Source organism: Taudactylus pleione, unplaced genomic scaffold (assembly GCF_031769625.1).
Source record: "Taudactylus pleione unplaced genomic scaffold, aTauple2 ptg000212l, whole genome shotgun sequence".
In the NCBI taxonomy this organism is placed as follows: Eukaryota; Metazoa; Chordata; class Amphibia; order Anura; family Myobatrachidae; genus Taudactylus; species Taudactylus pleione.
The window spans coordinates 5,045,460-5,317,500 of NW_028284614.1; the positions used below are offsets into that span (position 1 = coordinate 5,045,460).

A 272,041-nucleotide genomic window follows, 5' to 3' on the forward strand; every position below is an offset into this window, starting at 1 on the left:
AATTAGACCCTCTACCTGTAGCATGTTCCTGCAGACTCGTTGGGTTGTTACCTATCCCCCTGTAGGAGATGTGTAGAAAATAAGCCTCTTTGTCACCCTGGTTCCACCCAAGGGTAATTTAAATAAGTGCCTCCACCCAAGCTAAGACGTTTATTTATTTGACAGTTTTTAGAAGTGGAGATGTTGCCCATAGCAACCAATCATATTCTACTTAACATTTAACTAGCACCTTCTAGAATATAATAGCTAGAATCTGATTGGTTGCTATGGGCAACATCTCCACTTCTGAAAACTCTCACTTTAGTAAATATACCCCTAAATGTAGATTATATTTATGTGTGGGTCTGCTTGGTTAGACCTGTGTACTTTTGTTGATAGTAGTTTAGTGATATGTTATATTGCTATTACCTTATAGATGTTTGTGATTTTTTCTTTCAGCTATCACTTCTATTTTTGCAGGTAAGAACTCAACACTATTAGGGGTATTCAATTAGGCTGCGAAAAGTTGAAATTGCATGTTCGGCATTTTCGCTTGTTTCAATTATCCCCGTATTCAATTTAAAAGACTTTTCGCAGGTTCGAAAAGTCTTTGAAAAAAACGGGGATAAGTTTTCACCATGTTTTACATGGTGAAAAAAAGTGCAGAATTGGTGTTTAGGGGTGCAGGCTTAAAAAAATAGCCTGCACCCCTGCTAATGTAATTTAAAAATGAACTGTGTCAAAAAAAATAAAAATTGGGACACCCCAAAAAATTTACTTTAATTTTGGGGTTTAAAAAAAAAAGTGTTTGAAATAATTATTAAATTATCAGAATAGCCTCAGGGGGGGTCCCCATGTATGCGGCAGGTGTTTTCTAGAATGCAGGTACTACTGCAGGTGCATTTTTGCAGAATTTTGAAAAATTATTTTAGGGACTTAAAAAAATGCTTACCCCCATTTTCATGTACCTCAAATTTGATGGGACCACTTAAAAAAAAAAAATAAAAAAATAAAGCGCTCTTCTGCATCACTTCTTCAATGAAAAAACACCTTGCGCGGCTATTTAAAAACCCGACTTTCATTTCAGGCAAAAACGTGGGTACCCATAGTGATCCCCCATGTCTGGACATCTTTAGGGGGGTCCCAGGTATATTTCCCGAAAATTCAATTTTTTTTCGTAAATGAGGTGAAGGGTCATTTTTAAAAAACAGGGATCATTTTTCAATTAACTATAGCAAGTGAAAAAAAGTGCAGATTTGGGGTTTAGGGGTGCAGGCTTATAAAAAATAGCCTTTACTTTTGGGAATGCCCCCTTAAAACGAAATGTTCCATAAAAATAAAAAATCGGGACACCCCCCAAAAAAAAATAAAAAAAAAATTTGGGGGTGAAAATAGTCAAACAAAATGCCAAACTAATGAAATTAATACTGGTGGGGTCACCAAGTTTGTGGCAGGTGTTTTTTTTTATTGCGCAGAGCAGTGGCAGGTGCAGTTTTGCAGAATTTTTAAAATTACCTTTAGGGACTTCAAAATATGCTAGTACCCATATTCATGTACCCCAAATTTGATGGGACCACTTTAAAAAAAAAAAAAAAACCTAAGTGCTCTTCTGCATCACTTGTTCAATGTCGGGAAAAAAAACACCTGCCGCATCTATTTAAAAAGCCGACTTTCTTCTGCAGGCAAAAACGGGGGTACCCATAGTTACACCCGAGGTCTGGACATCTTTAGGGGGGTCCTAAAATTAATTCCCGAAAATTTCCGATCCTAATTCGCCGGGTCCCATTTTCGTTCATTTTAAATTGAACACTGGGATAAAGCGGGCGCGCGCCCGATACTTTATCCCAGGAAAAGCTGCGATGTGGAGCAAAAAGTCCAGCATGGACTTTTTGCTCCCAAATTTAATACAGGCCTATGTCAAGAAATACTTTATGACAGTTCAATATAGTGATAGAATCAATATATAAATATATATTTACCTAAATACCATACATCTTTAATGTGATAAAAGCATACTTGATTACCTTCCCAGGAACTGCGGGAGGCTCATGATTCTTTGGGTAAGCCCCTGCACCCACTGGAAAGTAGACACTTCTCCCACATTCTACCTACTTCCTAGTGAAGTGGGCAAAATCTTCTCACCAATCGGTGAGTAGGGGGCGGGGCCTACTGACGCGATCCTATGATAATCATGTCATTTATCTCCATCCCCTATTCAAATATGCGGGATTAATGGCATTTTTTTACCGTGAGGGGGTGGGACTTAATGACATGGATCAACTGGCCTCGCCCCCCAACACCACCCACCTGCTTTTCCTCCCCAGGCAAGTATGGATAAAAGATGTAACAGCCAGGGGCTGTACAGCTTTATTGCAATAGACTGTACAGCTCCTGCACTGCACAGAGTAGGAGGTGTAATGTGCGGTGTTTTAACTTAAAGGCTGCACATTACACCTCCTCTTCCGTGCGGTGCAGTGACCGTCCAGCATATTGCTGTAAAGCACAGCAACCGACCGTTTGTGGCTGCCGCACCTTTCAGATGTTTGGGGGGGGATGAACAGCCTCCTTGCCCCCCTCATTCCAGTGCCCATGTACCTATTATATTATATACTTGGGTGGAAAAAAATCGGAGATCTATACATTAAAATGGGATCATCATTGCCATTTCCCTGCATTGGTTATAAGGCGCAATGACCCCTACGGCTGCATGTATACAAGGTTTCTCATGGCCATTTATATGGAACCACTTGTAAAACAGAAAACATGAGGAAGCCTGAAAAGTATCAGTGTGTTTTCATTAACAATAGAACTTACTAACTGCTTTGGGGCTCGTTTACATTTGGATGTAAATTAATTATATGACACATACTGTGTGAATGTGTTATGTATTGCGTGACTGTGCTCTGTCTGAGGGTACTGTTTATTGTGCTTGTGGGTGTATTCTGGTAGTGCATAAATACAAACACAGTGTGTGCTGGGGATGAGGCAGTTGTCCATCCTCTGGGCTGACACGTTTGGGGCTGGATGTCATTATGGCAGGGGGACCCCAATGTGTCCCCGCTATAGGATCAGTTGCCCTGGCTGGTTCAGCCTAGTGCTGGTTACCACAAAATTGTTTCCCCCGTATTACAATACCAACCTATGCTCATAGGCCCAGGGCAGGAAAATGATTTGGGGAAGGGGGGGGGGGGGTGCACACCAGTTTCTTTTTACATTTTAACCATCTGCAACAATATTAATAAAACAAAGCCTGATCAGTTATTTAAAGCACAAAATAGAAAAAATCTGTTCCACAGAAGAATAAACTTCAATAAATTTGTTCAAGATTGACCCCAAAATTCAAATAGTTATCAGGATTATTCACAAGGGTGCTACCACAGACCCAAAGAATATACAGATTAGAAATGGGAAAACACAGCGATCCATATATGATGCAGAAATGTTAAACTATAACCTTTAATTAATCTAAAATAATGATTCCAATAATACAAAAAGCAAGGCGAAATGTTGTTAAAAATATAACGAGACGTGTGCATATAGTATGAAAAAAGTGATTAAAATATAAAAGAGTAATTTACTCTTTTATGTAGTCGAGAGTCTGTTAATTAACTTAATAATAAATCAATTCCCTAATATAGATGTCTTGTGTTGCTGCTGATCCAATTACATGATGTCTTATTATATTGGTGGGATCTTCATAGTGCTTTAACATCTGTGTGTGTAATTCAAAGTATATAATATATTCTCCAACTAATTGGAGTGCCTGTGCAAATCTCTCATGTCAATGGGCTCTATTTATTAACATTATTTTTACTAAAATAAAGTGAATAAGGGTGTTTCCAAACCCTTTGCACATTATTTTAGTATCACCTAAAGTTACTACAGGGCAATTGGAGTAGAATTCATAAAATTCTATTCCAACCCCTAATTATCACTTATTTTTAGTAATCAGATCGCATTTCCCATAATTGTAATGGGAAATGTGATCTGTCTGCAAGTTACTAAAAATAAATTGTGAAAAATACAAAAGCTCTGTCCCTGCAAGGGATTTTTAGTAAATCCCTGTGATATTGCCTGAATTCGCAATGCGAATCATAAAGTGTAGTATGATTTATTTAATTTCATGAGGGTCCAATGCTGTAAATTTCATAAGCTTATTAAGACATACAGTAATAGGATTTATTAAGAATAGTAAATGATATTTAATGATCATCACCGTGTAGTTAATACAATATATAACTCGTGTTTTTCACTCTGTAAATTCACATTCAAATGAAAAGGGAATACAGTAGTTTTTATCTCCTGATATTCACATAAATATTGGAATATCACTGTGTGCCTGTTAAATATTAATGATGGTGGATCTATAATACTTATTATATACTGCACATCACTGTTTAGAATTTAAAATAACGCTTCCAGGACCACTACCGACATATGGAATGGCTCACATGTATATAAGTGTATAGTGCCGCTGCAAACTCCTATCATTTCTACTTTGTCCCCATTCCTCTGTCGGATACAGTACAGTACAGCGGTAATAGTGTGGATTGATACCTGCGGCTAGTAAAAACAGCGATCTAGCCAATATTCATTGGATCATACAATCAATAGATCAGTGTGACAAGACAGACACTCGGCTCTTATAGCCGACGTATGTTTTGCATATTTCACAAGGCAATCAGAGCTGGAAATGAAGGGATCCTTAAATACGTCTTATAGCCAATCATATTCCATTGTGGATTTTTTTTAAAGTAAATTGAGCACCATGTCCGCTGGTATCGATGTGATCATCATTCTTCTATTAGATCTCTCCTACCTCCTTCTCCGGGATTCCATGGGGCCAGCCCAACTATATCTCACCCTCAGTTCATTATTTAATTTATCCATTTGCTCAGTAATTGATTTAGATTGTCCCAGTCTATATCAGAATAATCTCCTTATGTCTACATATTATCAATGAAACCACAATATTCTAACCATTATTAAAATGAATAAAAAAGTATTCTTACCATTGAAAATATAATAATTTGTTTAATAGGCATATTAAAAAAAGATCAACTAAACATATAATCCCAACTCTTAATAAAAATATTCCTCATTATTAAAGGAACATAATACATCCAAATAAAATGTATATACTAAATAATAAAAATAGTGCCATAGGGAAATATTCCATAATTATCCCAGTAAATGAAATAATTGTGTCCTAAATTCAAACAAGTGATCAAATACAATTATAATTATAATAATTAATATTCTCATTAGTAGTATATATCTTAAACATCCCATCCTCCTTATGGTGAAAAAATATATTATATATTATACTAATTAGAATCCCATGCAAATATATGTCAGTATAGAATTACAAACAATATATGAAATGATAATAGTTATAATAAGGTAGATATTTTTATATTCATTATATATGTCTCAAATAAATAAATAAATAAATAATCAAAACTATATTATATATAATTGAGCTCTCTCTAAAAAACTCATAAGTGTAAAAAAATGTGTTATCCATATTCAGCTCCTATTATGAATCTTAGTACAGTATGTGCTCTGCTTTAAATATTCAACTAAAAATAACAGTAAAATAGTGGATGTGTATGTCAGGATGCAGCCTGGGATCAGCAGCTACTCACCTCCACGCCGGCGTCCTTGGACTTAGGTGTTCAGTCACTGGGAGTGGTGGTGAGTGGTGACTGAGTATTCTTCCCAGGGTCTGCTAGGGCTTACATGCATGCGTCCTGGTTCCTGGGGTGCCAGGCATGGGCACAGCCATGTTGGTCCATATCACCTGACTAGTCTCTCCCAATGGTCGTCCTGTGGTCACTCAGCTGATACTCTGATCCAATGACCTGCTACCCAGGAGTATTGACTCCAGGAACAGGAAACTGCTGTTCAACTTCACTGTTCCAGTGCCTGTGACTCTCACCAGTGTTGCTCTGTGCTATTTTCTTCAGAGTGTTGCTTCAGCCTAATCACAGTTCTCCAGCATTAGCTTCCATGCTAATTCTCAGTCTGTGACTATTGTTCTCTCTCAGTATTCCAGTGTTTTATGTTATTATTCCAGTGTGCTGCTAGCTCTACTGCAGCGTCCCTGTGTTACTGAGGTATTGGGTTTCCTGCAAATTTCTAGTTATCTCTCAACTGGATCTATAACAATCCTCAGTACATGCCTTTGTCCACTTCTCTCTGTGTCTCTCTGTGCAAATCAGCACCAGTGTTCAAGAATTTAGTTCATCACCAGTGTTCAGGTATTCCATTCATCACCAGTGTTCAAGTATTCCATTCATCACCAGTGTTCAAGTATTCAGTAAATATCCGGTGTTCAAGTATTCTGTGCAACTCCAGTGTGCAAGTATTTAATTCATTTAATCTAGATCCGGTCTTTCTGCCATTCCCCGGTACCTGTCCAATGGGCCGCAACCTGCCCGCTTAGTGCAGCAAAACCTAAATCCCGACTGGATGGGTCACTGGTGAAGACCACCAAGTGGGTTAGACTCCACGCCTCTGGGCAGGTCTAGCTAAACCTGGGTTTGGCCACAATATGGAGACTTAGCTGTCACTCACCTGCTGATTCCCTAGCCACCCTACCCCCGGCTCACCATCCTCCACAGAGGAACTCTTGCACCGGATCGTGACAGTGTACCTATACATTGTGAGTATAAAATATAAGAAAAAGGAAAGTGACAATTGTCTAAACCTAATTGTGAAGATATATAATTGTGCTTATAAAAATAAATATTTCTAAGTTTAAACAAAATCAAGTGTAGAGTGTGTGAATCTGTAAATACTATCCATCCTAACAATATTCTATATCTTGTCCTAATAGAGATATAATTTTAATTGAATAATTACTTTTTCCATTGGAATATAATTGCTATGTACAATGGAGAATATCACAGATTAATAATAATCACACTCTGATTATATACTGGAAAAAACATTCTTATATTTTCATGGAAATTTATTGCTCAATAGTTACGTCACATTAGAGGAGCTTTACTTGTGCAATAAAGAATATCCTAAATTAATAATAATTCCTTTTATTTTTAATGTACTATATGCACACACAAAGTTAGATATATATCTTTGGTGTAATAATATTGGGCCTGATTCAGAGCTGAACACTCTGACTAGAGCGCTCGCTCTGAATCAGGGCCTTCCTCCATGAAAATGGAGCTGCCTCCTGGCCGCTCGCATAGCTGTGGGTGACCACCCACAGCATATGCGAGCGGCCAAAAAGATGGTCGCGATGGTCTTGACCATCGCGAGAATCGGACTTGCGACGGAGACCCTGCTGTAGGGTCTCCCTGCCACAAGCCCTGGAGTGATTTTGGCTCTATCAGAGCCAAAATCACTCCCACTGACATCACTAGTGATGTCAATGGGGCTGGCTTCAGACGGTAGGCGTTCCCATGGGAACGCCTCTGTCTGGCAGGCACGCCCCGGCACGCCCACCAAAGGGGGCGTGCTGTCAATCAACATCGACAGCACGCCCCCTTTGGTGCGAGACCCGGAGCGATGGAAAGCCCGTCGCTCCCCGGGTCTCGCGCATGCGCACGAGGGAGCTCCCTCCGTCGTGCGCATGTGCAGTGGGGAACATCGACCCGCTTGTGAGCGTCCTGCCGCTCGCGAGCGGGTCTGAATGACCCCCATTACCCGTGTAGTGAATTATTACATTATTGATGCCTAATATCGGCTAATTAAATTGTGAGGGTTATATTCTCTTCAGAAAGTAATTCTCTTTATTAACATGATATTCTGATGTGGAATAAGATGATGATCTGTATAAATAACCCACCATTTGAGAATTAATGTGGAATGTATTCTTATATTGAATTTATCATCTTCTTTAGGGACCGCACACCCATTTGCCAATGATTTTATTTACCATCCTTGATTGAGCACCCACTAACTATCTTTGATAGTGTACTTACCTATTATTCATGGAACCACTTTATATTTTAATATATTATATATATCTATATATTATTATTGAACTACAGAGGAAGACTCTCCCAACATCCACTGGAGTAATGGTATATAATAGATGTTTTTTTCACATATATAATCTTAGATTATTTATATAAAATATGGACTATATTAGTATGAATAATTTTTATATAGATTGTTTGAGTGACAACAGACACATAATATAGGAATTGGGAAATGAGTTCATGTTATATAGATATTTTTGAATTCAATGTTATTTATAAGTAATTATTCAAACAGAGAAAGAATTTTATTAGGACAAGACATAAAATATTGTTAGTATGGATCGTATATTTATTTATTTATGACCAGTTATTTATATAGCGAACACATATTCCACAGCGCTTTACAGAGAATAGTTGGCCATTCACATCAGTCCCTGCCCCAGTGGAGCTTACAATTCACTATTATACTGTTATTATTAGTTGATTATTTAAAACAGAGCACATACTGTACTAAGATTCATAATAGGAGATGAATATGGACAACACATATTTTTACACTTATGAGTTTTTTAGGGAGAGCTCAATTATATATTATATATAATATCTTTTTGATTACTTATTTATTTATTTGAGACACATATAATAAGGTACATATTTATATATTCATTATATAACTATTATCCTTTCATGTATTGTTTGTAATTCTATAGTGACTTATGTTTACATGGGATTCCAATTAGTATAATATATCATATATTTTTTCACCATACAGAGGATGGGATGTTTAAGATATATACTACTAATGAGAATATTAATTATTATAATTGTATTTGATCACTTGTTTGAATTTAAGACACAATTATTTCATTTACTGGGATAATTATGGAATTTTTCCTTATGTAACTATTTTTATTATTTAGGATATAAATATTATTTGGATGTATTATGTTCCTTTAATAATGAGGAATATTTTTATTAAGAGTTGGGATTATATGCTTAGTTTACCTTTTTTAAATATGCCTATTAAACAAATTATTATATTTTCAATTGTAAGAAGACTTTTTTATTCGTTTTAATAATGGTGAGAATATTAATGTGGTTTCATTGATAATATGTAGACATAGGGAGATTATTCTGATATAGACTGGGACAATCTAAATTAATTACTGAGCAAATGGATTAATGAAATAATGAACTGAGGGTGAGTAATAGTTGGGCTGGCCCCATGGAATCCCGGAGGAGGTAGGAGAGATCTAATAGAAGAATGATGATCACATCGATACCAACAGACATGGTGCTGAATTTACTTTAAAAAAATCCACAATGGAATATGATTGGCTATAAGACGTATTTAAGGATCCCTTCTCTACCAGCTCTGGTTGTCTTGTGAAATATGCAAAACATACGTCGGCTATAAGAGCCAAGTGTTTGTCTTGTCACACTGATCTATTGATTGCATGATCCAATGAATATTGGCTAGATCGCTGTTTTAACTAGCTGCGGGTATCACTCCACACTATTACCGCTGTACTGTACTGTATCCGGCAGAGGAATGGGGACAAAGTAGAAATGATAGGAGTTTGCAGCGGCACTATACACTTACAGTATATACATGTGAGCCATTCCATATGTCGGTAGTGGTCCTGGAAGCATTGTTTTAAATTCTAAACAGTAATGTGCATCATATAATACGTATTATAGATCCACCATCATTAATATTTAACAGGCACAGTGATATTCCAATATTTATGTGAATATCAGGAGACAAAAACTACCGTCTTAACTATTCATTTGAATGTGAATTTACTTAGTGAAAAACACGAGTTATATATTGTGTTAACTACACGGTGATGATCATTAAATGTAATTTAATATTCTTAACAAATCCAATTACTGTATGTCTTAATAAGCTTATGAAATTTACAGCAGTGGATCTTCATGAAATTAAATAAATCATAATACACTTTATGAGAGATATATTTTTCAAAGGATTCTATATAAGTGTATTAAACATCAGATACTCTACTATACAGTGGCGTCACAAGGGGGGTGTGGACCACCCCCGTGTGTCACCTGCCGAGGGGTGCAGACTCCCCCTCAGTGGCCAGAGCCAATGTTGCACTGTAGAATTACGTGCAGCACTTTGCTCCTGACACTGTGAGGGAGCCAGCACTTCACACAGGCTGGTCCCCGGGGGCAGAAAAAGAAAGTGTGTAAGGCTGCGCTTAACCCAATATAAGTGGTAGCTGCTAGGGAAAGGAACAGGGAAACACCTACCCTGTATGGACAATAGACTGAAAAATAAGAAATTTCCCAGCGCTCACCATATATGTGGTGAGCGCTGGGAAATTTCTTATTTTTCAGTCTATGGTCCACGGGGGCGACCCGAACCTCCGGCACCACCTGTGTGACAAAAATGGGGTTCGGGACTCGAGGCCATGCCCTCTTCTGTAAAGCCACACCTCCTCTCAGGCAAACTACAAGCCCAGCCATCACAACTCCCCGCACCGGGTTTCTAATGAGGTAGGGACACCACTGCTACTATAAATCAATTGAGATAAGACTTATGAGAAATGCTGAAAGCACTAGCTGTAGTTAGTGACATACATGTCAGTGGCAACTGTATCCTTTACAACTAGTTCATATTAGATACAAGTAACAAACAGTTGCTGAAATAAGACAAATTGACATGAGAGACCACTCCAATTAGTTGGAGCATATTAGATATACTTTGCATTACAAACAGATGTTAAATCTCTATGAAGATCACACCAATATAATAGGACATCATTCAATTGGTTCAGCAATAAGACAAGACATCTATATTAGGGAATTGATTTAACCCTTTATTATTAAGTTAGTTAACAGACACTCGACTACATAAAAGAGTCCATTACTCTTATTTCACTATTTTCATACTTTATACACACGTCTCACAATATTTTTAACATTTTTTGCCTTGCTTTTTGTATTATTGGAATAATTATTTTAGATTAGTTAAATAAAGGTTATATTTTAACATGTGTGCACCATATATAGATCCCTGTGTTTTCCCATTTCTAATCTAAAACAAAGCCTTCACAGTTCATAGTGATCTCTGCAGTGTTTGACAACAGGTTTGCCATAGGATCTGCTGCGAAACAGGGGGTTCAAATCTGACGGGTGTAGACAGCGTATGACAAATGACAGTCAAACCAGTGCACAGTAAATAATGTTTGTTTGTTTTTAACTGCAATCAAGTTCAATCTGGCAAATGTGACCCGTCAGTAACTTTACTCCACACTGTCTTTGAAAATGCTGACTGCCTCTGTTTCTCTGCTGCTCTTTCCAAATGCTGTGCGCAGGGTATATTGGAATTATTTTACTTCTAGTTGCTATCATTAGTGACAGTTACAATTCAATTGCAGACACTTGTACACCTTGCCCACAGTTTGGTCCATTACTTTTTGAGCACTAGGTTTTATATTACTAAATAAACAAATTTTTTTTTAGAATAAAAGCTTATAGAGGGCCAGATAGCAAGGATCGCTATTCTGCAATACGCACGCACCACAGTTGCTAATATCAGCAGTGAATGTAAATGTTTACAATCGCATTGCAATCTCAGCCTGACATAAGGACGCCCACTTCCCCTTATTCACATCCGTATACTTGGGCAACATAGCGAATTAATCGGTAACATCGAGTAACATCGGACCCATACGCACAGTTAAGGCAGGTCAGACCTCACTCAGGAATTGCTTACTTCAGAGCACGCTATGAGTCCTTATGCTGCGTATGGCATTGTAGTGGATAATTTATACACGCCCCTGCAAAGGCGTAGTAACGCACTGGCACACCTGCGTTCGCACAACCACCCACCCGTCACCACCCACAAAAGGCACTTCCTGTCAATCACTCTGCAATGGGTCTGCGTTCCCTTTGCAATCGTAGTTCCCTTTGCAATTGATAATTCGCGCATTGTGATGCATACACATGCACAGTGCGGAAACATCGGCCGAGTGCGTGCATTCTCTCCTTTGCGTTCCTTGCTGAATCAGGCCCAAAGAGCACAAGCAAATGATCAGCACATAGTAGTGTATTTCATGATAGCTTGAAGTAGTGTGTATAGTAAAAGCATGTGTGCAGGTGCGTAACCAGAGGTATGGTGGTCTCATAGCAAAATTTCCTTGGCCCCCCCAGCCCCGTAATACTTATACACACCCCCAGCACTGTAATACTTACACACACACCCAGCCCTGTAATAATTATCACCTCCTGAGCCCAGCGTGCTTCTCCATCTCTCCTCACTGCAGCTGGGAGGAGACGTGGCCATGGTCCGGGGATGTCATCACACCCCCTCCCAGTTTCTAAGAGAGCCGATGTCATTATTAATCAGTTACTGGTCTCAAGCCAATCAGAACTCGTGGACCAGTAGCTGCTGGTCTGCAAGTTCCTAGCGACCGGCTCCTGATTAAAAAAGACATTGGTGCTGGCTGTATTTGGCAGGGTGCAGGGGGTTGCTTGCTGGGCCTGCGGGCTCCCTAAGCCAACAGGGCCCATAGCAATCGCACACCTTGCACCCTCTATAGTTACGCTAGTGCATGTGTGCCTGCTTTTACTACCATGCTTACTTAAGGGGAGGTTCAAAATGGGAAGGTGGGTAATTATGCAATATGCATGCAAGTGGACATGCCAGTCACATATTAAAGATCTCCCCCTCTTCCCCAATAAATAGTAAGTGGAATGAGTATGAACATGCCCCTGTCACTCAGTGTTTAATGAGGTGGGTGGGGCATAGTGATGCAATTTACATAACCTCTCCATTCGCCTTGCGGAAGGTAAGCACACGGCGGGAGAACTGTCTGCTCTTATTGGAGGTCTCCCCCTAATTCGGGATTCTCTAGAGCACTTCATGAGTGCGGAAAATTATGAATAAAACACATTTTTTGCTGTTGTTTTTTGTTTCCAGGCAACAATAATTCCAACATCTTTACAACCCATCCTCCAGAGGAAACTTCCTGCACTTTAAAGGTAACATCATTTACTGTTGTAAGACCACTTTATTCCTTATATACTGAAGAGGGGAAAGTATTTGAGTTCTACTTCTTGCAGTGTACAAAGGAGACTTATACACATTCTGGAATATTGGCCCATCAGGTGCTGCAATTATATTGCAGGTGATAATGGACGTGGATGTTACAGGCAAAAGAAAGATGAAAATCACCAGTAATTTGTGCTTATTTTCTGAAAGTATAAAATTGTACTGTTTAGCTACTTCCGGACTGCGCTGTAATAGACAACTGTCACATTTTGGAACAAATAACTGCTTATTTCTTAAGGGGCCTATCCATTAGCAGATGTATTTCTGAGCGATGAAAGACAAAAGTTATCTATTGACAATTCCATTGGCTGTGCTGAACGATATCTGTCATGTACATGACAGATTTTGGTAAACGACGAACGATATCGCATGACATCATTCAGGGAGTGCATTTTTTTCTCTGCTGTGCTCTGTAGCTGCTGCTAATATCTTTCGTCGTTTACCGCATATAGGCCCTGATGAATCAGGGCCCACCTCCATTAATATGGAGCGTCCTCCTGGACGCTCGTATAGCTGTGGGTCACCACCCACAGCATATACGAGCGTGCAGGATGATGGTCGCGATGGTCTTGACCATCGCGACCATCGAAACTGCGAGCAAAAGCCTGTGGTTGGGTTTTTCAACCGCAAGGCCAGGAGTGATTTTGGCTCTATCAGAGCCAAAATCACTCCCACTGACATCACTAGTGATGTCAGTGGGGCCGGCTTCAGACGGTAGGCGTTCCCTTGGGAACGCCTCCGTCTGGCAGGCACGCCCCCGGCATGCCCACCAAAGGGGGCGTGCTGTCAGTCACCATCGACAGCACGCCCCCTTTGATGAGACACTACGAGCGAAGGAAAGTCCTTCGCTCATCGGGTCTCGCGCATGCGCACGACGGAACTCCCTCCGTCGTGCGCATGCACAGTGGGGACCATCGACCCACTTGCGAGCGGACAGCCGCTCGTGAGTGGGTCTGAATGAGGGCCATAAACTGCACAATATTGCTAATATACAGCTATATGCGATAATTGACCAACATGTTGGAGAGATGATAGATGCGATTTATCGGCAGCGGGAGTGCGCATCTGTCATAGTTCAGGGCCTATCCATTAGCAGATATAATGAACGATTGAACAAAATATCGTTCAATCGTTCATTTTATCTGCTAATGGATAGGCCCCTTTAGGTTTCATAATACTGTAAACGGATCATTAGGAAACAAAGGTTAAAGAATACGAGAATTTTTTGTCTAGAGTTTTTCCCCAGTCACTTCTACACAACTCAGGGCATGATGCAGAGACAACGCAGTGCCGATGATTATGCAGTTTAGCAATAATCGGTAACCTTCGCATGCGTCAAGCTTCAGTGAGTGTCTATTCTCCAGGTGATTGACAGACAGGGACCATTTGTGGGCAGCAGACGGAAATGGTGACTGAAACACAGGTGTGTCGCAACCGGTTTCTGGGCCTGTCTCTGCCTGCGACTGTGATCCCGTGTGCAGTAAAAATAGCTCCAGTGTCTCAGTTCCACCACTCTGCACAATCATAGGGTAACTCGGAGCTCCAATAATTGGCTGATCAGAGACCGAGCTGCGTCCCTGTACGCAGTTGTTTAGTTTGGCAAAGCTGCCGGGGGGGCATCTCCATACAAAATCCCAGCGGCTGTGACTGTTACATATTTTTGCACAGTCGCTGAATATAAATCCGTAGCTGCAACCAGGGCAGTTTCTAGGGTCTGAGGCTCCCAGTGCAAGCAGTCAAAATGCACCCCCCCCCCCTCCCAGAAGCAGTAATATTGGGGAGTGGGCGTGGCCTCATTGTGAGGGGGTGTGGTATCACAGTAAGGGAGCGTGGTCTCGAAAGACCACAGAATGACAGCCACTGTGACTACTGAGCCCAGGGGTGGCTAACCTGTCAGAGGCAAAGCGCTGAAAAATGTATGTAGTGAAATAAAAGACAGATGGCATGCGCGCGCCTTAGGCGCGCGCTCAAAAAACGGGGTGTGGCCTAGCTGTCACAAGCACACGCTGCATTTGTGTGTGCATGCCTTTGGTGTGACATTTGCAGGAGTATGACCTTGTATCACACCCATTTTTAGTCACGCTGGGGGGGCGAGTCCAGCACATTGAAAATACAAGCCAGATCCACATAAAATACACTGAAATAAGCCAGGTCCACATAAAATACACTGGAAAAGCCATTTCAGGATTACACTGCAACAAACCATTTCCACATAAAATACATTTTGAAATCCAGAACCACATGATAAACACACATTGAAAAAACAAGATTCACAAAATACATACTTCATTCCAGCCCCCTCCTTTGCAATTCCAGCCCGACAGGTCTTAGGCTTCCCACCCACTGGCTCTCAGTCAAAAGTTCCCATTATGCAGTGCTCCCTGTAGTTGTCCCCATATGCAGTGTCCCCTGTATTTATGCCTCTTATTCAGAGCCCACAGTAGTAGTGCCCCCTATGCTATGCCCCCATTAGTAGTGCCCCCTGTAGTAATGCCCCCATCAGTAATGCCCCCAATAGTAATGGTCCCTGTAGTAGTGCCCCAGTAGTAGTGTCCCCAGCTGTATTGCCCCCAATAGTAATGCCCCCTGTATAAATTCCCCAGTATAAATGGCCCTGTATTAGTGCCCCCAATAGTAAAGCTCCCTCTGTAGTAGTGCTCCAAATAGTAAAGACCCAAGTAGTAGTGCCACCAGAGTAATGATTGCACAGATCGCCCGCCCCTAGAAACGGCCCTGTGCATCCCCCCAACTGACACAACACATTCTGCACACACCCAACTGTCATAGCACATGCTGCACTCCCCCAGCATATACATTACTCATTATCATCATGCTGCACCCCCCAATTCATTTTACACATGCTGCAACCCCCCCAATTGATATTATACATGCTGTGCTGCACCCTCCCCAGCCTATACATTACTCATCATCATAATGCTGCACCCCAGAATTGATATTACACATGCTGCATCCCCCCAGACCCCAACATGCTGCTGCAGGCATCTTGCACCCTGCACAACTGACAGTGACACAGTGACATTATTTATACGCTGCACACGCTCTCCCTCCCCCTCCCCCGCAGAGGTACAGTTTAGTTACCTGAAAGTTGGAACCTGTTGAAGCTGCTGTGCACTTCCATCCCATGCCCAGTCAGTGCCGCCCAGTCCGGAGTGCGGGCGCAGCCGCCAACCACCCAGAGAGAGTGAGGAGTCGAGTGCAGCAAGCAGAATGCCCTGGTTCTAATACTCAGCCGGCGTCCAGACAGAATCTTCAGTGCGGCTGATGTGTGCGCCGCCCCCTTCCTGTCATGTGACACCCAGGAGGAGAGGAGGGAAGGCATCTATTGGGTGCGCGCCGTGTGCGCATGAAGTTACTGTAGTGCCGCCCAATTGGTTGAGGAGGGAGACAGGCTGTCACAGGCTAGGCTAGCGCTCATGCAGGAGTCGGACCCGTCATATGTTGCACTGAGGGCGGAGCGCCCCGTGCGATTGCACGGGTCGCCCGCCCCTAGAAACGGCCCTGGCTGCAACAGCATTAGTATACATGTGTGAATCAGTCCCTCTGCTAGTTATAGGGATGCCAGTTATATCTACAGTACTATTACACAGGGTCTGGCTTAGTTATTGGGTCTAGGGATAAACACCTGCAGCTTTGGTACATACTTTTACCGTCACTTTGAGGTTGATGCATGAAGCAGTAAAAAGGGTGAGAAGTGGACCAGTGGAGATGCAGACTATAGCAACCAATCAGCTTCTACTTATCATATTATTGACTGTACTTGATAAAATGCTACCTCAAAGTTGATTGGTTGCTTTGGCCAACTTCCCGTTTGTCTCATATAATGCTAGCGCAGAGCTGCACACATATTAAACTGCATCCAAAGCCACATATGGGCCTGAATCTGAGATGCACGCAATGGCAATACTAAAAAATGGCACAGCACATGCTACCCACGGTGTGTACGTACAAAGGGGCAGTGGTGACCAGCTTCCATGGTGCGCCCAATTGTATGACAAAGCGGGTGACTTAGTCCTTGCATAATCTATGCACACTAGTTCACCAGGGAAGGCTTATATTAGCATTAGCATAAAGTCGCAGAGACAATTCACACTAACACGAACGCAGCTGTATATGACTCTAAAAAGGACCTATGACTGTATAATACTTTTCTTTAATATACTTAAGCTTTTGTGGGTTTTTCTGGTCCACAGCTCCTACTTAGTTTGTCACTGACAGCTCTTCCCCTAATCACTGTATAGTAATCACCCACAGCAGCCGAGCCAACGGGACAGTCGAGAATTTTTACTGTATGTATGTTGAGATGATTTGTTTATCTCGGGAAGCGCAGCTTCATTGGTGCCACTGGTTTTAATACACACCGCTCCCTCATTTATTCTAGTGTTCTCTTTATGTTGGTGGTAGGGGTGTATCTAGGGATCCGAGCGCCCCTGGCAATGTAATGGACTGGCGCCCCCCTCCCTCCATAATTTCTGAATAATTACACTATACATTAAATAAGTACTTAAAATGTTTCCCCCAGCTACCCCCCTTCTGTCTCCCCAGCCAGCCCACATGTTTCATCAGCCAGCACCTCCTTCTGTCTCCCCAGCCATCCCCCTATACAGTGCCCCCAGTAGTAGTCCCCCCTATGCTGCATTGCCCCCAGTAGTGGTCCCCCCTATACAGTGCCCCCAGTAGTAACCCCCTTATGCTGCATTGCCCCCAGTAGTAGTCCCCCTATACAGTGCCCTCAGTAGCGGCCCCCCCTATACAGTGCCCCCAGTAACGGCTGCCCCCCATAAAGTGCTCCCAGTACCGGCCCACCCTATACAGTGCCCCCAGTAGCAGCCCCCCCTATACAGTGCCCCCAGTAGTTGCTTCCCCCCAATAAAGTACCCCCAGTAGCGGCCACTCCCTATACAATGCCCCCTAGTAGCCACACCCCCCCCTTGTGCCATTCTTACACACACAAAGAAAGAAAAAACAGAACACCTTACCTGAATCCCCGCTCCTGCCGACAACCACCGCTGTCCGCTCCTCTTGGCCCGCTCTGCACTATGGGACGTCATGACATCTCTCCTATGACCCCCTGCGGAGGGAGTCGGAAGGCGGCACTCATGAGTAAGCTCCACCTGGCTCCCTCCGTGGATGCAGCAGCCAATGAGAGTCTGTCTGACTGGTAGTCCTGGCCTGATTCCACCCCTTGGCTTCTGGTGGCACTGCCGGACGGCGCCCTCCTTTGGCCGGCGCCCCCTGGCAAGTGCCATCTTGGCCAATGGGTAGATACGCCCCTGGTTGGTGGCGGCCTAAACTGCACTATAAAATATGGGCCTGATTCAGATCTGCACACAAATGCCATTGCAGCTGCGCTCTTTCACAGATCGCAATAGCAAAAATATGCTAATGCCTCCAAAGGTTACCCGAGCATAGGGACGCCCACTGCTGCCTTCTCATATCCGTCTGACGACGAGCAACAACGTGACCATCGGGAACATCAACGCAGATCTGGTGGCTACGCAGCTTTTGAGTAAGTCTAAGCAGTCGCAGACACTGTGGGTCTCCTGCTGCAAGCAAGAACGCAGTGACTAATTTATACAGTCCAGAACAGTATATACATGTTACCGACAAGCCTGCTTTTCTCTAGCCACCCCTGTTACCTCCCCCAAATGCTCACTACCTGTCACTCACTTTGTGAGTTAAGGTGGCCACACACATGGCGATCTGCACACGATCAGCCGATGTGTACGATTTGTGTACGATTTCCCTTGAAACTCTCCACACAATCTCCACACGATCTGCACATGATTTGGTGCCCAATCTTCAAACGATCTCTCCTGCATCCAGACTCAGTGCATCGTGTCCTAGATTGTCAGATCTGCCCTACTGCACGGCAGATCTGAAGATGCGATGTGCGACCTGCGGGGACACGCATCGCATCGTGACAATTTACTCAGGATTTGGCCATATTTTACACGATATGTCGTTCCAATGTGTCGGAATCGGCCAGATCGGGTAAAATATCGCTAATCTTCTTTGTGAGCATTAATCTTCTTTGTGAGCGTGATCGTAGTACAATCGCTACTCGTGCGGCTTACATGCATGTGCAATGGCTAACAAACGCTCAATCTGCATAAAAATGGGCATTGGCATGCAAATCTGAATTAGACACTATGGCCCTGATTCAGACCCACTCGCGAGCGGCTGTCCGCTCGCGTGGGTCTGAATCAGTGGGTCGATGTTCTGCACTGAGCATGCGCACGACGGAGGGAGCTCCGTCGTGCGCATGCGCCAGACGCGACGAGCGAAGGAAAGTCCTTCGCTCGTTGTGTCTGATCAAAGGGGGCGTGCTGTCGATGTTGATTGACAGCATGCCCCCTTTGGTGGGCGTGCCGGGGGTGTGCCTCCCTGACGGGGGCGTTCCCACGGGAACGCCTCCCGTCAGAACCCGGCCCACTGACATCACTAGTGATGTCAGTGGGAGTGATTTTGGCTCTGATAGAGCCAAAATCACTCCGGAGCTTGCGGTTGAAAACCTCAACCGCAGGCTCCGGCTCGCAGTTTCGATGGTCACGACCATCGCGGCCATCAAAATGCTCGCTCGTATAGGCTGTGGGTGGTGTATGGAGGGCGGCCCTCATTCAGAGCATGCGCTCTGCTCAGAGCGTACGGCTCTGAATGAGGGCCTATGCCACCAAATATCAGACTGGATTCAGTGGTCACTTATATCCATTGATAACGATTGGTGTCAACTCTGACAATTAGGTACAAGCTGCTTCTCCATAAATAGGCATGACAGCTATGTACACAGCTAAACAATGCATGATGTACCGTAACAAATAATTATGTCTCTTTCTCTCCAATATTTTTTTTTTATAGAACACCAAACATTTGCCATGGTATTATTACTGGGTTTACAGAATTGTCTGTGCTGTCACTCTCTTCCTGTTCTTTCTGTTGGCAATGATTCTACTCAGATGTAAGTAAGCTGAAATGATTGGTCATAGTATTTATACATCTGCTGGGGTAAATGTGATATCTGTATGTTAGGTGGGCAGTTATGACCACACTCTCAGACAGACCAATGTACAAGATTTGTGTTCTGAGCTACAGGAGCCAGATAGGGTAACCACTATGATAGCCTGACCCGCAGCCAATGAGATTTCCTGAAAACTTCAAAATATACATACAAGACAGACAGTTTACTGCGGTGCTGGATAAGGATCAGCCTTAAATAGACGAATGACCTGAATTTTGTTACCTAATATCAAAATATATACGGACAGGTGTAACATGTGCCAATGTAGCCCACATCCACAGGACCTTAAATAATGTATGCAGCCCGAAACATGGGAGCTGATCAACAACAGGTCCTAGCGGAATGCACGTGCCCCTCCTGGTGCACAAAGTTGAGTGCAACTCTGCTAGCGACGAGCACGTTTTTTGCTAATTTTTTACTGAAAAATTAAACTGATTAATTTGATTATGTGACGCTTATTTACAGGGCTATTTTTCTGAAAAAAAAAAAAAAATATATATATATATATATATATATATATATATATTTATATATATATATATATAGTATTCCATAGACAAAAAACCTTACAGTTTCACATGTCCCATTAAGGCTTCTTAAACATGATCTGAAATTTCACAAAACCTACTGAATTTTTGCCAGTCAAACTCAAAAAAAGCAATGAAATTCTGATCATTAAGGTTGATGGCTTAATGGATGTGTTCCTTGCGCAATACAGATATGGTATGCCATCACACCATGTGGTTAACTGCAGATTCAGCACTCTCACAGAGTGAGATTGCTGTCACTCACAAAATGGTGGAGCTGCTAATTCACAGATTTGTGTGCTCATTGGAATACACACATGCAGTCTATGCAACTGAGGTCTGAGCAGTTATGTGGCTGCGGTACACACATCCCACTCAGTGCCCACAATCTTCCCATTCGGTCACCACAACAATCCCAATGGGTTCCAACATCCTTCTTACTCCATACATCCATCTCATTCAGAATACACATTCAGCTCCCTCTGTCTATGCATGTACACTCTCTTCCCCTATATGCCTCCATGCTGCTCTATCTTCCCCAATCCCTAATGCTGTGTGGTCTCCCAACTGTGCTATTCTGTATTCCCTCATCCACACCAATCTGTCTTTCCCCATCTGCACTGCCCTGTCTTGCTGTATCCGTGCCACTATGTTCCCTTCCAACTGCATCACTGCATTCCCCCCAGCCACACCGCTCTGCCTTCCCCTCATCTGTGCCACTTTTTCTTCCTCCGTCTGCACCACTTTGTCCCCATCAACTGTCCACTATGTCTTCACTCCCACCCACACCACTCTGTCTCCCACCCATCTGCACCAATCTGTATTCCCGAGTCCCTACTGTTGCATGTTCTCAAATTTGTGCTAGTCTGTATTCCCTCATCTGCACCAATCTGTCTTTACCCATCTGTGCTGCTCTGTCTTCCCCCTATCCGCACCACTGTTTTTCACACATCTGCATTAGTTTGCCCCCCTATCTGCACCACTATTTTCCACCCAGCTGAATCACTATAGTTTCCCCCATCTGTACTGCTTAATCTTCCCCCTCTCCACACCTTTGTCTCCCCATCTACTCAACTCTGTCTTCTCCCCCCATCCACACCACTCTTATCCCATCTATGCAGCTCTATCTTCTGCTCAGACCTCAGTTGCATAGACTGCATGTGTGTATTGGAATGAGCACACAATTCTGTGAATTAGCAGCTACACTATTTTGTGAGTGACAGCAATCTCACTCTGTGATAGTGCTGAATCTGCAGTTAACCACAGGGTGTGATGGCATACCATATCTGTATTGCACAATGAACACGTCCATTAAGGCATCAGCCTTAATGCTCAGAATTTCATTGCTTTTTTGAGTTTGAGTGGCAAAAATTCAGTAGGTTTTTTTGAAATTTCAGCTTATGTCTAAGAAGCCTTAATGAGACATGTGAAACTGCAAGGTTTTTTTTGTCTATGGAATTTCATTGCTTTTCATAATTTATTAACCATCAGGGACAGGAGCAGCAAACCGGGCCACCTACAGGGGAGAAGGGCAACAAAATGGTACATTAACGCTGGTGGGTGTTGCAAGGGACAGCACACAGGAGGTGTTTTGGGGGTACAGAGGGAGAAACGGCTGAGGGAGCAGGCTGTAGGTGTGGGGGGCAGTGGGGAAGTGCACAGGGGCAGCAGTTGGGGTTTGTAGCAATGGCAGCAGCAGGGCAGTGCACAGGGGCAGCAGCGGGGGACAGAGGGGCTCATTGGCGCTGATGGTCCCATCCCTGAACTGCTTCCTAAGGCCCCTATACACAGAACGATGTGCTCATGATGCGATATCATGAACAATTTTCCTTGAACACTCCCCAGCACTCCAGGACATGATATGGTGCTTTAACAGCACATTTTGACATAAGTACTATCATGCAAGATCTAAAGATAGCTGCCTGCATGCGCAGATCAGTGAGATCTGTGATGCAGGCATCTGTGTTAAAAAAATTATTCAGAGATGCACACACAGATCAGTGTGATCAATGTGTGCATGCATCTGTATTAAAAAAATGAAAACAAGTGTATTTAAAAAAAAAAAAAATTGTCCCACCCCCCCTTTCTTCCTAAAGCACAGCCAGCCCCAGGATTTTTGCAGCCAGTCCTGGTTGTGAAAATACAGGGGACAAAAGACGTAGAAGTCCCCTGCATTTAGCGCAACTAGCACTGGTCTCAGCTGAGCCAGTCCTGGTTTTGGAAATACAGGGGACCAAAAGTGTAGGGGTCCCCTGTATTAATCATAACTAGCACCAGACCCTTTCTAGTGGGAGGCGTAATGCCACAGCCAGGGGAACCCTTTCACCGCATTACCCCTGACCACTAGTCAGCCCAGGCTGGGGACCCCACCAATAAAGAGGTCCCACTTTCCAGGGCACCCCAGACCTAGACTGATAGCCCAGGGCTATCCCCAGCACCAATGGGATGGTGGGTGCTGAGTTAATAGTGTATAGTGAGGTGGAAAGAAAGATTAAATAATATTGTCTTTTGCCAGAGAACTACAGGTCCCAGCAAGCCTGCCCCACATGCTGGTACTTGGAGAACCACACGTACCAGCATGCTTGGCTTAATTGGCCCACTGGTACCTGTAGTTCCACTGCTAAATAAATATTTAAAAAAGACTTTCACGGAGTGTGTGTAAAGTACAAGTTTATTAACACATACAGATGTGTCCTGCTACATCGTTGCTCATAGTGCGCACAGAGAACACAAATACGCACTATAGCACAATTTTTACTCGAATATGAGGACCAGGGACTCACTTTTGCAAAATGGGTGGGTCCCCAGGGATGCGCCCCACTGTGGCCAATCCCCTGGCTCTCGATCAAATGATTGATGTCTCCCTGACCCTGCCAGTGAAGACTATAAAGAGTAGAGATGGAGCTAGCCAGCCCAAGTTCAGCCGCAGCGCCTTTCCCTTGATGCTGCAGCACTCTGCACTACAGGGACAGACGGCTGCTTCCCTGGCACCCGGCAGCAGGATGGCCACGGCACTTGGCGAGAGGTAGGCCCGGCAGCAGGACATCTCCGGCAGCAGGATAGGTCCGGTGGGAGGACATCCCTGGTACCCAGCAACAGGACAGGCCCCTGCACCCGGATGGCCCCGGCACCCGGTGGGACACAGGCCCCGGCAGCGGGACAGGCCCCTGCGGAAGGATGTCTCTGGCACCCAGCAACAGGACAGGACCTGGCACCTGGCAGGAGATAGGCCCCAGCAGCAAGACAGGGCCGCAACTAGGGGGGGGCTGGAGGTGCACGTGCACCTGGTGAGCCACTGTACCTGGTGCCAGTGACCTCCAGCCCGGCGCTGCAGAGAGGCTCCAAGCCGGACGTCCGCTGGTAATATTTATTACCAGCGGGCGCCCGGCTCCTTCTCTGCAGCGACGCGGTGTAGCCGGAGCCGGAGGCTGGAGTTCTCTCCCGAACTCCAGCTTCCGGCTCTCCCCACGGGCACTATGGGGGAGACGTCATGACATCTCCCCCATAGTTCCAAGGAGCAGCCGGCAGACCGGACGCGATGCTGGATGCAGGAGCGGGGTTCAAGGTAAGTATTTTTTTTTTTAATAAGCTGCACTACAGGGGCATTATTATGGGGCAGGGGCATTACCACAGGGGCATTACTATGGGGGCATAGGCAATAAGGGGCATTACTAATGGGGCATGAGCACTACAGGGGCATTACTATTGGGGCATGGGCACTACAGGGGCATTACCACAGGGGCATTACTGTGGGGGCATGAGCACTACAGGGGCATTACTGTAAGGGCACTACAGGGATATTACTATGGGGCATGGGCAATACAGGGGCATTACTATGAGAGCATGGGCACTACAGGGGCATTACTATGAAAGCATGGGCACTACAGGGGCATTAATATGGGAGCATGGGCACTACAGGGGCATTACTGTATGGTGGGCACTACAGGGGCATTACTATGGGGGTATTAACATATGGGCATTACTATGGGGGCATTACAATATGGGCACTACTGCAGGGGGAATTACATGGGGGGCGCCAAATTACTGTCTTGCCCCTGGTGACAAAAATCCTAGTTTCGGCCCTGAGCAAGACAGGCCCAGGCGTGTAGACCACATTTGGCACCAAATGTAGCGAAAAAGCAGATTTTGCGTCCGCATAACTGCACATGAAATTGCGTCAGCAAACCCATGGCTTTCCCTTGTAAATGTAATGTTATTTGTGTACAGAAAATAACAAACTTTTGAAGATGAAAAAATAAGGTCATAGTAAGGTCTGTCTTCCTGGGCCAGCCATAAAACTGTCTGGATGTTTAGGGCATAAAAAAATATATCCATGGAAATTACAAGACAGCTGACCAGGCTCTTGCTAACATAAATCTTTAAGAGCCCTGTGTTCTACTTAGGGTCAGAGATCAAAAGTCTGGTTATAACCCCACAGAGGGTCAGGCTTACAGGCCAACGAGAAACAGACCGACCAGCAAGGTGTCGAATCTCTCTCCTAACCTCTGAGCTTCAAACAGGAGGGAGTGAGCAGTTACCTAACCCCTGCTCAGGTGATCAAGAAACCCTGTGTTACAGTCACCAAAGCAATGGAAGGGTTAAACTATCTGAAGGGAGGGGATGACCAGAGCAGCCTGGAAAGGCAGGCATACAGTAAATATGTGATTCAACTATAGTTTGGTGTTCATTCTGAGAGAGGCTTTCGAAAGGTACAGATGATCTGAAGCTCCTCATTGGGACTGCCTCATCCCCAGACCACTTAAGTCAACGGTGTGGTTCGTTTCTCCAAATTTGTTCTTTTATTTTATTTCTTGGAAATTGTGAGTAATTGTGTGAACCCTTTTATTTTAACATTATTATATCTTGTAACTTTTTGTAACTAAGCTTTGAAGATATTCTTGAATTAAAACATTAATTCTAGTTCTGGAACTGTGTTTTTATGACCCAAGGCCTCATATGGCTCATGTTACCTATTTTTACTAAATGTGCATAATCTTATGGCAGGTAAGAGCAAAGGCTTACCCGGTGTTTAACGCTAAAGTTCTGCTGGTGGCAGTTACCAGGTTTATTTAACCACACATGCTGAGGTCACGGGCGGCAATTCTCAGATTGGCGTAACTGGAGGATTGGCCAGCAGGACCATGACACCCGGTGACAGGACAGGCCCTGGCAGTAGGACACCCTTGGCACCAGGAAGGGTATACAGTATATACACGAAAAGTTCTGTGGCTGTGGGGGGGGGGCAGAGGATAACTTCCTGCAGCTGCTGGCGTTGCTGTGCTGACGCTAAGTGAAGAGTGGCGGGAGTGGGTGTAAAGCCAGGATGGGTGGCACCAAATTAATTATACATATATAATTAATTATATGGTGCCTTTATTAAATGTACAACAGTGTAGCAATAGCATTTAATATATAACAGCAGTGATCGCAAATAATATGGGTGGGGGAGGGCAGCTGCTACTACTACTACTTTAAGCTTCTCTTCAATCTACCCTTACCTCCTTCCTAGCCCCAGCACTGCCTGACCCTAAAACCCTCCTTGCCCCCCCAGTACTGCCCCAGGTGCTATTTACCAATGCCTCGTCCCTACCCGCAGTACTGCCTGTCCTAACCCACTCCTTGCCCCCAGTACTGCTCCAGCTGTCATCTCCCCTTGCCCCCTCTTTACCCCCATCACTGCCTGCCCCTAACCTCTCCATCCCCCTAGTACTGCCCCAGTTGCTAATCACCCTTACCCCCTCTACACCCGATTCTCCTGCCTTTACCCACAAGCTCTACCCCAACTGTTACCTGTCCCCAGCACTGTCCCAACTGCTGCCTGCCCTCACCCCCCCATAATATGTAATGGGACCCAGAAACAGTGGAGTAGGACCCCAATTTTTTAAAGCGAGGAATCCCTGGGACACACAAATTTTTTTGTTCTGCGTGATCACATATAGGCGACTAAGTTGCGGCATGAGAATAGTGTGCTGTAGTGCGTTAAGGCACAGTGAGACTTGACAACATCCATGGCATGCAATACACAGCTTCATCACTGAGTGGCCAGTGTTCCACTGATTAAAACATTAAGGCACTATAGATTACAGTACAATATAACAGTAATCTCTGACAGGTGGGCCAATCACATACAGTACTATAGAGTAGGGTATTGCTGAGAAATTACTTTAGTAGTGAGGTCTGGGTACCGAAGCTGAGTGTGCGTTTTATGCTGCACACTTGCGGCACTGTTGGTGCTGTCCCAGCTGCGGTACTCATACACTGTACTGTACTGTAGTTATTTCATGACTTAGATACTGTAGTAATTTCATGTCTTAGAAACTAGTAGTGGTGTGCGGTGCTCCATATGCCATGTAGTGCCCTGCTAGTTGCGCTATGCTGTGGCGTATGGTGTCTCATAGTACTGCACATGCACATGCTTAGTGGAGCCAGTTGGGAGTGACACACAGCGCATCAGCACTAGGCTGATGCGCTGTGTGCTCAAGAAAGTGGTGTGCGGTGCTCATACACTATACTGAACTGTAGTGATTTCATGACTAGAAACTAGTAGTGGGGTGTGAGTGAAAGAGGGGTCTCTGGATTTCAAACTGACTGTGCATTTTAAGCTGCACACTTGCGGCACTGTCGGCACGTCAGCACTGTTGCGGCTGCCGGCTCTGGGGGCTGCATATGGGATCTCCAGCACATGCCCAGTGGAGTCAGTCAGGAGTGAGACACACAGCTCATCAGTACTAGGCTGATGCGCTGTGTGCTCAAGAAAGTGGTGTGGCGCTCCATACATCATCATGCATCAGGTCCTTTCCCCCAAACCAAGCAAGAGCCTTTCATTACCATAATAAAGGATGCTTTGTTAGCCATTTAAGCAGTCTGCCCTTGTGTCCTGAAAAGGCAAGGAATGGTGACCATTGCTAAGGACACCATCCCCCATCCGCTAGGACAACTAATGTGCCGCTATGAAATTGTCGGTTGCTGTGGCACTGCAGAATATGCATTGGCATGTCTTAGCAATTTGTAGTGTTGTCTGAACAGTGGTGCATAAATCCATCACTGAACTACAAGTCAACCCAGAAAGACGTGTCTCTATATTACAAACTGACTGTGCGTTTTATGCTACACTTGCGGCACTTTCAGCACTGTCCCTGGCTGCACACTTGCAGCATTGTCGGCACTGTCCTTGCTGTGGTGGCTGCTGGGTTGCGGGGGCTGCATGATACTTGAGGGATCATGTACATGCCTAGTGGAGCCGGCCAGTAGTGAGACACAGTGCATCGGGTCCCTTCCCCCAAAGCAAGCAAGAGCCTTTCATTAACATAAAAAGGACACTTTGTTACCCATTTAAGCAGTCAATTACACATTACAGTACTTGTGAGGAATGGTGACCATTGCTAAGGACACTATCCCCCATCCATTAGGTGTGTAATAAACTTATAAAATCTACAGTGTGGATGTAAAGTAATTTTTTCACAATTTTTTTTACAGTGGGGGTATGGGTGCCAGCCACTTGCTGGCACTTGTAGTTCCACAAGTGCCAAAGGGCAGGCATGCTGGTACCTGTAGTCCCACTGTAAAAAAGCAATAATATACATATATAAATCCCTCATTACCCCTGCACCCACCAGCCAGGGATGCAGGGAAGAGACGCAGGCTTCAGCCTAAGCCTGGGGTGCTTGGGAGAGTAGGGACCCCTTTATTGGGGCCTATCCCCACCTCCCCTGATATCCCGGCTTGGGCTGACTAGCTTGAGGTATTAATGCTTTGGCCGGGGAGACCTTACAGTACTACAGGTTTACATTTGGATGCTTCCCAGAAGTAGCAGTACACGCTCACTATACCTCCGCGCTTATACTGTAGGTGCTGCTTTCATGATCTACTTGAAATGCTTTTTCAAAAGAAGGCAAGTATGGCTCAGGAGCCCAGGGCTGGTTATGCTTTTGGGGGGGGGATTTCTTCTTTTGACAATGTAGACAGCTCAGGTGAACTTGCTTAAATTCTGTTGACATCTTTACCAGTAAAGGCAAATTTAACTTTCTCTTCTGTAAATTGTTAAATTGAAAAATACAAAACATGGTGTATAACAAAAAAGTTTATTACAATAAATAAAAAACTTAAACAAAACGCATTACAAAATTTAAAAAAAGGTCCACTAAAAGGTGGCCAATCACCCAAAAGAGGGCCAAAATGTGAAGAACTTGCTCTGTGGGAAAAAAGAGAACGGCACAGTATTCCAGCACTAATATACAGTACTGTACAGAATAGTATATTGTACAATCTTGACATCCACAATGTACTGTACTGTAAGTACTGTAGTACATGACTGTATACTATAGTAGTAAGCATTGATGTACTTTACCTCCAGTGCAGCCCCGGCTGAAGTTGGCATGTTGGCCTCGTGACCCGTTTGGCCCCTTTGGTCCTGGCGCTTGTGTTGTGGAGAGGAATTAGCTCTGTTTTAAAAAAAGATATGATGATTGAGTATACCCTTTACATTATGCAACATTGTAGAGCTGCCATGTAACATTATGTACTGTTGAATTGTAGTGTCGCCACTTCACAGTGACACATTGGGCCATATTCAATTAGAGGCGAAAAGCCTTTTTCGCCTGTTTTTTTGAGAAAATTTTGCCTAAAAAAAATTTGCCAAATTCAATTCCAGGACAATTTCGCCTAAGCGGAAACTCGATGCATTGAATTCTCCAAAAAAGATTCTCCAATCAATAGCAGGTGAAAAAAAGTGCAAAATCTTTATTTTGGGGTGCAAATGTGGGGAAACGACTCAGAACTCTTGGGACAGCCCCCCAAAAGACAATTCTGCAAAAAAAAAAAAAATAGGCTTCTTGGGGTCTGCAAGGATGGGTCAGGTGTTTTTGGTATTGCAGGTGCATGCAGCAGGTGGATTTTTCATGTTTTTTTTTAAAAGTTCACTTTAGAGACATAAAAATATGCTAGCACCCCAAATTTGCCTGGACTACTTATTTTGACCAAAAAATACTGTTTAATGCTATTCTTCACCACTTTTACAAAGACGCTAATAGCAAGCAATTTACACCACTTAAGTACCCAAAATAGCTTTATTAGGGCTATAAGTACACATCTATTTTGATTTCTTATGTTAGTGCATCTTTTTCTGGGGTACAGAATGATTTCCCCAATTCTTTCAGTACATTTCGTCTGTTCCGCATTCACCTAATTCCATTTTCGCCTGTTTTGCAATTGAATTAGGCGAAAAGCGGGGACATGCATGGAATGGATTCGCCTCTGAAACAGGCGAATGAGGTGGAAAGTCGGACAGGCGAAAATTTTCTGACTTTTCGGATCTAATTGAATAGCCTTCATTGTAGTGCCCACAATTCACACTATGCCACATTGCAGTGCAACTACTTCCCATTATGCCCCATTATGGAGGATGAGAGGAAGATCACATGTAATTTCAGAGTATGTTATACTGTAAATCATATATTGGGGCTGATAGTGTAAGGAGTGTACATAATAGCACATAATAAGTGTATGTATGTACTCTACTACTTCATACAGGTCAGTGCTCATGGTAAGTCATGCAGGTCTCACCTAAATATTTGTATTATTTACATTTTTAGGTCACCATTTTAGAATGCACTGTGGAGCATTGAACCGAATCTGGTGGTCTGGAGGAGCAGCAGAAGAACCTTCAGTACATTACCTAAATGTGATCAATCCATTTCATCGGAACTCCCCGACTCCACGGCCAACTCGTCAATGATTAGCCGGTCTGTGTGTAAAAAACAAATGCTTTAATATTACAGTAAATCAAGTACTTTTATTGTCTCTACATTACAACATGGGGGAGAAACGGTATCATCACACATAGGGATAGATGTATTAAATGGCGCTATGGGGAAGAAGTGGTACGTTATGTGTGCTGATACTGCTTCTACTCCATGCATTATTGAAGGGCTGGGTGATAAATGACAGGGGCACTATGCTCCCCCACTCCGGCAGATGTTCTTCCATCTCATCATTACTGATGATCTGTGCCGCTATAATACTGTACAACTCCCCCTAAATGTGCGCTTATGCCACTTTTCCCAGTAACGCCGTTTCATACATCTCCCCCAGTGTATTGTACCAATATTTGGCTGGAGGCACTGATACAATAAACGCAAGATTAAGGACAGCACTGGATTATAGGCAGGGTGACAGGGGCAGTCGTCCTGGGGCCCACACACATAGGGGGCCCCCACACATACCCCTTGATGAACCTTTTTTTTTTTTAACGGAGTCACCTGCCACAGCTAGCACGCGAATCGCGCTGATTTTTGCTGCTGCTGCTGCCTCTGAAACCAGGAGGGGTAAGCAGCAATGTATGTGTATATGTATACATGTATGTATGTATATATATATATATATATATATATATAGATAGATAGATAGATAGATATATACTGTATGTATCCAAAACCAGCAAATGGCGGTTTTGGATACAGGTAGCCCGGTGAGGCAGGCAGCCCGGTGTATGTGTGTGTCTATGTGTGTGCCTAGTGCTAATGCACTGTGTGTCACTCCCGACTGGCTCCACTGGGCATGCGCAGTACTATGAGACTGCATATGTCATAGCACAGCGCGACTAGCAGGGCGTTACATGGCATATGGAACACTGCACACCACTTTCTTGAGCACATCAGCTGATGTACTGTGTCTCACTCTCGACCAACTCCACTGGGCATGTGCCGGAGATCCCATGTGCAAGCACCAGAGCCGGCAGCCGCCACAGCGCTGACGTGCCGACAGTGCCTCAAGTGTGCAGCTTAAAATGCACAGTCAGTTTGTAATCCAGAGACCCCTATTTCACTCAGAACCCACTACTAGTTTCTAGTCATGAAATTACTACAGTACAGTACAGTACAATCAGGGGCATATCTACAATGGGTGCAGGGTGTGCAGGGAACATGGGCCCCTGGATCCAAGGGGGCCCCGCACCGCACACCCTGCACCCATTATATTACTTACCTCTCTGGAGTCCCACATCGGCGCAGGGTCTGGCGCTGTAAAACGACTGGAAAATGGCCCGGTGGCCATTTTTCCATCATTTGCACATGCGCAGTACAGGGGAAATGCCCACCGCAGCCATTTTCCCAGTGACCTGTGCATTCATTATAGACTCTGGGCACTGCACACCACTTTCTTGAGCACATCAGCTGATGCACTGTGTCTCACTCTTCACTGGCTCCACTGGGCATATGCCGGAAATCCCATGTGCAAGCACCAGAGCTAGCAGCTGCCACAGCGCTGACGTGCCGACAGTGCCTCAAGTGTGCAGCTTAAAATGCACAGTCAGTTTGTAATCCAGAGACCCCCTCTTTCACCCAGACCCCACTACTAGTTTCTAAGACATGAAATCATTACAGTATCTAAGTCTGGGACAGCACCGACAGTGCCGCAAATTTTCAACACAAAATGCACAATCAGTTTGTAATCCAGAGACCCCTCTTTCACTCTGACTCCACTACTAGTTTCTAAGACATGAAATCATTACAGTATCTAAGTCTGGGACAGTGCCGACAGTTCCGCAAGTGTACAGCATAAAACGCACAGTCAGTTTGTAATATAGAGACACGGCTTTCTGAGTTGAGATTTGTAGTTCAGTGATGTTTTTATACAGTGCCCATCAAACCCAACTGTTAATTTCTAAGGCATGTTATCACTGCAACTAGGACTTCCACAGCGACTTTACCTGGAGGGCGGCGGCCTTTAAGCTCTTTTACATAGCTGCCACCCATCCTCACTGCTGCTCCTCTGCTGTCGGACTGCCATGCCACTGCCTCGTGCTGTCTTACATTAGCCAGCTGTGGGGGTGGAGCGATAACGTTGTGAGCCATAATTGGCTTGCGGCAGCCATCTTTGAATTTCAAAAATGCCATTTTTGAAATGGGCACGAAAGTAACTTTAAGTTAACTTTGCGGATCTCACCATTGAAGTCAATGGTCGGACCCATTCATTGGTTATATATTTCTATAGTGGTATCCATTGCAGAGTTGTCATTTGGGTAGTACTGTCCTTAGAGGACAGTACTAAGTCCACTGGTCTGCGTTGTTTTGTTTATGTTTTGCCAAACCCGGGGATGCTACATGGTACGAAGAGGACATGATCCACGCATAGGAGGAGGTGAGTATGGATCTTTCTTTACAGGTACCCTTTGGAGTCTACTTGGACAAGGGGACGTGATGATTTCAGGGATACATACTGTAGGTGAGTATGTGAGAAAGTGTGTGTGCATGTGTGTCTACATTTATGTTTTAATAAATTTTACTTTCAACAGTGTGTGTTTTGTCTTTTTTAAATATTTATTTTACTGTGGAACTACAGGTACCAACGTGCCCATAATGCCCCGCATGCTGGTACTTGTGGCTCTCCAAGTACCAGCATGTGGAGAAAACCTGCTGGGAACTGTAGTTCTCCTGCAAAAGACAATATTATTTAATCTTTCTCTCCACTACACTATACACTATCAACCTGCCACCCACCGCTCCAGAGGTGCAGAGGATAGCCCAGGGCTCTCAGCCTTGGTCTGCAGTGCCCTGGAGAGGGAACCCCCTTTATTGGGGGGGTCCTCAGCTCCCCAGGGATCCCGGGCCTGGGCTGACTAGTGGTCAGGGGTAATGCTATGGCTGGAGGACCCAGTGAAAGGGTGTCCCTGGATGTGGCATTACCCTCCCCCCCTCACTAAAAAACGTTTGGTGTTGGTTCTGGTAAATACAGGAACCCTACGCATTTTTTCCCCTGTATTTCCAGAACCAGGACTAGCTCAGAGCCCAGTGCCGGTTGTGCTAAATACAGGGGACACCTACATGGTTTGTCCCCTGTATTTAGCATAACCAGTACTGGATCTCCAAAGCCCGGTGCTGGTTGTAGTTTTGGGGGGGGGAGGCACGCCATTTTTTTTTTATTGTTACACAGGTTTTCATTTTTTTAAACACAGAAGCACAGACAGATCTCACTGATCCCATCCGTGCATCTCTGTGTTAATTTTTTTACACACAGATGCAGGTACCACGGATCTCCCTAATACGAGCCTGCATCTGTCTGCTATCGCATCTGATCTAATGAATATGCAAATCATTAGATCGTGCACGATAGTTCTTGTGTGAATTTCAAAAATGCCGGTGAGGCGCCATTTTTGAAATGGGCACCGCTGCCAAACTCTGCAGAATGGCTGGTAGGGACTGGATCCTCGGCTCCAGGTCTGTCGCCAACTCAGCGCCGATGCCCGTGCTGCCGCTGGGTCCCACAGCTTGCATCACCGCTGCTAACGCCCACTACCTCCATCCTGGATGAAAGCCTGCTCCAGAGTGCTCTTGGCCTTAGACTGGGGTGACGGTTCATCTTTCAGCAGGACAACGACCCTCAGCACACAGCCTAGATATGAAAGGAGTGGCTTCAGGACAACTCTGTGAATGTCCTTGAGTGGCCCAGCCAGAGCCCAGACTTGAATCCGATTGAACATCTCTGGAGACATCTGAAAATGGCTGTGCACCGACACTTCCCATCCAACCTGATGGAGCTTGCGAGGGGCTGCAAAGAGAAATGGGTGAAACTGCCCAAAGATAGGTGTGCCAAGCTTGTGGCATCATATTCAAAAAGACTTGAGGCTGTAATTGCTGCCAAAGGTGCATCAACAAAGTATTGAGCAAAGGCTGTGAATACTTATGTACATGTGATTTCTTAGTTTTTTTTTTTATTAAATTTGCAAAAAAAACTTTTTACACGTTGTCATTATGGGGTATTGTGCGTAGAATTTTTAGGACAAAATTTACTTTATTCCATTTTGTAACATAACAAAATGTGGAAAAAGTTAAGCGCTGTGAATACTTTCCGGATGCACTGTATATATAAATATATACACACATATGTACATATATACATACATGTGTATATATAATATATACACATGTATGTATTTAAATCAGTGGTCGAAGTAGGGCGGTATACGGCGGTATGACATACCGCCACTTCCCGGCCCCACTTCATTTTAGATGCAGAAGAGAATGCACCAGCGCTGGGATCCAGTATGGGATCCCAGGGCTGGAACAGCGGCAGCAATGTGTAGAGATGTGTCCCGCAGGGGGCACATCTCAATCGCGGCAGCGGAGGCGCTGACATGTAGTCGGTACAAAGTACCTGGTCCCGGCTGCACTGTATGCACCACGCACTGTGTGGCTGCCAGCAAATCGCGGGACTCGCAGCCGCCAGCCAATCGCAGGGCTCGCAGCTGCCAGCCAATGAGAAACTGCCAAATGGCAGCTTCTCATTGGCTCATAGCGGCGCCAGATAAACTGCAGTGAAGACCCGAGGATGCCGGTAGCTCCACTCCAGCAGCGCAGGTAAGAGGTAATTAGAGAGACGGGAGGGTGTGAGAGAGGGAATACAGAGAGGCGCAGACAGAGAGAGGGAATCAGTAAAGGCAGGGTGTGAGAGAGGGGAGCAGGCAGGGAGAAGTGTGAGGGGGGGTTAGAAGTACAATGGGGTGATATGGAAGCAGGGGCCCATGGGGGGGGGAGATTCAATCTCCATACCCCCACCTCTAAATTACCACTTTGAGCACTGATATAAATTAAAACACACACATATATATCAAGTGGTTCCATTAGCTAAATGTTATTTTGATGGTTTCACAGTGAACTGGCGAACTCTGTGGCCCCTTCGATCATAGAACTTCCGGTATTTGTAGTATAACTGTGTATGTGCCATTCCACTATTTAGTTTGTTGGTCACCCTCCCATCCACTCGTTCCATGAATTTGTGGCTGTTTTCCCATCCCCCATTGCTGCAGCTATTATCATGTCCAGTCAGACAGAAGCGAAATAAAGTTTTTTGGTTGGGTGGGCCGAGTTATAATTTCATTTTGGCACCCCTAAATCGCTGAATGTCGCCCCCTCAGGGGCAGCTAGAGTAACCCGCCCCACTACCTACCTGATGACAGTGATCCGTAAGCCTGAGAGGTCTTTGCTTTTGCTGATTTGGCCTCTGTATGCGGACATCACTGGTCTCTCCCAGTCTCCTCACTCACAGACGCAACACTAACAAAGGCCCTACCGCGCAGTTCCGGGAACACATGCAGCCAATAGCGCGTCCCTGTACTGACAATTTATCCAACCAGCACTGGGAGAGGAGGAGGACGGTTACCCGCCTGCTGCCGGATGTTGTAGTTTGGCATAGGCTTAGGAGCGTATCGCTACAGTGCACAGAACCTCGCACTAGGACTACAGAGACCATCACACAATGCGAGTTCGCCATGAGAACGGCTCGCAGGAACCCTACTCACACCTAATAGGATTGAGCCCAGTGTATGCTCCCTGATATTCCCTGTACTAAATACACACCACTGCAAATATTATATAGGTATAAAACAAGAAAACAATTCAAGGATGAAAAACAGATATACATAGTGACAAAGAAACTTTATTAAAAAAAATCAAATTTCAGGAGTATAAAAATAGCTGCACATTTAAGTTGGTTTTGTCCAAATACTATAGGCGGTGTAAATAGTATGTATGTAGTATGAGTTGCAATATGGTCAAAAATAAACAAATATGCAGTTTCTTTACCCTTTGTATATGTTTATTCAACATAGTAATTACTGTACCTAACTGCTTCTGCTCATTACAGGGGGCTCCATTCTTATTCAGCATTCAGCAAATGCTGCACAGGCCCAGCAGGAACTGCTGCCTCACTCTGATCATGCTTTCCCTCCCGTGATGCTCCTGCTGATCTCCTCCACTGGCCAGAGAAGCATGTGATGAACTCCACCAATCAGCTCAGCACATGCCTCTCTGACCTTTTATGGTGTCTCATGGGACTTACTCAGCTCCCATGAGACACCATATACAATACACTGAATTTGTGCAGTGTACTCAGTGTGACCCTGGGGTGTCTCTCTCAGAAGTCCCTTGCTTCATCCCCCACCACCACCTTCCCATGTGTTGCCTATGCAGTCAGGTAACATCCTTTTTACATGATTTTCTCCTTTATTTTTCTACTGTAGGTTACAGACACAAGGACGCAGCAGTGAGACAAGAACTTTAATTCTATGTATTTGGAATGACCAACTACATATACAGTGTCCAAAAGCTGTCACAGTGGATGACTGTTAGTAAAGAATTAATTAAGAAAATATAATCTTCATGGTGGTACTTTTATTATCACCCTTCTTACTTTCACTGTGTTTAACCTATATTATATCTGCACTGTAACATACATTTTTCTCCAATTTATTAACAATATTGTCCTAATGTACTGTCCACCTTTGTATTGTTTAAGTGAGTGTTTATTTTAGCAATACAGTAAGTTGACACAATTGTTTATATTTTTACTTTCTTAATATTTTCTGGTTTAAATATTATTGTACAGTGAGTTCAAGCAATAAGGACTTCAGTTAGCCGCAGCAACCATTTATTTCATATACAAATAAACTGTTTCAAGCAACAAAGAGCGCAATCATTTCTAGAATTAATAAAAAAATTTAATTATATGGAATATGTAAATTTCATTCAAAAACACATAATACACACAAAAAAAATCATGTAAAACATACTAAGTATGCATACTCGTTGATCCAACAGCAAAAAAACATGTATAAAGAAGGGAAACCTCCTACAAAAGATGGGTAATCCCAATTAGGAGATATCCTTATAATAAAACGTCATAAAGTCCATTTAAAAGTTTCTTGCAGTGTTTCATATAACACTGTATTGTGCCTTGCATAAACCCACTATTGGAGATAAGTGCAGATGAAAATCCTTTATATAATGGCAGATTAAATTGTTGCAGTGATATCACTCCAACCTCCCTTTGTTAAAGTCTTTGCATTATTGACTAACAGCCCCTACTGGGTGAAGCGATATTGTCATTAATTAGTAGGGGGAATGTGCTTCTCACCCCAGGATCTTACCGCTCCCAGATTTCCGCTGTTCGGGCTGGTCAAACAATCCAGTGAGGGAGGGAGAGCGCTGTTATCAAAGTCTGTACAAAGGATAAATTAAGTGCACAGCAAGCAAGCAGAGTCCCCGATCCTTGACGTCTTTCTCCGCTGTTGGGGTTTAGCAGTTTCTTCAGAAGGACAAGATGTAAATACACAGGTGTCCGCTTGATGGTATTTATAGGGCTCTCAGCCAATAGTAAGTACTCAGTCATCGACACACCTGTGTTAAGAGTTTATTAACTTCATTGGTTACAACTCTATACTTTGATGATAGATACATATATATAATATATATATATGTATATATACATACAGTGCATGTATATATATATATATATAATTATATATATATATATATATATATATATATATATATATATATATATATATATATATATATATATGGATACAGATTAAATAACTACCGTGCATTATGTATAGGGTGGACGTTTATTTTACAGGCCAGTTACTGTAGGTATGTTAAATGATTTGTAATGCTATTGTTAATCCCTGTAGTGGGAAGGATGAGGGGTCTCATCCTCAGCATGTTCATAAAAAATGATAGACATTTCCTACTCATATACTTACCAGATCTTCATCCATAATTCCTACAAGCAGGGAGCAATAGAGGAGAAAAACATCTGAAGTTCAGGGGAAGGGGTTGGGGGACTGAAAGTACCCTATCTCACCCATCCAGGCACCTAATCTTTCAGACTATGAGCCCCTTTAGAAGAAAATGTTATTGACCACCCAAAGCCTCCTGCATTGGGCTAGGGAAAGATCTCACGTGTGATCTTCAGGCAATAAGGGAGGAATTCAATTAGGAGTGAGTTTTGTCATTGCACTGCACACAACTTTCTCCCAGTTCAGTCAATAAAACAAAAAAAAACCTCGGCAGCACAGTTGGTGTAGTGGTTAGCATTACTGCCTCACAGCAATGAGGTCTTGGGTCTTATTTCCAACAATGCCGTTTTGGAGATTGTATATTCTCCCCTGGTTTGCTTGGGGTTCCTTTGGGTACTCCAGTTTCTTTTCACAACCCAAATATATACTGGTAGAATAATGGGCTCCTGACACTAAAAAAATTAAGCTCTAGTGTGTATGTGTGTGAGCATGTGATAAGGAATATAGATTGTAAGCTCCACTGGGGCAGGGGCTGATGATATTGACTGAAATCTCTATGTAAAGTGATGCGGAATAGCGCTGGTCCAATGGGGTTACAACTGGGGTTACTATTGTGTTGTTTTTTTTTTCACAGAAGCTCATCTTCACTAACTTACTACTCTCAGTCAGCCGCACACCTTTGCAGCACTTCCCCTCACTTATGGCTGTACCCTTTCTTTTTCTTCATTATGGAGCCTCCTATTTAGTTTATCCACCACTGCTCTGCAATGACCCATCCATTACTCTCTGCTGGGGACTTTTGCATATGGGGACTCCCCACCTCTCTAGTCATAATGTGGGGATCTTACTTCTCTCCATAACTAGGCTCATGCCCCCTTCTCATGGCAACTTTTTCCTCTTTGCCCCCTCTTTGTGTGGTATTTCCCCCTCACAATATAACTGGGGAGTGACTCCCCCTCTCCACCAATTTAGCGAATCAAGGGAGTCCTCACCTTCTCCCTGGCCGAGATGCACCCTGAGGTTCCATGAAATGCGTTGGTTTATCCCTGTTACTAATACAAAATCAATTTGCAAAAAAAAGTACAAATAGAAAAGAGCGCAAATAATTTTAAAAAACTATGCTCAATTAGAACATTTAATATAATAAAATTACACAATAAAACACACAACATATAATCATATTAATAATTCCACAATAAAAGAATTTTATATATAGAGAGAAACCATTCTCTCTCTTCTGTCTCATTAGTTAGTGCATCTAAAAGTGGTAGTATATAACTACTGCAGATATTAAGTAGAGCAGAGATGGTTCCTTTATTAAGAACTTAATGCAATTTCTCCCTTGATGAAATAGGCAATTAAATCCAGATGATATATTTCACTCAGTCCAGCCTTGGATAATTACTCCAATGGAGTTAATGCAAATCCTCATTAATGGCAGATACCAATAAAGCACTACCACCTCCCCGCCTTTAGAATCACTGTGGTGAGTAGTATAAGCATTTGTTGTAAGCGGGACTATAACCAGTCCAGCTGGAAAGAAAATCCCAAGTTCTTAACGCTCAATATAGCGAAAGGGCAACTCACAGTGTTCAGGGAGTGTTCCCTTTGCAACGGGGAGGGAGTGCGCTGATCACCAATGATGTAATGGCGTTTTCTGCTTGATGTTATAGGATGTAGACAAATACGGCTGGCAGGTTCCACTTTTCCTTGACGCGTTTCTCCGCTATTGGGTCTCAGCAGTTTCTTCAGAAGGAGTTGTATGTTACTAATACTGTCAAGAGAACAACTTACTTGGGGAGCACTCAGATTGGAGGTCCAATTGATCCATCATCACAGTGATATCCAATTGCTGCTATCTCTTATTTGATCTGATAAGCTTGTATTAGAATGCTTTTTTGTACACATTTTTAAACATATGTGTCTGTTATTAAATACTACACTCTGACTGGCCTTCATTGGGTGTGTTTGGTGCTGAAATAGACTTGTAGATGGAAGTGTGACATCAATCCCTTGAAGAAATAGAAGGAAATTGTTGGCTGCCAAAAAATTATTTCAGATAAGCATGATAGATTATTATTCATGTGTAAAGATTACTTTGCATTATTGAGCCATTTAAAGTGCGTCCAATCTCCCGTCTAAAGTGACTTGAGATCACGGGGCACTATTCCATTGATAAATACCAAAAATCAAAATCAAGCGCTCCTTTGTCTGGGATATATGAACAACTTCAAACAATACTCCAAGTGTCCAACGGCAGTCTTATATAAGAAATTTTCTGTCTTCTAAAATTCTCCCCGTTTCAGTATTTCCTCAAAACAAAGGGAAAGAGTAAATGGTTGGAAAAATTATAGTATTTAGATAATTCAAATTCCTATCTCCTACTTACATGTAGGATTAGACAATTCTTCTCCTTCTGGGTGATGAGGATTTCCTCCTCTATAAATGGTCCACTGGTGGACATACAGGTAAGTCCTCAGTTCCTCAAAAAGAATTATAGCAAGAGAACAACCATAGTGTAATTCTGATATATTTAATGACACTAGGTAAACATTAATACAATTAAAAGACAAAATGGCCGCATACCATAAAAGGTCTTCCAACCAAGGCAAGAAATTTCACATAGGTGGTGATTGAGTACCCGGGTTCAAATTGCCTGCCAATGGCACCTCTCAGTCTGGTATGGTTACCTTACAGCAGCGGTTTTCTCAGCCCACTAACGCATTTCGGCATGAAGCGTTTCTCAAAGTGTGGCTGATATGTGAACAGAACCTCTTAAAGTACTGACTGAGAGGTGCCATTGGGAGGCAATTTGAACCCGGGTACTATGTGAAATTTCTTGCCTTGGTTGGAAGGCCTTTCATGGTACGCGGCCATTTTGTCTTTTAATTGTATTACTGTTTACCTAGTGTCATTAAATATATCAGAATTACACTATGGTTGCTCTCTTGCTATAATTCTTTTTGAGGAACTGAGGACTTACCTGTATGTCCACCAGTGGACTATCATCATATTTATAAGAACATTTATAGAGGAGGAAATCCTCATCACCCAGCTAAACCCAACCAAAGTGCTGGTCGCAATCGCGAAAAGTGCCGTTTGGGCGACCAAACGGGTCACTTTTAATGCATTTCAGCTCGCCACCCCGGGTGGGTTTGAGCTGAAATGCTGGCAGCTGATCGCTCTCGACAGGAGCAACAATTGAATAGCTCCGTTGGGCGAGAAGGGGGCCGCAAGCAATTGAATTCCGTGCTTTTACTGTGTCACATATATACAGTATTCTCACCAGTCTTGTGAAAAGATAAATTTTTTTTATTATATATTTTTTTATTGGAAAACCAATACAGAAAACAAAATCATAAAGAATATCATAGTAGAAAATAACAAACTTTTTCAAACAGATGAGTATAATGGAGTGACATATAAAACATATGAAAAGACATTAGCAATGAAAACAGTAATGACAGAACAGGCTGCGGGGCCCTCCACATATATTGGGCATAAAGATGTCTGTATATAATATAGGAGAGGAGTGACTTACGATGGCGAGAAGGTCACAATGTCCAGGGGGACAGGAAGGTCATTAATACATATTCTAGTTTCATACTAGGCGTTGGAGTGGAAACAGGAGTAAATTTGATGGCAAATCTGGGAAGGTTGGGAAGAAAACTTTCCCATACATCAAAAAATTTACCAACGCTGGATTATTTATGGCGGGAGGCCTCTACCCAGTCCATCTGGAAAACAAAATATCATTTATGAACAAAAAGAATAAGAGATGGAGGGCCACACTGTATCCAGTATTGTAGAATACACTTGCGTGCTACCACCGAAACTATTAACAATAGCTGCCCATTCCGGAGTAAGGACGATATATTCCACTACATGGGTATATGTATAGTCTTGTAAATGATGCCAGAACAATTTGATGAGGGGACAATCCCATCAGCAGTGTACTAAAGGCGCATCCGGTTGCCCACATTTTAGGCAACTTCCAGTGTCTGAGAGACCATAATACAGTGAGGAGACAAGTAACCACGGTGGTAGATGTTTAAGAACATCTCTCTATGGGGCCTATTTTTTAACATTATTTTGACTAAAATAAAGTTTTCACACTATTTTAGTTTCACATAAATTTACTCAGGGCAATTGAAGTAGAATTTGTCAAAGTTTACTCCCAACCCTAATGATCATATATTTTTAGTAAGCAGATCGCATTTCCCATAATTGTAATGGGAAATGAGATCTGCCTGAGATGTACTAAAAATAAAATGTGAAAAATACCGGGGGAAGCCCTGTGATAATAACACCACCTGGAGATGGCGTTGTCCAGGGTCTTCCCCAGTTACCGGATTTCTGTTCTGCTCTAACGTGCCTTTAGCTACCCAGGGGCATAAATAATATGATGCAACACCAGTTTGAAAGGCAGGATTAGGTACGAACAGGAGAAAGAGAATATCCGTGGCAGAGAGATTGTGTTTTTTACGAAGACGACCCCAAACCATCCAGGCACTCATCAGTAAAGGATTATCTAAAACATCTTGGGAGAGGGTAGGGTGGGCTGAGTGAAGGAAGGGGACAAAACCCATGTCAGGTAGAAAAGAATGATCAAGGGCAATGTCAGTATAGAAATTAGCATTATTAAGCCAGTCACGTATAATACGTAGAAGACTAGCATAACTGTAGAGAAGGTCATCCGGGAAATTGAGTCCACCCATGGATAAAATCATTTAAAAAAAACCATATTCACCATAGTCATGATAATCCAGAGTGGTCAGGATTGCAGAAAGGATCATAGGAGTTGATCTTCCTCCTATTCAAGAATTATACCTGTCTAGGGTTAGGAAACGGTCCGGAAATATTGTGGCGGACGAAGCCCACCCCGGTCATGGTCTGTTTCGGCTGCTCCCGTCAGGCAGGCGATACAGATCATACCTGGTTAAGACCTCCAGACATTTAAAGAGTTGCTTCCCGCAGGCAATTTTGTTGCTTAACTCCTCACTAGTTGTAGCTCATTATAGTGCAACTGTTTTATTTTATATTTTTTACTGTCTAAATCTTTTATTATGGTTCTTGCATATTGTGAATGTATGACTGAAGTGTTCAACTAAGTACTTGGCCAGCAGTTGCCGGAGTCAAATTCCTTGTATATGTGTTTATACTTGGCAATAAAGGTGATTCTGATTCTGGCGTGTAGAACAATACTGTGTCTGGTACTATATATGATAACAGCACTTCCCAAGGACTATCCATATAACTTACATTAGAGATTATATTGTATTTTTTACTTGCATATTAGGGATAATTTTACATGACGACCTCTTTCGCAGTATTATTTTGTTGACAAACACAATGATTTGCTCTCTTTTAAATATTTACTGTACAATTTTCCAGGATGCTGGGACTATTTGTTCCACAACAGAATAGTAATTTGGCCTAAATCTGCTATAATATAAATTTCCGCAGTACAGTTCTTATAGATAACTTCAAATTAAAGTTTATCATAGGAGGGGCAAAATTTATTAAGCAGCGGGTTCTAAACCCCGGCGGTTTGATGGCGGGTTCTATTCTGTTCTAAACCTCGGGAGTTTGGTGGCGGTTATGCAGCGGTTTCTAAATGACAGCCCTGTTCTATTCTATTCTAAAATGTGTTTTGACGGCAGTTTTGCAGCTGTTTTAGCCTTAGTAAATCTGCAGATAGCAAAACCGCCGCCAAACCCCTGGGGTTTAGAACAGAATAGAACCCACCGTTAAACCGCCACCAAGCCGCTGGGGTTTAGAACCCGCCGTTTAGTAAATTTTGCCCTAGATGTAGTAACTCACAGGCAGATATAGGGCAAAATTTACTAAGCGGCGGGTTCTAAACCCCGGCAGTTTGGTTGCGGTTTGACGGCGGGTTCTATTCTGTTCTAAACCCCGGGGGTTTGGTGGCGGTTTGACAGCGAGTTCTATTCTGTTCTAAACCCCAGGGGTTTGGTGGCAGTTTTGCAGCAGTTTCTAAATGACAGCCCTGTTCTATTTTATTCTGAAATGTGTTTTGACTGCAGTTTTGCAGCAGTTTTGCAGCGGTTTTGGCCTTAGTAAATCTGCAGATAGCAAAACCGCCGTCAAACCACAGTCAAAACACATTTTAGAATAGAATAGAACAGGGCTGTCATTTAGAAACCGCTGCAAAACCGCCACCAAATCCCCAGGGTTTAAAACAGAATAGAACCCGCCGTCAAACCGCCGGGGTTTAGAACCCGCCGCTTAGTAAATTTTGCCGGTAGTGTGAAAAGTCAACATTCAGAATGTCGACATAATGAACATGTCACATTCCAACCATGTCGACATTTGTTAATGTTGCCACTTTTCTTGCTGACCTTATGCCCTTATCAATATTCTGACCGTATACCTTCACTGACAGTAGGTAGATTTGTGGTTGGATCTCCTTGGCTTTGCGGTGTCATGTAGCTAGCTCTGTCCATGGTGCTGAAACGTCTGATGTCAATGCACAGTCATACATAACCTGATTGCCAATGGTTTTGTGAAGCATCTAAATTCCCAGGAGTTATATATATTGTACTTACTGTACACACTCCCTGAAGATCCAGTAGTTTCATTTAAATAGAGTGTTATAATTTCTAATATACTATAGAAATAATTACAATCATGGGGGACAAGTATGTCATATTTGGGGTGTTAAGAGTAGTGCCCCTCTTTAGGATAAAAGTATTACTGTACATATACATGAGGTCTGGTTATTTTAATACTAGTCAACCATTTTTTCTCATATACGTGAGTGGGGGAGGGAAGGATAAAATAAATGCATAATGTCCTTTATTACTCTCTAAAGTTGCCCATATACGTTAATCCTATAAGTAGGGCATTACAAGGCAAATATTAGTTATACTTGAGGTAGGGGGATTGCCTTCAATCTCTGAAGACTCCTAATAACTGCAGATTCTCTTTGTTACCAGTGCAGGAAATCAGCTGTCATGATTACAAGCACGGTCGGTAACCATACAAAAAGTACCTGAATGGTCATAGTGAAACTGATAGCCAGATGTTATATACAGTAGGTGGTCACCAGAATTTCTATACTGTAATAGAGCCTATAGTATAGTATTTCCAGGAGGTCTTGTGTCTGTTGAAGAAAGGGTCTCACCACTGTCAGCCTTCCTGTAGACACAGAGAAGATACTAATTGTATAAGGAACTGGAATGTGAGAGATAATATTATACACACATCAAGATGCCCACCGTGAGCCTGCCGGACATGACAAGGATCCCTACTGCAGTCTGGCTTTATATCCTCCATCTTACTGGTGAGTGGCTAAATTAAACTGGAAATAAACCAGGAACATATTTTATATTATTTTGAAGTAGATGGAAATTTGACACCATTAACATTCCTCTGTACCTTGTACATCCATGTTTTATTCTTTATCTGTTGCTCAGTGCATATTACCATATTTCTGGCAAAGTCCACCTTGCATTTTAGCACTCTGGTTCAGAGTAATTCACAGAGGAATACTCCTACCTTTTAGGAGTAAAAGGATTTATTAATTCTTGATTCATTGCTGAGCCTTATAAAAATTGTTTCGGATAAGTGTGGAATATAGATACAATTTTTTAAAATTGTTTATTCAATCAAACAATGAGACAATTTAATTAACCCGATACGGTGGGAATAATCTATTGTTATCACCGTTAGAGGGTCTTTATATCTGTGCCAGTATTATAGTGTTTTTATGTGATGTTTAGTTATTAGGTGCATGGTATTACGTTATTGTGATTTTGATTATACATTTTATGTGTATTTTTTGAATAATTAATAAATTAGTTTATTTTACTATCAGTATTTCATTGAATTCTGCGCTCCCATTGATGGTATCATTATCACCAATTCCTTTTTAAGTGTCCTATTGGGTAACTATTGTGCAACAAAGTTGTAATAATTTGATGTATTATTTGTACTGTTTTTATAAATTTATTTTATTTTTATTAATTATTGGGTTTTTATTAATTTATGTAGGGTATGCACCCGACCGACCCGGCAGCCGGCCAACCACCACAAGTATTCCCACTTACCAATTGGTCGCTCGATATGTCTGGCCAACACAACTGGGCGGGCATTTAAATTGGCCCGTCCAGTTGTGATGTCATGGCGGCGGTTCTTGTTCCAGCATAACATGTCTGTCGGACGGTCGCCTGTACACACCGGCAGATGGCAACGATATATTGCCGTTATGATAAATGTATGAACCACATCGTTCACAGATATTTTGTGTGCACACACCCACAGATGCACTGAATAATATATTGTTCATCGGCTGTACAAACGATATATCGTACAGTGTGTACCCAGCGCTAGAAGCTGATTGTATGCTATTAAGCAATTACTCCACTTTAATACTCTCCAAGATTTTATAAATCTCTCCCAATCTCTTCTTTTCCCCCACAGCTCTGTCAGCATCAGCTGGAAATGTGACAGGATATGAGAATGATGCAGTGATCCTGCCCTGTACATACACTGTACATAAATACACACAATATATGTGCTGGGGACGAGGCAGCTGTACATCATCAGGATGTAACAATGTGATCATACAGACTGACAGCAGCAGAGTGACCTGGAGGAGATCTGACAGATACCAGTTACTGGGGAACATATCACAGGGGGACGTGTCCCTGACCATCACTGAGGTGACCGAGGAAGATGGGGGAACTTACTGCTGCCGTGTGGAGATCACAGGACGGTTCAGTGACCTGCAGGGGAAGGTGACTGTGCAGATACAGAGACGTGAGACATTTAGAGGTCTATTTAACCCTCTTTTAGCAGCAGTACTTACCCGTCACAATGTTGTACCACCGCAATTTATGAAAGCAGACCACCTATAAAAAGGTTATATGAAAACTGCCCCCCACTGTGATGTTTAAAAATAGCATTTGCGTGTGGTGTAACTCTCCGGCAAAAGGCAGAATATTCAGATAGTGACTACATTACTGCACATGGCCAGAGAACATTTGTCATTGTCTCCATACTGTGGGCCAGATGTACAAAGCTCTGAAAAGTGATACATTGGAGAGTGATAAACTAGCAGCCAATCAGCTCCCGTCATGTTACAGGCTGTGTTTGAAAAATAACAGTTAGGAGCTGATTGGTTGGTAGCTTATCACTCTCCAATTTATCACTTTCCATAGCTTAGTACAGCTGGCCTTGTGTGAGCCGAAACGGGAGAGTGATAGCCCTTTACCTTGTACCCATACTGCGCATGAAGGCCAGTCATGCATGTACAGCCAGGGGTGCCGGGAGGGATGGTGAGTGGGTAGTATTTACCCGGGCCAGTTGGAGGGGCCCGATGGGGGCCCAGGTCCTGTAGGCCACCCCCCCGCCCCACTTTAGTGACGGGCAGGAAAGAGATAGGACTAACTGCTGCTGTGACGCTGTCAGTTTTCTCTCTCTCTCTCTCTTTCTCTGCGCCCCCACCCCCGGATACTGGCACCCCCCCCTGTGCAGACCAAGTGGCCACGAACATGTTGGATTTGTTTTTTTATAAGGAGGGGGTATGGCCAGACCTCCTGGGTTGGCGACGCCCCCTCCATGTACCTGGGCCCAGCAGAGCTGTCGGCATCCCTGTATGCAGCCCTGTATGAAGCTCTCAGATGCAGAAGACAAGGTAAGTGCCCATGACACCATAAACCTGTTGGGAGAGCAGCAGTCTACACTGTCTCCTTGTTGTTTAACTGAGCTGACAAGCACTAGGATCCGTAGCGCCTCTCACAGCAGTTCCTTCCTGCAGTAAGCGCTACTCTCCTACTCCGCTGCGGCACCCCAGTGCTCGTACCATGCTACAGCCGATAGGGCTGCAGGCTTACGCAGTGCCCAGTGTAAGTAAGCAGCCTGATGGTGCATTCCAGAGCTGTAACTAGACTTTTTGGTGCCCTGTGCCAGAAAGAGCATTGGCGCCCCCCTCATTTTTCAAAGGGACATAATGCACCCAAAAAAGGGCCATGGCTTCATGGGGAAGGGCCAGGGAAGAGACAGGAGAGGGCAGGAGATGCTGGGGATGAAATAAGAGGAAGCTACAAGCAAGAATGATAATAAACAGATATTGTACAGGCCCAAACAGCCCCCCCTGACCTGTGGTGCCCTGTGCGATGGCACCGGCCGCACTACCCTAGCTACGGCCCTGGTGCATTCTGCAATAGGTACTCCAGACGCCCACTGTATGTCTCCTACACCACTGTGTGTATACCACAGCTGTTCATCCCTCCATTAACCCTGTACCACTATTACCGCTGACAAGCGCTGTTATCCTGAATAAACCTCCAATCCTGCTGAAAGGTAATCTGTCTGTACTAATCTCCTTTTCACATTCTTCTGGTGTCTATTGTTCTACACCAATAGGACATATCAGCACCAACTGGCGCCACACCACCAGAAATATAGTACAACACAACATAAGGAAGGAAATCTACCTATGGAGATACTATAACAATAGTACCAACACACAGAATATGACCACAGTAGAGAGTGAAAACAGCAAATGTTCATTGAGAAGGTAAAGTAATGAACTTTGGGACTGATTCAGAGGGGCTGGGCACAGGATGCCAGCACTCGGCATTCCAGCGGTCAGAATCCAGATGCCGACATCCTGACAGGGTTAGAATACAGACACCTCCCTCCCCACTGCCCAATCCTAACCTCTCCCCCCCCCCCCTCCCACCCCTAGTGCCTAAACTATACTTGCCTACTTTTGAAAAGTAGTTTCAGGGAGATCATTTACGGCAGTAGCAAGTGCCGCACGCAGTTGAGGGGTGTGGCCAGCACAGCACAAAAGGTGTGTCTAAATCCACCTATGGGCGTATCTATTGCCCACTGGGTGTGATCTAGATCAAATTAAATTACAATGACTGAATGTAAACACTTGACTTGTGACACTGTAAGTCACCAAAATATTCTGTATTGCTGACATGGAGGCAAATTGGTGTCAGTACATTTCCATATGGAGACAGGGGCATAAGGGGGCCTTGCAAAAGCAAATGTGGACAAAGTAAGAATATGCTTCTCCACAACCATTCTAATTAAAATGCTTCAACCTTCAATTTTGTAATATATAGATGACCACACAGCATTTCAGATGACATTTGTTGTGGTCACCGGCAAAAGTGATCATATAATAACACATTGTACTATACACTGACACCCTAGCCCCCCCCCAATGACATTAATATCTCTGCCCTGCCACACTGACATTAATAATAGATCTCCCCCTGCAACAATCACATTAACAGATCCCCCCATTCACATTAATAGAACCCACCCCCAGACATTCACATTAATAGGTCCCCCCACACAAATTCACATTAATAGAACCCCCCACAGACATACACACAGATTTACATTAATAGACCCCACACCCACACACACAGATTCACATTAATATAAGCCCCCACAGACACACACACATTCACATTAACAGTACCCCTCCCCACAAACACACATACACTCATTGGGGGCGATTCAAATGTTTTTAAGATGCCCGACAGAGCAATTCAATTGTTGCTCTGTCAGGGAGCGATAGCCGCCAGCGCTGGCATTTCTGCACGCACTCAGGAGGGTGCGAGCAGAAATGTGTGTAAAACCCGCTGGTTAGGGTGCGTTAACCGCAGTTAGCGCATCCTAACCAGAATTTTAGACAGGTTTAGCTGTTTTACACGGCTAAACCTCGTCTCATAGGCGGCGAAGAGGGCGATAATTAATGAGCGCCCAGAACAATTGAATAGCAAACTGGGCACTCCTTAATTATCTCGACATAAAAAAACTTTTGAATCGCCCCCACTAATAGATCCTCTCACCTCTCCTAATAACACATCTTACTATACACTGACACCCTAGCCCCCAATGACATTAATATCTCTGCCCTGACACACTGACATTCACATTAATAGAAACCCCCACAGAGACACGCACACAGATTCACATTAATAGAACCCCCCGACACACACACACAGATTCACATTAATAGAACCCCCCGACAGACACACACAGATTCACATTAATAGAACCCCCACAGACACACACAGATTCACATTAATAGAACCCCCCATAGACACACACAGATTCACATTAATAGAATCCCCCCACAGACACACACAGATTCACAATAATAGAAACCCCCCACACAAACACACACATTCTCATTAATAAATTACCTCTTCTCTCCTGCAGCACTGACATCAATGGTTCTCGCTAGAGCTACCGTGAGCTCTGATCACTCACACAGCTCCTCAGTAAGGTTGGCGTCGACTCCTCCTAGGGATGGCCATCGACCATCGATGATTCATAATCATCGATGGTTTATGGCCAATGTCGAATGTTTTTCCCATCGATGTGGGAGAACCAGATGTCAGTCATAGAACATGGTTGACCATCGGTTGGTGAATCCATCGATGGTCATCCACTGCATAGTTGGTTTCCATCAGTGGTCACATCACTTGCTATTTTGCTATCGATGGTAACCATCGATGGTTACCATACCGATGGCTATCCCTAGCTCTTCCTCCAGCTGTCCTTCGTTACGGCTGGGAAGCCTGGGTTGGCCAGGCAATGCTGGGAGCATCAGTCTCTCCCAGCAGTCAGTGTGTGGCCCATGTGACTGTCAGCTCTGTGCAGGGGGCGGACCTGGGAGGCATCTCCGGGATTCATAGTAAACAGACACCCTGCCCCTGCATCTTCCTGTATGCAAGCCCAGGCACCATCGCGCATGCACAGTTAGGATTTTCTGCAGGGCAGTGGGGAAAGCGGGATTGCTTATACAGTACCTTGCGGGGTAGTGGGAGCCCCCATCTTAATTCGGGAGGCTCCCGTGGAAATCAGAAGGGTAGGCAAGCATGGCCTAAACATAACCTCACCTGCACGCTAAACCTAACTCTCCCTCTTAGTGTCTAACCCCTAACCATCCCCTTTAACCCCAGTACTTACCGTTGGGATGCTGGCAGTCTGGATGCTGGAGCCGGGATTCCAGCACCAGCATTCTAAGCACCGGAATCATGACTGTCGGTATTATAAATACAGTACATCCCGATTCAGAGATGGCCGCTGTTAGCATCACTGGTGTGTCTTTGGAAGCAGCAGAGATGCTAACATATGCTAATGCCACAGGAGGCATCTGAGGACAAAAGATGACCCCAGATGTCATCGCAGATCCAAGTGCTACGTCCAAAGAAGCATCATCAGATTACCATCGTGACTATCGGGGGCGGCAGTGAGCCTGAGGCTACTCTGAATGGCTGTCGAGCTCCGTAGCGAGGCCAGTAAATCTGCGTAGGAAGACGTGGACTCTGGCCTCGGGACTCCCAGAAAGCTTGGGCAACAAGTTAACAACCCCCGTTATCAGGAACTCTCCCCATTGCAGCTCATTCCCCGACCCCAAACCTGCTTAGTGGCACTGCAACTGTTGTCGCAGAAGACCTGCACATGCGCAGTGACAGATGCTGCATATATCTCCAACAATCATAGTTGTACGCAGACCATCGGGTATACGTCCCGCTCTGAATCAGGCCCTTTGTGTAGCACAGATGGTGTAATGGTTAGCATTACTGCCTCACAGCACTGAGGTCATAGGTCCAATTCCCACCACGGCACTATCTGTGCGGAGTTTGTATACTCTCCCTGTGCTTGCGTGGGTTTCCTCCGGGTACTCCAGTTTCCTCCCAGACTCCAAAAATATACTGGTAGGTTCATTGCTCCTAACACAAATTAACCATAGTGTGTATGTGTGAGCATGTGGTAAGGTTTATAGAGTGTAAGCTCCACTGGGGCAGGGACTGGTGTGAATGGCCAGATATTCTCTGTAAAGCGCTGCAGAATACGTGTGTGCTATATAAATAACTGGTAATAAATAAATAAATAATTAAAGTTCATTGTATAGCACTGTGGAATAGGCAACTTCAAATCGGCTTGTATAAGTACGAAGTTGTTGGTTCCTTTAGTCGATGTACAATGTCCACTCCAGTACATACAACAACGCTCAAAAGCATCAATGGTGCTCTACCTCACTAATGTAATAAATATATTACCTGTTTCAGCAGAGGACAGAATTGCAGAGCTGCCAACTAGCAGCTTTGCAATTCCCTCCTTGCAAATATCACAGGTGTCTGACAACCCCTGCTGCATTGCCATCCCAGCACTGCGACCAGATAAATAAGCCTCAACTTAATATGGCTGGTTGGCTAGCGAGGCCAGGGAATTGCGTCCGTGTTTTATTGTGATTTGGTTGGACAATTTCCTCCTAAATACTGGAGCCGCATTGGCCAGTAGGTATTCTTCTGCTGAAAATGCGTGCAGCACTGAAACGCGTTAAGCAGAATTTGCAAATATTAGATTCTGTACAGAACAGTGTTCTACTCGCCCCTCCTATTTGAGGACTCTCTTCACCTCTGTTTGGGTTACAAATCAGATTACCTCAACTGGTGTACCGGGGACAGTGTAACCTCTCTCATGAGCTGGACAATACAGCTGACGCTAACAGCTTTCTACAGGGTATCAAACTGGAGAGACTTACTGGGGCATACTGATTAAATAGGACTTTGGTGCCTCATTTCTAAAGCACCAAGCGACATCTCCTGTATCTCTTAAGACTTGAGTGAACTGTTCCTTATTTACACTTGAAATGTTACTACCTATTGGGGGTTGATGATGTGATTTCCATCTTCTCTCCATCCACCAGGCGTCAGGTAGCGCCCCCTGGGAGATTTATCTGCTGTCCTGGGTAGTCCCGGATGTCTCGGCCTAATTAGGGAGTCCGTTGAACATTCTAAGAGATTAAGCGAAGATAATTAAAATACTTCTTTCTGTTTCCAGGTAGCAATTTTGCCAACATTCTTACAACTGTTCCTCTGGAGAAACCTCCCTTCACCCTAAAGGTAACATTTTTTTTCAATAAGTCTTTACTTAAAGCCTCATCATGTATTAAAGTATGAAAGTACCCAAATAAAAAGCCAAAACAAAAAAATTGCAAAAATGTAAGAAAAAAGCACATGTGCGGTATACTTACCTACTTATTCTATCTCCACTCCAGAGAGGAGATACAAGTGACCCGTGCCAGTCATTGCACCAAAGGTGGGGAGTCATAGTGACGTGATTCAAGGGAATTGTGTCATAACACCTCATGCCTATTTCACTAGGAAGTGGTCGGGATGTGGGAATGCGACCTGCTCTCCTGGGAATTTGGGAAAAACTCCCCGAATTTTGTCATTCTCCCAGAAGCTCTAGGAGAGGAAGTATGATGTGGGGGTAACATATGAGATTAATACACATTCTAAAAGTTGCCAGCCAGCCCCTGTCTATCATCCAGGCCAGCTAGCCCCACCGCGACCCGCCCCAGCAGCCACTCTGCCAGTGCCAGCATTAAGTTCCAAGCCCTCCACGGCCACCGCCCATCAGCAGCAGTGCTGCAGGTAGGGTCCGGGAACTGTATTAATTACCCTGTCATATACACACTATAATATATATATATATATAAATATATTGTGTGTATGTATTTGTGTGTGTATATGAGAGAGAGAGATACATATATATATACATATATATATATATATATATATATACTGTTTATGTGTGTGTATATGTGTATATAGATATATACACACCGTATATATATACTATACACACACATATATGGGGGCCCCAAACTAGTATCTTGCCTAGGGCCCCATGAGGTCTAAATCCGGCTCTGGCTCCCTCATTGCATGGAGAAAACCAAGGGCCTGACCATGAGTCGGACATAAATGTCAATGTATCACATACTTGAGTGAATTTTTTTTTCATCTGGTCGCATTGCCCATGTGCTCCATGGCGTGTACGCACAGAGGCGCAGCAGCGGGTGAGACACATGATCTCAGTAATGTACTGGAGATGTGCTGGACATTCCTGGACGGTGACTATTTAGAAGCACAGAGATGCCCTGTCTGATGGGGGTGTAATGGGAGTGTCACAAGCCTGTCACATGACTAGTTGCGAACTCAGAAGGTCAATCGGTGCCATTGGAGACCACACTCTGACGGAGATTCTGCACCTAGCATGGTGCTACCGATGGTAGGCTATAAAGACGCACCAATTGTTGCATCTACAGGTGCACAAAGTGGGCGTCTCAGTCCTCGCACAGTCAGACACCGGCTTGTACACCTGGGGAGGGGCTGATACTAGCATTAGCATAAACATGTGACTTTGAATATGTGTGTGTGTGTCTGTGTGTCTGTGTGTGTTTGTATCTATGAGTAAATATATGTGTGTGTATATATATATATATATATATATATATGTGTGATATGTGTGTATATGTGTGTGTATGTATGTATGGGTATATATATATGTGTGTGTTTGTATCTATGAGTAAATATATGTGTGTGTATGTATGTATGTATGGGTGTATATATATTTATTTATATATAAATCACAGGGGCTCTGCACTCACCATAATAACTAACAATAATCATAATAAACATAATAAACAGTGGGGTTTTGGTTCATGAATTGATCAATGCATTTAAGCTTGCAACCCCCGTCACGGGACCCCACTTTACTGCAAGTCCCTACTCTATTGCTCAGAATTATCACATTAGTGTTAAACTCAGGATATGCTATCAAGGTTTAAAGCTCACAGCAACTTTGCTTTTAAATGTGAGAGTTACCAAGCACACCTGTTACAAAGCACCTAGGAAAACAGCTGACACAAGTTAAATAACTAGTTAAAAGGGGTGTATGAGAAAATGTGATCACAAAAATGATTGTTTAAATAGAAATCATGAACCAAAACCCCACTGTTTATTATGTTTATTATGATTATTGTTAGTTATTATGGTGAGTGTAGAGCCCCTGAGATTTCTATTTAAACAATGTGGTCACACATCATGTTGCACCCCAAATCTAGGAATGGTGAGTGCCGTGGATTAGTGCTTTTTGTTTATTATGATTAATTTGTATAATGAATCATTTTTGTGGTATTGGGGGCATATATGGAAACTAAGGTGACCTTGACCTCGTCTAGCAGTCACACCAAGATTAAGTATCGTCCATGTGGGTCAGCATGCTGTTCCGTCAATTTAAAAGAACAATTTTGAGATATCAAGATTGCAACCCCAGCCTTCTAGTAGCTATATAACAAAAGGGGAACTTATAATTGGTGAAAGCAGATTGTTTAATTTATACAATGTTGGCCACCCGCAAATCGCGGCACTTTGCAGAGACTTATAAACGGGACAGTCAGGAAGTCCGCCGCAACTGTGACGTCACGTGTCCCTCCACCGGAACACCAAACTCGAGGCCGTGGCTTCTATTGGAGAGGAAGGCCAGGCAGCCCCTGGTCCCTGGAGATAAGGGAGGGGGGGCCGTGGGTACATTACCATGCAGGGCAGTCTGGCTGGGATGACAGAAAAGGCTGCAAACGGCACTCAAAGGGCACAAGGAGCCGGAGCTGCTGAGGACACGTCTATGCAGCTTGCCAGCCAGGCCACGCCACCATGGACAATTTTTTTATTTGATATATTGTATTTGTATTCATCAGAACGCCTGCTTCCAAATCTATATTCACCCATCACACCTTTGGAACAAGCCCACAGGAATCCAGATGAAGTCACTCAGCGTTTCACAGCAAGAAACAGAAGAGATAATGGACTTGATTCAGCTTGGATTGCAGTCACTAATACGCAAGGAATCGGCCGATTGTTGGTTCTGTGCATGCGGATGCATCGCAGTACGCGTGCACGAACTACCTACTGCGATCGGGACTGCGATCGCAGCGACTATGGAGAGCCCTCGCATAGTGATTGACAGAAAGCACCATTTGTGGGTGGTGACGGGGGTGGTCGGCCGAATGCAGGCGTGCCAGTGCGTTCGCACGCCATTGCAGGTGCATGCATACATTAGCCACTGCGATGCCATATGTAGTGTGAGGTCTCATAGCGTGCGTGGTTGTTAGCAATTTCTCCATTGCACCAATGGTTTCGCAGTCTTGCTTAACATTACGGATGTGTGGTAAGTAAAGTGGGTGTCCTTATGTTATGCTGCAAGGGCATTGCGATTGCAATGGATTAGCATACTATCGCAGTTGCACTGTGCGTTATCGCAGCTGTGATCGCTATAGAGATCTGTAGTGAATCAGTCCCAATGAACAGTATAATACATATGTATCACTACACCCAGAACATTGGATATAAGGTAAATTATTAACCTGATTCTACTTATATAGAAATGTGTCTTTCAAGAAAAAAAAAAAAAAAGGCCACAGAAACCAAACTTCCTTTTTCACACTGAATGACATTTAAAATGAGTTCACAGAATTATGTTCTGCTCTTACGGCTCGATTCAGACCTGCTCGCTAGATGCGTTCGCACGCAGCCGTCAGCTGCTAAAGTATGCAAATCCCGCGATCACACGGCAAGGCATTAGTACGCCCACTATGTCTTAGCGTGCGATCGTGGTCTGTATTTAAAACGCCCACCAGCCAGTTATAAGACGCCCACTTTCCCTTCGTAACACACGTCATCTCCAGGAATTATATGCAACAATCGGTAACATCAAGTAACATCGGACCCATACGCAGCACTTGTGGTAGACCATACCCTACCACAAGCACAGCGAACGCTGCAGTGTGTAACACAGCCAGGTGACAAGTACTATGATGCTGCACCTTAATTATGGACACCCCAGAAAATGCGGTTATAACGAACCGCCATGCCTGCGTTCGCACCACCACACCCCTGTTTTCATCGACCTTCCCCTGTCGCCACCCACAAACGGCTCGCCCTGTCACTCATTCTAGCAAGCCGTCTATTTTCAAAGTGCAATCGCTTCCCGATCGCAGTGACTGGTTCGCACACTGCGTCTTTTACGCATGCACAGATAGTGAAAGTCGACCAGCTACGTGCAAACGCAGCCGAGCGAGCAGATCTGAATTGGCCCCTTAGTACATAGTAAGATAATAGTGCTTATCTCCCTGGCTGTCCCTGAAAAAATACATTTTATAAAAATTCTGTGCTGATGCATAACAATTATTTTTCTATTTTGTTTTGGAAGCTTATGCTTCATCATTTAGATTAGAGGCATTTCTAGTAACGCAAAATACATTTGGCAAGTACTGTCCATGTTGTAGATTAACATGTAAAAAATTATTTTCAGTTCAAAACATAATATTCAGAGGGGGGTATCCAATTAGCCATGATTGGCAAAAAAAATTATATTTTTTGCCGATTATCCCCGTTTTTCGACAATGTTTTTTTCCCCCCTATCCTATTATTTCAGACTAAATAATAGGATAACACATAGGATTTGTGATAAGCTCACGGATCGAAGGGTCTCATTCAGACCCGCTCGCGAGCGCTGTATGCTCGCAAGCGGGTCGATGGTGCCCAAGTGCGCATGCGCACGAAGGAGGGAGCTCCGTCGTGCACATGCGCGAGACCCGGCGAGCGACGGGGAAGCCGTCGCTCCAGGTCTCGCACCAAAGGGGGCATGCTGTGGATGGTGATTGACAGCACGCCCCTTTGGTGGGTGGGCCGGGGGCGTGGCTGCCCAGATGGAGGCATTCCCATGGGAACGCCTACCGTCTGGGTCCGGCCCCACTGACATCACTAGTGATGTCAGTGGGAGTGATTTTGGCTCTGACCATCATCATGGACGCTCGCATAAGCTGTGGGTGGTAACCCACAGCTATGCGAGCGTCCAAAGGCCACACTAATAAAAAAAAAATGCCCTGATTCAGAGCGGGCGCTCGTTCAGAGTGTCCGGCTCTGAATCAGGCCCTATGTGTTTTCACCATTTCAGGGGTGGAAAAAATGCACTTTTCTGGGATTATTTTTTGGGACACATCAGGTAATTTGATAGCCCCGGTGGATCCATTAACGCTCGAACAATGTTCGAGGCTAATTGGATACCGCTCAGATTCTAAGATAAGGGATGGGCTCTTGGAGAGATTTAAAAAAAAGAAACAATAGATGAAATAAATGGTCAATATTTTTTATTAAGCCATTTAGGCACTTACAATAAAGCCCTGTTTGGCAGACTCTGGGCACATGAGCAATCATTTGGCTTCTCTGGAATCTCGCCCCCTTTCCTGGATATAGAAAGCCTGGGAATAACATTGCACATACAATTTCTGTAGATGAGAGACACATCAGAGCTTCAGATAGCCCAGAACCAGGTAGAATCGGGTTTCTTGAAGTCTGTATGCGTCTTGAAATGCGTTTCGAATTAAACCTTCCTTAAGCAATGGGGGTTATAATGAATGTACTGTAAGAAAAAAATGGGTTGTAGTCTGAATATCGACATCACAGTGTCAAACGGTTATGATGTTGATATATGTCGACAATGAACATAGAACCTGATTCAGACCAGGACGCTAAGAAACGTTCGCTTGTAGCTGGCCGATGTTCACATTCTGCGCATGCGTACGCATCGTAGTGAGCGTGCGCGAACCAGTGTGAAAGCTCGGGAAACATTCGCTTGCTGCGCATAGACTGCCCAGCAGAGTGAGTGACAGGAGAGGCCGTTTGTGTGTGGTGATAGGGGCTGACCACAAGAAACGGGGGAGTGGAGGTGTGAACGCAGGCGTGCCTGAGTGTCTTAACGCCATTGTAGAGGCGCCACGTGCATAATTAACAGGCAGCGTCATAGTACACGTCACCTGGTTGTATTACACACTGAAGTGCTCACAGTGCTTGCGGTAGGGTGTAGTCAACCTCTTTCCTTGTGTGTGTCTTTTCCCCATCTCTCGGGGTCTCATTCAGACCCAGTCGCAAGTGCTGAGCGCTCGCAACCGGGTCGATTTTAAGGCCCTGCGCACGCGCAGCAGCCGCACTGCGCGTGCGCAAGCTCCGGAGCGAGAGAGAAACTCTCTCACTCCGGAGCTCACTACAAAAGGGGCGGCTGTCGATGTTGATCAACAGCTCACCCCATTTTGTAGGCGGGGCGGGGGGTGGCTACAAAAACGGAGGCATTCCTGGCGGAACGCCTGCCGTTTTGTGGACGGCCGCACTGACATCAGCAGTGATGTCAGTGGGGAGCTTCCTGCTCGATCAGAGCAGGAAGCTCCCTGGGGCTTGCGGTTGCTGAGACCCAACCTTAGGGTCTCGTCGCAAGCCCCGATGGGCGCGATGGGCGCGACCATCGGGACCATCAACCTGGTCGGTCGCTAAAGCTGTGGGTGGTAACCCACAGCTTAGCTAGCGACCAGGAGGCCGCACTAAAAACTCCAAGCGGCCGCCCTCATTCAGAACGAGCGGTCGCTTCTTGTGACCGCCTCTGAATGAGGGCCTCTGTCCCCCGTCTCTCTCTCTGTCCCCCTGCTATAATCCCCTTTAACTCTATAATACTCTATTAAGCACATTAGTACAATAGATACACAATCAACACTACATAACACAATAACAGATCTGGGACATTGTGAGTAACTAGACTTTTTGGTGCCCTGTGCCAGAAAGAGCATTGGCGCCCCCTCATTTTTCAAAGGGACATAATGCACCCACAAAAGGGCCATGGCCTCATGGGGAAGGGCCAGGGAAGAGATAGGGGAGGCCAGGAGATGCCGGGGATGAAATAAGAGGAAGCTACAAGTGAGAATGATAATAAACCGAAATTTGACAGACCCAAACAGCGCCCCCTAACCTGTGGTGCCCTGTGTGATGGCACCGGCCGCACTACCCTAGCTACGGCCCTGAGTAGGAATGTTATTTGCCAACCACGGCCAATTTGTCAGTTCTGCATAATTCGATGACAATTTGAATCATGAATGTGAAAAACAAAAGATTGTTGCTGAAAGAATTTCCGTTAATGAGCTGACGTTCCGTGTCAGGAAGGGCCGCCCCTATCAAAGACACACCGCAATCCTCTCACCCTGATCAGGTGAGTTGTATACTATACATCCATTCCCAGTACACCTGTGCTAAAGATACCTTATATACATAGTTGAGTTTTGAGGGTCAACTGGATTCCCACTATCTACTTTCCAAAAAATGTTGAAAAACTTGTATTCATTACACAACACAACTTGAAATAAGTAAAATGATATAAAATATTTAAGTACACATGAGTCCAAAATTACCACTATTAGCTATGGGACTTTCAATCAACAGCCCGCAGTTTCACAGGTGAGAAGCTGCCAACTGCTTCCCCTCCAAGTCAGTGGCTCAGGATCCATGTGTGGGTTCCACAGGGGCATTAAAAACGCTGGATGAGTGACATGACCCCCCTGCTGGCTGTGCATATCAGAAAAGTTGCTACAGACATCACAATTAGCTCCAGCCCACTGGAGAGGAACCACAAGATCCCACAGCAGACGGGCTGCTTCATTGAGGCAAGCGGGATAGTGCCATCGGAAGAGGAAGCTAACAGAGGCAAGCGGGATAGTGCCATTGGAAGAGGAAGCTAACAGAGGCAAGCAGGATAGTGCCATCGGAAGAGGAAGCTAACAGAGGCACGCTCCAAAAAGCTCATCTTCACAGCTTATTAAACAGATCATTAACATTGTCACCATAGAATATAACAGGACATCTACTGCGGGAGCTGTTATTATTATTATCCTTTATTTATATAGCACCACAAGTGTTCCGCAGTGCCTTACAAAGTACATATATATATAAGTGTACAAGAAACCAGTGACTTACAGTACAATACAATACAGGCAGTGTTGGACTGGGACATAAAGGGCCCACCGGGGGAATGCAGTGGTAGGGGCCCATGCTTAAGGGGTGTGGCCAGACGCCAGAGATGCTTGGGTAATAAATAGGCAAATCTGGTTGTAGTTTCTATAGAAAGGAGCCAAGCACCCATGTTGACCCATGTTGACCCATGTTGATCAGTGGTACTACTCTACCAGGTAACTGACCATATAATTGAGTAACAATGTATGATTTGAGGTCTGGAACCTGATACCTAGAGTAGGGGGTGGGCCCTCAGGCAGTGGGGCCCACTGGGAATTTCCCCTGTACCCCTGTGGGCCAGTCCAACCCTGAATACAGGACAAAGACAAGGTTTATATATACATTGCTGCATTAGCGATCTTAACACTCAAGTAAGCAACAGGTAATAAGAAACAAAGTGATAAATGCCCAAGTGAGGAGTGAGGAGTAGATGAAGGTATAAGTAAGAAGAAGCACAAAAGGACAGAGGGCCCTGCTCGTGAGAGCTTAAATTCCAATGGAGAGGGGCAGACAAGCAGGTGTGGCACAAATGGAGTAGACAGGGAGCATGTATCAAAACAGGATATAAATCTGATATCTTTGATAAATTGGTGTGAAATTTCATTCTGCCTTAATGATGCCAAAACAGACATTTAAGGAGAAGTATTAGTTTTTGGCACCCTTATGCCATTGGTGCCCTAGGCAATGACTTAGGCTTGGACTTAGGGCCTGATTCAGACCCGTTCACACGCAGCCGGCCGATGTTCGCAATCTGCGCATGCGTATAAGACGCAGTGCGCATGCGCGAACCAGTCGCTGCGATCGGGAAGTGATCGCAGCCATTACACAGACACTCCACAAGCATGAGTGACAGGTCGTGCCGTTTGTGGGTTTTAACAGGGGAAGGTCAATGGTAATGGGGGTGTGGTGGTGCGAACGCAGGCGAGTCTGTGCATTTAGACGCCATTTGAGGGGCTAAAATACACACAGCAGCACTCACAGGGGGTCATTCAGAGTCGCTCGCAAGCGCTGAGCGCTCGCAACCAACTCGATGTTGCCCCACTGGGCATGCGCACGACGGAGCTGGCTCTGTCATGCACGAGACCCGGTTAGCGACGGTCGCTCCATCGCTAGGGGTCTCGCAGCAGACGGGGCAAGCTGTCGATGGTGAGTGACAACTCGCCCCGTTTGGGAGGCAGGCAGGGGGCGTGCCTGCCCAAACGGAGGCGTTCCTGCTTCCTCGATCAGAGCAGGAAGCTCCCTGGGGCTTACGAGTGCCCAGACCCAACCTTAGGGTCTGGTCGTAAACCCCGATGGTCGCGATGGTCTTGACCAGCACCCATGTCGGTCGCTAGAGCTGTGGGTGTTAACCCACAGCTTAGCGATCGACAAGGAGGCGGTCGTTCAGGATGCAAGCGGCCGCCCTGATTCAGTGCGACTGCTTGCAACTAACGACCGCCTCTGACTGAGGTCCACAGTGCTTGCGGTAGGGTATGATCAACCACAAGTTGTGCGTATAAGTCCAATGTTGGCTGATGTTACCCATTGTTTAACACACTTCCTGGAGATGACGTATGTTACTAAGGGCAAGCGAGCGTCTTGTGCCAGGCTGGTGGGCGTCTAATTTCATACCGCGATCGCCCGGTAAAACATAGTGGGCATGCTAATGTTTGGGATTTGCATACCTTGAATGGGGACGGCTGCGTGCGAATGCAGCATTGTGAACAGGTCTGAATCGGGCCCTTAGGTCGCTACAGTGACAAGTAAGAAATTCTCTGTGGAATAATTCCTAGAGTTTGAAAGTCATCACTATTCACAGCCTAATAAAGGTGCACGTGCCCATAACGTAGGGCTTAATCTCACTTTGGATTTGAAACACTAGTATACATATAGATGCCATAAAGGGGGCATATTTTTTTACCCAAAAAATAGAAGGTAATTATTAAAGAAAACTACCTGTAATACTGTATGGATTACATTGGCTTCAATTTCTGAATGTATCTAGTAACTATAGATATCCCTATATGTGTTATTAGTGCAGGAATCAGCTGTCACATTAACAGGATGCAACAAAGTGACCAAAAACCAGAATAATAGCTGAACAGTCATAGTGATACAAGATGACCTGACGTACATGTGGTTACTTTGTTCTCATTTCTATTACTTAAAGAATGAATAAGTCCCCACAATACTGTGTCAGGTAATGTCTGCTGCAGAACGTGTCTCACCACTGGCAGCCTTCGTGTAGACACAGAGATAAGGGAACTACGTGTATACTGAAGCGTGAGAGGTAATGTAATACACACAAGATGTCAACTGGAAGCCTGCCAGACATGAGAAGGATCTCCACTGCAATCTGTCTTTATCTTCTTCACCTCGCTGGTGAGTGCCTGATTAAATTATGTTTTATATTATCTTATCATTCGTTATCCATTCATCCCTGCTTCATTCTCTTTGTTGCTCACTGAATGCTGCCATATTTCTGTAAGAAGTCGGTAAGTAAACTGTCCTATTAGCAGCATGTATGCTATAGCAGATTTTATTTAACTCTATTTCCAGTCTGCTTTTCAGCATTAAGGGGCATTTGTATCACTAACTAGACACAATAATTATAATTTCTAATCGCCGCAGAGGCAGGGTGGAGGGCGTACCTGCGGTGTGTAAGAAGTGAAGGGATTGAACTTCTTTGAGCGCCATGTGCTCTACTGCACATGTACGAGTGGAGAGTGCAAAGGAGGGATCTTACTGACCCCTCTCCTGGGACAACTATGATATGTAGCCCAAAGGCCAAGCTTGGTAAATGTGACTATAAAGCAGCCCCCATAGAAACCTACGCGGGTTGCCTTTGTGAGCGTAAACGGGGAACCACATCACAGGGCCGGCCTTTGGGGCGTTTGACCACTGTGGTCGAACAAGTGGGCCACCCCATAGAGGGCGCTGTCATCACAACCGTCCTGATTTCAGTGTCCCGCGGGCGGTCGGGAGGTTAGGGATATGCACCGCAGCAGCTCTGCTTTGCTAAGCAGAGCGCCGCGGTGCCGAGGAAAGGTGTCCATTCAGTGCAGTGAGACGGCTGGACACGCCCAAATGATGTCATATAGGGGCGTGGTCTATAAAAATTAGTCCACGCCTTCTTTCTGGTCGCACGTGGCTTTCCCACGCGCCAGGGGTGAGGGGGTAGCATCCGCTACCAGCACAGGGCTCAGCTCCACCTGGAGCTGGCCCTGCCACATGTTATTATATTGTGGGTACACATCAGAACTATGTAATGAACGACGGAACCGTCCTTCATTAACATAAATGGGGATGCTTGCGACCTCGGTAGCGCACATATCGTGCGCACTATATGTCGTTACGATTTGGCCAAATTGCCCAAATCGTAATGACATTGTCCCAGTCTGTACCCAGCAATAGTGAGAGGCTATGAGTCAGTGAACTTGAGCTTCAGCGAGATGCATCACAGAGGAGTGACCAGAGGGAAAACTATTGGACCAAGGCCTATTAGCAGACCTGTGAATGAGTCTGTACATTGTGAGCCCTTTGGGGATTATGGGAGCTGCAGAGTGAGTGAAAAGCAGCTCTGAGTAACACTTTGTGGTGTGACATCCAGCTTATTGCAACAATGTATTGTGCTCCACTGTATCATCCTACACCTGTACCAACACCTGTGTCTACATTTCTGGTTCAATCACTTATTGCTCACACCCATGAGTTACACTGTGAGGTAAATCTCACCATCAGACAGACCATTATCTGACGCTGGCATACACTGTCAGATAATTGGTGTCTCTGTCTGATGGGAAGTATATCCACTGTCAGATCCGAGCACCAATCGCATCTTTTGGGCCTGCTGGAAGATTTCTCATGCCCGACAGAGTGATAACTGGTGCTCGCAGGGCCGGTGCTACCACTAGGCAAACTTAGGCAGCTGTCTAAGAGCGCCGGCCACTGCAGGGCGCCGCTGGATTGATGTGTAGTGTGGAGCGCACATAAGTAGGCACATAGTAGTGTTACTACTAGATACAAACACACAGCCGCCGGCATCTGTGTGTTTGTTTTAGCAGCCGAAGAGAGTCAGACAGATTCTCATCGGCTGCTGCGCCCACTGCCGGAGCCAGGCTGGAGCTCACTCATGTGCTCCATTTTCCGGCTCCTGCAGTGGGTGATGGGAGAGACGTCATGACTGGGGGCACTGCTGGGGGGGGACTACTACTGGGGGCACTGCTGGGGGGGACTTCTACTGGGGGCACTGTTAGGGGGGGCTACCACTGGGGGCACTGCTGGGGGGACTACTACTGGGGGCACTGCTGGGGGCGACTACCACTGCGGGCACTGCTGGGAGGACTACTACTGGGGGCACTGCTGGGGGGGGACTACTACTGGGGGCACTGCTGGGGGGGGACTACTACTGGGGGCACTGCAATGGGGGGACCACTACGGGGTGCGCTGCACCTGGGGGTTAGTACTGGGGGCACTATATAAACGGGACTACTACTGGGGGCATTATATAAGGGGCACTGCATAGGGGGACCACTACCTGGGGCACTATATAAGGGGCACTGCATAGGGGGACCACTACCTGGGGAACTATATAAGGGGCACTGCATAGGGGGACCACTACCTGGGGCACTATATAAGGGGCACTACTGGGGGCACTGCATAAGGCCTTGTGTAGCTATCCGAGGAGAGGTGGGGGTGAGGGCACAAGGTTGAAGAAATGCCTAGGGTGCCAAGAAACCTTGCACCGGCCCTGGGTGCTCGGTTGCGGCCATACACCGTGCAGTTATATAATGATCATGATGATAATTTCAGTGTATGGATGCCTTTAGCAAGGACAGGGGAAAATGTCAGAGGACCTGCACAAACTACCTGCACATTTCATAAGACTTACACTAGGGGACACAAAGTTATGTGAGTGTACTGTGTACTGTGTACTGTGCTATGTGTATCATGTTCGTACTCTTTTTGTAGTTATATTTAGTCCCATTTTCTATTTTCCCCACAGCTCTGTCAGCATCAGCTGTAAGTGTGACAGGATATGAGAATGATACAGTGATCCTGCCCTGTACATACACTGTACATAAATACACACACCATATGTGCTGGGGACGAGGCAGCTGTCCATCATCAGGATGTAACACTGTGATCATACAGACAGATGGCAGCAGAGTGACCTGGAGGAGATCTGACAGATACCAGTTACTGGGGAACATAACACAGGGGGACGTGTCCCTGACCATCTCTGAGGTGACCGAGGAAGATGGGGGAACTTACTGCTGCCGTGTGGAGATCACAGGATGGTTCAATGACCTGCGGGGGGAGGTGACTGTGCAGATACAGAAACGTGAGACATAGTATGGATGAGTACATACCTGTATGTATGTAGTAAGTGATGGTATTATAGATCTCACACTATGGGTCTCATAGAGTACAACTAGTCAGGGACTGAAGAATTACAATGCTATGGAGTATTAAGTAACGATACCCGGTGTTTATGAATACTACTGTAAAACAACCAATATTTCTATAGTGTCTCTTGTAAATACAATATGAAATGTAATCTTGTAACAATCGGGCATATTCAATTAGCCACGAAAAGTCCCGTCCTTTTTGCCTGCTGAACTTTCCGCCTACATCGCATGTTTTTGGTTAAAAAACACTTTTCGTGCACGTGGCGGCTTTTCGCCCTATTCAATTACAAAGGATGCGAAAACGCATCCCGCCGAAACTCAAACAGGCGAAAAGTGCTGTCAGATTTGGGGAAATCAGCCTGTCACCCACCAAAAGATGCACTAACATTGGGGATCACTATAGATACCCCCGAATAACCCTCTTGAAGGTATCTGGGGTGCTTAAATGCTGTCAATAGCTGCTAATTAGCGTCTTTGCACAAGTGGTGAAGAATAGCATTTAGCAGTTTTTTTTTGGCAAAAATAAGTAGTCCCAGCAAATTTGGGGCACATGAAAATGGGTGCAAGTATGGTTTAAAAAACGCACCTTCAGCATGCACCTGCAATAAAAAAAAAACACCTGGGGCATACTTGGGTGACCCCCGGAAGTCTATTTCGCTAGTTTTTAAGTTTGTCCCCCAACTTTGAACTTTTTCACCCCCAAAACGAAAGTACTTTTGTGGGGTGATCTAATGTTTTTTTACACTTTACCTTTCCGGGGCTTTCCCAAGGCTACAGGGGTGTTCCCGCATCTTTGCACCCCAATCTCCCAACTCTGCACTTTTTTTCGCCTGCATTCAGAGGCGAATCTCTTCTGCTGGTTACTAAGCGTAGACTTTTCGCACCGGCAAAAAGTCTTTGGAATTGAATACGGGGATAAGTTTTCGCCTGGCGAAATGATGTCACTGGCGAAAACTTTTCGCAGAAAACGGCTTATGGGGGCTAATTGAATACGGCCCTATGCTTTGATACATGTAAATGGTCATGTACCCTGGCAGTAGTAGGTAAGATATTGTATTTATGCACCCTGTTAGAAGTCAGTTACAGCAGTCTCGTGTTCAACTCTGCATTAGGCCGCTCCCAGCAAGCAACTAAAGGATTAACATTTTTATGTGCATGATTAGCTGCCAATATCATTAGCATGTCTATTTCATTTATACATATACTAGTATTTTGGACCAATCATATGCATGTCTCCTATTCCTCCAGTCACCCCCTATTCCTCCCTCCCGTCTCCCCCTATTCTTCTCGTGTCCGCTATTCCTACCTCCTCCTATTTTCTACATGTATTCCTATTCCCTCCCCATATTCCTCCCATCTCCCCTATTCCTCCAGTCTCCCCCTATTCCTCACATCTCCTATTTCTTCCTCTCATCTCCCCCACCTCCCCCTATTCCTCCCGTCTCCCTCTATTTCTCCAGTCTCTCCCTATTCCTCACATCTTCTCCTATTCCCTTCTATTCCTCCCTTCTCCCCCTATTCCTGCCATCTCCCTCTATTACTCCTCCCCCTATTTTTACTGTCTCCCTCTATTCCTCCCATCTCCTCCTATTACTACTGTCTTCCCGTTTCTCCTGTCTCCCCCTATTCCTCCCTTCTCCCCCTATTCCTCCCGTCTCCCCCTATTCCTCCCATCTTCTACTATTCCAGTCTCCTCCTATTCCCCCCGTCTCCCCCTGTTGCTCCCATCTTCCCCTATTCCTCGTCTCTCCCTATTCCTCCCGTCTTATCCTATTCCTCCCATCTACCTCTATTACTCCTCTCCCCCTATTCCTCCTCTCACCCTATTCCTCCCGTGTCCCCCTATTCCTCCCGTCTCCCGTTATTCCTCCCATCTTCTCCTATTCCAGTCTTCTTCTATTCCCCACGTCTCCTTCTATTCCCCCGTCTCTCCCCCTATTGCTCCCATCTTCCCCTATTCCTCGTCTCTCCCTATTCCTCCCATCTCATCCTATTCCTCCCGTCTCCCTCTATTACTCCCGTCTCCCCCTATTCCTCCCGTCTCCCTCTATTACTCCCGTCTCCCTCTATTATTCCTCTCCCCCTATACCTGCCGTCTCATCCTATACCACCCGTCTCCCTCTATTCCTCCCAACTCCTCCTATTCCTCCTGTCTCCCCCTATTCCTCCCTTCTCCCCCTATTCCTCCCATCTCCCTCAACTCCTCCTGTCTTCTCCTATTTCCCCATCTCCTACTATTGCTCCCGTCTACCCCTATTCCTCCCGTTTTCCCCTATTCCTCTCATCTCTCCCTATTCTTCCAGGCTCCCCCTATTCCTCCCATCTCTCCCTATCCCTCCCGTCTCCCCCTATTACTCCCGTCTCCCCGTATACCTTCTGTCTTCCCCTATGCCTCCTGTCTACCCATATTCCTCGTCTACTTCTATTCCTCCAGTCTCCCCCTATTAACCCCCATCTCCCCAAATTCCTCCTATATTCCTTCCTTCTCCCCCTATTCCTAACATCTCCTCCTATTTCCCATTCCTTCCATATCCCCCTATTCTTCCTGTCTCCCCATATTCCTCCTGTCTCCCCATATTCCTCGCGTCTCCTATTCCTCCTGTCTCCCCATAGTCCTCCTGTCTCCTCCTATTCCTCCTGTCTCCCCATAGTCCTCCCGTCTCCTCCTATTCCTCACGTCTCCTCCTATTCCTCCTGTCTCCTCCTATTCCTCCCGTCTCCCCCTATTCCTCCTGTCTGCCCATAGTCCTCCCGTCTCCTCCTATTCCTCCTGTGTCCCCATATACCTCCTGTTCACCCTATTTCTCACGTCTCCTCCTACTCCCCGCTATTCCTCCAGTCTCCTCCTATTGCTCTTGTCTCCCCATATTCCTCCCGTCTCTCCATATTCCTCCCGTCTCCTCCTATTCCCCCCGTCTCCTCCTATTCCTCCTGTCTCCCCATATTCCTCCTGTCTCCTCCTATTCCACCCGTCTCCTCCTATTCCTCCTGTCTCCCCATATTCCTCCTGTCTCCCCATATTCCTCCCGTCTCCTCCTATTCCTCCTGTCTCCCCATATTCCTCCCGTCTCCTCCTATTCCTCCCGTCTCCCCATATTCCTCCAGTCTCCTCCTATTCCTCCCGTCTCCCCATATTCCTCCCGTCTCCTCCTATTCCTCCTGTCTCCCCATATTCCTCCCGTCTCCTCCTATTGCTCCTGTCTCCCCATATTCCTCCCGTCTCCTCCTATTCCTCCTGTCTCCCCATATTCCTCCCGTCTCCTCCTATTCCTCCCGCCTCCTCCTATTCCTCCTGTCTCCCCATATTCCTCCCGTCTCCTCCTATTCCTCCCGTCTCCTCCTATTCCTCCAGTCTCCTCCTATTCCTCCTGTCTCCCCATAGTCCTCCCGTCTCCTCCTATTCCTACTGTCTCCCCATATACCTCCCGTTTCCTCCTATTGCTCCTGTCTCCCCCTATGCCTCCCGTTCCCCCTATTTCTCACGTATCCTCCTACTCCCCGCTATTCCTCCAGTCTCCTCCTATTGCTCCTGTCTCCCCCTATTCCTCACGTCTCCTCCTACTCCTCACTATTCCTCCATTCTCCTTCTATTTCTCCAGTCTCCCCCTATTCCCCACATCTCACCCTATTCTTCCTCCTATTTCTCTTCCTCTCCATGTTTTACTACGGTTTCTGTGCTTTTCATTATTAGTTTTTCTCCACTCCATGTTTTCTGTCCCCCTCCTCTATGCCCAGCAGTATGGCACATGTGCTTGTAACTGTTCTTATGATAATCTGTGTAATATTATTCCATTGTACGGTCTGTCTCCGCATATTATTAAAAACTACACTCTCACATACCTCCCAACATTTGAAAAGCCCCACTCGGGACATGCGCGCGCGTTCCCGAAAAGGGGCATGGTCTATACGGAAAGGGGCATGACCTAACGGCCCTGTTGTCTACTATTGGTTCAAACAATTTATTGAAGGTACAGAACAGCTACAGTATCTGATGGTCCTTCACTGCCCCCCATGGTTACTGCCGACCATGTGACCAGATTGACAACCCCCCACCCCCCTCCCTTCCTGTGTCTGCCTAGTAGCACTTGGAGCTCTGAGGAAGGAAGGGGGAGATCCTCCTCTCATCTATGGTGTGCAACTGCTAAACAGAATTTACGCCCATTATATTTTACATATGTTATTTCCACATCTAGCACTGAGAGGTGATACATTACATTTATTTTACTGCAGGGACACAGTTCAGGATACAAAAAATATTCCCTGCACATAAGCACTGTGTACGTGTGTGCGTATATATATATATATATATATGTGTGTATATTCTATTAGTTTCAAAGCATACCATTGCCACTTCTATACACTGCCCTGTTGTTCATTCCACCTCCTTTCTGAAACCTTATTTCTAAACTAGCCATCAGTGGGCGTCTTAATAAATGAGATGTCTCCTGCGGCTCTTACATATTTTAGCACTGCCGCTGCGTACAAAGCGGTGCCACTAACGTAAATCTCTGAATCAGGCCGTCTGCCCATCAGCTTTCCATGTCATCCATCTCTTCTGCCGTTAGTCCTCCCTGTGTCTTACATACCGTGATCTCCAGTGATTTGTTTCTCCTCTGATCTGAATCTCCAGGTTCAACGTTTATTTCATCCCCGACAGTCCTGGCGCCATCTAGCACAGCTGGCTATGCTGGTAAGAGAACACTTTTTGGTACGTTTTATATAACAGAAGATTACTCTGCAGGTCTCTGGGGTCTGTTTGCTAAAACTCAACAGTATGGATGATTTTCTATCACCGAAGCTGCTGACCCATAACCCATCAATAAAATACCACCGGGGCATTAACATATTAATAAAATATATCAGAGGCTGCCATCTCTTATTGCTGTAACCTATTAATAAAATATCACTGGGGTAAATGAGCCATACTCAGCTACATCGCTGATCCTGGCGGTCAACCTAACGCATCGCGAGGCCGGTCTCGGAGGATCTGCCCATGCGTGACACAGCTAGTTGGTTCGCTCTTCCGCAGCGGAACTAAACGCCCTCTCCATCCACTTTCTCTCCAAAGCTTAGTACATAGGGCCTGATTCAGTACGGATCGCAGACGCAGCTGTGATTTTGCATGGAACTCAGCAGCGATAATATGCTAATGTTCTGCCAAAGCTCAGCCGGCATAAAGACGCCAACATCTGCTTTCTAATATACATCCAATGTCGCTCTTCTGCGTAAATATCGGTACCATCGACACACAGCAGCCAGCCACACAGCATTTACAACAGCTCTGACCAGCTGCAGGCACCAAGGGCCTGATTCAGACCCGGACGTTAAGCCGAGATCACACGCTAATGCCGATTGTGGCCTGTCTGCATGCGTATGTGTCTAATATGCGCATGCGCGTGCAGAGTCATTGCAATCGGGAAGCAATCGCATTCTTGCATACTTCCAGAGCGGTACTGTGAGTGACAGAATGGGGCGTCTGTGGGTGGTGGCTGGGGCAGGTCTATGTATACAGGGTGTGCTTGCTCTAGCACAGGCATGGCTGGGCATTTTTAAACCAACTAAAAGGCGTCCATTATTAAAGTGGAGCGTCATTGTACACGTCACCTGGTGTTTTTTTTAGTGGAGCACTCACAGTGCTTGTGGTAGGGTAGGGTCTACCTCAAGCACTGCATTTGCCTTCGATGGTTGTCGATGTTACCGACTGTCTTATACACTTCCTGGAAATGACGTGTGCTGAGAAGGAAAAGGGGGCAGCATTACACCACCCCAAAATGCTGACAGCCTATCACTCACTTTGCGATGGACTCCTCTGCGCGTCAGTAGTGGCAGTACGATCGTAGAGCTTATATGCATGCGCAATGGCAATCACTTGATGTGCGTCTGTAGTTGCACTTGCGATTGGTACTGAATCAGGCTCATAGGGGGTCATTCAGACCCGCTCGCGAGCGGCAGTATGCTCACAAGCGGGGCGATGTTCCCCACTGCGCATGCGCACAACGGAGGGAGCTCCGTCGTGCGCATGCGCGAGACCCGGGGAGCGACGGGCTTTCCATCGCTCCGGGTCTCGCACCAAAGGGGGCGTGCTGTCGATGTTGATTGACAGCACGCCCCCTTTGGTGGGCGTGCCGGGGGCGTGCCTGCCAGACGGAGGCGTTCCCATGGGAATGCCTACCGTCTCAAGCCGGCCCCACTGACATCACTAGTGATGTCAGTGGGAGTGATTTGGGCTCTGATAGAGCCAAAATCACTCCAGGGCTTGCGGCAGTGAGACCCTACTGCAGGGTCTCCGTCGCAAGCCCGATGGTCGCGATGGTCAAGACCATCGCGACCATCATCATGGACGCTCGCTCTAGCTGTGGGTAGTAACCCACAGCTATGTGAGTGTCCATGAGGACGCTCCAAAAAAAGGTAGGAGGGCCCTGATTCAGAGCGAGCTCTCTGGTCAGAGCGTTCAGCTCTGAATCAGGCCCATAGACCCCTCTATCTCCATCTACTTTATCTCTCTCCGAGGCTCAGAACATAGACCCCATGGCTTTTAAATATAATTTGCAAATAAATTAAATAAATTAAAAAAATAGACTAACATGATGAAATATAAAGGTATATTCAAAAACTATTTCCCAATGAGAAAATGGGTATTAACACTGGCGGGGGCTACCACTTGTGATAGCAAAGACCCCTTCATTTATAGAGCAGAGTCCAACTACTGTCCCTATAATAAATACACCCCTCTGGCAAGCAACTGCACTCTGCCAACTATTTTAATGCATCATTTTTTTACTACTCAGTTTAATTTTTTATTTTATTTTTTTTAATACAAATTTATTTGGGGGTAAAAAGCTCATAGGGAACACACACATTATTAGTAGAATTACTGTGTTATCAGTTCTTATTATTCTTTTTCCAGATACCAGTATTTCCAAAATACTTACAACTCTTCCTTTTGAAAAAACTTCCATCACCTTAGAGGTAACATGATTTCTGCACCCTAATTATTGGCTTTAAGTATTATGTATTAAAGTAGGAACTCTACTGTATTTCTAAGTTCTTAGATATAATTAACACTTTTCAGAAATACCAGGCACTTCACTTTAGGGTAGGCCGTCTACTGATTCCTATTAGACCAGTCAACTGAACACTACTAACCCAGTAGATCAGCGTACTGATCCCTACTAGACAAGCCTATGGATCCATACTAGCCCACTAAACCAGCCTACTGAGTCCTACTAGCCTACAAGACCAGCCTACTGATCCCTACTAGCCTACAAGACCAGTCTATTGAATCCTACTAACCCAGTAGATCAGCCTACTGATCCCTACTGGCCAACAAGACCAGTCTATTGAACCCTACTAGCCTATTACACCAGCCTATTGATCCTTACTAAACCCAGTACACCAGTCTACTGATCCCTACTAGACCAGCTTATGGATCCATACTAGCCTACTAGCCTACTGAACCCTACTACACCAGCCTATAGACCCATACTAGCCTACTAGACCAGTCTACTGATCCATACCAGCCTACAAAACCAGCCAACTGCACCATACTAGCCTATTACAGTCTACTGATGCTTACTAACCCAGTAGACCAACCTACTGATCCCTACTAGACTATCCTATGGATCCATACTAGCCTGCTAGACCAGCTTCCTGAATCCTACTAGCCATTGCCATTTTAATATTGCTGCCTTAACACATGACGGCTTGCTAAATAAAGTTACCACTTGGGTTATCACTGACAGCCTAGGTGCATTACATTTACCCAACTGAGTTTATTGGTCCATCACAAGCAGTAGTTTCTGGAACAAAAATGTAAGTATTTGTCATTTTTCAGGAAGAAATTCCATTAGTTGTTGTATTGTAAGTGACAGTAGCTCCTACCAAGTGTGTCTCTTCCACTAATCAGGGTAGCCAGAGCCCCTTCTTGTTGGCGGCTACCTGTACACGCCGTGCTCTGTCAAATATGCCGCTGAACATCACACAGAATTTAAAAACAGTATTGTCTTTGTTTCTGAGAGGCTCATTAATTCCTCTTTGATGTTATTCGGTGGCACATTTAACCACGTGCCACAAACAGCTTCTCCATAAAATACAGTATATTGTATAGGCAGGAGTTAATGTGATGAATGTATTATGTCCTCTTTTCTGGCTTATAGAAGCCTGAATCACCGGATGACCGTGTTTATATAACTGCTGGTGTTGTTGCTGTGATCCTGCTCTTCCTTCTGTTGGCAATGGTTCTATACAGATGTAAGTAACTTCATTAGTTCATCGCAAATGGTAAAGGAAATTATATATACAGCTCCTGCACAGTATCAATATGAATATCATTGCAATATACATCATTATAACATCTTCATTTCTCCTGCCTAATTCTTAACCATGTCTCAGGCAGCAAGTATGAAGGTAGTAGGCATCACCTCTCTGCTTAGGTGTAGGAAGTTTATCACATCACACAATCCCTTTCTCCACCAACACAACTGCATACGTGTACTTTACAGTGAAACACATTACACTTAGTCACTTGTCAGCTGACATTTCCTGGCTAGTACCTGTAGGTCCCCAGTATCTCATGCTTATACATCTGTTAAACCCACCTCACTGCTTCTCAGTTGTAGGCTCCCGACGTACACGTTTCCTACACACAGCTCTGACACTTTCCTTAGTGGTCCTCTCAGCTGCCACTCACCTCTCTTCCATGGGGATGAATCCTCACTTGGGTCTCACACAATCCAACTCTCTTTGCTGCCCCTGCCAGGTAGGTAGGCAATATAGAGTTGCTTCTCACCCAGTCTACTTTTCTTCACGTACATTTTACAATTAGCATATACAGTCACTCACAGGCATGCACACGTTGCTTCTTCTCTCACTTCTGGGAGACTCCAGGGTTATAAGTGTCCATGGCATTGCACACTGACTCTCAATCAGTCCTTATATGTCCTCCCTCCCTATGGGGCTCTTCTGTACAGATGCTCTCTCTTCTTGTTATAATATGAGGCTCTTACCACCTCTTGGAAACCTCATATGGTGACAACCCTTACATCATACTTTAGTGGCTCCTACACCCTGCATTCTGGGTTACTCCCCCTTTAGTAATATTAGTGACTCTTGTGGCTGCCACATGAACCTGCTCCCAAACTGCCAGGGGAGCCTGGGGTCTCCTCCCTCCTCCCAGCATAAATGGCCAACACCCTGACTTGTGGAAAACCCAAGCCTATACAGCCTTGGGTTCCCATGTGACCAGTAACAGAACAACAAAGGGCACTTTCACACCCTGCCACTCCTACACACAGTTATATCAGCTCCTCCACAATCTCACAAATTCCTCGCCTCATTCTCCTGGCTGCATTCCTAGTAACCCTGGCCTGCGGTATCTTATCTAAACACCGCAGGGAGCATTACACCTATATAGGCATAAGCGGCATAAACAAGATTAAAGAGTTCTCCACCTACAAATTATGCCCAGATTCCTTTAAAGTTCCATCACCCAATTACATTTTACAGGCTATGCAAGTAGGCCCAAACTCTCCAAAATAAATATCTGCCCCCCCAGTCTTTGGTACCAAAATCTCCATGTACCAGGGCAACGGCCTGGTCACCTTTACTAGTCAGGTATAAGACCAAAATTGTTCAACCACAATAATTGCACAAAATACTTCTCCCATATATCTTTTATGTAAGTCTGATGGCTGTACACCCGTGTAACTACTCCACATTCCACAATGTACAGGGTGGTCCATAAGTGTGGAAACATGCTTATATAAAAATGAAAGGAAATATTAATCCAGTGTCTACACTTTTTAGGGTATGTCACCAGTATGGTGGCCATCTTAAAGTCGGCTATCTTGGATGTAACGCTAATTTTTTAATTGGGAAGGCATGTGATATATCAAACAGATGCAGAATTTCATAAGAAAAACAATGGTGTCAGCCTAAAATGTTTTCCCCCACTCCCATATCATATGTGTAGACACTGGATTATCATATCCTTACTCATTTCCTTTTTATAAGGGTTTTTCCACACTTATGGACCACCCGGTATACTGGAACCATTCCCGGGGCCCACGGCATGAATATTTATCCTGTATGATTGTTTATTGATTCCTATTGTTGACTTCAGTTTATGGTGAAAATGGCATCAGGACAAAGTCGTTCTCCGTACAGTATCACTGTCACATCAATATATTATAATGATATGTATCTCTAAATATATTGATTCACAGGGAAATTCAACAAAGAAAAGAAAAGTAAATCAGAAAGGTAATAATAAAGCATTAGACATATAAGCATTGTTATTTATGAAAAGTATTGGGAATGCCTTTCATGTTTTTTCCCCCGATATCACAAATGCATTTATTAGTGTGTGCTTTATTCTCTGTTATTATCGCGGAAATGTGGATGCAGGAAAGGTATAAGATCGCTCACTCTGTAATAATTAATGGACCAATGGGTCCTCCAAGGCATTATGTACAATGGTGGTATATGTGCAAACACTGTTACTAAATTTAGACACTTTGGACAAAACTCAAACCACTTACTGTAAACTCCTCCCCCTTCGAGGTTCACGAATCGGGACAGTTGGAAGTTTTTTTACATACATGCATCAAGCCTTCTAAAGACAACTGTGATAGAAGTTTCTCACAGGAACCAATCAGCTTCTAGCTATCATTTTATATAATGTACTTGATAAATGACAACTAGAAACTGATTGGTTGCTATGGGAAACATCTACACGTTTCCTCTTTAGAAGGTTTTATACATCCCCCCCCCCATAGTGTTAAGTATTTAAGGCAACAATCATATTGTCCCTTTGTGCAATGATTTGGAACATGCTCAGTATAACTCCCAAATTGGCTGCAGTTTCCGAATGAAATACGACCCTTAGACCACCTTCCTCCTTATATCATTTTATTTCAGATACTACATCTCGTCTGTTTTATACGTCATTCTGTCAAATAAATCTGTATTCAATATGCTTCATCTCTGTCATCTCATGGCACAGAATGCAACAGGATGAATTGTGAAATGCGTGGGGCTATGTTACTACTTTTTGCTGTCTGCTATAATTTATTTCCTAAAGCAATGTTTATGATGTGTAATAAATGTCCCTACTACTGTCTCTGCAGCACAATGTCGGTGATAAATCTGGATGTTTTGGAAGGTAGAGGAATCGAAGTCATAGAAAACATCTACACATGATTAATCGGAAATCTCTCCTGGGAAGAAACCTCTTTCTTGTTTTTCTTAGAACTTTCCAAAGTGCTTGTATTTATTACCCTGTATTGGAAATTACTCTGTGCATTGTCCCAACATACTGCAAAGCAAAATCCAGGCAAAGATAAGACGCTAAACTGCACCCATTGCAGTGCTTGTGATAAAAGAAAGTGCCAGGGCCATGACAATAAAGGTTGGAACTCCCTTCACACAACTCATAAATTAAGTAATTAAGTCCAATTTATCCAAAGTGTGCTCCTACCAGTTTTCCCAATGTGCACTGCCCTGTTAGCAATGCTCCCTCCTTAGGCTTCAACAGGACAGTATGACATAAGCACAAAATCCACTAAATCAGTTGCGAAAACATGTATATTACCCCTCTATCTTACACTGCCCTATGTCTTTAGTTGTCCATGCCAGCCATCTAAGGAACATCCCAGTGGAGGGGTCTAGGGAGGGTTCCCTTCTCCATCACACTGCTTAGCAACAGTCCATCTCCAGGTGCTTTAGTCAATGACAAACCAATCTCAGATGAGCTGGAACAGGAGCATTGGGATTTCTAGAGGGATAAAAGACCATGTCCTGACAGTACTCAGGAGAGTTGAGGCTGAGGCAGGGATCGAGTTCCCTACTGGATGATTCATGTGAGATAAACTCACAGCAACAGATGATTGCCCCACTGTCATGTCTATTAGATCCAGATCCATACCGCCATTTGTAGCTGTATGTAATTTACAAATACAAGAATATGTGACTTTGCAAGTCCGAGTCGCAGAAGGGCTAATAGCCAATAATATTATTTGGGTGTTGGGATGTTTTCCGAATATGTGTTATTAGCATTTAGTGGAATTTTCATTGCTGCAAATCTCCTGGGGTTCCAATAAATATGCTTTATTTTAAATCAATCTTAGTATAAGCTTCTGTTTCTTACCCAGACCCCTGTTCTATAGTCCCTAATATTTTTTTTTCGGGGGGGGTTTATGAGGGGGGGGCCTACAAATTTCTTCCCACGATCGTACAATTTAGGCGTATATTTACGAAGTGGCGGCTTGCAACTTCTCAGCAGGTTTGATCTAAAAATGTATTCAAAGTTGCACTTTATTGCACAGCCCAGCATGTTTTACATTTAATATTAATAGCACTTTAAATTTTGAGGTCAAAGCCGCCGCTATGTAAATGCACCAAGTAGACTTTTCAAATACAGTTATGGAAGATAATCAGACCACATCACGGCAATCACATATTGCCATTAACTGCATCACCATCTCACATAGGAGCCCTGTGTCTACCAGATAGGGTGCTCATCCTGCTGCTGGCTACTGATGGGAGGACAGGGAGAAGTGGAGACCCTGGGACTCCTCTGACAAACAGCAGTTTTCCGTTTAATATTAGTTATATACACAAAATTTAGATGGCTATTATGTGAGATGATAGATCACTAGTTCTAGGACTACATACTCCCGAATAATGGTAAATAGTGGCTGCCTATACTCAGGCAATTCCTTAGAGATATATAGTGCATAGACTGACAGGGATGACAACACTTGGCCATTAAAGGGAAAGTTTCCAAGTGACAGAAGCACCAGAGCAGAGAGCGACACCCCAGGCAGGAAAAAGGAACTGCATGGGTTATGACAGGTGCAGGGTGCTAGAATGAACACTAGATCTATTATAACAGATTTAAAATGTAAGTGTACCAAAAGGTAAACTTTGCCAGCCTGACGATCAGCACATGGTCAGATTTGATAATATAAAATACCAGCCTTTCCAGCAGGACAGCAAATCAGTGTGCAAATCTTAACCAGTAGTAGAGCGGGATGGAAACCGAGTAAATAAACGAGAAAGTGCAACTTGGTGGTCTCAGAAAACAAGTAGTTTATGGTCTACAAGTAGCAACAGTCCCATATGGCATCCCGGCGGTCAAAATATCGGCATCGGAATTCCGGCTCCAGAATCCCAACTGTTGACATCCCAACAAAAAGTATTAGGGTTAGGGGGTGGGTTAGGTTTAGGGTCAGTGCTAGGGTTAGATACTAGGGGGAGGGTTAGGGTTGGGCTGTGGGGTGAGGGATAGGGTTAAGCTGTGGGAGGGGAGTGATAGAGTTAGGCTGTGGGAGGGGAGTGATAGAGTTAGGCTGTGGGAGGGGAGTGATAGAGTTAGGCTGTGGGAGGGGAGTGATAGAGTTAGGCTGTGGGAGGGAAGGCTTGTGCTGCTGGAGGGGAGGGTTAGGGTTAGGCTTCGGGAAAGGTTGGTTAGGGTTAGGGGATCCTATATGTCGAAATGCCGCTGTCTGTATTCTGACCACTAGGATCGCATACCAAACCCCCATATGGTTGGATGTATGTGGAATCTAGTCAGTAGTGAGGTCAAATAAAAATCTCACATTAACAAGACAAGGTCTGCAACAGCCTTACCCACTCCCCTGAGTAAGCAATGAGCACCATTCCCTTGTAATGTACCCAGGACCAGTGCTAGGCTTTGCTGCGCCCAGCGCCGTCCTGTGTTACCGCCCCTTCCCTCCTCCGCTCCCTCCCCCTGTGCGTTTATCATCAAAATAGCGCCGGGTGGGGGGAGGGCTATTCCTCTCACAATTTAATCTCACATCAAGCTTTGATACATATGCCCCTAAGGGTACCAAGAGCAAACTCACATAGAAGAGAAGAACAATATGAACAGACAGTAAATAGGGTAGAGTTCTATAATCCTAATGCAGAATCAGCAGGCACTGTTGGAAGGAAAGCGACCACTAGATGGCAGTCAGAGAATAGGGTACTAAACTAATACTGCCTAAAATTCAAGAGAAGGAAGGAGAAAAAATATAGCAAATAAAATACAGTCGTGGAAAATCCTAAAGTACAGTACAGTTCAGTAAGTAAATCCGGTCACTAGGTGGCAGCAATAGCAGATGCAATATATTACACACAGACTGCGGATGACAAAGTCGCGTACAATAAAATGACACACTGGAAACACTAAAGTTGAGTACAGACTATAAGATTTTGCCAAATTACGGTAACGACTAGAATGATCCATACCGACCAAAATGATCTTGAAAACGGCTTATATACATAGGCTTACTAATTACTATACTATGCATTTAAACTGGGACAATCATGAACAGGTTCTGTGGCTGGCTGGCTTGAAGCCTGCATTTCACCTAGTTTTAATCAAGCGGAAAGTACTGTCATTTTTGAGGAAATCATCCTGTCACCCCCCCAAATGATGCTCTGACATGGGGGTTCACTATGGTACCCCCCGATTTGGCTTGCTGAAGGTATTTGGTGTTTTTAAATAGGCTCAATAGCTGCTAAATAGCGTTTTTCTATACGTGATGCAGAATAGTACTCAGGAGTTTTTTTTCCAGAAAATAACTATTCCCAGCAAATTTGGGGTACTTGAAAATGGGGGTCAGCATATTTAAATGTTGCTAAAGTGAAGTTGAAAAATCATGAAAAATCCACCTGCTGCAAACACCTGCAATCAAAAAAACACTTGGGGCATACTTGGGGACCCCCCCAGAGTCAAGTTCGCGAAGTTTTAACTTTGTACCCCAACATTTATTTTTTTGCCCCCTTTTTCAAAGTAAATTTTTGGGGTATACTTAAGTTTGTTTGTTTTTTGACACAGATTACCTTTGGGGAGCTGTCTGAAGGCTGCAGGGGGGTTCCCGAAACATTGCACCCCAAAACCCCTATTTGCACTTTTTGCCGCCTGACATTCATAGGCGAAACTTTATCGCCTATTACATTGCATTGACTTTCAAATTGAATACGGGGTAAAACCAAAACAGGCGATAATGACATCATCGGCGGTAACTTAACGCGGATCCGGACTTAACGCTTCAAATTGAATACGGGCCTATATGTTTATTTCTGGTTCCCTTTTAAATCCCTCAGTCAAAGCCGCCGAACATTGGTGGCTTTGAAAACCCAATGGTTAGTAAATCTACTCATCTGCACAAGAGACTGACAGCTGAAAGCTAAAGCGTGACAGGTGGGAGTGTAAGGAAGCTGTACCCCTGTTATGTGTATAAGCTATATCAATGTGGAGTGGACCAGTGTGGACTAAGGGCCTGATTCAGACCCGGACGCTATTTGCGGACGCTCGTTCTTAAAAAGGGTCCGGATATTTAATTTGAGCACTCGCTCTTTGCGGTGTGTTGACGCTTCTATGTCTGAGCGAGCGTCCGAAAAATGCGCTCGCTATTTTGTAAAGACGCCCCTTTGCCGTTCGCATCACACGTCATCTCCGTTATTTATTAGATTAATCGGGAACATCGAAAGGCATCTGAACTGCTCGCAGTGCTTGTGGTAGGATTTACATCCCGCAATCACTGCGAGCAGTTCAGGCTAAAAGACAACCAAGTGACGTGGTCGATGATGCTCCTTTACTAATTATGCACTCCCATTAAACGCCGTTTTGCCCGTTAGGCACGCCTGCGTTCGGATCTCCACTCCCCCGTTTTCAAGCACCTTCCCCTGTTACCACCCACAAACGGTACATCCTGTCAATCAAATTAGCAGCCCCTCGCTGTTTTACGAGCGCACGATTTCCGACTGCAATGACTGGTTTGCGCATGCGCATTGTGAACCATACGCATGCACAGTTGTGCAAACATCGCTCAGAGCGAACGAGCGGCCGCTTACGAGCGGCTCTGAATCAGGCCCTAAGTCTCCCCCGGGAGACTTAGCGTTAGGCTGCGGGTAAGGGGGGGTTAGGGTTAGGCACTTAGAGGGGGGTTAGGGTTAGGCACCCCTAAGGGAGGGTTAGTGTTAAGGGGGGGAGGTTAGGTTAGTAAATAGAAAAAATACTTACCTGTCGGGATCTCACTGCCGGGCTTCCGCTGTCGGTGGTAAATCGTACTGATCCCCCAGAAATATAGTATGCAATAGGGATGGACATTGGAAACCCTCCAAATGATGGCTGGGCTTCCACAATCTAAACTTTCGATCCACTGGTAACTAACCAACGCATCAAAAGAACTTGATGGAAAAAACATTGCGATGGTCCGCACATGTGCAAAAAAACAAGTTTGCGCACGCACAATAGCGATCCTCGGCCGTTCTCGATGTTAAACAGCTGAATTAAGCTGTGATTCAACATTAAATGACCATCGCTTCCACACCATTCGATGACGGCTCCAATCGGAAAGCCACCATCAAATAGTAAAATCACTACCATCACAAAACAAAGACTGATGATGTTAAACCATTAAAATTTGATGTCCATCCCTAGTATGCACACTAGCCATGTTCTGTATTATTGCACATTTTGTACACACTGAACACCACACAATATGGATAGCCTCCCTGTTATCACCACACAATACAGGGAGCATCCCTGTGACCGTCATAGCATATGGAGAGTACCCCTGTGACCACCATACAATACAGAGTGCATACGGCAACACAGATGGTGTAATGGTTAGCATTACTACCTCACAGCGCTGAGGTCGTGGGTTAGTTTCCCACTACGGCCCTAACTGTGTGGAGTTTGTATATTCTCCCTGTGCTTGCATGGGTTTCCTCCGGGTACTCTGGTTTCCTCCCACAATCCAAAAATATACTGGTAGGTTATTTGGGTCCCAACAAAATTAACCCTAGTGTGTAAGTGTGTGAGCATGTGGTAGGGAATATAGATTGTTATCTCCACTGGGACAGGGACTCATGTGAATGGGTAAATATTCTCTCTGTTAAGCGCTGCAGAATATGTGTGCACTATATAAATAACTGGTATTAATAAATAAATAAGTTTCCCTCTAGCCACGTCATGAACCCTCAATGCAGAGACACTGGTATAATGTATACTGGAACTAGAATAATGCAGCAACACTGATATATACGGCAAGAACACTAGTGCTGAGGACAGGCTAGAGACGAGATAAAGCACTTGGGGGGGCGATTCAATTGCTATTTAATTTTGGGCGTCCTACGGAGCAACTCAATTGTTGCTCTGGGCCTGATTCAGACCCGGTCGCAAGCGCTGAGCGCTCACAGCCGGGTCGATGGTGGCCCAGAGCAACACTCCGTCGCTCCGGGTCTCGCACCAAAGGGGGCATGCTGTCGATGTTGAGTGACGGCACGTCCCCTTTGGTGGGTGGGACAGGGGGGTGGCTGCCCAAATTGAGGCGTTCCCATGAGAATGCCTGTCGTTTGGGGGCGGCCCCGCTGACATCACGAGTGATGTCAGCGGAGAGATTCCGGCTCTGGGGCTTGTGGCCACGAGACCCTACCACAAGGGTCTCGTTGCAAGCCCGATGGTCGCGATGGTCTTGACCATCGCGACCATCATCCTGGCCGCTCGAATTTGCTGTGCGTGGTCACCCACAGCTATGCGAGTGGCCAGGAGGCCGTTCTAATAAAAAAAAAGCCCGGCCCTGATTCAGAGCGAGCGGCTCTGAATCAGTGCCTCTGTTCGGGCAGGAGTCACCGCAGCTGCACACATTACTGTTTGCAGCCCCCTGAGGTGGCGAGCAGAAATGTGCGATAAGTCAGCACTTTGGGCGGGTTTAGCCGCTTTGCGCACCTAAACCTGGTGCTTCTGGGCAAGCGCACGCGGCAGACGCAGCTATTTGCGCCCAAACACAGTAACAGTTAAATTGCTCCGTTGGGCACCCAGAAGCAATAGCAGCAGTAAAATCTGATATTCCACCTTGGAGAGAGCATTGCGCAAGTATATCAGAGGAGGAGTTTAGTTATTGTTACAAGAGCGCACTTTACACATTTATCTTTACTCCACGCTTTGTTGTCACATACATTACTTGTATACCCCTGCTTACTAAGCACTGACCACAGCAACATTACATCTCTGTTACTCCACTCCTCAGACTACTCCTCAACTATTAACTGGCTCCTCCCAGTCCTCACATGGGCGGGGAATCAGAAGAATCCACCTAGAGCGGCGGCCATTTTCTCGTGGTCAAATTGGGAGATCCAAGGCGACGGCCATTTTCTCCTGGTCTGAACACCAGCCACAGTGTAGCGCCGCAGCTTATTTCTTGTCTGAATGGGAGCTTCATGGCGGCGGCCATTTTCTTGTGGTCTTACCCTTCCGTTCAAACTACCCTAAAAAACTTTGAGATTATTGCACGAGCCCAATAGGTAGGCAGCAGATGTCCCTCTCCCGCCCCTGGTCTAGGTGCAGATGACGTCATGCTTGCTGGCTGCAGGGCTTTCCTGAGGGCTGTTACCCCGCGTATGGCGCCCGTCGCCGGACAGCAGACCAGCGCCCCCTACCTGCAGAGCTTCATCCTGCAGCACACAGAGGTGGTTACAGCAGGGCACCTCACTCCAGAGATAAAGCTACTGCTGCTCACCCCAAACTGCAGGTACTGGCACCTCCGCCCCGAGCACTGGCCCTATGGAGATCCCTACTGGGCTATCTACTGGCCAGGAGGACAGGCGTTGGCCAGGTAATGTATACTCTATACTAGGTCTGGCCAACCTGTGGCTCTCCAGCTGTGAAACTACAAGTTCCAGCATGCCTTGCCACAGTTTTGCTATTAGGGAATGCTAAAACTCTGGCAAGGCATGCTGGGACTTGTAGTTTCACAACGGCTGGAGAGCCAGAGGTTGGCCAGGCCTGCTCTATACTTTATTTCATATTAATGAAAAAATAAATATTATTATTAGTTATGGTACTTGTGTACTTTACGGACTCATTGCAGAGAAAACCCAAGTGTACTACACTCATTGTTATTATCAATTAATAATGTCTAATTCCACTTCACAGAGAGGACCCTGACGTCATCAGCCAGTGTCCAGCGTCATTCCCTACCATCCAAGTGGGCATAGAGGGGGAATATAACCTTGTAGCGAGCCACCGAGCCCGAAGCGTGACGAGGGGACAACTTTCTTCTTTAGGTGGGGACAACTTTCGGCACTTGTGTATGTAAAGTACACAAGTACCATTTAAAACATTCATTGGGTTCTCTCTGCAATGAGTCCGTAAAGTACACAAGTACCATTATTATTATGATTAATGACAATAACGCAGTACCAACTATTCTGCACTGAGCATCTATTATAGAATCGTGAACTGTATGGTGTCTGTCTACCCCAGGCGCCTCACTGGGCACCGCACATACAGAGTGACCTCTGCTGGTGACCATTAAAAGGAGGCTTGTGTGCCCCAGCGACAGTCCGCGGCTCTCTGAGCCCCCCACCCACCAACCATGTGAACATACCATGTGGGGATCTTTCCCCATCAGCTGAAAATGTTTGGCCTCTGCGCGCTGCCTCTGCGTTACGCAGGGGCACACATGGCAACTGAGGGGTCTGTTTACTAAGCCTTGGATGGAGATAAAGTACCAGCCAACCAGCTCCTAACTAATTTTTCAAACATGGCAGTTAGGAACTGATTGGCTGGTACTTTATCTCCGTTCACTTAATCTCCATCCAAGGCTTAGTAAACAGACCCCAAAGTCTCAGCAGGATGCAGGCAGCGATGCCACTCTCACTTCTCCCAGTGCCAGCTACAACTGCCCTGTCCGGGTGCTGGAAGGGGAGGAGGGTGTCCCAACAGACTCCGTGGATGCAGAGGATGATTGACAGTGCAACATGAAGTATATAATTGGCAGAATATTACCCTGATAAATTAACCAGAATTCCAAATTCATACACATTTAATTTTTCCCAGTCAAGTGCATACTCATCGCGCATTTTCATTGGATTATAAACACTTGACCTGCTCTAGCGCAATTGTGAATGTGTCCACCATGAAAGGTAGGGGCTACATATATTTACCCATTCATCTCAAAGGGGTTTCTAGTGTGCGTTACACATAGAAACCCAGTGGGAAAGCCCTGCACATAAGTAATTTAAATATCGTCCAGTGTGCCCCCACAAATTACAGGCCAGCCTTTCACTCAAAAGCCCTGGGGCATGTACAGCTCCCAGTCTATGGTGGCAGGGGCAACAAGGAATTTTGAATTCCTGGAGAGGCAACAATGCTACTTCAATGGTCCCAGCCTGACAAGGGGTCTCTAAGGCTAAGTTTAGTGTTTGAACAGAAGAGGGTATAGGCCATAAATGTAGGTATAAAATTAAGACCATAGTATTCGTTGGTTAACATTTTATGATTTGTTTTCCTCTTAAATGTAATGGTTCCCTTTAACTACTGTATGTTTTATATATAATATATTACTTGTAGATACCTCTTGGATAACCCAGAAATTGTACGACACGGCCGGGTTCTAGACCTCGGAAGCGGTTGTGGAGCTGCAGCTATTGCTGCCGAAATGGGAGGAGCCTCTTATGTTCTAGCCAATGACATTGATCTAGGTGAGATTTACCTTAGAGACCAGATTGAAATAAATCTTGTGTCGTAAAGTTGTGCATTTGCTCAAATGTTCTTAATGCTTTAACCCAATCAGGTTACCACACCACATATAACCCAATCAGGTTACCACACCACATGTAACCCAATCAGGTTACCACACCACATGTAACCCAATCAGGTTACCACACCACATGTAACCCAATCAGGTTACCACACCACATGTAACCCAATCAGGTTACCACACCACATATAACCCAATCAGACCATAGCTCCTTTTCTCCATATATTTTTATTAGGAATTACTTACATAGCGCACACATATATTACACAGCGCTTTAAATTAAATACCAGTGGAGCTTACAATCTATGAGGGTGGTTCAGTAAACAAGGTTACAAGACCTCTTATTGCATAATTTTTTTTCAACTCTTACATATCGCCTGTAACAATACACTGCAGGGGCTGCACTCCCTTCTCACGGTACTACTTAAAGTGCACGAGAGACCATCCCATCCTATTGGTTTTGTGAACTTCTGCGAGTAGCTTCACTACCCAGCTTGAACACTATTTCCTGTACCCCAGTTGCCCATGAGCCGATGTTGTGCACAGCAACCACTGAGATGTTCGGTTCGTCAGCAATATCACTAACTCGAATTAGTCTGTCCTCCTGAATCAGACCTTCAATGCGGCACAATTGCCATAAGCAGTGGACGTGCTTGGCCGACCGGATATCTGCTCATCTTGAACATCTGTCCTGCCGTTATCAAAGGCAGTGCCCCAAACCTGTTTCTGTGACATAACGTTCTCACCGTACACCTCGATAAGTTGGCGATGAATTTCAGCTGCTGATGTGCCCTTTAGACTCAGAGATCTAATCACACTACGCACCTCAATGTTTGACCATGTTTCCGGCCGCCCCGCTGATGTGGGGACAGTATGGCTGATGTGAGGCTCAGTCTAATGGCCGTGAGGGGAAGCAGTTGTCTACCTGCTCTGGCCTGGTGGGAACTTAAAACGATATAGAGAACGTTACACATGTGAGAGGTCTTGTTACCTTACTTATTGAACCACACTCGGATATTCTCATCGCAAGGATACAACACATAGAGTTATTTTAATTTTTTTGTCAGAACCCAAATAACATACCAATATGTTTTTGGATTGTGGAATTAAGCTGGAGTTCCCGGAGGAAGCCCATTGCCAACAAGGGTGTAGGGAGGGCGAAGCGAATGGAGCGTGAGTTCCACACGCCGGCGGTGTCAGAGGGTGCTGCAAAGAGCCAGCTGCACATGACTTTCTCTTAAATTGCAGTTAAGGCCGCCAGGATCATTCACCTCGGTGGCGTTACTCCTAAGGGCAATAAAAGCATTTGGCTCTAGGCACCAGCAGAGGGTGCTGAGAGAATTACCAGCTTCCTTGTAGTGTAGTCCAGGCCCTTTGCTAATACAGGAAGTGAGGGCAAGTACATACTGTGTCCCTGCCCTTTGAAGTCGAAGATGAAGTTCTGTTCCTTTGCCACAGTCCACTGTGTCAGGGAGAACGGTGAGTTGCTCACTGAGCTCTGGGCCAGATTCAGACCCGTTCGCTAGGATGCGTTCGCTCGTAGCAAACCAATGTTTGCAATCTGCGCATGCGTATAAGTCGCAGTGCGCGAACCAGTCCATGCGATCGGGAAGCGCTCGCACGCTGCACATAGGCGCCTCGCTAGAGAGAGTGACAGGACGAGCCGTTTGTGGGTGGTGACGGGATGGTCCATAGAAACGGGGGTGTGGTGGTGCTAACGCAGGTGTGCCTGTGCGTCTTAACGCCGTTTCAGAGGCGTGGATAATTAAGACAGAGCGTCATACACGTCACATGGCTGAATTACACACTGAAGCACTCGCTGTGCTTGCGGTAGGGTGTGATCAGCCACAAGTGCTGCGTATGGGTCCGATGGCACTCGATGTTACCGATTGTTGTATACACTTCCTGGAGATGACGTGTGTTACTAAGGGAAAGTGGGTATCTTAAGACACGTGTGGCTGGTGGGCGTCTAAATACACAGCGAGATCGCACACCAAGACATAGTGGGCGTGCTAATGCCTTGCTGTGTGATCGCAGTATTTGCATACTTTGGTAGCTGACGGCTGCGTGCGAACGCATCTAGTGAACGGGTCTGAATCAGGCCCCTGTACAAAGGGAAGAAGAAGGGGCTACTGCACGTGGCGCCACTTACTGTTAGTGATGGCTTTGAAAGGTTTTGTTGGCTGCTTTTTAAGTTATATAGTGATGGCAGTGTGTGCTGGTAGTGTAATGTTATTAATAGTGATAGTGATGGCAGTGTGTGTTGGTAGTGTAATGTTATGTAGTGATAGTGATGGCAGTGTGTGCTGGTAGTGTAATGTTATGTAGTGATAGTGATGGCAGTGTGTGCTGGTAGTGTAATGTTATGTAGTGATGGCAGTGTGTGCTGGTAGTGTAATGTTATGTAGTGATAGTGATGGCAGTGTGTGTTGGTAGTGTAATGTCAGTGATAGTGATGACAGTGTGTGCTGGTAGTGTAATGTTAGTGATAGTGATGGCAGTGTGTGCTGGTAGTGTAATATTAGTGATAGTGATGGCAGTGTGTGCTGGTAGTGTAATGTTAGTGATAGTGATGGCAGTGTGTGCTGGTAGTGTAATGTTAGTGATAGCAGTGTGTGCTGGTAGTATAATGTTAGTGATAGTGATGGCAGTGTGTGCTGGTAGTGTAATGTTAGTGATAGTGATGGCAATGTGTGCTGGTAGTGTAATGTTAGTGATAGTGATGGCAGTGTGTGCTGGTAGTGTAATGTTATTGATAGTGATGGCAGTGTGTGCTGGTAGTGTAATGTTATGTAAGTAATAGTGATGGCAGTGTGCGCTGGTAGTGTAATGTCAGTGATAGTGATGGCAGTGTGCGCTGGTAGTGTAATGTTAGTGATAGTGATGGCAGTGTGCGCTGGTAGTGTAATGTTAGTGATAGTGATGGCAATGTGTGCTGGTAGTGTAATGTTATGTAAGTAATAGTGATGGCAGTGTGCGCTGGTAGTGTAATGTCAGTGATAGTGATGGCAGTGTGCGCTGGTAGTGTAATGTTAGTGATAGTGATGGCAGTGTGCGCTGGTAGTGTAATGTTAGTGATAGTGATGGCAATGTGTGCTGGTAGTGTAATGTTAGTGATAGTGATGGCAGTGTGTGCTGGTAGTGTAATGTTACTGATAGTGATGGCAGTGTGTGCTGGTAGTGTAATGTTAGTGATAGTGATGGCAGTGTGTGCTGGTAGTGTAATGTTAGTGATAGTGATGGCAGTGTGTGCTGGTAGTGTAATGTTACTGATAGTGATGGCAGTGTGTGCTGGTAGTGTAATGTTATGTAAGTAATAGTGATGGCAGTGTGAGCTGGTAGTGTAATGTCAGTGATAGTGATGGCAGTGTGCGCTGGTAGTGTAATGTTAGTGATGGCAGTGTGTGCTGGTAGTGTAATGTTAGTGATAGTGATGGCAGTGTGTGCTGGTAGTGTAATGTTAGTGATAGTGATGGCAGTGTGTGCTGGTAGTGTGATGTTAGTGATAGTGATGGCAGTGTGTGCTGGTAGTGTAATGTTAGTGATAGTGATGGCAGTGTGTGCTGGTAGTGTAATGTTAGTGATAGTGATGGCAGTGTGTGCTGGTAGTGTCATGTTAGTGATAGTGATGGCAGTGTGTGCTGGTAGTGTCATGTTATGTTAGTAATGGTGATGGCACTGTGTACTGGTAGTGTATTGTTAGTGATAGTGATGGCAGTGTGTGTTGGTGTAATATTAGTGATGGCAGTATGTGCTGGTAGTGTAATGTTAGTGATAGTTATGGCAGTGTGTGCTGGTAGTGTAATGTTAGTGATAGTGATTGCAGTGTGTGCTGGTAGTGTAATGTTATGTTAGTGATGACAGTGTGTGTTGGTAGTGTAATGTTATTAATAGTGATAGTGATGGCAGTGTGTGTTGGTAGTGTAATGTCAGTGATAGTAGTGTGTGCTGGTAGTGTAATGTTATGTAGTGATAGTGATAGCAGTGTGTGCTGGTAGTGTAATGTTATGTAGTGATAGTGATGGCAGTGTGTGCTGATAGTGTAATGTTATGTAGTGATAGTGATAGTGATGGCAGTGTGTGCTGGTAGTGTAATGTTATGTAGTGATAGTGATGGCAGTGTGTGCTGGTAGTGTAATGTTATGTAGTGATAGTGATGGCAGTGTGTGTTGGTAGTGTAATGTCAGTGATAGTGATGACAGTGTGTGCTGGTAGTGTAATGTTAGTGATAGGGATGGCAGTGTGTGCTGGTAGTGTAATGTTAGTGATAGCAGTGTGTGCTGGTAGTGTAATGTTAGTGATAGTGATGGCAGTGTGTGCTGGTAGTGTAATGTTAGTGATAGTGATGGCAGTGTGTGCTGGTAGTGTAATGTTAGTGATAGTGATGGCAGTGTGTGCTGGTAGTGTAATGTTAGTGATAGTGATGGCAGTGTGTGCTGGTAGTGTGATGTTAGTGATAGTGATGGCAGTGTGTGCTGGTAGTGTCATGTTATGTTAGTAATGGTGATGGCACTGTGTACTGGTAGTGTATTGTTAGTGATGGCAGTGTGTGCTGGTAGTGTAATGTTAGTGATAGTGATGGCAGTGTGTGCTGGTAGTGTGATGTTAGTGATAGTGATGGCAGTGTGTGCTGGTAGTGTGATGTTAGTGATAGTGATGGCAGTGTGTGCTGGTAGTGAAATGTTAGTGATAGTGATGGCAGTGTGTGCTGGTAGTGTAATGTTAGTGATAGTGATGGCAGAGTGTGCTGGTAGTGATAGTGATGGCAGTGTGTGCTGGTAGTGTGATGTTAGTGATAGTGATGGCAGTGTGTGCTGGTAGTGTCATGTTATGTTAGTAATGGTGATGGCACTGTGTACTGGTAGTGTATTGTTAGTGATAGTGATGGCAGTGTGTGTTGGTGTAATATTAGTGATGGCAGTATGTGCTGGTAGTGTAGTGATAGCAGTGTGTGCTGGTAGTGTAGTGATAGTGATGGCAGTGTGTGCTGGTAGTGTAATATTAGTGATGGCAGTGTGTGCTGGTAGTGTAGTGATAGTGATGGCAGTGTGTGCTGGTAGTGTGTGCTGGTAGTGTAATGTTAGGGATGGCAGTGTGTGCTAGTAGTGTAATGTTACTGATAGTGTTGGCAGTGTGTGCTGGTAGTGTAATGTTAGTGATAGTGATGCCAAGGTGTGCTGGTAGTGTGATGTTAGTGATAGTGATGGCAGTGTGTGCTGGTAGTGTAATGTTACTGATAGTGATGGCAGTGTGAGCTGGTAGTGTAATGTCAGTGATAGTGATGGCAGTGTGAGCTGGTAGTGATAGTGATGGCAGTGTGTGCTGGTAGTGTAGTGATAGTGATGGCAGTGTGTGCTAGTAGTGTAATATTAGTGATGGCAATGTGTGCTGGTAGTGTAGTGTTAGTTATGGCAGTGTGTGCTGGTAGTGTAGTGATAGTGATGGCAGTGTGTGCTGGTAGTGTAGTGATGGCAGTGTGTGCTGGTAGTGTAATATTAGTGATGGCAGTGTGTGCTGGTAGTGTAGTGATAGTGATGGCAGTGTGTGCTGGTAGTGTAATGTTACTGATAGTGATGGCAGTGTGTGCTAATACTGTAATGTTACTGATAGTGATGGCAGTGTGTGCTAGTAGTGTAGTGATAGTGATGGCAGTGTGTGCTGGTAGTGTAATATTAGTGATGGCAGTGTGTGCTAGTAGTGTAGTGATAGCAGTGTGTGCTGGTAGTGTAGTGATAGTGATGGCAGTGTGTGCTGGTAGTGTAATATTAGTGATGGCAGTGTGTGCTGGTAGTGTAGTGATAGTGATGGCAGTGTGTGCTGGTAGTGTAGTGATAGTGATGGCAGTGTGTGCTGGTAGTGTAAAGTTATGTTAGTGATAGTGATGGCAGTGTGTGCTGGTAGTGTAATGTTAGTGATGGCAGTGTGTGCTGGTAGTGTAAAGTTATGTTAGTGATAGTGATGGCAGTGTGTGCTGGTAGTGTAATGTTAGGGATGGCAGTGTGTGCTAGTAGTGTAATGTTACTGATAGTGTTGGCAGTGTGTGCTGGTAGTGTAATGATAGTGATGGTGATGGCACTGTGTACTGGTAGTGTATTGTTAGTGATGGCAGTGTGTGCTGGTAGTGTAATGTTAGTGATAGTGATGGCAGTGTGTGCTGGTAGTGTGATGTTAGTGATAGTGATGGCAGTGTGTGCTGGTAGTGTAATGTTAGTGATAGTGATGGCAGTGTGTGCTGGTAGTGTAATGTTAGTGATAGCAGTGTGTGCTGGTAGTGTAATGTTAGTGATAGTGATGGCAGTGTGTGCTGGTAGTGTAATGTTAGTGATAGTGATGGCAGAGTGTGCTGGTAGTGTAATGTTAGTGATAGTGATGGCAGTGTGTGCTGGTAGTGTGATGTTAGTGATAGTGATGGCAGTGTGTGCTGGTAGTGTCATGTTATGTTAGTAATGGTGATGGCACTGTGTACTGGTAGTGTATTGTTAGTGATAGTGATGGCAGTGTGTGTTGGTGTAATATTAGTGATGGCAGTATGTGCTGGTAGTGTAATGTTAGTGATAGTGATGGCAGTGTGTGCTGGTAGTGTAATGTTAGTGATAGCGATGGCAGTGTGTGCTGATAGTGTAATGTTAGTTATGGCAGTGTGTGCTGGTAGTGTAATGTTAGTGATAGTGATGGCAGTGTGTGCTGGTAGTGTAATGTTATGTAAGTGATAGTGATGGCAGTGTGTGCTGGTAGTGTAATGTTATGTTAGTGATGACAGTGTGTGTTGGTAGTGTAATGTTAGTGATAGTGATGGCAGTGTGCGCTGGTATTGTAATATTAGTGATAGTGATGCCAAGGTGTGCTGGTAGTGTAATGTTAGTGATAGCAGTGTGTGCTGGTAGTGTAATGTTAGTGATGGTAGTGTAATGTTAGGGATGGCAGTGTGTGCTAGTAGTGTAATGTTACTGATAGTGATGGCAGTGTGTGCTGGTAGTGTAATGTTAGTGATAGTGATGGTAGTGTAATGTTAGGGATGGCAGTGTGTGCTAGTAGTGTAATGTTACTGATAGTGATGGCAGTGTGTGCTGGTAGTGTAATGTTACTGATAGTGATGGCAGTGTGTGCTAATACTGTAATGTTACTGATAGTGATGGCAGTGTGTGCTAGTAGTGTAGTGATAGTGATGGCAGTGTGTGCTGGTAGTGTAATATTAGTGATGGCAGTGTGTGCTAGTAGTGTAGTGATAACAGTGTGTGCTGGTAGTGTAGTGATAGTGATGGCAGTGTGTGCTGGTAGTGTAATATTAGTGATGGCAGTGTGTGCTGGTAGTGTAGTGATAGTGATGGCAGTGTGTGCTAGTAGTGTAATGTTACTGATAGTGTTGGCAGTGTGTGCTGGTAGTGTAATGTTAGTGATAGTGATGCCAAGGTGTGCTGGTAGTGTGATGTTAGTGATAGTGATGGCAGTGTGTGCTGGTAGTGTAATGTTACTGATAGTGATGGCAGTGTGAGCTGGTAGTGTAATGTCAGTGATAGTGATGGCAGTGTGAGCTGGTAGTGATAGTGATGGCAGTGTGTGCTGGTAGTGTAGTGATAGTGATGGCAGTGTGTGCTAGTAGTGTAATATTAGTGATGGCAATGTGTGCTGGTAGTGTAGTGTTAGTTATGGCAGTGTGTGCTGGTAGTGTAGTGATAGTGATGGCAGTGTGTGCTGGTAGTGTGTGCTGGTAGTGTAATATTAGTGATGGCAGTGTGTGCTGGTAGTGTAGTGATAGTGATGGCAGTGTGTGCTGGTAGTGTAATGTTACTGATAGTGATGGCAGTGTGTGCTAATACTGTAATGTTACTGATAGTGATGGCAGTGTGTGCTAGTAGTGTAGTGATAGTGATGGCAGTGTGTGCTGGTAGTGTAATATTAGTGATGGCAGTGTGTGCTAGTAGTGTAGTGATAGCAGTGTGTGCTGGTAGTGTAGTGATAGTGATGGCAGTGTGTGCTGGTAGTGTAATATTAGTGATGGCAGTGTGTGCTGGTATTGTAGTGATAGTGATGGCAGTGTGTGCTGGTAGTGTAGTGATAGTGATGGCAGTGTGTGCTGGTAGTGTAAAGTTATGTTAGTGATAGTGATGGCAGTGTGTGCTGGTAGTGTAATGTTAGTGATGGCAGTGTGTGCTGGTAGTGTAAAGTTATGTTAGTGATAGTGATGGCAGTGTGTGCTGGTAGTGTAATGTTAGGGATGGCAGTGTGTGCTAGTAGTGTAATGTTACTGATAGTGTTGGCAGTGTGTGCTGGTAGTGTAATGTTAGTGATAGTGATGCCAAGGTGTGCTGGTAGTGTGATGTTAGTGATAGTGATGGCAGTGTGTGCTGGTAGTGTAATGTTACTGATAGTGATGGCAGTGTGTGCTGGTAGTGTAATGTTACTGATAGTGATGGCAGTGTGAGCTGGTAGTGTAATGTCAGTGATAGTGATGGCAGTGTGAGCTGGTAGTGATAGTGATGGCAGTGTGTGCTGGTAGTGTAGTGATAGTGATGGCAGTGTGTGCTAGTAGTGTAATATTAGTGATGGCAGTGTGTGCTGGTAGTGTAGTGTTAGTTATGGCAGTGTGTGCTGGTAGTGTAGTGATAGTGATGGCAGTGTGTGCTGGTAGTGTAGTGATAGTGATGGCAGTGTGTGCTGGTAGTGTAATATTAGTGATGGCAGTGTGTGCTGGTAGTGTAGTGATAGTGATGGCAGTGTGTGCTGGTAGTGTAGTGATAGTGATGGCAGTGTGTGCTGGTAGTGTAATATTAGTGATGGCAGTGTGTGCTGGTAGTGTAGTGATAGCGATGGCAGTGTGTGCTGGTAGTGTAGTGTTAGTTATGGCAGTGTGTGCTGGTAGTGTAGTGATAGTGATGGCAGTGTAGTGATAGCAGTGTGTGCTGGTAGTGATGGCAGTGTATGCTGGTAGTAGGGATTGGCGTCGACTATTACCAACCACCTATGTCCGAACGCAGGAAGCCCCGTCCCCAAATATGTCGATGGTTGCACACCATCAAGGATAACCACTGATGGTACCATTGCTGGCGACCATCAATGGCTAACCCACCGATGGCCACCCCTAGATGGTAGTGTAATGTTAGGGGGGGAATGCACCTGATCCAGGTTTCATGGCTCCACACTAATCCTCTGCTTATAACAGTATATCGGCCACTTAATTTCAAAAAGGACATCATCTGTCTGGTTATGTCTGAGAATCAAGGTTAATATTACAGCAAGGAGACATTCACTATCTTTAAAGCACATGCAACATTTTGCAGATCATTACTTTTAATTCTGCCATAGCGAAGTGGAAACATATATGTAATTAACTCTTTTAATGTGACACAAAGTTATCTTGCCTTGATACTGCAGAAGAACATGTGAAGGTCTTGATTTAAGATCCTACCCATTGCCTTTTCTAGTTGCAGGTGCCGCCTTCAGTCTGAACTGCCAGCTGAACAAAGTAAAGCCGTTGCCCTTTCAGGCGGAGAATATAATTGGCCGCGGCACCGGGGACTGGAGCCTGATTGTTCTCGGTGACATGTTTTATGATGAGCAGCTTGCCGATCCCCTCCACCGATGGCTCAGACGTTGTATAGACCAGCATGGGACCAACGTCCTTATTGGGGACCCAGGAAGAGCAAATTTTTGGGGGCACCCGATACAGAAACAGCTGTTGAAAGGGGCAGAATATACCTTACCGGAATCTAGCCAGCAAGAAAACTATGGGCTGATCACCACCACAGTATGGAAATATGTGCCTTGATTTATGTGAATTCTACGAAATATGATGACAAATAGCAGGAAAAGCCATCAGTTGGCATGGATGTGTATCAAGAGTTATGCATTACTAAACTGAATAACCCGGTCACTCTTCTACAGCTAAACAGACATAAGGGGATGCAGAGGTGCTCTGTTGTACTGTAGATCTATAGCTTCACAAAGAACCAGTGATGTCACAGCAGCTTAACAGACTGCAGTTTCCGATTTTTCTCAGGAAATGCCCTAAAGAGGTAGTAGAGGGTGGCTTCAGCAGTCTGTAGTTCTTGATTTATATATATATATATATATATATATATACAAAGCACTTTATATTTTATATTATATGTGAATATTGGGATTTAGTGGCGTCTACTACTTAGGAGCATATTCAATTCCCGGCGAAAAGTCCCATACTTTTCATATGCTGGACTTTTCGCCTACTTTTTTCAATGCGGAAAAGTATTACGCTTGCCCGCCTTTCGCCGTATTCAATTACAAATCAGCGAAAACGGGAGCCTGCGAAACTGTAACATGCGAAAAGTGCTGTCAGTTTTGGGGAAATCAGCCTAACACCCCCCAAAAGATACACTGACATTGGGGTTCACTCTAGATACCCCCCGAATAGCCCTGATGAAGGTATTTGGGGTACTTCAATGCTCTCAATAGCTGCAAATTAGCGTCTTTGCAGAAGTGGTGCAGAATAGCATTTAGCAGTTTTTTGACCCAAAATAAGTAGACCCAGCAAATTTGGGGTACCTGAAAAGGGTGCTAACATATTTTTAAGTTGCTAAAGTGAAGTTTTAAAAAAAGTTAAAAATCCACCTGCCGCAAGCACCTGCAAACTTAAAAACACCTGGGGCATACTTGGGGACCTACTTTTAAGTTAGTCCCCCAACTTTGGACTTTTCCACCTCCAAAACAAAAGTACTTTTTTGGGATGATATAAAGACTTTTTAAAACTGTTTAGGAATGCAGTTTACCTTTGGGGGACTGTCCCAAGGGTGCAGGGGGGTTCCCGCAGCTTTGCACCCCAAAACCCCAATTCTGCACTTTTTTTTCCGCCTATTCATAGGCGAAACTTTTTCACAGGTCCCATTACATTGAGTTTCCACACCGGTGAAAAGACTTGGGTATTGAATACGGAGGAAACTTTTCGCACGGCGAAATTACGTCACTCGCGATACTATTCCGCAGAAACGGACTTATCGCGTCTAATTGAATATGGCCCATAGTCTCTAGAGGCGCAGTGGGGTGCAGCTGCTAATTATATAATGAACTCTATATTAGTAGTGCGTTATGAATATGCAGGTCGTCTGAGCTTTTCCTGGTACACAGACAATGGAAACGCATACAAATGTGTTCTCATGCATCTAGCCTCAATACGCCACGCAGCGCTATTTGCTACTCTGCTCGTGCTGGGCGTCTTCTTTTTGCCAAAAATGATTCTAAGTCGCAATACAATGCTACATGGACGAAGCAGACTGTGCTGATTAATGTGATATGTGACACTTGTATATATGTGTGCACCTGAGTCTTTATATGAAGCACAACGGAACTTGGAATGAAAAAACGGTGGCCGCTACATTGTAGCACTACGTATACAGATTCAGAGGCTCAGTCACACACAGATATACACGTGTCACCTAGCAGATTATTCAGCACACTCTGCTGTTGCATCTTAAGGGCCCCACACACGGAGCAATCCGGTGGCTGACCGCCCAATATGCCGGCACTCCCCTCCCCCACACGCATAGTTATGCATGGGGGCTAGCAGAGTCTCACAGGACCTGGTGCACGACTGCAGTAAAGATGTGTAAGGACATATCTATATGATGTATCTAATAGGTTTGTTTCATCTTATGCTAAAATACTCTTTTATATAAAAATGATTGAACAACAACAAACCAATGCTATTGTCTATTTACTAACTTTCAGTTTATACAAAGCTGTAATGTAGGTTTTTGTTGTAACTCATTACGCCCTGCGCTAGGCCTTGGCTTGGCATCACGGTACGCTCCCAATGCACGCACGTATGAAGATGCTCGTGTACATTTAACTGGTCTCGGCAGAGAGATTGAGATGGTGTAAATGTCACATCCAAGTCCAACCAACCTTCTCCCACCTATTATCACCATCTCATTCATTCAATATATTTCTCCTAATATTTTGCTCAAGTTACACCTTATTTATGGCTTATATTACTCCTCATCATGTTATTATATTATTCAGCATGAGCTTCTTGGCTGACGTGCTTTATATGGTGTTGGGTGGTGGAAAAACACCAGTAGTCACCCTCAGATTGATACTTTTGTGTTATTTGCAAACATAATATATATATATTATTTTGGAGATGTTAAACAGTCATTATGCCCATAAGCTTCCATAAGCACTAGTTTAAATAGCTTTAAAATAATTCATTTACATATACAGGGGCGCCGAGAGGAGGGGGAGTGGGTACTAATTACCCTGTCTTGCTGGAGGGACTCGGCAGGGCCCTGGTCCGACGCTGCCCCTCCCAAACCTCCCTCTTCCCTGTCAGCTGAGCAGCCCAGTGCACACTGCTGTGTGCTGGGCAACAATGGAGACTGCTTGCACGATTAGGCCAGGTCACCTTCACCTGGGCCGGCTCATAGCGGCCCTGTACATATATTACACACCTGCATCATAGACTTCTGCTTCCAGTAACAATACACTACACTAGTACAGCATTATTATTAACAATTATAGAGCGCCAGCATAATCCGTTTTACTGGCAAACAAGAACATCTTGTACGCTAAACATTTCACCTGGGGCATTTGATACCAGCTTAATCGAAGTCCAGAGAATGCAGCAGATATTTGTAAAGAGCAGAAATGGGTAACAACTGGGCCCGAATGTAATAGCCTGCGATTTGCGGGCACTAGTGTTGAACGAGTGGGATAGCCATTAGACTTAAGACAATAATTAACTTTAAGACACAAAGCAGCCTGCTTTTGCATTAAAATGAATAGCCTCCTTATATCTAGCACCTATCCGAAATCGAGCTGGTGCCCACAGATCGCAGACTATTACATTTGGGCCCTTGGATGCTCACCTATTAGATACACTTAGCAAATCTAAAAGCAGAACGCCCATAACCAAATCTAAGAGCCTGATTCAGACCCGGACGCTATTTGCGTCCGCTCGCTGGCTAAAAGGGGCCGGCTATTTAAATCATGTGCTCGCACTGCGTCGCGTAAAGCCACCCACTAAGTAATAGCGAGCGGCCGCATTATGCGCTCGCACCTGTATAAAGACGCCCCTTTGCCACTCACAACACACGTCATCTCCGGCAGTTGTAGGATTAATCGGGAACATCGAGAGCCATCGGAGCTGCTCGTAGCGCTTGTGGTAGCCTTTTCCCACCACAACATTGCGAGCAGTTCAGGCTAAAATACAACCCAGTCACGTGTGTAATGACGCTACTTTGCTAATTATGCACACCCATTAAACGCCGTTCTGACGGTCGGGCACGCCTGCGTACGCACATCCACACCCCCGTTTACAAGCACCTTCCCCTTTTACCACCCACAAACGGCACTGTCACTCAAAATAGCGGCCCGACTGCGGGTTATGGGCGAGCACATTCCCATCGCAATGACTGGTTCGCACACGCGCATTGCGACTCATATGCATGCGCAGATTGCGAAAAATTGTTCAATACGAGCGCAGCATAGCGTCCGGGTCTGAATCAGGCCCTAAGTGCGGTGTGAGCACTAACTGTGAATGCAGACAGATCTCTCCTTACTGACTGATATATTTGAATCATCTTTCTTGAACCTGCTCAAGCCGTGCGCCCCTGTTTTATTCTATTTTATTTTTAGCATGAAAAGAAACAAACCGAAAACTTTCTTTATTCTCTGCTACTTATGGCTGGGCCACTTCTAAGTTTCTTTAGAACATTTCCCAAAATCCTCTGCCACCCCCAACCTCATTTCAACTTTTGAATGGGGTAAAGTATGAACTCTCTTAAGCTGGGTACACACTAGGTTGATGGATCGGACATTCAGCCGACCCACCTGACGATTGGTAAGTGTACTGTATACATCAAATGTCTGCCCGGCTTGACAGCTCAACTGGGCGGCCATTTAAGTTTGCTGTCACTCATCAGCGGGTCCCTGCAGCATGTGTACGGGTGATCGGCGGGTCCCTGCAGCATGTGTACGGGTGATCGGCGGGTCCCTGCAGCATGTGTACGGGTGATCGGCGGGTCCCTGCAGCATGTGTACGGGTGATCGGCGGGTCCCTGCAGCATGTGTACGGGTGATTGGCGGGTCCCTGCAGCATGTGTACGGGTGATCGGCGGGTCGCCAGTACACACCAGCAAGTGCTGCACAGCAAATCGGATACATCTGTAAACGGGCGATATATGTAACAGGGTGTACCCAGCATACTATCCCGGGCCTCTGCTCCCAACCACCCTATTACCATTTATCACTGCTACCAGCTCTCCGTTCCTGCCACACATTCCCTTATTTAGATCATTTGCATCTATACATTAGGCAAACTTACTGTATATAATTAAGTTAATATCACATGAAGAGAGAAGGCAGATAGGATTTTAGCATATTCTTCATTTTTATATTGCCTAAAACGGTAATAGGCAACCTAATACACTTCTGGGGGCACACGGGCAGCTCTCTAACCCTCAAAAGGGCTGCACGTTACCCTTAGGGGCTGCCGGGCAGTCTCTCTGGTTAAATGCCTGATTTGCTACGGATCGCAGTTGTGATTACGCACGCTGACCCCCTGCGAAAATATGCTAATGTTTGCAATCGCAGACCAACATAAAGACACCCACTTCCCCTTACACACATCCGGAATACCTTGCAAGTTTGTGAAAACATCAGTACCATCAAGTAACATCGGAGCCTCACACACAATTACACAAGGTCAGACCTTACTCAGAAATTGCCAGCATTAACTGCTGGCACCTCGGTAGTGTGCATGTAAGCAGAGACCAGCATTAACTGCTGCCTGGGCTGCTGGCACCTCGGTAGTGTGCATGTAACCAGCATTAACTGCTGCCTCCGGGCTGCTGGCACCTCGGTAGTGTGTATGTAAGCAGAGACCAGCATTACCTTCTGCCTCTGGGCTGCTGGCACCTCGGTAGTGTGTATGTAAGCAGAGACCAGCATTAACTGCTGCCTCCGGGCTGCCCGCACCTCGGTAGTGTGTATGTAAGCAGAGACCAGCATTAACTGCTGCCTGGGCTGCTCGCACCTCGGTAGTGTGTATGTAAGCAGAAACCAGCATTAACTGCTGCCTGGGCTGCTCGCACCTCGGTAGTGTGCATGTAAGCAGAGACCAGCATTAACTGCTGCCTGGGCTGCTCGCACCTCGGTAGTGTGCATGTAAGCAGAAACCAGCATTAACTGCTGCCTCCGGGCTGCTGGCACCTCGGTAGTGTGTATGTAAGCAGAGACCAGCATTACCTTCTGCCTCTGGGCTGCTGGCACCTCGGTAGTGTGTATGTAAGCAGAGACCAGCATTAACTGCTGCCTCCGGGCTGCTGGCACCTCGGTAGTGTGCATGTAAGCAGAAACTAGCATTAACTGCTGCCTCCGGGCCGCTCGCACCTCGGTAGTGTGCATGTAAGCAGAGACCAGCATTAACTGCTGCCTGGGCTGCTCGCACCTCGGTAGTGTGCATGTAAGCAGTGACCAGCATTAACTGCTGCCTGGGATACTTGCACCTCGGTAGTGTGCATGTAAGCAAAGACCAGCATTAACTGCTGCCTCCGGGCTGCTCACAGATCTCTAATTGAATAGCGGCCCCCTAATATCAGTAAGAAGACAAGTCAATACGATGCATTGAATCAAAGAGAGCACTCCCTGTGATAACATATCAACAGTCATCCTAAATACATGTTACAAGCCGTAGCAAACAGGTCTGGCAGTAAAGCAGAAAGGAGCTGGAGAAGGCTCGTAGGACCACCTGTAAAGAAAGTTACATCATGAAATACATCAAGTACAATACAATCCCTATGTATGAACAGCAAATTAAATATCTCTTTGACCTGGTTGTGTCTTTATTTTTCCACCATAAAAGTTTTGGGTTTTATTGTAGTCATGACAACTGTGAGGATACCGGGCTTATCTTTAGTGCCTTTTACCCACTTGGCGCTAACTGGTCAGTCTAATGCCAATGTTATGTGCTGGCGGAGGGCACACGGTTCCTCTCCGAGGTCAGAATCATGTAACTAACACCTGGATAGGTACAATTGTACTTTATTTCATATAAAATCACACAATATTGTAATAATAATAATAATACATATAACAAAAGCCAGGGGATTCACTGAACACACGTCAGGGTGGTTATCTCGCATTGTCACCAGGCAGTTCCATGCTCCAAACCTCATGTACTGTATCATGAAAAAGACAGATCTGGCCATGTTGCATCCGGGATCCGGTCTAAAGATCTACAGTAAAAAGGTAGACAATGTCTAGATAGACACCAGATGTTAGACAGTCAATAGGTCGACTGGGACTAAAGGTCGACATGTAAGAATGTTGACATGTATAAATGGTCGACCGGGTCAAAAGGTCGACATGAAAAAGGTAGACACAAAAATGGTCGACACTTTTTTTTTTTTAGGGTTAGGCACTTACCAGGAGGTTAGAGTTAGGCACTTACCCCGACGGTGAGGGTTAGGCACTTACCGGAGGGTTAGGGACAGGCACCTACCCTGACGTTAGGGTTAGGCACCAAGGGGAGGGTTAGGGTGAAGATTAGGGTTAGAAAACAAAAAAAGTGTCAACCATATTTGTGTCTACCTTTTTAATGTCGACCCTTTGTCCCTGTCGACATATTGACTGTCTAACATCTGGTGTCTATCTAGACATTGTCTACCTTTTTACTGTAGATCTTTCAATCCACACCCATTGCGTCCAACTCACAATAGAATGGACATACGCCAGAATGCGTACATTTATTTCTGCGCATGCGCTGTCTGTGAACAGAGATTCCAGCCAACCCTAAACTAACAGTCACCGATTCCCTTGGAGCGCAGCCCTGGTCACCGAGCCGTGTGGAGGTTGATGCAGGAGATACATTACACTAAGCCAACCAATCAGGGCTAGATTTGACCAGGTCAATCTTTACTTTAGCGCATCTTCCCCGTCCCCTGGTCTCGCTACGCCCATATTTTCCCTTTGCTAATAACTTCTGCAATTTTATTTCTGCGACCTTCTTGTCATTCATACGGAGACATGTGAATTAAGTGTTTATTCATAAAGAACAAGCAGATAATACATATTTACACGTGTTTTTAATGTGAATATCATTGCAACTTTTGTATCCCTTTTGATGTAGAAAGGGTTAAAGCAGGGGGCTTGGAAGAACCCAATATTATACAACTATAATTAGAAACCAATATTATACAACTGGTCTTCAAATGAGTTAGTGTTACCCTAGATACCAGTCTTACCACAGGTGTTCCGTACCCATTGCCCAACTCGATGACTACCATATATGTCTGTATGCACTACACTGTCATGTGATTTGTTCAAGTGTATAAAAGCTGTGTAACCATTTATATCAGGTCAGTCTCACGCCTATATGGGCATCGCACAAGCTCAATTGATCGGCCAATATATCTGCCAGTGTGTACCCAGCTTTAGGCTGAATTGCATTTTTACTTTAACACATTTGACAGAAACATTTACCACAACAATCGGTGATATCAGACACTTTAGATTCATCCACTGACACTGCAGGTAAAACATCCCTGTTTATCCCAGTATGTATGAAACCGCACACAGGTAGTAATCTCAGATCTAAAGACAGAGGGTCTGATTCAGAGCCGGACGCTATTAGCGCTCGCTAGTTCAGAAAAAAGGGGTGGCTATTCAAATGAACCGTTCGCTCTCTGCGGTCTGTTCACGCCTCTATGTCTGAACGAGCGAACAAAACTTGCGGTCGTAATTTTAGAAAAAAACGCCCCCTGGCCGCTCGCATCCTACGTCATGTCCGCTATTTAATAGATTCATCGAGTACATCGACCAGCGTATGAACTGCTCGCTATTGTTGTGGTTGGTTTTTCCTACCGCTATTTTGCGAGCAGTTCTGACTATAAAACAACCAAGTGACGTGGTCGATGACGCTGCTGTATTAATTATGCACACCCATAAAACGCCCGTTTTGACCTTTAAGCACGCCTGCGTTCTGAATTCCACTCCCCGTTTTCAAGCACCTTCCCCTGTTACCACCCACATACGCCTCCTCCTGTCACTCAAATTAGCAGGCATTCGCTATATAGCGAACAAACGATTTTCGGCCGCACTGACTGGTTGGCGCATGCGTATTACAAACCGTACGCATGCGCAGATGTGCGAACATCGCTCGGAACGAGCGAATGGCCGCTTACGAGCGGCTCTGAATGAGACCCAGATTTCACAATCTGTGAATGTAACTAATCGGAACCCATTATCCCAAAGCTCTTAGGTTGTTATGGATATGGAACAAAATGGGGTTTGTCATAAAATCAAATATATTATCCCAAATATATGTCATCATAGGGTAATATTTATTTTTTTGTGCAAGAGAAGGAAAATAATGACACAACATTTTTGGGCAGCCGATGTTGCTATATTATTGCAAAGTGTGGTCCAAGGGTCTCATTCAGACCCGCTCGCAAGAGGGTCAATATTTTGCTTTGCTTTGCGCAGTGGCCGCACTACGCGTGTGCGCAAGTCCCGGAGCGAGAAAGAAATTCTCTCGCTCCGGGGCTCACTACAAAAGGGGCGGCTGTCGATGTTGATCGACAGCTCGCCCCGTTTTGTAGGCATGGCGAGGGGGTGGTTTCACAAACGGAGGCGTTCCCAAGCGAACGCCTGCCGTTTGTGGGCGGCCCGACTGACATCACCAGTGATGTCAGTGGGAGAGCTTCCGGCTCTATTAGAGCCGAAAGCTCTCTGGGGCTTGCGGCAGACGATACCCTACCACAAGGGTCTCGTCGCAAGCCGCGATGGTCTTCACCATCGCGACCATCAACCTGGTCGCTCGTTAAGGCTGTGGGTGGTAACCCACAGCCTAGCGAGCGGCCAGGAGGCCGGATCATTTTTTAGATGCGGCCGCCCTCATTCAGAGCGAGTGCTCGCATTTTGCAAGCGGCTCTGAATGAGGTCCTAACTGCTTATAGGGGGCCATTTTATTTGCAGCAATGTGCAGTCGTGATGTGTGTCTACATACACTAAGAATTACGGTATTCCCAACATCGCCAACTGTCTTGCGCACCTCTATGTTGTGCAGGGGAGAATGTTGGTGGCTGCAAGATGCTGGCGTTCCAGCCATTACAGCGGCACTTCGCGGCCATCGCTTCTAACTGAGGGGTCTATTTACTAAGCAGTTCTAGGAGACAGAGTGAAAAGTGATAAGTCTGTGATAAGTTGCCAGCCAATCAGATCCCAACTGTCATTTTTCAAACACAGCCTGTGAGATGGCAGTTGGGAGCTGATTGGCTGGCACCTTATCACTTTTCACTCTGTCTTGTAACACTGTTTAGTAAATAGACGCCTGAATGTCCCCATAGAATGTTTGTTAATGGTTTCTGGGCTAGATGTATCAAAGCCTTGGAGAGAGGAAAAGTGGAGAAGTTGCCCAAAACAACCAATCAGCTTCTGTCATTTATCTAGCACAGTCTTTCAAATGACAGTTAAAAGCCGATTGGTTTCTTAGGCACCTACTCCAATGTCTCTCTCCCCTACATATGTTACATTACCAGCATTCTGGAAATTGTAGCGCAAATGTTTCAACACTATTGTATTCTCCTGTCTATGGACACGACACAGTACATCTAGCTGAGAGTCAGGGGTACTATAACATAACAGCCGTTGTGGAACTACAAGTACTAGCAGCACACAGCGCCATCAGGGGCTGGTGAAATAGTAACAGTAGTAGGTTAAACAAAATGTGAATTGCTAGTCAGCATCTGCTATTCCTACCTAATGACTTAGCTGAAATGGTTACTATACGCGGACACTTTCTAATAATGGATAGAAAGTGCAGAGGAAGAACACAACAGGTGGGAGGTGCTTGCAGTGACCGTTTATTGGGGCTTGGGGCGCCATTAGTAGACTGTCCACGTGACTTGCTTGATCTTGTTTGGTCCCACTAGTTGCTGCAACGCTTCTCTTGAGCGGTCTGGAGAGGACAAAGCAGAAATAGAGAGAGAGAAAGGATGAGTCTCATTTACAGTATGCCTCATCTATCTGCTGCCTCTTATACAGGGCTCAAACAGTAACATGTGTTATCTGTGTCTGACCATTTATTATGCTGCAACCCAACGCATTGCTTCCTAGTGACTTATAGGCTTCCTACTAGAGTTGTTCAGTTACACTAAAGTAACTTTACATAAAAATTATTTTGATTTAGATCGGAAAACCTATTTATTCACATCTAGAGACTTCAGACACTTACAAACACAGTAATCTTATGATGAGATCACGTTGAGTGTAAAAGTACAGAAAGGTAGATGAGTCACCTACGCCGCGGTGTAGGACTTCATTTCCGCGTGCTGATGATTACGCAGCTCATAAATTCCCTGAAACCACCGGGGCACGTATTTTACCGTTATGCAGTCGGAAGCCGGCGGACCTAATCCCGACAGCCGGCTTCCCGACTGCTTAATCCCGGCGAGGGTTAAATGACAGGTGTCTAAATCTAGACGCCTGTAATTTTACCGACGCCGGGAGACCGGCGCCCGACACCCCTATCAAAGGGACGCCGAGCATGGATAGCAGCGGGGTGGGAAGGGTTAGGTTTAGGGTTCCCGGGGGGGACTTAGGTTTAGGCACCCCCCCGGGAGGTTAGGGAGGGTTAGGCACCCTCGGGGGGATTTAGGGTTAGGCATCCCCCCCGGGGGACTTAGGTTTAGGCGGCGGGGAAGGGGGGTTTAGGTTTAGGCACTTAGAGGGGGGATTAGGGTTAGGCACCCCTAAGGGAGGGTTAGGGGGTAGAATAGGTTAGTGAATACTTACCTGGGGACGATCGGGATTTTCATCCTTGTCGGGCTGCTGCTGTCGGGATTTGAACCGCCGGGCATGGGTCCGGCGGTAAATCATACCGATTCCATTTTTACCTTTAGCTGTCAGTGTACATCTGAAAAGGTTCTCAATGGAAAAATAAATATTTAATCTTTATGTTCTGTTCACACTTATCAGTATCAGAGCTTACGGGAGAAATATAGGTGCTGATTATTGTGCAACAGGTTCATTATCTCGCACTTCCTATAGAATGATCTCTATCACATATCAGCCCATTATCTGACGGTAACTCTCTCAAGATTTTTGGTATCCAATTTCGTGCGGATTTAGATTTTTTTTTTTTTGGAGTGCTCAAGAACGCTCAAATACATTTTCAGGACATTTAGGAGACCATGGGTCTCAATCACAACTGCGACTCTGTGTGCGCACTATCTGGACGCATGCGCAGTGAGACTCCAATGCATGCGTAGACGGAAAAAAAATTGCTCTACTGCGTCCGACATCGGCAGTACGTTATACTGGGAATCAGTCTTGTGTGTCTGTATCTTATGTAAATGGTATAAGAAGTTATTCTTTATAGAGCTATGTGTAATTGCTATAATGATCGGTACATTATTGCTTTGTTCAACCCTACAGGGGATGTTGGCACAAAATAAATATATTATTAGGTTTCATATAATTGCACTTTTACCATTTTCCACTAGGTGGTGATATTGGACAACTAAAACATAAATTGTAACCAACTCAGCCAGAAGGCAAATAATCCCAATATTGTATATGTTTGGTATAGCATGGAAGTTTGATGCACACTTAGGAATATATGGTTGCATGCACAAGATTGGGATTCCCTGGTTAGATTGCATGTTCCACTGACTCTCTAAGTAAAAATAAATTAAACTAAACAGGGTATTAACATTTAGCATTTTAATGTCTATAAATGTACCGCATTTATTTTTTTAATCCATTAAATGCAGTAAATAGTGCTAGAGTGAATGTGGCGCCTGCAAAGGTTTGGGCACCCTGTCAGTCCGTGCTTAGTAACTTCTCCTTTTCTCCCCACTCTTCTGTGCAGACCCCTCCTCGCACACATGTTCTGATAGCTTCATGTGATCTGGCGACAGATGTTCATACATACAAGAGCCCAAAATATAAGAATGTAGCAGCGCTTGCTTTTTGCTTTTCCTGTTCAGGCTTCTATTGTTTCTTTAAAGCAACATCCACGTTGTAACTGAACCACTGAAAAATGATATCTGTGTTCATAGATAGATAGATAGATAGATAGATAGATAGATAGATAGATAGATAGATAGATAGATAGATAGATAAAAGCTACTCCAAAGACAGTCAATTTCACATCTTCCATCCATCCTTAGAAAAAACAGTCACTGTTGCCAGATATATATATAATAAAAAAGACGTTCCTTTAATTAAACGATAAAAGGTGTATGTGTTTCTTAGTAGCCAGTTTATGGATTGATCAGAAGAAAAGATGATTTGTGGAGCTCACTGGACCTTCTAGGAAGCCTATGTCATGTGGTAGATTACACCAGCCTGCCAATAGATGTTACCCCGGAATCTTTAAAGGGCTGTGACCGCGGTTTTCACCAACAGTGGGTAGCTGTTCCCCTGGGTTTCTGTGCGGCTGAGACCGCTGGTCTTCCCTTAGCGCGGCTCCTGGCGTATGAAACGCCGCTGATTCTGCTGCTCACCTGGCTCAACAATTCAACACCCAGCACCACCTTTTGGTAAAAGATACTAACGCTTCCACCTACTGCCGACGCGTTTCTAACCTGGATCGGGTCTTTATCAGAGCACAGGTGGATGCGATCTTTACCCTAATTAATACGCCAGCTAGAAAATCCGATATGCTCGTTACAGACAATTATTACTATATGATATTGAAATCAAAACTTGCAATTAAAAGGCAACACTGTATCTTTTATGCCAGCTTCCTAAACTTCCTAACAAATAAATGTGCATCATACATATCTTTCCTTTTCTGCTGTGCAAGAAAGTGTTTACAATAGCCTCTTAGGGAAAGACGGAGTATTATCCAAATAAGGCTTTTGTTTTCTGATCCCTCTGTGGCTGCACTAAAGGATCCAGCAAATTTGTGGCTTTCATGCTTGCACTAATCGGCATTAATAGCATTAAAGCTGCATACACACACACACAACGATTAAGTAAATGAACGATTTTCGTTAATTTTTTCAAGGGAAAAATGAACGAAAATCAGTTACTAAAATCGTTCATTTGCTAAATGTAATGAACGATTTTTTTGAACTACAAACGATTTTTGCATGTTCCCTTACTGAAAATCGTTGAGTTGGTCAGTCTGACTGAACTACAAACGTGAACGCGCATGAACTATAATCGTTCATCATTTTAACTCAGAAAGTGAACGATTTTTTCAATGATTGAACGATAAATGATATCATTATCGATAATCGTTCAAAAAATCGTTGTGTGTGTATGCACCTTAAGGCTTATACTAACCAATAACTTTATGACTTTTATTCTTTAGACTAACTGCTAATAACTGCAATAGTTTAAGCAAAAAAAGGAGAATTGTAGGATGCTAAAAAGGGGAAATATTTGAGTTCTGACATGTGCTAACAGTCATTTATGAGTAAAAATCCTCTGTGATGGTGATTTTATGGGCATATGTATCAAGCTTAATGTGAGATATATATCACCAACCCATCAGCTTCTAACTTACATATTGCAGGCTGTGTTTAAGAAATTATAGTTTACAGCTAATTGGTTGGTGATATATATTTCACAATTATATCTCACATCAAGCTTTGATACATATGTCCCTATGTCAGCTGCTAGACATGTTTGTGTCAGTGATGGTTTTGAGGATTAGATCCAAATAGTAAATGTAGCGGCCGGTGTTACAGTCTGTATTTTATATATATTTTACAATCGTATTTTTAGTGTTTAATAAATATATATCATGTATTAATATTGTAAGTAATTTAAGATTGGCAGCAGGCAATCGTTCTGTCTCCGCACTGAGAGGCTAATTGGCGCCAGGTGATTTTCCTTATTTCAGACTACTATAGTATAAGGGCATAAGAGAGACATTTAATATATAGTTATGTATTTTCCAAAATAATAAAATCAATGCACATGAATAATAGATGATCGTAGTACTGAATACAAAGATTAAATTGTTAAGCAAATCAATTATTGCCTGAAATAATTAGACGAGGCGACAGACAATCTCTTATATATTATAAATTGCTAATTGGTTAAGACTAGGAAACATTATATCGATTTTCCATATTATATATATATATATATATATATATATATATATATATATATATATATATATATATTTTAGGGATGTGCAGGCTCGGATAGGTTCGAATTCGCACGCCGAGTTCGGATTTTTCCCTCCAACAAATTGGACTCAGAAAGAGGCAAAAAGTCATCTTGCATGGACAACCATCATCATTCCTGGACTATTGTCCAGGAATGATGATGTTTGTCCATGCAAGATGACGTTTAACAGCATGCTTACAGTTATACTGCTGACAGCGTTAAAATGCTTTAATTAGCATTTTAATGAGTTTGACAAAGTGGTGCTAAAATAATACTGCCGACAAGTGCATGGTCTGCAATGTTCTCGCCGACGTTCTGACCAATCCCGCTAATCATACATACGTGTGTACGGCCTTGGCCAGAAGTTTTGAGAATGACAACAGTATTGTTTTTCACAAAGTCTTCTGCTTCAATTTTTATGATGGCAATTTGCATATACTCCAGAATGTCATGAAGAGTGATCAGATGAATTGCAATTAATTGCAAAGTCCCTCTTTGCCATGACAATGAACTTAATCCCAAAAACATTTCCACTGCATTTCAGCCCTGTCACAAAAGGACCAGCTGACATCATGTCAGTGACTCTCGTTAACACAAATGAGAGTGTTGATGAGGACAAGGCTGGAGATCACTCTGTCATGCCGATTGAGTTAGAATAACAGACTGGAAGCTTTAAAAGGAGGGTGGAGCTTGAAATCACTGTTCTTCCTCTGTTAACCATGGTTACCTGCAAGGAAACACGTGCAGTCATCATTGCTTTGCACAAAAAGGGCTTCACAGGCACGGATATTGCTGCTAGTAAGATTGCATCTAAATCAACCATTTATCCGGATCATCAAGAAATTCAAGGAGAGAGGTTCAATAGTTGTGAAGAAGGCTTCAGGGAACCCAAGAATGTCCAGCAAGCGCCAGGAACTTCTAAAGTTGATTCAGCTGCGGAATCGGGGCACCACCAGTGCAGAGCTTGCTCAGGAACGGCAGCAGGCAGGTGTGAGTGCGTCTTCACACACAGTGAGCCGAAGACTTTTGGAGAATGGCATGGTGTCAAGAAGGGCAGTAAAGAAGCCACTTCTCTCCAGTAAAAACATCAGGGACAGACTGATATCCTGCAAAATGTAAAGGAATTGGACTGCTGAGGACTGGGGTAAAGTTATTTTCTCTGATGAATCCCCTTTCAGATTGTTTGGGGCATCTGGAAAAAAGCTTGTCCGGAGAAGAAAAGGTGAGCGCCACCATCAGTTCTGTGTCATGCCAACAGTAAAGCATCCTGAGACCATTCATGTGTGGAGTTGCTTCTCAGCCAACGGAGTGGGCTCACTCACAATTTTGCCTAAGAACACAGCCATAAATAAAGAATGGTACCAAAACATCCTCCAAGAGCAACTTCTCCCAACCATCCAAGAACAGTTTGGTGAGGAACAATGCCTTTTCCAGCATGATGGAGCACCTTGCCATAAGGCAAAAGTGATAACTAAGTGGCTCGGGGAACAAAACATCAAAATTTTGGCTCCATAACCAGGAAACTCCCCAAACCTTAATCCCATTGAGAACTTGTGGTTAATCCTCAAGAGGCGGGTGTACAAACAAAATCCCACAAATTCTGACAAACTCCAAGCATTGATTAGGCAAGAATGGGAGGCCATCAGTCAGTTTGTGGCCTAGACGTTGATTGACAGCATGCCAGGGCGAATTGCAGAGGTCTGAAAAGAAGGGTCAACACTGCAAATACAGTCAGGTGCACAAATATTGGGACATTGACAGAATTTTCTTATTTTGGCCTCTATTCACCACCACAATGGCTTTGAAATGAAACAAACGATGTGCTTTAACTGCAGACTTTCAGATTTAATTTGAGAGTAATTACATCCAAATCAGGTGAACAGTGTAGGAATTACAACGGTTCTATATGTGCCTCCCACTTTTTCAGGGGCCAAAAGTAATGGGACAAACTAAACAATCCTAAATTTAACTTTCACTTTTTAATACTTTGTTGCAAATCCTTTGCAGGCAATTATAGCCTGAAGTCTGGAACGCATAGACATCACCAGACGCTGGGTTTCATCCCTGGTGATGCTCTGCCAGGCCTCTACTGCAAATGTCTTCAATTCCTGCTTGTTCTTGGGGCATTTTCCCTTCAGTTTTGTCTTCATCAAGTGAAATGCATGCTCAATCGGATTCAGGTCAGGAGATTGACTTGGCCATTGCATAACATTCCACTTTTTAGCCTTCAAAAACTCTTTGGTTGCTTTTGCAGTATGATTCGGGTCATTGTCCATCTGCACTGTGAAGCGCCGTCCAATGAGTTCTGAAGCATTTGACTGAATATGAGCATATAATATTCCCCGAAACACTTCAGAATTCATTCTGCTGCTTTTGTCAGCAGTCACATCATCAATAAATACAAGGGAACCAGTTCCATTGGCAGCCATACATGCCCACGCCATGACACTACCACCACCATGCTTCACTGATGAGGTGGTATGTTTTGGATCATAAGCAGTTCCTTTCCTTCTCCATACTCTTCTCTTCCCATCACTCTGGTACAAGTTGATCTTTGTCTCATCTGTCCATAGGATGTTGTTCCAGAACTGTAATGGCTTTTTTAGATGTTGTTTGGCAAACTCTAATCTGGTCTTCCTGTTTTTGAGGCTCACCAATGGTTTACATCTTGTGTTGAACCCTCTATATTCACTCTTGTGAAGTCTTCTTTTGATTGTTGACTTTGACACATATACACCTACCTCCTGGAGAGTGTTCTTGATCTGGCCAACTGTTGTGAAGGGGTTTTTCTTCACCAGGGAAATAATTCTTCGGTCATCCACCACAGTTGTTTTCCGTGGTCTTCCGGGTCTTTTGGTGTTGCTGAGCTCTCCGATGCGTTCTTTCTTTTTAAGAATGTTCCAAACAGTTGATTTGGCCACACCTAATGTTTTTGCTATCTCTCTGATGGGTTTGTTTTGATTTTTCAGCCTAATGATGGCTTGCTTCACTGATAGTGACAGCTCTTTGGATCTCATATTGAGAGTTCACAGCAACTGATTCCAAATGCAAATGTCACATCTAGAATTGACTCCAGACCTTTTACCTGCTTAATTGATAATGAAATAACGAGGGAATAGCCCACACCTGTCCATGAAATAGCTTTTGAGTTGATAGTCCCATTACTTTTGGCCCCTTAAAAAGTGCGAGGCACATATAGAAACCGTTGTAATTTCTACACCGTTCACCTGATTTGGATGTAATTACCCTCAAATTAAATCTGAAAGTCTGCAGTTAAAGCACATCTCGTTTGTTTCATTTCAAAGCCATTGTGGTGGTGAACAGAGGCCAAAATATGAAAATTCTGTCAATGTCCCAATATTTATGCACCTGAATGTATTGTCTCTTTGCATAAATTTAATGTAATTGTCAATAAAAGCCTTTGACACTTATGAAATGCTTGTAAGTTTACTTCAGTATACCATAGTAACATCTGACAAAAAGGTCTAAAAACACTGAAGCAGCAAACTTTGTGAAAACCAATACTTGTGTCATTCTCAAAACTTTTGGCCACGGCTGTATAGTAATCTGTAGAGAGCTAATTATACCCAAGGACTTCAACATCACAAATGGTGATAAGTAAAATATTAAAGAGATGAGGACGTAAACAGGTCAAATTAATCTTCATCCTAAAAACATCAAATATATCCTCATATATACTTATTTCTTATACTAACACTATAAACACACACACGGAACAGCTACAAGAACATCATTTGCCCAAAGCTACCCCAACCTTTACATAAACATAAATGAAGAGAATGTTATTTCTAACACACAGCTACTCTGGTAACGCTACATAGATGACATATTCCTCATATGGTCAGAAACCAATTTATCATGCTGACCCTCAGATTTCCTGAAGAAATTAGCACGAGCATCATCAACTTCCTGGATCCATCGCCAATAACAGAAAACCCCAAACATCCATTCCAAAACAGTTTGCACAATTAGGTCTTAAAAAGCATCTGCTACAAAAAACACTGGCTGGTCAACATATCCTTTAACCAATTCAGACAAAAGGAACTGTATAAATACCACTCGGTTCTAACCTTTTTGAAAACGCACTTGCGAAACGCGCGTCAGGCATTTAATTGTGCCAGTGTAAAAATGCCGTTACATTAATGTGATTGAAAACTATATGTGTTTGTGATCAGCCGCGGCCTCAGGAGAATGAGCGGGGCACTGCACGACGCTGCAGAGTGAGTGCGAGTAATAGTACCGGCTCGCCTCCCCTAAGCTCTGCTGACAGCCCCGTATATACGGTGATGATAGAGGCTGTGTCAGCAAGTAGAGGGGGAGAACAGTACTAGACGTGTGCACCACGCTGACAGCCGCAAGAGCGCAACATGCTGAGTATGGCTGTGATAACATGTAGTGAATAATTACCTGAATTATAATCCACTTCTAGTGTCACTACATTATCAGGATAGCACAGAAATTCCACCATTATTAATTTGCTATAAGATCAATACAGCTACTTATGTGGCGTGATCCTAAGTGCGATACTTAATAGGATAACATTCCAATCAGAGATTGGTGAGCTAATGTGGACTAATTAATTATAATTCCCCAATAAACCTTTTATATATCACATAGGGGATATACATAATTTTTTATTTGACCAATAGAGATTGGTTTAATACAGGTGATCCAAACACTAATAAATGCATCCGAATACTTGAATAAGTTTGAGGATAGATAAGCACCCTGTTTGATATGTAATTTTGTTAGGTAAGTTAAGGGTTAAAAGCTGGAGGGGGGTGCGGTTAGTTATTGGTCATTTGAGGAGTATAAGCCTATGGTAGGATTTCTGGGAGGGCTTAGAGGTCCCATATAAATAGTCTGGGGAAGGGAGCCATCTTCCTCTTTCCAGTTTATTCAACCAGGCTGGCTAAGTGTCATTTATATATTATATTTAATCTGCCTGTCTTTCCCTTGCCCATCTGCATTTTACACCTCATTTATCTACCCTTTTCTTACACCCTCTCTAGCTCCGGTCAGTATTTATTTTATTGTTTATCTATTTTGCTTCTTTTCAGACTCTGTTCCACATTTTCCTCCTCCCTCCCCTGCTTTTGTGTTCATCCATCCCCTGTCCCCAGCCAGTATCTTCTCAGCCATGCCCAGCCGTTCAGCCGCCCCCACCCCCAGCCCGCCGCCTTATGGAAGCTCCCAGGCCTCTCGCCCCCTTCCAGTACCCCCGTTACTCCCAGGCCCCGCCGTTCAGCCAACGCCCTCCCCCCTCGCCGCCTCTCACCACAGTAGCTTCCTCTTAGCGGGGCGCGCCCTGCTATAGGCCGCGACCGCGCGCCTGTCTGCGCTCCCGCACATGGCCCAGATCATGGCCGTCTGGCTCTCCGGCGGCGCCGCGAGTAGCTCAGGCGGCCACAGCCCCCCGTCCCAGCACCACAGATCACAGCCAGCCCACTCCCTGCCCCGGCGGTTGGCCCTGGCCACAGGGTCACAGTGGCCATTTTATATATTTTCGGCCTACGCAGGGAGCCCTGCTTGGTCCTGTTCCCCCCTTCATCCGCCCCCTCTGCTCCAGGAGCAGGGCCCCCCCAGCACCCCCCGCTGTTCTTTAGTAACAGGGTTTTCCAAGGCCCCAGGTGCCCACCCAGCAATCTTTCCCCTGTTGTTTGCCAGCACCCAGGGGTGGGAGTTATACCCCTTCGCCCCGTTTCTGGCTCAGCAGTAGGACAGGTCCCCATATTTATACACCACCACACTACACGCAGAATCCCCTTGAAATATAATGCCCCTTACCATCCTACCCCTTCCATGTACCATCAGCCCCCCTCTGCTGCAACTCCAGACCCTAACCCCCTTTTACAAGGTTTTTGCACCTTCCTATCAGGTTTTTTCACCCCTTTTCCCTGCCTCATGCCCCCGCACCTGCATATTCCCAAACTACACATATGCTGCAACCCCCCCTTCTGTCCCCCCTGCCTTCCCCGCAATCTGCCCACGCTCCCCACTGCCACCCATTGCCCCCCATTCCGCAGGCACAGTTGCTGTGCGGTCCAATTCACCAGTTACTGTTTCAAGCCCCCAGGTAGGAGTTTCTGATCTTTCCAGTCACGTTATCGAGGTCCAGCAGACGGATGATGCAGTGGTATCAGCGAGTCAAATCGTGGTGGGCGCACCGAGCAGCGAGGGACAGTTGGCGATCGCTCAGGAGGAAATGTCTGGTCCTTCGGCGGCAATTTCTGGTGAGCATGGTTTTTCTACATTTCGCAGCGCACATTCATTTCCACTGATTCTAGCGATTCTTCCAGTTCATCTGATAGGCCGTGCAATTTCAGGCGTTACATTGCGCAAAAAAATAAATAAATAAATAAAATAAATAAATAAAAATTAAGGCAAAGCGGGAGAGCCATAAGAGGTCTAACACAGTGTCGGCAACTAAGGTGCCGGATGCATCGGGAGATTAGGTTCACTGCGCGAATATGGCTATCCTTAAGGGTTTAAGTTGTAAATTTAGGGAGCAGATCAAGAAGAGTAAATTTGTGCATATGTTTGCGGTTGCGGATTACGCAAGTAGGTCTTTTGATCGGACTTAGTCAGCTGGGGTAGTTGCGGAGGCGACATGTCGTTCTTACCAGAATTCGGTGGCGCGTGTATATGTTTTTGCGGCACGCCCCTTGAATCCAGGCCTGGGGAGTATTATGAATGTGCTAAAATACATGCACATGGTACACGGCTTAAACTAGTCAGCTAAAGGTACCGCTTGGCGGCAATACGACGCATTTAGGACACAGCAGGAGGGGTAGGCAGTGTTTTAATTCGGTTTCAAGGACGTCGAGGTTTGGCTTGCAGTCAATCAACTGCCTAACGCGCCTGCAGATTCCTCGGCTGGTCTGAAGCAGCCTTTTCTGATCCGCCCTGGATCTGCAGGCATCAGTTGCGTGTCGTGCTACGCGTGTAATAACACGCAGCATCATGAGGGGCAGGTTGTGGATATTGGCATATCTGCATGCTCTGCGGGAGTGGTCACCCAGCCAAGATGTGCAGGGGGTCTGCGGCGCAGGAACAGGTTGAGGAGAATAGGGCAACGAGCATCGCGGAGGTGTTCAATGTAGCGCTGTTGCTGAGTAATTTGGGGGTTTTGAGGAGTTGGTTGGGTCGTTATCCCCTTGGGGAGGAAGCAGCCTTTTTTTGGGGGGGGCAAGGTTTTGGCGTGGGTTGGTGTTTACCTTTGACATGGGCGATATCTGGGTTTTCTAGGAGGATTCTGAAATCAGCGCATGTCCATCTGGAAGTCGTTAAGTGTACGGTGGAGGCGGAAGCCAGGTTAGGCCACATGTGCGGCCACCTTTTTGCATCCCCCCCTTTTCTGAAAGTTTAGGTGCACCGCCTTTAAGGCGGCACCGTAGAGGGAACCGAGTAGATTTGGGTTGATACAGCATCTCTCTTGCCCAGATAGAAGGGTTGGGCTCCCACGCATGATGTCCATCAGATTGTCGTGTCGTTTGCCAATCTGTTTATAAAAAAAAAAAACGCCCTGGAGATAGTACAAGGTTTCGGGGGGAGGGCTCTACTAGCTAAGGCGGATATAGAATCCGCTTTACGGCTGTTGCCCATTCACCCCGAGTCCTTTAGATATGTGGGAATTAAAGTAGTAGAGCTCTATTACGTAGACTGATGTCTGTCGATGGGCTGTTTCATTTCGTGTACTTTTCGAGGGTTTAGTTACTTTTTTGCTTGCTGGCCTTGTTCGTCGTTAGTAAGGTCTACTTATGCGCATATATTACTTGGATGTAGAAACCGATACCTTGATAGGGTTATGCCACTTGTCTATGGAGAGGGCGTGGCATTTCGGGGGAGTTGCTAGAAGCGTTCATTTAGGTAAAGAAGGTTTAGTTAATGTAGTTGCAATCGCTATTGGGTCTCCTCAGTTTCGCGTTTAGAGTCATACCTAGGAGTTGGGTTTTTTTCAGCAGATGGCTAGGAGGAACCTCAGCGGGGGTTAGGAAGCCTCATAACCTCATTCTGCATCTCTTTGGAGCTGAGTGAGGCTCTGCGTTTTTGGTTGGTTGTTTATGTGCGAATTCAATGGCGTAAAGATATGGCCTCCAGCATCTGTAGCCAACTCGAACTTCAACTGTTTACAGATGTGTCCGGTTCCTTAAGTTTTGGTGCATTTTGTAAGGGTGTGGTGCATGGAACCCGGGCCGGTTACTTATGGGTTTCAGGGCCTAAACAAGAACATCCTTCTTTTAGAGAGTGTTCCCAATGGTAGGTAGCTGTAGGAGAGCAAGATTTGCAATAGGCAAATTCCCTTTTGGATAACTTAAGCGTGGTGTAGGTCGGTGCTAATCAGGGACGGACTTAGATCCGGCCTTACAGTTGTTGATGTATTTTACACTGCTAAGTGGGTAAGGAATATTGAATTTAGGGCATGGCAGGTTTCAGGCGCTGCAAACGGTATGGCGGACGCCTAAAATCTTTTTCAGTGGGACAGGTTCATTTTATCGTGCCTCCTGTTTAAATGGTTTAACCTTCCCTTTCCATGCCCGGCATTTCATTGGGCTGGCATCAAGGACCTCACACTGAAGTCATTGACGCCTAGTACATTAAAGACCTACACGGCGGTTTGGTACGATGGGCAGGGTCTTAGCTTCCAAGAGCGGGTGAGGTAGGTCGATTGATGATTATGTAGCAGAGTTTGTCTGGGACATGCCACGAAAGGGGTCATTCCAAGGCGGTTTGTCTTCAGCATTATCAAGTATCTCTAAATTTTTCCAGGCACGCCGTGGGCGGATCTGGCCAATTACATTATACTAAGCATGGGCAAGCTAGTTGCTGCTAATAAGCTTTATGCGCTAGCAGGTTTAAGGTTTAATAAGGTGGTTATTAAGCAGGTATTGATCTTATGCTAATTACATAGGTTTAAGACAGATTAGCTGGCCAGGGGGCGTTGCATTTCTATTCAGGCGCTTGCATATCTCGTGATTTTGTCCAGTTGCTCAGGCAGGGTGCTTTAATAATGTTCGCCCTCCAGGTGGCGGGCACTGGTTTATCCTTGCTAATCTAACCCCCTTTGTCCAGGTGGCAGTTTATGAGGGTATTTCAGAATTATCTTATTGCTTTAGGTATAGCTACGGAGCTTTGCAGGACTCATTAATTTAGTTAGGGGCAGCAGCTTGCGCAGCGGGGGCAGGTGTTTCAGTCGACTTATTAAAAACAGTTAGGGTGGTGAGGTCATATTTAAAGGAGGATAAGTTGCACTAGGTAGTTGCGCTCCTTGCGAGTTTGTTGGGAAACCTAGGGGCCTTATGCCTACTGCCGCTAGGGATTCTGAAAGGATTTTCAGCTTTTGCCCTCAAAGAGGTTTTGCTGTTTTTCATCTTCAGATGGGTCACCCAACTATTTTGTTTCCCTTTCCTTGGGGTTAAATTGTTGTTGTTATTATTACATACCAATTTCTGTCTGTATTAAATTCCAATATCTGTCTGTATAAATGCCAATTTAGGTCTACGTGAACTCTCTGCTAATTGTCGGGTGTGGGTAAATTCCTATTTTTTACTGGGCTAGCCAGCACCCCTTGGATTTGCAGGTCCAATTTTTTGTTGTGAGTGGGTAAGTTGCAATTGTTAGGATTACGAGAAATGCATTGGAAGCGCCTGCTAGATGCCCTATGGGCAGCAGATGAGACGTTTGGGGCCCCACTTGGGAGGCAATGATTTGGGCGCATGCATGGGTATTGAGCGGATATGGTCATTGCACACTTGTTATTTAGCGTTGGCGGACGCGTCATGCAATACCCAAGTTTTTTACGTTACAGGGCGGAGAGCTTTCATAGACCCAATGGGGCTAAGCTCCTGGGCGCGGGGCTAGTGTGGTTGATCAGTGACCTCTGCAGTTTCCCTTTATTTTCAGGAAGGTCACAGTTTGGAGGCGGGCCTGGTTCTGCGAACCGGGCTTTGGCGGGAAGCAGTGCTCACGGGCGGCCTATTATTAGCGCAGGAGTGCCTGTGGTAGCATCTTTCCTTTGAGAGCGGCCAGTTTGTCACCGCCTAAAGGGGGGACATGGTCTTTGTTCCAAGGGAGGGGCCAATGCTGTGCCAATTAGGGGAGGATGGTACTGCCCCAGGTCAGTCTGCGCAGGGCGGGGATCCGCCCCTATTATTTAGTATTGGTATCCATCGGGCTGTGGCCTTGGAGCACTGCTTTCTTCTTGCCACCTATTCTACAATTTCAATTTGATCAATAAATTCTGGCTGTGACCTCTTTTAATTCCATACATGTGTCAGTGTGTTTATTCCTAGGTTTAGGATTAAGTTAAATTAACAAAAGGGAATAATAAAACAAATGGGTGACTTAAGCAAGTTTGATACAATATTATGTAAGAAATAAATAAAGAGATTACTTTATTGATAAACAATATTTTGAACATTTCTCTACCTAATAAAATAATATTTAGGCATATAAGCACTGGCACAGTTATATATTTTAATCACTTTTTCATACTTTATGTTTTACACTTTAACAATTTGCTTTTAATTTTGCTGTGTTTTAACACCACTTGAGTGGATATGATTATAATAAAAGTTAAGTTTTAACTATAATTATTGCGAGACTGCAGTGCACTCGTATGGGACAATCTTATTTCTTTCAACGCATATCCTTTAACCATTAAGACAAAAGGAACTGTATAAACAACACTATCTCAACTAAGCCCAGGACATGGCAAAAACAGATGCTAGATCCAAAGTAGAACAAAACAGACCTACAAACACTATGCCTAAAACTAGATACACTATGCCTAAAACTAGATACACTATGCCTAAAACTAGATACACTATGCCTAAAACTAGATACACTACGCCTAAAACTAGATACACCCCACAAACAACTTTCAAACAACCCAAAGAAGGTGATTTCTGTTTGCTCCATTAATGTAACAAAGAGTTTCACATTGAAGAAGGTACTCGAACATCCAAAAAAGGTGACCAATACACAGTCCCTTTTGATACCAGACGTAACACAAACAAAGGGCTGAATGCATCCATGGACTAGTGATACCTGGCCATCTTAATATTCATATCATCAACAAAAACACTGATAAAACTAAAAGCATCTAAAAGAAAAGGGTACAACAGCTTGGGTGCATGGAAAGCTTGCAATAACATACAAATAAATAATGAAAAAACAACAATAACTAGAGAAACAACAGAAAACATAGAATGATCTGTAAAATCTATTAACATAGTCTAGGTAATCAACTGCCAATGCAACCTTCAATACCTTGGCTGTACAGCAATAAGTTATATAAAGTTACGATTCCACCAAATAGTCTAAACACAGACCTTTGGAGTTTGCATTAAAAACAACCCATCCCCCACATCTAAATTGTATAAGGAATAAGAGCTACATTTAGTAACTATAACATTTGCCGGAGGCATATTTTGTTTAATGTCGCCGCATCACGCAGTGATACTTACTAATATGCCGTTGTCATTTAACATGACATACCTGTCCCGCGGTGTCTCCACCCTTTCACGCCGTCCTCTGCTGTGTTGCCGGCAACCTAACGCTGCTGGTTATGGGTTACTGATAAATACAGAGGTGCAGTGAATGTCGGCGCATAGTACTTCAAGCCCGGCGGGGATGGAATAAGGATTTCTTCATTAACAGCAGCAATATTCTGCGATTCTGTGGCTGGCTGACATTAAATCTGCATTTCTCCTGGTTTCAATCAGCCACAGAACCCATGTAATTCACGTGTCTCGAATTACAAAGGATGATATAACAAGCCTTTCCATATATATATGTTTGAACTTTATGCTAGATATGTACTTGTGTGGTATTGCAAGAATGTATTAAAATAACAATGATGACAGTTTCACCAGGGGGCCCCACAGATGTTCTAGGCTTGTAGCCAAAATGGACATTTCTTCAACCTAATATAGGTAAAGGCCCCCATACATCAGCAATTGATTGCAGCAATCGTGCAATTTGCAATCGATTGTGTATAAAAATCTTTCCCTTTTTCAATCGATTGCAGAATTGCCACAATCGATTGAAAAAGGGAAAGATTTTTATACACAATCGATTGCTGATGTATGGGGCCCTTAACTTGTGATTGTTCAGTTAATTTACCCATCCACACCGAGGGTACAGAGATGTGTGTAACCACTGTGATCTCGTCAGTCTCATGTCTTTGCAGACTGAACCGATGCTGTCTGATATTACATTTTTTTTCTGCAATTAACAAGAATTCATTTGGATCTTTGTCATTTTTACCTAATTCATTGGTTATTGATAGTATTGCCACATCAGCCTTTGCCATGCCCTTTAAAAGTAAAACAGTTTTCAGTACCAAATATATACAAAAATGTGAGGTGCTCCTAGAGTCACTTCAGGTGGATCTTAAATAGTAATATTAAATTAGTTGTTATAAATCCTCTTATGAATGCTGCCGAATGACCAGGATAGTCACCCCAGGGAATTATTGTCACACACAAAGAAACAAACGTTGCATAAATACAGATTATCACCCAGAAATGTACATTAAAAGGTATATCTCTATAAAAAGGAAAAGCAGTGTGAGTACTTATTCATAGAATAACAACAAGTTTAATAAACCTATAAAACCAATTGTTAATGAACATTTATCTAATAGATAACATCAAAAGTTAAGCATGAATGGGGTGCATCTTATTCACAGAGGATAAAGTCCCGTAACACTGGTTTCAGTCACTGTATATGATGTTCATACGTTAGTTCCATGTAGCACACACACATATATTTATCAGTACCACTCGGTTAGTAGGGAGGAATAGCAATATCCAGCAGGGTAGTAATAGTCCGCAGCCTGTGCAGTCCCTTGGTTTTCCAAAGAGAAACTTCCACAAAAAGAAAAGTCCAGAGCGGTTGTAGAAATAATCATCCAGTTGTTTTAATGTGGCAAACGAGTGAATTCGGAACAGGAGTAATTATTATTATCATTATTGTTTATTTATATGGCGCCACAAGTGTTCCGCAGCGCCTTACATAGTACATAAACAAATAGGTTGACCAGTGACTTACAGTACATTTCAATACAGGACATGAATAATATACATTACTACATTCGCGACCATAACACCCAGATTAGCAACCAAGTGTTAGGTGCCCTAGTGGGGAGTAAGAAGTAGAGAAAGGAGAAGCACAAGAGGGTAGAGGGCCCTGCTCGCAAGAGCTTACATCCTAAAGGGGAGGAGCAGATAAACAGGTGTGACACAAATGGGGTAGGCAGGGAGGAAGGAGTATCGAGCAGCAAGTTTAGATGAGTGCTGGAAAGCATTGATAAAGTAGTGGGTCTTGAGAGCCTGTTTGAAGGATTGTAGAGAGGTGGAGAGTCTGATGGGGAGAGGGAGGGAGTTCCATAGGTGGGGAGCAGCGCGGGCAAAATCTTGGAGGCAGGAGTGGGAGGAAGTAATCAATTGGCATGAGAGGCGGTGTGCATTTGTTGAACGAAGAGGGCGGACAGGAGAGTAAAGGGAGATGAGGTCCAAGATGTAAGTGGGAGAGGAAATGGGCTTTTTTAGAATCACATGAACTAGTAGATTTTATTTAATGTTGCTCTCCCTTATTTTTAAAAATTACATTTGTTATTTAATTTGGCTCTTATATAGATCTTACAGGGATGCAATCACCATGTCAGCAGTCATAATGTCAACACCACAATTTCAACAGTCATGATGTTGGCATTATTAATATGTTGACATGGAACATGTCGATATCTGCAGCAGGGTTAGGCTGCGGGAGGTATTGTTAGGCACTACAGGAAGGATTAGGGTTGGGGGTTAGAGCAGAGGTTCCTAAAACGCGGTCTTCAAGGCTCTCCAACAGTTCAGGTTTTAGAGAGATCCATGGTTGAGCACAGGTGGTTAAAGCAAATTGACTGAGCCATTAATTAAGTCACCTGTGGTCAAGCATGGGTGCCATGAGGACCAAGTTTGAGAACCTCTGGGTTAGGGGTTATCGTTACAAACTGCTGGTACCATTAGATGCCAGCCAGAACTCACCATATTCTGACCACCAGACCTGGAAAACACGCTAGCAGGTGAGTGAGCGCCCCACCGGAATACACTGTTTTGTCAACATTGATAACTATCAACATGGTAAATGCTGCATGTCGACATTACAACCATGTCGATCAAATATACCAAACCTAAAAAGAAAGATTCCCTGCTCAACTGAGCTTACCGAGACAATGGAACGCGTGCAAGGTCACAAGGAGCATGGGATTCAAGACCAGTGACTCCAGTATGTCTAAGTATTTGGCAACAACTGAGTTACTCCTTTTCCTTTAATAACCATGAAAAGCACTCGTCATATGGATGTCATAATTGCACAGGTTCTGTAACATACCTGTGATTTGCGGGCACCCATGAAAGAGCAGAATGTAGATGTTAGGGCAGCACGTGAGTATGGCTTCCACCGCCTCATCCTTCAGGTGAACACAACGATCCATGTGGACTTCCTGCAGGAAAGAACATGTATCTGAAACTCCATCAAACAAACCTCAACATCTGCAATCCTTCTAGGAGCACCAACGTATCTATATACTAGTATATAAATGCCGGGGCATCTTAATTGCCCACCCCCTCAGCAACTCCCCCTGTCCCCTTTCTTCCCTGCCCCCTCCCATGCCATTATAATTACCCCCCACCAGTCCCCTTCTCTCCCATCACTGCAGCGTGCACATGCACCAAAGAGTTAATCATAGTATACAGAAAGAAAAATAAGAGAAAGACGGTAAAATGTATACATTGGGTTCTAGAGTATTAAGGAACGTGAAGAACCTTAGATAAAGTAGAAGGAGCTGCCTTCGGCTCGGGTTAGAATTAATGGGGTATTATCTGATACGGTTAGGATTAGTAATGGTACTAGACAAGGCTGTCCTCTATCCCCTCTTATCTTTGTGCTCTGTATAGAGGCCCTGGCGCGTGCTATTAGGATTAATCCCAATGTGACGGGTATAAGGGTTAGGGAAAATGAATACAAATTGGCTTTATTTGCGGATGACCTCTTAGCGGTGCTTTCCAACCCGGTTACTTCCGTCCCTAATTTAGTAGCGGGATTTGGTGCTCTGTCTAATTTCAAGGTTAATTACTCAAAATCTGTAGCAGTAAACCTAACAGCCAGCTCACACTCCATAGCCTCGCTGAAACATACATTTGCATTTTCCTGGCACACATCTAGCCTCAAATACCTTGGAGTTACACTAGATAGAGAACTCTCTAAGCTATTTGACCATAATTTTAAACCATTACTCCAGATTCTGCGATTAGAGTTAAAGACCTGGACAAATAAAGCCTTCTCTTGGTTGGGACGGGTTAGTGTGGTTAAAATGAATATTCTACCTAGGGTCTTATATTTACTTCAATCTTTGCCAATACATATACCTAAACAATGGTTTCAGGAGTTACACAATATAGTGAGAGATTTTGTATGGTGGGGTCGCAAACCCCGTTTTAAACATGCTATATTATTTAGACGCAAGACAATTGGGGGGGCTTCAACTTCCGCACTTTCCCACTTACTACGATGCAATTATGCTTGGTCGCATAATGGACTGGACGAGGGCTGGAGATGCTAGACAGTGGGTTCAGCTGGAAAGCTACTCGGCCTCTAAGGTCCTCTCTACATATCCATGGAGGTCCAAGGTTCCTGGTCTGTCTCATCCCAAAATAGGCCCTACCCTCGATGGAATAGACTGAGGAGATGTTCATGGATATCTTCTCTATTTTCACCCCTGACACCGTTGTTTGACAATCCCGACTTCCCCCCAGGTACTTCTGGACATCTGTTTCACAAATGGATTGAGCAGGGAGTCTCCCGGGTTGGGCAGTTGGTGGAGTCAGGTAGGGTCATATCTTTTGGCTCTCTCCAGAACAAATGGGCCCTGCCAGCAGCAGAAATTTGGCAATACCTCCAGCTAAAGCATTTTGTTCAAAGTGGAGCAGTGCGATTGGCTTGCAATAGACCTTTGACCTCCTTTGAGAATATGTGCTTGATGGATACTCGTCCGACCCATTCTCTTTCTTTGTGTTATAGACTATTGATTGAGAATATATACTCTTTACCCCCCAAGTTTCTAGATGATTGGGAACGCGATTTGGGAGTTTCTTTCTCCCCTCAGGATGGACTTAAGATTTTTGATAACTCTTTTGCCAGTTCAGTCAGCTACTCGGTTATTGAAACTCATTATAAAGTGATCACACGCTGGTATAGGTGCCATCAAATACTAGCTAAAATGTTCCCTACTGTATCTAATTGTTGTTGGCGATGTAATTCCGCAGAAGGCTCGCTCCTACATATCTGGTGGGACTGCCAGGCATTGCGCCCCTTTTGGGAGAAAGTGACTTCTGTTTCTGCATTAATTTTAGGACAGGTTGTTCCCCCCAGATCCTTCCTTTTGGCTGCTAAACCTATATCCTGGGCCATTAACATTATATAAAAAAATCTCTCCTCAAATTCCTTAACAGTGCAGCGAAAGCTGTAATACCTATTCACTGGAAATCAGTAGCTCCTCCATCACTTAAGGAATGGTTTGCCCGAATAGACCTCTATATGGATATGGAGGATTTACGTCTTGGAGTTGAGAAATACGGTGAATTTGCTGCCACTTGGCTCCCTTGGATTGAGTTTAAAACTTCCACTGAATATGCCACAGCTTTGACTTGAATATTTGGTGTTCAAGGTCCCCCTATTCCCCCCATTCCCAATGTGTCTTCCCCAGTCTGGTCTTTTTCGTCTTTTATTTTGGTGTGTATATGTGTGTATGTTTGTTTCGTATATATATAGAAATATATATATATATTTTTTTTCTGATAGTGAATTATTAATTGTATGTTTTTGATTTCTAATATAGGTTTTGAAAATATATATCAGTGTATGGCTTTATTCTATATAGCAATGCTGTATAATTTGTTTACATTTTGGAAGTGCTGTCTGTTTTCTCGTTTAAAACCAATAAATATATATTGCAAAAAAAAAAGTAGAAGGAGCTGGACGTTAGGAATGCTGGGAGTCAGTAAACGTAAGGTGTCCAAGCTATGGGAAAACGGTTGAACTTTTGCACCTTAATGTTGTTATATATTATAACGATATATAACGAGGACTATCAGGTGAGAAAATCACTGACTTATTCATCGCTTGTATATTTCCTCTGTTGGTTTTCTTTGGTCTTCAATTAGGAGCTGGTCCACCATATGCCACACAGCGGCACGTCACGACCAGCATCGTTGCTAGTTTTTCCTTGCACCCCCTTTGAGATTCGCAGGAAAATTAGTAATGTTGATTCAATTGTGATAGGCGGATGGGTGCACAGCTGAACATTGCGTTATGTCCTGCAGCACATCGCCGCTACTTCAATGGGGCCCCTCCAAACCCGCACGTCATTCTCAAAATGTAATATTTTGACAATGCGCTTTTAACATACAGTATTCTCTGCTAGATATTATCATGGCATTAGAGATTATGGCCCAGATGTAATATCACGCGTTTCGCTGGTACAGGGACAGCTTTTGCAGGATAGCCACTAGATTAAAGCGGCAATTTGTTTTAAGACAAAACCAGGTCTCTCTTTCCCTGATGAATGGCAGAAACAAAATAAATATGATCCTGTAGTTCAAGGGTATTTTGTGCTATACATTAGCCTGCCAATAACTTTCATTTAAATACAGAACTTACATTCTCTAGCAATAACTATTTAGGATATAGGAATAAAGCATTCTCGTTCAATCAGTGTAGTCGCTGCAGCCCCGAGGCTAATGCTACCCTTTGCCACTGAGAGTTACACCACTGCCGGGGGCGTCAGCTGGGTGGTAGCATGCATGCCAGGGGTGGGCAAAGGCGGCCAGCTGCGCCCTTCACGGCCCTGTCAGCCCCGAACGTTGAGCCGCCCCTGACTGCAGTGTAATGATAAAGCTGTCCAGCATTTGTAGGTTACATGCAAAAAAAGTGAGTATTTACCTTGCATGCAAAAATAAAATAATAAAATGAGCAGAGAGACTTAGATTTGGGAGGAGCGTGTCTAAACGCAAATCTAAATTGTAGTGTAAAAATAAAGCTGTCCAGCATGTAAGGGCTACAATACAGATGCAATCAGTATTTACCCTGCATGCAAATAATATAAATAAATGTATTGCAATATGGTTTGTTCCAGATACAAAATAACTTCCATTTTTTGTTGTTGTTTGCACTGCTCCCAAATCAGAAACGACCCCTAAGGCTCATTTATAAACTGCAATAAATGTGCTAGAACTGCTCCCAACTGAGCTTCTAGCACATTTCGCAGAAACAGGAAATTAAACTAAAAAATCAACAACGTGAAAAATCTAAAGTAATCTTCCCTGCCTTATGTGGCCCATGCATCTAGCAGGAGAATCCCTAATGCCGATCCCATCATTGGCGATCCGACTCGGAGGATCAGTGTTTTCTCGGGTGATGGGCAAAATGCAACATGTTAAAAATCCCTGTCTCGCCAAATTCCAATAGTTTTTGGATCAGAATTGGCGAATCGAGATTGTCCAACATGTTGGATTTTGCTGATCACCCGACGAAGGCATCGGAAGTATGGGGAATTACCCCAATTAATTGCTGATGTATGGCCAGTATCAGCCTTGTGCACAGGAGAATTATTATCGTTCTCCTTTATTTATAAGGTGCTAGAAGGGGCCCACATCGCTGAACAAAGTACATAAGCAGAGAGTGCAAACATAACATGTGCAATATACTACTGTACCAGTAAAGAACATTGCAGAACATAGGACACAAGCTAGATGACCACTGCTGTACATGAAGTCATTATACCCACAAAAGTAGTCCAGGCAGAAGCAAAGGTTTGGTGCCGCTGTAGGCAGTGGGGGAGGAGATGACGGTATAAGTGAGGAAGGGAAAAGCACATGAGGGAGGAGGGCCCTGCTCATGTGAGCTTACAATTTATAGGAGAATCCTCTAATCCATCTATCATATCTTTGACAGTTGAACAGAGTCGAGATACAGAATAACCTGATCTCTATAGATATGATGCAGTGCTCACACCTGTTTTATTAATGCGGGGAAAGATAAATTATAATATGTTTTACGGTCCTCCATACCGGTTGTTGTTAAGAGTCATACCTTCCCCAATATCCCATGGGTGGGGTCTCAGTGCTGTACATGACACATGGCATTGCAATGTCACAGGCTGCAATGAGCTCGGGGATGGACAGAATAAAGTAGCATTCAGCAGCCAGTCCATCAACACTATGACACCCGAAAGATAGGAACCAGAATTGATGCTAACGGACTGCCTGGATCAGCACAGAATAAGCTCTTATTGCAGCTCATCACATCACAGGACAAAGATGAACAACACAATCTGCTCAGTATTATTTATCAAAGTAGTATTAATGTCAATCAGGAGAGCAAGACGGGAGCCCGGTATTTTATCACACAGGGAATCCAATATTTATGGAAAAAAAATTAGAGAAAGCTCCACAAATATAACAGACGGTCCCGGTTGAGACCACACTGTGCCGCTAGTGTTTGGCAAACCTGGGGCACGCAGTATAATGGGAAACCCGTGATGAATTATAGACCCATAACAAAGTGTTTCGGGGATATAACCAGTCAGACAAGCCTTAAGGAAGATGTATCAAACCTTCCAGCCAGAAGTAGCCGAGAAGTCACCTGTAGCAACCAATCGGCTTCTAAACTGTGCTAGATAAGTGACAGTAATGCTGACAGTAATGCTGGGTACACACTGGCAGATATATTGGCCGATATATCGTGTGGCCATCGGCCAGTGTGTACCTGCGATATGTCTGTGAACATCATTCACGGACGTTTCACATCGACTGCGCAGCACAAACGATGGCAGATATATCTGCTCATCGTGTTATGTATACGGACGGTCAGCCGACCACCCGTGCATTTGCTGCAGAGGCCGCCGTTCAGCGGCATCCCAGATGATGGTTGTTCAGTGTGTATGAACAACCACCATCTGCAGATCAGTCGATCTGCAGATATACCTGTCAGGTGTGTACCAACCTTTAGAAGCCGATTGGTTGCTATGGGTAACCTCCACTTTATTTCTATATCACTTTACGGGGGAGATTTATAAAGCCTTGGAGATAGAGAAACTATATAGTAGTTGCAGTATTCAAAGTTTCATAGAAAGTGCTTGGTATTGTCTGGGCAATTTATAGAACTAATATTATGTATGTTTTCATGTTTTACTCCATACAGCCGATAGAAATGAAATTAATGTCTATACAGGTCAATTTATATATCTTCTTCAATAACTTGCAAAAGATTATACTTATCTTGAACTTTGCACCTGGATTATCCAAGAACAAAGACTGGAACATGGTAAATTGCTATAGCGGCAGTTTGTGTCGGATTAATCACTGTGGGTAATAAGTTATCACGATGGACTCACCTTGGACTCGCCCGAGAAATCGATTCCTCGCTACAAAGTTTAATACTGAAAATGTGCCAAGCTCTCAACAAACTAAATAACAACAATTACACATTTATTTAGCCAAATTATTATTACTTTTAAGAATCTCTATCCAGTTAACCAATTACATAAACTAAATTTAGATCTGATAAATTGGTTTAAGAGAATGATTATGATGGAATTTTATTTTGTGCAAAAAAGGAAATGGACCACGCTGCTAGGACCAGGGAACATTTTTTGGAGGAATAAAGCCTTTCCAAGAAATTAAGTGAAAGTTATAGAATATGCTGGAGTCCAAAATAGGATTAATTTTAAACTCTTAATAAAATAAAAAAAACATTTCATAAACACGTCCTCTCTTACACAACCGGTTACCGATTAGGAAATTACTATGGTTATTTATGTAAATTTGAGAGGGACACAGAAGGAAGAAAAGGACAATAACAACCAGTATAAGAAATTACAAAAGTTTAAAAAAATAAAAAAAAAATTACACACAAAGTGGATCAAATTTTAACAGGGCTACAGAAAACATGAGACAAGGGAGAAGTCCTTAATTAGCAAACACCCAGCTTCAAGAGTTGAGATAACTTTAGCTTCATAGACCGAAAGACTTTGGGGAAGAAGCATCATGCTGAGACAGCCAAGGGGTCAAGATGGCTGCCCAATGGTCTGCTTCATTGTTTATGTTACTAAACAGATGTTCCATTTTGTTTCCTGGCCATATGACTTCTTTAAGTGGAGATAGAGCCACCATTAATCCTGGGGAGAAATGCGATATGATCCATTCCAGGCAGGGGAATCTGGGATGTCCCAAATCGGAGTGTCCCAACAAGGGGTAGATAGGAGAAGAAAGGATAGAGTAACTCGGTCCCAAATGTTGAGAGAGAAAGTAGTGATTGGAAGGTTTTAGTAGTCACTACATCGATGTAAATGGGGAATCCACACAAGAGAGCATACCGATATGACTAGCTCAAACTCTATAGTCACCTGGACTCTAGGAGATGCTTAGAATGCCGTAACACGCCTTGCGCAAAGACGGCCACAAGAAAGTATAGTTGCTGTGATAGAGTTAAAAGACAGGTGACTCACAGAGCGAGATGTGGCCCATGCACTGAGCCTGCCAAAATAAGTACCGGAAGTTGACAGCATAATCAAAAAATAGGTTCCCGTAATTATTACCATATCTAATGCACTACAGTAATCATGTGAGTTTTAAGACTGTGGGGTCTATTTACTAAGCAGTGTTAGGAGACAGAGTGAAAAGTGATAAGAAAGTGATAAGGTGCCAACCAATCAGCTCCCAACTGTCATCTCACAGGCTGTGTTTGAAAAATGACAGTTAGGAGCTGATTGGCTGGCACCTTATCACTTTTTACTCTGTCTCCTAACACTGCTTAGTAAATAGACCCCTTTGTCTTTAAGAAGCGGATATATTGAAACAGTATAGGGGGGTCATGTGTTTCTTATGAATGACTGAATGCATTGTGAATCGAGAAACCATTAGGTTTGGACATAAAATAGGGGTCTTGATGTCCTGTGTTCTACAGAGACGGTTTTTCCATGCGGAAGATGTCTCCCACGTCTGGCTCCGCCTCCTATTAGTCCAATAAAGCACAGACTTTTTCATAGATGTTTAGAGTTAAATTGATAATAACAATAATGCTTATGTGATGGGGGCTGCTATTGCGGTCAAAAATGGAGGACAGGCAGCAGATATTAGTGATATCTGCCGCAATCCCTCCTTGTTACATCAAAGGGATGCTTAACATTTGCGGGGATTTGCAGCAAAATAACTTTCAGAAATATGCCCCAAATTCTTGTATTCTAATAACAGTGTTTTAAAGTCCCAATTTTTTTTTTTTACTCCTTCAAAGCAGGAAAAGGAAGGCAGGTAATGAATTGTCAGCGGGGTCCATGACCTGAGTAAATACAGTGGATGACCTTGCTGTGAAGCTAATTTATTCTAATTTGCAGCACGGAAAGGGTTAATGGACTTTGCCCGGGAAAAACCCCCTACTGTGGCTTCCAGACATGCAAGGCAACTGGATCACACAACAGATAGATTCAAAATCAATTACAGATGGTGTAGCAAAAAAGCTCATTTCACATCAGCATGGGCATAACTGCACGTGTTGGTAGAAACATGACATTTTCCCTTGTCCATTTATGTAGCATGCTTTGTGTGTGGAAAGATGACAACCCTTTTGAAGCTGGGCAACAGAGGTTATAGGAAGGTCTGTTTTCCTGAGTCAGCCATAAAACTGTATCGCTGTATAGGGCATAAAAGAAATATGTCTGTGGAAATTATAGGACAGTTGGCCAGACCCTTGCTAAAACAGCCATTAAGAGCCCTGTATTCGGTTTGGAAACAGTGATCAAAAAATAGTTGTTTAAACAGTGAGACACTCGGTCTAAGCAGGTGTGAATTTCTTCACCTAGTTGCCAAGCACGTTTATGGTCCCCAGCCTGCTTCCCAACTTCAAAGAGAGCTGAATGTGTAATTAAAGAACCCCTGCTCATGTGGCCAGGAAACTCTGAGCTTCAGCCAGCTGGACAACTCACATTGAGCTGAAAGGGGTTACAAACCCCCAGGGATGGGGTGAGGGGGTGCCTGGAAAAGCAGGCATAAATATGTGACTCAACCCTGGCCCATTGTTCATTCTGCATGAGGCTATCGAAGGATACAGATGATCCCTAATTTGTCACTGGGAAGGCCTCATCCCAGAACCATTTTATCCAACGTGATCCGAGTGGTTTGTTTCTCCAATTTGTTATTTTATTTTTTCTGGAAATTGTAAGTAACAGTGTGATTGTCTTTAACATTCTTTCTAAAGTTCTTTGTAATTTTTTGTACATAAGCTTTGAAGATATTCTTGAATTAAACATTAATTAGTTCTGGATATGTGTTTTTATGACCTTATATGGCTCATGTTACCTATTTTTCTAAGTATTGGTAATTGTGTATGCAGGTGAGAGCAGACCTTGTGTTTTAGCATTACATTTTTCTTCTGCTGTTGGGAGTGGCCAGGTTTAGTGAACCACGTGTTCTGAGGTAACCTGGTGTATTTGAGGGTCGGCCCGCAGGACCGTGACAGATGGGTTCACATACATCTAGCCTCCTTGTGCGTTAAACAGCCCTTGTAGTCGCACCATGCCGTGGCGTGACTCGGTAGCGCCGAGCATCTTTTTGTGCATATTTTTACCTTCAGATGTGTCTTATTCGACTAGCTAGCACAAGCAACTTCCGCTGATTAAGATTATATGCAGCATGCCTATATTCTGTGTGTGTCTGCCGGTGTATCTGCATGCGAAACGCTATGGTTCAGTGTCAGTTGCTGTAACACTGTAACATAGCATTTAGCATGCAGATACACCTGCAGTCACACACACAGAACATAGGCATGAATCAGCAGAAGCTGCTTGTGCTATCTAGTCTCACTGTTGTGCGAATAAGTTGCATCTGAAAGTAAAAAGACGCATGGCGCTATAGAGTCAAACTAAGCTCCCGCGTTATGTGCAATGCCACTTGTAGCGCATGGAGAATAGATGTATGTGGGCACATCTGTACAAATCAGCTGGGTCAGTGCGATTAAGATAAATTAAGACAAATTACAGGGCACAGAAAAGCCTGGTGACATCAAGGGCCTGCAATCGCCTCGCCAACATACACTCAGGTGACCAACGGCCACTAAGTGGCAGTGTCAATAAAGTCACCCAAGCACTTGCAGCTATAACGAGCCACCTGAACGTGGGAACGCCCGAGCAGCACTGGGCATGGACACTCTACCACTTGCCAAAACAAAAACAGACACATTGGTCTGTAGAATTGGAAAAGGAGAGACAACCGCACCAGTCAGTGACCTTCTCTTCAATACTCAGATTACATTTCAATGTATTAGTTACTCACTAAAGAGGTGCTACCCACTATACAAAGATATCAAGTATCAATAAACAAGGCTAGTGGTGCAGTGCACTATTCACACAAATAAAATATAACCTTTATTAAATTCCATATAAAATTATAACAAACATATAACCCATAAATAGGTGAAATATTAAAATAGAAAACAAAAATCATTTTTAAAATAAGTGACAGGGACAGTCTGAGTAGACAAAAAGGGAGGTTATGCACAATTATTCAATAAGTGTATAAGCCGAAAACGTGAATTATTTGTACCATTGATTGTGTCAGATCACATAATGTTACCTGCACTATGGCATTTGTAACAGGATGATGTAACAGTTATACAGTGTTTCAGGTTGTTCACTGGCATTTATTTAATACACTGAATCTTGTTCTAACAAACCTCCTACTGCTAATCTGGATAGCATTATATACACCATTATGGCCCGTATCCGCGTTGTTACCGCCAATGACGTCATTATCGCCTGTTTTGCTTTTACCCCGTATTCAATTTGAAAGAATTTTCGCCTAGGCGGAAAGTCTCAGCAAAGTACTAGGCAGAAAAGTTTCGCCTATGAATGGCAGGCGGAAAAAAGTACAGAATTGGAGTTTTGGGGTGCAATGTTTCGGAAACTCCCGTGCAGCCTTCAGACAGTCCCCCAAAGGTAATCTGCGTCAAAAAAAAAAAAAAAACTTAAGGACACCCCAAAAATTGACTTTGAAAAAGGGGGCAAAAAAAAAAATGTTGGGGTACAAACTTAAAAACTAGCGAACTTTACTCTGGAGGGGTCCCCAAGTATGCCCCAGGTGTTTTTTTTTTTATTGCAGGTGTTTGCGGCAGGTGGATTTTTCATGATTTTTTCAAGTTCACTTTTTCAACTTTAAATATGCAGACCCCAATTTTCAAGTACCTCAAATGTGCTGTGATAACTTATTTTCTGGAAAAAATACTACTAAATACTATTCTGCATCAGGTATAGAAAAACGCTATGTAGCAGCTATTGAGCCCGTTTAAAAACACCAAATACCTTCAGCAAGCCAAATCAGGGGGTACCATAGTGAACCCCCATGTCAGAGCATCATTTGGGGGGTGACAGGCTGATTTCCCTAAAAATGACAGTACTTTCCGCTTGTTACAGTATCGCCAGGTGCCGTTTACACGTACTTTGAAATTGAATACGGGGTAAAGCGTGCACGCGCGCGATACTTTAACGCCTACAAAACAGGCGAAGTCGGCGTTAAGTTCGGGCCGCGTTAACTTAAAAGTATCGCCGATTGCGACTTTTCGCCAGGCGGAAACTTATCGCCTTATTCAAATTCCATCCGCTTTTCGCGTACGCGGAAAGTCAATGCAATGTAACAGGCGACAAAGATTTGCCTTTGAATAGCAAGAGAAAAGAAGTTAATTTTTTTTATTTTGGGGTGCAAAGGTGGGGAAACCACTCAAAACACTTTGGACAGCCCCCCAAAGGATAAAATCCCTTAAAAAAAAAGTGAGGGACACCCTAAAAAAGTACTTTGAAATTGGTGTCGAAAAAGTACAAAGTGGGGGTACAAACATAAAAAGTAGCGAAATAGACTTTTGGGGGGTCTGCAAGTATGGGTGAGGTGTTTTTTTGATTGCAGGTGCTTGCAACAGGCGCGGTTTTTACGTTTTTTAAATCTTCTCTTTAGCAACTTTCAAATATGCTAGCAGCCATTTTCAAGTACCCCAAATTTGACAGGAATACTTATATTCTCCTAAAAATACTGCTTTATGCCATTCTTCACCATTTATGCTACAACGCTATTAGAGGCAATTGTGCAAACTTAAGAACCCCAAACAGTTTTATTAGTGCTATTCGGGCACTACTACATTGTTCCCCAAAGTTTCTGCATCCCTTTGGGGGGTTCAGCCTGATTTCCCCGATTCTGACACTACTTTTCGCCTGTTCTGACTTTGCGTGTCTCCGTTTTCACGTCTTTTGGAATTGAATAGTGCGAATCGCGGGTACGTGCACGGTAAGTTTCCACGGCTAAAATACGCGATGTAGGCGAAAAGTCCAGCAGGCGAACCTTTATCGCGTTTGCGAAACTAATTGAAAACGGGTCTAAGGTGGAAACATCACTTATTAAATCATTAAATCACATTACGCAGATTAAATTTGTTGAAACCTGTATTATTTATTGTTCACTGCTCATATATATATCTCTTATAGAAAACGGTGCTGAGAAAAGGGTATTTGACTCTTAACATAAAATTGACTGCGAGAATATTGTTGATAAGCAGCCTAATATAGACCTGTGTGCATGGACGATGAAAGATATCTTTATCGTCCATGCGGGCACGCGCATCTTTGGTCGTTGACAGGTTGGTAAGTACATCAATATGAACGATAATGATATGAACGACTTTTCGCCATCATCTGAGCTTTTCTTGGGGATAAAGTATCGGGCGCGTGCCCGCGTATCCCCGTATTTAATTTGGAATCAGCGAAAACAGGACCCGGCGGAAAGGTAAGTAGCGAAAGTCCTGTCACGTTTGGGGAAAACAGCCTGTCACCCCCCAAAAGATGCACTAACATGGGGGATCACTATGGGTACCCCCGAAAGCCCTGCTAAAGGTATTTGGTGTTTTTAAACGGTCTATACAGGTGCTTTAATGCGTCTTTCACAAAGTGGTGAAGAATAGCATTTAGCAACATTTTAAAAATAAATAAATAACTAGTCCCATCAAATTTAGGGTACATGAAAATGGGTACTAGCACATTTTTAAGTCCCTAAAGTGAACTTTAAAAAATCGTGAAAAATACTTGGGGACCCCCCTCCTGAGTCTATTTCGCTAGTTTATAAGTTTGTCCCCCAATATTTTTTTTTGCCCCCAAAACGAAAGCACTTTTTTTGGGGTGTTCTATGAAACTTTTTTTTTTTCATTTTGACACAGAATACCTTTAGGTAACATTCCATGGAGTGCAGGGTACTTTTTTTTTAAGTTTGTACCCCAAAACCCCAATTCTGCACTTTTTTTCACCACCTATTGTATGGTGAAAAGTTATCCCTGGTTCTGCGAAAAGTCTTTGATATTGAATATGGGGAAAAGTGAAACCGGCGAAAAGGACATCATCAGTGATAAAGTATCGCCGATAACGGGTTTTCGCAGCCTAATTGAATATGGCCCATAGTCTCAGAGTATTAGTTATAGGTAAATCAATTAATCCAAAGAAAATAGCTACATAGTAGTTCATTTGCTCACTTTTTTTTTCCCCTGTTAATTTATGACTAATTGAAAAACTGCAGCAAATATAATCTAATTTGTGCTGTAATAAGTACGGTCTTAGAGCTGTGATATGAAAATAAGCTGAATGAAACTATGGTCAAGAGGTTTTGTATTTTTTTAATGAATAACTATGCCTTTAATAAAATGAATTTGTTTGTCTGAGCAAGAATCTTGCTTACTGCCACCTTTGCAATATTTAAGGAAGTGTATCCAGCTGCAGGTTATATCTGGCTTAGCCACCAAAATGTGGTGAGCCAGTTATCAGAATATAGGGAAGAAAGAAGTCTGTACAAAGGTTAGGGGTCTATATACTAAGCAGTGCTAGGAGACAGAGTGAAAAGTGATAAGGTGCCAGCCAATCAGCTCCCAACTGTCATCTCACAGGCTGTGTTTGAAAAATGACAGTTGGGAGCTGATTGGCTGGCAACTTATAATTTTCTTATCACTTTTCACTCTGTCGCCTAACACTGCTTAGTTAATAGACCCCTAAATGATTTTTAGTGCTATTAGTCATAGGGCTCTATTTACTACAATCCGCATATTGAATGCAGATTGTAGTGTGATATGATCGACTGAATTCGCATCGCGAATTCAGGCAATTTCACAGGGATTTACTACAAATCCCTTGCAGGGACAGAGATTGCGATAAAACTCTGTCCCTGCGAATCCCCTCCGCACACTAGTCATGGTATTTTCGCAAAAAATACCGTGACAAAGTGCCCGCGCATGTGCCGACCGGCCACCGCTGCTACCCCCCCCCGGCGCTAAGACCCGCCCCCCGCGATCACGGACCACCCCATGACCCCCCCTCCCTTAATTACACTTACCTGCATGATCCGGGCTTCCGGTGATGTCTTCCATGCCTCCGATCAGGTGATCTCCCATACTGCACTGGGACCCGATCACCTGATGACCGGGCCGCAGTGCACTATGGGAGACCAGCTAACCGGAGGGGAGACATCACCAGAGGCCCGATCACCGGTCCCTGGAGTCAGGTAAGTAAAAAAAAATGTTGACAATTTTTTTTTCTTTTTATTACAATAATCAGCTTGCGGTCTGTTTAGACCACAACCGACTCCCGGCTCTGCTCTCCCCGTTAGAGCAGGGCAGGAGTCCGATACCCAGGGGAGACCCTGGATAACGCCACCTGGACTATCACAGGGCTTTCCCCGATATTTTTTTACAATTTATTTTTAGTAACTTTGGCCAGATCACGTTTCCCATTACAATTATGGGAAATGCGATCTGATTACTAAAAATAAGTGATACTTAGGGGTTGGAGTAGAATTTTATGAATTCTACTCCAATTGCCCTGTAATAACTATAGGTGATACTAAAATAATGTGAAAAGGGTGTGAAAACACCCCTTTTCACTTTATTTTAGTCAAAATAATGTTAATAAATAGAGCCCATAATCAGTGTCGGACTGAGGGCCTAATGCAGACCCGCTCGCGAGCGCTGTGCACTCGCAAGCGGGTGATGGTGCCCAAGTGCGCATGTGGACGACGGAGGGAGCTCTGTCATGCGCATGCGTGAGACCCGAATAGCGACGGCCAAGCCGTCGCTCCGGGTCTCGCACCAAAGGGGGCGTGCTGTCGATGGTGATTGACAGCACGCCCCCTTTGGTGGGCGTGCCGGGGGCGTGGCTGCCCAGACGGAGGCCTTCCCATGGGAACGCCTACCGTCTGGGGCCGGCCCCACTGATATCACTAGTGATGTCAGTGGGAGTGTTTTTGGCTCTGATAGAGCCAAAAGCACTCCGGGCTTGCGGTAGACGAGACCCTACCGCAAGGGTCTCGTCGCAAGCCCGATGGTCGCGATGGTCTTGACCATCGCAACCATCTTTTTGGCCGCTCGCATAAGCTGTGGGTGGTCACCCACAGCTATGCGAGCGGCCGGGAGGCCGCTCCAATTGTAGGTAGGACAGCCCTGATTCAGAGCGAGCGCTCTTGTCAGAGCGTCCGGCTCTGAATCAGGCCCTGAGATATGAAGGACCCACAGGGTCTATTCAGTAACAGCAGAGGAAATAAAGTGAAGAAAGCTCCGGGCAAGCTAACTAGCTAATTTACCGCGGCTAATTGGATATGGCCCATAGTTTAAAACCGTACGTAATAATTATGTCCAGTCTCCTGAAGGCATAGGGTTTAGAAGCTGTAGCTCTAGTAACCTTGGGCTACCTTGGCTACAGCTATCAGCATTGTAATGTCTGAAATGTCTGTACGGTGAGGGAAAAACCGTTATATTAAGATGCCAGCACCTGCTATACTTTTTACCACAGTGCCCATCTTATAATGCAGAGAGTTGTCGCATTAGTCGCTATATAATGCAAAGAGTGTCGCAGTGCCCGCCATATGTACGTAATATAGAGTGCTGTAGTCCCACCATATAAAGCAGAGTTCAGCAGTGCTCACCATATACATAATAAAGAGTGCCTCAGTGCCCACCATATAATGCAGAGTGCCTCAGTGCCCACCACATAATGCAGAGTGCCTCAGTGCCCACCATATAATGCAGAGAGTGCCTCAGTGCCCACCACATAATGCAGAGTGCCTCAGTGCCCACCACATAATGCAGAGAGTGCCTCAGTGCCCACCACATAATGCAGAGTGCCTCAGTGCCCACCACATAATGCAGAGAGTGCCTCAGTGCCCACCACATAATGCAGAGAGTGGCTCAGTGCCCACCACATAATGCAGAGAGCGGCTCAGTGCCCACCACATAATGCAGAGAGTGCCTCAGTGCCCACCACATAATGCAGAGTGCCTCAGTGCCCACCATATAATGCAGAGAGTGCCTCAGTGCCCACCACATAATGCAGAGTGCCTCAGTGCCCACCACATAATGCAGAGAGTGCCTCAGTGCCCACCACATAATGCAGAGTGCCTCAGTGCCCACCACATAATGCAGAGAGTGCCTCAGTGCCCACCACATAATGCAGAGAGTGGCTCAGTGCCCACCACATAATGCAGAGAGCGGCTCAGTGCCCACCACATAATGCAGAGAGTGCCTCAGTGCCCACCATATAATGCAGAGTGTCACAGTGCTCACCATATAATGCAGTGTCAGTGCTCACCATATAATGCAGAGAGTGTCACAGTGCTCACCATATAATGCAGTGTCACAGTGCTCACCATATAATGCAGAGTGTGTCACAGTGCCCACCATATAATTCAGAGTGTCACAGTGCTCACCATATAATGCAGTGTCACAATGCTCACCATATAATGCAGAGTGTCACAGTGCTCACCATATAATGCAGAGTGTCACAGTGCTCACCATATAATGCAGAGTGCCTCAGTTCCCACCATATAATGCAGAGAGTGCCTCGGTGCCCACCATATAATGCAGAGAGTGTCACAGTGCTCACCATATAATGCAGTGTGTCACAGTGCCCACCATATAATGCAGAGAGTGCCTCAGTGCCCACCATATAATGCAGAGAGTGTCACAGTGCCCACCATATAATGCAGAGTGTGTCACAGTGCCCACCATATAATGCAGAGAGTGTCACAGTGCTCACCATATAATGCAGAGTGTCACAGTGCTCACCATATAATGCAGAGTGCCTCAGTGCCCACCATATAATGCAGAGAGTGCCTCAGTGCCCACCATATAATGCAGAGAGTGTCACAGTGCTCACCATATAATGCAGAGTGTGTCACAGTGCCCACCATATAATGCAGAGAGTGCCTCAGTTCCCACCATATAATGCAGAGTGTCACAATGCACGGTGATTACTGCGACATCGTGCCACTATATGGTGAATATAATGCAATAGGATTAGAAACTCACCTTCATCTTCTGTGCTGTTTTAGAGTTGAACACACACTAATTGAAGTGACTATATACTGATTGTAAATGCCTACAGCGAATACCTTTTAAAACATATAGTTCCATCAGAGCTGCTTATTGTGGGCTAATAATATGTCCACAGCTACTATAAGACTGTTTGGGATGTGTTACTATTCTGAGCTGCTTATTTTGGGCTAAATACTTGTCTCTAGCTGAGATTATTTGAATTACATTCTCATTTCTTGTGCTGCTTAAATTTGGTTTGTAGATCTGCAGTGATTAGAACATAATTTCTGTCTATATTAGGCTGATTATCAACAATATACTCACAGTCAATTTTATATTGAGTCAATTATACTTTTCTCAGCACCGTTTTCTATAAAAGATATATACATGAGCAGTGAACAATAAATAATATAGGTTTCAACATATTTGAATCTGTGTAATGTGATTTAATAAGTAATGTTTCCACCTTAATAGGAATCACAATTTAATACACACTTTGAGCTATTGAATTAAGCTCAAAATATCCAAGAAATAAATTTTTATTCCTTTGTTGCTTAATGAATAAGCTTGCAGCGACTGGGAAATGATACATATCCATGTTTACACATAAGGAAAGATACATATCTGGTGTTTCTTAAGGAATATATGGAAACAGCAATTTTTAAATGTGTTAAATAAAATTAGATAAAACGCATGTATGACATGACAAATGTTTATTCAGTAACAGCATAGGAAATAAAGTGAAGAAAGTTATTGCCATTAATGACAGTGTGGAGCAGTGGCAACTCCAGAAGTGGGGCTGCAACGCAGTTCAAAATTCAAATAGGGGAGTCACACCAACTGTCATTTCACACAAAGCCAAACATGGATGGCTGGGACTCACTGGCAGTTGGTGTGAATCCCCTATTTGAATTTTGAACTGTGCTACAGCTCCCCCACTGGTGTGGAGGCATATACATTAATACAAATAACAACTAATGGTGTATATAATGCTATCCAGATTAGCAGTAGGATGTTTGTTAGAACAAGATTCAGGGGTCTATTTACTAAGCAGTGTTAAGAGAAGTGAAAAGTGAAGAGTGAAAAGTGATAATGTGCCAGCCAATCAGCTCCTAACTGCCATCTCACAGGCTGTGTTTGAGAAATGACAGTTAGGAGCTGATTGGCTGGCACCTTATCACTTTTCACTTCTCCTAACACTGCTTAGTAAATAGACCCCTCAGTGTATTAAATAAATGACAGTGAACAACCTGAAACACTGTATAACTGTTACATCATCCTGTTACAATTGCCAATAGTGCAGGTAACATTATGGGCCGTATTCAATTTGAGGCCCATAATGACGTAATTTTCGCCTATTTCAATTATCCCCGTATTCAATTACATTGACTTTTCTCCGGTGCGAAAAGTCAATGTAAAAAAACGGGGATAAGTTTTCACCAGCCTTATGCTGGCGAAAAAAAGCGCATAATTGGGGTTTAGTGGTGCAGGCTTAAAAAAAATTGCCTGCACCCCTGGGAATGTCCCCTAAAAAAGATTTGTGTAAAAAAAAAATGTAAAAAAAAAACAAAAAACCGGGACACCCCAAAAAAAAGACCTTTAAATTTGGGGTGAAAAAAAAATAAAAAATACGGAACACACTTCTAAAAAAGCAAAATTAAATCCAGAGGGGTTCCCTTAGCAAGTTTCTTTAAAACACACAGTATCTCATTTGTTACAAAAAACAGGATGTGGTTCGGAGAAGTAAGACACATACTAATCTTTAGATACAAGGGTATTTCCAGAGTCTAGTGCACTTCCTCTTTTGAGATGGTCTTAAACATTAAGCATATGACACCAAGACTTTTGTTACATTATAAACATCTATAAATTTCTAGATGAGACAGCAGGGGAAATAACCCACAGATTACAACAGCTGATCCTAAACTAGGGGGAACATGCAGAAACACACACACCCCCAGCAAAGGTTATTAGTTCATAAAGCAATAATCAGAGATCAGTATTATTTATAACTATATATGCTTGATTACATAGGGGGGAATACATTTATCTCTCTCATATTCTTCACCACTTCTTCAATAGCCGCATTTATGCACCTGCTGCGGCTATTAGAATCCCCGACTTCCTTCAGCAGGCTAAAATGGGGGTACCCATAGCGAACCCCCATGTCCAGACATCTTTAGGAGAGTCCCAGGGACATTTCCCGAAAATTCACGTATACTTACCTTTCCGCCGGCTCCCGTTTGCGCTGCTTCCTAATTGAATGCGGGGATAAAGGGGGCACGCGCCCGATACTTTATCCCCGGAAAAAAAAACGCCAATGTGGAGCGGAAAACCCAGCACGGACTTTTCGCTCCCTAATTGAATATGGCCCTATGTGTCTAACCAAATCAATGGTACAAATAATTAATTTTTTCTGCTTATACACCTAGTGAATAATTGTGCATAAGCTCCCTTTTTGTCTATTCAGACCGTCCCTGTCACTTATTTTAAAAAATATTTTTGTTTTCTATTTTAATATTTCACCTATTTATGGGTTTTATGTTTGTTACAATTTTATATGGGATTTAATAAAGGTTCTATTTTATTTGTGTGACCAGTGCACTGCACCACTAGCCTTGTTTTTTGATACTTGATATTGGGCTGTAGAACAGACAAAGCAAAATGAAAATAAAAAGAGATTGTTTTCTGAACATACCTTCAGGTTCTTTGAGCATCTGCCAGCTGCTAGCGCGATAACGCCACAATCCGTGACCTGCAGACAGGACGAAGCACATTGCAGGTCATATATAATAACAGTCTGGGAAAGGAAGATAAGAGTGGAAGAAGCAGACGGATAGCTATGAAACTTTTCGCTGTCACGCTGTAACATGTAACGCTCAAAACATAAGGGCAGCACGATAATGGAAAACACCACAATACATAGACATAACATGTCTATAGGCATTACTACATTTATACAAGAGACTGAAAATAACAAGGCCTCAGTGACAAATGGTCGGGATCCCAATTATTCCAGCATCAAACTTAACAACGCACAGTGCAGGGAAACCCTTCATGAATATTCACTAAGATCTAGTTACACGAAAGAGGCACTTTGTACCTCCTGCCTCAGAAATAGCAATAGTACCTAGTGAATAGATAGGAGAACCATTAGCCTGGCTGAGCACCACAGCTGGCTGTGTTCACAACCCATGCGACCAAGTCAGTTAAGTGGTTAAATCATAACTGACTGAGGTACTAATTAAGTCACCTGTGCTCAAACAGGGATATCCTTAAAACTTGGACTGTAGAGTTTAGGAACCTCTGATGTACAGTATTATTTTGCAAGGTATTTAGTCATTATGTTGTCATATGCAATACAGGACTGTATAAATCTGCTCATATAAAGATACGACACGACAGTGTCGACATGGTCAAATGTCGACATGCTTAGTAGTGGTCTATATGAAAAACAACCCATAGTATTGTATATACTTATCAATCCAAGGGGACCACCATCAACCCAAGCTAATTGTCCATAGCATATTGCATATGCAAATATTTATGAAGCTATTGTTGGTATACCGACCTATTTAAATTGCATAAAAATAAAAACACAATCCTAAGCAGGATACCCAGTTCTTGTTTAACAGTTTTGTTTATATAGACGACATGTCGACATGATATTATGTTGATATAACGGCCAGGGGCGTCTTAAGAGAGGAGGGGGCCCGTGTGCATTCCCCGTGCGGGGCCCCCACCTCTCTCCCCAGTGGCCGGCAGCCGACTGACACGGCTAGCCAGCCACCGGAGCCTTAATAGACTCCGGGCACTAGAGTGTGCCCGGAGTCTACTGCGCATGACGCAGGAAAATGGCCCAGCAGTCACTTACCTGGTCCTGACAGCTGCTGTAGCTCCAGCGCAGCTTCCGGCAGCCATACGATCGTCACTTAGGTCTGACGGAGCGGCAGTTCAGGGGAGTATTTTCTGCCTGTCCCTAATCCTACTCCCTACCCCTAACCCGCCCCCCTAAGTGCCTAACCCTCACACCCTATGTTGAAGTAAGGAGTACTATATCTCATAGAAATATACTGTATATATACATATGGGTAACATGTATTTACCGGGATATGTTCAGTATCCTGGCACAGGGGATGCCGGGGGTCACCTGTCAGAATCCCGGCGCCGGTAATCCAAAGGTAAATAGTGTGGTTGGGGGGAGGGTTAGGGGTCAGGCATTAGGAGGGGAGGGTTAGGTACGGGGAGAGGGAGGTTAGGTTTAGGCACTTGTGGGGGAGGAGTTAAGGTTCAGGCACCAGTGAGGGATCGTTAGGGTAGGAAGAGGGGGAGGGTTAGTATACCTACCGACAAGTGTCGGTATTCTAACCCTGTTGGGATGCCGACTTCGAGATTTTGACCGCTGGGCTCCCAAACACCGGCATCCCGTACACATCCAATATTTACCTATTAATACATTTTCATAAAGTATATACAAGCATGGTTTAAAAATAGACATTGTATTCAGTAGTAGAATGTGTCTCCATCCTATACCAGCAAGATCTGTATTCAGTGAAAGGATGAGGTTCCCATTCATATAACTGTTCTTGCTTCATGTCTTTGTTTTGCAATATGGACAAACATCTGTAAAATGAGTATTATTGTTGGCTAAGGGGTCATTCCAGGCCAAATCATCACAGGAAAAGTCACTTATCAACCCGACCGTCTCAGCTTTTCATGAGATTTGGTAGGATGATAGACAGCATAAAGTAACTTTCATATGTAACATTTTAGCCCTCAGTGATACACGGTGCTCACGTAACAGGGCCGCAAACATGATAAAAAGTGTAAAAATATGAGATATGGTAAGAACTTACCCTTGTTATCTCTATTTCTACGAAGTCCATAGGGTTCCACAGGATACCTTGGGGTATAGGCGATGGCGGCAGACATCCAGGCACCACAGAGTTAAATTTTCAGCCTCCCAGGATGCACTGGGGTCCCTCTCATATACCCCGCCCCCGAGCCTCAGGCCACTCAGTTTCGTAACAAGCCATAGGCCGGAGCAGGAGCAAAAAAGAGAGAGAAGACAGTCTGGAACACACAAGAATCACATTCTCACCAGAAGGAGACGGAGAAACCGGTGACCAGATCAAAGCCCATCTGCAGTACAGGTGCGACAGGGCGGGAGTCCTGTGGAACCCTATGGACTTCGTAGAAATAGAGATAACAAGGGTAAGTTCTTACCATATCTCATATTTTCTACTTCAGGGTCCATAGGGTATCCACAGGATACCTTGGGGATGTCCCAAAGCAGTATCCTTTAAGGGTGGGGACGCTCCTGTGCTGTAAGGAGAATCTGCCGCCGAAAGGAAGCATCCTGAGAGGCTAAGGTATCAAAAGCATAATACCTTACCAAAAATATGGACAGATGACCACGTGGCTGCCAATCACCGCTGAAGCGCCACGTCGAGCTGTCCACGAAGGACCCACAGACCCAGTGGAAGAGCTTTAATAGAGGATGGAACAGGAAGACCTGTGAATCCATCCTGCCAAAGTTAGCGTAGTGGCAGGCCAACCCTTTTTATGGAAACCAGAAAGGACAAAACCGAGAGTCTGATTTCCTAAATGGACTGGTACGGTCAACTTAAATTCTTAGCGCCCGTACCACAGCCAAATAGGCCTCACCAGCAGACAGGACTGGGGAAGTAAAGGCAAGCACTGCCCTGTTCCTAGGAAAGATGAGAAAAAGGGAGGTCTACATGACAGAGCCTCCCATTCTGAGATCCTACTGGCCAAATTAAAAGCCAGAAGGAATACAGTCCTAGCCGTAAGCCATTTGAAATCCACTGAGCCCAGTGGATCAAATGGCGGTCCTCAGAGAGCCCTAAGGACCACAGCCAAATCCCAAGGAGCCACAGGTGGAACAAAGGGATGCTGAATATAACGTACACCCTGCACAAAGGTGCGGACATCAGGAAGAGTAGCAATCCTACACTGAAACCATACTAACAGGGCAGAAACCTGCACCTTGATGTAAGCAAGGCGAAGACCGTTATCTAAGGCCACCTGTAGGAAAGCCAACCTCTGGATATCCGGAATACCCGAGGAGCCTAGCCTCTAGGGCGACACCTGAAAGAAAGTATACCATACCTAATGGTAAATTCTTGCAGATAAAGACTTCCGAGCTCTTAGCATGGACACAGCCCCTGCTAACTATAGAGCTGGAAAAAACTCCTAGACCTTAAGAGGGCAGTCTCCACCACAGACAACCCAGGTCTGGGTATCAGCCAGGATCCTGAGACAACAGGTCCGGGCGTAGAGGCAACAGCTTCGGAGTGTTAACTGAGAGGCTCCGAAGATCTGAGTAATAGTGCCATCTGGCCTACGCTGGAGCTATCAGCAGGAGCGTGCCTCCTTCTTGCTATTACTGGAGGAAGAAGGGATAACGGAGGGACGAGGTACACAACTTGGAAGGTCCACTGGACCTACCTACGTCTATCAGAAGAGTCTCATCTCTGAAAGGCTCCACTTGTTCACCAGAAGATTGAACACCTCCTGATAAAGAGGACATTTCCCTGAATGCACGTCTTGACGGCTGAGAAAGCCTGCTTTCCATCTGAGGATTCCTGAATGAACACTGCCGATAATGGCAGGGATATAGCCTTCCACCCAAGCCAGAATTCGGGACACCACTGCTAGTGTCGCCTGACTTCGGGAACCTCCTAGGTGGTTTACATAAGCCATCATGATGACGTTGTCAGACTGTACCTGCACGGTATTTCCGTGGAGGACCTGTCCTGCATGCTGGAGAACCCTGAATACTGCTCAGAGTTCTCAGATGTTTATGGGAAGCGCAAAAACTACTGGTGTCCACCTGCCCTGGAACAAGTGTGGACCCGTCATGCTTCCCAGCCACGGATACTGGCGTCCGTCGTCAGAAGGACCCTGTCCGCAATCCCAAAGGGGGTGCCCCTTGTTTTTAGGTGAGCTTTCTGCAGCCACCAGGCCAGAGAGAGACAAACCTCCGGGGAAAGCCTATTGACTTTATCCTATGGGGCAACCCATCCCATCCGGAGAGGATCAAGTTCTTTAGAGTGAAGCTGGGTACTCTCCACCATGTCGAACAGCGACATCCTGGAACCCAGGAACCACATTGCCAAGTGAATAGACACTCGGCGACTCTGCAGGCAACTGCGTACCTTTGCCTGTAATGCAGAGATCTTTTCCTCAATCACAAAGATCCTCAGATGTTGGGATATGGGGCATCCTCTGTGAAGAATCAGAGAGGACCATTTCCAGTTTATCAGTCAGCCCTAACGTAGCAACACAGATATTGTCCGTTGCATATGGCACTGAAGTATCTCTGGAGACCGTGGTAACAACAGGAGGTCACTCGGATAGGGTAACAAGCGGACCCCCTGCATCCGCAGGTGGGCTGCCATAACTACCATGACCCTGGTAAACCGTGAGGCACGGAGGCCAGACCAAGGGGCAATGCCAGAAACTGGAAATGCTTATCGACCACTGCAAACCTGAGGAAAACACTGGTGTGCTAAGAAAAGAGGGATATTCAGGTAGTCACCCTGAATATATCCAACGACACCACAAAATTCCCAGGCTCCATTGAATGATGGAATGCAGGGTCCCTCTCCCGAACCGAGGAACCCTTAAGAATTTGTTGAAGGATTCGAGGTTGAGAATGTCCTGGTAAGACCCATTGGGTGTCTGTACCAGAAAGAGGATGGAGTAATACCTCGTTCCCCTTTGGGGCAACAGAATAGGTACTATAACTCCTGCCTGGAGCATAGAGTGTAACACCCTCAAAAATTACAGGGCCTTGTCCTGAATTGACAGAAGACCTGTAACGAAAAACCTTCTGGGAGGCTTTTACCGGGAGGAAAGGACATACCTTCAAGAAAATACTTCTCTTACCCCAGTGTCCGTGGTAGTCAGACACCAGCACTGGGCGAACTGGAGAAGCCGGCCTCCAACTCTGGGGGCTCCCGAGAGGAGGCCCATCCCGTGAGGCTGAAGGCTTATAGTCCAACTTGGGAGTAGGACGTCTTGTACTCCAAGCCTGTTCTTATGGCTGAGCAGATTTCCTGGCTACTGACTGTCTTGGAAAGCTGTATTTTAGACTTACCCTGGCCTCACAGGGCCGAAAAGAAAGTCCCAGACCCTGATGGGACTGTAGCCGATGGCATACACGCAGACGTAGCTGCTGCCTGCAGGGCCACAATTGCGTCCAGACGAGGGCCAAAAAGGACTTGTCACGTAAAAGGCAAAGCATTCCAAATGGAATCTGCGTCCGCTTTCCAAGAGCGCAACCACAGGGAGCGGCAAGCCGCTACTGCTGCCGAGGAGATTCTGGAAAGAAGTAGGCTATATGTAAGACCGTCTCATTATGAACGTGGCAAAGTCTCTGAGAATTTGCCACTATCCACCTGCTCTGCTGGAGAGTCAGTGTGCAGAGATCCAGTTACCTACTCAGTGTTCCATGGCTCTGGCCCCCCAGCACACGGCCATAGCCGGCCTGGAAGCCCCTCCAGCAAGGGAATATTGGATTTTAGATATATTTGCACCTTGCAATCTGGAACCTCCTTCAAAGAGGACCTGGAGGGCATGGGCAACGTAGCACTCCTCACTAGGTGTGTAACATGAGAATCTACCCGTAAAGGTAACTCCCATTCGGAAATGTAATTATCCGCAAAAGGGGTATGCAAAAGGTCAACCGTTTTTGAGGCTGGAACCGCTTACCCGGATTTTCCACGCCTCCTCTAAATGATCCACCTGACCAAATAGAGGAATTACAGTGGCAACACCCTTATCCTTAAAGAAGGCATATTTGGATTTAGCCACGGGGGATATGTAATAACCAAAGCCGCACGGACTGCCCGTAGAAGGCCAGGTATATAGACTTTAGACCCAGACTACGCCTCCTTTGCACTAAGGGGCTCGTGTCTGAAAAAGTCAATAATGTCACCGTCATCAGACGTCATGTCTTTACCTGTCTGAGACCCGAAAGGCCGTTTAGAAGGCCGAAATGGTGACTCCCCCTGTAAAACGTCCATCAGGTGCTATACCATTTGGACAATAAATTCACCCACACAGGCTCCTGCGAGACCTGGGGGGGCGAAAAACAGGATACACTGGGGTACCATCAACTGTCCAGGGACCCCTGCATGTGATGAGACCACCACAGGCTGTGATAACCCCTTGGGGAAACGCAGGGGGCGTTGCCCACAAAGGCTGTAAGCATTTTAGCCAGCCGAGGGCGGTCCCCTTTTTTGTGCAGGCACAGTGACAGAAATGGGGCGTGATATATAATACAACATGCCCTCCATAAACCCTCAGCGTCTACATATCCCTCCGCTAACTGCACATGATATCAGTACATTATAGCTGGAAGAGGATATCCTCGTTCACTTTCCGACATGAGGAGTGTGAACGGAGCGTATGTGACCTCCCACACAGAAAAACCACGTTTACTGTGAGGTAATAAACACCCTGTGACACCGCACCGCAAGGGCTGTAGCAGAAGAACAGGGATAGGAAAAGGCTGACAGTCAGAAATGAAAGTACAGGCAAACAGCGCTAGCATTTAAGTCACATACAATGCACAGATAACATCCTGCATTACAGGCACTGCGATCAACTACACAGACCAGAGCCTGGTAGGAAACAGTGCTGCATACACTGACCTTAATTGAAGGAGAGGTATGCTGGGGACCCGGACCGCAATGGCATCTGTATCAGCTTCCAGCAGCGTTTGCCATCCCCAGCACATGTAGTGAGAAAATGGCCACCGAGGAGCAGAGAGAAGGCAGGGCCCGGGGGAGGAGCGCTGACACAGCCCGCTCAGACCGCTGTGGAATGGCACTGTGCAGCGGGGGAGACGCCGGCTGTGAGACAGGGAAGGCATTCTCCCCTGGCATGCTACCAACCCCTGGGACGCCGCGCTGTACCGCACATGCTGCGGCCCGCTGTCCCTGGTGGTCTAGTGGAAGGCGCAGGATCAGTACCTGGCCCCACGCGCAGCCGGTCCCCAGGGAGCCCCCTGCCTGGGGACCAAACAGGACTGTGTTACCGGCGGGTGCCCACCGCGGGACCCCGCCGCTTACCTTGTTCCCCGTGCATCCGGCCACAGTCCAGGTAGCCGGGGATCACCGCTAGCTGTGACCCCAGCTACCTACCAGCATCCCCGGATCACTACCGGCGTTCTGGTACCGGCGGGGTGTAGGAGTGACAGCATGGACGTCAATACTGACTGTCCGATGCTGGAGCACTCTAGTTGTGCAGCCACAGCTGCGAAGAAATATTCAGGGGCCTTAAAAAGACCCCCCTCTGTACGGTGCGACTGGTCCGGCCAGGCACCTACGAAAACTGAGTGGCCTGAGGCTCGGGGGCGGGGTAAAGGAGAGGGACCCCAGTGCATCCTGGGAGGCTGAAAATTTAACTCTGTGGTGCCTGGATGTCTGCCGCCATCGCCTATACCCCAAGGTATCCTGTGGATACCCTATGGACCCTGAAGTAGAAATATAGGTTTGTAAGGTCAACTAAAACGATTCATAACTTTGCTTCTAATTGTGGTAGCACTTTCATGTTGGTCTTGTTTTGAAGCTAAGGGACCAGAGTTTCCATAAAAAATAGTTTTATATTTAAATGTTGACTTTTACAGATATTAAGCTGGCAAGTTCATACTGGTCTTGTAGTCATACTTGCCGATAACCAGCCCCCTCCTTCCAGGAGGGAGCTGAATGTCCGCATACAGCGGGGGGAGTGGACGAGTGATGATATTGTATTGGGAAAGGGGGCGCGTGATCGCGTCATCGTGGCCCCACCCCCTCCTCACAATGCCGAAATTAACATCATTGAGAAGCAGGGGGCGGGGCCACAATAAGGCGAATCAGCTCGAATCGCGTCACCCCCCCCTTCCCCGCTGTGAGGGATTCGATCAATTACTGCGGAGGGGTCGGACGGGTTGGCGGCCGCCGGGAGGCTTGCCTGCCTTTCCAGGCCAAATTTGGAGGGTAGGCAAGCCTGCTTGCAGTGTCTCTCTTTCTGTGTTCTAGGGATGACCATCGGTAAATTTCCATTGATGGGTCACCATCGATGATGCCATCAGTGATGACCATCGATGGTACAATAACAATCTATGGTGAACTATCGATGGTTTGCACCTACAGCTTTTGCATTTCATGAAAATCTGAGACGGTCGGGTTGGAAGCTGTGATGATTTGGCACAGAATGACCCTAAGACATTGTTTGGCACAGAATGACCCTAAGACATTGTTTTAAATATTTATAGTTAAGAAGGAACATGCATCTCACAAGGAGGAGTTACAAATATTCTCTTGTATTGCCAAGGACAAACAATGTCAAGTTTGAAGGATTTTATATTTGTCCAGCCAGAGAAAGTTAAATATCATGCCAAATGTCTGGTATACGTGTTTAGCCAAGAGTATAATTTATTTGGATGCGGTGAGGTTTGAAGAAATGTATAAAACTGCCAGGTGCCTAAACATAACCTAGCGTTCCCGCTAGGCTGTTTTAGCGGGGCGCAGCGCCCTGCCCTCCTTCTGGAAGGCAAAAAGCGCCCTGCCCTCCAGAAGGAGGGCAAAAAGCGCCCTACCCTAACAGCCTGTGGGTGCCGTCTTCACCCACGGGTCGCAGTGTCCCACGGGTGAAGAAATGTGCGGTGACCCGGTCACCGCCGGAGAATAGACGCCGGGCGCATGCGCCCGGCCTCTATTCTCCCTGTCTGCAGCGCTTAGGGGCTGCCCAGCGTGTCCGTAAGTGCCGGGCACGCCCCCAAGAGTGACGAAAAGGGGACACGTCTTATAGACACCCCCCTTTTCAATGGGCATGCCCCCTTCTCGGCCGCGCGCGCACACAAATGTGCCCTCTCTATCTCCGGCGCCCTGCCTCGCGCCAGAGCTAGAGTGAACACTATAACCGCTGGCATTTTGAGACTGTCGACATCTAACATGGCAACATTGCTGATGTTGATACTATGACCATGTCGACACTCCAAGGTGCCTGTCGACATGTTATACCAATTCGCCATTCTAGTGTCGGCATTGTGGTGTTGACATTGTGGACTTCGAAGAAAGAGAGTTAACAAGTGTAAGTTTTACCATAACTCTCCTTTTCTTCTTTAAGGTCCATAGGGATCCATAGGGAGACAATGGGGATATCCCAAAGCAGTGTTCAATGGTGGGGACGCTCCTGAGCTGAGAGGAGAACCCTGCACCCGAAGGAAGCATCCTGAGAGGCAAATGTCTCAAAGGCATAGAACCTAAGAAAGGTGTGGACAGAAGACCACCTTGCATAGTTGGCCGCCCTGCATAGTTGTTCAGCAGAGGCGCCACATCGGCTGCCCATGAGGGACCCACAGAGCGAGTAGAATGAGCAGATACTGTGGCTGGCACAGGGAGGCCAATCTGCGTGTAAGCCTGTGAGATAGTCATGCAAATCCTTCTGGCCAGAGTCTGTTTGTTAGCTGGCCATCCCTTCTTATGGCATCTATGATGAGGAGGGAGTCTGATTTCCTGATGGAACTAGTGCAGTCCACGTAGATCTTTAGAGCACGGACCACATATAAAGAGGCCTCACCTGCCGAGAGGTCTGGTGATTGAAAAACTGGAACCACAATTTCCTCATTAATGTGGAAACGAGAAACCACTTTGGAAGCCCGGGCAGATTCTAAGAAAAGCCCTGTCCTGATGAAAGATTAAAAATGGGGAGCGACATGAAAGTGCCCCTAAATCCGATACCCTACGGGCAGATGATATAGCCAGAAGAAACAGTGTCTTCACAGTGAGCCACTTGACATCCACTGATTCCAAGGGTTCGAATGGAGGTTCCTGAAAAACATCGAGATCCACTGAAAAATCCCACGGAGCCACAGGAGGGACAAAGGGAGGTTGTATACATAGAACACCCTGCAGGAATGTGTGAACATCTGGTAAAGGAGCAATTCTGCGCTGGAACCAAATGCAGAGGAGAGGCATGCACTTCTAGAGATGCAAGGCGGAGTCCCAGATCCAATCTAGCCTGAAGAAAGGCAAGTATTCTAGAAACTTTAAAAACTTGAGGGTCATAGTTTCTAGGGGCACACCTCTGGAAATATATATGCCATACCCAGTGATAAAACCTGGCCGAGGCAGGTTTACGAGCTCTGATCATGGTCTGGACCACAGAGCTAGAAAATCCCTTAGACCTTAGGAGGGATGTCTCAAGAGCCAAGCCGTTAAAGAGAGGCGGGCCAGGTCTGGAAGTAGACAGGGACTCTGAGACAACAGGTCTGGTCTAGAGGAAGTTGAAGAGGAACGTCTATGGAGAGACTTTGAAGGTCGGAGCTACCAAGCCAGAGCTACCAACAGGACTATGTCCCCTTCCTGTTTGAATTTCCGAAGAACTCGAGGAAGAAGGACTATTGGAGGGAAAAGGTACGCCAACTGGAAGGTCCACCTCACAGATAATGCGTCCACAAAGGCCGCGTTGGGGTCCCTTGTCCTGGCTCCATACACTGGAAGTTTGTGGTTGTGTCTTGAGGCCATGAGATCCACATCCGGTAGACCCCATTTTTCCACCAGAAGCTGAAAGACTTCTGGATGTAGAGACCACTCTACTGTATATGACGCCTGAGGAAATCCGCTTCCCAATTGAGAATTCCTGGGATGAACACTGCGGAGATGGCTGGGAGATAGCTTTCGGTCCATGTGAGAAAGCGGGACACTTCTGCCATTGCTGACAGACTTCGAGTGCCTCCTTGGTGATTGAGGTAGGCCACTGCCATGGCGTTGTCTACTGTATTTGTACTGGCCTGCTCTGAAGAATATAGAGTGAGAGCTCTGTAGATGGCTCGGAGTTGTAGGATGTTGATTGGTAAGACCGCCTCGGCTGGAGTCCAGCGGCCCTGGAAGGAGTGCTGGCCGGTCACCGCACCCCACCCACGGAGGCTTGAGTCCGTGGTTAGGAGTACCCAGTCTGGGATCCAAAAGGGGCATCCCTTGTTCAAGTGGGACATCTGTAACACCAAGCTAGGGACAGGCGTACCTCCGGGGTGAGGCTCATCATCTGGAATCTGAGCAGATGAGGCAGCCCGTTCCATCTGCAGAGGATCAGGTGTTGTAGATGCCTGGAGTGAAACTGAGCAAACTCCACCCATGTCAAAGGTGGACACCATGGATTCCAGGGGCTAGATTGCAGAGTGAATTGACACTCTGTGACTGTGTAGTAGTCTGCACACCCGGTGCTGTAATACTGAGATTTTTTCTGCTGTTAGGAAGATTCTCTGAACCTGAGAGTCCAGGAGGGCTCCCAGATGTACCATTCTTTGAGAAGGTGTCAAGGAAGACTTTTTCCAGTTGATCAGCCAAAATTTTCTGGAAAGCTGATCAACAGCAAGAAATTGTCTAAATATGGGAGCAGTCTGATCCCTTGACAATGAAGATAGGCCGCCATAACGCCATGATCTTGGTAAAGACCTGAGGATCCATTGAAAGGCCAAAAGGCAGAGCCTGAAATTAGTAATGTTGCTGTTGTATAGCAAACCGGAGATATTGTTGATGAGAAGGCGCTATAGGTACATGTAGGTAAGCGTCCTGAATGTCCAGAGACACCATAAATTCCCCAGGTTCCATATAAACTTGTTCAGAGACTTGAGGTTGAGGATAAGCCGATGAGACCCGTTGGGCTTCTGAACTAAGAAAAGGGTAGAATAATATCCCTTCCCTCGCTGTGAGGAGGAGACCAGAATTATTACTCTGAGCACAGTAAGGACTGAATGGCCTTCTGGAGCAGCAGGGTTTTGCTTGGGTCCGATGGAGGTCCTGTGTAATAGAAATGCTGGGGGGGTCGCCTATGGAAGGAGAGGGCATATCCGCGGGAGACAACTTCTCTTACCCAGGCGTCTGATGTGTTCTGACACCAGAACTGGGCGAATTGAAGAAGTCGTCTTACCACCCTGGGAGCCGCCAGGGAGAGGCCCGTCCAGTCAGGCTGAAGGCTTGTCTTCAGATTTGGTAGGTGGACGTCTAGTAGCCCAGGTCTGTTTGGTCTTAGGCTTGGAGGCCTTAGTTGATGCATGCTGCCTTGGAAAGGACTGACCTTTAGCAATTCCTTGAGGGTGAAAGGACCGAAAGATGACATTTGAGGATTTGCATTATATGCCGAGAGCAGGAACGCCGTCTTGGAAGCTGCCAAAGTAGTCACAATTTTGTCCAATTCTGGGCCTAACAGGATATCCCCAGAATAAGGCAGAGACTCGAATGCCTTTTTAGAGTCCTAATCTGCCTTCCTTGAGTGAAGCCAAACAATATGACGGGTTACTACAGAAGTTGCATATGCCTTGGAAGCTAGGAAAGCCGTATCCAGAGCTGCTTCACCCAAATAGAAGGCTGCATCTCTAATGTGAGATATGTAAGATAGCTGTTCCCTCGAAGCGTCAGAAGGGAATGTCTCTTCTAGGGCCTCTGCCCAACTCTCAATGGCTTTAGCCACCCAGGCCGTAGCCCTAGCAGGACGAGTAATAGCTCCTGTAAGAGAGTATATAGATTTTAGACAAGCGTCCATCCTTCTATCTATAGTCTCCTTTAAGGAGGTTGCAGTATGGATAGGTAAGATAGCATTCTTGATCAGACATGTCACATGGGAATCCACTGCAGGGGAACTTCCCATTTAGTGCAATCAGTAGCTGGAAGAGGATAAAAGCAAATCAAGCATTTAGGCAACTGAAACTTTTTACTAGGCATATTCCATGCTTCACACATACTGTATGATCAGATAGTTGATCAGAGTGAGGAAACTCTGGCTAAACTACCTTTTGTCGCTTAAATACTGGCTCTTTTGCCTTAGGAGCAGGTTCTGTCTCTTCTATTTGAAGAATAGATGTTACAGCTCTCACAAATGCAGGTATATTCATTTTAGAGGGGGGTTTCTCATCTCCTGAGGGGGAGTCAGAGTGAGAGAGGTCTGTATCTTCTGCCTCCCCAGATGATAATTCAGAATCTGATAGCTGGGTGGACTGGGAAGATAACACAGCACGTTTACTAGGTTTACTAGGAAAGGGTCTTCTGCCAGACTCTGCACTGAGGTAGAAAATATGTCTACGCATGGGGGGAGGGCAAAGGATTTGCAGGGAGTACTTGCTGTGGCCATACCATAGGGGTATTTACCCCAGGTACTGTTAGATGGGCCGCAATTTTTGCCAGCACCTGTGAAAAAGTAGACCAGGGTGGGTCCTGAGGGGATTATACCGGGGCTGATGGGACCGGGGCAGTATAACAAGATGCACAAAGGTAGAATAATGTAACAATCTGGCACAGTGCAGTGAGCAACCCAGATGTATGTGCAATATGGCACAGTGCAGTGCGCAACAGCGATATACAGTATGTGATAGCCCTCACAAACATAGGGAGATGTGAGCTACAATGAACCCCCTATACCTTAGTATGCCAGGGTTATAGTAGAAGAAAGGGAAAGGTATAAGCTGACAGTAATAGGAAAAAGAAAACAGACAGCAGCGCTAGCACAAGTCACATACAAATGCAGAATCAACAATATAACTCCAGTGAGCACTAAAATCAACTAACACAGAGTGCAGTGGCTGTTAGGATATAGCTTTGTATAACCTGGCCCTTGGGAGAGATATACAAGGATACTGGACCCAGCGATCCCGGAGACCTGATGCAGAAAATGGCTGCCGCGAGTCTTAGAGGAGGTAGAGGGTGAGGGAGGAGCAGCAAGACTGCAGTGGAATGGCGCCCTGACCTGGGGGAGGGGCTGCAGGGAAAGCGCCTTCTCCACCGGGTCCCCTGGCTATACATGTGCCCTGCGCCAGTGCTTGTAATGCCCTAGTGGTCCAGTGGGGTCCCAGGCAAACCGGTGTCCACATCAGCGCCTCCAGTCTGTCTCCTGAGACTGGAGGCAATACTGCACATTAGACGCGGGTCCCTGCCAGTGGGGATCTGCCTTATCTGTCCCCTTGAGTCCCGGCTGCAGTCTGGGGTACGGGGAGCCTGCTAGCTAGGTCCCCCTCAGAGCCCCGCCGGGAGTACCTAGCAGAGGCTGGTGTCACGCCGCCACAGAGGGGTGATGGAGCAACAGTTCAGGTGTCCAAAGGACTGTCTCGCGCTGCTGCTCAGTAGAAAAATAAATGAAAACTAAAAATAAGTTTGGGCTGCTTAATAGCAGCTCCCTGTTAAAACGGTGATCCAGCTCCTGCCGGACACCAACGCAACGAAACTGAGTTGTCCCTGTAGGCAGGGTATAGGGGGAAGGACCAGAGCATGCTGGGATTGAAAAGCTTTGCTGTTGGTGTCCGGTCCTCCAAGTCCCACCTACACCCCATTGTCTCCCTGTGAACCCTATGGACCCTGAAGAAGAAAGTACATTATTATACTTTCTACATGCACTCTGTGCTTCTTCATTAAATTGTTTTACTTTGAAGGTCACAAGATATTATGTGCATGCCCCTACATTGCAGGAAAGGAGATAATGGGGGGAGAGTGAGAAGGAACGCATTTGAACATTTCAGTAACTTTCGGCTATGCAGAGTAATTTATTATCAGGATATGGTTTGAGCGGCTGCAGTATAAGATGTAGATAAGACGTTGCTATGTGTGCACCTGGGCAGCATCCCATCACATTCCCCTCAGGGCTACACTGACCTGTGCATTCTCATCCAGGCAAACATCGCAAATATTTTTCATAGACACTAAAAGCAATTTCATATAATCTGTATTTTATAATGGAGCATGATGGCAAGTATGGTAATAAAGAACATTGTCTATTTACCTACTAACCACCCATGTAAAGCACCCCCCATGTCCTTTGTTCTGGAGTCAGACTGCTGTGTATGATAAGTGGGTTGGGTATGAGACCCCGCCGGTCAGAATACTGACAGCGGTATCCCGGACTCGGATGGCATGGCCAGCATTTCAAATCCCGACAGCGGCATCCCGGCAGCACTGAAAATCCCGATCGTCGAAAGGTAAGTACTCACTAACCTATTCTACCCCCTAACCCTAACCCTCCTTTAGGGGTGCCTAACCTTAACCTCCCCCCTAAGTGCCTAACCCTAATCCCCCGGGGGGTACCTAACCCTAACCTCCCCCCGGGGGTGCCTAACCCTAACCCCCTCTTCCCCTAGCCTAAACCTAACCTCCCGGGGGAGTGCCTATCCCTAAGTCCCCTCCGGGAACCCTAAACCTAACCCTCCTCCCCCCACGGCTGTCCGTGCCCGTCGCCCGGCTTACCTTCGATCGGTAAGCCGGGTGTCGGGCTCCCGGTGTAGGGAAAATGACAGGCGTCGGGATTGCGACGCCTGTCATTTAACCCTTTGCCGGGATTATACAGTCGGGAAGCCGACGGTCGGGATTCCGTCCATCGGCTTTCCGACTGTTTCATCCCTAACTCTACCCCTCTCTCGTGCCTAAACCTAACCTCTGCCCCTAGTGCCTAAATCTAACCTCCCCCTCCCCGCATACTAAACCTAACCCTCCCTCCTCAGTGCCTAACGCTAACCCTCCACCTAGTGCTTGACCCCTAACCCTAAACCTCTCCTTACTCTCGATACTTACCTTCGGAATGCCAAAGGTTGGGATTCTGGAGCAGGGATTCCGGCGCCGGTATTTAGACCGTTGGCAACCTGCACGCCGGGATGCTGACTACATCCCCGGTTACCATGCAGTAAAGCCTACCCCGACTAAAGATTAAACCCAACTCCGCATCCAAAGCCAAAGACCAGCTGAAGCATGAAGATGCCGCTTAAAGGCCGCCGCTTTCCAGGTTAAGACACTGTAGAAGTCCTGGGGGAAGCGACAGCCATGTAAAAGAGCTTAAAGGCTGCCGCCCCCCAGGTGAAGGTGCGGCAAAATAAATTACTTTAAAAAATTGTGTCTTTTTTATTTTTTATTTTAATATTTCTTTTGCAGGGGTACTATAGGTACCAGCAGGACCTTAATACCCCGCCTGCTGGTACTTGTGGTTCTCCAAGTGGCAGTATGCGGGGAAGCCTGCTGGGACCTGTAGTACTACTGTAAAAGACAATATTTATATTTTCATATGCACCACACAATCAACCCAGCACCCACCGCTCAGGGGTGCTGGGGATAGCCCCAGGCTATCAGCCTGGGGTGCCCTGGAGAGGGGGACCCCTTTATTGGGGGGGTCCCCAGCTCCCCAGCCTGCGGTCAGGGGTGATGCTTTGGCTGGGGGGCACGGGTTATAAAGGGCTCCCCTTGCTGTGGCATCACCCCCCCCCCCTGCTAGAAAGAGTCCGGTGCTGGTTCTCGTAAATACAGGGGGACCCTACGCATTTTTTCGCCCTGTATTTCCAGAACCAGGGCCGGCTCAGAGCCCAGTGGTGGTTGCGCTCATTTGTCCCCCGTATTTTGGCAACCAGGGCTAGTTCTGACTCAACCAGGGCTCCACCATTTTGTGAGTGACCGCAATCCACTCTGTGAGAGTGCTGAATCTGCTATTACGCAAGGAACACGTCCATTAAGGCGTCAGCCTTAATGATTGTAATTTCATTGCTTTTTGGAGTTTGAGTGGCAGAAATTCAATAGGTTTTGTGAAGTTTTAGATCATGTCTAAGCAGCCTTAATGGGACATGTGAAACCATAAAGTTTTTTGTCTATGGAATATTTATGTAGTTGGCGATAACAAGGATGATGAGGATGTTGATGATGATGAGGATGTTGATGGCGAGGATGTTTGTGTAAAAACTGTAAATCAGGCAATAGTTGTTGCCCATGGTGGGAAATATCCCATTGTTGGCATGCCTGGGCGAAGGACCAAAAAATTCACATCTCATGTGTGGAATAATTTCCACCCAAATCCGGACAACTTTTGCCAAGCCATTTGTAACTGTTGCCATGTAACAGTGAGTAGAGGTAAGGACCTTAACCATCTTGGAACCTCCTCCCTGTTACGTCACTTGCAGCGCATTCATCAAATTGGAAAGGGTATTGAAACTTTGGGGACAAAAAAACGAACAACAATCAGTCCATAGACACCTAGTTGCTACCTTATATCTGGATCCAAGCGCCTGCAATCTCCACCACCAACACCTGCATCATCATCAACATCCTCATTCGTGATCGCAGTTGCACAGCGGATTACTGACGCCATAACAGCTATGCTGGTATTAGATGTGCGTCCAGTATCCGCCATTAAAGCAGTGGGTTTTAGACAGTTATTGGAGGTCCTGTGTCTCCGCTACTGTATCCCTTCTTGATTCCACTTCTCTAGAATAGCAATTCCCAATCTGTACAAGGACACGTTATTAATGTCCTCCGAAATGCCATTGTGCCCACTGTACACTTAACCACAGATATCAGTGGGACAGAGCAAACTAAAGATTACATGACTGTGACAGCCCATTGGGTAAGTGTATTGCCTCCAACAGTGCAAACAGCAGCAGCATCTAACAAATGCCAGCTCATTCAGAGGCAGGCTACTCTGTGTATCACCGGTTTCACTAAGAGGCATACCGCTGAGAACCTTAAAAAAACTCAGGGAAATCATTGCAAAATGGCTTACCCCACTTGGACTGTCCTCGGGATTTGTGATTCTGACAATGGCAGCAATATTGTGCGAGCATTACATGTGGGCGAATTTGAACATATCCCATGTTTTCCTCACACAATTAATTTGGTGGTACAACATTTTTTTTAAAATGACAGGGGCTTGCAGGAGATGCTCTCGGTGGCCCAAAAGATTTCTGGACATTTTCGCCATTCAGCAACTGCATGTCAAAGATTGTAGCACCAGCAAGAACTGTTGAATTTGCCCTGCCATCAGCTGAAGCAAGAGGTAGTAACTAGGTGGAATTCTACCCTCTATATGCTTCAGCGGATGGAGGAGCAGAAAAAGGCCATCCAAGGCTACACTGCGGCCTATGACATAGGGAGAGAAGCGCAGTGGAGAATAATTTCTGTGTTGTGCAAGGTTCTCAAACCCTTGAACTTGCCACATGTGAAGTTAGTTCAGACACTGCCAGCTTGAGTCAGGTCATTCCCCTAATCAGACTTTTGCAAATGCAGCTGGAGAAAGTGAAGGAGGAGCTGAAACGGAGTGATTCCGCCAAATATGTGGGACTTGTAGATCAAGCCCTTCATTCGCTTCGACAGGATCCAAGGGTCGTCAATCTCTTGAAATCAGATCACTATATTTTGGCGACCATACTTCATCCTAGGATTAAGTCATACCTTGTGTCTTTCTTTCCGACGGACATAAATCTGCAAAGATGTAAAGAGCTGGTGGTGAAAAAATTGTCAGCTCAAGCGGAACGTGACACGACAGCATCTCCTCCTTCATTTTCTACAGCTGCCAGGAAAAAAGTAAATTTTCCTAAGAGACCCACTGCTGGTCATGATGCAGATCAGTTATCAAAACCTCATGACATCTGGTTGGGTCTGAAAGAACTGGCTACAATTAGTGACATGTCTACCGTGACTTTGTCTGATACGGTCACCATTCAGAGAATGGTGGATGACTATTTTAGGGATAGCATCCAAATAGGCATGTCAGACAGTCCGTTTCACTACTGGCAGGAAAAAGAGACAATTTGGAATCCCTTACATAAACTGGCTTTGCTGTACTTACGTTGCCCACCCTCCAGTGTGTACTCTGAAAGAGTTTTCAGCGCAGCCGGAAAACTTGTCAGTGATCAGCGTAGGAGGTTACCTCCCCAAAATGTGGAAAAGATGATGTTCATCAAAATGAATTACAAATTCCACGAAGAAGACCTTTACCAGCACTTATGTGCAAAAAATACAGAAGCGTCTGTAATGGTGGATTCCAGCGGGGACGAATTAATATTGTGTGAAGAGGCGGATGCACACACTGATGGGGAGGCCAATGACGACATCTAATCTAATGTAGTGTAAAGCCAGTTTGTGTAAGGGATCATTACCACCAATGTCCACTGCGCATTGGCAGCTTGTTTTGTGGGGGGTCCAAACAAACCAATCATTTCAGCCACAAGTGGCACTCCCTGTTGCTGAAGTGATTGGTTTGTTAAACTGTGAATGTCCTGTTTCATATATACAACATAAGGGTGGGTTGGAGGGCCCAAGGACAATTCCATCTAGGACATTTTTCCTTTCCATTATGTGCTGCTTGGGGCACTGCTGGCTGCCTGACATTTTTAATGTTATGATTTATGAATGTCCAGAAATTGTAATGGCCACAGACAGCATCTCCTGCATGCCCCTTTAGTTTTTATTAAAGAAAAGTCTGAACCAACTGCTACTTGTTGTGTCAACCCGGCGGCACAAGTCGCACAACAGTGACATTCAGCCTAGAGTTCTCAGCCCTCAAGGCTGCTACACGGCATCCTGCTTGACGGCCCAAAGGCCGCATCCTGCTTTGCAGCCCAAAGGCCAACTGTCGTCACTCCTCACCAGCCCTCAAGGCTGTAACGGCCGCAACTTGCCAAGAGTTCCAGCCCTCAAGGCTTTTGCAGGACTGGTTCCTTCCTAATCATAGCGCTGTATTCCACTACTACTCAGCCCGGAGGCTGCATCGACAATTAAATATCAACTATCAGTTCTTCAGCCAGTGGCTGCACCAATTATCAAGTATCAACTATTCTTATGGAGCATACACACAGTCAGATTTTTCTTCAGATCTGAACGATAACGATTTAAAAAATCGTTCAATCGTTTGTATCTGAAGGAAAATCTGACATATCTGTCAGATGAACGATTTGAACGATGTGCGTTCCCGATGGTCAGATAACGATATCTGACATCCAATGTGTTTGCAGTCAGACTTGGACGATTCCATTCATTTTAAAGCGGTCAAAAATCGTTCAAATCGTTCAAATCTTTGGTAAAATCGTTCATCTGACAAATCTGACCGTGTGTATGCTCCATTACTTCAGCCAGTGTCTGCGCCAACTATCAATTCTTCAGCCAGTGGCTGCAACAAATTATCAAATATCAACTCTTCTTACTTCAGCCAGTGTCTGCACCAACTATCAACTAACAATTCTTCAATCCTCAAGGGGTACCCCAACCATCATCTTTGCACAGTCCTCAACTCTATCACTCAGTTTTGAGCCAGCTGGCTGGATGCAACCTTTTGGCCCTTAACTAGATGAAAAAAAATCAATATTGTGAGCTGTGAGGTGGCCAAAATTGACTGAAAACGAGTGGAAATAAATGTTATTGAGGTTAATAATACTGTAGGAACAAAAACAGGCCCATTTTACGTGATTTGAGCTGTTTTAATGATTTTTAAGAAATAATCCAGATCAAAAACCAAAACCGAAAAACAAAACACAGAGGTGAGGTTTTGGCAAAACCAGTCCAGATCCAAAACCAGGGGAGATCCAGATCCAAAACACGGGGGTCGGCGCACATCTCTAAATGTTATTAGCAGTTACTTTTGGATATATTCTATCTGGTCATTCACTGTACTGTAGAGATACATTGTTAGCAGATAAACTCCCAAAGCTGACTAATGACAACCACCACCTGGCCATGGGGCTGCTAAATAGACACCTTGGAATTTATCTTTCCCTTATTTACTCATTATAAATGATACCCATGTTTTAAGATTTGGATCCCTTGGTTGGAGTACTAAGCCTCTTCTGTTTCTGTATAGATCCATGACTTAGCACATCATTTTATTTTTGGAGAGGGCACTTTCCTCTTGTTATTGACACACCATAGAGTAAATGTAATAGCCTGAGACATGCAGACATCAGAGAGTTCACGGCGAGTTCCTGCCTGATGTTTTAAAGGGACAAGCAATCTGGTTTCACCTTTTAAATGATTGTCCCTGTTGAAGTGAAATCAATAAACTTTCTATCGTCAGATGATAGATGTGACCCATAAACTTAGGGCCTGATTCAGACCCACTCGCGAGCGGCTGTCCGCTCGCAAGTGGGTCGATGTTATGGACTGAGCATGCGCCAGACGCGACGAGCGAAGGAAAGTCCTTCGCTCGTTGTGTCCGATCAACATTGACAGCACGCCCCCTTTGGTGGGCGTGCCTCCCTGACGGGGGCGTTCCCACGGGAACGCCTCCCGTCAAAAGCCGGCCCACTGACATCACTAGTGATGTCAGTGGGAGTGATTTTGGCTCTGATAGAAAACCTCAACCGCAGGCTCCGGCTCGCAATTTCGATGGTCGCGATGGTCACGACCATCGCGGCCATCACAATGCACGCTCGTATAGCCTGTGGGTGGTGACCCACAGCTATACGAGCGTCCAGGAGGACGCTCCATTTTCATGGAGCCCGGCCCTCATTCAGAGCGCGCGCTCTGCTCAAAGCGTACGGCTCTGAATGAGGGCCTTAAACTATACTTAACTAAAATAAACTAGGGGTGTGCACCGGCCACTTTTCGTGTTTTGTGTTTTGGTTTTGGATCTGGATCTTTCTTCGTGTTTTGGATCTGGATTCGTTTTGCCAAAACCACCCTTCCTTGTTTTGGGTTCTGAGTTTTGTGTTTTGGATCTGTATTTTTTTTTAAAAAAGCATAAAAACAGCTAAAATCACAGAATTTGTGGGTTTTTCTGCTCCTATGCTATTATTAACCTCAATAACCTTCATTTCCAGTCTATTCTGAACACCTCACACCTCACAATAGTGTTTTTATGGCCAAAAGGTTGCACCAAGGTAGCTGGATGACTATGCTAAGCGACACGAGTGGGCGGCACAAACACGTGGCCCATCTAGGAGTGACATTGCAGTGGCAGACAGCATGGCAGTTTGAAAAACTAGGCCCCAAACAGTACATACTGCAAAGAAAAAAAAGAGGTGCAAGATGGAATTGTCCTTGGGCCCTCCCACCCACCCTTATGCTGTATAAATAGGACATGCACACTTTAACAAACCAATCATTTCAGCGCCAGGGTCTGCCACATGACTGTGGTTGAAATGATTGGTTCGTTTGGGCCCCCACAAAACAAGCTGGCAATTAATGTGTCCCTGCACAAACTGGCTCTACGGAGGCAAGATGTCATCCTCATCCTCCTCATCCACCGATTCCTTGGATAAAACAGGAAAAAGGGATTTAGCCAAAGTTTCTGAACTTGACAGTAACTTTTTATGAACGCGCTGCAGGTGCCGTATAAGGGAGGATGTTCCTAGGTGGTTAACGTCCCTACCCCTACTTATTTCACCTTTACATATGGTACATATGGCAAGACAGTTGTTGTCCGGATTTGGATAGAAATATTGCCAGACCAAAGAGGTGGAATGTTTGGTCTTCTGCCCAGGCATGACCGTGATGGGCTTTTTCATCCCACGGACAACAACTGTCTCCCCCGGAGCCTGATTTAAACAAACCACATCACCATCAGAATCCTCCTCGCCAACTTCCTGAACAGCGCCAGCTACACCAGTATCCTCATCCTGTTGTACTTCAACAGTGACATCTTCAATTTGCATATCAGCAAGTGGACTGTGGGTGCTCCTTTCAGCACTTGCAGGGGGCGTGCAAATGGTGGAAAGAGCCACCTCTTCCCGTCCAGTGCTGGGAAGGTCAGGCATCGCAACCACCACCACACTTGGACTCTCCTTGGGGGATTTGTGATATCTTCTTAGAACGCACAGTTCTTCGCTGTGCTTTTGCCAGCTTAACTCGTTTGATTTTTTTAGTGAGAGGAGGGCTTCCATCGTCATGTGAAGCTGAACCACTAGTCATGAACATAGGGAAAGACCTTAGCCATTCCTTGCCACTCCGTAAATGGCATATTGGCAAGTTTACGTTTCTCTTCAGATGATTTAAATGTTTTTTTCAAGGTCATTTTCCTGAACTTTGTCATTTGGGATTGTATGTGCCCTCTACTATGACATTGGGCATCGGCCTTGGCAGACGACGTTGATGGCATGTTATCGTCTATGTCATTACTAGTGGCAGCAGCTTCAGCACTAGGAGGAAGTGGTTCTTGATCTTTCCCTATTTTATTTTTATCGGAGAAAGTTTGGTCCTCCATTTATGTTATATTGATATATACGTGCGGCTAAGGCGCACACAAACACAGAAAATAATTTTTTATTTTTGTTGGAGACTAGTGCACTTTGTGGGTTACACCACCCTTTAAGAAATGAGCCAGCCGGCCCTTTACTTATGGGACACAGGCGCACGCTTAGTGCTGCTCCTTTGTTGATGCACGTGCAGCTATAGCCCACATAATTCACAAACACAGAAAATATTTCTTTATTTTGTTTGGAGTGCCCTTTGGGGGTTACAGCACCCTTTAGCGGTCAATACAGCCGGCCCTTTATTTATGGGACACAGGCGCACACTTGGCACTACTTTGTTGATGCACGTGCGGCTACTGCGCAAACAATTCACAAACACAAAAAAATATATTTTTTTATTTTGTTTGGAGTGCCCTTTGGGGGTTACAGCACCCTTTAGCGGTCAATCCAGCCGGCCCTTTATTTATGGGACACAGGCGCACGCTTGGCACTACTTTGTTGATGCACGTGCAGCTACTGCGCACACAATTCACAAACACAAATAAATATATTTTTTTATTTTGTTTGGAGTGCCCTTTGGGGGTTACAGCACCCTTTAGCGGTCAATCCAGCCGGCCCTTTATTTATGGGACACAGGCGCACGCTTGGCACTACTTTGTTGATGCACGTGCGGCTACTGCGCACACAATTCACAAACACAAAAAAATATATTTTTTTATTTTGTTTGGAGTGCCCTTTGGGGGTTACAGCACCCTTTAGCGGTCAATCCAGCCGGACCTTTATTTATGGGACACAGGCGCACGCTTGGCACTACTTTGTTGATGCACGTGCGGCTACTGCGCACACAATTCACAAACACAAAAAAATATTTTTTTTTATTTTGTTTGGAGTGCCCTTTGGGGGTTACAGAACCCTTTAGTGGTCAATCCAACCGGCCCTTTATTTATGGGACACAGGCGCACGCTTGGCACTACTTTGTTGATGCACGTGCGGCTACTGCGCACACAATTCACAAACACAAAAAAATATATTTTTTTATTTTGTTTGGAGTGCCCTTTGGGGGTTACAGCACCCTTTAACGGACAAGCCAGCCGGCTTTTTACTTATGGGACACAGGCGCACGCTTGGCGCTGCTCCTTTGTTGATGCACGTGCAGCCACAGTGCACACAATTCACAAACACAGAAAAAATATTTTTTTTTTTTTGCACTTGGGGGGAGCACCCCTGACGGACAGAGCACCCCCTGGACAACACTACAGCACCCCTTTAGGACTGGGACACTGCACAGGACTTTGGAGTGGACACAGCCCCTATGGAGAACTGACTGCACAACACAGTCCAGCCAGCCCCAATGGACTTTGAAGTAGTGGACACAGCCCCTATGGACAAAAGCAGCACAGCGCAGCACAGCACAGCACAACACTACACTGCACTACACTACACAGCCCAGCCAGCCCTAACTCCCACCCTCCCTCTTCACTGTCCACAGCCGAGTGAGAAAATGGCGCTGACGCGGGTACCTTATATAGGATCCAAAACCCGCGAGACCCGCAAGGCGAGATGATGACGTTTTGCCTCGATTTCAGATCCGAGTCAGGCGGGAAAAGTCGAGCCTGACTCGGATCGGCCTCGGATCGGGGGGGCTCGGGGGGGTTCGGATTTCAGAAATCCGAACCTGCTCACCCCTAAAATAAACACACGAGACCAAGTTATGCCGTTGAAAAAATAACTGGTCAGCTTTATTTAGTTAGAATGGCAGGTATGGTGGCAGGAGAAAGAACGGCAACAACCAGCGTCCACTCGTCTTAGGCAAAAAGATATCACAACTCACGAGGGTCAACTATCCCAGACAAGGGCAAGTGTGATCTTAAAACTTGCAAGGGCCAACTATACATTTCAAAGCAAGTGGTGCGGCCTCCGACACCCATGCCAATGCACCATTCATCCTCATCGGTCGAGAGGTGCCGCTGACCCCAATAGGGTGAAATCAGCCTAAACAGTGCATTAAAGGGGTGCGCACCGCTATTACTGCCGCAAGATGGACGCTTCAATATTGCCGGTCTTTCCCTGCTATGAAATAAAGCCGACACAAGACACAATAGGGGAGGGTGGGTGGGAGATCAAATTCAAAGAGGCAGAGCTACGACTGTACATACCCCACACCCTCTCACATAACACGCCCCCTAACCTCTCTTCCTATCACCACACCCTCTCACATAACACGCCCTCTAACCTCTCTTCCTATCACCACACCCTCTCACATAACACGCCCCTAATCTCTATTCCTATCACCACACCCTCTCACATAACACGCCCCCTAACTTCTCTTCCTATCACAACACCCTCTCACATACCACGCCCCCTAACCTCTCATTCTATCACCACACCCTCTCACATAACACGCCCCCTAACCTCTCTTCCTATCACCACACCCTCTCACATAACACGCCCCCTAACCTCTCATTCTATCACCGCACCCTCTCACATAACACGCCCCCTAACCTCTCATTCTATCACCACACCCTCTCACATAACCCGCCCCCTAACCTCTCATTCCATCACCACACCCCCTCACATAACATGCCCCCTAACCTCTCTTCCTATCACCACACCCTCACATAACACGCCCCCTAACCTCTCGTCCTATCACTGCTGCCGACTGTGAAAGTTAGATTCAATAAGAAACAATAAATACAGTATATTTCACATAATTCAATATATACCGATATATTTCATATACTTACAAGTAACGAATATTCATATACTCATATATCATATTCATACAGAGCATATATATATTATTATTCAGTATTAGAACTATTCGTCAGCCATGATGCTGCAGCAGGACTTAGCTATCATGGTATCACTGTACGCATGATATTACCTAACTTGTTTTTTCTCAATTTAGGGAGTATAAAGAATACAATTAAAGATCTTTCCGCTTTCCGCACACTGTCTGAACTATTTACCAAATATAGAGATACAGCCCACATAACAAGGATGCTTGAAGGACAAGTAGGCCTCGTCAATTGTGTTCCAAGGGCGGGAGGGAGGATTCTAATAATATGAATAAGAATAAACTATGTCCCCATCTTTTTATAAATGTGTTATCAAATGATGCCAAAAGTCATCCAATGCTTGTGATATGGCGGCATGAAGACAAGATGGTGGCTGAATGAAACCATTGCTAATTGTTTTTATATAACTATTCCTCTACTGAAAATGTCTAATATGTGCACACATTTCATTCTTAATGCAACCACTGCAAGATTTGCAAGGCTATAAGGAAGAATACCTAGCTGCATGCTATGTCTAGGCTTAAAATACCATTTACCGGAATCAAGAGGAACTGAGATCTATGTACAAAGGTTAGACATCCATTTTGATGTCTGGGTCATATATCAAAATGTGATTAGGGCTACGTGACTATAATAATGAGATAATGATGTTGGATTTCTTCCAATGAGGGGATGAAATAATTATGTGATTGGCTTTAGAGCTTAGGGGAGTGAAATAATGACTGATGTTTGAATCATTTGATTGGTTTATATATAGAATAATTTTTGGTATATAATTTCTGTACAATCAATGTATGGCATACTTGCCTACCCTCCCGATTTGGTCGGGAGCCTCCCGAAAATCGGGTGCCGCTCCCGACCTCCCGGGAAGGCAGGCAATTCTCCCGGCTGCCGCTCACCCCTCCTATCCCCCCCGCTATAACCCCTGTAACCCCCGCAGCGGGGGGGGCGGTGACGCGATTCACGTCATTTTGGCCCCGCCCCCTTCTGCACAATGCCTATTTTATTGGCATTGTGTAGCGGGGGCAGGGCCAAACTGACGTGTTCGCGTGACTCCGCCCCCGCCACGCCCACAAGTGGCATCACCCAACCGGCCACTCCCCCTTGTCTCGGCCACACCCACCCCATCCTGCCGATCTGGCTGCTCCCTCCCGGAAGGAGCAGCCAGAATGTCGGCAGGTATGATGTATGGGCAGCGTGCAATGATGTACTGCCAGCTCTGTATGTACATACATAATAAAATCTTCAAGGAGACTTCATCGTATATTTGATCATTTCCGTATCAGCTTGCATGCCACAGGGTATGCAGTCGGGAAGGCGGCGGACCTAATCCCGACAGCCGGCTTCCCAACTGTCATATCCCGGCAAGTGATTAAAGACAGGCGTCGATATGCCAATGTCTGTCAAGCCCTAAAGTTTAATCAAAACGTTCTGTATTGATTTAGGGCCTGATTCAGATCCTCACTCAAATGCCATTGCAGCTGTGTTCTCACATGGATCGTAATAGCGAAAGTATGCCAATGTCTCCTAAGCCTTCCCGAGCATAGGGACACCCACTGCTGCCTTCTCATATCCGTCCAACGACGTGCAACAGCGTAAAGATCGGTGACATTGACGCAGATCGGGCAGCCACACAGCTTCTAAATAAAGTCTCAAACACAGCGTCTCTCCTGGCACGCAGAGAGCTCTCATGCTGTGATCGCAGTTGCTAATTTATGCATGCCCATGCGTTTGCCTAGCCAACCCCACACCGTTACCTCCCCCCAAACGCTGATGACATGTCACTCACTGTGCGAGAGAATCCTCTGTGTAAGCAGAATCGCAAATAAATTGCTGCGCGAATTTCGAGCAAGCGTAATGGTTAACAATCGCTCGATCTGCGTAAATATCGGCATTTGCGAGCGGACCTGAATCGTGCACTTATTCAATTACTGTGTGTGTGTTCAAAATAAATTATCTTTAGTTGATTCTGCACAGAGGGGTGGACAAGGTCATATTTATTTTTTAGATATAATTTTTTTGTCTTGCGTTCTCTGTCAAGTGTTGAGAATCTATATCTGTGTCACCAGACAGGCCGGCAGTTGGGAGTTATTTGTGTGATAAAACATATGACAGGCAAATATCCACAACTGAAACTGTAGTAAAAGTAATGATTATTATTTGCTACTATTGGTCAAGTATTGGTTATAAGTATAACAGGACCTAACAGTTTGCCAGGGAGGCAGTCAGGATAACCAATTGTTGTGAATACTGTTGAACATTAAGCCTGTCAATAGCAATATGGATGGTAGCAGGGCCGTAACTAGGGTGGTGCGACCAGTGCCATGGCACAGGGCACCGCAGGGCAAGGGGACACTGATTGGGCCTGTCAATTCTCCTGTTTATTATCATTCTCACTTGTAGCTTCCTCTTCTATATCTCCAGCATCTCCTGCCCTCTCCTATCTCTTCCCTGGCCCTTCCCCATGAGTCATTGGCCCTTTTTCAGGTGCACTTTGAAAAATGAAGGCTCAAGCCACAGGGCACCAAAAAGTCTAGTTACGGCTCTGGATGGACCCAGGTGTTGTGGTAACCAGGGAAGCGACACCAATCGTCTGGTCCTATGTGCCTAATGACACAAAACCGATCACCAAGGTTCAAAAAAACGTGAGGAGGAAAAGATACACATGGGATTACCATTATAAGTGCCAGGGGTTACCACAAATTCCCCACTGTATATGTAAATATTGTGGGGAAGTGCCAGAGTTAAGATGCACTAAGTGGTGCTGGAATGAGGGATTGACCCCCTGTCTGGGGAAGGTGGAAAAGAGCACCTATGGACAAGACAGATTGCTACAGAATGGCAAAAGTGTTTAGGTGTGAGAAAGTTAACATTATGTCCTGTATGTCCAGCCGCCATGTTCTAACACTGACAGCCATCTTGTGCTATATGTTATTCATGAACCGACTTCACTGCTAGCTACATGACTTGCAAAAAAACCAAGAAATGTGTAGAAATACTTTAGACTAGAGACTCTCACCCACTTAGCAGTATATCTAGTAGGTGGGCTTGCTAGAGTCTAAAAAACTAAAACAATCTGGCACCACCCCCTCCCCGAGTGAAGATGTATATATATAAAAAAATTTAAACAAGGATTATTCAGACTGCTGCCCTAAAAACAATACCAATTATATCATCCCACAAGATAATAAGACAGGAAAAGAAAAGTAATTCAGGGCGCTGCCAAGCTAATTGTATTTAATCAAATAAAGGTATACATCTATATTTCAACAGAAAAAAAGAACATATGTGGTTGGTTTTTGCTACCACAATCTTGCGAGCAGTTCTGGCTATAAAATAACCCAGTGACGTGGTCAATGACGCTGCTGTATTAATTATGCACACCCATAAAACGCCCGTTTTGACCTTTAAGCACGCCTGCGATCGGATCTCCACTCCCCGTTTTCAAGCACCTTCCCCTGTTACCACCCACATACGCCTCTTTCTGTCACTCAAATTATCAGGCATTCGCTATTTAGCGAGCACATGGATTTCGACCGCACTGACTGTTTCGCGCATGCGTATAACGATCCGTATGCATGCGCAGTTGGGCAAACATCGCTCGGAGCGAACGAGCGGCCGCTTACAAGCGGCTCTGAATCAGGCCCTCAGACACAGCAATGAAGATCAATGCAGCACTGGGTAAACTGCTCTGAGGGTCCACCCCATCGCACCTTTATTTTTACCAAACTTAAACAGGTCAGTCACCATGAGTCAGCTTTATGCATTTGCACAAACAACTTGTGTGTGCACACTAATACCAGCTGGACATAGGGATAAGATAAGCATATAACATTATGAGACATGTTCTTGTTATCTTCTGAAAATGTTCTTCTCGCCTGCCTTCTGGTCATCTGTAGACTGTCTATGGTCTCCACCCTGACAGTGCTTATCTTCCCCACTCCAGGTTGTCTGATAATCAACTTGTTTTTCCAAAGTTTTAGACTTGAGCAATTACTTATTTCTTCTTAAAGCAACATACACACTAGAACATTTCATAAACTTATATCAAGGTTTTTTACTCTTACAGTATCCACCAGCGGAGATTTTTATCCAAAATATTGGCAACACAATTGTTAATCTGTAGCAATCAGCAAAATATATGTATCCAGTGCAAAATCAGTAAAACTTCCTGTTTAAACTTGAGGAATCTTAGTGCAGCAGTTTTCCATTAAATAGACATAGTGAAATATCCGCTATTAATAAACTTAACAGTACATAGAGCGATTATGTTGCGTTGAGTATAGAGCACTGATATGCAGAAATAAACAAGCACTTATTTGTATATATAGTCTCATGTATGTCGAGTACACCAGTGATCGCTCTGAGCAACAAAATATGTGGGTCCCAGGGACCCCGCCACTTTAAAAAAAATGGGGTCCTGTCTGACCAATTCTGGGTCCCATCATAATTTATCCTTTAGAACTCCCCACATGCCCCACAGACCTCCCCACATGCCACCACACTTCCCTACATACCCCCAGAATGCCCATCTGATACCCCCAGTAGCATCAGTTTTGTACATAGATATCAGACCTCAGTACCCATTGACAATAATGGGGACTGCAGTCTGCTGCTGTAGTTAGCCTCCTGCAGTAGATTTATGTGAAATCCTCTGCATTAGACTGTTCTTATTGTACATAGCGGTGATACATAAAATAATGCGCAAACTGTAGTTTCTGCATAATTTTATGAAAAACCACAAACCAATAAATACATTTTAAAATTATACCAAAAAGATTAGGAGGATGGGGAGCCGAGAACAGGAGTAGGAGGATGGGGAGCCGGGAACAGGTGTAGGAGGACAGGGAGCCGAGAACAGGAGTAGGAGGATGGGGAGCCGGGAACAGGAGTAGGAGGTGGGGAGCCAGGAACAGGAGTAGGAGGTGGGGAGCCACGAACAGGAGTAGGAGGCGGGGAGCCGGGAACAGGAGTAGGAGGACAGGGAGCCGAGAACAGGAGTAGGAGGATGGGGAGCCGGGAACAGGAGTAGGAGGATGGGGAGCCGGGAACAGGAGTAGGAGGATGGGGAGCCGGGAACAGGAGTAGGAGGATGGGGAGCCGGGAACAGGAGTAGGAGGATGGGGAGCCGGGAACAGGAGTAGGAGGATGGGGAGCCGGGAACAGGAGTAGGAGGATGGGGAGCCGGGAACAGGAGTAGGAGGATGGGGAGCCGGGAACAGGAGTAGGAGGATGGGGAGCCGGGAACAGGAGTAGGAGGATGGGGAGCCGGGAACAGGAGTCGGAGGATGGGGAGCCGGGAACAGGAGTAGGAGAATGGGGAGCCGGAAACAGGAGTAGGAGGATGGGGAGCCGGGAACAGGAGTAGGTGGATGGGGAGCCGGGAACAGGAGTAGGAGGATGGGGAGCCGGGAACAGGAGTAGGAGGATGGGGAGCCGGGAACATGAATAGCAGGATGGGGAGCCGGGAACAGGAGTAGGAGGATGGGGAGCCGGGAACAGGAGTAGGAGGATGGGGAGCCGGGAACAGGAGTAGGAGGATGGGGAGCCGGGACAGGAGTAGGAGGTGGGAAGCCGGGGAAAGGAAGAATCAGGGAGTCAGAGATTTTATGTGGTGGGGAGCTGGGGACAGGATTAGGAGGTTGGGAGCCGGGAACAGGAGTAGGACGTGGGGAGCCAGGAACAGGAGTAGGACGTGGGGAGCCAGGAACAGGACTAGGAGGTGGGGAGCCAGGAACAGGAGTAGGAGGTGGGGAGCCAGGAACAGGAGTAGGAGGTGGGGAGCCAGGAACAGGAGTAGGAGGTGGGGAGCCACGAACAGGAGTAGGAGGTGGGGAGCCACGAACAGGAGTAGGAGGTGGGGAGCCACGAACAGGAGTAGGAGGTGGGGAGCCAGGAACAGACGTAGGAGGTGGGGAACCAGGAACAGGAGTAGAAGGATGGGGAGCCGGGGAAAGGAAGAATCAGGGAGTCAGAGATTATATGTGGTGGGGAGCTGGGGACAGGATTAGGAGGTTGGGAGTCAGGAACAGGATTAGGAAGTGGGGAGACGGGAACAGGATTAGGAGGTGGGCAGTCGGGAATAGGATTAGGAGGTGGGGAGCTGGGAACAGGAAGAATCAGGGAATCAGAAAGTATAGGTGGTGGGGAGCAGGAACAGGAGTAGGTAGCCGGGAACAGGCAAAATCGGGGAGTCAGAGGGAAGAGGTGGGGAGCAGACAACAGGAGTAGGAGGTGGGGAGCAGGGAACAGGAGTAGGAGGTGGGGTGCAGGGTAAAGGAGTAGGAGCTGGGGTGCAGGAAAAGGAGTTGGAGGTGGGGTGCAGGAGTAGGAGGTGGGGTGTAGGGTAAAGGAGTAGGAGGTGGGGTGCAGGGTACAGGAAGAATCAGGGAGTCAGATAGTATAGGTGGGGGGGAGCTGGAGACAAGAGGAGTAAGCAGGGACAGGAGAAGGGGCTGGGTGCCAGGCATTAGATGTGGAGGGGAGCCATGTACAGGAGGGGTAAGCATGGACAGGAGAAGGGGCTGGGTGCCACTGGGTATTAGATGTGGAGACGAGACGGAGATTAGAGACAGAAAGTCGGGGGGCTATTGGGGCCAGGCATGCTGCAGTATTCTCCATCCTCTTTCACAGCGCTATTCTGTCACTCTGCCCTCCCCCCCTTGTCCGGCCTGCTGCTGGCTTCTACTCCTCCATGTAAGCCTGATCTTTGCCTCCGAACAGCAGGAGGGGCGGCAGCGCATGATTTCCTTCAGACCCTGTTTGTATTAATAGCAACGCCGCCACCACTGTGCACCCCACCGCACCTCAACAGCCCAACCAACCCTCCCCTGCGCTATCGCGGCGCTACCCGATATCCACTTACCTATCCCAGGGAGAGCAGCCACACGTGCAGTGTCCCCTTGCCTGGTCCGCGGCACCTTCTGTATGCTGGGTGCAGTCTTCACTCCAGGAGGCCGGGCAGCAGACTACACGCCGGGGCAGTCCACACCGGTCCTCACGTATGCACTGCTTCTGGCTCCCCCTCTTGTTATAATCCTACCTGCCGCTGGGACAGGGGAGACATCAATCATCTACCCAGGAGCCAAGGAAATTGGCCGGCAGCAAAGCACACCCCCGGGGGCACCCTCCCATTTTGAAAAATCATATGTGAGTAAATACACGCTATAGCGATCACTGTACACCAGTGCTTCAATCACAGACAGCACGTCCAGGGATTTCTATGTATCTCAAAATAGGCAACTCTTTGAGCACTCTGCTTGCTCACTCCAGGTTCAATAGTATCACGCTGTCCTATTTAGGTGAAGCTGGCGGGCAGTGGAAAAAGCAATTTGCACATATATGTCTCTCACTGGACTTGCGGCTCCCGTGTGTGTGCTGCCAAAGGCCGATAGTGACCGGACCAGAATCCTGAATCCAGAATCCGAGGATAGTGTATGGGATCTGAAGGTTCCATTTTATTGGTAAAAACTTTATTGAATCAATGAAACGATCAGACTCATCTAATTTTTATAATGAAAACCTTTTAAGTAGAAGTGCAATACCTTTTAATTATAAATTATCCGACAATGGAAACATAACATATGGCAGCCGTCCATTTCAAAATCCTCAATGAGAGGAGTCTGACCGTTTAATTGATTCAATAAAGGTTTTTTTACCAATAATAGGAAACCTCAGATCCCAGACGCTATCCTTGAAAAAGGACATTAAGCCTGAAACACGTTGGAAGCAACACACCATACTCTAGCATCGGAAGGCCCCCACTGTGCCGCCGAGCGAACTGTGTAAACGGCGATAGAGAGAGAAGGCCGGCAACAGCAGAACACGGCAGGGAAGGTAGGCAGAAATAGGGCTAGCGTGGATCTGCAACCATCGAAGCGCGGCTGATAGTCGGCATTATCGGAACCCCTGCTCTCCCAGTACGGACCACAAAATTTCAGCCTAAAAGAGCTCTATAAACATTGTTATACTAACAATTGTTTATTTTACAGGTATTGTGCGCAAATATATTCTATAAACTATTACAAGCGCCCCCTATTCTATCTTAATCAGTTGGTCAAAATTGACTGCAAATGACTGGAAATTAATGTTACTGAGGTTAATAATACTGTAGGAAAAGAAAAAGGGCCAAATTATATGATTTCTAGCAGTTTTAATCATTTGTTGAAAAACATACAAAACCAAACACCAAAACCCGTGAGGATGGCTTTGCCAAAGCCAAAACACAAAGATAATACAGTTCCAAAACTAAAACGCGGGGCTAGGCGGACGTGTCTAGTAGGAACTGTGGTAAAATTCCAGATAATGGGTGTATCTCATGGTGTTATGAAATGGATGGGAAAGGAGACTTTATGACAAGTACTGAAAATAAAGGCAAGAGAGAGGTACCCTATACCACAGTAAAGCTGGCCACACACTAGACCAACTTACATCCAACTAGCTGATTGGTTGGAATGAAAATCTGGTAAGGTATGAAAGCAACAATTTGCTCCCAAATGCTGGAAAATGGACAAAAACTGTTGTTTGAACAAATTGTTTAGATCAAACATTTAACAAACTTGTCTGACGACCATTTTCATCTGTTTTCTAGCATTTAGGAGCAAATTGCTGATCATCATTTGCTCCCGTACCTTACCAGATTTTCATCCCAACCAATCAACTAGTTGGATGGTTGGATGAAAGTTGGTCTAGTGTGTGGCCAGCTTAAGTCCAGTACAGGTTGTGTCTCCCATATCCAAATATCGCGAACACAGAATTCTTTTAGAAAGACTGAGATAGTGAAACCTTTGCTTTTTGATGGGATCAAAGTACACCAACGTTGTTTAAGGCACAAAATGATTAAAATATTGTATAAAATGACCTTCAGGCTGTGTGTATAAGGTGTATATGAAACATTAATGAATTTGATGTACATTATATACACAAAATTTGTTTGAGCCACAAAATTATTGAATATATTGTATAAAATGCCCTGCAGGCTGTGTATATAAGGTGTATATAATACATAAATGCATTCTGTGGCGAGATTTGGGTCCCATTCCCAAGATATCTCATTATGGTATGCACATATTCCAAAATACGGAATATTCCGATATCCAAAATACCCCTGCTCCCAAGCATTTTGGATATGGGAGACTCAACCTGTAGTTGATTATGGAGAATGCAGATGACTACTACACCTAATAGCTACATCTGCAGCCTACGGTAAAATACATTTGTTGAACTGGCCATCACGGCAGCAGACAGTGATGCATTTTGGGTAATATCACCAATGCATGTTGTAGAGTCATACAAAATTGGTTTCTTCTGTATCCCACTCACTGTACATGACATGGAAAACAGGATTACTGCAGCTATACAATATAACATTCAGTAAAATACATTATGACCAATTGGGGCCAACATACCCAGATGACAAATCTGGAAGGTTTAATGCGACTAAATATAAAATAGAGGTACAGCTTAGTGCATTTCAAAAGCACTGCTGGAATATTACGGTGAGACCACAACTTCAACCCATGGGAAGCACAGACAATTGGACAGAGTGTCTTCAAGTGAGTGAGATATGGTCCGATATATATCTACCTAAGGGTTTATTTCTGGTAAGGGTTAATATAGCATACCCCTATTTTACTGCAAACTCACCAGGGACATGCTATTTGGGGAGACTGACTTTCCTTGCAGCTCATACCAACGTCACAAAGAATATGACATTATCACAATGAAAAATGGCTTTATCACTTGACTACAGATTAGGTTTATCTCTGCTGTCCAGAACTCATCTCTAGCTGTATCTCTGATAGGGGTACCCGGCCTTGCATTATACAACTCAAAAGTGATAAACACTATTGCCTGCGGGTTAGCAAAAACAATAAACGCCGCCAGCACTGCAATTTCACTCATAAATCCTACATTAAGAGAAGCCAGAGAAGGGATGTTGCAGAACAGAGTTGCCATTGATTACCGGTTACTTAAGGCAGGAAGTGGGTGTGAACATTTAATGGGCTGGGCTGTTTCAACACTTCAGATAACTACAATCCTATTGGAAAGACAATCAAACAGTTACAGGATATACAAGAAAACATGCACCAAATTAAAGACTGGGATGCTTTTGGGTGGATAGGACAGGGTTTTACCAGATGGTTCACACAAATATTACATTATTTAATGATGGGACTGATAGTAATAATTACCCTGGCTTACCCCAGCATTAGTTGCTTGCCTACCATTGTGCACAGGTTTAACAAAATAGGTACTTCAACTAAGGGAAACAATACACAACTGATGATTTTAAAACCAATTAACTATATTCCTGTAACAATAAATTCATTACTGGTACTAGGATGATATACACATACTGTACATACTACTGTTACCCTTGTTTTCCTGCCTATCTCTCACACCGCACACCATTACCAATGCATAACAACAAGTCCCATACCTCTGCCAAATGACGGACTGAAGATTCTCTTTACTGTCGCAACCACTATTTTCACTAACTCGGTAGTGAATGGTGTGTTCCACGCCATTACCAATGGTCCAGGGCTCACGGAACGCATCCAGAATAAGTACTGTGTCCCTAAATACGCTATTTTCCTTATCCTCTCACAGTCTTCACACCTCAAAGCGGAAGAAAGTCATTACAAACGTCTGAATTATTATTAAGTGTTAATTAGTATTAACAAGGGGTGGACTGTTAAAGCCAAATCAAAATGGTTCTGTGTTGTCTTAATCAATTACTATGTTTCTGTTTAAAATAAATGGTCTTTAGTTAATTCTTGCAGTGACCAAAAGTATAGTGAGGGGAAAATCACAAAAGTGCTGTAGAAGAAATATATTTCTGATGACTTATGGCTAACAGAGGCGGCTGATAGTCACGGAATGTACACATAACGGCCCTGGCTCTTATTAGTCTTATGGAGAAGACCAGTATCACCTTATATGATTGAGGTTACCTCGACTTGGGTCACAGAGAGCACTTGTTCTCTATACCATGTGCCCCTAGACCACCCCCTGCATCTGCAAATGAAATGTCTATATTATGAGGTCAAATGTAACATTCTGTTCATAATCTGTTAATAATGTGTATAAAATGTCTTACAATCTGTTCAGAGCTCAGAATTCATCTTGACTTCTTATAAGTAAAGACCTGATGTCACTGTGCGCACATTATTGTGATGAGTTCTCTTTAAATAATTCATTACTTTTATCACAATCTGACTGAAGAATTGATTTAACACAAGACACAGACATGCTCCGATCAAATGGATTCTTGGACATAAAAAGAAAGGTATAAATTCTGTGAAAGGCTCTAAAATTGTTCCTAAAGACTATGGGCCTGATTCAAAGCCGCACTCAACGCGCATTCGCAAAGATTTCTGAAATGACGCATTCGTCACACAGAGCGTATGCACTAAGGTGCTCTTGCAATCTACAGCCGTGGCCAAAAGTTTTGAGAATGACACAAGGATTGGTTTTCACAAAGTTTGCTGCTTCAGTGTTTTTAGGCCATTTTGTCAGATGTTACTATGGCATACTGAAGTAAAATTACAAGCATTTCATAAGTGTCAAAGGCTTTTATTGCCAATTAAATTAAGTTTAAGCTAAGAGTCAATATTTGCAGTAAAAAAAGTAACAGTATTGCTGCGCTACTATGTTGTGAAGCAGCTCAGTTTTTTAACACAAAATAGGCTATAGATACAATAATATTGAGCGCTATGAAAAGAGAAATTAGGAATATATGGGAAGAAGATGTGGTAAGGAAAATGAGATAAATAAGAAAAATAAATTATAAAAACAATAATTTATTATTTTTATTTGTAATTATTTTCATTTTTCCAATTTTCAGTGCACATTGGAGGTCACATAACATGCATACAATGTACATTTATATTGATCTCTTTTGACTCTTTTTTTTATTGAAGCAATATCAATAAATTTTTTCAAGCACATGTGCTTACCGCTCTGCACTGACAATTTCCGGAAATTAACTTCAGTTTTTTTAATAAAGTTTTATCCTAGTTAAAGAGCGATATCACACTGAATGAATATCCTTGACAAAGCACCCTAGGCGGTGTGAAACGCGTTGGACTTGGAGTGGGACCATAAGCGGAGATACTAGCTGGAGCTAGTGAGATTGCAGAGACATATACCATCGGCGGCTATCCAGCGTCTGACGTCATCGAGAGGCGTGGCATCACGCGCTCCCACAGACCAGCCGGAGACTGCCGCAACAAGTGAAATTCCCAGAGCAGGGTAAGAATAGGGACACTTATCACCGGTAACGGTCGGTTACCAGGCAGACTGCCTACCCTTTTCCCAGAGCTCACTCCTCACATTGCCACTAAAGGCTATAAACATCCATTAGCATCCATAAGTGCAAGTCATATGTTTTATTTGCTTCATTTTAATACTGTATTTTTAAATTCATACACTGGTTATACTTACATTGAACTTATTCTCTTCACCATTTTTATTTATTCTTATTTACTTTGATATTTATATTTATTTTCATTTTGATTTTATTTATATTTTATCAATATTTGCAATGTTGACCCTTCTTTTTCAAGACCTCTGCAATTCACCCTGGCATGCTGTCAATCAACTTCTGGCCCATATAATGACCGATGGCCGCCCATTCTTGCCTAATCAATGCTTGGAGTTTGCCAGAATTTGTGGGGTTTTGTTTGTCCTTCAGCCTCTTGAGGATTGACACAATTCTCAATGGGATTAAGATCTGGGGAGTTTCCTGGCTATGGACTCACAATTTCGATGTTTTGTTCCTCGAGCCACTTAGTTATCAATTTTGCCTTATGGCAAGGTGCTCCATCATGCTGGAAAAGGCATTGTTCTTCACCAACCTGTTCTTGGATGGTTGGGAGAAGTTGTTCTTGGAGGATGTTTTAGTACCATTCTTTATTCATGGCTGTGTTCTTAGGCAAAATTGTGAGTGAACCCACTCCCTTGGCAGAGAAGCAACAATACACATGAATGGTCTCAGGATGCTTTACTGTTGGCATGACACAGGACTGATGGTAGTGCTTACCTTTACTTCTCTGGACAAGCGTTTTTCCAGATGCTCCAAAGAATCTGAAAGGGGTTCATCAGAGAAAATAACTTTACCCCAGTCCTCAGCAGTCCAATCCCTGTACCTTTAGTAGAGTATCAGTCTGTCCCTGATGTTTTTCCTGGAGAGAAGTGGCCTCTGCTGCCCTTCTTGACACCAGGCCTTCCAAAAGTCTTCGCCTCACTGTGCGTGAAGATGCACTCACACCTGCTAGCTGCCATTCCTGAGCAAGCTCTACACTAGTGGCGCCCTGATCTCACAGCTGAATCAACATTCTTGGGTGCCCTGAAGCCTTCTTCACAACTATTGACTTGACCTCTCTCCTTGAAGTTCTTGATGATCCGATAAATGGTTGATTTAGGTGCAATCTTACTAGCAGCAATATCCTTGCCTGTGAAGTCCTTTTTGTGCAAAGCAATGATGACTGCACCTGTTTCCTTGCAGGTAACCATGGTTAACAGAGGAAGAACAATGATTTCAAGCTCCACCCTCCTTTTAAAGCTTCCAGTCTGTTATTCTAATGGTGCATACACACAGTCAGATTTTTCTTGAAATCTGAACGATAACGATTTAAAATATAGTTCAATCGTTCATATCTGAAGGAAAATCTGACATATCTGACATGCCTAACGATGAACGATGCGCGTTCCCGATGGTCAGATAACGATATCTGACATCTGATGTATTTGCAGTCAGACTTGGACGATTCCATTCATTTTAATGCAGTCAATCGTTCAAATCTTTGGTAATATCGTTCAAATCGTTCATCTGACAGATCTGACAAATCTGACCGTGTGTATGCACCATAACTAGAGTGATCTCTAGCCTTGTCCTCGTCAACACTCTCACCTGTGAGAGAATCACTGACATGATGTCAGCTGATCCTTTTGTGGCAGGGATGAAATGCAATGGAAATGTTGTTTTTTGGATTAAGTTCATTGTCATGGCAAAGAGGGACTTTGCAATCAATTGCAATTCATCTGATGACTCTTCATGACATTCTGGAGTATATGCAAATTAACATAATAAAAACTGAAGGAGCAGACTTTGTGAAAACCAATACTGTTGTCATTCTCAAAACTTTTGGCCATGGCTGTATTCAGACGGTATGAGAAATGTGGCGAAAAAACGATGGGCGTTCCTGGCCGGTGGCTAGTAGTACACGCAAAAATGGACCATCCAGATGGCGAATTATGGTAAAGTCACGGGCGTGTCAATACAAGCAGCAGCGTTCACAGACACACAGCGCAAGCATAGGGGGGCCATGGTCAGACAGAGACAACACACCTGCCATAGAGTTGGTGCACTTTTCGATGGTGCAACCGATGCACTTATCTGTATTACAGCGTGCACGGTGATATGGCAAGCTGAAAACAACATGGATGCTGAATGAAACTATTGCCAAGAGGGTTTTGTATATATTTAAAACTAATAACCATGCTTTTAATAAAATGAATTTGCTTGTTTGTGCTAGCATTTTACTTTAGTGCAACTTTTGCAAGATTTAAGGAAGTGTATCCAGCTGCAGGCTATGTCTGGCTTATGCTGCGTACACACGGTACGATTAAACAGGACGATATGAACGATAACGATATCGTCATATCGTCCTGTTTCTGGCTCCCTCAAACGACCAAACGATGGTTGAAGCGCGGGCACGAATGGTCAATATAGATATCGACCATCGCCCGTGCATGCAGGCCAACATGGTCAATATTGACCATGTTAGCCTGTTTACTATAGGGACCCACGATCATTGTTCGTTACAGTAGTTGGGGGGTTGCTGCATGTGCTGGATGTTCAATCCAGCACATGCATGACAATCAGACAACGATCGTTTGATTTATAATAATCATATGATTAAGTGATACGTGACTATAATGATAAGTTTGGATATCTTCCATTAGGGGAGTAGAACAATTATTTGATTGATCTTATGCCTTTAGGGGAGTATGATAATGACTATTGTTTGATTGGTTTATGTAAAAAATCATATTTAGCATATAACTCTTGTACAACCAATGTATTGCCAGCTTGCAATGATATTTCTGCCAGCTCTGTATGGACGTACATAATAAAATCTTCAAGGAGACTTCGTCGTGTTCTCATTACTGCCAAGTCAACGGGCACTAAAAATGGGCGTCTCAGTCCTTGCACATTCGGACAGAAGAATGCACACAAGTAAGGCGTTTGTAGGTCATTTGTGCTAAGTCGCAGACGAGCTTACAGCCAATAGACGCTTGTGTGTGTGTGACTCAGAATTAGACCCATCGGGAGTAGTATTGGATAGTATGCAGCCGATTTACATTGCCTTGGGACCATACACCTATAAGAACCGCCCTATTTATATACAGTTCCCGGCGAGAAAATAAGATTTCTCCAGTCACACGTCGTCAGTAAGGCTTTCCATAAAACGTACCATTGTAGCTGAGAAGTCCACGCTATGCAGGAGTGGGCAGTTCTGTCCCAGTGCCTGCAGAGAGTCATCAGTGATTTGGGAGCAGCCACTCAAGTTGACGATCTGTAGAAGTGGGCAGTTCAGGGACAGAGCCATGATTCCATCGTCTGTTAGATTGCAGCATCTCTTCAGGGTGACTTCAAGGAGGTATGGGCACGACTGAGCCACCGCGGTGATGCCTGGAGTGACAGAAAAGAAAGACGGTCAGGCGGTCACACCACCCATACAAAGCCTAAAGGTACCCATCCACTAGACGATTAAGTTGAGCGATTGAATGATAACGATCGTTCAATCGTTCATAGATCGTTTGCAAAAATGTCTACAACGACCAGCGATCCGCGTGCCCGCTGATCGTTTAGACATCTATCATCGTGCAAACATGCTGGTCTACCTGATGATAACGTCAGGTTGAGCATGTTTGCAGATGATTGATGACCCTGCACTGAACGACTGCTCGTTCAGTGCAGGCTCATCACAGACTGACAAACGACTGCACGATTACAATGTCATAATCGTGCAGTTGTTTTTATGTCTGCTAGTGGCTGGGCACCTTAAGGTTATCTTTTATTTCCAATTCTAAGGTTACAGATAAAGAAACTACATTATTATTTAGCATTTGTCTATACAGAATACACCTATTCTACAGGACATTTTGCAGAGAATATTTAGTCATTCACATAAGTCCCTGCCAGAGCGGAGCTTACGATCTATGGTCCTGATTCAGAGCCGGACGCTCTGACAGAGCGCTTGCTCTGAATCAGGGCCGTCGGTCTTACTTTTTGGAGCGGCCTCCTGGTCACTCGCACAGCTATAGCGAGTGGCCAAAACGATGGTCGCGATGGTCAAGACCATCGAGACCATCGGGCTTGCGACGAGACCCTTGTGGTAGGGTCTCGTCTGCCGCAAGCCCTGGAGTGCTTTTGGCTCTATCAGAGCCAAAAGCACTCCCACTGACATCACTAGTGATGTCAGTGGGGCCGGCCCCAGACGGTAGGCGTTCCCATAGGAATGCCTCCGTCTGGGCAGCCACGCCCCCGGCACGCCCAGCACGACCTCTTTGGTGCGAGACCCATAACAACGGCTTGGCCGTCGTTATTCCGGTCCAGCCTCCGTTGTGTGCATGCGCACTTGGGCAACATCGACCCACTTGCGAGCGCTCAGCACACATACACTCTAGGGTTAATTTGTTTTTTGTTTCCATTGTACCCAGAAGTTGACTAAATTACTACCAGGTTTTTTGAGGGGGGTTTTGGGTTCAAGGAGAAACCCATGCACTTGGAAGAACCAGAAGCAAACATGGGGAGGACATACAAACTCAACACACATAATGCCTTGGCTTGGAATTTAAGTCAATGACCTCAGTGCTGTAAGTCAGTAATGGTAAGCAATAAGCAACTATGCTAAAAAAAAAAAAAAAAACCTAACATGCAAGCTCCTCCTTACTTTATTAGCCAGCACCTTCACCTCTAAGCTCTATTGCATGGCCCCCGCCCATGGGCATCTTCATCTTTCATCACCACCTGGGGGTGGCGGCCTTTAAGCTCTATTGCGGGCTGCCGCCCATCCAGGACTCCACCTTCAGGAGCTCTTCCTGGCTTTCCTTGGGCCTCCTCCGCCATCAGACTGATCCTGCCTGGCACTGGGTAATATTATCCGGCACAAGGGGGCAGAGCGATGACACGGCCGCTGCACCTTTGAAATTGGAAACGGCTTGTGCACGCCACCCGCTTCCGAACTCTACAAGTAAAGGCTCCGATCCTGCTGCCATACCTTCCACTGTCTCCCACTGCCATGCCTGCATCATCCCACAGCAGCGGCGGATGGTGCCAGGATCCCCTGGATCCCGGACCCCTGCCACGCTGATGGTGTGATGGGCTGCCGGGACCAGAGATTAGACGCCAGCTCCGGTCTTAGCATCCTACACACTACAAAACTGGTCGGCGGCCGGGTTTCCGGGCGACCAGGATTTAGTGTGTGGGTCGGTCAGTCAGGAGTCGGATCTGCCGAGGATTGGACAAGTGTGTACCCCGAGCTTTAGAGCCTGCCATTCCGCGGCAGCCCAGATACAGTGCCGGCGCGTGCTACTGACGATGGCGTTTATTTCCATTCACGAAATGCAGGAGCACTTGCGCCTGACTTGCATGCAACTCTGAATAGACCTTCATTTTGTTCAACTTTCTTCTTCTTCAACTTGGTATAATATGCTTTTATTACTCTGGAGATGCCTCAGTGCAAAACCCTTATTCTCTACACAGTTATTCTCCGTCCTTAGGAGAATTGTCTTACAGTGACAACATGAAGATTCTAATTATAGAACTGGCGCAAATAATTAGTCAGCCTGGAGACAGCAATTATTTATTTTACTCGTGCCAAAAGTTCTCCGAAGTAGCAGAGAATTATTACATCAAGTCAGAAATACTTGGGAAGGAATAATCAGGAAGCTACAAACAAACTGGTACAAACACAGGCCCTGATTCAGAGCCAGACGCTCTTTTAGAGCGCTTGCTCTGAATCAGGGCGTTTTTTGTTTTTTATGGACCCGGCCCCCTGGCCGCTCGTTAAGCTGTGGGTGACCACCCACAGCTTTTGCGAGCGGCCAGGTGATGGTCGCGACCATCGGGCTTGTGACGAGACCCTTGTGGTAGGAACTCGCTCCCGCAAGCCCCTAACAGAGCAGAAAGTTCACTACTGACATCACGTGTGATGTCAGTAGGGCCGCCCCCAAACGGCAGGTGTTCCTTCGGGAACGCCTCCGTTTGGCCAGCCACTAATACTCCCCGCCTACAAAACGGGGCGAGCTGTCGATCAACATCGACAGCCGCCCCGTCTTGTAGTGAGTCCCGCAGCGAGTGATTTCTCGCTCGCTGCGGGGCTCGTGCGTGCGCACTGCCCGGCCATCGACCCGCACATCATGCTGTGTGTATGGGTGGTCAACCGTGGTGGGGGGGTAAGGGGCACGACAGGCCCCCCCGGCCAGCGGGACCCGCAGCCAGATGGCAGATGATGGTTGTTCGGTGTGTATGAAAAACCATCACCTGCAGATATATCTGTTGGGTGTGTACCCAGCTTGAGGGGTCTATTTACTAAGCAGTGATAAGAGACAAAGTGAAATGAGATAGGAGCTGATTGTCTGGTATCTTAACTTACATGTCACAGGCTGTGTTTGAAAAATGACACCTGGGAGCTGAGTGGCTGGTACCTCATCTCCTTTCACTTTGTCTCTTAACACTGCTTAGTAAATAGACCCCTAAGGCTCTTATAACATATAATGTATATAATGAACAATTCCATTCAAAGTACTTTTCCTTTCCTTTTTTCTTTTTTAAGGACTCAAGCATTAGTGTATCCAGTGTTCTCCCAGGCTGTTTTCTGCGGGGCGCATCGCCTGGCAGAAACAGCCTACCGCCGCCAGGCACTTCCCCCCGCCGCCTTCCCGGTCACCCTGAGCGCTCCGCCTCCTGCTGTGGAACGCTGGCCTCTGAAGTGACCGGAGGCTAAAGAAGCCTCCGATCGCATCAGAGGCAAGCGTTCCCAGTGATGCACTGCGCGGGTGACGTCATGATGTCACCCACGACGTGAGGAGCCTGCCGTGCGCGCCTGCTGGATCTAGGTAAGTGGGCTGGGACCCGTCTGTGGACACTGCAAATGGGGCCAGTCTGAGGGCACTGCATAAGGGGCCAGTCTGGGGGCACTGCATAATGGGCCAGTCTGGGGACACTGCATAAGGGGCCAGTCTGGGGACACTGCATAAGGGGCCAGTCTGGGGACACTGCATAAGGGGCCAGTCTGGGGACACTGCATAAGGGGCCAGTCTGGGGACACTGCATAAGGGGCCAGTCTGGGGACACTGCATAAGGGGCCAGTCTGGGGACACTGCATAAGGGGCCAGTCTGGGGACACTGCATAAGGGGCCAGTCTGGGGACACTGCATAAGGGGCCAGTCTGGGGACACTGCATAAGGGGCCAGTCTGGGGACACTGCATAAGGGGCCAGTCTGGGGACACTGCATAAGGGGCCAGTCTGGGGACACTGCATAAGGGGCCAGTCTGGGGACACTGCATAAGGGGCCAGTCTGGGGACACTGCATAAGGGGCCAGTCTGGGGGCACTGCATAAGGAGCCAGTCTGAAGGCACTGCATAAGGGGCCAGTCTAGGGGCACTGCATAAGGGGCCAGTCTGGGGGCACTGCATAAGGGGCCAGTCTGGGGGCACTGCATAAGGGACCAGTCTAGGGACACTGCATAAGGGGCCAGTCTAGGGACACTGCATAAGGGGCCAGTCTAGGGACACTGCATAAGGGGCCAGTCTAGGGACACTGCATAAGGGGCCAGTCTAGGGACACTGCATAAGGGGCCAGTCTAGGGACACTGCATAAGGGGCCAGTCTAGGGACACTGCATAAGGGGCCAGTCTAGGGACACTGCATAAGGGGCCAGTCTGGGGACACTGCATAAGGGGCCAGTCTGGGGGCACTGCATAAGGGGCTTCTGGGACACTGCATAAGGGGCCAGTCTGGGGACACTGCATAAGGGGCCAGTCTGGGGACACTGCATAAGGGGCCAATCTGGGGACACTGCATAAGGGGCCAATCTGGGGACACTGCATAAGGGGCCAGTCTGGGGACACTGCATAAGGGGCCAGTCTGGGGACACTGCATAAGGGGCCAGTCTGGGGACACTGCATAAGGGGCCAATCTGGGGACACTGCATAAGGGGCCAGTCTGGGGACACTGCATAAGGGGCCAGTCTGGGGACACTGCATAAGGGGCCAGTCTGGGGACACTGCATAAGGGGCCAGTCTGGGGACACTGCATAAGGGGCCAGTCTGGGGACACTGCATAAGGGGCCAGTCTGGGGACACTGCATAAGGGGCCAGTCTGGGGGCACTGCATAAAGGGCAAAATAAAAATACAGGAGACAATGCATAAAGGGGAAAACTACAGGGGGCAATGTATAAAGGGGAAAACTACACGGGGCAATGTATAAAGGGGACCAGATCCTACAGACTTTGTAGCTTTTCATAATCAGACAACTGGGCCTCTAATAAGAGGAGAATTAATGTATAAAAATGTTATTTCAAGTTTAAATCATTATAAGGTCAGGGTTTAAAACATTTTAGTATTGCGAAGGCCCCACCCGGCTACTTCTTGATACCACCCGGCTGGAGAAATTTTCTGGGGAGAACACTGATATGGATAGACCACTTGGCAGAATTTGTCCATGTTTCAGCGCATTTATCATAGTCTGGACACCATCTTAGATCCGATCCCCTTCATAGTTGATATTTTAAAGATGCCATAGCTAACTTTGAATGAAGATGAACAGATCAGAAACCTTGTGCAGCAAACCTGTTTTTCTACTAAGCAATCTTGTCGAAGTAGAGTCTCAATTGGACTAATGTTCACAAAATGCTTGATCTGTAGGAAGAAGGTAAATGTTGCAAACAAAGGGCCATATTCAATTTGAGGCGAAAAGTCAGTTTTTGCGTGTTTTTGGCGGAAACTTTTTGCCCATTACGTAATTTTCGCCTGTCTGACTCTTACCCCGTATTCAATTGGATAGACTTTCTGCCTAGGCAATGTAATGTATGAGTGGGAGGCGGAAAAAAGTGCAGAATTGGGGTTTTGGGGTGCAACGTTGCGGGAACCCCCGTGAAGCCTTCAGACACTCCCACAAAGGTAATCTGTGTCTAAAAAACACTTAAGAACACCCCAAAAAATTACTGTGAAAAAGGGGGCGAAAATAAAAAATGTTGGTGTACAAACTTAAAAACTAGCAAACTTGACTCTGGGGGGGGTCCCCAAGTATGCACCATGTTTTTTTTTTATTGCAGGTGTTTGCGGCAGGTGGATTTTTCACGATTTTTTCAACTTCACTTTAGCAACTTTAAAATATGCTGCAAAAAAACCTCCTGAATACTATTCTGCATCAGGTATAGAAAAACGCTATTTAGCAGCTATTGAGCCCGTATAAAAATACTAAATACCTTCAGCAAGCCAAATCGGGGGGTACCGTAGCTAACCCCCATGTCAAAGCATCTTTTGGGGGGTGTCAGGCTGATTTCCCCAAATCTGACAGTACTTTCCACCTATTCAAGTTTTGCCGGGTACCGTTTTCGCGTACTTCCATATTGAATACGGGGTAAAGCCGGGGCAGCCGTGATACTTTTCCGCCTACAAAACAGGCGAAGTAGGCGGAAAGTCCGGGCAGCGAAAAAGTATTGCGGCTTGGCTCATATTGAATACGGCTCAAAGTTTTAAACCTCTTACTGGCAATGTGATGGATGTTACAAGGTGTAAGAGTACAAATCACAGCCCGCTGAGGAGTACGGCAGATACGTGACGCTATGTCTTGGGTATATTTCCAGTACGCTGAGCGAGCCTGGAGAACTATGAAACTAAATAGGGCTGAGACCAACAGGGAATTTACTAAAGTGCGATTTTGCAAAGCTCCACATATTTTATGGTGATTTTATGTGCAATGATTTAATTATTTAATAAAATGCAGTATAATTATTTCATACAATAGAGAGGGCATCATACGTCATGTGGTGAGGATGGGGCTAGATGGCAGTGGGTCAGGCACCATTTCAAGCCCCGATGCCCCCTACAGCTCAGTGAAGCCGTTGTTTGTCGGAATATTCGCTGAGAAATAGGTTTTTTCTCTTTTTTTTTTTTGAGCACGTTCTAGAATTAATGATACTTTTTCTACGTGTGAAGAGGAACTTTCATTTATTTCTCTCCTCTGTGAGTTCTCATAATAATAGTGTTCCCGCCAAGCTAAAACAGCCTGCCCTGTTAGCCTGTACGTTGCAGTTATCGAGCGCCGCTGGGTGAATTGATGCCATGCACATGGGTGTAACTACTGTAGGTGCAAGGGGTGCAGCTGCTATGGGCCCAGAGCTGAGGGGGGCCCATCTTCCTTGTCAAAGTTATGTGTTACATACATTTTTCACCACTGGGTAGTACATAGGGGTCCTTACAAACATTTGCTGTGGGGCCTTCAAATACCTAGTTACGTTCCTGGTAGCGGAGGTTCAATTTCGTATTAGAGCTCAGTTTGTAATGGCACAGGTAAAGCTGGGTACACACGCTATACAATAGATTGGCCAATCGTGCGGTCTACGATAAGCCACAACGGCCATCGTATAGTGTGTACACCAATCCACCCAATTCATGGTTTGATGAATTTTGTGTTCGCATCATTTGATGTGTCATGGATGACATGGTGCTGTTACAATAAGCATGTGGCGATATATCGCATTGTCGCGCGAATCGTGTGGTGTGTACGTCAATGCCATATGAGAGAACAGAGAGACCCGAGCCAAAGAGTGCAGTCAGGGAACAGTTGTGTAAGTAAAGTGGGAGCTGGAGAAGAGAAACAGCAGGTAGCGTGAGTGGGTAAAGCAGAGCCCCAGTAGGTTTCAGTGCTCGGCCTGCGTGTCTGATAGACGAAAACCTTGAAAACCAGCCTAAATATTTTCCATTTAAAATATTCTTTGGCCTTCCCAATTTTTTTTTACTTAATTTTGTCCAGAACAGAATACATCCGTTAGACAAGGTTTTATGTTATATCGCTATGCAGCCCAGGGCTGTACCTAAGGGTGTGGGAGCAGTGCTGCCGCGCAGGGCCTGGGGGGCAGCACCAACCAAATGCTAATCTCAGTCTTCCCCTTGTGCCCAGGGGTGCGATGGAAAACACAAGCGCTGAGACTCCAGGCTCTGTGGTCTGTGCAACTGCGACAGTGGTTGTAAACACTCTACCATCGACATACCATCGCAAGCACCAATGACACCTGCGACACCCTAGGGGTAATTCAGGCTATACATTTCTAATCTCTCTAAACATGGCCTCTGGGGCTGTGGATTTGCGATCGGGAATGCGGCCTAGTTCAGAGACACACTTCTGACACTCCCATAACATGCCCTTGAGACTGCCTTTTTTGCAAACACTTCAAGTCACCTCCTTGCCAGCGATCCCATATGCAACTGCGATCGCCATCGTACTGTTATACACTGGCCTGCTCCCATCCAGATACTAGTGCGGACTACTTCACTGGACCATCAGTAGCTGGAACTCTCACACTGGCCTGTTCCCACCCGGATACTAGTGAAGACTACTTCACTGGACCATCAGTAGCTGGAACTCTCACACTGGCCTGTTCCCACCTGGATACTAGTGAAGACTACTTCACTGGACCATCAGCAGCTGGAACTCTCACACTGGCCTGTTCCCACCCGGAAACTACTGAAGACTACTTCACTGGACCATCAGTAGCTGGAACTCTCACACTGGCCTGTTCCCACCCGGAAACTACTGAAGACTACTTCACTGGACCATCAGTAGCTGGAACTCTCACACTGGCCTGCTCCCACCTGGATACTAGTGTGGACTACGCCACTGAACCATCAGTTCTTGGAACACTGGGTTCTTCTGCTCCCACTCGAATACTAGTGCGGACTATGCCATCGTACCATCCTCACAGAGCTTTCCAACCTCCAAGATATCAACCCAGTGTCTGACAGTACAATTGTGTGGTACTGGTTATGCGCCATGGATAGTTGACGGCTGCCTACACCTGGTGATTGTATCAGCTGCCATATTTATCCATCCACCTTGCATGATTTATTTGACAGCAGGCACAATATTATTTGAATTTTGTTCATGGTGTCCCTTACATGCATTGGAGCTACAGTGCTCATACTAATAAATATACCACCACATTTTTATTGTTTTGATTTTTTAACGTTTTCGGCTTTTATGTAAAAGTTAGATTAAAAATGTATGCTATTATCTCCACAGCCCAAAGTTATCACATCACTCCTGCAGTAACAGTAATCCAAGTGGGCTTCATGCAAATATTTTAGCAATTCAAAATATGAAGTTAAGATCTTCTGAGTGAAACAGGATTATTATACATTTTTTATTTAGGTTTTATTCTTATTTTTCAGTCAGGTATTTTTTGTAAATGACTGCATGTGACCGGCCCCTCTTGATACAGTAGCTTCCCCTCAACACACTTAAAAATAGTTGTAAAAGGAGAAAAGGGAACCAAAACACTTACAGAGTAAGGCCATATTCTTCATTCTGTAAGCTGCAGAACTATTTATGCAGTGAGTATCCTGTTAGTCGCTTTTCATCCTTGCATGTCCTATTTTCATGTATTGCTAATCACACATTGTAATCTATGTAGTGCACCTAAGATGGCTGCCTCTGCTGGTACTCCTTGTGTAGAATAAACAATGCATGGTTCCGATGATTTAGTAAGTGTCTCCCCAATGATGTGTCATTTCGTCCAAGCATTGCCTATTCTGCACAGTATAATCCTATGCATGCCTAAAATGGTTCTTTTATGGGTAGGATGAATACTTCTTGAAATTGATGACCCAAAATGGCTGCCACACCTTTGCATTTTATTCATGGTTTCTGTATTTTATGCAAGTCAAAACCTCTGTATTATGTTCATAGCATCTGTAAAGCACCTGAGTCCAATTGGAGAAAAGTGCTATATAAATAAAATTATTATTATTATTACTATTTATCAGGAGTTTATAACCTGCATATGATATTATTGACTTGCATTATATACAAATGTTTCCCTACCAATTCTTGATTGCATATAGATATAGACACATCGAACCATTTCTCATAAACCCCTCTCATTTGTCACCTCAGTCTCCAGGTGCTAAGCCTGCAGATCTCACACCTGGGGGGACTACAGCGGCACTACTTTAATGGGCACCTATACAAGGGGCACTGCATATGGGCACCTATACAGGGGGCACTGCATATGGGCAACACTGCAGCGGGTTATGCATATGGGCTCAACTACAGAGGGCAATGCAGATGGGAAACACTACAGGGGCACTGCATATGGGCACAGCTACAGGGGGCAATGCAGATGGGAAACACTACAGGGCACTGCATATGGGTACAGCTACAGGGGGCAATGCATATGAGCACATCCTCTCACCTCACCTGTCTCTTTTCCCAACCCGCAGTGGAGCCACAGAGCCTGGATGGGAGCAGGGACTTTGGTGAGGTGAGCCGGAGGCAGTGTGGAGCCTGGTGACAATGGGCTGCAGTGTCTCTGCAGGCTTAGGAGGGAGGTTGCTGGAGCTCTCAGCTCCTGGGATTATGCAGATACAGCAGGAATGGATCTGAATAGTGTCAATGGCAGTGTGTGAGGATTATCGGGGGCTGCACGTCACCTCAATCTGCCGTACAGTAACGCCGCCGAGTTTCGAAAAAAAAATGCTTTTTAGGAACTTGATGAATGGCCCTGACACTTAATTCATACAAAAGTAAGTAAAAATGTAAAATTTTCTCCTGCTTTTGTATAAATTAAGTGATGATGAATACACCTACTCTGTCTCCTGCCTCTCAGCTTCTCTAAACCCACCTACTCTCTGCTCTCCAGCACCTCCTTTGTCTCTGTCTTCCCAGTGACACACATTGGAGTCTATTCACTAAGCCTTGGAGAGAGATAACGTACCAGCCAATCAGCTCCTACTGTCATGTTACAGGCTGTGTTTGAAAAATGACAGTTAGGAGCTGATTGGCTGGTACATTATCTCTCTCCACTTTCTGGAGTGGGGTCTATTAAGTGAATAGACCCCACTGTCTTCCCCTCACAACTTCTGCATCTTACTTACCAACAGGCTGCACTGTGAACAAGCACAGCGAAACGCGCGTCAGTTACCAGCAAGCGGTCACGTGGTGCGCACACGTGATCGGCAAGCCGGCCGCCTCTCTACCTCCAGACTCACACTGCTACCAGCTCCTTCATCTCTGACTCCACTCGGGACTGTACCGATCGGAAGGTGAGTGCCATTTACACCCCTGCTCTACCTAGTGTAACAGGACGGACAGCCACTTTCCTCCCCTGCTTGAAACATAGAAACATAGAATTTGACGGCAGATAAGAACCACTTGGCCCATTTAGTCTGCTCCCTTATCTTTCTTCACTCCGATGCAGACAGCCCTCTCTCTCATTTTTCATCCACTGTGGCATATCTCATGATGATAAAAAGCAGAAGCAGGCCAGTTCATTTAGCATCGGACCTCTTGTCTTCTCCTTAACCCGATCTCTGCTGATGCTAGAAGCACATGCTATATACAGGTTGAGCCTCCCATATCCAAATTTTCCAAAATACGAAATATTTTTGCATGAATGAGATAGTGAAACCTTTGCTTTCTGATGGTTCCATGTACACAAACTTTGTTTAAGGCAAAAAATTATTGAAAATATTGTATAGAATAACCTTCAGGCTGTGTGTGTATAAGATGTATATGAAACATAAATGCTTTCTGTGTTTAGATTTGGGTCCCATTCCCAAGATATCTCATTATGGTATACACATATTCCAACATATGAAATATTCCGATATCCAAAATACCCCTGGTCCCAAGCATTTTGGATATGGGAGACTCAACCTGTACATGATTCCTGAAAGTGGATGCATAAGAATAATATTAAGCCTGTGCTGCATCCATTTCTAAGTGTATCCACAATACATACACTGACAAATGTGGATTTTGCCGTAAGCTGGTGTATTAGTATGTCTACGAGTGGAAACATAAGAATAATATTAAGCTTGTGCCGCATCCATCTTTAAGTGTGTATCCAGAAGACATTCTCTGAAAGTATCTGTACACAACCAATGTTAACTGTATGAGCAATTTATTATGGTTCTTTTCCTAATACGCAGTTTTTTGTGAGGTCAATCTTGCAGTAAGTTGGTGGAATATTAGGTCTGCGAATGATGTCAATCGGGTTACATTAACTAAACATGTGGATATAAAACACTAGATGCATTGCTCTGTCTGCTCGAAATGGAAGTATTTGCCTGTATAGATGCGGGGTTTTATGTGACCGGAATGGGATTGTATTACCGGAATCAGTATGATTTACCGCCGGACACAAATCCGGCGGTTGGAATCCCGACAGCGGCTGCCCAACATGGGTGAAAATCCCAATCGTCCCTAGGTAAGTATTTACTAACCTAACCTCCCCCCCTTAACCCTAACCCTCCCTTAGGGGTGCCTAACCCTAACCATCCCCCCAGTGCCTAACCCTAATCCCCCCTCTAAGTGCCTAAACCTAACCGGCTTCCTGACTGCATACCGTATTACCAGTGGTTCAAATCCCGACAAAAATAGACCAACAGGCTGAAATCCCGAGAGGCTGAGGTAAGTACTCTAACCCTCCTCTCTCCCCCCCCTAACCCTAAACCGCCTTTAGGGGTGCCTAACCCTAACCTAACCACCTAGTGCCTAACCCCAATCTTCCCCGTTATTGCCTAAACCTCCTCCCCGCTCCCTAAACCAAACCCTTCTGGGGGGGTGCCTAACGCTAACCTGCCCCCTGGGGGTGCCTACCCCTAACCCCCCCTTTCCCTAGCCTAACCCTCCCCGGGGGGTTGTCTAACCCTAAGTCCCCCCGTCCCCCCGGAGTGCCCTAAACCTAACCCTTCCCCCCTGCGGCTAACAGAACAGGCGCCCTGTACTTACCTCGATCGGGCCCGCAGAAGCAACTACATCCCTATGTGACCATCTATGCTTATGAATAATACAGTAGCGCATCAATAGGATTCTGCAGCAATTCTTTGTGAAAAGTTATATCTGCTATACACAAGGTACTTTGTGGATAGAAATGTTTTGCACATGGCATTAACTACGACATAGCATTTTGGATTGTTATGAATTTAGGATTGACAATCTTTAAATATATACTCCGGTTCCAGAGGACTGCTTTATACTGTGGACCTGATTCAGTCCCACCTCGCTAGATGCGTTCGCACGCAGCCGTCAGCTGCTAATATATGCAGAAGCTACGATCGCACGGTAAGACATTAGTACACCCACTATGTCTTAGCGTGCGATCGCGGGCTGGATGTAAGACGCCCTTAGCCAGTCATAAGACGCCCACTTTCCCTTAGTAGCACGCGCCATCTCCAGGAAGTGTATGCAATTTCAGTAACATCGAGAACCATCGGTCTCGCACGCAGCACTTGTGGTTGACCATACCCCGCCGCAAGCACTGCGATCGCTGCAGTGTGAAACGCAGCCAAGTGACGTGTACACTGACACTCCATGTTAATTATGCACCCCCCATAAAACGCCGTTAGAATGCACAAGCACGCCTGCGTTTGCACATCAACTCCCCCATTTTCATTGACATTCCCCTGTCACCAATCACAAACGGCTCATCCTGTAACTCAATCTTGCAAATCGTCTGTGTACTACGTGCGATCGCTTACCGATCGCAGTGACTGGCTTGCGCACGTGCACTACGACTTATACACATGTCGCAGATAGCAAAAATTGCCCATGTCCAATCAACTAAATTTACCACAGGTGGAAACCAATTAAGCTGTAGGAACATCTCAAGGATGATCAGTGGAAGCAGGATGCACCTGAGCTGAATTTTGAGCTTGATGGCAAAGGCTGTGAATACCTATGTACATGTAATTTCTTGTTTTGTTTCTTTTATTAAATTTGCAAAAATCTCGAAAAATCTTTTTACACGTTGTCATTATGGGGTATTGTGTGTAGAATTTTGAAGACAAAAATGAATTTATTCCATTTTGGAATAAGGCTGTAATATAACAAAATGTGGAAAAAGTGAAGCGCTGTGAATACTTGCCGGATGCACTGTATACTGTTAAGATAGATACACTTTGGAGTGGAGTAACGGTACTTCTCTTGAATTGGATTTTGAATCAGATTGAATTGGTTCAATTCCGAACCATGATATACAAAAACCTGAAGCCTGGTTGGCAATAATCTGGAGGCGCAATACATGCTCCATACAGTATGGTCTGCAGACTATTACCAAAAAAGAGAGCAAGACCGATGCTCATTATCTGGGGATCATATCCTTGTAATGAACTTTATAGAAGCCTCATTAAACAACCAGAAGCTATATTACAGTATGATACTGTTTAACTGTATGTTTTACTGAGGATTATATTTCGCATCCTGCAGTAGTTATGGCTTACTTTATTGATTTAATTACTATGGTCAATAGTTTTTATTTTTTTATATATAGATAAAATTTTAAATTAAGTCATTCTCCTTACAAGTATGCCCCCACGCAGAGCCTTTTTCTTTCCCTCTTTTATTGTGTTACCTACTCTCCCGGAATGTGCGGGAGGCTCCCAATTTTTCAGACAGTCCCCCGCACGAGTTCCCGGATTTCTCGCACCCCACCCACTTCCTAGTGAAGTGACCAGGATGAGATGCATGGGTGTAACTACCAACGGTGCAGATGCTATGGGTCCCAGAGCTTAGAGGCCCATGTTCCTTGTCAAAGTTACATGTGTTACAGTACTGTATGTACATTTTTCACCATTGGGAGGTACATTGGGGCCCTTACAAACTTTTGCTATGAGGCCTTCAAATACCTAGTTACGTCCCTAGCCGTGCGCCCGCGCACAGAATCTATTCAAGTGCTGGGCACGCCCCCAAGTGTGGCAAGTGTCCTTGTGATATGCCCCCTCCCTGGTCGGCCACACTCCATTTTCAGGAGGAGCGTCCCTGGCCGCACCTCAGCGCCCGCTCTGCCTGCGGTATAGCGGGAACACTAAATAAGAGCCTAATAATTGTCCCTACTGCCCTCATCCTTGCACTGTAACTATGTGGCTAATCCACTTGAAGGAACAGCCAAGTCATGGACAGCTAAGATAGACAACCTCACGGCCGGATTGAGGGCCACATGGGCCTGGAGCTGAAAATGATCAAGGGCCTATTATGAGAATCAGAGGAGGTGTGACCATTGGTGTGTGGGTGTGGCCAGTGCCATGTGGGTGTGTACACACCATACACTATCATCCCCAATGTCTCCCTTAATATGCAAAAGGAAAAAAAAAGCTTCATTTTGTGAGGTAACTAGAAATATAATTTTACTACAATTTTGACCTTGTGGACAGCAGATGGCCAGTCAACATCATGCTGTCATGATGATGGGCCTATTTTTATGTGGAGGCCTGGAGCTGTAGCTCCATCCGCCCCATTGTTAATCTGGCCCTGGACAACCTATTCTATATAGGCTTGTCCCAGACAATCCGTCTTCCACTTAGAAGTGATCCTGAACCATACATCCCAGGTGTACCCATTTTGGTGAGGCAGTACCAAGTTACTCCATCAGCCTGGAGAAACGCACGTCATGACAGCAGCAAGGAGCAGTCATGAGAAGCACATACCTTCATTAACAGTGAAAAATTATGCATAATATGTGCTACACACGCAGTATAACTATACCATACAAGGGTCGATCCAGTGTAATATGTCAGTTTAGAGGACGGATCTTGCTATTTTTAGTACTAGCCATGCTCCATAAGCCAGTGCATGCTTACTCTTAGGCATCTCACTTGTGGCTATATGTTTATAACTGGGTGGCAAATTGGAAAACTTCCACTGAGGACATACTGCCATGAGATGAACGTACGCAGAGATCCGAGTGCCTGCAGAAGGATGTCTTGCGCCAGGTATAGAGCGCAAATTCGCGCCGGTAATGAGGACAGGCTACTTTCACAAATGGATAGATGGGGGTGGTATGGACGAACAGATGCAGCCAACTCTGTACGCAGGCAAATATGCATATATTTCCCAGCATGCAATGCGGCCGCAATGGCAGCCACCTTGTGTGGAACTCTGGACCAATCCCACAATATTAATCACCCTAAAATCATCCACAAAAGTTCTGACAACCGGAAAGAAAAACAAAACAAAATACATTTTGATAGGTGCAAAGTGAGACCTTGATAGAAAAGTGTTTTATATACAGTGTGACGATGTGCGACCTAAACAGCTCTTTAGTGGTAGCATTTATGTGAAGTAAATTAAACATACTAAGGTGTTTAACAGCATTGAAAGTCATGCTAAGTAATAGTAACACAGATCTAAGACAGAAATACGGAGTTTGAAATGAATAAACGCTTAATTCTAGAAAATGCAATATTTAAAAATAAAAATTTATTTTAAATTTTAAAATGGCCGCTGATGAACATGTCTAAGACAATGATCAAGTTCAATAACAAGATGACTAAGGGGGGGTATTCAATAAACACGGCTATTTGCTTAGCTGGAGCAATTCAATTAGCGGAGATTACCCAGCGCGTGAGCCCTCGCAGTCGGACTAAACCGCCCAGCTCATGGAGGTGCGAGGTAAAGTCTGCGGAAAAACCACCAAATCAGATTCGCACGCAGGGAAAAAAACCTGAAAAAAAAACTGAGCACGATGTAGAAGTATTAGCTAAAATGTCACAGGTTTCTTTCACTTCTAGGTACCAATAAGTAGATAAGAAATGTGGAGTGAGCACTTACCTTCTGAAGTGATCGATGTTCGTTCCTCTCCTTTGCAAGAGTTTAAATTGATTTTCTTTAGTTGTCGGCACTGAGAGATTAACCGTAGGGCATTATCGGACACATCGCAGTCACGGAGGTCCAATTTCCTCACAGATGGGTGCAGTACCTGATGAGATAAAACAAAAAGTCAGTAAAATGTAATCAAAGGAAAAAATTCACTTGGAAACACTGAGGATATATGTATTTTGCAGCACAATTCCATTACTGCGAGGGAAATCGGGGAGTAGTGGGTGAAAAACCATACGTCCCTGCTCTGTGATGTCACGCGCAAGCTTGCAGCTAATTAAATGTGTGCTTCTCCAGCAGCTGGAGGGCTCCAGTGTATGCCATATTTTACATTTTGTGGTCTATTTACTAAGCAGTGTTAGGAGACAGAGTGAAAAGTGATAAGGTGCCAGCCAATCAGCTCCCAACTGTCATTTTTCAAACACAGCCTGTGAGATGGCAGTTAGGAGCTGATTGCAGGTATCTTATCACTTTACACTCTGTCTCCTAACACTGCTTAGTAAATAGACCCCTTTGTCTTTTCGGTGCACCATCTGAGGACACACAGCCCAAAACTTAGAAAGCCTACAATATCTGGCGCGGACCATCACCTACAATATGCAAAAAAATGCAAAAAGATATGGTTTAGCAGTAAATCCACACATTGGTCGAGTTTTATCTTCAAAATGGGAAAACATCTGGATGAGTGTTTAAGGGCCATATTCAGTAAGCCGCGATAAGCCGTTTTCGGCAAAAAGTTTTCGCCGGTGACGTCATTTCGCCAGGCGAAAACGTATCCCCGTATTCAATTCCAAAGACTTTTCGCCGGTGCGAAAAGTCTGCGCCTTGTAACCAGCGGAAAAGATTCGCCTCTGAATGCAGGCGAAAAAAAGTGCAGAATTGGGGGTTTGGGGTGCAAAGTTGCAGGAACACCACTGCAGCCTTGGGAAAGCCCCCCAAAAGGTAAACTGCGTCAAAAAAAGTTTAAAAAGAAAACTTTAGTTCACCCCAAAAAAGTACTTCCTTTTTCGGGCAAAAAAAGTCCAAAGTTGGGGGACAAACTTAAATACTAGCGAAATTGACTCCAGGAGTTCCCCCAAGTATGCCATTTGCAGGTGCATGCTGAACGAGCATTTTTTAAATCCTCACTTTAGCGATTTTAAACCATGCTTGCACCCATTTTCAGGTACCCAAAAAAACTGCTAAATGCTATTCTTCACCACTTGTGCAAAGACGCTAATTAGCAACTATTGACAGCATTTAAGCACCCCAAATACCTTCAGCAGGGCTAATCAGGGGTATCTATAGTGATCCCTAATGTCAGTGCATCTTTTGGGGGGTGTCAGGCTGATTTCCCCAAATCTGACAGCACTTTTCGCCTGTTTGAGTTTCGCCAGGACGCATATTCGCGTTCTTTTGGAATTGAATAGGGCGAAAAGCCACCGCGCACACGAAGAGTGTTTTCTCACGAGATATAGGCGGAATGTCCAACAGGCGAAAAGGACGGGACTTTTCACGGCTAATTGAATATGCCCCTAAATCGTGACAGTTTTTTGAGTCTAAAAAACAATGATAAACAAGGTACAAGCACAAATCCATTGCAGACAAACTGGTTAGTAGTGATAGCCATCGATGGTTTACTTTGATAGCAGAAAACCATCAATGGTTTACACCAGGGGTTGCCAACCAGCGGCACCCGGGGTACTGCATAAGGGCCAAAACTGCAGGGGACACAAATACAGGAGGCTACAGGTACTTTTTGGCTCTTTGCCTCTGACTGGTTGGCCACCCCTGGTTTACACCATCAATGGCCATCAGTGAAGTTGGCTGGGGCAGGCCTTGGTCCAATAAGATACAGGGCTGGGCGGCTTTGTGGGACACAATGAGATGGACATAAGCACCATGGCTGTGGGAGGAGAAAAAAAAGCAAATATTGCTATCTGCTCTGCCATCAATGGAGGACCATAGGATCTACACCATCAGTGGCGAACCATAGATGTTGTTAACAGTTGATGGCCATCAATACTGGTTAGGTAAATGCCTGATAACATAGAACAAGAGTTAAATACAGATCAGGGAACTTTTATTTTAGATGCAAATAATTTATTTTTTTCTGCAGAAAAGCCTACTGCGACTGGTAATTTAAACTGGGTGTCTATGTACATCATACCACATTCTCTCAGTGTTCTCTTAAAGCAGATAGACCACACAAAGAAATTACCAATGGCAACTGCAAGTACTGACATGTCAATTGCTGAAGAGGTCAGACAAAAAAGACACGTGAAAAGACTAGGGGGTCTATGTACTAAGCAGTGATAAGTGACAGAGTGAAAAGTGATAAGTCTGTTATAAGGTGCCAGCCAATCAGCTCCCAACTGTAATTTTTCAAACACAGCCTGTGAGATGACAGTTGGAAGCTGATTGGCTGGCACTTATCACAGACTTATCACTTTTCACTGCTTAGTACATAGACCCCTAGATCCCCAAGTACCACAGCCACTTGTAGGACCTGTTATTGTTAAAAAAAAACATTGCACTGCTTATGTCTGTGATCCCTTGAGCAAAGCTCCATTGCAAAAGGATTTGTCAGCTGATGAAAGAGAGCAGTGTTGGATTACAGATGGTTCTGCAAACTAACAGCTGAAGGACAAGTAATGCAGCAGCCAACTTTACATCATACTTATATCATAAAGAGAGTGTATATCACGCTTATTGTGTATAGCAGCTCACTTAGAATATTGGTAGATAAATGGGTAATTATGAGCGCTTAATTGGGTGAAAAAAAACCAATGTCTAAAACAGAATAAAATAACCAAATTAGAATAAAATAAAACAATTAGAATAAAAGATGTGAGTGACACCTGAAAAAATAAATAATTGGTTATTAATAATGCTTATAGCTCTTTGCAAATGTTAGGGGGGTTCCGATAATGTACAGTGCATCCGGAAAGTATTCACAACGCTTCACTTTTTCCACATTTTGTTATGTTACAGCCTTATTCCAAAATGGAATCAATTCATTTTTGTCCTCAAAATTCTAAACACAATACCCCATAATGACAACGTGTAAAAAGTTTTCTTTTACATTATTGCAAATTTAATAAAAAAGATTAAAAAAAACCTAAGAAATCACACGTATATAAGTATTCATAACCTTTGCTCAATACTTTGTTGATGCACCTTTGGCAGCAATTACAGCCTCAAGTCTTTTTGAATATGATGCCACAAGCTTGGCACACCTATCTTTTGGCAGTTTCGCCCATTCCTCTTTGCAACACCTCTCAAGCTACATCAGGTTGGATGGGAAGTGTCGGTGCACAGCCATTTTCAGATCTCTCCAGAGATGTTCAATTGGATTCAAGTCTGGGCTCTGGCTGGGCTACTCAAGGACATTCACAGAGTGGTCCTGAAGCCACTCCTTTGATATCTTGGCTGTGTGCTTAGGGTCGTTATCCTGCTGAAAGATTAACCGTCACCACAGTCTGAGGTCAAGAGCACTCTGGAGCAGGTTTTCATCCAGGATGTCTTTGTACATTGCTACATTCATCTTTCCCTCTATCCTGACTAGTCTCCCAGTTCCTGCCGCTGAAAAACATCCCCACAGCATGATGCTGCCACCACCATGCTTCACTGTAGGGATGGTATTGGCCTGGTGGTGAGCGGTGCCTGGTTTGCTCCAAACATAATGCCTGGCATTCACACCAAAGAGTTTGTTTCATCAGACCAGAGAGTCCTTCGGGTGCATTTTGGCAAACTCCAGGTGGGCTGCCATGTGCTTTTTGTAATAAGGAGTGGCTTCCGTCTGGCCATTCTAATATACAAGACTGATTGGTGAATTGCTGCAGAGGTGGTTGTCCTTCTGGAAGGTTCTCCACTCTCCACAGAGGAATGCTGTAGCTCTGACAGAGTGACCATTGGGTTCTTAGTCACCTCCCTGACTAGGGCCCTTCTCCCCCGATTGCTCAGTTTAGACGGCCGGCCAACTCTAGGAAGAGTCCTGGTGGTTCCGAACTTCTTCCATTTACGGATGATGGAGGCCACTGTGCTCATTGGGACCTTCAAAAGGAGCAGATCTTTTTCTGTACCCTTCCCCAGATTTGTGCCTCGAGACAATCCTGTCTTGGAGGTCTACAGACAATTCCTTGGACTTCATGCTTGGTTTGTGCTCTGACATGCACTGTCAAGTGTGGGACCTTATACAGACAGGTGTATGCCTTTCAAAATCATGTCCAATCAACTGAATTTACCACAAGTGGACTCCAATTAAGCTATAGGAACATCTCAAGGATGATCAGTGGAAACAGGATGCACCTGAGCTCAATTTTGAGCTTCATGGCAAACGATGTGAATACTTATGTACATGTGATTTCTTAGTGGGGTTTTTTTTTTGGACAAACAAAAATGGCAGCTGCTCAATCAATCTAGCAGTACTAATCAGGTGCATGAAAGGGAGGGGTCATACTAAGTAAAAGAAGGAGGGGGATTTAACCCCCTATTGTACCTCAGCACACTGAATAATACCTGCAACAATATATGAAGACTATATGGTCATAGAAATTCAGAGATATTAGTTGCATGCATTTGCAAATACATGGGAGGCTGCTGGGCCACGTCACGGCTTCTCTGTTACCAGCAGTCCCTAACACTAAGGGATTCACGTCCGGGGCGCAGTGCACCCCAAAAAACGTCCAGCCCAGGACCCCCCCAGGGCATCACACGAAAATGGAAGAAGAGTGACAGTGCAGTGTATGTTGTGTGGTTTTGCTCTACGCCTGCCCAGAAAGCCGATGCACTCATATTTTGAAAGTATCAAACTTTACGTCCGTAGGTGGGAAGGGCTGCCCTAGCATAAGCCAATTTCGCTAAGGGTGTGTCCATGCAAATACGGCTCATGCAGAGCAGCAATTATGTGCACATAAGACATACTTACCGACTTTTAAGTAGTGCTTTCCGGGAGCAGCCAGAGAGTACCTGGTGCTCTCAGCTTTGGAGGGCGGGGCCAGGCTATAGCCCTTATTAGGCCCTGCCCCCTTTACAGTAAATCCACACGATTTGCGGGTCCGTGAGGGGGCGGGGCTAAATAACACGATTCACGTTATTAAGCCCCGCCTCCTCCCTACGGACCCATCCTGCCCACTTCACTAGGAAGTGGGCGGGATGCGGGAGATCTGCCTCCTCTTCCGGGGGTTACCCGAAAAATCAGGAGCCCCCCGCGACTCCCGGGAGAGTAGGCATGTATGACATAAGAATGTTAGGAGGCATATGTTTTGCACTTACACTAGGCACACAAGCTGCAGGGTATCTCTGTAGAGGTATGTGGCTCCACACATATGCCGATATCCATTATTTTTCCATCACTTTCTATGGAGTAATTTTGCTAACAGCTTGTATCAGCCCCAGTATATTTGCCTTACCAATCAGTAGCCTTTGAACTATGGTTTCCTGCATAAACATTTCTCTCTGATACTAGTACACACAATCTGTTTGAACTGGGCTAATCTCTTGGCAATAAAGCAACACTCAGACACTGGAATACTTTTTATTTACTTAACAAGAAAAGCCATATGAAACATCGAGCCTTATTCAGAGATGATCGCTAATGTGATTTTTACACAGATCGAGCGATTGTCTTGCGATTCCCATGCACTGAGGATCCATTCACAAAGTGAGTGACAGGGGAGGTAACGGGGGTGGTCAATCAAGCGCAGGTGTGTCTGACAGTTTAAACGCCGTTACATGGGCATGCATAAAATAGCCATTGTGGTCTCCGACACAGCACGAGAGTCCTCTGAGTGTCAGGAGGGCTGCCGACTCTGTGGCTAGTCAGATCTTCCGCAAGGGCAAGATGGCTGCTAGATGTGTCGATGTTACCGATATTTATGCAGGTAAGCGATGTCGTACGCATAAGAGAAGGCAGCCGCGGCCGTCCTTATGTTCGGGTGAGCCGTGGAAGAACAATTCGCATATTTTCGCAGCTGCATTATGTGCGATATCGCAGCTGCGATCGAATTAGCGTCCATTTCATAATCAGGCCCATTGTCTATAGGCCAAGTATTTGTTAATTGAGAAGTTCTTTTATACGTGGATATCAAATACTTTAGTAAAACGCACAACTTGAGATGTGTCCCATACACCTAGCCTCAATATACCATGCAGTGTGAGACGCCTGCCTCGAGATAGCCTTGCCAAGTGGTGCCGTGCAGGGGCGTATCTATAATGGGTGCGGGACACACGGGCCTCTGGGTCCATGGGGGCCCCGCACTACACACCCATAATATTACTTACCTTTCCGGAGTCCCACGTCGGAGCGGGGGTCCGGCACTGTAAAAACTACTGGAAAATGGCGACTGCTGCCATTTAATCATCGCTTGCGCATGCGGAGTACAGGGACTCTATAGACTCTAGGCGCACTCTAGTGCCCAGAGTCTATAACTCCGGCGCTGGCCGCGCACAGCTCATTGTCCTGCCGGCCGCCGGACAGAGGGGAGGGGGCCCGTGTTGGAGACTGCACACAGGCCCCCTCGTCTCTAGAAATACCCCTGGTCCCGTGCAACTTTGCTTGAGCCGAGCATCTTTTTTTTTCTATTGCGAATGTGCATCTTAGTCGCAATGCGACACTTGTATGTCTGTGTGCGACAAAGTCTGAATCTGTATACAAATCACAGCGGAACTTAGCGTGAAAAAAGCCGTGACCGCTGCATTGTAGCACTTCGTATACAGACGCAGAGACTCAGCTGCATACAGTTATACAAGTGCCACAGATCATATTAATCAGTGCAGTCTCGTGAAGCGGTTATGTCGCATCGCATTGCAGCCAAGATGCACATTCGCACGAGAGAGGCTCTGCGCAAGCTGAGTCACACAAGATCTGTTCGACTACCGGGATTTTTTTATCAAACCGGATTGAGGGCCTGAGTCATTAAGGATCGCTATTGCGATAGCGAACGCAGACGGCCGATTGTTGCGTACTGTGCATGGAACGCAGTGAGCGTGCGAGAGTTAGCATTGCGATTGCTCTACGATCATGCACGGAGATACAAAAAGCCATCGCAGAGCGAGTGACGTCAGGGAAGCGTTTCAGGGTGGTGACAGGGGAGAGGACGTAAGAACGCAGGTGTGCCAGTCCGTTTCAACGTCGTTAGTTTGGCGTGCCTAAATTAGTCACTGCGGCGACATACGCAGCTTGAGTACTCACTGCGTGCGATCAGGTTAGCATTTTCTGAGTAACATCGGACCTGTTGTAATTGTGCGTGAAGGGCCGATGGTACTTGATGTTCCCGATGTATACGCAGCACTGCGAGGTACTACGGATGTGAGCTAGCGGCAGTGGGAGGTAGTGGGTGTCTCTATGCTGGCACTGCAAAGGCATTGTGATTGCACTCATTAGCATATTTTCGCAGCAGTGCTGCGTGGGTAATCGCAGCCACAATAGCGTTCCGTAATGAATCAGGCCCTGTGAACCAAATCGCAAAGAATTTGGGAACTCTTATTCAAAACAATACTGTTTCTTGGTGGCACTGTCCCAAGTTTCTATGGCCCACGCCTAAGGTGTCTGGTATATTGAGGTGTGGCCACTGGAAACTGGGTTGCGGAATGGCTGGGGCTGATAAGCAGAAATGCTGCTTCTGTATATTTATGCATTAGGAATAATTATATTTCACCGCACGTTAATAATCTATAGTTCTAATGACCAGCAGATATAAAGCAATAATAATATTGGATAAAAAAAATATTTAAAATAAGCCTAAAAGTATTAAGTGATAATGAATTATACATTAGCTAGAATTCAGAGTTTAAGGTTTTATAAGCTTAATTATCAAAAAAAGCACTATTAATGAATAGTGAATAAATTAGCTTTGAATTCTAAAACGGCCGCCACTAACTTGTTTAGCAGATCTTACATTTAGATACTCATGAAAAGGAGAAGTATGATATTTGATCTAAGAATCTTTTAGTAATTAATAAAGCAATCCAAGGCTTGCACAGCTAACACATTTATAAATGAATAGCATTTATATAGAAACTTTATTAAGTAATTACAGGTTGAGTCTCTCAAATCCAAATATTCTGAAATACAGAATTTTTTATAGCATGTCTGAGATAGTGAAACTTTGCTTTTTGATGGTTTAATGTCCCCAAACTTTGTTTAAGGCACACAATGATTAAAAATATTGTATGCAATTGTGTAAAAGGTATATATGAAACATAAATGAATTTCATGTATGTACACAAACTTTGTTTGAGCCACAAAATTATTGAAAATATTGTATACAATTATCTGCAGGCTGTGTGTGCATAAGGTGTATATGAAACATAAACTCATTCTGTGTTTAGATTGGCGTCCCATTCTCAAGATATTTCATTATGGAATGCAAATATTCCAAAATACGGAATATTTTGAAATTCAAAATACCTCTGGTCCCAAGCATTTTGGATATGGGAGACTCAACCGTTATGAGTTAAATGTATTTAATTATAAGAGTATAAAGAAAGATGAAATATATTTATTCATTTGTGTAAAGTGAATTTAATATATCTTAAGTATAAAATGGCCGCTGATGAACAGGTGTGAAGGAATGGTCCGGCTCAGTAACAGGAAATGGATTTAATCAAAAAATGGCTAAAAGCAGACGTACATGACTTTTTATAGTGTGCCAAGCTTAATCTACAGGCAGGGTCGGACTGGTCCACAGGGGTACAGGCAGGGTTGCATAAAATTGGATTTCTAAAAAAAAAAATCAAAAACGGATTTATTTGATTTCAAATCAGATTTTTTTTTTATTTAAATAGGATTTTTTTATTAACATTTTTTTAAGTAAACGTTTTAAATTTGTAACTGTTTATTTAAAAAAAAAAATAATATAAAATCCTATTTAGATCAAATAATTTGTTTTTTATTTTTTTTTATTTTCATTTTTTTAAATCCAATTTTATGCAACCCTGGGTTACAGGGGAAACCCCCGGTGAGCCCCACTACCTGAGGCCCACCACCTCTAAGGATCAGGCTCTAGACTGTGCATTTTAATTATACATCATACATATGTTACATTATTTTGCACTGGACTATGGTGTATTTTCTACAATGCATTGATGTCATTAATTTGGTACATTATCATGCATGCACCAGCAGGATTTACTATATACTTAAATGGGATGACCATGCACTCTCTAATGGTTAGCCTCTGAGGAGGCTGGCCATACCCCTAAGTATGGGCCGCTATCACTGCAGTTCCCCAGTGGGCCCTTCATGCCCCGGTCCAACACTGTCTACAAGTTTCAGGCCTGGCCATCCGTGATGAAGAGACCACAAGAGGAACCTACGTTGGAGGAGGCCCAGTAGATTATTGGCACCTCTCAACTAAAACTCATCCCGCCTAAAGACTTTTTAAAAATCTGTATCGACTACCCAATTATTGATGGTGGAGACTTCCTGGACTTTTGCCTTTGAGCAATGATATTAGAGGCCATCAGCTTTAAGACTTCTTATTTTAGATTATATATATATTATATATATATATATATATATATATATATATATATAATTTTTTTATTTTTTTTGGCAATGATTCTCCACTGCATTATTGATAAGATGTGAATAAAAGAATAATGCACGGATAGAGAGAGTCCACATACATCAGCCAACAATTGGGGCAATTCGCCATTTTGCAGTTGATGGTGTAAAATAATCTGCAATGTATGGGGTTCGCAGATTGCAGATTCCGACCAAAAAGTGATTGGAATCGTTGAATCGGGTTTTCCAACATGTTGGATTTCACAAACAGATCGGGAATGTAGACTGCTAGTGTACGGTAACGATCAGCCGATTTGCAGACAGTTACTAGTAAAACAATGAAGCCTTTCATGAATGGCAGATCTGTCTTTCCTGAAACTGATCTGCAAATCTCTGAAAAATATCTGTACTGTATGGGCGCAGACTGGTGGAATCTTTAAATTGGGAAATTTGTGATTACTGTATGGGCCCTTTTAGAGTTCCAAGATTGAAGCTTCACTAGCTAGCTAGCTCTGCACTGACTGATTATATTAATGCAATCCCCTTTCAAAAACAAGTAAAAGAATTCATTTTATGTCAACAAGACTGGACTACAAGTTATTATCTCCTTAATAAGGCAATAGCTAGTTTTGTCCCGGATTTGTGCTCAGGAACGATGAGATGTACACAGAACCTCTTATACGCATGCAGAAGCAATTATAAAACACATACATCGGATAGAAACACAAATAGATATTTACACACCAATTTATATATGTCCTTACCTGCCCGATGTTGGAATCCGTCAGAAGCCCCTGGACGCACAGAAGATTGATCAGTTTGTCCTTAAGATTTGGAGGTAGAGGTTCTATCTCCGATTCATATTTAGATATATTTCTTGATAGGCAAATTAGGCACCTGGATATACAAAACGTAATTTGAGAAGAATAACATAATGAACTTAATGTCAAATTAACTCAGGCACTCAACAGCACACGGACACTATTGAGCTGAGCCGCAATATTTTTTCGCCTCCCGGACTTTTAGCCTACATCGCATGTTTTGCAGGCGGAATAGTATCACGCGCGTGCCCACGTATCGCCATATTCAATTTGAAAAGTAGGCGAAAACAGGACCCGGCGAAACTTAAACAAGCGGAAAGTACTGTCAGATTTGGGGAAATCAGCCTGACACCCCCCAAAAGATGCTCTGACATGGGGGTTAGCTATGGTACCCCCTGATTTGGCTTGCTGAAGGTATTTGGTGTTTTTAAACGGGCTCAATAGCTGCTAAATAGCGTTTTTGTATAAGTGGTGAAGAATAGTATTCAGGAGGTTTTTTTGCAGAAAATAACTTATCCCAGCAGATTTGGGGTATTGGAAATGGGGGTCAGCATATTTTAAAGTTGCTAAAGTTAAGTTTAAAAAATCGTGAAAAATCCACCTGCCACAAGCCCCTGCATTGAAAAAAACACCTGGGGCCATACTTGGGGACCCCCCAGAGTCAAGTTCGCTAGTTTTTAACTTTGTCCCCCAACATTTTTTGTTTTCGCCCCCAAATTCAAAGTGATTTTTTTCGGGTGTCCTTAAGTGTTTTATTTTAAATTTTTGACAGTTTACCTTTGGGGGACTGTCTGAAGGCTGCACGGGGGTTCCCGCAACGTTGCACCCCAAAACCCCATGTCTGCACTTTTTTCCGCCTCCCATTCATAGGCAAAACTTTTTCGCCTATTACATTGCATTGACTTTCCGCCTCTTTCAAATTGAATAAGGCGATACTTTTCCGCCTGGCGAAATGACGTCATCGGTGAAAAGTTTTCACCAAAAACACGCGAAAACGGCTTTTTGCTCCAAATTGAATACGGGCCTATGGGGGAGATTTATCAAATCTTGGGGAGAGAGGAAGTGTACAAGTAGCTTATAGTAACCAATCAGCTTCTAAAAGCCTGTAAAACGAGAGTTAGAAGCTGATTGGTTGGTACTTTATCTCTCTCCAAGATTTGATAAATCTCCACCTATGTATGAGGGCAGCACACCCTAAAGAGCACTTAAACAGATCCCACCTTTATTCTACTTTCATTTATTGGATGGCACAATGTGGCATAAAACTATACAAGGTAGCATTTACACTGTATTTCACCTTATTAATAAGGGTATGTTGTCACCATAGTGTTAATAATCTGATTTCTACAATGGTTTGCAGTTCCCCAATGAGACCAGGAAAAGGAGTTTGTACCATGCAGTACTTGCCTATGCATATTTTTAGAGAAAGGTAAACTGTGACATAGGGGGTATTTCAATTAGAGGCACGAGTGATCCGTTTTCACGGGTGTTAACTTATCGCACATACAGTATCGCCCGATAATTTCACTTAACGTCTGTAAATGGATGTTAGCTTATCGTGCAAACCAATTAGATGGGCGATAAGTGTTTCACCCGATAATTCTTGCTGGATTTACTCACATTAAGTATACTGTAGGTGAAAATGGGGAAACTTGCCTGTAACCCCAAAAAAGACAATCTAATATTGGATAACAGTATAGAAGTCTATTAGTGGCCATGATTAAAGACATTGGGGTTATAAAATTGTGTCTAATTGCTATTATAAGCATTTTTTCAAACAGTGAAAATAAATGAAAGGAAGTAAGAGAATTTCTGTATAATAATGCTCTACTTAGATTAGAGGGTATGCAGTCGGGATGCCGACGGTCGAAATGCCGACCGCCGACTTACCGACTGTCAAATCCCGGCAAGGTACAAATGGTAGGCGTTGAAATCCCGACCCCTGTCATTAGACTTACCGAACTAAGGTAAGCCGGGCACGGACAGCCGCGGGGGGGGGGTGGGAGGGTTAGATTTTAGGGATCCTGGGGGGACTAAGGGTTAGAGTAGGGGAAGGGGGGTTTAGCGTTAGGCACCCCTGGGGGGAGGTTAGGGTTAGGCACCACCAAGGAGTCTTTGGTTTAGGATGCGGGGAAGAGGGGGTTAGGTTTAGGCACTTACAGGGGGGGGGGTTTGGGTTAGGAACTAGGGGGGAGGTTAGGGTTAGGCACCCCTAAAGGAGGGTTAGGGGGGGGGTTTAGGGATAGTTAGTTACTTACAATCGGCATTTTCAGGACTGCCAGTCTTCCGCTGTCGGGATTTGAACCGTCGGACATAGGTCCGGCAGTCATTCATTCATACCGATGCATAAAAATACACAGAAGTATATATGGGTGTAATTTTAAGCAACTTAAAAAAAAAAAACTTCAAAATACGCCTCTAACACCCACCTGCAATTTTAAAAACCTGTCCCATCCATAGAGCACCCACATACACCTGTCCCATCCATACAGCACTCCCATATATTTGTCCCAATCATACAGCACCTCCTTATATTTGTACCATTCATATAGCACCCCATATACAGTATCTGTCCCATCCATACAGCACCCCCATATACCTGTCCCATCCATACAGCACCCCCATATACCTGTCCCATCCATACAGCACAACCATATAACTGCCCCATTCATACAGCACCCCCATATAACTGCCCCATTCATACAGCACCCCCATATAACTGCCCCATTCATACAGCACCCCCATACACCTGTCCCATCCATACAGCACCCCCATATACCTGTCCCAGCCATACAGCACCCCCATATACCTGTCCCATCCATACAGCACTCCCATATACTTGTCCCACATCAAGTTTCCTGCACTTTGCACATTTTCAACCCAAACATGACATGTCATTATTGGCCAAATTACGCTAATGAAAATATTAATTTTGCCTAATTAGTCATTAATTAGTGTGCCCCAGTGGTTCTAAACCAGGTCCCGACATTTTTACCTTACAATAGGGATTTTCCCCAACTTTCCACCTGCTCAGGAGTTGGTGGAAAAAAAAATGGTGCTAAATCCTATGGGGAATTATCGGGTGTTAACTTCACCTGCAAACTTTTCAAGAAAGATGAAAACTTTTCACAAGAATACAGCTTATCTAATGGAATTCCCACATTAACCTTTAAAGTCAAACAAGACATTAGTTAAGAGGCCTAGATTTCATGCGTCTGCCTGTGCCTAGCACTCACAGGGCAGGGGCAGTGGGCTCTTTAGAGATAGTTGGTACAGGTTGAGTCTCCCATATCCAAATATTCCGAAATATGGAATATTTTTAGCATGACTGAGATAGTGAAACCATTGCTTTCTGATGGTTCAATGTACACAGACTTTGTTTAAAGCACAAATTATAAAAATATTGTATAAAATGACCTGCAGGCTGTGCGTATAAGATTTATATGAATCATAAATGAATTTCATGTATGTACACACACTTTTTTTGATGCACTAAATTATTAAAAATATTGTATCAAATGACCTTCAGGCTGTGTATATAAGGTGTACAGAACACATAAAATCATTCTGCGTTTAGATTTGGGTCCCATTCCCACGATATTTCATTATTTTATGCAAATATTCCAAAATACAGAATATTCCAATATCCAAAATACCCCTGGTCCCAAGCATTTTGGATATGGGAGACTCAACCTGTAATAGAACCTTATATGGAGTGAGCAGCCACATATCAAGAATATTAATTGTAAAGATGAAGCATTATGGTCCAAATACCAGTTAGAACCAGATTAAGGGGAATAGCTTGGTAAACAGAAAGTATAGTATATGAACAGTGTTTCCCTATGTTTTGGGAGGATTTGTCTAAAGCTGGGTACACACTAGGCCAACCCATCTAACGATTGGTAAGTGTATACCCACTTACTAATCATCTGCCCGATGTGTCAGGCCTGACGTCACAACTAGGTGGGCATTTAAGTTTGCCCACCCAGTTGAGCTGTCACTCACCGCCAGGTCCCGGCAGCATGTGTATGGGCGACCGGCCGTTGCGCTGACACATCTGCTGTACTACACAACAGATCGGATATGTCAGTGAACGACGTTGTTGCACAGACATACCCGCTGTACACACTAGCAGATGCACTATAGTTATTTTGCCCGTTCAATGGAATGGGCGACATACAGTCAGGTGCATAAATATTGGGACATTGACAGAAATTTCATATTTTGGCCTCTATTCACCACCACAATGGCTTTGAAATGAAACAAACAAGAAGTGCTTTAACTGCAGACTTTCAGATTTAACTTGAGGGTAATTACATTCAAATCAGGTGAACGGTGTAGGAATTACAACGGTTTCAATATGTGCCTCCCACTTTTTAAGGGGCCAAAAGTAATGGGACAGTCAACTCAAAAGCTATTTCATGGACAGGTGTGGGCTATTCACTCGTTATTTCATTATCAATTAAGCAGGTAAAAGGTCTGAAGTTGATTCTAGGTGTGACATTTGCATTTGGAATCAGTTGCTGTCGACTCTCAATATGAGATCCAAAGAGCTGTCACTATCAGTGAAGCAAGCCATCATTAGGCTGAAAAATCAAAAAAAACCATCAGAGAGATAGCAAAAACATTAGGTGTGGCCAAATCAACTGTTTGGAACATTCTTAAAAAGAAAGAACGCACTGGAGAGCTCGGCAACACCAAAAGACCCGGAAGACCACGGAAAACAACTGTGGTGAATGACAGAATAATTATTTCCCTGGTGAAGAAAAACCCCTTCACAACAGTTGGCCAAATCAAGAACACTCTCCAGAAGATAGGTGTATATGTGTCAAAGTCAACAATCAAGAGAAGACTTCACAAGAGTGAATATAGAGGGTTCACCACAAGATGTAAACCATTGGTGAGCCTCAAAAACAGGAAGACCACATTAGAGTTTGCCAAACAACATCTAAAAAAGCCATTACAGTTCTGGAACAACATCCTATGGACAGATGAGACAAAGATCAACTTGTACCAGAGTGATGGGAAGAGAAGAGTACGGAGAAGGAAAGGAACTGCTCATGATCCAAAACATACCACCTCATGGTGGTGGTAGTGTCATGGCGTGGACATGTATGGCTGCCAATGGAACTGGTTCCCTTGTATTTATTGATGATGTGACTGCTGACAAAAGCAGCAGAGTTAATTCTGAAGTGTTTCGGGTAATATTATATCCTGATATTCAGTCAAATGCTTCAGAACTCATTGGAAGGCGCTTCACAGTGCAGATAGACAATGACCCGAAGCATACTGCAAAAGCAACCAAAGAGTTTTTTAAGGCTAAAAAGTGGAATGTTATGCAATGGCCAAGTCAATCCCCTGACCTGAATCCAATTGAGCACGCATTTCACTTGATGAAGACAAAACTGAAGGGAAAATGCCCCAAGAACAAGCAGGAACTGAAGACATTTGCAGTGGAGGCCTGGCAGAGCATCACCAGGGATGAAACCCAGCGTCTGGTGATGTCTATGCGTTCCAGACTTCAGGCCGTAATTGCCTGCAAAGGATTTGCAACAAAGTATTAAAAAGTGAAAGTTAGATTTAGGATTGTTTAGTTTGTCCCATTACTTTTGGCCCCTTAAAAAGTGGAAGGCACATATAGAAACCGTTGTAATTCCTACACCGTTCACCTGATTTGGATGTAATTACCCTCAAATTAAATCTGAGAGTCTGCAATTAAAGCACATCTTGTTTGTTTCATTTCAAAGCCATTGTGGTGGTGAATAGAGGCCAAAATATGACAATTCTGTCAATGTCCCAATATTTATGCACCTGACTGTATATCTACCAGTGTGTACCCTACTTAAAGGCTGCGGATTGACATGCACCTGTGCTTAGATGTTTGCAGGTGTAACCATCATTTATCAATGTTCTGAGCATCATGTGGTGAAGGATCCTCCTCAGATGAATGAAGATATGAAGAAAATGGGAAGAAGTTTAAATCCTAGCGGTCGAGAAGCCGGCGCTCAAAATCCCAGCGCTGGAATCCTGACACCAGTCAGAATGCTGTTGCCAGCTTCCCAACGGTAAGTAGTGGGGTAAGGCACTAGGGGGAGGGTTAGACACTTGGGGGAGGATAAGGGGTTAGGCTGCGGTGGGGGGGTAATTAGGTTTAGGATTAATAGTAGGGTTAAAATACTTACCGACAGGGGTGTTGGCATCCTAACCCTGTCGGGATTCAGGCATCGGGATTCTAACCGCCGCAATCCTGCACCCAACCCAAAGGACATACTTAAGAACTTGCACTAATAAGTTGAGCATTGATTTTTGTATTGCTTATCAGTCTATTGCATGACGTTTTGTTAATATCACCAATGCACCAATACTGTATTTCGAAATCTATCTTTTGATAATGAACTGCTGTTTGTTTATATAACCTTGTAAATCTGATTGTGTGTGTGTCTTTACTCAGTTCCGTGATATTATTCACCGATAACCCTGTGTAAAAACCTAAATGAAAAAAAAAAGACAAACCACTCAAAAACAGCCACAAGGAGTGTGTATTATTATTATTTATTATTATTTATATAGTGCCACCATTGTACACAGCGCTGTACAGAGAATATCAGTCACTCACATCGGTCTCTACCCCATTGTAGCTACATACTTACGAGCTTGGTGAGATGACTGGCTATTACATTTTATTTATAAGGCGCCACAAGTGGTCGGCAGCGCCGTACATACAGCAACAGTAGGACAGTACAGGCTACACCGAACATTACAGTAACCAAAACATAAACAGAGCACAAGTAACAATTAGCACCACAATTCTTAGTACACAATACAGCTGGGAAGTAAGGGGAGCGAGGGAGTAATCGGCGAAAGGTGGAACCTGTCTCCAAAAGTGACGGCACAACTGGCAGGAGTAGAGCCACTGGAATAGACTAACGACTATGAGCTAGAAGAATTCCGGCCTAAATGTCCACTGAGTAGCTGAAGGTTGTCAGTGACATGCTAGAGAAGAGGGCTGTGAGAACAGGAGGGAGGAGGACCTTGCTCCGAGAAGCTTACAATCTAGGGAAGAGGGGAGCCAAACAGATGACACGATGCGTGAGCATGTGGATGGGGACCTGAGGGTAGGAAGTTAATGAGATAGAGATGACTGAGATAAGAGGGTGGAGTGAGCGACCTGGTGACAGGGTTATGTGGTGGAAGGGTACGCTTTCATGCAGGTGAGTTTTCAGTGCACGTTTGAAGCTATGCAAGGTCGGGAAGAGCCTGATGGAGCGAGGGAGCTCATCCCAGAGAAGGGGGCTGCACTGGCAAAATCTTGGATAGGAGCAAGAGATGCAGTAACCAGGGTAGAGGAAAGGAGACAGTCATTGGCTGACCGGATTGGCCGAGAGAGAGTATGTAAGGAGATGAGGTTGGAGATGTAGGGAGCAGTGGAGTTACAGAGGGCCTTGTGTGTGAGGGGGAGGAGTTTGAAGAGAATTCTGTAGGGGGAGTTGAAGAGGACTTAGGGCCTGGTTCAGCAGGGAACGCACAGGATAGAACACACGCACCCGTCCACTGCGAGAATATGCTAATCACTGCATACGCACGGAGACTGCAGCTCAAGATGCAGATGCCCTAAGCCACCCATCTCCCTTTACGCAAGATAGCGTAAACATCGGTAACATCAAGAACCATCAGAACTATTAGCATATTAGTGGTTGACTTCAGCTGCCGCAGGATTTTGGCCGCTTCCTGTGTAGAGCTGATGGTATGGCTGTGTATGCCGCCGCACTGCCTTACTTATGCACGCCCCTGGCCCAACGCACTGGCACGCCTGTGTTCGCCCGACCATCCCCCCCCCTCATCACCCACAAACAGCACTTCCTCTATCTGCTTACAATCTGCATTATTTTTCAAATTCTGCACACATTAGATCCCCACTTTTAATCCTCCCTATAACAATCTTGTTAATCTGCATACATATTGATACACTGTTTTTTGATACATCACTGTTTTTTTTTTTCATTTGCATTCCTACAAATTTCTTGCACTCATATCTCATTTACATTTCCAAATTTAATTCCTCTTGTTTACTTATAAACACCATGACAAGGTTTTCGTCAACTCCCTCCTTCACTCAGTCTCTACCTAATCCTCTGTTCTGCCCCCTGCTTCCACCTTTATCCTTTCCCCCTTATCTCTTCCACCTCCTCCTTCCCTTCTCCCCCCTCCTCTCTCATTACTCCACTTTCTTCCTGTTCTACCCCCCCATTGTCCTACTACCCCACCACTAAACCCTCCTCCTTCACTCCTCTCCCTGTCACTTCACCCCACTGCCATCCACATCTCCCTCCCTGCTCACCTCCTACAGGTTCCCTTTCTAGCTCAGGTGCCCGCACCATCACTAAACTCTATTCATATCGGTCCCCCAAATTAATGTTACCTCCACGTTACAGCAACCCGGATAATCCTATTCACATCTCCCCCACAAATGCTATCTGTCTATCCTGTGCCCTCTGGAATGCCAGGTCAGTCTGTAATAAACTGGTCCCCACCCATGACCTTTTTATCTCCAACTCTCTGAATCTCCTAGCCATCACTGAAACTTGGATCTCACCCTCTGACACCACTTCTCCTGCTACTCTATCCTCTGGGGGCCTTGCCTTCTCCCACACCCCCCGGCCTGGGGGTCGCCATGGTGGTGGTGTTGGGGTCCTTCTGTCCACCAGTTATTCCTACCAGCTAATACCCTCTGAACCATCCCTCACATTCCCCACATTTGAGGTTCATGCTATACGCCTCTTCCAACCAGTAAACCTCAGAGTAGCTGTCATTTACCGTCCCCCTGGCTCTCCCTCCAAATTCCTTGACAACTTCGCTTTCTGGCTCCCTCACTTTCTCTCCTCAGATCTTCCCTCCATTATCCTAGGTGATTTTAATATTCCTATTGATATTCCCACAGAATCCTCTGCAGCTAAACTCCTTACCCTCACCTCTTCGTTTGGTCTCGCCCAATGGACCTCCTCACCCTCCCATGTGAGTGGGCACTCACTTGACCTGGTCTTTACTCACCGTTGTGATATTTCTGATTATTCCAATTGCCCATTCCCCCTCTCTGACCATCACCTTCTCTCTTTTAACCTATCCCTCTCTCCTTCCCCTCCTCGAACTCCTAAGGCTACCATTACTAAGCGTAATATTGAGGCTATTGACACTGTTGCTTTTTCCTCCCTGCTGGACTCTCTTCTCTCCCCTATCATTTCTCTCTCCTGTCCTGAACAAGCTACTTCCCTGTACAATTCCTCCCTTACTTCTGCTCTTGACTCTGTTGCTCCAGCAATAACCACTCACCCTCGCAGATCCACACCACAACCATGGCATTCCAAATGCACCAGATACCTACAAAAGTGTTCAAGAATTGCAGAGCATCAGTGGAGAAAGTCACGGTCTAAGGCTGAGTTCCTCCATTTCAAATGTATTCTCTCTTCCTACAGTGCTGCCCTGTCTCTCTCCAAACAAACATATTTCAAGAACCTCATCTCCTCCCAGTTCTCAAACCCCCGGCGTCTCTTTGCCACTTTCAACCCCCTACTCTGCCCTTCCCCTCCTCGCCTTCCCTCCTCGCTCTCTGCCCTCGACTTTGCCACCTAATTTACATCTAAAATTGACTCCATACGTGAGGACATCATATCCCTTCAGACCCTCAGCACTCCTCCCCCTCCTTGCCCTTACCACCCCTCCCCTTCTGTCTCACCAACTCTGACATCCTTCTCCCCTGCTTCTGGAGAGGAAGTCATGGCCCTCATCCGGTCCTCCCCTCTTGACCCTATCCCTTCCCGTCTCCTCTCCCACCTGTCTCCTTCTGCCTGTTCCCATCTGGCTCACCTCCTTAATCTCTCCCTATCATCTGGCACTGTCCCTTCTGCATTCAAATATGCTCTTGTCTCCCCCATTCTTAAAAAACCTACCCTTGATCCTAGCATACTTTCCAACTATCGACCCATCTCTCTTCTCCCTTTTGCTTCCAAACTCCTTCAGCGTATTGTCTACAACCGCCTTACCACCTTTCTTTCCTCCCACTCCCTCCTTGACTCATTTCAATCTGGCTTCCGATCTCTCCACTCCACTGAAACTGCCCTCACGAAAGTCAGCAGGGACCTCCTTGCTGCCATTTTCAAGGGCCACTACTCTCTGCTCATTCTCCTTGACCTCTCTGCTGCATTTGGCACTGTAGACCACCCTCTCCTCCTGCAAATCCTTTACTCTCTCGGTTTACGTGACGCTGCCCTCTCCTGGCTTTCCTCCTACCTCTCTGATCGTTCCTTCGCTGTGTCCTCTCATGACTCCTCTTCCCCTCCACTTCCACTAAAGGTAGGAGTTCCCCAAGGTTCTGTTCTTGGACCTCTCCTTTTCTCCCTATATACATCCTCTTTAGGTGAACACATTAACTCCTTCGGCCTCCAATATCATCTCTATGCAGATGATACTCAAATTTACCTTTCCACCCCTGAGCTCTCCCCCTCGCTACTTACCCGTATCTCCAACTGTCTCTCTGCTGTCTCTTCGTGGATGTCCCAGCGCTTTCTTAAACTTAACATGTCTAAGACTGAGCTGATCATCTTCCCACCCTCTTCCACTACATCGCCTTCCACAATTTCATTATCTATTGATGGCACAACTATCTCCTCTAGCCCCAAAGTGTGCTGTCTTGGAGTTATCCTTGACTCCTCCCTCTCCTTTAAACCGCACATTCAGCACCTCTCGCAGTCCTGCCGTTTTCACCTAAAAAATATCTCCAGGATTAGACCCTTCCTCACCCAGGATGCCACTAAAACCCTCATCCACTCACTGGTCATATCCAGATTAGACTACTGTAACCTTCTCCTAGCTGGCCTCCCAGTCCCTCACCTCTCTCCACTACAATCTGTTCTCAATGCTGCTGCTCAGCTCATCTTCCTCTCCAGACGTTCTACATCTGCTTCCCCTCTCCTTCAAGCCCTACACTGGCTCCCCTTCCCCTTCAGTTGCCAATTCAAGGTTCTTACATTTGCCTACAAAGCCCTCACCAAATCCTCTCCCGCATACATTTCTGACCTTCTCTCCCTTCACACTCCCGCCTGCCCACTTCGCTCAACTAATGCATGCCGCCTCTCTTGCCAACTGATTACTTCCTCCCACTCCTGCCTCCGAGACTTTGCCCGTGCTGCTCCCTACCTTTGGAATGCTCTCCCTCTCCCTATCACTCTCCACCTCTCTACAAATCTTCAAGCGGGCTCTCAAGACCCACTACTTCATCAAGGCCTTCCAGCTCTCATCCTAACCCACCTCATGCTCTTTCCTTCCTATCTTCCCCTTCTGTGTCATGCCTGTCTGTCTGCCCCTCCCTTAGAATGTAAGCTCTCATGAGCAGGGACCTCTTCCCTCATGTGCTTCTCTTTACATTTTCTTCTACTCTCCACTCCCCATTAGGGCACCTAACACGGGACCACCAACTCCCGGCAGCTTATTGTGAGTGCTTTAATCACTATTTCAGCAATGTATATAAGTCGTGTCCTTGTCCTGCACTGTAATGTACTGTAAGTTACTTGTTTCTTGTTCACCTATTAGTTCTATGTACTATGTAAGGCACTGCGGAACACTTGTGGCGCCATATAAATAAAGGATAATAATAATAATAGACAGTGCAGAAACATCGGCCGAGTGCGTGCGTTCTCTCCTTTGCGCTCCTTGCTGAATCAGGCCCTTAGTTTCCTTGATGTTATAATAATCAAATTCCAATTATGAATTGTATTGGTTATTTACTTAAAGATCAGCCCTTAGCGGGGTGGACACAGCACACTCAGGTCTAGAATGCAAGTAACAATGGTTATTATTAGACAGGCACATTTTTCAAACTCACCACTTTCAAATACATCATGCTTTTGGCAGAACAATAGCAACTTCCTTTTTGGTAAACATGTTTTTCTCAACTAACTCTATTACCATATATAGGCCCGTATACAATTAGGGAGCGAAAAGTATGTGCTGGACTTTTCGCTCCATATCGGAGCTTTTCTGGGGATAAAGTATTGGGCGCATGCCAGCTTGATCCCCATATTCAATTTAAAATTAGCTAAAACGGGACCCGGCGAATTGGGATCTACGAAAAAAAAATGAATTTTCATAAAATAATTGTAGGACCCCCCTAAAAATGTCAAGACATGGGTGATCACTATGGGTACCCCCGTTTGTGCCTGCAGAAGAAAGTAGGGTTTTTAAATAGCCGCGGCAGGTGTTTTTTTCCCGACATTGAAGAAGTGATGCAGAAGAGAACTTAAGTTTTGTTTTTTTTGTTTTTTAAGTGGTCCCATCAAATTTGGGGTACATGAAAATGGGTACTACCATATTTTTAAGTCCCTACAGTAATTATTTGAAAATTCTGCAAAAATCCACCTGCCGCTAATAGCCTATTCTAGAAAACACCTGCCGCATACTTACAGAATACCCTTGAACCTATTTCCCTATTTTTAAACACTGTTTCCCCCCCTTTTTTTTTTTTTTTTATCACCCAAAATTTTTTATTCTTTTTAGTGGGGTGTCCCTATTTTTTTTAAAAAAAAACTTTTTTTGACACAGTTTATTTTTAAATGACATTCCCAGGGGTGAAGGCTATTTTTTTTTTAACCCCGCACCCTAAACCCCAATTCTGAACTTTTTTTCGCCATGTAAAACATGGTGAAAAGTTATCCCGTTTTTTTTTTTTCAAAGACTTTTGAAACTTGCGAAAAGTCTTTGAAATTGAATACGGGGATAATTGAAACAGGCGAAAATGACTTTTTTTAATTGAATACCCCCCATAGTCGTATCTGTTCTAACCCTAGAATAGATGTTTTTCATGATGCTAAAATAGAACTGCCAAGTAACAGAAAACACACCCTGATGGCCACGTATGCACATTTCATATGTTGTTACTAAGTTTAACCCTACTTCTACAAAGGAAATGGGAGCCAGTGCAGGTTTTGGCGGAGGGGAGTGGCGCATGTGGCATTGAAGGAGTGGAAGATAAGTCTAGCTGCATCGTTGAGAACAGATCGGAGGGGAGCGAGATGGGAACATGGGAGGCCAGTGAGAAGGTTGCAGCAGGGCCGGTGTAAGGTTTCTCAGCACCCTAGGCAAAACTTCTGCCTATTCCTCCCCCCATACCCACTTTTCATCCCCCTCAGGTGAAAGTGTGGAGATGGCATCTTTGAGGTTCTGCAGCTGCCGCTGTCTAATAGATGTATGACAATTGTCTACTACAAAAAATTATCCTCTCATCAGTTGCAGGGGATTTTATCATAACTGTACTCTCCGTGAGCAGCTTATAAACTTTTGGAGACAAAAACTTATTGTATACTAGTTATAAGAGCAAACAGTCAGCTTTCTTTAAGGCTATAATGAGCCAAGTGCAGGGAGTTGTCTGTTTTTTTTTAACATTTACTTTCACAAAATCTACTTAATACCATTTTACAAAAAGAGTGTTGTAGAGCTCGGTTCATTCAAAATACACAATACATAAATATATAATAAAAGTAGGTGAATATTTAATAATCACAATTAAATAAATTGACTCCCGGGAGTAAGCATAACAATAAGACAAAAATAATTACTAAAAAATAGAAAAGACAATATAATAATACATAAAATACTCTTCCCAGAAATAAGCTCATTGTAGCTGGTTTACACTAAATTGATCCCCTATATAGAATACTTTTACAGTATAAACTTTAGCAGAACTATAGCAATAAACAATTGGATACAAATAGTAAAAGACTGATACTCTGTCAAAATCCACATAGATAGAACAAGGGTTTCTTTGACAGCCTTTAGCCCGGCAGAGTGGAGTATTGGTGTAACTCCTGTAATTAGGTGATTTCATTTTTTGGAAGTGTCTGTAACCGGATCACCGGTAAATCCTCATGATCCAGTGATGAGGCTGGATCAAACTACATAACATCCCGCAGGTTGGATGCTGTTACTAATCATGTGTGGACAGTGTGGTACTAACTGCAAGAAGCTGGTCCGGTCTTGAGGCGCCCCCAGCGTCAGTAATGGAGCTCCGGCAGATGGATAAGCTGGTGGCAGGGAAAGCAGCGATAGCTCCAGGTTGGTGTCAGCACCAGCGCCGCTGTAAAGATACATCTCCTGCTGTGTAGGTTGTCTTAACAAGTGCAGGGAGGCTGCCGCTGCTGTTGTGTGGAGGCTGCCCAGTGTGCCCTGCCATGTGCTGCTTTTCTCCTGTGGCTCTCGCTCTGTGTGTTTATGTCCAACTCCGGGGGCGGATGTGGAAGGGTGCCCGCCACTGCGGTAACCAGGCTACTTCAGGTTTCTTCAATTTTGCTGGTTGAGCTCAATGCGGGCATGAGAGGCTTCCGGGAGAGGCAAGACCATGCCCCTTCTCCAAGGTCGCGTCAGCGGGCCGCCACCCAGGTCCCGGCACCCATAGGCAGCTGCCTAAAGCTGCCTAATGGAAGCGCCGGCCCTGGGTTGCAGTAGTAGAGGCAAGAAATTATTAGTGCGTGGATAACCAGTTTGGTTGCATTCTGTGGGAGGAAGGGCCTGATGTGAGCGATGTTGTGCAGCTAGAACCGACAGGACTGAATGTGGGGGGGCGAAGGAGAGGGTGGAATCAAGGGTGACACCCAAGCAGCAGAGTTGGGGGACAGGGGAGATGATGGTACAGGTTGAGTCTCCCATATCCAAAATGCTTGGGACCAGGGGCATTTTGGATAACGGAATATTCCGTATTTTGGAATATTTGCATAACATAATGAAATATCTTGGCAATGGGACCCCAATACACACAGATAATGTATTTATATGTTATATACACCTTATACACACAGCCTGCAGGTAATGTTATACAATATTTTCAATAATTTTGTGGCTTAAGCAAAGTTTGTGTACAGAAATAAAATTAATTTATGTTTCAAATACACCTTATACACACAGCTTGAAGGTAATTTTATACAATATTTTTAATAATTTATGTCTTAGACATAGTTTGTGTACATTGAACCATCAAAAATCTAAGATTTCATTATCTCAGTCATGCCAAAATAATTCCGTATTTCGGAATATTCCGTATTTCAGAATATTTGGATATGGGAGACTCAACCTGTATTGTCAACAGAGAGAGATTGCTAGGAGTGGAAACTCTGTTAGAGGGGAAGAAAATGAGTTCAGTTTTGTCCATTTTGAGCTTCATAGTGCGCTCAGACATCCAGGGGTAGATGGCGGAGAGGCAGCTGGATACCCGAGAGAGAACGGAAGGAGAGAGGTAAGGAGAGAAAAGGTATAGTTGCATCAGCATAGAAGTGGTATTGGAGGCCAAAGGAACTGATGGGTTCTCCCAAGCAGGTGGCCAAGGAGGGAACCCTGCGGGACGCCAACGGGAAGAATGGAAGGGGGTAAGGTGGAGCCGGAGGCAGACACAGACAAGGAGCAGTTGGTGAGGTAAGAGGTGAACCAGGCATGGGAGGTGCCAGAGAGGCCAATGATCCCAAGGGTGCGGAGGAGGAGAGGATGAACCACGATGTCGAAGGTCGCCAAGTGGAAGATGAGCAGAGAGAAGTGGCCCCTGGATTTGGCTGAAAGTAGGTCATTGGTGACTTTGACCAGGAAAATTTCAGTGGAGTGAATTGGGCGAAAGCCAGATTGGAGAGGATCAAGGATGGAGTTGTCAGACTGGCGAGATGGTTGTAGACAAGCCGCTCAAGTAGTTTGGAGGCAAAAGGGAGAAGACAAATGGGGCGGTAGTTAGTGGGTGAGGACGAGTAGAGTTGGGTTTTTAGCAATAGGTGAGACGAACATGTATGAACAGCGAGGGAAAGATGCCATTGTGCTGATGAATAGTGATTAGATTATACTTCTCTTTCTGATGTAATATTTGCAAACTCACACAACGCTTATGTATGTCTAATCTGTTTTTTTCTGGAATGTAAGAAGGTCTATGCAAAAATAAAATGAGGATTACTACAATGTTGCCCACATCTGAACCTGCCAGCCTGTGCGAGTTCTTACTCAGTCACGACAATTCATTGTGTGTTCTTTTGCGTAACCTGGTAATACAGTCTACCTCTGGACCCAGAGAAGATCAATTAGATTTAAGGACATAATGGCCGTACTTTACTGCTGAAGGTTACACTGCAGTTAATATATAACTGGTCTTATTAAGATGCATTTTTCTAGAAGTTCATCAGTGTTTACTATACTATTGACTTGAGTTCAAGCTGTTAATATGTAATTATGCAATCAAGTCCTTTTTCTTGATTGTATTATTGAGAGACACATGCCTTCTGACTACGGGCCTCATATATTAACGAAGCATAACCCCTTTAGTGCTCGCTAAACAGGTTTTGTCATCCTTTCTGGATTTAACAAACAGCGTTAACCTAATATTACCGCTGTTTGTCACGCCATCATTCTCGCCATCTTCATTAATAAATGGGGCCCTATGTGGGAGCTCTATACTAAAGAGACTTAACTATCAAACACAATTGGGGATAATTACTGTGATATATTGCTCACATAGGATTTATATTACTCTATCCATCCTCTACTTTAATGGTCTTATATGCTTAAGACTTCTCTCTTATCAAACATTTGCTGCTATTTAGCAGATGGATGAGAGCAGAAGTAATCTACACATCTCTATAAATAAGGGTGTGGAACAGAATGTCGACATGGACATTAGAGCTATAAGTTATACTGACATTCACAATATTGCATACTGACAGTCGAGGTGGCGTTTTTGGTGAATTTAAGCCCGTACCCTAAATGAACACTAACATGACCTGTGCATGTCGACAGAGGGTGTGTTTCGATTGTTTTTGGTGGTGATAATGCGCCTGATTGAGCAATTCAATTGTTTTGGGAGCCCATTATCGCACTTGTCGCGCCCAAAAGCACCGGGTTTAGCCGTGCAAAGCGGCTAAACCCATCTAAAATAATGGTCTCGGCATCAAAATAGCTAATTGGGATCCCAAAAGCCGTACTTTTTGCACATATCTGCTCGCTACCTCAGGAGGCTGCAAGCAGAAATGTGGGTGCCCGCTGCATTCGCACCCGATCAGAGCAACAATTGAATTCCTGCATCTGGCACCTATTACTTAAGAGTGCCCCCCCAAAAAAAACAATTGAATTCCCCTCTCACAATAACACTAAGGGGTAAATTTACTAAAGTGAGAGTTTTTAGAAATGAGTTTTAAAAGTGATGTTGCCCATAGCAACCAATCAGATTCTACTTAACATTTAACTAGCACCTTCTAGAAGATAACAGCTAGAATCTGATTGGTTGCTATAGGCAACATCACTTTTAAAACTCACTTCTAAAAACTCTCACTTTAGTAAATTTACCCCTAAATCTCCGTGCAGCGAAATGCACATCAAAGCCACAGGGGATCCAGAAATGCGCACTCTGGGACCCCGCATGTTAATTTGTTTGCAGCTCACTCATTCCTAAAACACTGCAGGTATCTCTTTAAATTAATGTACTTTCTTTGGCTGAACAGGATTTTCTTCCTATTATGGCTCACTATACCCTGGCTGAAAGCAAATACAGGCTATAACTAACATAAACTTCTGACCCTCTGTCACAGACTCTCTCATCCCCATTCACTGTCTATTTGACACAAGGGAGAACAGCAGAAGTTTTGCACTTGAGATTGGGATCTTTACTACACTATTGTTTCTAGTTATGTCTAAACATGCCTGCAATTATTTTATTATGTTCATTGGGGAAACAGTCAAATACAGTTATACCTTGATTTTGGTTATTAATGCATATTTTGGACCCCAGTATAATATGTTCTAATACAGGTCTATATAAATGCGTTGATAAAATTTTGCCATATCAGTATTTATTCTGAAATGTGATATATTTTCTGATAAGGTTCTGCAATTACTGTAGTTTAACCAATTTTGATACATACATTAGGATATCAGATGAGCACTGCTACATCTTGATTTCTGGTTATTGATTATTTTTGGGGGCTTTAGTATCAGCTGTTCTATTATATGCTCATAAATGTATATATCTATTGATTATTCTGTAAATGGTTTGCCATGTCAGAGTAGTTTTCATGCCGTGGAATGTGTTACATATAATTATTGCATTGAAATCATATTCTCCAATTTCTCCCTCAGACACAACTGAATTATTGCATTGATACATTGGGGTCAATCCAGTGCGAGTTGCCGCTGCAATGGCGTTAAAACGCCGGCAATGGACCGGCACCTCGCACCTAATAGGATTGACCCCATTGTGTGCAGGAGAGGAAAGTTTTTGATATTGTCTTTAGTACAGATTTTGTTATATAACTGCTATAGATATGTATTTTCTGTGTTTTGTGCTAATGCTCTCTATATTTTTTTATAGGTATTCTATTAAAAGCAATGGGGTCAATCCAATTAGCCGCGAGGGGTGGGAGTTGCCGTTGCGACGGCGTTAAAATGCCGGCAACGGACCGGTACCTCGCACCCTTCGCGGCCTGCTCTGATCTCGAATCCGCAGAATTTTGCTCGCTGCGAACAGAAAACCGCGAATCCAGGCTGCGGTAGAGTGTGGCCATTGCCGCGCTGGTGAGATCATCGCAGCTAATAGGATTGACCCTTAAGTATTTGTCAGAGTGCCCCTGCCAGAGGGTATCCACAGAGAGGTAAATATGGTCTATGGGTGTAGAATGAGCTGTGTACATTTTAAACTGGTGTATAATACACATTTTAAATGGCAAACTATTATTTGTAGCTTTACCATACCCACAGGCCCATTGTGCAACATTCTATTATTTTTTTGTTTTGTGTTTGTTTTTTTCAGGAACACAACTTGTATAAACGTTTTGCAAGGCACAAGGATATTTTAACATGCTAGTTAAAACACAAGTTTAAAATAAATTTACTGGGCCCGCACATGTCCACTGTACATACTGGGTCTGGTGTTTATTAAAGCAAAGTTTCATCAGTACTTAGAAAAAAAACTATTTTCCATTACACAAAAAAATCATGAGATTGAACCAGCAGCTGATACAGAGGAACAGCTCACAACACCCGAAATAGGACTCAGTGAAGACAAAGACGATGAAAACCCCCAGACACATCTTATGTGCTGTTAACCAATGAAATGTATACGTTTGCTGTTAACCATTTTTGGCAAATGCTTGTAACACAGCAGTTTTCTTGAACCTATAAAAAATATGAGATATGGTAAGAACTTACCCTTGTTATCTCTATTTCTACGAAGTCCATAGGGTTCCACAGGATACCTTGGGGTATAGGTGTGACGTCAGTCGCAGGGCACCAAAGAGTTAAGCTTTCAGCCTCCCAGGATGCACTAGGTCCCCCTCCTATACCCCGCCCCCGGGCCAAGGCACCTCAGTTAGTTACCAAGCCATAGGCCGGAGGAGGAGAAGGAAGAGAGAGAACAAAGATCTGGACACATACAAGAATCACATTCTCACCAGAGGGAGACGGAAAACCGGTGACCAGAGCAAAGCCCATCTGCAGCACAGGTGCGACAGGGCGGGAGTCCTGTGGAACCCTATGGACTTCGTAGAAATAGAGATAACAAGGGTAAGTTCTTACCATATCTCATATTTTCTACTTCAGGGTCCATAGGGTATCCACAGGATACCTTGGGGATGTCCCAAAGCAGTATCCTTTAAGGGTGGGGACGCTCCTGTGCAGAAAGGAGAATCCGCCGCCCGAAGGAAGCATCCTGAGAGGCGAAGGTGTCAAACCTGTAATACCTCACGAAGGTATGGACAGAAGACCACGTAGCAGCCTTGCAGATCTGAACTGCTGAGGCACCACGTCGAGCTGCCCACGAAGGACCCACAGACCTAGTGGAATGAGCCTTCAGAGAAGGAGGGACCGGTAGGCCTTCATGAAGATAAGCTTCAGAAATAGCCATACGGATCCAGGCTGCCAAAGTTTGCTTTGAAGCAGGCCAACCCTTTTTACGGAAGCCATAGAGGACAAACAAAGCGTCCGACTTCCTAAACGAAGAAGTGCGGTCAACATAAGTCCTTAAGGCCCGCACAACATCCAAAGAGGCCTCACCCACGGAAAGACCCGGTGAGTTAAAGGCCGGAACAACTATTTCCTCGTTAACATGAAACTGGGAAACAACTTTGGGAAGAAACTCGGGCCGAGTGCGGAGCACTGCCCTGTTCCCATAAAAAACCAAGAAAGGGGGTCTACAAGAAAGAGCCCCTAACTCAGAAACACGTCTGGCCGAAGCAATGGCCAGAAGGAAAACAGTCTTAGCTGTTAGCCATTTAAGATCCACTGAGCCCAGTGGTTCAAACGGCGGTCCTTGGAGAGCCCTCAGGACCACAGCCAAATCCCAAGGCGCCACAGGTGGAACAAAGGGCGGCTGAATGCGGAGAACACCCTGCATAAAGGTGCGCACATCCGGGATTGTAGCAATCCTACGGTGAAACCAGACAGATAGGGCCGAAACCTGTACCTTCAAAGAAGCAAGGCGAAGCCCATGATCTAGTCCCGCTTGCAGGAAGGCGAGAATCCGAGACAGATGAAACTCCCGCGGTGCATAACCTCTCGGTCGACACCACTGGAAGAACGTATGCCACACGCGATGGTATATCCTCGCGGAAGACGGTTTCCGAGCTCGTAACATGGTACGCACCACAGAGCTGGAAAACCCCCGGGACCTCAGCATGGTCGTCTCAACAGCCACGCCGTCAAAGACAGCCGAGTCAGGTCCGGGTGAAGGCAAGGACCCTGAGACAGAAGGTCCGGTCGTAGCGGCAACCGCAGAGGACTGTCCACGGACAGACCCTGAAGGTCTGAGAACCAGTGCCGTCTGGGCCACGCGGGAGCTATCAACAGGAGCGTCCCTCCTTCCTGTTTGAATTTCCGGATTACCCGTGGAAGAAGGGAGACCGGAGGGAACAGGTATGCGAACCGGAACGTCCACCGGACGGACAGAGCATCCACCAGAGACGCCCCTTCGTCTCTTGTGCGAGACCCGTACACCGGCAACTTGTTGTTGTGCCGGGACGCCATGAGGTCGATTTCTGGAAGACCCCACCTGTCCACCAGTAGTTGAAAAACGTCCGGGTGCAGGGACCATTCCCCCGGATGAACGTCCTGGCGACTTAGAAAGTCCGCCTCCCAATTTAGCACTCCCGGGATGAAGACCGCTGATATGGCCGGAAGATTGCGCTCCGCCCAAACCAGGATCCGAGAGACCTCTACGAGAGCCGCCCGACTGCGAGTTCCTCCTTGCCTGTTTATGTAGGCCACGGTGGTAGCGTTGTCCGACTGGACCTGCACCGGGCGACCCTGGAGAAACCGCTGTGCCTGCTGGAGAGCATTGAAGACCGCACGGAGTTCCAAGATATTTATTGGAAGCTCCGCTTCTGTCGGCGTCCACCTGCCCTGGAACAAGTGTGGACCCGAAACTGCTCCCCAGCCCCGAAGACTGGCGTCCGTTGTCAACAGGACCCAATTTGGAACCCAGAACGGACGTCCCTTGTTGAGGTGGGTCGTCTGTAACCACCACGCAAGGGACAGGCGAACCTCCTGGGTGAACACAATCGTCCGGGACTTCAGAGACTGAGGCAGCCCGTTCCACTTGGACAGGATCAGGTGCTGCAGAGGTCTGGAGTGAAACTGGGCGTATTCCACCATGTCGAACACCGACACCATGGAGCCCAGTAACCTCATCGCCGAGTGTAAGGACACCCGGCGGCTGTGCAGGCAACTGCGCACCCTTGACTGTAAAGCAGAGATCTTGTCCTCCGTCACGAAGATCCTTTGCTGTCCCGAGTCCAATAAGGCTCCAAGATGCAGAATCCTCCGAGACGGGATTAGAGTGGACTTCTGCCAGTTGATTAGCCAGCCGTGCCGTTGCAGCAGTGCAATGGTCAGGTCCAAGTGGCGTAACAGGAGCTCTGGAGATCCTGCCACCAATAACAGGTCGTCCAAATACGGCAACATGCGGACTCCCTGCAGCCGCAGAAAAGCCGCCATGACCGCCATCACCTTGGTGAAAACACGTGGTGCTGTTGCCAGGCCAAAAGGTAACGCCCGAAACTGGAAGTGGTCGCTGCGGATTGCAAACCTGAGGAACTGTTGATGGCGCAAAAGAATAGGGACATGCAGGTAAGCGTCCTGTATGTCCAATGACACCAAGTAGTCCCCAGGTTCCAGCGCCAGAATGATGGACCGTAGGGTCTCCATCCGAAACTTCGGGACCCGCAAAGACTTGTTGAGTGCTTTGAGGTTGAGAATCGAACGATATGACCTATTGGGTTTCTGTACCAAAAATAGATTTGAATAGAAACCCTGGCCCCTCTGGGAGAATGGAACAGCCACTATAACTCCAGCCTGGAGCATAGTGTGCAATACCTTCCGCAGCTCCGTAGCCTTGTTCCGGTCTGATGGGAGACCCGTGGTGAAGAAGCGAGCCGGGGGTCTGTGCCGGAAGGAGAGGGCGTATCCGTGGGAAACCACCTCCAGAACCCAAGTGTCTGTCGTAGTGGTCGACCAACACTGGGCGAACTGTAGCAGGCGGCCTCCCACCCTGGGATCCCCCAAAGGGAGGCCCGGACCGTCAGGCCGCAGGCTTGTCATCTGGCTTGGGGGCCGGACGTCTGGTACTCCATGCCTACTTCCGGGGCTTGACCGATTTCTTAGGGCCAGCCTGTCGAGGAAACGACTGTGGTTTGGGCCTGTCCTGGGCCCTAGATGACCAAAAGGACGATGGTCCCGAACCAGAAGGAGCAGCGGCCGACGGGAGACAAGCAGATTTGGCTGCCGCCAGCGTGGCCACAATCTTATCCAGATCCGGACCGAAGAGAACTTCTCCGGTAAACGGCAACGCTTCCAGACCTTTCTTGGAATCTGCGTCCGCCTTCCAGGATCGCAGCCACAAGGTGCGACGAGCAGCTACCGCTGCTGAAGATATTCTAGACACCAGAGTACTAATGTCTAGAGCCGCCTCGTTGATGTAGGTGGCCGAATCACGGAGATTGCCAATCAACTCCGCCTGTTCGGCCGGACAGTCGGATTCAAAAGAAGCCTCTAATGAATCCGCCCAGCGCTCCATCGCTCTGGCAACCCAGCAAATGGCCATAGCCGGCCGTGCTGCCCCCCCTGCAAGGGAATAAGCGGACTTCAGGCAGATTTCTACCTTGCGGTCCGTAGCATCCTTAAGGGAGGACATGGATGGCATCGGCAATGTGGCACTACGGACAAGACGGGTCACGTGAGAATCCACCTGTGGAGGGGATTCCCACTTAGCAAAATAATTATCCGCGAACGGATAAGCCACCGCCAGGCGTCTCTGCGGCTGGTATCTTTTGCCAGGTTGTTTCCACGCCTCCTCTAAATGGTCCACCAACTGACCCGAAAGAGGAAAGACTGTGGCATCGCCCTTCACATCTTTGAAAAAGGCATACTTAGATTTAGCCGCTGGGGGAACTTCGTCCTCAATCACCAAGGCTGTGCGGACCGCCCGAATAAGTCCAGGAATATATACTTTGGACTTAGCATCAGCGTCCTTAGTATGGAGAGGTTCCTGATCGTAAGGATCCAGAATCTCCCCATCATCAGACGTCCCTTCGTCATCCTCATAAGGAGCGGACAGAGACGCCACCGGCCTTTTATGAGGCCGCATCACAGACTCCCCTTGCAACACATCCGACAAGTGCTGTACAGAACTCGTCAGGGAGTTAACCCACGCTGGCTCCTGAGAACCCGGGAGCGGGGAAATAGGGAGACTGTGGGGTACCACCAATTGTCGTGGGAACCCCTGCATGGGTGACGACACCACAGACTGCTGGGACAAACCCATCGGAGTAAACGCGGGCTGCGGAGCTAACTGGCCCACTAAAGCTGTTAACGCCTGAGCGAAACAAGCCCAGGGCGGCTCCTGTACCGGTGCTGTAACCGTAATAGGCCGCGCCATGGACAAACACTGCCGGCAAAGGCCCTCCGCGCTACCCTCCCCCTCCGCTAACGGTACTTTGCATGTGGTACACTGTAGCCGGAGGGGAAAATCACTTTCAGACATGATGGCACCACGTATGTGACCTCTCTCACCAATTAAGTATTAAATAGGCGAGAGACCACCCTGCAGCACCGCGCCGCAAGGGCTTTAGCAGAAGAACAGGGACAGTAATAAAGCTGACAGTTTAGAGAAGAAAAGTTACAGGCAGCGCTAGCACAGTCACATACAATGCAGAGAAATAACAATTCCTGCACTAACAGCGCTGATCACTCAACTACACAGACACAGGGCCTGGTAGGACACAGCGCTGCATACACAGACCTGAGCCACAGCGGAGGAGAGGTATGCGGGGGGACCCAGACCACGATGCTTCCGTCCAGCGCTTCCAGCAGCGTTCACCATGCGTTCTGGAGAAGATGGCCGCCGAGGAGCAGAGAGGAGGCTGGCCTGGGGGAGGAGCGCTGCCACAGGACCAGTCGGCAGCATGCAGAGAGGGCTGTGTGCAGCGGGGGAGGCGCCGGCTGTGAGACAGGGAAGGCGCGCTCCCCTGGCATGCATTTAACCCCTGGGACGCCGCAGTGCTACCGCTCTGCTGCGGTCCGCTGTCCCAGGGGGTAGTGGAAGCGCAGGTTGGTCGCCTGGCTCCACGCTGCAGCCAGTCCCCAGGGAGCCCCCTGCCTGGGGACTTAGGACCATGTGATCAGCGGGGACCCACCGCGGGACCCCGCTGCTTACCTCTGTCCCCCTTGAATCCGGCCATGGTCCGGAGCATCTGGGGTCACCGCTAGCTGTGACCCCAGACGCCCACCAGCATCCCCGGATCAGTACCGGCGTTCTGGTACCGGCGGGGTGTAGGGAAGACAGCATGGACGTCAGGACTGACTGTCCATGCTGTTCATCCAGATGTGCAGCCACAGCTGCATGAAGAAAAAGCTTCAGGGGCTCTTCTAGCCCCCACTCCAACAGGTGCACCCGACTCCGGCCGGGCACCAAACTAAACTGAGGTGCCTTGGCCCGGGGGCGGGGTATAGGAGGGGGACCTAGTGCATCCTGGGAGGCTGAAAGCTTAACTCTTTGGTGCCCTGCGACTGACGTCACACCTATACCCCAAGGTATCCTGTGGATACCCTATGGACCCTGAAGTAGAAAGGCAGCTTAGAGGAAGTTCCTCAGAGCAGAGTTGAATTTGTCACAGTGTGTTGCTGGGTTTACTTATCGCCACAGCCGGCTGAATAGTATAAGAGTAGAGTTTCACATACCCTGGTATAGGGGTAGAAAGCCTCAGCACCCCAACAGTATGCAGTCAAGAAGCCGACGGTCAAAATGCCGACTGCCGGATTCCCGACTATCATATCCCGGCCAGGTACTAATGACAGGCATCCCGACGCCTATCATTAGCCCCATGATGCGAGACCGACACCCGGCATACGGAAAGAAGGTAAGCCGGGCGGCGGCAGCGGACAGCCGCTGGGGGGGGGGGGTTAGATTAGGGGCTCCTGGAGAGGACTTAGGGTTAGGCACCTGGGGGGGGTTGGGGTTAGGGTTAGTGGGGGGGGGGATAAATTAGATCACAGGTTCTCAAACTCGGTCCTCAGAACCCCAAACAGTGCATGTTTTCCAGGTCTCCTCATAGAATCAAAAGTGATATAATTATCTCCACCTGTAGACTTTTCAAATGCGTCAGTGTATAATGAATACATTTGTGCACCGACTGGGTGACCTGGAAAAGGTGAACTGTGTGGGGTCCTGAGAACCGAGTTTGAGAACCACTGGATTAGATACTTACCCTGTTGGGATCTGGTCCATTCTAGCTTCCAGCATCGGCATTACATCCGCCGGAATATAATACCGATTCCACCCCAACAACCTTGTATGAATTTGCCTTGTACAAGCCCAAACCATGGGGGAAAATGCACAATTTTTGCACGTTATTTTATTTAAAGAAGATGTGCATAGTATATACTGTAATGTTTATACTGTATATAAATATGTGTGTATACTTTACTTACTCTAGCACAGTGTTGGCTAACCTTGACACTCCAGCTGTTGTGGAACTATATATCCCAGCATGCCCTGCCACAGTTTTAGCATGCCCTAATAGCAAAACTGTAGCAGTGCATGCTGGGTTATGTAGTTCCATAACAGCTGGAGTGTCAAGGTTAGCCAACACTGCTCTAGCATTATATATGTACACTTATTGCACAGCGACAGTTGGCACACAAATATAAGCTTTGCACTTGACTTATTACTCAAGAACTGAAGCAAATACCTATATAAAAGCTACCTGTGCCCACCCACTGCACTGGGCTTTGATTGCAAACATATATAAGTTCTGCACACAAACTAGCTCTCTATTTACATGCATACATGCCTATATATTCCTGGCAGCACACACAGGGCTGTTTGCACACACATATGAGCCCATAGTATACTCATGGCACAGGGATTGTTTACAAACACCCCCTCCCCCCATCTGCAGCTGCCAGGGCTGGGGAATTGCACACAGCAGCCCTGGATCTATAAGCATTCTTCCCCTGGGGACAGTACTAACTAGCATCCTCTCCGCATATGACCTCCCCCAGGGCTCTCTCACCTGTCGAGCAGGGGGTCTACACGGCTGCAGCTCATGGCTGCAGATCTACCAACAACAGTCACCAACAGCTCCCGGGTCAGGGACCGTGTACAAAGAGCAGACATGCCTGACTAACAGAGACATCCCTTACTCCCCGCAGGCAGCGCTGAATCACCCGGGGCTGCTGGCCTCTCTGTTACACAGTTTAGTACACTTGTAGCATTAATCCCTATTTATTGTGTAATAGCAAACGCTTGCATTTACGTGAGACATTTTGCAGTCGGTCCCTTGAACAGATGGCTTCTGGGAGTTGTAGTTTTGCCATGCCCTGGCGCTGGCTGTATTTATCAAGCAGTGATCTATTCATTACCCATTTATTTTTCTGTTGTGTTCGGCGGAGAATGGGGTTATGCAAGCTTCCTGCCGTTTATCAAAAGGGTCAGAGGAATCATTAATTATTAATATCGGGTCCCTTTGTTTTCTGTGTATATCACGTACTCTTAGCTTGTTATGTGTGTTAGCAAATTAAAAAAGTGAGAAAATATATTATGGCAGTATGAGAGAAAGATGTAGGGCTCCATTTAGGAACAAGGGGCCCTTTCATCATTGTATATTTGAGATATAATCCCCGAAACATTTAGTATCCCCCGGGCAGGGCCGTTTCTAGAGAGGAGGGGACCCGTGTGCAGTCTCCGACACGGGCCCCCTCCTCTCTGTCCGGCGGCCGGCAGCGCACTGAGCTGTGCGCGACCAGCGCTGGAGTTATAGACTCTGGGCACAAGAGTGCGCCCAGAGACTATAGAGGATGCGCTGGTCACCGGGACAATGGGCATCTTCCCTGTACTGCGCATGCGCAAACGATGGGAAAATGGCCGCGGCGGTCGCATAATTAAGCTCCGCCCCCTTCACTGTAAATACCCGTGATTGGCGCACATTTACTTAGGAGGTGGGACTAAATAACGCGATTCATGAAGAATTGTGTCATTAAGCCCCGCCCCCTACACGGGAACCCGTGATCGCCGCAGAAATTCTGCCCACTTCACTAGGAAGTGGGCAGAAAGCAGGAGAAGTGCCTAGCCTTTACCCGAAAAATCGTGAGTCTCCCGCAAAAACCGGGAGGGTAGGTATGTATGACCTGCTGTGATTCCTCCATTCCCCCAGGCAGCCGCCTCCCCCATAGGTTTCTATTGGGGATGCGATGCTGCCAAATTTACCAACATCCAGAATGCGATGCTGAAGATGACATTAGCCAGCTGTAGCCTATGGGCTAGGAACCCTTCCCGGCAATGACGGCTGTGCATATGCAGTCTACGCATGCACAGCAGCCCCAGCAGCTCTCCAACCACATCACTGGGACCTGCATGTGCTGGATGATACATCCGGGCGCTATGATCGTATATATTGCAACGCGATCATGGGCGGTAATGTCATGCCCAGATTGCATTGCAATAGCGATCATTAATAAGCGGGGGCCAGAGTCTCCATATAAGCACTCGCTAAAGGAGTTGCGACACCTGTGCAGTATTTAGCAAACTGCGGTAAGCTGAGCGTTTTACCGCTGTTTGTGACTGTACCGCAGAAATTAGCGGTATGGTCCCCATTGCCGGCAATGGGTACCCAGCAAAAGCCTCTTTGGCTTGCAGGCCTTGCTACGTCCCCGTCAGGTCCAAGAACAATGCACTAGCCAGAGGTCCGTGGCACTTGCGCATTAGTCAGTAGCCCATCACCGGCAATGTTAGACTGCCGGCAACTCAGCAGAGGAACGTTGTAATGGAGGTGGATACTGCAGGACCTTGCCGAACTGGAAAGTAAATACCAGCAGCATATTTGTTAGTATCACTGTATTATTAAACCAAATATGCCTTTGGAAATAGGTATAATTGTTAAATGGAGACCATAATACCATATATATTAGAGATGAGCGGGTTCGGTTTCCAGAGATCCGAACCCACCTGACTTTAGCAGAACCGAGTCGGATCCAAGCAGGCTCAGATGTTCCCGCTGTGAAATCCCGTTTAAATCTCTCTACGGCTGTTGACTCCATCTGGACGCACCTTGCGTATGGCGATACGCAAATGTGAATGCACAGTGTACGCAGCGTGTGATTCATACGCAATACCTTCCTATATTGTAACACCAACAGTATGCATAATAGTTGCTATCTTCATATCAAAATACAATGTGAATTACAATGCAATATATATATTTCTTAGTATAATGACCTTATTGTGAAAGCAAGTGAACACACACACACACACAGTTTCTGTGGTCCAACGCACAAAAGTAAATATTGTATTGAAAGTATATATATATAACATTATTATCACAGTGGTACAATATAGTTCAAGAACAGTGATCAGAGTTACAAACCAGTATACATACGTTCGCAATGCGCGCCCTGGATCCAGAGTGCAGTCGTCACCAGATGACTGGTAGAAATACAGCTACTGCTCTCTAGATCAGGGGAGCCCATTTTTATACAGTTAAATTATGGGTGTGTATAATGGCAAGTTGTGTCTCCTTCCATTGGTCCAGGGGCGGGACGTTTCCAGTTCACTGGGGTCATTGGTTGGTTCGAACAGTGGGCGATGCCTAGGCTCAGGATGCTGTTACAGATGTTCACCTCTGGGTTCCCTCCGAAATGAACCATTGTTTTATATGCTATTATTAAACATAAATCCGGCATTGCTAATACATGCTTGCCGCAATGTGCGACAATCTATTCGCAACTACCGGATTACTGCTAACACAATTCTGTACATTATGACCCCAAACACTATGTTAATATGTGATCCCGTCTCTGGACTATATGTATTGTGTGAGCAACAAAGAACGGGATATATATAATACGTTGGACATGTCACTATTAATTCTAATATGAATGTCTAATCCGTTCTATATATTGTTATTTTGGATAGACTGTACAACTACATATTTTTAAAGTGAGAAACAGACCAAATAGGTTTGAATACACTGTGTGTGTTAAATGTTTAGATATTTGTTTTACACTGAGACTATGGGTCATTGTTATAAGAAACAGGTTTTTACTGCTTAGATCATTTAAAATGCACACAGATAGTGTTATACATAGGTGTATGCCTACAGTTCTAATCAGGATCAAAGCATTGTACCCTTAGCAATCATAAACTGACATGTCCAATGACCAGTATGGGTTGAAAGGTAAGAGGTCGTATATATTGGTATTAAGACCCCAGGCATGACAAGATTATTTACACCTCAAACACAACCAACCAAAGGAGGATTTATCAATGAATAGAAATTCCACATTGTATGACACCATGGTTGCTTGAGCAGATAATATCCAACCTGGGATTTACAACTCCTTGTGGTCTAGCTGGCTAACATATAATATGCCAGTTAATGTCAAAGTCTGGGATATTATTGTATTTTTAATATTTTTGACTTCTACACCGCCTTACTCGGATTTCTCAAATCGAGTCAAAACCATAGAGACGAAATCTCGCGGTTCGCGAGCTTTCGTCTCTATGATCAATGTAGTATATAAGGGACCACGCAACGGACGCCATTTCACTCCGGCTGTGGAGACTGAACAGGGAGGGTGGGTAGTGTAGGGCTGGGAGAGGTGCTGGTGCTGTCTGCTGTGTCCTGGGCTGGTGACGGCTGATCCATTCTGGGCTGGTGCCTGTGACAGCTGTCACTGTGCTGTCTGCTGTGTCCATCTGGGCTGTTGCTGATCTATCTGGGCTGTCTGTGCTGTCTGCTGTGTCCTGGGCTGGTGTTTTTCATGTCTGCTGTGTCCATCTGGGCTGGTGCAGAACTGTATATACATCTGGGCTGGTGCTGTGTCCATCTGAGCCCAAGGCCCTCATTCAGAGCCACTCGCTATTTGCTGTCGTTCGTTCTAAAACAAGGGGTGGCTATTCAAATGAACCGTTCGCTGTTTGCGGTCTGTTCACGCCTCTATGTCTGAACGAGCGAGCAAAACTTGCATTCGTTTTTTTGAATAATACGCCCCCTGCCCGCTCGCATCCTACGTCATGTCCGCTATTTATTAGATTAATCGAGTACATCGACCAGGGTATGAACTGCTCGCTATTCTTGTGGTTGGTGTTTGCTACCACAATTTTGCGAGCAGTTCTGACGTGGTCAATGACGCTGCTGTTTTAAATATGCACACCCATAAAACGCTCGTTTTGACCTTTAAGCACGCCTGCGTTCTTAATTCCACTCCCCATTTTCAAGCACCTTCCCCTGTTACCACCCACATACGCCTCTTTCTGTCACTCAAAATAGCAGGCATTCGCTATTTTGCGAGCACATGAATGTCGGCGCACTGACTGGTTAGCGCATGCGTATAACGATCCGTATGCATGCGCAGTTGGGCTAACATCGCTCGGAACGAACGAACGGCCGCTTACGAGCGGCTCTGAATCAGGCCCCAAGTTCTGGACTCCAAAAAATATATTTATATATAGTAAAAAAAAAAAATCAAAGTGTCTTTTATATTTTTCTGTGTGTGTGCGTGCGTGCGTGCGTGCGTGCGTGGTAGGCTTAACCGCAGTACTGCACAAGATAAAGCCAGCAACGCAAGTTGCAAGCTAGTGCTGCCCGACTCCAGTCGTATTAAAAAAAAAAAAAATCTGTGTCTTTTATATTTTTCTGTGTGTGTGTGTACGTGTGTGCGTGCGTGTGTGTGTGTGTGTGTGTGTGCGTGTTAGGCTTAACCGCAGTACCGCACAAGATCCAGCCAGCAATGCAAGTTGCAAGCTAGTGCTGCCCGACTCCAGTCATGATAAATCTGTGCTCTGGGCCCAAGTTCTGGACCCGAAAACCCCCCCAAAAAAATAGTGTCTTTTGTCTATATATTTTCTGTGAGTGTGTGCGTGTTAGGCTTACCCACACAAGATACAGCAAAGCAACCTAGTGCTACCCGACTCCAGTCATCACCAATCTGTGGTCTGGGCCCAAGTTCTGGACCCGAAAAAAAAAAATATTGTCTTTTGTATATTATTTTTCTGTGTGCGTATTACTGCACATGTGTGAAATTTGTAACCGCACCTTGGCTACACTATTGGTGCTTGTGACACTGCTTCAAGACTGCAGAAAATATGGAGGGCTGTCACATGACAGGAGAGCAAGGCCAAGAACCACATGTTGTAGCTGTCACCAGCAGCCATCATGATAATACAAGGCCGTCAACTTCCTTGTCCTCTATGAAGGCCCATGCCTTCATTCCTCAAGGGTATCCCAACCATCATCTTTGCACAGTCCTCAACTCTATTAATAATTATATCAATCAGTTTTGAGCCAGCAAACTGGATGCAACCTTTTGGCCCTTTAACTAGATGAAAAAAATCAATATTGTGAGCAGTGAGGTAACCAAAATTGACTGGAAACGAGTGGAAATAAATGTTATTGAGGTTATTAATACTGTAGGAACAAGAAAAAGGCCCATTTTATGTGACCTCAGATGTTTTTTTTTAATTTTTTAAGAAAAAAAATCCAGATCCAAAACCAAAACACGAAAACAAAACACCAAGGAAAAAAATCCAAAACCAGATTCAGATCCAAAACCAGGGGAGATCCAAAACCAAAACACGAGGGTCGGCACACATCTCTAGTATATATGTGTACTTACTAGTCCCAACAACGTCTGCGATCAATGAAAGATGTACTGCGTAACCTTGCATCTCAGTACTGATTAAAGTTAAAATGTTTATTGGACATGCGCTACTGGTTCTTTTTGGCTCCCACAAGCCACCTATGGAACTACAGCAAGTTCTGTATTAAGCATGCACGCATTAAGACTCGCATGAAGAGCTCTAAGATCTGTGTTCATCGGAACATTGCATTTACAGCAAAGGCGAATCTCAACATTGCAGAGGACCAGTTATTCGATCAACATTGCAAAGTATGTATACATTGGTGAATTGCTGCAAAACTTAATACTGCGTAATGATGCAAATACAGGGCCCCAACAACGATGCATAACACATTTAACGCTCGCTAAAGGGGTTATGTCACCCATTCTGTATTCAACCATCAGCCATAATCTAAGATTACCGCTGTTTGTCACTGCATCACTCTTGCCATCTTTAGATAGCGAGAGCTATGTGGTCCCCATTGCTGGCAATGTGGACCCAGCGCTGCCTCTCTGGCTTCAGCAAAGCCTTACAGGCACTACTGCGTCCCCGCCGGATTACAGTGCCATGCACATGCGCAGATGGAACATCGGGCATGCGCATTACACAGAAGCCCGTCGTCAGGGGCACTGAGAGGAGGGGGAGCGGGTACTAAATACCTGGGCTCCGCCGCCCCTCCCTCTTACATCACAGCAGCCCAGCACACGCTGCTGTGTGCTGGAGTGCAGTGGGAGACTGCTCTCGGCTGCTAAGCAACAGCCACAGCAGTCTCCTATGCCTGTGGGGGAGCGATCACACTGATCGTGCCCCCCACTGGCTATGCGCTGGGCTGAGGGGCTCACAGCACCCCCTCTCCAATGTTTTTTGTTTTCTAAGGGGGTGTAGCCACGCCTCCCACGATTAGGCCATGCCCCCTTCACCGGGCCCGGCTAGGCTGTCGGCGCGCCTGCCCGTTGCTGGCAGCGTTAGACTGCCAGCAGGGGAGCGGAGGACCTCGCCAACGAGGAGGACTTCAATGGACCTCACCGGAGGGGTAAGTGTTGATAAATATTAAGGGCAATTTCGTTTGTATCACTGTAATACTAAACTAAAAATTCTGCTGGTATTAAGCCTCGTTCTTAAATGGGGCCCTAAGTACCACTGTAGGAGAGTGAAACATGATAAATAGATCCAGTGGTGTATCTATAATGGGTGCAGCGTGTGCGGGGTCCCCGGGTCCAGGGGGGTCCCGCACCGCACACCCTACACCCATATTATTTTAAACTCACCTGTCCGTGGACCCGCGTCGGGTGTTAGCGCTGCTCAGAACACAGGAAAATAGCCACCGCGGCCATTTTTCCGGTGTTCTGCGCATGCGCAGTAGACTCTGGGCACACTTTAGTGCCCAGAGTCTACTAATGCTCCGATGACTGGCCAGCCGCATCAGTCGGCTGCCGGCCACCGGGGAGAGAGGAGGGGGCTCTGCAAGGGGAGTGCACATGGGCCCCCTCCTCAAGATCCCTATGAAATAAATCCTGGGATTGGTGCAGTGAGTACTAAGCCAGGGGGCGAGGCTTAGACTGCGTGAAATCGCACCTTGCGTTCATCCCTCTTTATGACTGATTATGTGATGAATCAATAGTTATTAGATTACATGTAAACCTTTTGTGTGTATTTAAGGTATGTCCTGTCATTTCCACGCCCGGTGACCTGCAGGTGACCTGTTATGTGTAAAGTACAGCCGCAGGCTTAATTATTTGTCTAAAAAGGTTTATGGTCTCCCTTCTAACCTGATTGGAGACAAAGAGTCTGCAGATGTCAGGAGACACAGATCGAGGGAGTAGATAACGGATTCTGAACGATCATAAAATTATGTTTGATGCCTCTTGTTAGGAATATATCAATGTGCCATGACATGTTAATATACTTATACATTTCCTGTGCAAGACCTGTGATGTGTCCCCCCCCTCTTCTATATTCCCCCCCCTCTCACAAACCAAAGAAATACTGTGTGACTAGCAGGTTAAGGGGGCCATGTGGCAGCGCATTGCAGCAGGATTACTGACAATCTGGCTGCCCCTTCCAGGAGGAGGTAGCCAGCTCGGCACAGCAAGGGGGGGCGTGACGCAGTTTTGGGGGCGGGGACGCTGATGGCGTCATCGTCACCCGGCCCCCGCTACACAACGCTGAGATTACCGGCACTGTAGCTAGGGGCAGGACCATGATGACGCGATTCAACGCAAAACGCCTTATCAGTTCCCCCCGGACCGACCATCTATGCAAGGTGAGAGCAGACGCCGGCGGGGGTGCAGGCGGGTGGCGCTGGCCGGGATGACTTACCAACTCTTCCCGGTGGGCCGGGAGCATCACCCGATTTTAGGGAGGTTCCGGACCATTTCGGGAGAGTAGGCGAATATGCATTGCAGGCATAAAGTGCCATGCAAAATGCTGAAATATGTCAACTCTCTCGTGTTTTCCTTCAAACAGATTCATATTCATATATCATGCAAGTGATACTGTTCTTTCATAATCCTTTTGTCGAAGTCAAAAAAATATTTTAATACACTATAAAATAACTTATATCCCAGACATTAACATTAACTGGCATATTCTCATGGCATATTTCAAAAAGCCATAACCTATGTGTATTTCTGTGATCTATACACATACATCACTTTCTTTTAAGGAACCTTATTCCATTCTATTGACACTATGTTGTTAAGTAACAAATTCCAAGGTTTCGTAAACAATAAGGCTTGTTGTCCCCCCCAGCAGACAGGGGCCCTCATTCAGACCTGCTCGCAAGCGCTATGCGCTCGCAAGCGGGTCGATGGTGGGGCACTGCGCAAGAGAGACATTCTCTCGCCCTGGGGCCCGCTACAAATGTGGCGGCTGTCGATGTTGATCGACAGCTCGCCCCGAGTTTTGTAGGCGGGGAGGGGGGGTGGCTGGACAAACGGAGGCGTTCCTGAAGGAACGCCTGCCGTTTGGGGGCGGCCTACTGACATCACGAGTGATGTCAGTAGTGAGCTTCCAGCTCTATTACAGCCGAAAGCTCACAAGGGTCTCGTCGCAAGCCCCGATGGTCACGATGGTCAAGACCATCGCGACCATCACCTGGCCGCTCGCTAAAACTGTGGGTGGTCACCAACAGCTTAGCGAGCGGCCAGGAGGCCGGCTTTAAAAAAAAAGCGGCCGCCCTGATTCAGAGCGAGCGGCTCTGAATGAGGGCCAGGGTGTCATAAAAGGTGGTATTCCTATTAATTAATAAATCCTCCTTTACTTGGTTGTGTTTGATGTTTAAATAAGCTTGTCATGCCTGGAGTCCAAAATATATGACTTCTTATCTGCTGTTATCATGGCCCCTCTTCTGACCCATACTGGACAATGGATGAACTGGTTTATGACTGCCCCAGGTCTGCTACACTATGATTTTGATCTTAATTATACGTATCGCCTGCATGCCTGTGCATACCAGTGCCCATTCCATTCTTTTGTGACATGGACAGGAAAACCTGTTTCACAGTGAGACAGATACATCTGCATGCATTCTGTCTAAGCATTTGACATATATATTTAAACCTATTTGACTTATTTCTTTCTTCGAAATGTATCTGAAATAACAATTGGAGATGTTTTATTTCTGGCGAGGTCTCTCATCCTCATATTCCTAGAGATATATTTAGTTTTACAAATGATTACCAGCTAGCGGCAGTGGCAGTTCCCCCCTTGTGGCCGTGAGAGATTCATTTGATTGGCCACACAATTTCAGTGTATATATATATATGCAAATAATGGTAATGGCGCTGAGTCCAAGATCAGTCAGATTAATGTTTCAGTAATCCTTGACATATGCACTCCCAAATTTCCACGGGTGACTGCCTTATCTCCCAAACACTGTTGTTCCGACAGTATACAATCCTATAAAGATAAAAAGTGGAGAAGAGAGCGCCTCCTAGTGCAATATTTTCCAAATAATTTTTATACACCACCAGGTGCAATCACCTCTATATAGATGGGGGTGCACCTTAGAAAGTGGAAACACCACTTTTATGTCAACACAATAGAATTTAATAGTCCACAGTTTCAGGATCCTATGTACGCCCCGGTCTCACAACAGTATTGTGGTATCCTCTCTGCCTGGCTGGATCCTGTATTTTGAGATCCTTAAGCATCTGGGGCTTTGATTGTGTTCATTTTGTCATTTTCTGTTGGTGTTTCCTCCTTATAATAGTATTAAGATGCCTTCTCTTTTTTACCACAGGTTATGGAGCTTCCCATCAAGACTCTGCAACTCTTAAGCTGGCCACACATCTCTATATATATCTATCTATCTAAACGAATTAGACATTTATATTACATGTTCAATGTATTATATATATCCCAGCTTTCGTGGCTCACACAATACATATAGTCCAGGGATGGAACCACATATTAACATCATGTTTGGGGTCATAATGTACAGAATGGTGTTAGCATAAATCCGGTGGTTGCGAATAGAATGTCGCCCATTGAGGCAAGCAGATATTAGCAATGCCGGATTTATGTTTAATAATAGCATATAACAATGGTTGATTTGAACTAGCTTTCGGAGGGAACCCAGAGGTGAACTCCTGTAACAGCATCTTGAGCCTAGGCATCGCCCATTGTTTGAACCAACCAATGACCCCCAGTGAACTGGAAACATCCTGCCCCTGGACCAATGGAAGAAGACACAACTTACTATTATACACACCCATAATTTAACTGTATAAATTAGGCTCCCCTGATCCAGAGAGCAGTAGCTGTATTCTACCAGTCATTTGGTGACGACTGTACTCTGAATCCAGGGAGCGCATGCGAATGCATGTATACTGGTTTGTAACTCTGACCTGTTTTCTTGAACTGTATTGTACCACTGTATGACTTGTAATAATAATGTTATATATTCTTTCAATACAATATTTACTTTTGTGCGTTGGACCACATAAACTGGTGTGTGTGTGTTCACTTGCTTTCACATAAGGTTATTATACTGTGATCTATATATATTGCACTGTAATTCACATTGTATTTTGATATGAAGATAGCAACTATTATGCATACTGTTGGTGTTACAATAAGGGAAGGTATTGCGTATGCATCACAGGTTGCGTACACTGTGCAGTCACATTTGCGTATCGCCATACGCAAGGTGCGTCAACAGCCGTAGAGAGATTTAAAGTAGGATTTCACACTTTTTATTTCGTAAGAGAACTATTTGCCTAAGACTCTGTGTATGTCCTTTTTTAAGTGTTTTTGTATATATGTTAAGCATTGTGAATTTTTATTATTTTTTTCATATTAAATTAAAAACTTTTTTTTATAAATTCTTTATTTTCAAAGTTATTTTTGTATGTTTTTCAATAAAAGAAATACTGAATAAACAATGTCATTCAATATAATAAACAAGATACACAAAAACACACCAGTGCGACATCCAATTTGTATATATCCATAAAACTGCAAAAAATAATAATAATACAATCAAAAACACATATTAAATTTAATAAGATTGGTCTTATCAGATCCATTGTGCCTGTGGTTTCGGGCCAATTCATGCTACATATATGAGTTACAGGTTGTTATTTGGGTAATAATAATTGGGAATTATCTGTAGACATAGGGCGATCAGAAACTTCTTATTTGGAGTGTATTGCGCCTGAATTGAATTCTGTGGTGGCAGAGATATTTGATAACTTATTAGTGAGTGGGAGCGATGGGGAGGGTAATCATTGCTCTAAACAAACAAAGTGGTTGTGGTTTGTTTTTTTGTATTAACTTTTCATCAGACCTACGTTACGCAGCCTCAACTGAGTGCTTATGTTTACAAAAGTTGCGGACATCGGTTAGAGATTGGAGCATCGCGGAAACAGGTCTGTGACAATGACCATAAAGCATATTTACAGAAATTCCCGAAATGTCCGGGAGACTCCAGTGTTTTGGGAGGATGTAGATATAAGATCTCAATACCGACTTCAGAATACCGACAAGGCACTTAAAATAGGCATCAAAATACCAACGCCTATCTTAATCCTGATGCCAGAACGCCAAGGATGCCAGCCCGAATTAGGTAAGTCCGGGACGTCCTTAGCGTTAGCCACTGGGGAAGGGAGGGTTAGATTTAGGGAGTCTAGCGGGGTTAGGGTTAGGTTTGGGGAGGGGGGAGATTAGGGTTAGGCACCCCTAGGGGGGAGGGTTAGGGTTAGGCACCACCCGGGAGTGCTAGGTTTAGGGAGCTGTAAGAAGGGATTAGGGTTAGGTACGCCCGGGGGGAGGGTTAGGGTTAGGCACCACTAAGGGAGGGTTAGGGGGGAGGGGTAGGGATAGGGTACTTACCTGCTCTGTCGAGATCTTCTCACATCGGGCTGCCGGCGTCGGGACTTCATACCCATTCCATTTTGGGGAGTACTTCCAAACAGACAAGAGTGTAGACAACCCTCCCAGGTCCTACCCACTTCTCTGCAACTTGCTACATTATGTTGCGCTGGGTGGGGCACACACAGTTTCACCCAAAACCCCACCCGCAGATCTCCTCCTCTTCAAAACTCCCCTAGAGGCAGAACAGGGGTGTGAATTTGTGTTCCCAAGTGCGCAGTGCACAGTGAATTGTGCCAACAGCAGACTTGTTGAGATATGTACAAAAGCAGGCGTATGGGTTGGTGTAAATACAGCATGATGATGGCAGACGGCAATATGACCTTAGCGACTCTTATTGGATGATTCATTATATAGTCAGGGTATTTTGCTTAGATGGCGCACTCCCCGCAAAGACAAATGGTATATGAAAACATACAGTTTATTTATAAATGCACAAAAAAGTGAAAACTTGCATTAAATGTATCAAACACAGTAAACTCCTGGTAGCATAGTAGTGCCTATCAGATATTAACCTTGGCATTCGGATTACTATCTACTGTGGCTCTTAGCACCAGGCTCTTGGATGACTACAACAAAACAAGTGCTATACTGCTCCCAGCGCTTGCATGGACAGCTCTGTGAGGGTGTGCAGACATATCAAGGAAGGAAAAGTCCCGGTCAACTTCAAGGGCTGATTCAGTATGTATCGCAATTGCGATCACAGCTGCGAATTCGCATGGAACACAGGACCTGATTCAGACCCGGACGCTAAGAAGCGTTCGCTCGTACCTGGCCGATGTTCGCATTCTGCGCATACATATGCATCACAGTGCACGTGCGCGAACCAGTGCAGAAGATCAGGAAGCGGCCGCTAGTTGTGCATAGACTGCCCATCAGAGTGAGTGACAGGACAAGCCATTTGTGGGCGGTGACAGGGGCAGGCCACTAGAAACGGGGGGAGTGGAGGTGCGAACGCAGGCATGCCTGAGTGTCTCAACGCCATTTCAGAGGCGTGCATACTTAAGAGGCAGCGTCATAGTACACGTCACCTGGTTGTATTTCACACTGAAGTGATCGCCGTGCTTGAGGTAGGGTATAGTCACCCTCAAGCGCTGCGTTCGCTTCTGATGGCAGCCGATGTACCGATGGTTGCATACACTTCCTGAAGATGACGTGCGCAAGTGGGCGTCTTAAGACAGGCTGGTGGGCGTCTACATACACAAAGCGATCGTACGGCAAGACATAGTGGGCGTGCTTATGCCTTGTCGTGCGATCGCCTGCCGTGGTGTCACTTAGCCGAATTTGCATATGCTGGGTGCAAGCGAACGCATCTAGCGACCGGGTCTGAATCAGGTCCACAGATTTAAAAAATATGCTAATGCTTGCCAAAGCTCAGCCGACATAAACACGCCCACTGCTGCTTTCTCACATCCGCCCAATGCTGCTCTTCTGCATAAACATCCATACCATCAACGCACATCACACAGGTATGCTGCATTTACAACAGCTCTGACCAGTCGCAGACACTGCGTCTCCTCGCACGTTTGGGTGCGCCCATGAAACGTCGTTCAAACGGTCAGCCACGTCTGCGTTCTTCCGACCACAACCCCCCGTCACTACCCACAAACGCTGACAGCCTGTCACTCACTTTGCGATGGACCACTCTGTGCATCCGTAGTCACAGTGCAATTGCTGCGCACGTGCCGTGCGGCTTATACGCATGGGCGATGGCAAACAATCGCTCGACTTACAGTACGTCCAAAGTTGAGTGTTTGCGATCGGTACTGAATCAGGTCCTAAGTCCTTTGAGGTAAAGAAGTCACTTCCTAGTTTAGGTAGACGGCAACAAAGTCCAGGGAAAGCGGGCACCCGGATAATTAGTGAATATGCCCCAGAGTGGAGAAGTTGTCCATAGCAAATAATCAGCTTCTAGCTGGCATTTATCACGTACGTTGTATAAAGCATCTACCAAAAAAAATATTATTTTTTATTTTTTAAAGCCGTGAGCTTGATTTTTTCTCTCATTAATGTAACAGTTGTAAATATGTTCTATATTGTTTTTTTTTGTTTTTTTTGTATTGATGAAAAATGATCATTATAACTTCCAATCGTTCAGAAGAATTACTGCTTCTTATAGAAACATCCACTCTGCTCTCCGCTGTTTGTCTTAATGTTATCGCTAACTCTTGCCAGACTCTTTATATCTATTTAAAAACAAAAAAACAGTATCCATTACACGTGATGTTATATCCTTTGGAAAGAATTCGGCTGAGTCATAGCCCATCCCCCCTCACCCCGTCCTATTCCTTCGGAATGTGCTGCTCCTTCAGTCATAATGCAATTGTTATTATTCTGGCTGATTTCCCAGTACCGCAGTGCTCCGCAATGCCTGCCAGTGGGGTAAACAGGGCATAAATAAAACATAGGGGAGTGCTAGTACAGTCCCTGACTTACCCTGCTAGGCAAATCTCACATGCCCTAAAAGCCTCACCATTAGGGGGTCACCATTAAAATCATGCCTAAAATGGTGGGGCATTACTACAAGGGGCATTACTGCAGGGGGCATTACTACTAAAAGGGGCATTACTATTGGGGGCATTACTGTAGGGGTCATTACCACTGGGGGGCACTACTACAGGGGACATTTCTATTGGGGGAATTACTACAGGGGCCATTACTTCTACAGAGAGCATTACTATTGGGGGGCATTACTACAGGGGGCATTACTTCTAAAAGGGGCATTACATCTAAAGGGGGCATTACTGCAGGGGGCATTACCACTGAAGACAATACTACAGTGGACATTTCTATTAGGGGCATTACTACAGGGGGCATTACTTCTACAGGGCATTACTGTTGGGGGCATTACTGTTGGGGGCACTACTACAGGGGGCATTACTACTGGGGGCATTGCATAGAGGGCACTGCATAAGTGGTACCACTACTGTGGGCTCTACATAAGGGGCACTACCACTGTGGGCACTGCATAAGGGGCGCTACCACTGTGGGCACTGAATAAGGGGCACCTCTACTGGGGGCACTGCATAAGGGGCACCACTACAGTGGGCATTACATAAGGGGCACTACTGCTGTGGGCATTATGTGTAAGGGGCACTACTACAGTGGGCATTATGTGTATTAGGGTCTCTACTACTGTGGGCATTGTGTATAAAGGGCACTAATGTGGGCATTGTGTATAAGGGGCACTGCTGTGTGTCATAACATGAATAAGGGACACTACTATGTGATGTAATGTGAATCAGGGGCACTATGTGCGGAGTAATGTGAATAAGATTGTGCTACTGCGTGGTGTAATATGAATTGGGAATACTATTTTGTGACCACACCCCTTTCCTTTGAGACCACGCCCCTATTTATTAAAGAATCACTGAGGGGGGGGTGCATTCCACCACTTCTCTAGGACCACTTTAAGTACTGGAAGCCACCCATGAAAACAGAAGAGATTAGAATGCTTGGTAGCACTAAGGGCCTGACTCAGAGATGAAAGGAATTGCACAAACGCACACGTTTAAAATGCAAATGCAGAAGGTGGTAACACACCTCCTTGCTGCATTTGCGTGATCCCAGCGCTGCTACTGAGGTCGCAGTCAGGTTGGCCGGGTCCTGGCAGTTTGCGAGGCCGGGAAGTCTGCGTGCACCCAAGCAGACTCTGGTCTCATCCCTCCCATTTCCGGGAATGATGCCAGGGAACGGCCCCTGCTCCGCCTCCCAGGCTGCGGCTGGGAGACACTGCCAGCGGACTCGCAGTCGGAGGGCTAGACACGCGCAGTATACCTCCTGTGCATGCACAGTCCTCCCACCATTGGAGACGTGCGCTAATCAGGCCCTAAATCAGTAAGATGATGATGAATAACTTCCAACCTGGCTCTGGATCCCTAGCTATTTTATGCACTAATTCATAAAAATATTGCACTTCTTTTCACCTGCTCGTCAGAGGCGAATCTTTTTCGCCTATTACATTATATTGACTTTCCGCATATGCAAAAACCGTCTGGAATTGAATGCAGAGATAAAATCCGACCTGGTGAAAAGACGCAATCAGTGATACTTTTTTGCGGAAAACGGCTTTTCGCTTCTAATTGAAAACGACCCTAAAGTGCCGTCTGTGAGGCTGTTAGTGCATCGCTAAGCCGGATAACAGCCTCGCGGCCGGCACTTTAGTCAGATTTCTCTCAGTCCTTTAGTCGCCCTAACAGCGGACTGAACTGAATAGTTCCGTGAACTCCTCCCCGTCGCTATACACAGCGATCTGAATTGAATCGCATTTTAGAAAGACGCGGGTTCTCTGAAAGCTTTTAGAGGTTGGAGCAGAGGACCTCATTCAGAGCCGCTCACAAAATGCGAGCGCTCGCTTTGAATGAGGGCGGCCGCTTCCATTTTCTGAACCGGCCTCCTGGTCGCTCGATTGGCTGTGGGTTATCACCCACAGCTAAAACGAGCGACCAGGATGATGGTCGCGATGGTCAAGACCATCGCAACCATCGGGACTTGCGACGAGACCCTTGAGGTAGGGTCTCATCTGCCGCAAGCCTCAGAGAGCTTTCGGCTCTAATAGAGCCAGAAGCTCTCCCACTGACATCACTGGTGATGTCAGTGGGACCGTCCACAAACGCTTGGGAACACCTCCGTTTGTGAAACCACCCCCCCGCCACACCTACAAAACGGGGCAAGCTGTTGATCAACATTGACAGCCGCCCCTTTTGTAGTGAGCCCCAGAGCGAGAGAATTTCTCACTCCGGGGCTTGCGCACGCGCAGTGCGGCCGCTGCGCATGCGCACAGCCAAACATCGACCCGCTTGCGAGCGGGTCTGAATGAGGTCGAGAGTCTGGTTGGGCATATTAGGGAATTTTGTTTAGTTGGCTTATTTGTTGTGGAACAAATTTGGACAGGATGTAGTCTTATAAGATTTATTACGTACGTTTACAGGGGCAGTTTGAGAAAGGAGGGGCCCAGATGCAGTTCCTACGATGGGCCTGTCATGGAAAAATGACAGAACGGAACACAATGAAGTCTCTTTAAAGATTTTTCATGTACATCCGTACAGAGCAGGCAAAATCAGATTTGCAAGCTAATGTCACACAAGTCAAACAGTCTTATATACTAAATTGGTGAAAAACATAAGCCAATCACTGATTAAAATATACTTCCCTAATGGACGGCTTCCAAGGACACGGTATCTAAAATAAGCGGAAAAAATCCAATTAAAATGCTTTCTACCCTTTTTCTCATAAACTTCCTAACCACAAGCCATGATTCACCAACAGCTGATACGGATATATCCAAATATATTTATACAGTGTAATCAAAACATCAAAATCTCTGCAAAGAAATATGCAATTAAAGCTTAAAGCAACACTTAACCGTTATACTATTTACTTAATCATTCAGCTTCCATATTGCATTCAGCTATCGATATTAGGGCCCCTCCTATCTCGTGGTGCCCAAGTGAGTGCCAGGGTCTACTATGCAATGTACAAATCTCCGAGAAAATGGCAGCTACGCCATCTTCTCAGTGACTTCCGCAGCACCGATGCCAGACTCTGGAGAGGCTAGTATAATGTGTTGGTGGAGAATGTGTGGACAAATTGTGTCATATCGCCCTGCCCCCTCATCACAGACCCGAGAATCGCAGGCTTTTCCCGTAATAAGGACGGGGCCTAATGACATCTAAAGTCTGACCACGGCCCCGAAGCTGACAGCAACACCTCCTCTCCGGGCTTCTCCCATGGAGGAGATTTGGAGAGTCGGGAAGTATGCTTATATACTAGATTTGTCTATCACATATGCTAATCAAAGTTCCTCATGTACTTAGATATTGTCATTGTAATCATGAGGGCACATAGCTAGCTGTCTCCTAATCTCACGATTACAATGGCAATATCTAAGAATGTTCCACAAGTAGGAAAGTTCCCAACTGCAAACTATCATGTGCCCATAATTCATTGTCTCAAAATATATGTATTGAAGGTAATGAAAAGCTTATTCTTTTTAGCATTAAAGCAACACAACACTTTAGGGCGGGGAATGCATCAATGAGAAAAATGTGTTCAAACCCTGAAAATGTGGATGTGAGCGCATTTCTCATATGCCCCAAGCCACTTGGCTGCGGTGGGTAATGCCATCTTCCTGATGCCGTAACCCATAGAAGCCTATGGGCTTCTCTCGGCAGAGTACTGATAGAGGGATCCGGTCGGATCCTTCCCAGCACCCCCATGGCGCAGGCTGGCCGGCATGTAAAGCCAGGAATCCATGGACACAGAATTACAAAAAACATCAATGTATTGAAATCATCAATGCAAGAGATAGGTGCGGCACCATGGTGTGTAAGGGGTGTGGAGAGAGGTGCTTTGTGTCCATGTTCATTTGAATAGGATAGGCTACATAGCAGTCTGTGCAGAGGGCACACAGTGACATGGGTGTGAGTGGTGGGTGAATAGGAGAGGCCACAGAGCACACAGTGACATTGGTGTGAGTGGTGGGTGAATAGGAGAGGCTACATAGCAGTCTGTGCAGAGGGCACACAGTGACATGGGTGTGAGTGGTGGGTGAATAGGAGAGGCCACAGAGCACACAGTGACATTGGTGTGAGTGGTGGGTGAATAGGAGAGGCTACATAGCAGTCTGTGCACAGGGCACACAGTGACATTGGTGTGAGTGGTGGGTGAATAGGAGAGGCTACATAGCAGTCTGTGCACAGGGCACACAGTGACATTGGTGAGAGTGGTGGGTGAATAGGATAGGCTACATAGCAGTCTGTGCACAGGGCACACAGTGACATGGGTGTGAGTGGTGGGTGAATAGGAGAGGCTACATAGCAGTCTGTGCACAGGGCACACAGTAACATGGGTGTGAGTGGTGGGTGAATAGGATAGGCTACATAGCAGTCTGTGCACAGGGCACACAGTGACATGGGTGTGAGTGGTGGGTGAATAGGATAGGCTACATAGCAGTCTGTGCACAGGGCACACAGTGACATGGGTGTGAGTAGTGGGTGAATAGGATAGGCTACATAGCAGTCTGTGCACAGGGGACACAGTGACATTGGTGTGAGTGGTGGATGAATAGGATAGGTTTCATAGCAGTCTGTGCACAGAGCACACAGTGACATTGGTGTGAGTGGTGGGTGAATAGGATAGGCTACATAGCAGTCTGTGCACAGAGCACATAGTGACATTGGTGTGAGTGGTGGGTGAATAGGATAGGCTACATAGTAGTCTGTGCACAGGGCACACAGTGACATTGGTGGGAGTGGTGGGTGAATAGGATAGGTTACATAGCAGTCTGTGCACAGGGCACACAGTGACATTGGTGTGAGTGGTGGGTGAATAGGAGAGGTTACATAGCAGCCTGTACACAGAGCACACAGTGACATTGGTGTGAGTGGTGGGTGAATAGGATAGACTACATAGCAGTCTGCACAGAGCACACAGTGACATTGGTGTGAGTGGTGGGTGAATAGGAGAGCTTACATAGCAGTCTGTGCACAGAGCACACAGTGACATTGGTGTGAGTGGTGGGTGAATAGGATAGGTTGCATAGCAATCTGTGCACAGGACACACAGCGACATTGGTGTGAGTGGTGGGTGAATAGGATAGAGGTTACATAGCAGTCTGTGCACAGGACACACAGTGACATTGGTGTGAGTGTTGGGTAAATAGGATAGGTTACATAGCAGTCTGTGCACAGGGCACACAGTGACATTGGTGTGTGAAGGCGCTGCTGGTACCAGTCTGTATAGCGCTGCTGTTCATGTGGCCCACTCTCGCGACTAGTCCCCTATGCAAAGCAATGCAACTAGAACCCGCCAAATAAAAAAAGTGTTGGCAGAAGTGATTTCATTGTGGGTGAAGCCGCGGGCAACAGCTAGTTTTTAATACAAATTTAAGTAATTCTGCAAAATGGAATTGCCCTCAATTGTGGCAGAGATCAAGAACTAGAATATACCTTTAACTTGGAGATTGGAACTCTCAGGGCCTGATTCAACTTTGGTAATAGAGTGAGATTTAGCACTTAACTGATCATCTTGGTGAAACCATGCTGCACTGCAGGAGGGCAGATTTCAAATGTGCAGAGAGATTTAGATTTGGGAGGGGGGTGTCCGAACTGACATCGAAATTATAGAGCAATAATAAACCTGTGCAGTATTTGTGGGCTACATGCAAAAGCAGCCATTATTTACACTACATGCAAAACAATGTACAGTTTGTATTGTGAAATCCTAATTGAATCTCTCTACGGCTGTTGACGTCAAATTTACACACCTTGCATATGGCGATACCGAAATGTGGATGCACAGTGTACGCAACGTGTTACGCATATGCAATACCTACCCTTATTGTAACACTACCAGTATGCGTAATAGTCGCTATCTTCATATCAAAACACAATGTGAATTACAGTGCAATATATATATCACAGTATAATAATCTTAGGTGAAAACAAGTGAACACACACACACCAGTTTCTGTGGTCCAACGCACAAAGGTAAATATTGTATTAAAAGGATATAACATTATTATCACAAGTAATACAGTGGTATAAAACAATTCAGAAAAAAAAAGGGTCAGAGTTACAAACCAGTATACATACATTCGCATGTGCTCCCTGGAACCAGAGTACAGTCGTCACCAGATGACCAGTAGAATACAGTTACTACTCTCTGGACCAGGGGAGCCTAATTTATACAGTAAATTTTTGGGTGTGTATAATAGCAGGCTGTGTCTTCTTCCATTGGTCCAGGGGCGGGATATTTCCAGGTCACTGTGGGTCATTTGTTGGTTCAAACAGTGGGCGATGCCTAGGCTCAGGATGCTGTTGTAGATGTTCACCTCTGGGTTCCCGCCGAAAAGCTAGTTCAAATCAACCATTGTTATATGCTATATTAAACATAAATCCGGCATTGCTAATATCTACTTGCCGCAATGTGCGACAATCTATTCGCAACCACCAGCTTACTGCTAACACAATTCTGTACATTATGACCCCAAACATGATGTTAATATGTGGTCCCGTCTCTGGACTATATGTATAGCTGGTTTTCTTCTCTTTAATACATTTGTACTTTGGTGTAAACCATTGGTTGTATGTGTGACTACTATGCGTAAATTATTGAGTAGGAGGCAGGTTTGTATTATGTGAGCCATGAAAGCCAGGATATATATAATACATTGGACATGTCACTATTAATTCTATTATAAATGTCTGATCTGTACTATATATACATCTTGAATACAACTTATAGTAAAATTTACAGATAATGGCATGCACAGGGTGTGTAAACAGAATGTAGTCAGGAGCTACAATTAAAGATCTGCATTTCCTTAGCATTTTGTATGTTATCTGACCTTCTTGTTGGTTTTCTGCAGACCAGAGACAATTATCGTACAGGGTCTAGTTGATCACAAATTCCAATTGTCCAAGCTAACAATAAAGCAAACATACGGTATTTACACTCCCAATCAATCCAAGGTCTATTTTAAAAGTTTTTGGACAGAACAATCTGATATTGTGTTTTAGGCCAATTTGAAATAGGGATGTGCAGGCTCGGTTTTTCTCAGTTTTACTCGGTTCTTATCACCACTTTACCGCAAATTCGGATTGATTATATTGGCTATCCAAAATACATGATAGGCGATAGCCAATGAAAAGATCCGAGTAAATCCGAGTAAAACCGAACCCGCTCACCCCTAATTTGAAATGTAAACTAGGATTTTGTTAAAGTCTTAAATATAAGGCATATTTTGTAGTGTATTTAATATTTTTGACTTCGACAGTATTTACACCCCTTGCATTGCAATATGGTTTGTCCAGGTTCACAGTTAAGTGCTAATTCTCACTCTATTCCTGAATCAGGCCCTCAGCATCCAAAAGAAGACCTATGGCACTAATGTGCCAGGGGTTTTGAATTCTTAATTTGGTGGGTGATTTGTGTAATTTTTACTAGTTATATGTTGTGTTAGTATAAAAACCTGCACCATCCTATTAGAATTGCAGGTTCTTGTGATATGAAGCCTCAAATCAACATAAATCATGTAAGACAGTTTTTTTTACTTTTGCAACCAACAAAATGTAAGTGAAAAGTAAATAGAATTTGTTTAGGGAAATTGAGTGAAGTGCATAAGCGTGCCCAGCCGTTTGTAACAGTCAGGCAGGTGCGGATTGGTCATAGGGCGTCAATATTTTTTTCCAAATGTGAGATGAAACGCATCAGCCCCTTTGAGCTCGCCTTCTTTTTCTTTCACTGCGCATTCGAGCTTTTGCTGTTACCGATAAAGGACCCAAGTCCTTTATCGGTGTCTGGTTTGTGCTTTATTAGACATCCAGGACCCAAATGTAATAGAGTGAGAGGTTAGAAAATGTGTGAGAAAACTGTCACATTTTTAAACTCAGCCAATGTAATAAAGTCACAGAACAGGAAAACTTGCAGGTTTTTCAGACTCAAAAAACTCTCAAGATTTAAACTCTCATCCAGGTGTTTCCTATTTTGAAAATACAACTCGATCAATGTATTAGTGCGACAGTTTTACAGCTAAACTCTCACATTCTCTAAACTCTCACCCTATTCCATTTGGCCCCCAGTATTGGTTACTACAAGCTTGCAACCATCATAACAGACCAGTGCGTCATTGAATCATCAGGTGGGCACCTTGTCCATTGTACTTATCTGCATCACATAAGAGAAGAATTAAATTTTGAATGTACCTTTCAGATGTGACGGTCCAGTTAATCGCATTCATATTGCGTCAGTTGGGGAGTTGTATGTTTCATTCATCTCTATTTGGGCCTGATTCTGCGTTGAATGCTAATGCAATCTTAGCTGCGATTTCGCATGGAACGCAGCTGCGGAAATAGGATAATAGTTCCAAAGCTTACCCGAGCATAGACACGCCTACCGCTGCCTTATCATATACGTACGGCATCTTTTCCGAATGTAAATATCGGTAACATCGGCGTACATCGAACAGCCATCTTGCCCTAGTGGAAGCTCTGGTCAGCCGCAGACAATGCAGCCAGGGCCGGATTAAGGGGGGGGTGACAGGGGCAGTCATCCCCGGGCCCCCACACATGGAGGGGCCCCCACACAGGGTCAGTGTGACCCTGCCGAGAACAGGTGTCCAGTGACACCTGTCCCCGGACTGAGGGTCACTGCCGCAATCCGCTGCTAATGTATGCAGCAGCACAGTCAGTGACGCTGCATACAGCGCAGGTCGGCTCCCGACTCTTCTCACCGGCGCCACGTGACACATTACGTCCGTGACGCTGATGAGAGGACCAGGGAGCAGCTCTGCCGGAAGTAGGTCACGCCCGCACGCCGTCACTCAGGTAAGTCAGCGGCGAAGGCTTTGGGGGTAGGAGGGCAGAAGGCTTAGGGGGAAGGGAGGAAGCTCCGTGTGGCTTGAAGGGGCCCCCCACAATTGAGTTGCCCTGGGGCCCCCACAAGCCTTAATCCGGGCCTGATTGCAGCTCTCCCGACACGCAGAAGGTTCTCATGCTGCGTATGTAATGGCAATGGCTAATATATGCACCCCCATGTAACGGAGTTTGAGCGGTAAGACACACCTGTGTTTTACTGACCACACACCCCCGATACCTCCCCCAAATGCGGACTACCTGTCACTCACTTTGCGAATGGGTTCTCTGGGCATGCGGAATCGCAAGACAATCGCAGCCTGTGTGCAGTATGACATACGCTTGCGCAATGGCATTTGTCCGCTACAGAATCATATGATGCTCCATTTTTTCTACTTTTGATTTTATTATTGTTTAGTCTTTCTTTATATGTCCTTTTTTATTTGATTTGCTATATGTTTCTCTTTGATGTTGCACTTCATTTCTAATATTTTTGTAAATGTTTGGTGTTTTTTTGTGTTTCTGATAGACTGGAACACTGGATTCACATGGGCAGTTGTAATTATTCAAAGCACAGGTCCAGTGTCTTTATTGCATGAAGCTATGGACCCAGCCGATGGGGCAATGTGATGTAACAATAGATCGTGCCATCGGTACATATTGCACAATGCAGTGTGCATCGCCTCGATGTGTTGTTCCGCATTTAGCAGCATGGTCCCATCGCTGTGCAGAACAGCAGATGGGACGATACGATGAACGACCCGAGTACCAGCGTGATTGCGCATACACGTATACGAATTTACTAGGGGTGAGCGGGTTCGGATTTCTGAAATCCGAACCCCCCCGAGCCCCCCCCGATCCGAGTCCGATCCGAGTCAGGCTCGACTTTTCCCGCCTGACTCGGATTCTGAAATCGAGGCAAAACGTCATCATCCCGCCTTCCGAGTCTCGCGGGTTTTGGATCCTATATAAGGTACCCGCGTCTGCGCCATTTTCTCACTCGGCTGTGGACAGTAAAGAGGGAGGGTGGGAGTTCGGGCTGGCTGGGCTGTGTAGTGTAGTGTAGTGCAAAGTAGTGTTGTGCTGTGCTGTGCTGCGCTGTGCTGCTGTTGTCCATAGGGGCTGTGTCCACTACTTCAAAGTCCATAGGGGCTGGCTGTGTTGTGCTGTGCTGCTGTTGTTAATAGGGGCTGTGTCCACTACTTCAAAGTCCATAGGTGCTGGCTGGACTGTGTTGTGCAGTCAGTTGTCCATAGGGGCTGTGTCCACTCCAAAGTCCTGTGCAGTGTCCCAGTCCTAAAGGGGTGCTGTAGTGTTGTCCAGGGGGTGCTCTGTTCGTCAGGGGTGCTCCCCCCAAGTGCTAAAAAAAAAATATTTTTTCTGTGTTTGTGAATTGTGTGTGCAGTAGCCGCACGTGCATCAACAAAGTAGTGCCAAGCGTGTGCCTGTGTCATAAGTAAAGGGCCGGCTGGCTTGACCGTTAAAGGGTGCTGTAACCCCCAAAGTACACTCCTAACCAAATAAAAAAAAATTTTCTGTGTTTGTGAATTGTGTGCGCAGTAGCCACACGTGCATCATCAAAGTAGTGCCAAGCGTGCGCCTGTGTCATAAGTAAAGGGCCGGCTGGCTTGACCGTTAAAGGGTGCTGTAACCCCCAAAGTACACTCCAAACCAAATAAAAAAATATTTTCTGTGTTTGTGAATTGTGTGCGCAGTAGCCGCACGTGTATCATCAAAGTGATGAACAGTGCTCACGGGCATGTTGCTGGGAGATGTGGATGCCACGCTGCCAATTCATGAAGTCCTCCCATCTAGCTGCTATGTCATTTCTGCCTGGACTGGATTGGTTCCTCCTCCTTTTTCCTTCCTGCTGGTGCGTTGCTCGGATGCCGGTGATAGCGTCTTACACGTGTTTCTAGTTCCATAGAGTTGGTATCTCTCCTTGTGTTACTCCAGCATCTACTGCCCAGTTTGTTTTGTTATTTCCAGCTATCTCAGTGCAGTACCATATCCCGGCTGCATTTACCGCACTGCAGCGTCTGAGTGTATTCAGCCTTACACCGTGGCTATCTCCGCTGCATAGTGTTTCCAGATATCTCAGTGCCGTACTATATACCGGCAGCACAGGCCGCACTGCAGCATCCGAGTGAATTCAGCCTTACACCGTGACTATCTCTGCTGCACTGTGTCTCCAGGTATCTCAAGTTGTCGCACCACATCCCGGCGGCAATTACCGCACTGCAGCATCTCAGTGGCCTCAGACTAATATCACAGCTATCTCCACTGCTCTGCATCTCCCGTCATCACAGTAGCTGCACTACTTCCCGGCGGCATTAACCGCACTTCAGCATCAGAGTGGACTAAGTCTAACACCAATGATATCTCTGCTGCTCTACGTCTCCAGAAATCTCCAGCCTTCAAGGCCACATCCTTGCCAAGCATCTCCAGCCCTCAAGGCTCCAACCTGGCCACAAGGCCACATCCTTGCTAAGTATCTCCAGCCCTCAAGGCTGCAACTTGGCTGCAAGATCAAAGCCTTGCCAAGCATCTCCAGCCCTCAAGGCTGCAACTTGACCACAAGGCCACATCATCACCCAAGGAACATTGATCAGCCTTTCAGGCTGCAGCTGGACAATCAGTTGACCCCATCGCTCATATAAGCTTCGGAATACATGCCTTCCTCAGAGGTGTATCTCACACCGGATTTATTACAGGCAATTTTGTGGCCATGACTGGTCATGTAACTACCGGAGCACTGGGGATTGATTCTGTATGCCAACCAATGCCTGACGCAAATGCGGAAAGTAATTTCCAGATGCAGTCCAAAAACTCGCACTCGTGGTGCCCTTCTCCATTAGGTCAATGCACCTGCCCACAATTCTAGGAAAGTAGTGGATTTTCTGGACCATGAACGAATCCAGGAGCTTGGTCATCCACCGTACAATTCAGATATGGCCCCCTGTGACTTCTTCCCGTTCCCACAAATCAAGTGCAAGATGCGTGGGATTCATTTTGAGTTACCAAGTGGTTTGAGTGCATGCAACTTTGCATAGGGGTATATTTACTAAAGTGCAGATGTTGCCCATAACAAACAATTAGATTCTAGCTATTATCTTTTAGAAGGTGCTAAATAAATAAGTAAAATTTGATTGGTTGCTATGGGCAACACCTCCACTTCTAAAAAACCTGCACTTTAGTAATTAGATTCCATAGACTCCTCTTGCCGAATACTTTGAAAAGATGTAATGTTCACTTTGTTTGTAAATATAATACTCTTTGTGCATCCAGAAACTTATTACAACCCCCTCTTTTTTCCCTAACGTGGCTTCAAGTCATACTTCAGTGTTCTCGCCAGGCTGTTTTCTGCGGGCGCATCGCCCGGCAGAAACAGCCTACTAACCTGCACTTCCCTCCGCCCCAATGCACCACATTCCCGGTCACCTTCAATATGTCCTTGTTGCCACGGACACGGATGTTATTTATATAGTGCTTTTCTCCTAAAGGACTCAAAGTGCTTTACATTTACAGTACAAAACACAAAATAAGCTTAAACAAGGAACATTAGTGAAATGCTTGGGTGAATAGGTGAGTCTTGAGTCTATTTTTGAAGGATTCTAGAGTGGAGGCCTCTTGAACTGTGTGGGGAAGTGAGTTCCAAAAGGTTGGAGCCGAAAAACTGAAAGCTCGACCCCCAGATGAATTCCGGGAGATTCTAGGTACTGTTAATAGTCCTTCATCAACGGATCGCAGTAATCGAGTGGGTTGGTAAGGAATCAGAAGCTGCTTTAGGTACCTTGGGCCATGGTCATGTAGGGCTTTGTAAGTTAGTAAGCCAATCTTGAAAACAATTCGCCATCTGACAGGCAGCCAGTGAAGGGAGTAGAAAGTGGGTGTTATGTGGCTGAAATGAGGCTGGTTGGTTAATAACCTGGCAGTTTTGTACCATCTGCAAGAGGTGTAATTCTTTTGCTGGGAGTCCAAGGTAGAGGGCGTTGCAGTAGTCTAGGCGTGATGATATAAATGCATGTATGACTTTAGGCAGATCTGAGGGAATTAAGTGCTTGATTCTGGCAATGTTCCTCAGATGAAAGAATGAGGATTTGATTGTGGCTGATACCTGATGTTTAAGTGTCAAGCCACTATCCAGGACAACACCAAGATTTCGCACATGTTCAGTGTTTTGTAACTCTGATCCCCCAAGCGTAAGTCCTGTTGGTTGGCTATGCTGTACCCCTGACTTGGACATTGGAGGCTCCGTGTCCGCCGGCAATAAGGACATGTTAGTGAAGGTTTCAGGTGATGGGACACGGCGCATTGGGGCGTGTGGAGGTGGCGGGCAGGGGATGTGGCATTGGGGCAGGGGGAGGCGCCGGGCAGGGGACATGGCATTGGGTCAGGGGACAGTGCCGAGCAAGGGATGTGGCATTGGGACGGCAGGTAGTTGTCCATCACAGTGCAGGGATGGTGTCAGGCTGGAGGGCAAAGATCCCTCCTCCTGTATAAAAGTTCAGGTGGGAACAGTCACCTGAACTGAATAAAGAGAGCCTGCAAGTGGGGACAGTATCTGTAGAGCTGTATAAAAAATATATTCTGTGTAGCCTGCAAGTGGGGACAGTATCTGGGCCTCTAAGAAGAAGAGAATTAATATATAAATTATAATTTCAAGTTTAAATCATTATAAGGTCGGGATTTAAAACATTTTAATATTGCAAAGACCCCCAACCGGCTACTTCTTGATGCCACCCGGCTGGAAAAATTTTCTGGGGAAAACACTGTACTTGCCAACTCTCCCTGATTGTCACGGAGACTCCCTGAAATAGTAGCAATATCCCTGAATCCCTGAAGAGTCCAGCAATCTCCCTGACTCCCTGAAGAGTCTAGCAATCTCCCTGATTACACCTTACCCCAGTAGATAGAAAACCGTTTTTTGTCAAACTTAATTTGACAGGTACCACGCCCACAACCATGCCCTAGCCCCTCCCCCTGGCACTCCCACTTTTCCTCTCCTTTTTGATATCGTTTAATATGGATTTAATATGGCTTAATATAAATTTTATATGGAATGATATATTTTTGATCTAAAAATCTAAATCAAATGTATATAAAAGCGATAGGTCTTGATATAAAATGTTATATAACAGCAATAGTGTTTTATAACATTTTATATAAATTGGGCTTTCATCGAAAGAAACTGCTGCTGGGGAGTGAAAATCATTCTGTGTATAATGTTAGATGCTGCGGTCTCTTAAAATAGCGTGTTGATTTATAAATTAGGCTTACAACCAGTGAATATTGTGTATTCGATTCAAACGGGATAGCTATAAAATTCAATAAATCTTTATCTAGCAGACTGCTATACCTAGGAACAAAAGATCCACCGCTAACCGAAAAAAACGGATGAAAAAGGCGTATTACACGGTATTGAATCCCAGCAGCTATAGCGGTTTTGATAAATATTATAAGGCCAATAATTGCGTTTTTACAAGAACGGAAATGAAAAAATGGATGCAAAATCAATATGTGTATACGTTATATAAGTCGGCTAGGAAAAACTATAAAAAGAACAGGATCTGCGCATCGGATATAAATCAGCAGTGACACTGCGATTTGGTGTCGCTGATAGACCTTGCGAAGTACAACGATGGTTTTAAGTATATATTAACCGTTATCGATATACACAGTAAGAAAGGTTGGGCTGTAAGCCTAACGTCTAATAACGCAGCAATCATTAAGTAAAAATGTTTGCACTTATTTCAGCTGTGTTTGGGGGTTGTAAATTCTCACACATTGCATTGATTATAAGGGATTAAACTCTCATTCACACATAACTATTCATGTCATAGAGTTATTGTTTGAGCTCCCAGGCACAGGGACACAAAACAAAGAACACTTTGCAGTTGAGTTTGGGGGGTGTAAATTCTCACACATAGCATTGTATCGGTTAGGAGTGGATTTTTCACCTTTTAATTAATAAATGAATAGGGATCACAGAGAATAAAGGCACCATCTGCCTAAGGTCAGACGGGGGATTGTCAAAAAGGTCACGGGAAAGTCTAGATAGAAGGGGATTTTTCCCAACTTTGAGATGTTAGTTCCCACATATGTTATTGCATTGTGAGAAATGGGAATCTGTTTTTGAAAATACATTTAAAAAATCCCGACAAACTTTTTGAATACACCTTTTTACCCCACTATGAGGTGTCTGCTTTAGACTTCATAGATGACGACGCGGTGATGGTGAATTGGAAATCCGCCAAAGATTATTACACCAGCTCGCATATTTATAATATTTTTATAGCCGCAATAACAACGGCGTATGCCCGTACTGAGCTGTACAAACTGCTGGATAGGTTGCAAGAGCATTGTCTTTACCACGATACAGACTCTGTCATTTTTGTCAGCGGGCCCGGTGATTGGAATCCGCCATTGGGTGATTATCTAGGCGAACTGAATAGCGAAATCCCGGCTGGTGCGCATATAACAGAGTTTGTCTCAGCGGGGCCCAAGTCATACGGATATCGCTTAAATAATGGAAAGAATAATTTAAATGTTAAAGGAATCACGCTCAACATTGATAATGCGCATCAAGTCAACTTTGACCTTTAAAGCCAGAAGGCGATGACCAGAAAAAAATTATGATTTGCCAGCCCGGTATAGTGCGCTTTAAAAGGTTTTGGCAGATTGAAACGCGAGTTCTGCAGAAAATGCAAAAGTGCATTTACACTAAACGGAAGCTTACAGATAACTTCACAACGCTTCCGTTTGGGTTTTAAGATGGATATCAGACTGCAACATCCCTTTTCATGTATTTTAGCAGGCCCCTCCAATTCGGGTAAAATTCCGCTACGCACCTATCGCACGTTCCCGATAATATCATTTGGTTTTATGCATGCTGGCAATCAATGTACGATCATCTGCTGCGCGATTACCCCGGTATGCTTATTATAGAGGGGCTACCTGAGACTTTTCACGACGACCAACTTTTCCCACCCGATGAGGTTAATTTAGCAGTGCTTGATGATCTGATGGAGTCGGCTAGTAATAATTCGGAGACTGAGAAAGCTTTCACAAAGTATGTACACCATAGAAATCTCAGTATCATGTATCTTGTGCAAAATGTGTATTGTCAGGGTAAAAAGAGCCGAACTATACATTTAAATACAAAATATATGGTTCTTGTCATAAACCCTAGGGATAAATTGCAAGTGACGACGCTGACTAGGCAGATGTGTCCCGGTAAATCGAGGTTCTTTTTAGAGGCTTTTGAAGACGCGACCAGAGCTCCTTATGGGTATTATCTGGTTGATTTAAGAAACAACACGCTTGATGAGCACCGTTTACGAAGCGGGTTATTCCTGCCGGATACTCCGGTAGATCACGTCTTTAAAAAGCATACTTCTAAAAAGCTGTAACTTTTCAAGCTGTAACTTCAACTTTTAGTCACTCGCCATAGCGGAACCATCAGCGAGCATGTCGGCACGCTTACGTCATAATTGGGCACTTTTAAAAGCGTTAATAAAGGCAACACCGACTCAAAGAAACGCTATTTTATCCACGGCTTCAAACTATTTGGTGACGCCCATTTGTGAGATTGCGCTCAACACGCTAAAGGGTAAAATACCGTTGTCACAACGACAGTTGAACTACCTTAAAAAGAAGCACAACCTTATAAAATCGTTTTGTAATAAGAAATGCACCATTGGTAAAAAGAAGCGATTGGTGAAACAGTCCGGCGGATTTATTGGCTCGTTGCTTGGCTTTGCTATACCGTTAATAACGGGGCTTCTGACTAATCGTTGATGGAATACGCTGAGAAAATGTATCTGGTGCCTCAGCAGCAGATAGAGAGCTTGCGCAACAAACCGGGAAATGATGATATACGTAAAACAGCGGCACATGGCCTAGATGCAGAGATCATAAACATAGTACAGAGTAATGATTTATCGGAGTATGATAAGGCTAAGCGTTACACAGCTGCATTGCAGAAATATCTGGTGCTGAGTAAACAGTCTGATAGAGAGTTGTCAACTCTAACTCTCTTAACGCCCGAAACGCCAACTGTTCCTCAAATGACTAACTCTGACCAGGTAACCGGTTCTGACACCGTTTATCAAGAAGTTTTGGACGCTGTTAATGACCGGTATAGGAAAAACAACAAGATACTTTTAATTAAAATGACCGGGTCTAAACACATCACAAACTGGAACGCTAAAGGCGAGTTTCTATATAAAGGTAACGCTGTACAGGGCTCCAACATGTTGGATTTAATAAGAAGCATCACGCAAAGCCACAGCGTGTCGAGCCTTAAAATGCTGAATGGGTGGGCCGAGATTATGCAAGCCATGGCGGAAATAAATATACCGTCCACCGTGGTCGGCAATGCGTCCAATAGACTAAACCTAGACCATTTAAAGGCAGAAACATATACCGCTGGTAATGGGTATTTATCAACCCCACCGTTGCTACAATCGCATAAGAAAAGACGCTTAAATGTTTTAAGCACCCCCGGTTTAACAACGGGAGGCAATCAGGAAGCCGACTGCCTAAATACCGGCAGCCGGCTTCCCGACTGTCATTTCCCGGCAAGGGTGAAATGCCGGGCGTCTAGATGTAGACGCCTGCATTTCCCCGACGCCGGGAGACCGGCGCCCGGCATCCCGATCGTAGGGATGCCGGGCGCCGCGAGCGGACAGCCGCAGGGGGGAGGGTTAGGTTTAGGGCTCCCGGGGGGGACATAGGGTTAGTCACCCCCCCGGGAGGGTTAGGGTTAGGCTAGGGGGAGGGAGGGTTAGGGTTAGGCACCCCCGGGGGGGACTTAGGTTTAGGCAGCGGGGAAGGGGGTGGTTAGGGTTAGGCACTTAGAGGGGGGATTAGGGTTAGGCA

At 45.2% G+C, this 272,041-nt stretch overlaps 2 protein-coding genes and 1 long non-coding RNA gene across 4 annotated transcripts; 2 read left to right on the forward strand and 1 right to left on the reverse strand.

Moving 5' to 3' along the window:
* The first annotated feature begins 72,802 nt into the window (after window positions 1-72,802).
* Window positions 72,803-77,698, forward strand: LOC148517710 (uncharacterized). The gene is made up of 5 exons (XR_015879257.1): window positions 72,803-72,818; window positions 73,126-73,187; window positions 74,375-74,468; window positions 76,442-76,478; window positions 77,345-77,698. It is a non-coding gene; the product is annotated as an uncharacterized LOC148517710 (long non-coding RNA).
* A 6,844-nt stretch (window positions 77,699-84,542) lies between these two features.
* On the forward strand, window positions 84,543-98,424 carry ETFBKMT (electron transfer flavoprotein subunit beta lysine methyltransferase). Of its 2 annotated transcripts, none has more exons than XM_088478368.1 (3): window positions 84,543-84,844; window positions 86,584-86,714; window positions 96,196-98,424. In XM_088478368.1, the coding sequence occupies exons 1-3, from the start codon at window positions 84,585-84,587 to the stop codon at window positions 96,537-96,539; spliced, it is 735 nt and encodes a 244-aa protein (XP_088334494.1). In that variant the 5' UTR covers window positions 84,543-84,584; the 3' UTR covers window positions 96,540-98,424. The 2 variants fall into 2 exon arrangements, with proteins under 2 accessions (XP_088334494.1, XP_088334495.1); XM_088478369.1 differs by having other exon boundaries at window positions 96,202-98,424.
* A 7,618-nt stretch (window positions 98,425-106,042) lies between these two features.
* Window positions 106,043-239,995, reverse strand: AMN1 (antagonist of mitotic exit network 1 homolog). Its single transcript, XM_088478370.1, has 7 exons — window positions 239,827-239,995; window positions 213,206-213,338; window positions 202,904-203,051; window positions 186,538-186,755; window positions 145,020-145,076; window positions 125,279-125,390; window positions 106,043-106,700 (listed from the first exon to the last, which is right to left on the reverse strand). The coding sequence occupies exons 1-7, from the start codon at window positions 239,928-239,930 to the stop codon at window positions 106,627-106,629; spliced, it is 846 nt and encodes a 281-aa protein (XP_088334496.1). The 5' UTR covers window positions 239,931-239,995; the 3' UTR covers window positions 106,043-106,626.
* Between the last annotated feature and the right edge of the window lie 32,046 nt (window positions 239,996-272,041).

Excerpts from the sequence above, each read along its gene's own strand:
- ETFBKMT (XM_088478368.1), top strand. The coding sequence starts at position 84,585 with ATGCTTGCTGGCTGCAGGGCTTTCCTGAGGGCTGTTACCCCGCGTATG. Across the intron at positions 84,845-86,583 it reads GGAGGACAGGCGTTGGCCAG|ATACCTCTTGGATAACCCAG; the intron begins GTAATGTATACT and ends TATTACTTGTAG. Across the intron at positions 86,715-96,195 it reads AGCCAATGACATTGATCTAG|TTGCAGGTGCCGCCTTCAGT; the intron begins GTGAGATTTACC and ends TGCCTTTTCTAG.
- AMN1 (XM_088478370.1), bottom strand. The coding sequence starts at position 239,930 with ATGTCTGCTCTTTGTACACGGTCCCTGACCCGGGAGCTGTTGGTGACT. Across the intron at positions 213,339-239,826 it reads GTAGACCCCCTGCTCGACAG|GTGCCTAATTTGCCTATCAA; the intron begins GTGAGAGAGCCC and ends TTGTATATCCAG. Across the intron at positions 125,391-145,019 it reads GATGCTCAAAGAACCTGAAG|GAAGTCCACATGGATCGTTG; the intron begins GTATGTTCAGAA and ends TCTTTCCTGCAG.